This window comes from Dysidea avara, chromosome 11 (genome assembly GCF_963678975.1).
Source record: "Dysidea avara chromosome 11, odDysAvar1.4, whole genome shotgun sequence".
NCBI lineage: Eukaryota > Metazoa > Porifera > Demospongiae > Dictyoceratida > Dysideidae > Dysidea > Dysidea avara.
The window spans coordinates 11,883,450-12,171,807 of NC_089282.1; the positions used below are offsets into that span (position 1 = coordinate 11,883,450).

At 37.8% G+C, this 288,358-nt stretch overlaps 22 protein-coding genes, 6 long non-coding RNA genes and 2 pseudogenes across 44 annotated transcripts; 18 read left to right on the top strand and 12 right to left on the bottom strand.

The window, feature by feature from the left end:
* Positions 1–2,505: 2,505 nt before the first annotated feature.
* On the bottom strand, positions 2,506–8,290 carry LOC136238125 (uncharacterized). The gene is made up of 7 exons (XM_066028462.1): positions 8,282–8,290; positions 7,829–7,935; positions 6,522–6,857; positions 4,627–4,974; positions 4,422–4,575; positions 3,134–3,228; positions 2,506–3,077 (listed from the first exon to the last, which is right to left on the bottom strand). The coding sequence occupies exons 2-7, from the start codon at positions 7,877–7,879 to the stop codon at positions 2,763–2,765; spliced, it is 1,299 nt and encodes a 432-aa protein (XP_065884534.1). The 5' UTR covers positions 7,880–7,935; positions 8,282–8,290; the 3' UTR covers positions 2,506–2,762.
* A 202-nt stretch (positions 8,291–8,492) lies between these two features.
* LOC136237668 (uncharacterized) lies at positions 8,493–16,129 on the top strand. The gene is made up of 7 exons (XM_066027886.1): positions 8,493–8,892; positions 9,291–9,616; positions 9,770–11,983; positions 13,720–13,816; positions 15,691–15,772; positions 15,828–15,882; positions 15,931–16,129. Exons 1-3 carry the CDS (start codon positions 8,565–8,567, stop codon positions 11,675–11,677), a joined length of 2,562 nt encoding a protein of 853 aa, XP_065883958.1. The 5' UTR covers positions 8,493–8,564; the 3' UTR covers positions 11,678–11,983; positions 13,720–13,816; positions 15,691–15,772; positions 15,828–15,882; positions 15,931–16,129.
* Positions 16,130–26,965: 10,836 nt separating this feature from the next.
* On the bottom strand, positions 26,966–31,793 carry LOC136238126 (uncharacterized). The gene is made up of 5 exons (XR_010692769.1): positions 31,522–31,793; positions 29,226–29,322; positions 27,275–27,356; positions 27,165–27,219; positions 26,966–27,116 (listed from the first exon to the last, which is right to left on the bottom strand). It is a non-coding gene; the product is annotated as an uncharacterized lncRNA (long non-coding RNA).
* Positions 31,794–40,821: 9,028 nt separating this feature from the next.
* Positions 40,822–45,116, top strand: LOC136239058 (uncharacterized). Its single transcript, XM_066029800.1, has 3 exons — positions 40,822–41,902; positions 41,949–42,020; positions 43,925–45,116. The coding sequence occupies exons 1-3, from the start codon at positions 40,841–40,843 to the stop codon at positions 44,585–44,587; spliced, it is 1,797 nt and encodes a 598-aa protein (XP_065885872.1). The 5' UTR covers positions 40,822–40,840; the 3' UTR covers positions 44,588–45,116.
* Positions 45,117–47,863: 2,747 nt separating this feature from the next.
* LOC136239521 (von Willebrand factor A domain-containing protein 3B-like) lies at positions 47,864–60,141 on the bottom strand. 2 transcript variants are annotated; one of them, XM_066030263.1, is made up of 27 exons: positions 59,927–60,141; positions 59,804–59,876; positions 59,662–59,756; positions 57,661–57,755; positions 57,448–57,600; positions 56,493–56,834; positions 55,501–55,747; positions 55,329–55,448; positions 55,233–55,285; positions 54,144–54,300; positions 53,801–53,881; positions 53,128–53,541; positions 52,632–52,740; positions 52,514–52,577; positions 52,321–52,458; positions 51,483–51,603; positions 51,356–51,416; positions 51,181–51,305; positions 50,982–51,134; positions 50,166–50,254; positions 49,002–50,116; positions 48,877–48,938; positions 48,666–48,807; positions 48,340–48,410; positions 48,205–48,283; positions 48,080–48,155; positions 47,864–48,030 (listed from the first exon to the last, which is right to left on the bottom strand). In XM_066030263.1, the coding sequence occupies exons 1-27, from the start codon at positions 60,029–60,031 to the stop codon at positions 47,937–47,939; spliced, it is 4,434 nt and encodes a 1,477-aa protein (XP_065886335.1). In that variant the 5' UTR covers positions 60,032–60,141; the 3' UTR covers positions 47,864–47,936. The 2 variants fall into 2 exon arrangements, with proteins under 2 accessions (XP_065886335.1, XP_065886334.1); XM_066030262.1 differs by having other exon boundaries at positions 51,356–51,419; positions 59,927–60,140.
* Positions 59,967–61,788, top strand: LOC136239522 (ubiquitin carboxyl-terminal hydrolase 46-like). Its single transcript, XM_066030264.1, has 10 exons — positions 59,967–60,115; positions 60,164–60,241; positions 60,292–60,505; positions 60,556–60,642; positions 60,691–60,874; positions 60,935–61,018; positions 61,079–61,211; positions 61,320–61,378; positions 61,443–61,521; positions 61,576–61,788. The coding sequence occupies exons 1-10, from the start codon at positions 60,113–60,115 to the stop codon at positions 61,678–61,680; spliced, it is 1,026 nt and encodes a 341-aa protein (XP_065886336.1). The 5' UTR covers positions 59,967–60,112; the 3' UTR covers positions 61,681–61,788.
* Positions 61,669–62,547, bottom strand: LOC136239523 (signal peptidase complex subunit 3-like). The gene is made up of 4 exons (XM_066030265.1): positions 62,347–62,547; positions 62,132–62,276; positions 61,961–62,076; positions 61,669–61,911 (listed from the first exon to the last, which is right to left on the bottom strand). The coding sequence occupies exons 1-4, from the start codon at positions 62,487–62,489 to the stop codon at positions 61,791–61,793; spliced, it is 525 nt and encodes a 174-aa protein (XP_065886337.1). The 5' UTR covers positions 62,490–62,547; the 3' UTR covers positions 61,669–61,790.
* Positions 62,312–64,542, top strand: LOC136237669 (uncharacterized). Its single transcript, XM_066027887.1, has 5 exons — positions 62,312–62,636; positions 62,694–62,841; positions 62,897–62,940; positions 63,147–63,248; positions 63,297–64,542. Exons 1-5 carry the CDS (start codon positions 62,538–62,540, stop codon positions 63,336–63,338), a joined length of 435 nt encoding a protein of 144 aa, XP_065883959.1. The 5' UTR covers positions 62,312–62,537; the 3' UTR covers positions 63,339–64,542.
* Positions 64,543–66,891: 2,349 nt separating this feature from the next.
* LOC136238070 (methionine adenosyltransferase 2 subunit beta-like) lies at positions 66,892–67,910 on the top strand (annotated as a pseudogene).
* LOC136238072 (cilia- and flagella-associated protein 97-like) lies at positions 67,817–68,653 on the bottom strand. The gene is made up of 2 exons (XM_066028399.1): positions 68,144–68,653; positions 67,817–68,092 (listed from the first exon to the last, which is right to left on the bottom strand). Exons 1-2 carry the CDS (start codon positions 68,582–68,584, stop codon positions 67,892–67,894), a joined length of 642 nt encoding a protein of 213 aa, XP_065884471.1. The 5' UTR covers positions 68,585–68,653; the 3' UTR covers positions 67,817–67,891.
* Positions 68,379–73,008, top strand: LOC136238062 (LIM and calponin homology domains-containing protein 1-like). Its single transcript, XM_066028388.1, has 16 exons — positions 68,379–68,837; positions 68,944–69,017; positions 69,075–69,144; positions 69,194–69,312; positions 69,368–69,404; positions 69,472–69,579; positions 70,000–70,248; positions 70,598–70,652; positions 70,706–70,816; positions 70,866–70,967; positions 71,015–71,621; positions 71,675–71,839; positions 71,889–71,955; positions 72,012–72,163; positions 72,213–72,790; positions 72,857–73,008. Exons 1-16 carry the CDS (start codon positions 68,757–68,759, stop codon positions 72,877–72,879), a joined length of 2,598 nt encoding a protein of 865 aa, XP_065884460.1. The 5' UTR covers positions 68,379–68,756; the 3' UTR covers positions 72,880–73,008.
* A 59-nt stretch (positions 73,009–73,067) lies between these two features.
* On the top strand, positions 73,068–75,908 carry LOC136238064 (uncharacterized). The gene is made up of 10 exons (XM_066028391.1): positions 73,068–73,367; positions 73,427–73,501; positions 73,547–73,770; positions 73,825–73,904; positions 74,069–74,183; positions 74,241–74,359; positions 74,420–74,600; positions 74,657–74,719; positions 74,946–75,113; positions 75,167–75,908. Exons 1-10 carry the CDS (start codon positions 73,073–73,075, stop codon positions 75,200–75,202), a joined length of 1,356 nt encoding a protein of 451 aa, XP_065884463.1. The 5' UTR covers positions 73,068–73,072; the 3' UTR covers positions 75,203–75,908.
* Positions 75,184–76,014, bottom strand: LOC136238071 (large ribosomal subunit protein bL9-like). Its single transcript, XM_066028398.1, has one exon. The coding sequence runs from the start codon at positions 75,961–75,963 to the stop codon at positions 75,259–75,261; it is 705 nt and encodes a 234-aa protein (XP_065884470.1). The 5' UTR covers positions 75,964–76,014; the 3' UTR covers positions 75,184–75,258.
* LOC136238063 (protein Jade-1-like) lies at positions 75,981–87,155 on the top strand. 2 transcript variants are annotated; one of them, XM_066028390.1, is made up of 16 exons: positions 75,981–76,093; positions 76,194–76,238; positions 76,290–76,406; positions 76,454–76,536; positions 76,660–76,763; positions 76,814–76,881; positions 76,931–77,020; positions 77,068–77,130; positions 77,569–77,796; positions 77,848–77,913; positions 78,190–78,291; positions 78,341–78,432; positions 82,669–82,789; positions 82,858–82,944; positions 86,262–86,467; positions 86,517–87,155. In XM_066028390.1, exons 2-16 carry the CDS (start codon positions 76,200–76,202, stop codon positions 87,001–87,003), a joined length of 1,953 nt encoding a protein of 650 aa, XP_065884462.1. In that variant the 5' UTR covers positions 75,981–76,093; positions 76,194–76,199; the 3' UTR covers positions 87,004–87,155. The 2 variants fall into 2 exon arrangements, with proteins under 2 accessions (XP_065884462.1, XP_065884461.1); XM_066028389.1 differs by having other exon boundaries at positions 75,983–76,093; positions 76,287–76,406.
* Positions 87,156–87,171: 16 nt separating this feature from the next.
* Positions 87,172–108,823, top strand: LOC136237670 (ATP-dependent DNA helicase DDX11-like; annotated as a pseudogene).
* Positions 90,323–93,223, bottom strand: LOC136238074 (uncharacterized). Its single transcript, XR_010692742.1, has 2 exons — positions 92,817–93,223; positions 90,323–91,269 (listed from the first exon to the last, which is right to left on the bottom strand). It is a non-coding gene; the product is annotated as an uncharacterized lncRNA (long non-coding RNA).
* LOC136238073 (ATP-dependent DNA helicase DDX11-like) lies at positions 95,256–100,860 on the top strand. The gene is made up of 6 exons (XM_066028400.1): positions 95,256–95,439; positions 95,495–95,544; positions 95,594–95,661; positions 95,721–95,813; positions 100,495–100,623; positions 100,678–100,860. The coding sequence occupies exons 1-4, from the start codon at positions 95,348–95,350 to the stop codon at positions 95,796–95,798; spliced, it is 288 nt and encodes a 95-aa protein (XP_065884472.1). The 5' UTR covers positions 95,256–95,347; the 3' UTR covers positions 95,799–95,813; positions 100,495–100,623; positions 100,678–100,860.
* On the bottom strand, positions 101,513–105,341 carry LOC136238066 (short-chain collagen C4-like). The gene is made up of 2 exons (XM_066028393.1): positions 105,034–105,341; positions 101,513–102,498 (listed from the first exon to the last, which is right to left on the bottom strand). Exons 1-2 carry the CDS (start codon positions 105,301–105,303, stop codon positions 101,644–101,646), a joined length of 1,125 nt encoding a protein of 374 aa, XP_065884465.1. The 5' UTR covers positions 105,304–105,341; the 3' UTR covers positions 101,513–101,643.
* On the top strand, positions 108,440–116,817 carry LOC136238068 (protein Jade-3-like). Its single transcript, XM_066028396.1, has 7 exons — positions 108,440–108,518; positions 108,824–108,925; positions 108,981–109,064; positions 113,867–113,987; positions 114,053–114,139; positions 115,955–116,160; positions 116,210–116,817. Exons 2-7 carry the CDS (start codon positions 108,921–108,923, stop codon positions 116,694–116,696), a joined length of 990 nt encoding a protein of 329 aa, XP_065884468.1. The 5' UTR covers positions 108,440–108,518; positions 108,824–108,920; the 3' UTR covers positions 116,697–116,817.
* A 4-nt stretch (positions 116,818–116,821) lies between these two features.
* LOC136238061 (ATP-dependent DNA helicase DDX11-like) lies at positions 116,822–168,470 on the top strand. Of its 2 annotated transcripts, XM_066028387.1 has the most exons (28): positions 116,822–117,095; positions 117,147–117,247; positions 117,300–117,352; positions 117,395–117,462; positions 117,522–117,614; positions 118,830–118,963; positions 119,018–119,057; positions 119,187–119,294; positions 119,348–119,435; positions 144,245–144,381; positions 144,540–144,635; positions 145,665–145,817; positions 145,871–145,917; positions 146,357–146,436; positions 146,487–146,513; positions 146,559–146,674; positions 154,792–154,840; positions 154,889–155,026; positions 155,183–155,295; positions 155,341–155,413; positions 155,510–155,613; positions 166,347–166,496; positions 166,543–166,611; positions 166,896–166,996; positions 167,163–167,247; positions 167,371–167,449; positions 167,888–168,042; positions 168,092–168,470. In XM_066028387.1, exons 1-28 carry the CDS (start codon positions 116,952–116,954, stop codon positions 168,119–168,121), a joined length of 2,631 nt encoding a protein of 876 aa, XP_065884459.1. In that variant the 5' UTR covers positions 116,822–116,951; the 3' UTR covers positions 168,122–168,470. The 2 variants fall into 2 exon arrangements, 1 of the variants encoding a protein (XP_065884459.1); XR_010692741.1 differs by lacking the exons at positions 167,371–167,449; positions 167,888–168,042; positions 168,092–168,470 and having other exon boundaries at positions 166,535–166,611; positions 167,163–167,198.
* LOC136238067 (short-chain collagen C4-like) lies at positions 120,116–122,849 on the bottom strand. 2 transcript variants are annotated; one of them, XM_066028395.1, is made up of 2 exons: positions 122,543–122,849; positions 120,116–121,101 (listed from the first exon to the last, which is right to left on the bottom strand). In XM_066028395.1, exons 1-2 carry the CDS (start codon positions 122,810–122,812, stop codon positions 120,253–120,255), a joined length of 1,119 nt encoding a protein of 372 aa, XP_065884467.1. In that variant the 5' UTR covers positions 122,813–122,849; the 3' UTR covers positions 120,116–120,252. The 2 variants fall into 2 exon arrangements, with proteins under 2 accessions (XP_065884467.1, XP_065884466.1); XM_066028394.1 differs by having other exon boundaries at positions 120,116–121,107.
* LOC136238069 (E3 ubiquitin-protein ligase Jade-2-like) lies at positions 126,465–135,689 on the top strand. Its single transcript, XM_066028397.1, has 7 exons — positions 126,465–126,503; positions 126,806–126,907; positions 126,957–127,046; positions 132,702–132,822; positions 132,888–132,974; positions 134,819–135,024; positions 135,074–135,689. The coding sequence occupies exons 2-7, from the start codon at positions 126,903–126,905 to the stop codon at positions 135,483–135,485; spliced, it is 921 nt and encodes a 306-aa protein (XP_065884469.1). The 5' UTR covers positions 126,465–126,503; positions 126,806–126,902; the 3' UTR covers positions 135,486–135,689.
* On the bottom strand, positions 138,577–142,198 carry LOC136238065 (short-chain collagen C4-like). The gene is made up of 2 exons (XM_066028392.1): positions 141,895–142,198; positions 138,577–139,571 (listed from the first exon to the last, which is right to left on the bottom strand). The coding sequence occupies exons 1-2, from the start codon at positions 142,162–142,164 to the stop codon at positions 138,714–138,716; spliced, it is 1,128 nt and encodes a 375-aa protein (XP_065884464.1). The 5' UTR covers positions 142,165–142,198; the 3' UTR covers positions 138,577–138,713.
* A 2,831-nt stretch (positions 168,471–171,301) lies between the features above and the next one.
* LOC136238540 (uncharacterized) lies at positions 171,302–177,539 on the top strand. Of its 7 annotated transcripts, XR_010693027.1 has the most exons (5): positions 171,302–171,392; positions 174,107–175,543; positions 176,461–176,577; positions 176,852–177,010; positions 177,060–177,535. It is a non-coding gene; the product is annotated as an uncharacterized lncRNA (long non-coding RNA). The 7 variants fall into 7 exon arrangements; XR_010693025.1 differs by having other exon boundaries at positions 174,107–176,706; positions 177,060–177,539; XR_010693023.1 differs by having other exon boundaries at positions 176,461–177,010; positions 177,060–177,537.
* A 1,129-nt stretch (positions 177,540–178,668) lies between these two features.
* Positions 178,669–196,244, top strand: LOC136238572 (uncharacterized). The gene is made up of 3 exons (XR_010693040.1): positions 178,669–178,776; positions 195,998–196,096; positions 196,152–196,244. It is a non-coding gene; the product is annotated as an uncharacterized lncRNA (long non-coding RNA).
* Positions 196,245–206,325: 10,081 nt separating this feature from the next.
* Positions 206,326–211,610, top strand: LOC136238195 (uncharacterized). 3 transcript variants are annotated; one of them, XR_010692847.1, is made up of 3 exons: positions 206,326–206,625; positions 207,908–209,909; positions 210,274–211,610. It is a non-coding gene; the product is annotated as an uncharacterized lncRNA (long non-coding RNA). The 3 variants fall into 3 exon arrangements; XR_010692846.1 differs by having other exon boundaries at positions 206,407–208,885; positions 209,770–209,909; XR_010692848.1 differs by having other exon boundaries at positions 206,495–206,625; positions 209,770–209,909.
* A 13,714-nt stretch (positions 211,611–225,324) lies between these two features.
* On the top strand, positions 225,325–229,985 carry LOC136238531 (uncharacterized). Of its 2 annotated transcripts, XM_066029080.1 has the most exons (3): positions 225,325–225,453; positions 228,683–228,772; positions 228,818–229,985. In XM_066029080.1, exons 2-3 carry the CDS (start codon positions 228,694–228,696, stop codon positions 229,849–229,851), a joined length of 1,113 nt encoding a protein of 370 aa, XP_065885152.1. In that variant the 5' UTR covers positions 225,325–225,453; positions 228,683–228,693; the 3' UTR covers positions 229,852–229,985. The 2 variants fall into 2 exon arrangements, with proteins under 2 accessions (XP_065885152.1, XP_065885151.1); XM_066029079.1 differs by lacking the exon at positions 225,325–225,453 and having other exon boundaries at positions 228,170–228,772.
* On the bottom strand, positions 229,848–234,626 carry LOC136238530 (uncharacterized). Of its 4 annotated transcripts, XM_066029077.1 has the most exons (11): positions 234,368–234,626; positions 233,959–234,028; positions 233,654–233,903; positions 233,412–233,603; positions 233,234–233,353; positions 231,978–233,182; positions 231,769–231,921; positions 231,532–231,720; positions 231,330–231,462; positions 230,450–231,273; positions 229,848–230,405 (listed from the first exon to the last, which is right to left on the bottom strand). In XM_066029077.1, the coding sequence occupies exons 5-11, from the start codon at positions 233,244–233,246 to the stop codon at positions 229,890–229,892; spliced, it is 3,033 nt and encodes a 1,010-aa protein (XP_065885149.1). In that variant the 5' UTR covers positions 233,247–233,353; positions 233,412–233,603; positions 233,654–233,903; positions 233,959–234,028; positions 234,368–234,626; the 3' UTR covers positions 229,848–229,889. The 4 variants fall into 4 exon arrangements, with proteins under 4 accessions (XP_065885149.1, XP_065885148.1, XP_065885150.1 ...); XM_066029076.1 differs by having other exon boundaries at positions 233,654–234,028; XM_066029078.1 differs by having other exon boundaries at positions 233,412–233,598; positions 233,959–234,626.
* Positions 234,627–236,073: 1,447 nt separating this feature from the next.
* On the top strand, positions 236,074–264,919 carry LOC136238429 (uncharacterized). The gene is made up of 3 exons (XM_066028894.1): positions 236,074–236,958; positions 257,130–257,341; positions 264,321–264,919. Exons 1-3 carry the CDS (start codon positions 236,196–236,198, stop codon positions 264,726–264,728), a joined length of 1,383 nt encoding a protein of 460 aa, XP_065884966.1. The 5' UTR covers positions 236,074–236,195; the 3' UTR covers positions 264,729–264,919.
* LOC136239519 (uncharacterized) lies at positions 247,714–248,305 on the bottom strand. The gene is made up of 3 exons (XR_010693504.1): positions 248,155–248,305; positions 247,922–248,100; positions 247,714–247,870 (listed from the first exon to the last, which is right to left on the bottom strand). It is a non-coding gene; the product is annotated as an uncharacterized lncRNA (long non-coding RNA).
* Positions 264,920–288,358: the final 23,439 nt, after the last annotated feature.

Here is a 288,358-nt window from a genome sequence, read left to right on the forward strand (position 1 = left end):
TGCTGCAGCTGGAGAGGTGGCCAAGGATGAGAAGCATTTGGCAGCTGTGGAGAAGACTGGTTCTGATTTTGTTCCTTTGGTAGTGGAGTGCTTTGGAGTATGGACCCCTTTTGCCCTGAAAATGCTGAAAGTTATTGCTGACTGTACCATGGCCACCCCTAGAAGCGGTGTTCCTCCCAAGTTAGCAGCAAAGAATTTACTACAACAACTTTCTGTTGCACTGTGGCAAAGCAATGCTAAAATGATTTTAAGATATTGGGCCCTTCAGGATGGTGATGATGATAACAGTCCCCTCTACCCTTAGTTATTTGTATTCCCCTTTTAGTAGTAGTAGTAGTAGCAGTAGTGGTTGGTTTTGTAGTTGTTTGTGTAGTTGTATATAGTAGTTGACTTCAGCACTCCATGTTTTAATCACTGCTATTGGAAAAAAAATTTACTGCCTCGTAAGTGCAGCGGCTATATTATGCTTCGCTTTCAGCTATGTTCAGCCCGTTACACAGCATTACAAGGAGAACAGTGTTAGAATCATCTCTGCAATCAGTCTAGTCACCACAAAAAATACGGATGATTCCCGTTTACAAACGTACTGTAGGGAAGCCATGCATCGCGCTACCGCTAATCAACACCTTTGGCTGTAAGCAAAAAGAAATGAGACACAAAGGAGGATAAAGTTAAGTCCATGATGCGTGCATTGTACATACTGCGGTATACCAATAGGCACGTCTCGGGACGAAGCGATGTCGAACAGTGAAAAAACCAAGCCCATAGCCTTAGCCATTATCGAGTTATGCTTGCCTGAAGGAGGCAGGCAGGCAGGCAGTTAGTCAGTAGAAAATTCCATTGTATAATTTTTTTTTTAAATTTCGTAACAATTTATTGGAAGCCTTTAGGATCGTACTGAAGGCACTTTTGGGCTTGGTTATACCTAACCAATACTGCCAAGGTGCCAGGATGGAGTTGAGAAGCTGGTTTTTGGGTGATTTTTTTTGGCTAGGAAAACCCAAATATCCATGATCCCTAACATACAGTACTACTGTACTGTATGATAATTATATAGTTTTTAGGTTTTTTGCACACAAAATATTCAAGGGGAAAACATTTGCGGTTGGCTATGGAAGGTAATCCGTGCCAAAAATGAACTTAATAAATAAAAGCATATTGTAAAACCAGGAATGCGGTGCGAAGCGCCGCTTTACCATTTCTCGACCATGTCCCAACAAGACCGGAGGCCGCTTAAAATCTTGAATAAAATAAATCTGGATAATGCACTCCTTGTCTTTTAGATGTGAAACCGGCTTACGATTCACGAATCCTAATTGAGTGGCCCAGCTAGTACTCAAGATGGCAAATTTAATGGCAGTGTTGGTTCTCAGAGCCCACTGTGAACTGAATTCAAGAAGCCGCTGCTCGAGATGTTTTCAGCTCGGCCGGTTTTAGAGTGTGAGTGATGACTGAGACATACAAGGACGCTCTTTGAAGGTCCCTAGAGTGAGCCCTACAGGGATATAGCTTATAAGTTAACTGAACTAATATCCAATACAAAAATCGAGCCAAAAAAATGTTGGATAGACCATTTAATATGCTCTCGGCTCTTTGGTGGAGAAAGGAGAAAAAACATTCATGACTGGACCTGGGCAGCCTGGTCCGTGTACTTTCGGGCCATTCCAATGTATAATAATCAAAACGGAAAAGAATAAGCGCTTGGTGCGTAAGCGCTTGGCGCGCAAGCGCTTCCGTTTTGGTTTTTGTACATTGGAATTGGCTCGGGAATTGGTGAATTCCATTTGTCGAAATGCAGTTTGATTGATTTTGCCAGAGGAGTGAATCGACCCTAACTGGATAGAATGAACAAAGGGTGCACAATGGAACGTTTAACTGCTGACCTGGTTTGTTGCCACGTCGAGCGAGTTCTTACCCGTCAGCAGTAAATATTAAAATTTTTTGCGGATTACTATCGCACGTGACAGTGTGTAGGCCTGGCCACCTGGCTCGATTCGCTAGGAACTGAAGTGCACTGTAAAAACTGAAAGGTAGATTTAACCCAAAAAAATGGGTAGTTTTACCAGAAACTCAGGTAACCAAAATTTTAGGTAGAAGTAACCATTTATTTTAAAGGTTATAGGAACCATCTATGTGAAGAGGTAACTTTAACCTAAGGTTGGTAACATCAACCAAGATCCAAAATGTTATAACAACTTTGTGTGGGTTGAAAGTACCTCCATCAAGGCAGGTAATAATAACCACCAGGTGTTGCTTTAACTATAGCAGGAATTAAAGTAACCACTTCAGTATTAGGTTAAAAAGCCTGCAGTTAGTGGTGGTGTTAACCACAATACCAGTGGTTAGTTACTACTTACAGAATGAACTATTTACCTTCCTTATAATTAGCTATGATAACCATCCAGAAAGTTACTTATACCATATGGTTGGTAATAATGACTGTTACAATTGGTTGTGTTGTTGTTGTTTGTACCTAGATGATAACCTGCCTCACCACTGTTTGCTTTCTGTGAATTGGTAGCATATTATAAATCCTTTAGTATTTATCACACATAGTATACAAGTCACAAATCGTCATCAAGGATTAAACAACAGTCTTGTAATTGTTTACATAGTGACAACATAATATTATCTCTTAGTAACAGTAATCATGAACAAATATATAGACTTTTACAACATGGCATATACGTAACATAACTAGTACAGCCTGTAAAGATGTTATATATGAGTACAGTCTTGTTTGTCAATAGATATATTTATGTTCACAGGTTACGTTTAATATCTGACGTGACTGCCAAATATGATGCACTGCGGTCAGTATTATCAGGATAGGAGAAGATATAATCCTGAAGAAACCACAAAAAGCTTTTGGTTTGGGTTGAGTACTCAAGGTAAAATGAATAGTATGCTGAAAACGTAAGAAAGATGGCATCTGGCAATGTTGAACACTGACAGAGAGTCATGTTTTCCACAAAAACAAAAAATTGGTCATCTGGACCTACACCAAGGTACCCTCCTATTCGTGGTGCTGCATATGATGTCTGTGACTTTGCTGCATCCTCTACTCTTGTGGATATCTACACAAGAAACAATAAATATCATAGTTGCAGTTTCATTATTCATAGAACCATACTTGATACTCCGTGTAAACAAATTTGATCGTCTCTTTGGCATTTTTCGGAGCTAACAACTCCACTAGTATGCTCAGAGCTAAAATATCATCACCATCTGAAAGTAGAAATAAAAATACATTAATGACAATGGTCATGTGCTTTAGAACATGGCATGCATAGTGTGCTTTGACCATTGGAAGACAAAGAGATCTTACCAGAGGAGGGTGGACACGATATAAGCGCTATTGAAAATTATTACCATTAATTGAATATTTCTAATACCAAGACTAAAATGAAGTGATAAAACCTGTTTAGCAACAGCCACACTAATTTATCTTGTGCTTTTTGTGACAAACGGAAGAAAATGAGTACAAAGATGTCCTATTTCCTGCTTGATTCTCCATGAGGACACGCTAGCGGCGTCCGCTTTCCTTTCTTTAATTCCATGGGAGCGAGCATAGGAGGCATATTGTATATCATAATACCTTCTTCAACGATTGTTGGGCTCGAATAGAAGCTTATAAGGTGTCGCTAGAGTGCAATGCATCGATTCCACCGACAAACTTACTGCACACGTGATCTTCTATAAATTCAAGGGCGATTTACGTGTTGGGAATAGTGGGGAAGACCGGCTAAATATACTAAACGTGAAGCACACTTTCGAATGGTACCCATTTAAACTTCGCTGAAGGCTTGGTTATACTTTTAATACAAATGTATGCACTCATGTGCGCTTGTCCACCCTCCTCTGAGATCTTACAATCCACAAAGAGACCTACTAGCTGGCCATAAAAATAGTTTGACACCTTCTGAGTAATTTTATTTAGACTTCAAACACATTCACTGTATACTATTTGCAAATTGTGTTTTAAACCTCATGTACCAAGTACCTATTAAAACTCTGTAAAACAACATGACTTCAACAAGAAATGAGACTTTGAATTGTACCAACAGATAGTGATGCACCGGTTAATCGGTAAAGCATCAGAAATCGATTTATCGGCCAAATTTTGGAAATATCGGTAATTATTAGTAGATGTTTTGGCAGATTAATTTTGCTGACCCTAACATTATATTTAAGAAATCAAGACAGAAATTAAGGAAATATATTGCAATATTGCATAAAACATGTAGAAATTGAGTAAATATAAACATCAGATCGGTTATCGGTATCGGCCAGTATGTAATTCAAGTATCAGATAATCGGTTAAATCTCTTATTGGTGGATCACTACCAACAGACATGGTCATAAGATATTACTTTAAATACAGACTTCTATGATATGCAATAATAGCAGTCACACTGTACCTTCTTCACGAGCAGTCTTCAGCACTTCTTTGACGTTCTTCTTAGAGCTTTTTTTGCCCAATGCAATGATAGCTGGAACATATCGAGCCCATTCCCTCAGAAAAGAATCTTTTACATTTGCTCTCCCTGTTATCATAGCTAATTCTTGCTCCAACTGTATACAATAACAACATAAACATTTAACAATATTACTGTACATGCTTACAATTGCTGGAAATTTGAGGCATGGATATTCAGTAATGATAGACTTAACACTGGTGGCATCTTTCCGTACATAAACCCATTGATTCTGAAAAGTGGTTTTCATTAATGGAAGCAATACCCGGTCACGAGGAGTACGATTTTTCATTTCTTCCACCATAGCCTTGTTGTGTTCTTCAAAAGTCTCCAAATCCACAATAGGTGAGTTCTGAGTTAGTGGGTACCTTCTTTGAAGTTTGTCCTTGTTATTACTTCTTTTTGGAGCAGGTGATTGATCAATGGAAGCTCCTCTCTTTCTGTCCAGTTTGATTAAATTTCGGATTCTTTCAATCATTTTGTCCACCCATGAAGTCTGCAGCAATAAACTTTCACATAAGAGCAAATTCATACATCATACAAATACAAGAAGTATATATAATATAATTTTAAAAGATGCCATCAAATTTCAGAAAATTGTCAAAATAAGCATGAGATATGCTAAAGATTTAACTGTACATGGCCGAAGTACAAAGTTCTTATTATTAAAATTGTGTTTCTAGTAGGGGTGTACTGATACACCGATATCATATTGGTTGCTGGTACGGAGACTTTTGTCAATATCGGTAGGGATCAATATTACTGCCAAAACTGATACGATATACCGATATACAGTACAACTGGGCTGTCTTAAAGACAGTGTGCACTGACTATGCGATGTAATACAGCTAACAAGACTGGGAAACAGTGACTTTCTTGCTTATTGCAAAACACTATGCTACGAGAAGCCATCTAAGTGCACACATGGCTACTGTTTTATTGTTATAACGTTTACCAATCATACAATCAAATTAGTGAGTTTTAAAAGCAACCATGGAATGAACCAGAGAATACAACCTAGAACAACCAGCCATTAAAATGGAGAGTAATCTTAGCAGGAGTATCCATTAAAATATTTGTTGTCTGGGCCACATAATAGAGGCCACATAATAGAGGCCACATAATAGAGGCCACACCACCATAGGCAACGAAGCATTGCCAGTGATCTTACAGTGGTTATAAGTGCATAAATATAGTTTAATTTGACATCTCCATTTGGTTTCTAAATTTATATCGGTATATCAGATCAGTATCGGTGTTTAGATTCAACATATCGGAATATATCGGATTGGTTCAAAATTTCTGTATCTTTTGGCTAATTGCCACGTAAGAAGCCATACCATGCTCTATGCATTTTACTCTCCAATGTTGCAAGAAGCAACCAATCCACTGTAGCGTAAATCTGCAGTACATGTATACAGTCCACAGTACTTGTATTCTTGCTTATTATTTTAGCTCCAATATTCGGTATAGCTGTTCTTCCATACAAAAACGTACACAAACTAATTACAAAAAACGAAATACAAGTACAAATATAGTGGATGGAAACTTGGAGGACAATACATCATCATCTAGTAATCATTCCACCAGTGTTCAGCTGAATATAACCATGTGGCAAATGCTATGCATTGCTAGAAAATGCCAGAATTTAATGCACTATAGCAACTTAGATTGCACACGTGAAGTTACAAAAATCACTACCATATTGTGTACTTTGCACGGGAGGATCAACGGCGGCAGTTGTACTCCATTGGCCATACAATGACAAAATGTGTGTTGTTTTGTTAATATGGCAGTTATTCCATAGATATGTGGTAAACAAACTGTTTTATCTCTGAATGAGTGCATACAATATGCACGAGTATTTATACCCATTGTTCCTCCCATGCAAAACCATCCAAGTATTAATTAAAGCACCACAAATTCGTGCTGTATGGAAAACACAGCACTCAGGATAGGAAAAATTAAAAATAGACAGTTATTGCTATTTAAATGTACAAATTATACTCTTTAATATGTGTACAATTGCATAACATAACTTACATAGCCATCACCTATATCATCCTTCATATATGGATATTTAAGGATAAGGAGTCTGGCAACCTGCTCACAGTTGCTTCTGGATGGCTTCGAACCCACTTTAGAAATTGTAAGAGTAACCAAGGTTCTAACAATATCATTCCGACTTTCTCGTGTTAGCTCCTTTCTCTTAATACAGGCATCCGTCTCTGGTCTCCAGTGAGAAGGTATTTCAAAACTGCTTGCGGACAGACTTCCTGATGTACACGAAGCAACAGACTGTGTTGAACATGTCGAACCTTGATCACTACATGGAGTTGGACTGTACGTATCAACAGATGACAAAGCAGGAATATCATCCTATATAAAAATCATATTTACAATTACTGCAAACTTTTCATGAACACTACATACATAATATTATGTCAACAATTAAACTTCAAGCAATCAAATACAGCCTCAACTCACAATGTATATACGTAGCTACGTGGGATGCCTAAACATCATAAAATTATCATACATGAGTACCGTTTATTGCAAATACAGAGTACGGGTCAGTGCTAATTCTCAAGATCTTGCTAAGTGGTTGTGAAATACATGGTAGTGCAATGATTTTCCTATAAGAGTATTGGACTGCTCTATTAGAACATCTTGAAATCTCCCCTGGTGAAGACGATATTGGTTATAGCTAAAAATTTAACACTGAGAATAGCCATGTATCACCCACTATTACATGTGCTTTGCAAATATTCTAATAAATTAGTGCACATGCAATCTTTTTGATTTATACAAAAATTGTAAGTTAATAGTCTCTCCAGCTTTAGAAGAACCAGATAATGCCTAGGTAAGACATGCAGTGCTAGGATTCTTCAGTGGATAAACAACCCAAAGAATAATCACTGATGCGAGCCGAGGCTGATTATTACATCATTCCTGAGGGAGAATCCTAGCAATGCATGTCTTAGCTGTTTAGACAATGGCCCATGTGACTGGAATCTTAAACTTGTTAGGAATCCAGTATGTAATCTATGTGTCAAAGTTTGTGGCAAGGTGTCTTACCAGAGTAAAAACCCTGCATACCTCAAAGCATTCTCTGCATGCCATTGTCTAATTGTTGAGAGTCTGTTTCAAGCCTAGCCCATGAGACCAGTCACAGATGCAATAATTAGGTTACTTAAGTATGGCTTTACACTGGAATATAGTTTGTTTCTTTTTTCCGATACTGTAATTAATTTTATGGCTTTCAGTGAATACTTGTACTGTAAAACATTAATAAATAAATTTAAAAATATACCTATAAATAAGACGGCTACTACATACACCTAAAATACCTTTGAAATAAGCCTCAACAGCTTCTTTACAATGCCTATGGCAGGTATCATTTCCTTTAAGTCCTGCTGACTCAACTGTAAGAATTCTTTACCATCAATGTAATTCTCTACAAAAAAAAATAAAAAATCACATTGCTGTATAATGCTGTACACATCAACAAGCTACATGTATACTGACAAAGTGGAAGACACTTGCCGTGAAAGATGGCAAGTTGTGTGAACAATTTTTAAAGCTATGTGACAAGACCGGGTACTGTACAATGTTTTTAGGCAATCCAGTCCGTTAATGAGACCTGGAGAGTACAGCCGGGGCATCCAACAGGGCTGCTAGTAAGTTTTGACTAAGATTAGAACTGCTGTTGTCACTTCAACTAGACAGACATAGTCTGCAACTACGCCGTTCCTCGCTGTGTGCCAAATGAGTTAACCTTTAGTAGCTAGCTAGTTACGTACCTTTCAGAATTTCACATACTTTCGTTGAGTTCGTTCGGAATCTCGCTCTGAAGCTGGTCAACGTTAGTGGACGACATCGTCTCGGACATTATTGAGCTACCAACGAGGCCACCAAGCTTGAACAAATCTACCAAACTTGAAAGCACTAAACCAAAAAAGGCGGCAAACACCATATGAGCGCCAAGTTGCACCGCCAATTTTTTTAGCTATCACGTGTGCATGGTAGCCTATAGTTACCTGAGAGCAGTGGTGATGATTGTCGTGTTACCGATAGAAACTCCAGATGGCGAGTAGTTCTAGCGCCGGTACCAGCGGGCAATATGCAAGGTTTAAGTGCCCCCTTTGTGTTTTCCAGGCACTTAATATACGACTAGTTTTAAGTCACCTACGACTAGTTCATTCCAGTGATCCACGCTTTTCAGTTGTGTGTGGAATCGGTGGTTGCAGTAATACTTCCAAGTCATATTCAGCTCTCTATCAACATATCTACAAAAAGCATAAAGATTCCGGCATAATTCAGTCTCGAGTTCATAGAGCATCGCAACAGTTGAATTGTTCCGATGAACCTGAGATATCCTCTTTCAATTTTCACGATGACGCTTTCCAACAAGGTTTGTGTATTTAGTAGCTATACACTGTATGTCAGTCTCCCATGCAGTAACGGTGGTCTAATATGGTTCCTGCGATAGTGTACACACAATGCACATATATTATAATTTGTGCTTGCTGTACAGTACATTAATTGTGTCAAAGTTAATAGTGGAGTACATATGCATTGCAACTATTGCTTTATACTGTCATAGAGTTATAAAAGTGGGTCGTAAAGATGATCACATCATATAGTTTACTGTTCCAGTAGCTAGTGGATTTAATGATCCCTTGTGGCAAAACCAACTTTTGTGAATACTTAGCAGCACTCATGCAACTTGTGATGCAGTAACTAATCCCAATTGCTTTAATAAAGGCATCACATTCTAATGAATCATTAATTAAATACCATTGTATATAGGAAATGAAGATTTCAATCCAGATCTGGAGCATTTGCTAGGCATTGATGCGATTCGTCAAAAGAAAGCCAGCGCCCTTTATTTGTTGAAATTAAAAGAAAACCATCGTTTGTCTCAGACAGCGATCGATGATGTTATGGAAGGGTCAAAGACTGTTTTTTCCCACACAGTGCAAATTCTTCACAGTGGTATTCGTGCTAAGCTTGCTTCACTTGGAATAGATGATACACAAATTGACAGTGTGTTTAAAGACTTAGCCGATCCTTTTGTTGGCTTGGAAACAAGATATAAACAAGAGAAGTGTTTTGTAGAAGATCTTGGCTTAGTGGTAAGTTTGAACTAGTACATAATACTCTGTTGAAGCAGTAACTAAGATTACTATGGTAAATGCATTAATGCAAGTATTTTGGTAAATTCACTTATAAACATAAAGTTTTAAGGACGGTGAATGAACGTACACCAATCTGTTATTTTACTATAGGAACCAGAGGAGATTTTAGTTGGTGAACCTTTTTATGCTGCAAGGTTTTCAGGAACTAAGAGATCGCTAGTAGAACAACGCGACTCTTTTCAATATATTCCTATTTTTAAGACGCTTGAAAGACTACTGGGAGATTCCAGTCTGTTGGAATTCATTGATAATCCTCACAGGAGATCAGATGATAAACTTGAAGATTTTTGTGATGGAGAATTAGCTTGCAATCACCCATTATTTTCAAATGATCCACTTGCACTTCAAGTAATTGCCTACTTTGATGAGCTTGAAGTTTGTAACCCCCTAGGCACACATACCAAGAAACATAAATTAGGCATCATTTTATTCACTCTCGGTAACATTCCACCTAAATTTCGATCTACATTAAGGAGCATTGATTTAGTTGCTTGTGCAACACATCCTGTAATTCAGAAATATGGTATTGACACTATTCTTGAACCATTTATAAAAGATTTGAATACGTTAACTACGCATGGTATTAATGTTAACATCAGTGGCCATCAGCGCAACTTTAAAGGAGGTTTAATGTGTTTTCTGGCTGATAATCTAGCTAGTAATCTTTTGGGAGGATTCAAGGAGTCTTTTTCTTTTTCACATAGATTTTGTCGTACTTGTATGGTCAAAACTACATCATATAAGGACAAGTTTTTGTCAAGTGATTTTTGTCAACGAACTGCTGAAATACACAAGAGACAATGTGATGAGTTGGATGCAGCTGAAGGAGATCTAAAAGATCATTACTCTAAAACATACGGAATCAATCGTCGTAGTAAGTTGATGTGTGCAAAAAATTTTTCCATGTTTGATGGTGGTTTACCACATGATGCTATGCATGATATCCTAGAAGGTGTTGCTCAACTTGAGGTCAAGCTACTGGTTAAACATTGTGTGAATGAGAAATATATTACTGTAGCTGAATATAATCACCGTATTGAGAATTTTGATTATGGCAAAAATGAGATGGACAGGCCAGGAATAATAACTAGAGAATTGCTGGGGTCTAATGATAAAAAATTTCATTTATCGGCTGCCCAAACATTACTTCTTTGTCAAATTATCCCTTTGATAATGGGAGATTGTGTTCCTGAAGGAGATGAACACTGGCAGTGTTTTCTTTTACTGCTAAAAATTTTTGATATTGTGTTTTCTCCTGTTGTACGCAAGGGATATTGTGCTGTCCTAAAACTACTGATTGCGGAGCATCATTCTCTTTTCAAGTCATTACATTCAAGTTCAATGATTACACCCAAGTTTCATTTTCTTGTTCATTATCCTGACCAAATTGTTGCACTCGGACCAATGACCAGGTATTGGACTATGCGGCATGAAGCTAAACTTAGCTTGTTTAAAAAGGCTTCTCATTTGGGGAACTTTAAGAATATTGCTTACACATTAGCAAGTCGACATCAGCGATGGATGTGTTATCAGTTGGCTTCTGATAACATGCTTCAGTCTTGCTTTGAGTGTGGTCCGGGCAGTAGCCCTAGTACAATTGGACAACAGCCACACCAACTAGGAAGCATCATCCAGCGAGCCATACCTTCAATAAGCAACGATGCCACTGTTTTCCATCCTAAGTGGGTTAAGAAAAACAGTATAAACTATTGCAATAACAATTGCTATGTTATAATAGGGACAGATGGAACTGATCCCTTGTTTGGTCATTTAATTGATGTCTACGTTGTTGGGGGTGATTTGTTACTGCTACATGTGTACCATTGTCAGACTATTTACTTTGACGATCATTTTCATTCTTATGTCATCAGTGACACCACAAATATGTCGATTGTGTGTCTTCAAGATCTTTTAAGTCCTTTTGTACTTCATGGGCACAAACTCTTTGATGGAAGATCTGAAACTTACATAACCATGAAACATTTGATTTTTAGTTAACCTAACTATCATATGAACGTAACTTTTAATTTGGTTATTTTGACATTTTTGTAGTTTGTTTTAACCTATTTACACAGTCAAATGTACCTAAGTTATAAGAAGGATAAACAACCAATCTGTTTGAAAGTTATTTCTACTAAGTATGGGTTGAAATTACTCAAATAGTTAAATATATCCAACAAAGTAGATTTAACTCACTTAATGTTGCATTAACCATATATTATCTAGGTAGTTTTTACCATTGTGGTTATTTCTACCTTGCAGTTTTTACAGTGTGATCAGCACACTCAGGTGAATGGATTGAAAGTAAGTAGCAAAAGTAAACAAGTTGAGATAATTGTTATAAATAATAAATAAATACTAGACTACTTTCTCTAAATAAAACGCACCGCTTGTGTAGTGTATGGTGTAGATCTCGTGTGGCTGGATCACTATACTACCTGTAATGAGATATCCAGTGATATTAGCTTACCAGCTTTTTCTTACAACGTGGGCTAGATTTGTAGTAAGAGGAGCATTTAAATTGATGTAAACTCTCCCGCCACTGAGTGTGGCACTCTACAAGGGATCAGACTATCATTTACTTGTCACAGAGGTGTTACTCCAATATGTGATGTAATCTTTTGTCCTCAGTCAAAAAAAAAAAAGGAGACAAACAAGGGATTTCCAGTTTGGCAAAGGCCAAGCGCCATTTCTAAATTGTTACATGACGCAATGTACAGCTGGATTATACAATACCTTATTCCCCCCAGTCATAAATTTATGAGTTTTGATAGGCTCTGTTCACCATGCTACAGTACTACACAATACCCTTGATCCCTGGCCAAATTCTATCATTGTTAGTATTCAATCATTTATACCAGAGATTGGCAATGTGGTGTGACATATTTTCATACGTGTCAGTGATGTCCAGTTGTTGGTGTTGATGTGTTTGTCTGAGCAACAAAGTTCACTCGCACTGCTCCAGTACAGTCTACCTGAGGATCATGTGCTGTGGATGTACTGTACGGCTACTCAGGGGCACCAAACACCCCCTCAAACATATGTAGTTTGTTTAGCAGACATGGGGCCAATTACATGAGTACTTATACTCAAGTACACTTAATTACAGATTTGAAAGTACTTGTACTGTACTTTACTTAAGTGCTTTCTTAGTTTCCCCAATGTACTTGTACTTATACTCAAGTGCTTTACTAAGTACTTGTATGTACTTGAGTACTTAAAGTACTTTTAAGTACTTGTACGGGGTGTAAGTACTGCAAACATTGTACATAGTTTGTACGCTATCTTGTAGCCACGATAATGATGTCATAGCATTCTGGCAAACAAAAGCAATGCTGTTGATTAAGTCAGTGCATTTTACAAGTTTAAGAGAGATAATGGTTGACAAAAACCTGGAAGTACCAACACCCCTAGGCACGCTTACATACTACAATACACTGAATACAGTATATATTTTGCTATTGCAAAACTTTAATGTATTTGTAGTTTGCTTAAGTACTTCCAGCATGTACTTGTACTTAAGTACTCTTTTGATTGCCGCTGGAGTACTTGTACTTGGAAAATTCAAAAGTACTTGTACTTTACTTAAGTACTCTTAAATGTACTTGACCCCATGTCTGGTTTGTTGTCACTTCATGGCGTCTGTAACTTTACTACAGGTTTTATAGAGTGCTCTCACTGGCTGTTTGTACAATAAAATAGTTTGCTTACATGGGTGGAAGTATACCGTGACATGTTCTCATGTGTCAATGATTTCCAGTTGATGTTGTTGTGGTTGCTCAAGCTATGTTTAATTTGGGACATTGGAAAAGCAGCCCACTCATGTAAATGCAGGGCCCGAAATTGTGTTTTGGAAATGATCTGACAAGTCCTGCTATTAGGTCGGACATACTAAATAGTACTGTACAAAAATTTCCTAAAGGTGTTCAGGCGTTGGCCAGAAATGGTCAGAAAATGAGCCGCCTAGTAGGAATTTCTTGTCACACCCCTAGACCCCTACTAAAGCAGTACTAAGATGTTGACATGTATTCCTTATACAGAATCAGACATTACCTGAAGATTACATGTAGAGTCTGATCACATGAGATCGTGAGGACCTGTAGTGGGCTCTACAGATCACAGAGGAACATCACTTTGGTAAGGAATCACTTAGTTATTTGGGTACACATGTAGTCTGAATGGTAGCTGTAAATGTACATAAATGTGCATGTGGTATCTTAAACCTTAGCATCCCATGATCTGATTGTAGCTTCTTTGGGTTGCAATACATTTAGCCTCCTCGCAGGCCCCTTGTGTAATAGCAATTCCAATTATATCATTTGTAAATGTTTCTTTCTGACACTGTAGTATGTTTTCATTCTTCTACATACCATACCCACACACGCACACTCACTTGAACCACCTGCCCCACCGGCTATATTTACAAGGATATTGCTGATCCCAACTGCCCGTGTTTCACACGACAAGTGATATTCAGGTGAAATTTTGGGTGCCACACCTTCACTCAGCAGTCATATTTAGTACAGCCTCTTGTAGGGTGCCAGTCCTGACATCCAGGAGAATTTGCAGTCACTAAATCATAGCACCTGAGTATAGTGTGCAGGTGACCCAGTCAACTAGGTAGGAGGCATACATAACTGTGTGCCATATTTATTTGTATAGACGCCTTTACTTTTAGCAAGAGTATATAATGGGGAAGGAGAGTGTCAAACTGAACTATAAGCTCTGTGAAAATGAGCCCATAAAGTATCCCTTATACCTTTGTTTCTTCTCGTAAACCTGACTGCTGTATATTGCTGAGTTTAGCACCTTAAAAGTTTTAACAGATGATCTGGATGGAATGGCAATGGCAGAAATTCCAACTAGACTTGCCACTTTTGCTAGTAGAACTGTTGAGGCAGAAAATGGCAACCACGATGAAATCTTGAATGACATTTTGTATGAAATCATGATTTTTAGAGCCTATGGTAGACTATAATATTGGGTCTATGATGAAGTTTTGACCACAATGAAACCTCGATGTTTGCTTTCCAGGTCTCATTTTTCACAGCATATAGTGCAGTTTGATACTCTCCCTCCTCTTTATGTACTCTTGCTTGTAGTAAGCTTTGTTTTACAAATTAAGCTATTGTAATCTCGTACCACCCCTTATATTAAGGTAGCACACCCTGGCCTCCATTTAGGATCCAGCGTTTATATTTGAGCCTGGCTTTAATATGGTATGCAATTCTCTTGGCTATTGTGGTGGGTGTGACACTGTAGGCACTTTCTTCTCTCAGATTTTGTGGTACTTAAATATGCTGCTGAAAGAAAGTGTTGGATATGGAAAAGTAATGCATCAATATGGTTCCCTCTACAAAGAAGGAAGACAACCAGTCTGATTGAAGATAAAGGGAAAGGCAAGGCTCAGAAGGCACACACTTGTCGGAACCCCAAAAGGCACATCCCTCTGGTGAGCTTGCTATTGTGGCATGAAATGATGGCCGTGCGCTGCTTCATTTGGTCTCTAGCCTTATGACTATGGTCAGACAGAGCAAAATTCGATTTAGACAATCAACAAAAGGTCTATATCCAACCACCTGTGAATGTTCTGTTATTTTTAATGCTGTATTTCATGTTAAAAGAACTATATAGTGCTATTCCATAAAGGTAATTTTCATTACGTATCATGTCTCTAGGATGATTTTTAAAAGGCAACATTTTGGATGACGCACGTGACTTTTGGGGTGATCCCTACTTAAGCAGCACTACCTGTTTGATAATGACTGTAAAAATGTTTTACTAGGGAGAAATTCTTCTTAATATGGGTCCTTGAAAGCTATTGCAATGCATTACTGTTATTACTGGGATGCAAAAGTACTCACCATCAGTTGTGTTGGGGGCGGTAGACACCAGGCCACACAAGTCATAGTCTTTATCATCCCTCATGTTATGTACTCTATATTTATGCATTGGTATGGTGTAGTATTTGATGGTATATAATGCATTGGTGACTGTATATATCAACACAGGTGTTATCGTGCTCCCGACCCGCCGTGTGTCAATCATGTGTGACCATGGTTAAGTTGACATTAGAGATTACATAGTGTTCGGGTGTGTGTGTTTTCATACAGTGTGTAATATTAACAGTCACTGCATACTATTGCAGGCAAGTTGCAGTTATGCATTCTGTTAGATGTTGAGATATGGACAATTCCATCAAGGTTAGCAATCATTTAATTCTGGTCATGTGATCTTGTCAACCTCCACAGGTAACAGATACAGTCGGCACATTTTCCAGTCGGACAGGAGTTTGCAATGCTACTATTACTGTGTAACAAATACCGCCATCTTTACACTTACACAACTATTATAATTTAATTTGTTTAATGCACATACCTCGTAATTGAGTGTTGTGTGCATGTGAAAAGATGTAAACTTAAAATTACTACTGTCTATAAAGATGTAGTGCGTGACAAAATGTGTTTAAGTCAGGTGCATTAGTTAAGTTACTAGGTAGTGAGTTCCAAAGTCGAATTGAATGTTGGAGAAATGAATGATAATATGAGTTAACTCTAGCAGTTAAGATAGCCCTGGGTGGATGATAATACTGGTTGGAGATCTTGTGAGAAGTCAATACAAGTAAGGTTGTTGATAACTTTGTAAAACATGGTGATGATGGCATTAGTTCTTACTTCAAGTGATTGCCAGTTTAATTGAGACACAACATGGAGGTCACACTGGAGTATGCCGAGAATTTGTTGAAGACAAAACAAGTAGAGGTGTACCGATAATCGGATCGGCTACAATATCGGCCACCGATATGGCTTTTTTTATCGGTATCGGTATACAGAGCAGCAGGAGGACCGATATTGCTACCGATATTTATACAGTAGCAATAGTTTGTACATAAACGGATTATGCATTGGTATTCTACGTTATTCATGTGGCTCATTAGTGCCAGTGGCTTATTGTTCACTCTGCAACAAGCGCTACGCTACGAGAAGCCATATATACACACACGATTCTAGTGTTTGTTGCTGCAAAGCCTATCACAGTCTTTACAAATGAAGCAGTTATAGAGTACCTTTGTAATAAAAGAAGGGTCAAAGTAACCAAGGAAACTTGCTGTACAAGCCATTAGAATTCGCAGTAATACAGAAATATCCGTTTTAGGCTTCATGGGAGTGCGAGGGGTCACCAACTCACGAAAAAGGGGTACGGATTTCAAAATCTTGAACAAATTTCTCAAGATTTCACAGGTTTCAAAAGATTTCGCAAAATCGAACGAGAGCTGCAAAATCTGATTTTAAATTACAGGTTGGTGTAGAGTGATAAGTTCTGAAATCACCAAAAAATAGTGGGAGAAAGAAACAGAAGTTCAGCAGGCATGTAAGAGCAAAGCCTCATGAAATTGAGAGGAATTGCGAAGCCATATAAAACCAGGAGTAAAGCCTTGGTATAACTATTAAATGAAATCTTACAAAACCAGGAGCAACTCGCAGCTGAAGCCCTATAAACCAGGAAAAAGGCCAATCATTCAGGGGAAATCCCGTGCGAAACCCCTCAAAACCAGGAGCAACTGTCAAAGCTCTATCTGGTGTGAAACCCCACAAAACCAGGAGCATCTCAGTGTATGTTTAAGTTGCTTTTGTAGTTGGTGTGTTGCTAAGTTTAAGAAGTTTTGCTAAGTTTATGTTGCTAAGTTTGCAGTTTGCTAAGTAAATCCGAAGCGGAGCAGAACATCGGATTTCATTCTTACTTTTGTGCAGGAGCAGTTTACATGGATTCCCCTGGTTTTGTTTGGCTTTTTCCCACAGCTCCTGATTTTGTTTGGCTTCCACAACTCGCTTAATATAAATCCGAAACAGAGCGGAACGTCGGACTTTGCATGGATTCTCTCCTGGTTTGTTGGCTTCTTTCTCACAACTCCTGGTTTTGTTTGGCTTCCACAACTCGCTTAATGCAAATCTGAAACGGAGAGGAACATCGGATTTCATCCTTAATTCGATTCTCTCCTGGTTTTGTATGGCTTCTTTCTCACAGCTCCTGGTTTTGTTTGGCTTCCACAACTCGCTTAATGCAAATCTGAAACGGAGAGGAACATCGGATTTCATTCTCAATTTGATTCTCTCCTGGTTTTGTATGGCTTCTTTCCCACACACTGTTACTTCATTTTTAACAGTGCAGCTCCTGGTTTTGTTTGGCTTCCACAGCTCGCTTAATACAAATCCGAAACGGACCGGAACATCGGATTTCATCCTTAATTCGATTCTCTCCTGGTTTTGTATGGCTTCTTTCTCACAGCTCCTGGTTTTGTTTGGCTTCCACAGCTCGCTTAATACAAATCCGAAACGGACCGGAACATCGGATTTCATCCTTAATTCGATTCTCTCCTGGTTTTGTATGGCTTCTTTCTCACAGCTCCTGGTTTTGTTTGGCTTCCACAACTTACTTAATACAAATCCGAGGCGGAGCGGAACATCGGATTTCATTCTTACGTTTGTGCAGGAGCAATCTGCATGGATTCTCCTGGTTTTGTGTGGCTTCTTTCCCACAGCTCCTGGTTTTGTTTGGCTTCCACAACTCGCTTAATATAAATCCGAAACGGAGCGGAACATCGGATTTCATTCTCTCCTGGTTTGTGCGTCTTTTTTCCCACAGCTCCTGGTTTTGTGTGGCTTCCACAACTTGATTACACAAATCCGAAGCGGAGCGGAACATCGGATTTCATTCTTACTTTTGTGCAGGAGCAGTTGTGTGTAAGCTACGGTACCAGAACGAGTATAGAATCAGAATCACGATAAGGCCACTCCAATTGGTAATTATGTTTCTGGTCAACCGCCCGCATCCTTTTTTGGAGAATGTTAAATTTCAGAAATACACGAGATACATGGGTAACATTCCCGCACCAGCTTTTTGAAAAACCTGGATTTCAGAAACAAATATTGGGCTGCAACAAGTATGCTAAATCTAACCATAATTTGTATTTTATCAGTGAAAACCTGCAAGAAATGGACATAGTGCATAGTACAGATCGATATACTCTAATAGAACAGTCAGTAAATCACAAAAGTACTCTAATTGAGCAGTCACTTCATTGTTGCTTTGTTGCTGAATTCCGCCCGCCCGCACCTAGGACTCATTTTCAAAGGACCAGAAACATAATTACCAATTGGAGTGGCCTAACAACATAAGATTTCGTATTTCAGGCAGGATTTTACTGGAGGTGTACGAGATTTCAAAGCAGTTGGTGACCCCTCGTGGGAGTGTACATAAAAACGTTTGTGGGTGCCTAATTGTCTGGATTGGACAATAGAAACCCAAGCAGTGTACCACCACAGGCAGAGTGTAGCAATGAATACATGCACATGTTGTTGTAGGATAGGTAAATGTACACTTAAAATATTAATGCAAATATCGGATCGACTATCGGTTATCGGCTTCTTTGGTTGCATCAATATCGGATATCGGTACATGCCAAAAACCCATATCGGTACACCTCTAAAAACAAGCAGCCTTACGTTGGACCATTTCTAGTTTTGGAATATCAGTTCTGACATAAGGGGACCATACAGTAGAGGCATATTCCAAAATTGATTGTACGTAAGTGAGGTAAGCAAGTGATTTAATAGTACAATAGGAGAGCATTGCCTGAGATTTCTTTGCAAAAATGCACGTGTAGAATTTGCTTTATTACAAATGGCAACAACGTGATCATGCCAAGACAAGTTGTGAGTAAAGATGACTCCTAAGTATTTGGCAGAATTGACCTTAGAGAGGAAGTGACTGTTGATATTGTATGTTGAATTTATAGGGGTTTTCTTATAATTTTGTTATAGTCAGCCCGGGTGTTCACACTTTGTCAAATTGAGTTTCATTAGCCACGTGTAGGCCCACTGAACAATGATGTCCAAGTCTTTCTGTATAGTCTAATAATATCTTCTGCACTATGAATCTCTCTATACAAAATTACATCATTGGCGTAGAGTCTGATTTTAGAGGTAACATTACTAGGGAAATCGTTTATATAAAGAAGGAAGAGCAAAGGACCTAATACTGAGCCTTGAGGCACCCCTGATTATAATTTCATTTATTATGTAACTAAAACTACTTCTTTACAATTATAGCCAAACTACGTACAAGAATCAGTTACAACAACAGGTGGAGAAGAAATCAGTGTCTTCACACTACAAAGGCCCACAGTACCTTAAAATCATTTTAGCATTGCTCGTCCATAGAGAAATGGAAAAGTGTTGCAGTATTACATTCTTTCTAGCAAGTTTGGTATAAATCACTTCTTTACTGAACAGTCAACCCTGCTAGTGTGCTCAGCTTCTATGCAAACACTCAATTATAACATTAAAGAGAAAAAATGCTACATATACTATATGCATATACTTTGGAATAATTTATGCAAACAATTCTTTGAAGTTAAAAAATCAACTACCACATCATGCAATATTTGAAAGTTACAATCCTGATTCTAATTACTATGTGTGTATTATCAGTGAAGCCTCTTATATAGGTATAGAATAGCATTGCTACATTTCATTTTCAGTTGACTAAAAAAACTTGTCAGCAACACACTACGTATACACACAACAGTGCTGATTCACAAGCCACTTGATCACCTACTATACTTAAAGATATCAATCACTGTCAAATCTGATCTCTTGCCGTCATCATCTGTCACCATAGCAGCAGCTACCATGACAGTAAAATGTTTATCAAAACTAACTGACTTTATTATTGCATGACATTAGTGTATACTCTGGAACCTTGCTCCAGTGTGACATGTATAAGGCTGTATAGTTGTGATGATCATGCATACTCATGGTACAACACCGAATCCCCAGGGAGCTATTTTGTTTAGATTGAGGTATATTACATATTTATGTGCAATTATAAATGTCACATTAGATGGTCAGTAAGGGTTATTGGCACAGAATACTGCAGATGCAGTATCTATAGTTGGGGTTAGAGTAGACAATTTATACTCTTGGTATAGCTATATACATGACCATAATGATTACAGTATATGCCAAACATAATGGGACACTGCAGATTGTTACTGTTCAGTCACTAGAGAGGGACGAAGGTCAGTAGCAAGGATGGACTTCCCCAACATGCATGCTAGCCAGATCGCTCAATGATAACTAGTTATTATTGGCATGCATGGTTTATTATAGATATTATTTTGTTATTGAGCATAATTATAATACTGCATACCAGTACCATTTAGGCACCAGTCTATTATTCTTGCATAATTTTGAGCATAATAGGTGCCTTGCAGCATCAAGCATAATGCTAGCATAATAGGTAGATTTTGCCATACTGTAAACTCTTATCAGTGAAAAATGTACATTGTGGAAAAAGTTTGACATAACTATTCTAGCTATTTGTAAAGTCTTGATCTTGTGTAGCCATACCACTGCTTTCCTATGTACTGAAAAGGAAAGTATATATTATAGTGGAATGAGTAATTCTAACCATTGCTAAAGTAACTTAGTAACCATTGCTAAGTAACCATATTGTTGCTAGCCATGAGGCATATGTCATTATGGTAACACTAGTTGTCAAGTCAGACATTTACTTATAATAGAAACACACCACATGTACACTATTTTAGCCAATCAAATTAATATTACAAGTTTTTGTCAAGGGACCTTGACAAACAAGTGTAATACTAATTCTATAGGCTAATCGCTTGACGTATTTCAAAATAATACATCAAGGTGCTATTGAGAGTATTATACTGTAACACATTCACTTGTTGTATTAAAAACATAATAGGCTGGTGCCTAGTACCATTATTATACTATTATAGTGATATTAAAAAAATCAACCATCAACTTTCCAATTCACAAAAAATATTAATAATTCCTAGGATTATTTTGCGCTTTCAGTAAGTGTCACTTCTTACCTGTCAATGTATTAGGTTGTATTGCAGCAGTTCCACTGATTGTAAATTTCTAAGCATAAATAACTACAATGCAAATTCACTCATAGTGACTTACTTACAGATAAGCAGTACATCAACTCACAGTGTATAATACATGCAGAAGGAAAAAGTGACACTTTCACCCAGTTGCTGGAGATCTAATAGAGCTAGTACCTATAGCCTTGCCAGCATGACTTTGACTTCATGTATTCAACTATATAATCTGCAATAGGTAATAAGCAGGATAGCCAAAGGTATAGATTTGGGTTGGGCCCATAAAGCTAGGAAGCTGGTAGTAGCTAAAGGTGCAATTGTATAAAATCAACTTTCATTTGTGTTGGGTTTTAAAAGGGATTAGCTTTTTCCTTACTTTCTCCATCTTTCCACTGTCCATATAGCTAGCTTACTTAAGTTATAGAATTAGAGATTTCCTGCTAAAGTTGTGCCATAATATCATACCTATTCAGATCACACAGGTATTTTATGCAATTTTGAATGTGTTAGTGTTATTCAGTAGTGTCAAGTCATCTATAAAGCTCCACGTGTGACTCAAAATGGAGCAAAGACTGTCACTGTGAGGTCAAGTTAGATATAAGAAGCTAGCATCATGTTGTCATGGTAACTGCTATCATGGTGATTACTATATGACTGGTAACCCACTAAACCCAGCAGAAGGCCCAGGGAAGCAAGGAACAACACAGTAAACTTCATGCTTTGCATTGACAGATTCACTCACAGTATACCTGTCACATTCACCAACAATGGCATTTTCATTTTCTTACAGACTACAGCTAGACAAATTTACTCATAGTAATATATACTAGTTACTTGTCAGGCAATGTCAGCAACCACCTTAACTTTGCACTACCAGGAGCTTGGCACTTATAAGCTCTAGCTTGACACTGTCAATGTTGAGTAAATGCCCCTTAATACACAACATCACAACTATAATGTCACTGTGAGTTGTAGTGTTTTATTGCTCATGTAGCATTGAAGATGGCCATTCTTGCTGCTGCATCTACTTACAATGACTGAACATAAAATTTAAAAGCCTGTGTACCATACACAATTTATATTTGTGGCATACACCATATATATGCTATGATTGCTATCTACAGTTTGTCTGAGTTCTTTATATTACAATGGAATCTGTTAATCAGGACATTTGAAAATAAGGACACCTGTGTAATCTGGACACTTGGTAATGGTCCCAAATTAAAGTATCCCTTAGCATGTAAACTGACCTGGAAAATGAGGACACCTTGATAATCAGGACATCTTGATAATCAGGACACTTTTGGTTGGTCCCAAGATGTCCTTAATATACAGGTTTCACTGTATACTATCTACCATATCACTGTATGCCTACAGCCCTATTATATCATTGCATATTATAATTTATATGATACTCAATATGCAAAACCACTGCTTTTTTTAAACCATCACAAAACTATTTAAAAATATTTTTCGTATATTTACAGTGAAACCTATATATTAAAGACACCTTGGGATCAACCAAAAGTGGCGTGATTATCAAGGTGTCCTCATTTTCCTACATGCTAAGGGATACTTTGGGACCATTACCAAGTGTCCAGATTACGCAGCTAGCTAGGTGTCCTTATTATCAAGTGTCCTGATTAACAGTTTCCACTTTAGCGGTGTTGCCCCCAAAATTAGTCAAATCGTGCACTTTTTCATACTTTTTAATGAAAGCATGAAACTTTCCATATAAATAGTATTCCTCATGACATGTATTTTTGATATAGTGCCATCGCAGATTTGACCTTTGGTGACCTTTTATGGCCATTTTTGCCCAAAACTTTTATCATTTCTGTCTTTATCTCCCTAAGGCATTAATTGACATGTTAAAACATGCACCATAGTAAAGGTCTTCTTGAATGTAACGACTTGGTTTTTATTTGAAGTTAATAAGTAATTCCGTTTCAAAGTTATGATGGCTTTAAGCTGCAAAATTCTACTGAGTTTACCTACCCTTGGGGTGTAAATTACCCATGGGGAGGTAAAATATCTCAATATTCATGAGTAATATAAATGATCATAACTCTGGAATGAAACCATCTATTAACTTCAAATATAAACTAGGTTGTTTCATTCAATTATTGTGGTACCTGTTGTAATGAGTTAACTAATGCCTCAGTGAGATAAAGACAGATTTCTGGGAAAAAATGGCCATAAAGGTCACCAAAGGTTAAATCTGTCAAATCCATATAATAATGGTGACTGATCAAAGGTTAAATCTATATCAAAATATTATGTCATGAGGAGTACTACTTATGTGGAAAGTTTCATGCTTTTACGAAAAAGTGCATGATTTTTGCGCTGCTAGCTATACTATTTTACCTAGTTAACAACAAAATAAAATTTTTGACTGGAATGAGCCTTTGTTTTGATTACAAAATAAAAGTTGTTATTGATGACTCCCATACAATACAATTAAATTTTATTTTCAGGAATATCACATATTCCTACATTTACATTTCTGGAAATAAACCTCAAAGGAATGTCACTATGTTATGCATATGTATGAAATTATTAAACCCAGGGAACATAATAAAAATTGTTTTGTACAGTAGTAGTGGTAGCCACCAACTTATCTGCACCTTCATGGCGGCCAGCTTGCGTATTGATTAAACACAAACTACTGAAACATGTAATGAGTACATAGCAATATACACATTAACAAAATTAATATTGAAAGGTTCCTTGGAAATTGATCATATATTATTATTATATAAACACACTTGTATAATACAAACAATAGGATGCAATGTAGTTACAAAGTGTTGGTTTGTCTATATCACTCTGCACAGATCATATCAAGATGTTTAGCTAACTGTTATTAGCTGTGTTGTGCTTTTATGATAATTGCTACCATGGTGATGATGTTTGACAGCAGGTGATCTCAAAGCCCAGCAGAAGTTGGGTGTGGTTGGCACATTTCACAATTGTTTTGTTGTAATAATCATATAGTGTGTTGTTGTCAATGACAAGTTCTTTGAGAAATAGGACATGCACGAAATGGATCAAGTCCTCAATTTGCAAGCAATGCTTTTCTAGTCCTTTATTCGAGTTAACTTTGGGAAGCTTCACTGATAACACACCTACCATTAACTGGAGGTTTAGTTCATCCTATAAGAATGTATAAACTTTAGCTTGTATATATTGGTTTCTACACATTTTTACTTTTGAGCTAGACACCTTTTTACCTAATGAGGACATCCTCTGCACATGCATTGTATATAGCACAAATGAGCAAATGATTGTTGGACCCAAAGTGTTCAATAAAGGTTCCACTGTACTAGGTAAGGCTAAACTGCTTAAGATGCAAGTGGACCAGCCTCATATTATAGATGGTCTGTCTACTGTTGTATACATGTATATACCCATACAGTTGTGCTTTGTGCTGACATACTGGGAATCACTGTGTTTAGTGCGACTGTGTGCATCTGTAAGTCACGTCAGGAGCTACAGTTTATTATGCATTTTGTTTCCTTTCTAACAGATTTCATACAGTTGTTTCATTATTATTTGTGCCTTCAGTTTTAGCCAGCAAAGAAATTCATCACATATAACTAGTGCCGTACCACTGCACACAGAGCATTGCATGGCTAAAATCTTCATAGTACTGGTAATACTAGTACTGAATCTTATGAAATTACTATTAATGCAGTGCAACAAGCTTAAGAGTGGTATTAAATCCAAATTTTGCTGCTGCTTGCCAAGCAATGGTTATTAGGATGTGGTTGGTAAGGTAATAGCAAATGACTCAAAGTAGTATCCTAGCAACAGTTGTTAGATACCTACCAAAATGGTTGCCTTAACAATCGTGACCATGCATGAAGACCACACTGCTAGGCAAAAGTATTTTAGCCATGTAATTGTAGCAACTTTAAACAGGCTGCAGCTACAGGACCTGGTATCCTACAGACCTTCAACTGTAAAGCCTTAGTAAATAAAATAAATTGTTGCTAAGCAACAAACACAATTAACACTACAGCGTAACACAGATTCTAGCCAATGAAAATTGTAATTACAATTGCATACAGTGAAACCTGTATAATACCTTGGGACCAACCAAAAGTGTACATGTCCTGATTATTATCAAGGTGTCCTCATTTTCCAGGTCAGTTTACATGCTAAGTGATACTTTGGGATCATTACCGAGTGTCCAGATTACACATGTACAGGTGTCCTTATTTTCATTTGTCCTCATTAACGGGTTCCACTGTACTTGCAGATAGCTGATTACATGATACCTGTTTCACTGCTCCCCATCTGTATTACAGCAGTGAAATTCATGGTATATAGTTCAAAGGAAGATTGGGGGAGTAAGTTTTGAGTGCTGAAGTATGCACATGTATTAACTAGGAGCTGGTAGGAGCTTCATTGCAATTATAACTTAAGTATAATATTATATATTGCTAGAGTCAATGAAAGATGAAGAAATTAAAGCAGGCAAATTCCTTGTGTATAGAGGTAAGGCTTAATTTGAATTGAGGTTAGATGACATAAATCATTCAAAATCATTGCGAGTTGGTGGTTGAATACAATCTACCTATTATATTGGCTAACCAATAACATTGTATTCGGTGATCAACACCAGAGTACTATAATGCATGAGTATCATCAGTTCATCTATGAAGTCCCACACGTCACACTGGAGTAACTCTGAGCAAGGTTCTGAAGTACATCACAGTAACCACTGCCATTTTCAGGACAATAAAATAAAGTAAATGGTTAACACACCTAAGCTGTGTGTGATTATGCTCCATTCATAGCAAATAGAGCCTGTTTGGTAACATTTTACACTTCTTTAGATTGACTCCATTCCTGCAATGCAGCCTCATTGGTCGTCATCAATACTGACTTACTTTTGACAACACTAAATTTGTGCTATTATAATGTTATAATTGAGTGTTTGCATAGAAGCTGAGCACACTAGCAGGGTTGACTGCTCAGTAAAAGAAGTACTTGTGACTGGGCCTGCAAAAATAGGGCATGTGGGCACATGATTTTTGCCTACTTTTTCAAACTTTCATCACTCATAACTTTACCATTGTGCTATGGCAATGCACTTTTTAGATGTTAGTTAGCATTTAATTGGCTTTATTATGCAAGTTACAGAATGCAAATATTCTGATCCAATACTGAGTTATGAACTGTAGAGTGACAGTGTGTAGTTTGTGCTCACATGCCCTGTTTCGCAGGCCCGGTCACAATTTATACCAAACTTGCTAGAAAGAATGCAATACTGCAACACTTTTCCATTTCTCTATGGATGAGCAATGCTAAAATGATTTTAAGGTACTGTGGACCTTGTAGTGTGAAGACACTAGTTTCTTCTCTATTACGTAGTTTGGCTATTGTAAAGTAGTTTTAGTTACATACTAAATGACATTATAATAGTTGCATAAGTTTAGGTATTTGTTACACAGTAATAGTAGCATCGCAAACTCCTGTCCGACTAGAAAATGTGCCAACTGTATCTGTTACCTGTGGAGGTTGACAAGATCACATGACCAGAATTAAATGATTGCTAACCTTGATGGAATTGTCCATATCTCAACATCTAACAGAATGCATAACTGCAACTTGCCTGCAATAGTATGCAGTGACTGTTAATATTACACACTGTATGAAAACACACACACCTGAACACTATGTAATCTCTAATGTCAACTTAACCATGGTCACACATGATTGACACACGGCGGGTCGGGAACACGATAACACCTGTGTTGATATATACAGTCACCAATGCATTATATACCATCAAATACTACACCATACCAATGCATAAATATAGAGTACATAACATGAGGGATGATAAAGACTATGACTTGTGTGGCCTGGTGTCTACCGCCCCCAACACAACTGATGGTGAGTACTTTTGCATCCCAGTAATAACAGTAATGCATTACAATAGCTTTCAAAGACCCAAGGATCTCTCCCTGGTAAAACATTTTTACAGTCATTATCAAACAGGTAGTGCTGCTTAAGTAGGGATCGCCCCAAAAGTCACGTGCGTCATCCAAAATGTTGCCTTTTAAAAATCATCCTAGAGACATGATACGTAATGAAAATTACCTTTATGGAATAGCACTATATAGTTCTTTTAACATGAAATACAGCATTAAAAATAACAGAACAATCACAGGTGGTTGGATATAGACTTTTTGTTGATTGTCTAAATTGAATTTTATTTTGCTCTGTCTGACCATAGTCGTAAGGCTAGAGACCAAATGAAGCAGCGCACGGCCATCATTTCATGCCACAATAGCAAGCTCACCAGAGGATGTGCCTTTTGGGGTTCCGACAAGTGTGTGCCTTCTGAGCCTTGCCTTTCCCTTTATCTTCAATCAGACTGGTTGTCTTCCTTCTTTGTAGAGGGAACCATATTGATGCATTACTTTTCCATATCCAACACTTTCTTTCAGCAGCATATTTAAGTACCACAAAATCTGAGAGAAGAAAGTGCCTACAGTGTCACACCCACCACAATAGCCAAGAGAATTGCATACCATATTAAAGCCAGGCTCAAATATAAACGCTGGATCCTAAATGGAGGCCAGGGTGTGCTACCTTAATATAAGGGGTGGTACGAGATTACAATAGCTTAATTTGTAAAACAAAGCTTACTACAAGCAAGAGTACATAAAGAGGAGGGAGAGTATCAACTGCACTATATGCTGTGAAAAATGAGACCTGGAAAGCAAACATCGAGGTTTCATTGTGGTCAAAACTTCATCATAGACCCAATATTATAGTCTACCATAGGCTCTAAAAATCATGATTTCATACAAAATGTCATTCAAGATTTCATCATGGTCGCCATTTTCTGCCTCAACAGTTCTACTAGCAAAAGTGGCAAGTCTAGTTGGAATTTCTGCCATTGCCATTCCATCCAGATCATCTGTTAAAACTTTTAAGGTGCTAAACTCAGCAATATACAACAGTCAGGTTTACGAGAAGAAACAAAGGTATACGGGATACTTTATGGGCTCATTTTCACAGAGCTTATAGTTCAGTTTGACACTCTCCTTCCCCATTATATACTCTTGCTAAAAGTAAAGGCGTCTATACAAATAAATACAGCACACAGTTATGTATGCCTCCTACCTAGTTGACTGGGTCACCTGCACACTATACTCAGGTGCTATGATTTAGTGACTGCAAATTCTCCTGGATGTCAGGACTGGCACCCTACAAGAGGCTGTACTAAATATGACTGCTGAGTGAAGGTGTGGCACCCAAAATTTCACCTGAATATCACTTGTCGTGTGAAACACGGGCAGTTGGGATCAGCAATATCCTTGTAAATATAGCCGGTGGGGCAGGTGGTTCAAGTGAGTGTGCGTGTGTGGGTATGGTATGTAGAAGAATGAAAACATACTACAGTGTCAGAAAGAAACATTTACAAATGATATAATTGGAATTGCTATTACACAAGGGGCCTGCGAGGAGGCTAAATGTATTGCAACCCAAAAAAGCTACAATCAGATCATGGGATGCTAAGGTTTAAGATACCACATGCACATTTATGTACATTTACAGCTACCATTCAGACTACATGTGTACCCAAATAACTAAGTGATTCCTTACCAAAGTGATGTTCCTCTGTGATCTGTAGAGCCCACTACAGGTCCTCACGATCTCATGTGATCAGACTCTACATGTAATCTTCAGGTAATGTCTGATTCTGTATAAGGAATACGTGTCAACATCTTAGTACTGCTTTAGTAGGGGTCTAGGGATGTGACAAGAAATTCCTACTAGGCAGGTCACTTTGTACACAAATGACACATTTAGGGATGTTGATTTAGAACGGTGACCCTACTACACATGTAAGGTACCACAATGAGTGTTTTATTGTATGCATTACATAGTATCTACTACTATCCAACACATTACATGGCTTTACTTGTATTGCTAAAGATAAGTGCTAAATTATCTCACTTTGTTTGATCGACAAAATTGTTCTTGATACGAACACTAGGAAGCCCACACATAAAAAGCAAAGCCTAGAGTTGTTACACACAAGATCATTCCTTGACGCTAGTTGAGCATAAATTATATTTAATCCTCTGAGATACAACATACTAGCCAATGCTGGCAAATACTCCTAGGACAGCGATAGTGTCTCATAGGGCAGGAGTCCAACAGGTGAGGGTGCAGGTACTAAAAGTCTTGTGAGACACGAACATTTGGTTCTCAGTTACAGAGCCTGAAATTATGGTCAGACATCTGCCATTTTCTGACCATTTCTGGCCAACGCCTGAACACCTTTAGGAAATTTTTGTACAGTACTATTTAGTATGTCCGACCAAACAGCAGGACCTGTCAGATCATTTCCAAAACACAATTTCAAGCCCTGCATTTACATGAGTGGGCTGCTTTTCCAATGTCCCAAATTAAACATAGCTTGAGCAACCACAACAACATCAACTGGAAATCACTGACACATGAGAACATGTCACGGTATACTTCCACCCATGTAAGCAAACTATTTTATTGTACAAACAGCCAGTGAGAGCACTCTATAAAACCTGTAGTAAAGTTACAGACGCCATGAAGTGACAACAAACCAGACATGGGGTCAAGTACATTTAAGAGTACTTAAGTAAAGTACAAGTACTTTTGAATTTTCCAAGTACAAGTACTCCAGCGGCAATCAAAAGAGTACTTAAGTACAAGTACATGCTGGAAGTACTTAAGCAAACTACAAATACATTAAAGTTTTGCAATAGCAAAATATATACTGTATTCAGTGTATTGTAGTATGTAAGCGTGCCTAGGGGTGTTGGTACTTCCAGGTTTTTGTCAACCATTATCTCTCTTAAACTTGTAAAATGCACTGACTTAATCAACAGCATTGCTTTTGTTTGCCAGAATGCTATGACATCATTATCGTGGCTACAAGATAGCGTACAAACTATGTACAATGTTTGCAGTACTTACACCCCGTACAAGTACTTAAAAGTACTTTAAGTACTCAAGTACATACAAGTACTTAGTAAAGCACTTGAGTATAAGTACAAGTACATTGGGGAAACTAAGAAAGCACTTAAGTAAAGTACAGTACAAGTACTTTCAAATCTGTAATTAAGTGTACTTGAGTATAAGTACTCATGTAATTGGCCCCATGTCTGCTAAACAAACTACATATGTTTGAGGGGGTGTTTGGTGCCCCTGAGTAGCCGTACAGTACATCCACAGCACATGATCCTCAGGTAGACTGTACTGGAGCAGTGCGAGTGAACTTTGTTGCTCAGACAAACACATCAACACCAACAACTGGACATCACTGACACGTATGAAAATATGTCACACCACATTGCCAATCTCTGGTATAAATGATTGAATACTAACAATGATAGAATTTGGCCAGGGATCAAGAGTATTGTGTAGTACTATAGCATGGTGAACAGAGCCTATCAAAACTCATAAATTTATGACTGGGGGGAATAAGGTATTGTATAATCCAGCTGTACATTGCGTCATGTAACAATTTAGAAATGGCGCTTGGCCTTTGCCAAACTGGAAATCCCTTGTTTGTCTCCTTTTTTTTTTGACTGAGGACAAAAGATTACATCACATATTGGAGTAACACCTCTGTGACAAGTAAATGATAGTCTGATCCTTGTAGAGTGCCACACTCAGTGGCGGGAGAGTTTACATCAATTTAAATGCTCCTCTTACTACAAATCTAGCCCACATTGTAAGAAAAAGCTGGTAAGCTAATATCACTGGATATGTCATTACAGGTAGTATAGTGATCCAGCCACACGAGATCTACACCACACACTACACAAGCGGTGCGTTTTATTTAGAGAAAGTAGTCTAGTATTTATTTATTATTTATAACAATTATCTCAACTTGTTTACTTTTGCTACTTACTTTCAATCCATTCACCTGTGTGTGCTGATCACTTCAGCTCCTAGCGAATCGAGCCAGGTGGCCAGGCCTACACACTGTCACGTACGATAGTAATCCGCGAAAAATTTTAATATTTACTGCTGACAGGTAAGAACTCGCTCGACGTGGCAACAAACCAGGTCAGCAGTTAAACGTTCCATTGTGCACCCTTTGTTCATTCTATCCAGTTAGGGTCGATTCACTCCTCTGGCAAAATCAATCAAACTGCATTTCGACAATTGGAATTCACCAATTCCAATGTACAAAAACCAAAACGGAAAATAAGCGCTTGCGCGCCAAGCACTTATTCTTTTCCGTTTTGATTATTATACATTGTAATGGCCCAAAAGTACACGGACCCTTCTTTAACAGCTTTGCAATTTTTGCTTAACCATTGGTGATGGGTGTGGCCAACAAACTAATTAACTTGAAGGCCTTTGCGTATCTAGTGTCTCAAGTGGTATTCTCTATGGTAAAATGATCCACCTTGTGATAAGCGGCTAGTTTACTGTAGACGATGCAATTATGATGAATTCTTGTGCAAAAGTGACAAAATGTAATGTAAAAGCGATGAATTCAATCACACATATACATGCTTCACACATGAAATATCACATCAGATCAATAAAAGTGTTCATGACCCCCTGACCACTCAAAATCTCCGGGCCCTGACCCTGTACTGTCACTACAAAATGTGGGTTGGCTTGGCAGTATATGAAACTGTTTTGTTGCTGGCTTGGTGTTGCAGAAACACACAACCTTGGACCTTACAATTAGGATAATTCACTAGTTTTTCACTTTAATCCATAAAGGTTTCAGAAGAATCGTAAACATGTATTATCACAGGACACCATTATGTCTAACCTTATGTCATATGTAATAGCCCTGACAATCTATAAGAAACATTGGAAGTCATGTGAAAATAATAGATGTGATTCAGACTTCCGGACGTATGAATTTTTGTAACTTGACTTCGGAGACTGTGTAAAGAAACAGTGAAGGATGGAAGCAAGAGTTCATAATATTATGAACTCTTGATAGATGCTTGTCAGTATTATATATAAACATATAAACAAAGATAATCCAGCACTATATTTTGAAGAAAAGTCAGTGACTAAGTATGCTTTAGTCGCCAAAAAGATTTCGGTCAAATTTGAAATTCATCCCACCAGCCCAAATTAAGCTACAATACTCCTCAGACAATAATATTATGGGTATGTTATAGTGTTTAAAGACATACTTGTTCAGTGTCCAATTTGCAGTGGTGGTTTTCGAGATGCTAATAGAGCACCCAATGTTTTATACATCCATAGTGACCTAAGTTCTGTAAAACATCATGGCTATTGACGGACGTGAGTTTAAATGTAATGGCTTTCTGTAAATATGTGTTTCCAGATTCTTCTGAAACCTCTATATAAAATGGTGATCAAGAAGGAAAAATATTGATGATCACAGTTCATTACTCCAGTTGAAAGTGCATCACCGATCATCAACTGGCAGTGTGGAAGTGACTACCAATTGCAGAGTGACCTCAATCTGATGATGCAAACTTTCAACATGAGTACTGTATATCTACCTGGAATAAAAGCAGCATAGTAGCGGTAGTCCGCCACAAACTTGGCAGCGAGTGATCGTCTGGTAGCTCAGGTAGCTAGCCGACTCAGTTTATTTTTGCGTAGGCGCCTCAAGTGATGGTGAAGTGACTCTATATTGACAAGGAATCGTACAGTAGATAAGATTTCACATACTTGGAATCACAACTAACCTTGCTGTACTCACATGATTCGATGTTCCATCCCGTGTTCCATTTAATTGTCACCATCCCTATAACACTCACGTGAGGATGCTATCGACAGCTGTTAGCAACGGTTTGGACATACGACGTTGAGTCGAATATTCACAAACGGAGGTTGTTGAGTAGGGCTGTACTTAAAAGTTGTCGGAGCTGGTGGTGCATGGTGTAGGCCGGTGTTGGACTGAGCATAGATACTACAGATCTATGGACTGAGCGGCTCTGCCGCAACTGAGTTGAACCATACCAGATTATTCGGTTTGTTTCATTATACTGATAATAATTTCTTGCTTGACTAAACTTTTTAGCAGGCGGCTACATACTGCAGTCAGTCGACCATGAACTGTACGAAGGCGCTCCGCAGGCTCCTGTACCGGCGGCTCAGGGGGCCGGTTCAATTAACTGCCATTCTCTCAGTTCCGGCGGCCGGGGTTTACATACTAGCACTGATAACAGTGGTAACTATGTTACTTGCAGTGGCTTTTAGTTTTTATATAGGTATGCTGACAGAAAAGTGTTGACAGAAGTGACAGGTCAGGATGAAGTGACACCATAGATAATACACGTAATAAAGGATTGGCAACGCACATAGCAACTATTAGACAATCCTCGTTACGGTCGCGTGACCTATTATGTAACTTATGCGCGTCTATCGTCATAGATACGGCTACCCCACAGAATGAATACTCAGCTTTATCGTTCCCAGTGCTGTTATTTCGCTATCCAGTAGTAGAGAGGAGCTACTCATGTAACCCAAGATGTAACCAGTATCGATTGTAGTGAGCTATCAACTAGCGGATTTTGGGCGCTGGCAGCAACTTGGTGAGTCGTGGGGTTGGAGTCTTATTTACTGTGGCACAGGAATATCGAATCCTATGAAAAATTCGATGCGCTCCTGGTAGCCAGCTGCAGTAGGTCATAATAAGGATGGGCTATGTAAACCAGGGTTTAAGCCGATTGGCTGTTCGTAATAGGGCTTCAGCAGCATACTACCTTATGTATCCAGTTTCAATGTGTTTTTTTTTTTAATGGACTGATGGATATTGTGTGTATATTGGGCATTTGTTTCCCCAGTAAACACCAGGTACCCACTGATGTTGCTATGACAGCTCACCAGGTCTCCAACTGTATACAGCTGGAGCAATATGAGTAAAGTTTGTTGCTCAAGGAATCACCAGATTGGCATAACTGGGAATCAAACCTGGAACCTTTCAATTACCAGGCCAGTGCTCTAGCCACTTGGCTATGCTGCCTCACTGTCCTTGTCTCAACTTTGTGGTCATTGTGTGACTTTGGGTTCTGCGACTTCTCCCTTTGAGATCTAGACTTGGACAGTCCTGTGGATTACTAGACCTGTCCCAGGAGGATTCTGCACAAGATTCTAGTGCCTGAGTGGTACACAGGCATCCCAGTGTTGGTTTGCTGGGTGGCAATAATTGTTTCACACAACTTCCGGCTTAGGCTCTGTGGGTGTGTGTGTGTGTGTGGAGGACAAGAGTTCAACACTCCATTCTATTTCGTCATGTTGTTCACATGTGATGTGTTGTTTCATTAGGCCATGGTATGTGTTGTATTGTGCGGGAATTCCAGGGGTCGGTCACTCAGAAAATCCTTGAAATTTGGCTATCAAAATTGCAGCAAGTTTTAATGGTGATATGTCAGAAAATAAATCTCCTTTTATACCTGGGGCTAATTGTTTGTAGGAAACCATACCAAGGGGCCATATTTACTCCAGAAGCCATGGTAGATCTTGCAATGGCTGGTGTTTTAGGTATGTGGAAAGTATTCAAAAAAAATAATTGACAAATTTCTGAACTTTGATCAATATTTCACTGAGTGAGAGACCTCTCGACCAACATCCCTAAATTGTGTAATGTTTTAGGGATTTCAAGTATTTGAATAATATAAATCTTTATCTAGGTGTTTACTAGGATCATTTTCATTGCTACTATTGCATGAAATGAGTAACTGACAGGACCTCAGGAATCTCAATGGAGATGCAGGTGTGCTTTGCACAAATAAATTAATGGAGCATCCATCAGTCAATTATCTAGCTCACTCTAAGCCATCCTGGAAGCCTCAAAGGATGTGTCTGTCACATATGGTTCTTATAATCAAGACAGAAGCAAAAATAACTGATTTTATGTGATTCCAGAGTTCAGAATTTTTAAGATTTTATTTCTGAGATTGTGTGTGAGAGTCCCATGTCATTTGTGACTCCTAGGGTTGTGATTTTTATCTGATCTGAATATTTGAATTCATTGAATGCTTTATTAGAGTAGCGAGTGTTCTATTAGAGAAGTTAAATGATTTTTTTTCATGTTTTGCAAATGTGTTTAAGAGATTTCATACAAAACTTCATTTATCAGGTATCTGAACTGCAGGTGGTCCCTAGGAGTTCAGATGTGTTTCCATTGTTTATATCAATTGTTATAATATAGCAGAGTCTAGCTAGATGTTAGTCCACAACATCAGTTTCCAGCACTGTGACGAACACAAGGACGTTACTTGATATCCACTGGATGGTATTTGCTGTGAGCTGCTACATTTACAAAAACGTTCATTATTCCCTGTCTAAGCTTGAAGTCATGGTACACTACTCTTTACCACCAACAGCTCCTTCATGTTGATAATATGCTCCATTCCACTACACCTTTTATACCCCATTTTCACATACTTTGATGGCTAATGCCACATCTGAATTTGAGCTCGTACGTATTTGCGTTCCACCACCATAACATTGAGCTCTCTTGTGCTGAATAGTAACTTGATGTTTCTCCACATGGTACCACGATAAAACTCCAAAACCCAGCACAATGAAACAGCTTCAAACCATAGTTTGGTAAGTGGTACGCCTACACAAAACAAAGCATTCCACTCTATTAACGGTTACAATTAATTCTTTAAACATTGTTCGGAAAAAAAGCACTTTAGTTTCCTTGTTAAAACTCCAAAACTGAGAAAAGCCATGAAGTAGTGGGCCTTATCTTGCGCTGGGTTAAAAATGACAGTGTGTTTCACTATTTTATTACATCAGATACTCACCTTAGTAGTTGCACGTTCATTTGAACTAAGCTTTACGTCTTTACTGAGTAGTACTCTGCTACGGCACAGGAACGAAGCGGCCTAGTGCGTTTAGTAACGGGTGAGAGGGCGCGTTAACTGGATGACGTACCGTAACGAGGATTGTACGTGACGTCACTACAGGTTTAATAGGCGCGTTGCCAATCCTTTATTACGTGTATTATCTATGGTGGCACCAGGTACGGACAATACAAAGGTGTTATCATGTCACATATCATATCCTTTCTAGCAAACAGCAATTAGGCCACTCCAAGTCATACCTTAGTTTCTGGTCACTCCCAAGCCTACAAATGGATGCGGGCGGGCGGATGATCAGGACTATAGATTCTACTGTGACAATATACCGTATGGTATTATTATTTGCTCAATTTAGCAAATTCATGTTGATTTTGTTTTTAGTCAAACTTAACCAACAACATAAGTAGTTGTGCTTCGGCAAAAAATGCACTAGGAAAGTTGTTGATGGATCATGGCTAGCTATACACTGATGTATAGCATTTAAGTATATTTATTTATTATATTTAGAATATACTATAGGAAATGTTTTGCTCATGTAGCTACTTATGCTTTCCAAGTGAAATAAATGTCTCATTAGCTATGTCAGGAAAGTATTACTATGACTTATAACTAAGTTGTTCAAATGATCATGATCCAAAATGAAATTTAACTTCTATTTTCACATCAGAAATTCTTTATTCAAATATGAAGTCTTAGCCCACTAGCTATGCGTTTCCAGCCTTCTATTCAGTAAACCTTGAGAAAAGTAACTGTCAAAGTTTTGAGTCATTGAGTGCTCCAGACTAGTGTTTTTAGTGATCATCTGGGAATGTTTAAACTATAAGGGTTTCTACTTGCCAATCTAATTTTAGTTATGGAAAAGTTTAAGTTTAATTAAGCTCACCGAATGTTGCCGGCTTTCCATACCCCTGTAGTGTTCAGTGATAAGGAATTTGAAGTTACTAGACTAATCATTAGAGGACTACATTTGAATTATAAAGTTAAAGCTATGGCCCATCTGCATGGGCTAGTAGTTAATGCTACTGAAATTACTTTGGTTACAGAAGCATTAGTAACAGTTATAATCTGAACAGCTATATAATCAAGGACAAAACTAGCTATAGTTAGAAACATTTTATTAGTGTGGCATATATACCTAATATTAGAGTTAAGAGTAGTGTGACTGCTCTATTGGAATCCCTGACTGCTCTATTAGAGTATCTCGATCTTTTACAGTAAAAAAATAAGTGTCTTGCTGGGTCACATGCACTTAAGCACCTGTAATATTAATAATAGTCCTCATAAACTAGGGTTCCAGGTTTACCATGCGGGCGGGTGACCAGAAACTAAGGTTTGACTTGGTGTGGCCTTAGTTCTAGTGACATGGATTGAAATACTGCTATATAGTCGGGATGGCCAGACCACCAAACATGGTAAGATTATGGAATGCTATGATTTATCAATCATTTTTTCTTCCCAGAACACCGATTTGTAAATGTATAAGACCAGTCTTATGCTATTAAGGTTACGGTATAGTCACGGGCAATCATTCAAAATTTTGAATGCCTATCGATACTTTTTGAGAAGCCCATAAAACCAGTCTAGCAGCGTGAAAAGTTTTAAATGAAGATGAAGCCCTTCATATTTAATGCTTTTATGTAGCTACAGTGTAGTTTAAGGCAGGTGGAACACTACAATTTGTTGTAGTAACACAAGTAAGCCAGCCCGTACATCGCTCAGCTCCAGCTGTCACTACCATGTTTTTCCGCCGCCAAATACAGTCAATGCTGTTGGCTCTATTGGCTTTTCTGGAGCATAGTGATAATGTATATTAAATTTGTTAGGTCCTGTGGAAGCGTTTTTGGCGTGTTTCTCCCAAGTGACTCAGATACAAGCCTTCAAAGAGCTTGTTTCACCCGAAAAAACTACTAAAAGTTCAATAAAACGTCTATACTACCAGTAACATAAAAAATCGCTTCCACAGGACCTAGATATTTTAGTTGTTTAGCCACTTGTGTTGAAATTATAAGGATTCAGTAATCTGTTAGTCTGGTTTTTGGGGCGCGTTTTTATAAAACACTGCTCTATTGTAGACCACACACCCAAGAACAGTCGTTGTTCTGTAGTAAAAACAAACAAGCACAATTAGTTGTATTGCTAACACAACACAGTTGTTGAAATTATTTATCCCTGCTTGGTTTAAAGCAGGTTTTGTAATTTGTTCCGCCCACGCATTTTAAACTATCCGTAACCTTAAGACACAACTGATTCAATAACAACTGTACAATTCTTACATTAAAATTCATAATCTACAATAATTGACAGAATTAGCTATACATTGCTTCTGAAAGAGATTTCAACCATGCATGGTAAGTACATTGTTTCTTGGCTTCATCTGTTCACAATGCATACCATAATGCCATAGAAACAACTGCAGAAATAGAAGATAGTGATAGCCGTATGCAGTTCCCATGGATGTCATTCATCTTATAGATGTTCAGATATGCAGTGTCGAAACCTAGAACAATAAATATAATTAGCAATATTTTGAAATATGTATTTGTAATTGCATGTAAATGGATGTTAATCATACCAAAAAACAGTCTGCATTACATACAATGGTTATAGTAATGCATTATGGATGTAGATCATACCGGGAATACAGTGTGCATTACGTACTATGGGTAGAATGGTCAGTAATGCACACAACAAATGGAATGCTCGGTGTGAGGAAGCATATCATCTACAGTTTGGTGTGATATGCAACCAACTGTTTTAACAGTGTGCCTGCACCTATACATACAATGAAGTGCATTGGTCTGTTTAAAGGGCTTCATTCATCTACTTGTGTAGTTAATATGTACGGCAATACTTAATTCAGGTACACAATCTCCATTGAAAATGCTCTCAGATTCAATCTTGTATTGTTCAAATTTCAAAATTTTCCACTTTCGACATTATTATTCTAACATGCACCTATTCAGTGTTGTACAATTGTGAGAGGGTGCATCATGTACTTGGTTGTCTGTACCTACCCAAACTTTTCCATTAACAAAATGCTTCACGAGAGAGCCATACCTATAATCTAATGGCAGTATATAAAATATCTACAGGCAAAGAATATTATGAATTTTATGTGGAAATGTCCCCAAATTGCAATATTTAGCATCTATTTTTCAAAATTTTCCTGGGGGAGCATGCCCCCAGACCCCCCTAGTTCCAGCATGCGGATACCCAAGAGATTAGTACCTTGCATGAGTTAGCCCCCCCTTTTATAAATCCTAGATCCGCCCCTGCCCCCTGTATCCGCCACTGGATATAACTGATCTCTCTCTACAAGGTGACTTGCAATGGGTCAGGGGAGATGCCCCAAGGAAAGTTTCAGATTTGAAAAGTTCTGAGATGGCTATTTTTCACTGTTTTACTACTTAAAGTATAAATGTCACTGACATGAAAAATTTTAATCATGATTTTATTGCATGAAAACAATACAACAAGCTGTTAGCAGCAAAATTTCTGTCAGGTTCTCTGTGTGTTGTACTCAATCTACCAATCCCCAATTCTACTGTTTGTACTTGATAGAATGGCTGATCTATTAAAATTTATTTGAATTATCATTGTCTCCATCGCAATTTAACCTGCTGCTAAAGATACTATTGAAATCAGAAGGTTGAGAGAGTTCAGCTACATAACAAATCACCTAGTAGAGAGTACAAGTCATCATGTAGAGAATTCAGCTCTACAAACATGTCACCATGTATAGAATTACAAGTCACCCTCTTGAGAGTTCAGCTACGTAACACCCTCAGCAGGGGCTAAAAAAAGGGGCTAGTTGTGGCTGAAAAGCTAGTTGTAAGTGACTTTTGGCTAGTTGTCATAGTTAATTTTATTACAGTCCACAATTAAAATTGCCCTAAAATCTAGCTAATAATAATTAAACAATAGTTTACTCTAAAAGACTACTTTCAAACCCTGTAACTATGCTGCCTTTATATGTAGTTCTTTTCATCCTTTCAATTCACCATTTCCTTAAACATCCAGATTTCAGTCATTTCTCTTCAAATTGCTTCCAAATTCAATCTCATCACAGCTACAATTCAAAAAATTCCTGGGGCAGTATAAGTATATGCCCCAACCCCCCCTAGGCCTTCCCCATCCACTCAGACACTAACAAATACCACTCCACCCCCCACTCTCAGATTTGGCTAGTTGTAACAAATAGTTTTTTTAGCCACTGACCCTCAGGGGCAGGCTGGGGTTCAACTGCAACAGTTCACCCTGTAGAGAGTTTAGCTATGCAACAAGTTACCTTGTAGAGGTTTCTGCTACAAGCAAGTTGCCCTCAGCCACAAGGCATGCAAGTCATAGGTGGTGGAGCCCCAGGGTTGGTTTTAGGGGGGTTTCTGGGGTTTCCAGAAACCCCACCCAATGATGTCAAATCCGTTAAAGAAAAGGTTGAACATGGCTGCAGGTGACGATTTACAACATTTAGTTTTAAAAGGAATAGAGGAAGTTAATCAAAAGGAGATAGGTCGCGGAGCGTATGGGAGAGTTTATGAAGTCAAATACTGCGAAATGACCTGTGCCGCTAAAGAGCTTCATTCTATTCTACTTGAAGGACAGGGAGAGGTTGAAAGAAGATTTGTGGATTCTTTCCTCAGAGAATGTCACCAGTGTAGTAAATTACGTCATCCTAATATCATACAATTCCTAGGTGTCTACTACCCCGAGGTGGATGGTAGTAAAGGAGTACAGTTACCAGTAATGGTGATGGAAATGATGGCAGATAGCTTGAGCTCATTTGTGGAGAAATATCAGAACATTCCTGCACACATTAAAATCTCCATCGTACATGATGTCTCCCTTGGCCTGTGTTATCTTCACAATCATGATCCACCAATTGCCCACCGTGACCTCTCCCCTAACAATGTTTTACTGACGGAATATTTTATAGCTAAGATTGGTGATCTTGGGGTAGCTAAAGTGATCACGGCTGACAATGCTAACAAAATGACTAAGGTTCCAGGAACTGTAGACTTCATGCCACCTGAATGTTTTAAAACAAATCCCATTTATGGCACTCCCATGGACGTCTTCTCATTTGCTGGAATAGTCTTCCACACATTTAATCAACAGTGGCCCACTCCATCAGAACAAGTACAGTTTGACCCACACACCAGGAAGAGGGTGGCATTATCTGAGGTAGAACGACGTCAGCAGTACCTGGTTAAGATGAGTGAGGATGGTGAAGTATTGAGGCCACTAGTGGAGGAGTGTCTGGATGATGATCCTGCTATGAGACCAAGTATAACCACTGTCTGTAAGAGGATCCAGTCTAACAGGGACACTTGGTCAAAGCAGTCACCCCAAGTCTTGAATGATTTTAATATCGCTACCATTGCACAACACCAAATAGGCAAACAAACGAGAAGTGATGTGGAACAACCACAAGCTACAATACAGCAAATGGCTGAAAGTCAAGCAGGAAAGGTATGTATTAATATTGATATCATGCATCGCATGAATTGCCTTAAAGGATGTACCAACTCAAGAAGCGATGGAACAGCAAATTGATCACAAAGGGGCACTACAGTCAAAATGGATACTAGTGAGTTATTAATTGCAATCAAATAGTCTATTTGAAATGAAGTGCCGGTATCAAAGTGGCATAAAGTAGTGAAATGAATAATGGCATTACAAGAAAATCTCTACATTTGCATTTTATTCATAGGGGTTTTCCCACATCTACAGTATGTAGCTATGTAGCAATACCATCATTTGTATATCTTATTTAACTACTTTTATCACACAAATTCCTGCTTCATTTTTTAAAAGCAACTCTATGTATATACTGGTTTATACACTTTATTGTTATAGCATATAGCTATAATATACATATGTGACTCTTCTATTAGGATATTGTACGATATACATGTCTGTTGAATTTAGTGCTATATCTTCTCAGTGCTGATCTTTAGTGGTAGAAGTATGCTGTGTGGTTAATAAGGGGCACGGTAACCATGTCTTGTTTTTTTTGTTAGCTGTATAGATAATTAAGGACCATGGTCACCATGGTCACCATGCTTGCATAACCAATCATTATAATAAGTGCAGTCACTGTGATCTGTATTCTCTAGCAAACCAATTGTTACAAGTACTCCTTATAATAGCGTGAGCATTCAAATAATTTGTGGCAATTATGTAACGATGTGTCTGTGCAGCTAGATCATTGTTGGCCTTGAACATGAATTTGTCCACCATCTCAAAGGAACTACTCTTTAAGCTTGCTCTTAGTCTTCAGAGGGATAGCTATTAGTTTGGTACTTTGCTTCCAGGTGACTTACTGCAACTGCCTTCATGATGTCCTTCCTGTTGGATGCTCTCTTATACATCTTTTGAATCATGTAGCAGCAGCTCTTCTGTTAATGTCCAAAGTGTGGATTTCATCCACAATGAGGTAAGGGTCCTACAACTGAGCTATTATCTGAAAGTACCATGGTGCCTAATCTGCAGCACGAAACCTTTTAACATAGTCATGTATAAAACTGCTAACCTTCATAATGGTGCTTGTTTGGACTTATCCCTATCAGGGGCAGATCCGGGGGAATTCCATGGGACCACTTTGGGAAGAACCTTGACCAAATTTTGACCGAAGCATTTAGCATTTTGTGAAGTAGTTTGTCAATAAAGGGATTACTTATGGGCGAGTAGAATTCTAGGAAAGTGGCAGAAATGGCAACGACCAATGAAAAATGTCTGATAGAGGTTATCATGTCAATACACGGTATGCTCCAGTTGATCTGGTCCAATTTACGCTAAGTTTCATTTGTCTAAGTTTTTGTGTGTGAAGAAGAAGCACAGTATACAGGCCTGTAAGGAAAGTATCGAGGTGTCAGTACAGAAATTAGCATCTATTATGATTTCCCTGACAATGGCAACTGAATGACTATATGATGTTATTTAGCCTCCAGAATTTTTTTTTTGACTATGGAAAAGGCAGGCAGACCATAAACAATTAGGTTTTGGTGATTTTTAAAATTCTTTTTGTAAGTTCTACATTAGATACATTGAAACTCTTATTAGGTGGTTTTTGTTGCATAGAATATTTGTGACCCGGTCTGCGAAAAGGGCTCTTATAGCCTTTCCAATTATCCATGTTTGGCTAATCATAACTCCTAATCTACTAAAGCTATCACCATGTAATTACACCCACAGCTACTGCCAGGTTAGGGTTGTTGAGTGACCAAATTGTAGGCTTGTACCATATTCACCAGTCAAGTTATGGGTTACCATATATATGCAATTGGAAAGGCTATAAGAGCCCTTTTCGCAGACCGGGTCACATTTTGTAATTACGAGTGCCCTTTATTTTGGGGATCTTGTACTACCATATTGTATGATAACCGTTTTATTATGCACATCCAAGTGTGTCTGGTTCTCAAATTATCCAATCCATAGCATTGTACATGTACTGCAAGTACAGGGAAATGTCTTTTTTTCCTATTTATTTAGAATGCTCCTCCATTAATTCCAGCACTTGCCAGTGGAATGTACCAGATTAAATGGACAAGATTAGCTGATCTTCCTGTTCCCATGTATGATGTTTATGTTGCTGCACAAGACAAGAAAGTCTATGTTACTGGTACTAGTCCAAATGATGAAGCTCTCCATCAAGTTTATGTCTATGACATCAACACTGACCACTGGGACCAACTTCCTGTGTCAGGCCACTACTTTGGTATTCCTCAGATCATTGGTGGCAGATTAACCATTATTGGGGGATGTCTCTCTGCAACTAAAGAAAAAACTAACAAAGTTTTGACATTCGATGTAGCCAGTCAAACTTGGATATCTTACTATCCTGATATGCTTTCAGTCAGAAGTAAACCAGGAGTGGTGACTCATGGAGAACATGTTATAGTTGCTGGAGGAGCTAGAGGTGAAGATACAATGCAAGTACAAGATGACATCGAGATCCTAAACTGGCCAGAGAATACTGGATGGAGGAGAGTGTTCATTGCACTACCTGTACCAATGTATGCGGTTTCATTGACTGTCTCTGATGGCTACCTAATAATAGTGAGCTATGCTGGCAAGGACATAAATTTACACAACACACCATACAAGATCCCAGTAAATGATGTTATATCCCCACAGCATGGTATCATGAATTGAGTTATGCCAAAGAAATGGTTAAAACTTGCTTCACCTACACACTGGGAAATAGTTTTAGTTCCAAACTCATCCCCACTTGTAATATTGGGAGGACTAAACCATAATCAAACAGTGCCAACAGCAGATATCATGTGGTACGATAGTTCCAGTAAGATATGGAAAAAAACTGAAGCATCACTGACATCAGCTAGATCTTCAGCAGGAGTAGCAGCAATCAACAGCAATGCCATAATTGTAATAGGAGGATGTACTAGGAGGGCCGGTGATGCTAAATCATCTAGCTTAACTACAGTGGAATTAGGACAAGCTGAACTACATTTGAATCAGTGGGCTCTTTAATTTTCTAGCATGGTACACACATTCATTTGAAGTCTTTTGATTGTCTTGTAAGCCACCACAATGACTACACATAAAATAATTTGCTGCATGAAAACACATACCATTTAAGTCTAAAGTGCATGTAATTATCCTGGTTATTGTTTCAATTGCATTGTTTGTCAAGTATTTATATAATATGTTATTTAGTAAATACGTAATCACCACATGTGAATATGTAGCACATATAGGCATATACAAGGCAATTAGTTGATTAACATTTTATTCTGTCTGGGTTTGTCTGAATGTTGTATTATTGTTATTGTTATTAAAGCTTTACAGTAGCAACATGTGCTGCAGCCTTAGGATTACCTAACCTAGCAAACTGGAACTGGAAACCTAAGAATAGTACTTGACAATAAGGTGTAACAGAAAAGGATAAGCAGGAGTTGGCTTGGTACTGTACTACAGCATATCAGTATTATACGTTATCTCAGTAAGTGTAAAGGTTAATGAAGTGTGGTATACATCCATATATAGGTAGACCTTATTCCCACCTCCACCAGCCTTTCTCTTTCTTGCCCTCTGGAATTTTTAGGGGACAATATCCAAAGTCAGACTGCCACGAAATCACACTATATGGCAGCAGAGTCCACAAGGTAACAAAGCACTTTACAACTGCACTTTATAACTACATGTATAGCTACCTATACACACTCTGAAGTGATAGGTCAATATTATTGCATAATAGAGCAATCACATAATATTATAATTCAATAGATAACTACATGTATTCTGACGATACTGTCTCATTATATAAGCATACACAACTATCAAGCAACTGAAAAACTAGTAAAGCACATGCTTTGAAGCACACACATGAATAGCTAACTATCAAAATTACTAGATTCAATCACACCAGTGTAGAGTTTATTCTTAAGACAAAAAAATACAGTTTTAAAATTGTACAAAACGTGTGAAATTTTCTATCCCACTGAAGCTATACATCAAAGTAAACAATTGCAACTGGGAGTATATGGGCTAAACCCCAGTACATATATGGAAATTACACAGTAAGTTAAAAGAAGTGCAATCAAAGCAAATTTAAGCCATACACACCATAAATTCTACAAGTTCAGTAAAATTTGAGCCATACACACTATAAAATATAAAACTACACATTCAGCAAAAATTGAAGCCATACCAAGTAGCTATAATAATCTAAGACAACAAATTTATATGCAATATTATAACACAGGTTGCTGATACAGACCATCAGTACATTTTGTATACAGATTTGTTAAATATAGGAATAATACAGGTGCATTTGAAATCCACATATAGCCCTTAATGACTATGTGATCAGCATTGTGCTTCCTTTCCAGTAATGTGAAAATATTTTAAGATATCAATTATAGAATGTGGCTAAATCTGTGTCAGCACTGCAAAAGATCAAGCTCTATAGTAGAGCAGTCATGTAAAATCACTTGCGTAAAACAAATTGCATTCACTGTAAATCATATGAAATTGTTATTGGTTAACTTTACATGTCCTATTAGAGCATTTTGTAAAAGATGAGAGGCTCAGGGGTGGATCTAGGATTTTTAGAAGGGGTTTCCAGTGGTAGCTAGTAGGACTTGGATGTGGGGGTCTGGGGGCACAGCCCCTAGATACTCGATCACAAGGTTTTACTTTTGCAATGCTTGAAATTTAATAAAACTTATTGTTTAAAGCCTACTATTTTACAGAGTTTCTGATCTATTGATGCTCACTAGCATTTAATATGTCATGTTTTCACCGATAGTTATGTAGTTAGCTATGAAAGATTGTTCTACTGAGTCTTCATGATTTTATTTAGATTATAGTTAGTCATGATTCTGTTTATCAATCTTGTAGCTACTTAGCATTTCTCCTTCATTATCACTATTACCATCACCTTCTATATCCTCTTCTGTTTGCTCTGTAATCTTACTGCTGTCAGTTAAAAAGAATTAACAGGGGCAGAGAACAGTACCCTAACAGAAAAGTACTCTAAGTTGTGTGTGCGTGTGCGTGTGTGTGTGTGGGGGGGGGGGAGCAAAGTCATATGAGGTGGTTAACATTCAGGAAGTATCTAAGAATCATTAATGGCACGTACCTTAGTGTGCAAATGATATATTAAGTGCTACCTGTAAATGCAGGGAGTCAGAAACATGTATCTAAGACTGTGAAGAATGCAGAAAAATATCCCAGACCCAGTGGTGACTTGATCCCCCGCAACATGCAATCTAGGCATGCACCAAGGGAGCCACAACAGCTGGGATCTGAGATATTCTCTGCATTCAACCACTACTTAAACATTGACTTCTCACAATATGTATAGCCCCACAGGAAGGTTGAATGCTTTGAGATTGAATCTGAGAACAATTTCAGTTGTGCATGCATACATAAATACAGTATTTCTCAATGACTGTTATTAAGTACTATACAAGTAGATACAAACAAATGAAATGCCTTTGAAATACACACATAAATTTGTAAAGATACATATCTAATTGCAGACAGGTTTGCATGGATAAATTGCAGCCTAAAATTAAATGAACTGGGGAACCACAAGATCAAGATACTCTAATAGAACAGTCATCTACTCTAATAGAACAGTCGGTTGAAACATTAAACAAGATGCTACTCTCAAAAAATAACTTTTGATCCTTGAGTTTACTGCAATAGTGAAAGCACCAGTTAGCAAATGGGCATTGGTGAGTATGATCTGTGTGTCATATCCTATGGGTTTATAGTTGTAGTTAAGGAAGAATCAGCATAATACTAGTTGCCTATAAGGGCTGGACAGCTGTTTTGAAGTAAGCCCAGCTCAGAACACGTATTTCATGAAATTTTCAGAATTCGCGGTGTCTATTTCAAATGCAGGTTTTATGGTCTGACACTTGCACAGTTTTGAAGAAGGTAAAAAAAGTTAGCTGATTGAGTTTACCACTATACATATTTATGTGAAATGTACAGCTACGTATTGTAATAATGACATGGTATTCAGTCACTACACAGTCTTCTCAACAATGTATTGTTCAGCTAGTTCATAGTAGTTGGGATGGATCCAAAAACAACAGACTGGCTCCACATTGTAGTACCTCCTGTACACAAAGGATAATTACCACTAGACCATCACTATACATGACTCACTCTCCATTACAGTAGTCCACTGCTAACAACTTCTCTACTATTCCAATAACTCTACCAGGTAGGGCCATATTGCTGTCTGTATAGTATATAATAATAAGTAGATTGTTGATATATACACTACTCACCAGTGTATAGTGCTATTACATGGTCACCAATACACAGTGGTAGTCTCCTGGAGCGTTCACCATACACATGTACAGATGCCTGGTGTGATGGATGATTTGTTAGTAAGTCATAATATCCGTCAGTGTACTACTGACCTGTATGTATCTGGAGCCATCCAAGTGTTCAATTACAAACTGATCATAATCTGTGATCTCTACCACAACTCCTGTACAAGGATATAACAGCAATGTGTGTGTGTGTGTTGTGTGCTTATGGGCTCCTGCTAGCGTATTTCCTCAAGCACAGAGAAGAATTATTAAAATTGAAAGTCTCTTAGTAGCAGCCGGGCCTTTATTTGAGACCAGGCATTTATTTTCCAAATGTGTTGGAAATCCCAATACCTCCCCCCCCCCCCCCCTTAAAATTGTAACAAGTGTTAATGCAAATGTGGCTATTATACAGCACACACATAACACATTACCAGGATAATAGAAGCCATCCTCATCATTCCTGGCCATAACTGCCTGCCCTATCCACTGCTGTTGGGCTACTCCAATGGCCACAATGTCTGTGTCATACTTCTCATTGGACAAGTAGTAGATCTGATCACGAGAATAAACACTCTGTGGAGAAAACATGTATTTTAAATGATAGATAGGTAGGAACATGCACACACACAAACACACACTCACTGAGGTATTATCACACAACTTGATGGTGTATTGGCCTTCACTACTAATTCCTATTACTATTCCTACATTAAATACAATGTACATTTCATCATACAAAATGTACAACATTCTATATAGATATGTACCTGGAAGGAAACAGTTAGGAGAACACAGTCTTGGAGCTACTGCTCTATCATACAGTCGTAATACTGGATGTGCTGCATCCTGTACATCAGTAATGAAATCTGAACGATTCATTAACAAACGTTGGTGTGTGTCCAGTTCTTCAATAGTGTACAGGTCTTGATGATCTTGATGTTGGAGTACTACACCCCAGTAATAATAACCATCCGTTGATCTGGCGAGAACCTCTTGATTTAGTATTTGTTCACTGTCAATGGAGCTTGGTGATTGGTCAGAAAGGTCTGGACTGGGTGTTTGTTCTTGAGTTGGTGCATCAGTGACATCATTGCTCTGCTCCTTTTGGGAAGCATGTGTTGGAGAGAGTTGCTGTTCAACTTGTGGAGGTGGTTGAGCTATATTAGGAGGTTTTGGTGGCTCTTCATCTTCACTACTGCTACTACTACTGCTACTGCTGGTTGCCCATTCTGTTCCCACACAGATATCAAACATAAGAGGAGCTGTGTTGACTCCAGTGTCCACTAAGTTGTGCGTATTAGTGCCGCATGACTGGTAGGTAGGGCTGGTTTCTGTGCACGCCTCTACTGCAACAGATGCATGGGCTACCACACTGGGAGACTCTGTAGTACTATCTTCACTACTTGATGGCTGGAGGTTGTGTACATTAGTTAAACCATTAGATATTGTAACACTGAGCTCCTTAGGTTGATAACTGATGTAACTAGCACTTTGCCTTGGTGGTGATTTAGGTCTCTCTGAGTCATGACCAAGGTTTGGTGTACTTTCTGATTTCAGTGCAGTATTTTTAGCAGCAGGTTGTGGTGGAGACATTGATGATTCAAATAATTTCTTAATCCACCATTGTCGTTCTCCACTGCTGGCAGCAACATTTCTGTCCGATTCTCTGTGCTGTACTCTCTCCATTAATTCTCTGTGACCTGTCTGTAAGCCAATCAATAACTCCTGCTGGTTTAGCAACAATGCTTGTTGTTTCTGCTGCTCTAGTAGTAGTTGCTGGATCAATACTGAGTCATGAGACTGTGTAGCAGCTGGTAATGACAATTGTGAATTTCTACTAGCGTTTGTGGCTTGTAGAAACGATGGCTCAGGTGATTCACCCCTGTGGTGTATTTACCAGTAAAGTATTCATGCATGTAATCACTATTTACCTTGAGCCTAGTTTAACACCAATCATCCTGGCTGTCAGCTTGTAGCGTTGAACAGTGATCTTAACTATGTCTCTTCGTAGGCATCTCACCTGTACAATATATGGTAACTGTGTGTGTGTGTGTGTGTGTGTGTGTGTGTGTGTGTGTGTGTGTGTGTGTGTGTGTGTGTGTGTGTGTGTGTGTGTGTGTGTGTGTGTGTGTGTGTGTGTGTGTGTCACATACCGTATATCAATTAATTTTGGCGGTGAACTAAATTTGGCGAATTGGCGATTCGTCACTAAACCGCCAAATTTAAATTTCGTCAATATTATTTTCAAACCTTAGGTCAAGCAGTTCAGTGTTGAAGTAGGTTTTCGACAAACCTTCGTGAATACTGCTGAAACCGGTAAATTAGTGTGGTTCCACACATGCAAATGGGTGTGGCTTACTGACTAGACTAGAACTCGTACTCGATTAGGGGGCGTGGCACCTCGTAAGCTTGCAGGCAGCAGCAGACATGAAGCGCAGCCATTGATAAATGGACAAGTATGCCTACAGACAGCAAATAATCCTGAAAGTGGGTGTGGCCATGAAAGAAATTGGAGCAAAGATATTTGAGTACAGTAGGCGTCTATGGAAGCAGGACCCGAATATTCTTTAAAGCGAGTCAGTACAGCATCGTAATTTCTCCATTCGCCAATTTTTTTTTGTGAGAGCATTTCGCCAAATTAAATTTTCGCCAACTGCAATTTTATAGCAAATCGCCAAATATTAGTTTCGCCAATATTTATTGTCATATGGTATACATGTGCGTGAACCAGATATGCACAGACATACCTGACGCTTGTTATAGGCCATAAGAGAGTATGACGCTGACTGTTGTGGTGGTAGTGTACAAATTGTGGCAGGGACGTAGTAATCACATGCACCACTCTCAGAAACATGTGATCCAGTCTTGGACCGAACTCTACCAAGAACATGATCACCAACCTAGATCACATGATCAAATTGATGACATCATTACACAGTAATTTACCTGAAGCATTGGTCGTGCAGTTGCTCCACCAGTTGGAATTACGTGACGATTATTAACACTTTGTAAGGTACCATCAGCAAATTTGATATTTGTGTGACGAGAATCACTTTCTCCAACAGCAGTTGCTGTACATTAAAGCATTTGATAATTAAATTAACACTGAAACATGACCTACCTGGATAATAGAAACCATCTTTGCTGCTCTGAGCCAGTACTTTGTAATGCTTCGCTAACTTCTTCTTTCAAGTGTAAAAAACACAGAGATATCAGAATGACAAATATGTAGCTACACATCTATGTACCTTCTTGTGTGTTGAAGATTCAAGGCTCTTTTTGGTTCCCACTTCCCTGTTGGCACTAGCAGTCCTGCTACCAGAAGACTTTACACTAAACTGACTGAACTCTGATGCAGCTGATGAAGGTCTAACACAAACAATAAGACAATGCAGAGCTGCACACAGGCCAGTATTTGCTATGTACACAGTGTATTGAATTTGACAGCTTTTCAGTTCCACTAAATTCAATGAGATTCAGAAAATGGTATATATAACATCAAGTCATATATACATAAATGTATGCTAAATTAAGTATGTACATAATAAGGCCCACTAATAAGAAGCTATCCAGTAGCTGTACCCATTCAACCAGTACTTTCATACTAGATATGGAAAAAGCCATAGAGTGTGACTAAGTTTGTACTGGTCAGCAATAATTAACACTTTACATCACTTATTATTGTAGCTTTGTGGGATACAGTACAGTCATACCAGCAGTTGACCTCATGTAGGTACTGTTTGGTAACATGGATACCTTACCAATACTGTATTGCATCATGTTAGCTCTGTATCAACACAACACAACAAGCTCACACCAGAAAGAAACTACCTGTCCTTACCAAGAATGTACTGAATAGAGTTGTTTTTTTCCTGACGGGAAACTTGTAATTTTCACAGATTTACAGCTATCTACAAAAAATTATCTTTTCGAAATTTGTAGCTCGATCAAAAGGCATTGTTTGAGTACTATAAACACCCTGAAGAGGTGAAAATTTACACCCCCTCCCAAATAATGGTCATCAGCGAAATATTCCCTCCTCAAAAATAGCTGGGTAACTAACACAATTTACATTGGTGGTGTCACCTGCTTCTCTGGCTCCTGCTACTAGAGCGGCTGTGGCTACTGGCAAGAGATACAGCTGAAGCTTGTGAAGACAATAAATCTATATCATCTCTGCTACCTGCACTCTTTGAACTACTCCTTACTCTAGCAGATGAGGATCTAATTAGCAAAAATAATTTATGTAAGTTTGTATTATCACTGGTTTACTACTGACCTTGCTTTAGTTTGTCTCTTCTTTTTCTTTTTTTCACCTGTTTGTTTATCAATGCTTACTTCAACTAGTTGCATAACACTGCGTAAATTAATAGTGTGTGAAGTGTGTGTTTGCATACTGGGTGGCTTTTGTTGTAACTGTTTGCATTCTTCCTGAAACCTTTGAGCTTTCTCAATCTGTTCCCTAGCCAGACTTAGTTCTCCTTCAGTCAACTCAACATCTTCACTCTAGATGAACACAAATGCAATACGGTCACAAATAGCATGTATCACAGGGAAGCATGCTCAGCATATATGCACACTACACATGCACGCTAGGATAGGGTTCATGTCAACAATTAATGAACACAATCAATGACTATAGTACAAACTCCTACAATTTGTTATAGCTCCAGTATAACCATTATTTAGACCATAACTACACCAGAAAATACGTAAATGGCAGCTTCCACAAGGAGTGACAATTCTTGTGCAACTGGTTTAACTTGTTAGTATCCATGGTAACGAAACTTTGGTGGGATAAAGTAACATCCTAATCTTATGAAATTGAACAAAGCTTCAGACTATTTGTCTCAACCCTAATGCACGCACGCAGGCACACTTACAAACACACACCTTATAAGGAGCTGGTTCACTATCACTGGTGGGTGGTTGACAGCAATGAAATTGTCCCGCAGTGGCAATAGCTAACTGAGACAGCAGCTTATTTGCTCGATGATCACCATGATTGAATGAAACAGTATGAATAGGAACATGAGGCCACTGGGACAACTCAGACAAAATCTGGGTCACTGACTGATCAGGATTCCCATCTGTTAGGAGATATACAACTTCCACTGAAGGCATGAAGATGGCAGCTCTCAAGGCAGACATAATATTAGTAGTTCCCACTGTCTGTAGTGATCGTACCCACTGCAGGGCAGCTGCTAAATTTTGTGGTGTGCATGGGACCAGCCCCTCCCTCCAGCAGGAGGTGTGGCTAGAACACTGCACAAGTGTGAAGAAGTGATGCACAGTATTCAATTGTTCCTGCAGGGTAAAACACATGTATTACAACACTATATAACTTTCACAATTCTAAAATCAATTTTCTACATACCTCCCCCTTGTATGGGTTCTCCTTATATTATTTCAGAAACAATACAAGAATTTTTAGGGTAAAAATATGAGGTTTTTTTCCCATTAATCAATTTTTGTGAGAAGCCCCATATAGTTGCTGTATTAGATATCACACATAACAACTACAATACACAACTGTAGGGTAATGTATATAGTAATTAATTGTCACCTGTAGCAACAAAGACAAATTATCTTTCACACTTCGAAAGTTTTCTTTTATGGAAATTGATGTATCCACTACTATAGCAACCTGTTAATAGACCGTACAATTAACTGATTGTGTTTGTACATACCAAAAAGAATAGTGTCTGTGTGTGTGTTAGACACGTGTGTATTAGCGTGTATGAATGTTGAAGTACGTACATACATGCCTGTACACAGTATGCATGTAATGTGTTCATGTGTGCAAACTACGTAGTGTGTGTATGTGCGCCATGTATGTGTGCTCGTGTGTGTGTGACATGTATGTGTGTGACAGCGAACAGTGCATACGGTGCACACAAATGACCTACTTTGTGTGCGGTTACAATACCAAATGTCCGTCTGCTGCCTCTCTGTAGCCAGTCCAGCCTCTTCTCACATGACCTAATCACATCGTTCACTTGTTGAATGTAACGAGATGCGGTCACATCACTGAGTGAGACATGGTAGACCTTCCCATCAGGCCACCTGTACAATTGACATCCATAATTTTTACGGTTTATAAATCAGATTGATATGTGTTATTTAACACTTTTCATAAAGCACAATTCTGGTGGCGAACTGTAAACACATTGAATTGTGTATGGTACGCCCTAATGCCTTCATAATGAGCATATATTTTGTAAAAATAAACAGAAGCTGATATGTCGAGTTAGAATCCCATGGCATAAAATTTCATGTGATGCAACCTAAATAGTGGCAAACAAAGCAGCTATACACTTTGTACATAACACATTGAGTAGACACACAATTACATACAAGGTTTATTATTATTATAATAAACAATACCTGTCACACAATATAGCTATGTAAGCAAAATTATTGACCTTTTTATTTTGTTTTGGCAATGATATCTGGCTATAACAAGTCCTCACAATAAACAATGATATCATATTATATGATCACTTTATTGTTACCATACAACACTGTCATAAAACATGAACTTGTATGTCATAAAACATGTACATGTACTTCATAAAACTCCAGTTGTTGTACTTAGCAGCAAAAATGTGAGATCATGCATACTCAGACGGCTGTCTGAATATATACCTGGAACATCAAGTTTTCTTGTAGCAAAACTAAAGCACAGTTAATTATGTATGGAATGGAATGGAATGGCTTCCAGCTACAAAAGTTTCCTGTCAACATTATGCAGGATACGATAGTAACAGACTTCACATAAGCATACTATCTGTTGTCACCATGCCACGGTTACCAAAGGAACATGGTAAAAAAATCTGGGCAACTCAGTAATTACTAACTTTACAAAATCAGATGACAGCAAACCTACAAGAGCACGGATCACATTACAGATCTTCTTAACTTTAAATTTGCAATGCAAAAATAGTCTGGTATCATTTCTGTGTACTTACATGTACTTAAACAATGTGGATTCTCACCTCAAATGAATGAAGCTTCGACAATACTTTGCTCCTATCAATTTGCTTGGTATCTAAACAAAAAAATCATAAAGGATTTGGTTATGTTGTTATTACCTGAGATGGCACATCTCCAGGAGGGGAAGTAGGTAGGTCAATCTCTGCCTCACAGTGACGGAATGCCAATGAAGTTAGCAAATCAGTGAACAAAAGTTTTTTCGAAGTTAAGCCATGAATCTGTGACAGCACATAAACATTACTGCAAAATATAGTGAATTTATATCTTTACTTTTATCCACTGCTCTGATGTTAAACCATTTCCTGATGATTTTCTAGCACTGGAGCTACGTTTAGTGGTAACAAGTGAATTCTTTTTGCTCTTCATTTCCAGCAACAAGGCCTGTACTTCTGCTAGAGTGTCTTTAGCACTGTCCAGTTCTTCTTCTAATAACACAACATCCTTCTGCATTAGATTGTGATCCTCCAAATGGATCCCTTGACTAATGGTAGACTTCTCCGTGGACACAATCCGATACCTAAAAAGATTGCGATCACATGCATGTAATTGATACATGTCAGTCTGTTTGTGCATATGTCTGGATGCTTTACATCAATTGTGCACTATGCCATGTACACAGGCATACAGCGTACGTACGTACGTACGTACGTACGTACGTACGTACACACACACACACACACACACACACACACACACACACACACACACACACACACACACACACACACAAGCAAAGCCTCCGGCAGCCATGCGAATAAGCACTGAGATGCCTGTGTACCACTCAGGCACTTGAGCCTTGTGCAGGCAAATCCTCCTGGGGCAGGGCTAGTAACCAGCAGGAGGACCATCCAGGTCTCATGGAGAGAGGTCGTGGAACCTAAAGCACACACACATACACGCACACACACAAAGTACAAAATTTAAATATTCAATACTTCAATGAAGACTCAATTGCCATGCAATGCCAATGAAAGAAACAGTTGCTACATATAAATCAATGTCACTTGTCTAATTGTCAACAAAGTACAAAGTGATTACCATTTTGTTTGCAACAAAACAAACAAAAAAATACCACTTCTCTTAAAGATATTTTGTATGTATTCATTTTCTACTTAACAAACACTCAAGTTTGGAATATACCATATATGTACAGTGTACGTACATGTGGGTGTATGAGTAGGTGTGTACATGTGTGTATGCTGTCAGCACATCTTTGTTTACATGAATGGTGTATGCATGACTAGATATGAGAAAGGCTTCACCTTCCATGTGATGCTGATGATAACTCCTTCAAAGTATTTATTACATTGTTCCTTTGAGAAGCACCACAGAGACATATAAAATGCACAGGAATTGGAGAAGATTGTAAAATATGCTTAAACTCGTGCAAGTTTTCAACTACTGCTTCAGACGAAGCAAACAGATACACTGCCTGGGAGCCAGCCAACTGTAAGGCGTGCTGTAGTGAGGTTGACAGTGCAGGCCCTAACTTGGACGAGGGCGTCTGAGAGATCACAGATAAAAATTTGACCGCAGACTGTATAAAAACAGTCGTGGAGTCAACCATCCCAGCATCACTGAAAACATCAATATCAGTCTGACACCTGTGTAAACATATTGTGTTATATGAAATCTGTTACCTACATGCTCACTGGCATGGGTGAACGGCTATGATAATCAGAAGCCATCGACTTCCTTAAGGCATGTATCATAAATGAAACCATATGCCCTAACCAAGTCACAGGATTTGATAACAAACCCGGGTGACGCCCAAATCAAGTTCAACTGGTTGTAAAATTATCATACAATAATATATACACCCATGCACACATATAGTAGCACATAGAGCAAAGCTCACTTAGTGACCACCTGTTAAATAAGACCAGTGACCAGTACAATGCTACCATACTTGAACCATACCATCTTTTTAAATTCAAAGAGACAACAATTGTCTAGGGAGCCAGTTTGATATGTAACTATTTTGTATTTTATTCTGATTTTAAAGCTTGTAAATTACATTAACTAATACAGTTAATCACCTTTGGGACCAATATATATATGGCTTTAATGAAACAAGGCAATCTTATTAATTAATTAAAGAGTCCCAGAATAGAGTTGTATGGGAACTACTTGACATGGTCACTACAAAATAATAAGATGGTCTTGTGAAACAGGTAACTGCCACGTAATTGCATACATATATAGATACATACATACCTCACAATATTGAACGATGTGATATTAGAGAATTGCTCTTCTACAAGTCCTTTAGCTACTGCTAGTAGTAATGGTAAATGTGCAGGAGGACATGATGGAGCATGAAAGAGTAGCACTACACTGGCTTCTGTCACTGTACCACAAGTTTCACGACTTGAGTAAAGCAAAAAAACAAGGTATAACTTTATATGCTGTATGTAGCATTTGGCTCACCTTCCTGATGTAACCCAATCTATTCTAGCCTTTAGTTTAGCTATGGCCGTCAGCAATTGTCTCTCTTTCTTATCCAATTCATGTTTGTTAACTACCTGTGACGTAATAAGATGTAAATACATGACGTGAGGAAGTAACAAGCTAAGCATCAAGTTACACAACACTTATTTGAACCGGTAGCTATTACAGCATCATGGCTTGTCGTAGTGATCCAATCAAATATGTTAATGAGTAATTGTATATTTAATCTTATTTGGACACCTGCTGTACATATTGAATTTCATTGCACATATTTTGGGCACATGCATGTATTATCTATGTAATCAAATTAATAGTATAATAGTAGTAATACTATGGTATTTCTAGTTGCTCGCTGACATGCAAATACAAACTACACTATGTACAACGAGTGCAACTTAAAAAGTTTAACGAACAGTCTAAAGTTGTAGATTAATTACAGAAAGATTCGTGAGGGCATTTAGTCATTACAAGGTAAGTAGTACTGTAATGCCAAATTTGGTCCAGGGCAAAAATCGGTCCGATCAGACCAGTTTAACCAAAACTGGTCCAGCCAGACCATTCTTGGCATCCAAAACTGGCCCAGCCCGACCAAAATTGGTCTGGGTCAAACCAGGGGCTGCCAAACCAATTTTCAGGCCTATAGCTACCAGTTTTGTTCACCGGATGGGGCAGGCTTATACCCCCCCGAGAACTTATATCACTGGATGCATACAAGCTTGGCCCATGGGTAGGTGTATAGCTGGATTAGCTAAGTTCTTTTGTTTTCCAGATTTGGCGTAGTTATACACAGCTATAAATTATTTTGTTCTGACCGGACCAGTTTTACCCAGACCGATTTTTTAGTTACATACTTTTCGGTTAGTAAAAAAGAGTTGCAGTGCTGGTGCAAGTTAGTCGATGATCCATTGCAAGTATACAGACTGACTTACCTCGTGGCCAAGCCACACCTCAGTGTATGTTGCAGGTGATATCTCCTGTATATACGCTCTGGTACCAACTATTCAGTTCTACCAATAAAGTTGAATCAAATCATATAGATATATAAGAGAAAGACCATCATTTTATTGATGAAAATTGAGTGTTACAACAACACTGAATAATGTGAGGTGAGTCCTCGGGGACACACACGACCATTCACGGGGCTATACCCCAAGAGTGGGTATGACAAGGAAAAGTTACAAATATATATATAATTAATTAAGTGTCAGCATTCAAGAGTCCATTCAGAGCAATCCTTAACCAAAAATATTCTTCTGGAAGTGGAGATAGATATTGAAGCTGCCAAGTCAAAAATTTTTCTTGCAGATATCATGGTGGTCTCATCAACAAAATTAATACAGTTTTGAAGGGATGACAAAGAAGGTGATAGGTACAGTGACCTAATAGCTACACTTAGCTCAATTGTGCTGTAAAAACAACGAACTCCCAGTCGATCAAATTCAGACTGTATTTCTTGGTATTCCTTTTTCCCTTGTTTACGTTCCCACGCAGACTCAAGGTTTTGAACTGAGTATCTAGCTATACGATGTAAGGTTGCTACACATACAGTCATGGGTGCAAGGCAAAAAGGCAGAAACTGCATGAAGCCTTTTATGGGCCACCTTGCTTGGTTAAAGGAAGGGTATAGCTCCTTCATTCTATCTCTGAATGACATCTGGAACCTTTACATCAACAATTTCTTTCTCTGCTGCCTCTGTGGGCATGCAGTGCCGGACCGCGTCGAATTCGCGTGTGTAACTAGGCCCGGACCAGTTCTGGATACCAAAACTGGTCCGGCCAGACCAACTTTGGTTGACTAAAATCGGTCTGGCCGGACCAGTTTTGGTATCCAAAGTTGGTCCGGATGGACTGTTTTTACCCGGACCGATTTTTCCGTGACAGTACATGTGCAGCAGACACAAATAAGCCAACTGTCAATTGGCAGTAATGTGTATCAGCTCTCGATTCCAGATGCACATAATATAAACATTTATAACTCACATTAAATAATTCACCACTGGCTGGAGATCTTTGTTGGGAGAATGCATCACCAGCATATCTTGATGATACTTCCCTTCCAAGAGGCTTCACAAAACCTGCAATAGTACAAACCATTAAGGGACCTATGTGAGGCTAAACTTACTGCTCTTTTGTTTGAATCCTGTGCGTGCTAAAATCTGCTCCAAGGTAAGGTGCTGCCGTTCAAGTCCGTGTTCCTGCGAAACGGAGTTCACTCCATAGCAACAAATTGTAATGTTACTCTTACTTGTAGCCATGTCTTTGACGACTGTTGCAACTTCGTATTGAGGTCCCAAGATGGTCTTAGTGGAATATAACCGGACAGGCCTGCCTTAAACTGAGTACCCGCCATGCACCGGTGGCGTTTACATGTCCTTGTTTCCAAGGTGAAGGTCACACCTCTAAATATTCTAATATTTTAGTTCGATTCGTAATGGTAAGTATCTGATTTAGTTGTTCAGGAGTTATTGCTTTTCACACTCAGGGAGGAAACCTCTCTCAACTCGAGCGAACATCCGCTTCAGACTTACCTCCAACTGAAAATTACTTAGGACTTGTAAATGTAAGTGGCATTTATTAGAATACGGTCTATGTATCTGTGTAATGATGTAGTTTGGTAACACCTGCTATGCAAATTCAGTCCTACAAGCGCTCTACTTCTGTTTGCCTTTCCGGAAACAAGTTTTAGATTGTTATGTTGAAGAGAAATCACCTGAGTCTATTCTATCGGCCATGGCGGATTTGTACCACCAAATGAAGCACAGTAAACGGAAATTTGGAACCCTGCAGCCAAGGAAATTCATCTGGAGACTGAGGAAGGATAATGGTGAGCAAGAGTGTAAATTTAGTCTAGTCACATATAATAATATTTTGTAGCACTGTTTGATAACTATCAGCAACAGGATGCCCACGAGTTCCTTAACTTCCTATTAAACCATATAGCTGATCAACTTACTGAGAAAAGTTTGTTGTAAAGTACTCAACTTATCATACATGGAATGTTTTTTGTAGAGAAGTCAGCTGGCGATGGGGATTCTGGTCAGCCTCAGAGCACATGGATACATGATATTTTTCAGGGTGTCCTAACTAATGAAACACAGTGTTTAAGTTGTGAGACTGTTAGAAGTAAGGATGAAAATTTTCTCGATCTTTCAATTGATCTTGAGCAAAACACATCAATAACACAATGTCTCAAGTAAGTGTTTTGACTTCCATAAAGTAAAGGTAGTAATCCTATGCTTTTTTTCTTTTCAAGAATGTTTTCTTCATCAGAAACATTATCAACTGAATGTAAATACTATTGTGAACAATGTTGTAGTAAGCAAGAAGCTACTAAAAGGTAAAGTTGCGACCTTTTGAACAAATATGTATTCCTTTACTACTAAATTTGTACACTCAGATTACGTGTTAAAAAGTTACCTAAGATACTGGCATTACACTTGAAAAGATTCAAATACATGGAGAACATCCATCGCTATGTTAAACTATCATATCGTGTGCCGTTTCCATGGGAGCTTAAGCTTTTCAATACAGTGAGTTTGAAATGTGAACTCATCACTCAACATATATATACCCTATATGGTGAAACTTATATTTACACTAAAGCCCGATATACACAATTCTTTATTGTTTCCATACAGTCTTGTGAAGTGCCAGACCAGATGTATGATCTCATTGCAGTGGTCATCCACTGTGGCAGGTATATACTTAAATTATTTAAGTGCTAAGTATTATGTAATTAATTTTTAAACCACACTCGCCAGTGGTCCCACACGTGGTCACTACATCACAATTGTCAATAGCCACAATCACTGGCTGTCATTTGATGATGAATACGTAGAGGTGGGAAATAATATGATTATAAAAAAACTGTTTTATGTGTAATCTGTCTCATAGGAGATTCCTGCTCATACAATTGAACAATTTTACGGCCTCCCTGAAGGCCAGAGAGGACAAGTGACTGAATGTGGTTATATTCTTTTCTACCAATCAAGAGAATGAATAGAGTTTGTATTGCTTTATATTGTGTATACATTCAATTCTTTTGTACATAATTATATTATTATGACATTACAATAATAATGATAAAGGTGTAAGAAACTAAAGTAACTTCATTGTTGGTGATACTCATTTGGAAATGGGACACTGAAATGACCTCCAGAAATTAATGGTAGCATCCCAGCATCAGGAATAAGATTCCAAGAGACTACTAAAGACACATTTTTGTTCCCTCTGCATATGTCATAATGGTTATGCAGCTACTTGAACATATTGTACTCACTTTAAGCCAATACCATCATCAAAGAATGGATATTTGGCACTAAGATCCTTATAATCTATTTCGGCTTTCTCTCCTCTGAGCATTATTTTGTCCCATAGTACCACCTGGTTGACTGGCTAAAAATAAAATAGCATCAACTATATTGTACATGCTCCAGTATGTGTTACTTACATTATCTGCTGTTGAGTACTCGGCAAAGATGTAAATGAATAACTGCTTTGTGTTCCAGTCAAACAGGGATGAAAAATCTGCTTTAAAGTCAATCGTGAGATATGCCAAATCATTCACCATGTTCCCAGACATATAAGCCTTCTTCCTACAGCCAGTTGCAAGAAATTTTGGTACCATAAATATTGCACCAAATACGTAGCACGTGCGCAACTTACAAAACTACATCAGACGAGGTCACCGAAACTGGGGTGAGTTTGGACTTAAAGGCGGTAGAAAGAAAACACAGGAACGTCAACGCTGCCAAAACTGATAAGGTATAGGCAAACACCGCGTTGGCTCTGCTCAACAGGCTGTTCATGACTCCACTGCTAATCCAAACCCACAATCGATATCGTTATGTTACGTGATGGACGATGAACAGGAAGCAGATAGTTTCAAAAAGCCTTGCTCTGGCTCAAAGAGAGATCTATTAGTTTGTCTCCGTAAATCTGACTGCGTCCAAAAGGTACATCGACGTTGCCCCTTTCTTTCAATAATGTAAATATTGTTTATCACACTGCAGGTGGTGATGTATATGTTGTGTATGTGTGTAGATGTATTAGGACATTGCTATAGGATGTTTGCTAATGTATCCCAGGGTGCTAATCTGGAGAGAATGGTGCCTGTGGTTTGGTGCAGTACACTGCTACCACAGAGTGTATATTCTTCAGGTAGGAGGAATATACGATCTATGCTGCAACAGAGTACGGCTGTGCACAATTACAGTCCAACTTGCCATCATTCATTTTGCGAAAGCTTCTGATGGCTTGGTAATAGACTTTTCCCTTACAATGGCCGCCTCACAACAGAGACATGCAGTCACTAGTTATCCTGATCTTGTGTATGACCAATGAGATTTGATTTAGTATTTTATGTAGACATGCTTCCTTCCAGATAATTCAATATGGGCACTGTCAACTCTGCACTTTTCAAATTGTATATCCTATGAGTACAATTAACATTGTTTATTATGTAGCATGGTCACTCTCCACTGGAGTGTATGAAACCTGAAATGCCTGGTTATGATCCAGATTGTCGGCAATTGCAAATTGCCTTCTTTGAGTGCAAAAGATCATTGGTAAGTTACCGATTTTGTTTGTATATTAAATGATAATGACTGCTATAGCTAGATACCAGACAAAGATTTCGTGGAAGAAAGGGATATTGATTTGTTAAGCATTTAATTTGTACAATAAATACAATTCCTTACCTATTGTGATAAACGGACTCTTTTACAGAACACGGATTTATATTTAGCGCCACGGAGATACGTATATGGTAATACGGGTTTATTTTTAGCATTCGAGATATATTTTTAGTACCACGTGAGTACCAGATACAAAATGGGGCGTCCGGGGATTGGATAATTATAATTGACAACATTCGCAAGTGCGAGTAGTTGAAGTTCTGATTCAGTTCGACTCAGGTGCTTTTAGCGCTTTTCGACGATCCTTTTGGGATTGATTAAAGTATAACGTGGACGCTTTGTCTTAATTCGTACGACTATTGCAACTTCGCAATTTGAAGAAATCAAGATGATTTCCGAAGATGGAATGAAACTCGTTGAATTTGTCAACAATAGTTTCTCAACTAGCATCAAGTCTGCTCTAGAGAAGCAGAGCAAAGAGAAGAGGCGAATTAACAGCAGAAAGTACATCGAAAAGAATAGGCAGAAAACTGCCCGGAAGTCAGTGAAGGCCGTCAACAACAAACCTAAAGTCACGGGTAACAAGAGCCAGTCACAGCGACTCCAGCAGAATCGATTTTACAACCATCTGACCACTTCCATTGATGAAAGCCAATGTCTACCACCTTGGCCTGCTGCATTCGACAACGGATACACCATTCTCCCAGGATGTACTGTACCAGAAACTTTGGTATTTCCACCAACATTTACGCCTCAACAAGGTGGTTATCAATCTCGGCTGCCAGTTGCGCGTGCGATGACTCAATCCACTTTGGATTTGGAGCATGTGCTACAGACTTTGATAGAACCTCAGGTTCCTGTCTCATTGCCAACGCAATTCACGACACCCTTTGAAACCACTGTGGACTACGCAGTTGACACTTTTTCAGACCACAGCAGGCCATTGTCACCTTACAATAACTCTAACATCAGTGATAAAGAATATTTGGAAGACTTAATGATTGATCAGTTCGGGTCATCACCAGCTTCAACATATTCATCGTCTCCAAATGGTAGCTGTGTCCCGTCACCAGCTAACAGGGTTTGTGACTCACAAATGTCTTATGCTATGTATGAGCACTTACCGTATCACTGATATTGACACATTTGTTGTTTTTTAAACTGCATACACTGCTTGTGTTTATTCATCATTCAAAAAATAAAATAATAATATATGGTTCAATAATTACAGCATGATTATATATGACAGTTTTTAGCATTACTAAATTTATTACATAAAAGTGGCATTGTGGGACCTGTGTTGACATGTGGTACATAAAAGCAATTAAAATCATTGGAATAGTGTAATCCACTGGAGTCAGGTGAATCATCTGATAGGTAAGACAATAGTCCATCAAACTTGCTGACATCTAATTCAGTAGTGTGATCCACTTGCAAGTGTATGTTATTTGTAACCATGGCACCTTCACTGTTCATGGTAGTGTACCTGTGGTCGGCACATGATGACAGTGATTCCCTGGGTATGAAAACGGTTGGTTGAGGTAGTTCCAGATAAGTGTTTGTGACTCACAAATGTCTTATGCTATGTATGAGCACTTACCATATCACTGATATTGACACATTTGTTGTTTTTTTAAACTGCATACACTGCTTGTGTTTATTCATCATTCAAAAAATAAAATAATATATAGTTCAATAATTACAGTACAACTATGACAGTTTTAGCATTACTAAATTGATTGAATAAAAGTGGCATTGTGGGACCTGTGTTGACATGTGGTACATAAAAACAATTAAAATCATTGGAACAGAGTGTAATCTGGTTCCAAGTCACTGGAGTCAGGTGAGTCATCTGATAGGTAAGATAACAGTCCATCAAAGTCGCCGACATCTAATTCAGCAGTGGAATCCGCTTGCAAGTGTATGTTACTTGTAACCATGGCACCTTCACTGTTCATGGTAGTGTACCTGGGGTCGGCACATGACACTAGTGGTTCCCCTGGGTATGATAGCAATTGGTCGAGGTAGTTCATAGAGTCTGTGTTGATGTTCATGTTGTGCTGATGGTATGGCGGTGGGGGGTGGGAGTAGGTCATGTTCCTGCTCTGTTGTTGACGTTGCATTTGTTCTTGATTTGCAATTGCAGTGTACCTGTCAATGTCTGAGAAGAGAGCCCTCACTGAGTCATTCATGTATGTCCCGCAGTCGTGTGGTTGCTCGGAGGCTTTGGATGCTTTTCCATACGGGCGATATCGGAGTTCAGAGCAAGACTTATGACTGTTCTTCAGTGTTTTGTGCAGAAATTTTCCAGATTGGACGTCCTTTTTTCGTTTGATTGCAGGATTATCCAGTATCCCTTTTATATCGTTGCTGGTCGTGTTCAGGAAAGTCAATAACGATTGAGGGGTGCCTTCGATCGGTTTGCTTCTCTTTCTCGTCTTAGTCATCCTGCTCGAGCTAAGCTAGCTGCTATGAATACTGCTCCGACCAATAGGGCAGGGTTGCGGATTGCAGGCTTAAATATTGGTACATGCCCACGCTCTCTGTGGTTAACCGCACAGCCCTTCATGTCCAGCATGTTTATCAGTATATGTCACAGCTGAAACCTCTAGCTTGCCCACTTATATAGCTTACCCCCAAAACCGCTACAACAACACTTTGTCACGTACCAGGCACCAAAGAGTACTGTTCACTGGATACTGATATAATTCAAGCCTCCAAGTGAAGGTGCTATTCAGTAACAATACCAGAATCTTCCAAGACACTTGATGCTCACAATGAGAAAGCATTTGATGCTCACAATGAAAGAGCAACTACAGTTTACCGTTGTTTGTCTATAAGGTTCGTTAGGGCAAGGGCACCCAATATTGTGAGCTGAGTTACCACAACTGATTCACATACATGATCCTTTACTGTACAGTATGCAGCCACCCAATATATCATGTGACAATTAACATAATATAGTTAACTTTGCTGTATTTTTTTCCTGGAACTGCACCAAATGTTCAGGTCCTTAATGGCTGGCCAGTTTATAGCTACATGTAGCTACTTCGTACACTCTGCACTGATCTGTGTCCGCCATTCAATGTTAATTAAATGAATTCAATACCCAGCTGGGTTATCAGTACTGATTACTGTGAATCAACTGCTGATCAAGAATAACACACATGTCATAAATACCATACATTCATGCATGAGCTACTGTCAACTACAAAGCATGTTTGTTGCATATCGAGCCAGTGATATGAATGCTAGCTATGACTAATGAAGCAGCTATTCACACCATGGCTTTCCCCCATGCTAAGATTAAATCATAAACAGTTGCAATTAATGACAATTAGCACACCATGCTTCAACCACAATTCATTTCTTCTTTTGTTATGGTAATTTGACACCAACATGACCTATATCTTGATAATGTATAATGTGCCTTACAGTGGAACCTACATACTGTAGAATCTCAACTATGCAACGGTGAAACCATGAATTTGCGGAGATCTATATAAACAGATGCCAGTACTGTAACTGTGAATATTGATAAACCGCACGTGTCCACGTGACAAAGATATTACGAAATTGCGACCACGTGGGAGAAATCGTTGCACGTGATCCGTCAGAACGAAAATGGCAGATTTGCGCGTCTTGATAACCGGAGCTTCAGGCTTGCTTGGTAGACATGTGATGCAAGAATTTCAGCAAAGCAAATGGGTTGTTATTGGATTGGCCTTCTCTCGAGCAAAAGGAGATTTGGTGAAAGTGGACCTAACTGACAAGAGTGCAGTAGAGGACATAGTCAAGTCGTTTAAGCCATCAGTCGTGGTACACTGTGCTGCAGAGAGACGACCAGATGTGGTGGAAAAGGATGAACAGAAATATGAGAATATTAACACTGCAGTGCCACTGGCTCTAGCAGACCTGTGTACAAGATTTGGAGCTTTCTTGTTGCACATTAGCTCTAATGCAGTATTTGACGGTACCACTCCACCTTACAAGCCAACTGACCAGACCAACCCACTCAGTGCTTATGCCAGACAAAAGCTTACTGCAGAAGAAGCTGCAAAGAAGTGTGCTCGATATGGCATCCTACGTGTCCCAGTGTTATATGGTAAACTGGAGAACACAGATGAAAGCTCAATCACAAAGTTGTTGGATTCCGTCAAAAAGTTTCCACAACCTACTGAAGTATCAGATTATGAGATAAGATTTCCGACACATTGTGGTGACGTTGCATTGGTTTGCCGACAAATGGCTGAGTACAGTCTCCAGCATTCAAGCTGGTCTGGGGTGTTCCATTGTAGCAAGTGAGGAGGCATTCACAAAATACACTATTGCCAAACTCATTGCAGAATTATTTAGCCTTCCAAGTGATCACCTTGTTGGGAAGAAGGAACCAACAGCTGGCACCAAGCGTGCTAAAAATAGTCAGCTAGACAGCTCCGACTTAAAAGCTCTTGGATTTGGTAAGACAACTTTGTTTAGAGATGGTATCAAACAAGAACTGGAAGAATTTGTTTAATCTATGAAATGGCATTGACTCTGTACAATATATATATATATATACACACAATTTGTTTTTAAAACTTATTGTCCCAATCTGGTTTAGAGTTGCTTCGAAATAGTCCAGGACTCTCATTCCATTGTTTTGTTGTTCCCAATTTTCTATGTGTTTTAGAGCTATTGGCTGACAAGACTCGATGTCTTGCATAAAATTTGTCATGTTCGGTCCTTTCAATATCTTTGCTACTCTTTGCAGACCGCAATCGCTTCAACAATTGCTACAAATAACAGAAATGTAAAATTACACTGAAAAATGTGTAAAAACTCACTTCGTTCTCTCTCGCAATGCGTTCCTGTTCACGTCTCCTATTTATTGATGAGGTTGGCCGTACTTTGCTTGGCTGTTGTAAAACTGGCTTTTGTGGCTCATAATTTTTCCTCAATGCTTTCCCAAGTCTCTTGTTTTCTCTGTCAATTTCTATCACCTTGGTCCTGCCAAATGCCAGATGGTATGGATAATAGGCCGAATCTTTAGGAAGGCTTATCATGGATTGTGATTTTAACCGTGTACTGCTAGTTTGTTGTGTGCTAACTGATGATCTGTCTTCAAATTCATCACTCCACGTATCGTCAAGTGTATAATTAGATAAACTTTGCGGGCTGCCTAAATCTTCATCTTCTTCAAAATCGTCATCGTAGTCGTCGTGATCTTCAAGCGGTGTGACATCTGGTAGCGCGACATCTAATCGCAGCTTTTCTTTCACCTCCATTTAATACGCGCCAACAAACAAAAGCGGGCATCAAATCAAAAACATGGCGCTCCTCCCTCGATCCTACCGCACTCACCCCCGTGTACTTGAAGGTTAGAAGTGAGGATTAGCAAGAAATCAGGACGAAAAAGATATTTTTAGCGACTAAGTATCAGCCTAACTAGTGTGTGGAATGGAAGAACAAGCGAATTTTAGCGGGAATAGTGCGCAAGATACCATCTTAGCCGTCAAGGAGGCCAAAGCATGGGTAGAGGTTAGTTTAAAGTTAAAATGTAAACGTTTAAGCTAACTTTAGAGTGTTTAAGTGGATGATTGGCTTCAGCACAACTCGCATTACAAATTGTACACAAATATTATAGGCGGTTACCGAACAGAAACTCCCAGAAAGTCAGAACTTCAGGCAGGCACTGGAAAGTGGAGTTGTACTTTGCGAGTATGTGGTTGTTGTGTAGTAAAAGTACTGTCACATATTGTGTAATTTTTTGAACAGGTTTATGGAGAAGCTGAGACCAAATAGTATCACAAAAATCAACCATCGTGCATCAGCTATAGCTCATTTGGTATGCAATCGTATGCCATTCCCTGTGTTGTTTAAATTCTATACAACAGGATAACATCAAGCAGTTTTTGTCTGCTTGTGAGGCATACTTTGGACTGCGTGATGGTCAACTATTTGAGATCACCGACCTTCAAGATTTATCTGCTCGCAAAGGATCGTCTGTAGGAGGGTAAGTATGACACCTTTAGCCAGTGCTAATATTATTCTACTCTATACCCAAACAGTGTTAAGCGTAGGGAGGCAGACAGGCGGATCAGAAATGTTAGTAGCTGTTTGCAGTTTCACATACTTGTAAAAAATAATGTTCAATAACCATTGTTGTTTTTAGGTTTGTGTCACCTTGTATTGGCTAGGCAGGGCACTATCATATAATGATGATTATGTTGGACCACAGCTATGCCTGGAAGCTTTTGAGAACATGATGTCTGGAGAAGATGTATGTGTGTGTATGGTGATGTGTGTGTGTGCCATATAGTTGAGATAATGTGTGGTGTGTGTATTGATGTGGTCTATACTTGTTTATTAGCAAGCACCAATTGTTTCCATTGATCTTTCTGGTTCATTTCTCAGTTTTATCACCACTGCATATTGGCTATTTTGTTTTAGTCCTAGAATGAACACATTGTCTTTGTACTTAGATTAAATATCACTATGGTCTGTCTATATAGACCAAGGGAATGTATGTACTATGTATATGTAGTGTGGCATGTTATGTATTGGCTATGCTACTGTGTATCTGCAGTATGTGTGTGTTCCATGTATAAATTGTGTCTGTAGACAATGGTGTAGTGCGTATGCACGTGTGTGGGTGTATGTGTGTGTGGTGTAATGTTATATAGGTGGTTTATTACAATAGGTATTTGGTTCTGATGAATATCCCGAGGGCCTGCAAGAAGTCACGGTTCATATGACAACTTCTAGTGGTGGCTTTGGGTTTCAAATAGTCGGTGGACATGACTGCTCTGTCCCTGCCACAGTCGATCGTGTCGTCGTTGGTGGTGTAGCCGAGACCCGTGGCCTACAACCAAATGACATTGTCGTATCAATTAATGGAGAAGACATAACCCGATTGTCTCACTTGGAATTGATTCGGTTTATTAAGCAGGTTAGCATCTTTTTGAAAAGAAGTGTTTTAGCGATTATCAGTTGTGGTTGTGTAAACTGAGTTTTGTATCAATTATGGCAACAGTGAGATGCTGATAAGTGAGATAACTTAGAGTGTGATAAAGTTATCACACTCTCTTGTATGACTTTGTGGTGCCTATGTTATTACCCAGAAATGTTGTGTACCATTGTAGGCATGTAAAGTGTCCCATTGGGGCTTTTACATACATTTCTATAATACAATTTGGATTTGTACTGCATTAGAATTGAAGAAACCTCTTTGAGTACAGGTTTCCTACTTTTGTAGTGCTGCTGCTGTGGTGTTATTTTTTGTCTTGTTTTGATTGTAGTGCGGGTCTAAAGGTAGTGTAGTTTTAGGGCTGCTGCGGAGGGCTTCCTTCAGAGGTAAGTTACTGGAGGCTTCTAATATTGGTTGTATGAAATTGTGATGGTTACAGAATTCAGTCCTCTTTCCGATAACAATTATCGCTCGTCCAGTGATTCTCCGCTTCCAAACAATGCTAATAACGGACCATCCCAATCTCCCCTGCTTCTACATGAAAGTGCAGGTAAGACAGCTTCATGGTATGTACTTTGTAAATGTCCTGTTAAAATCAGGGCGAAGACAGTCGGAGGAACATATAGCTAAAAGTGAAATTTTGGTACATTCAGCACGGATAGCCAACAAGGTGTATGTTGGAGACAGCAGTGGAGAAGAAAGTGGGACCATGGAAACTATGTTGATGTTTGATGTTTTTGTTTATTAGGTGATAATGCCACGCACAACAATAAAAACCGAACAAATCAACAACTACATAATAATCAGGGATATTACCAATGGAAAACTAACAATAGAAATCAAGAAGATGACGAAAGCTTAGAAAAGCAGCGAAGAGATCAAGAACTTCGTCGGAAACAGGAGGAAGAAATGGCCCAAGTCTACCCCACAAAGTACTCATGGGCTAATGGGAAGACTGAACGATCATCGGTGTCTCGTGGTGGCAGTAATAGCAGTGGTAATGATGGACCAAAAGTATTTGATGTATATGGTGGTAACTTTGAAGATTCTCCTGTGGGTGCTCGTGCGAGTAAAGAAAAATTGCGTCAATTGGAGAATGAACTAAAAGACGTTTCTTATGCCACTTCTCATATCCGACAGAAATGGCGCAAAGAGGAAAACCGTGCTGCCAGCTTGTCACCAGTACTGTCCAGAAAACAGAAGGATGCAATGCCAGCTGGACAAAAACAGAGACTTTCTTCAGATGAGAACCAAGCTTTTAGTCATCAACACCGATTATCAGGCACGGATGATCAGGCCCTGCAAGTTTTAGAACAGCAACTTAAACAGCTGCAACTTGAAGCCAAATTGGCACGGTAAGATCTATTACTGTTAGGTGCATTGGCCTACATAGTTTTATTGTGCTTAGGGAAGAGGCTGATGCTTTGAAGAGAGAGAAAGCTGAAGAAGAGGCTCGCATACGACGAGAGGAACAAGTAAAGTATCAGGAAGAATTGAAGCGCCAGAGTATAGATGCACAACGGATGTTGACTGAATTGCAACAACAACAGTTGGAGCTCCAACAAACTCTCAAGTATTACATAATGAAATTTAAAACCATATTCCCCATTCTTCTTTAATAGGCAAGCAAAGAACTTTAAAGACACTGAAATTGTGCAAGAGCATGATGAAATTAAAAGGCAGTTAGATGTATGCTTTTCCGTGAAACTCAACATTGTAGTTTAGTAATCAATTTTCCTGTATAGGAGCAACGAAAAGTAATAGTAGATGAATGGCAACAGTTGGATAAAGAACGCAAGGTGATGGAAGAAAAACGTCACTTAATGCGACTTGAAGAAGAGCAAACCAGGAAGGCAGAAAGACAGAAAGAAATCGACCAACAATTAGAGCTTGAAAGGTCAGTTTTGTCAAAAGTTTTTCGTTTTCATATTTTTCTGCACTGAAAGATTGCAAGTTGAAGAAGCAAGGAAGAAAGTTGAGCTGGAAGAGCTTCGAGAGAAAGAAAGGAACAATGAACAAAAGGTAGCCGTAGTGAAGAGAGAGTCATGGAAGGCACCATCAGAACTGTCACCTGAAGTTGAACAACAGAGAGAGTTAGAAAGGCGTGCTGAGATGCAACGACAGATGGAGAGGCTACAAAAGAAAGAGAGGCGTAAATCACCATCAGCACAAAGCTTCAACCAAATTTCACAGATGTCACCAAACTCAACTCTCTCTTATAATAGCGATCCATTTATAACAACGTCAGCTTCCACTTCATTTACAAGTAAAGCCAACACTGTTACAGCAGTCCAGGTGCCCAGACAAGCAGCATCTTCACACTCCCACCAAATCTGTGCCTGTTGTAATGCACCTCTTGGTTACGAGCGAGCCATGGCCATCTCAAATCTCAGCCTGATGTACCATCTAAAGTGTTTTGTATGTTGCGTGTGTCACGCACCACTGGCGACTGGCCTGGAAAGGACAAGTGTTCTAATTCGCAACTCACAACCTCATTGCAAGTTCTGTTACAGTACAGATTCTGGTAAGTTTTGTTTATATTTTCAGATGAGCTGTCTCTTATAATTTCACATCTTTTGTTTTGCTATAGGTCTTTTAGCTACTGAGTGCTGAGACAATACCTTATATTGTTCATTTTTTTGTTTAAATGTTATCTACATCTTTTTTGTGTGTATATTGGTTGTTTGGAAAGTACCTATATCAAATTTTATATATGCATTGATTTTCATTTTCAAACCAGAAGTGGTTTTCGCTACCATGTTTGTGACTTGAGAAACAGCACGTGTATTGACCGGTAGAGTGTGAGATGCCTAAGTTGATCCAAGACCTGCCATGGAAACTTCGTTTCAAGTTAGCGCTTCTGTTGGACCGCCAGGAACCACCAAATCACAACTGGAAGGCATTGATTGGTGAACTCGAAAATTTAGAGATAACAAGCATCGAGGTGAACGCTGTGGAGCGCCAGGGACAGATCCCAGGAAAGAGTCCCACGGAGGTTCTTTTAAACACATTAGAACATAGAAATTACACGTTAGATGATCTTTATCGTGGTCTTCACAAAATGGAACATAGGCAAGCCATGGAGATCATCAGTAAATACGGTACGCATGCGCTTTTAATTAGGTATCCGCGCGAAAATTACTCACAAATTATTCAACAGTAAGCCCTGAAGTAAAGAAAGAAATTGAAGAAGCTGATTTGGCAAAGTCGGCACAAATAGATGCACTTGCACAAGGTAAAAATACATTTAGCCTTTATAGTTGTATTTGATGAAATACAGAGGAGCCGTCGCAGTTACCAGACCCAAATCCTCTTCCCCCTGCCCCTCCAAGTGGCTCCATCATGGAAACTGTCTCAGCAGATGTCTTGACATTTGCTTACCAGGACCTAGTTGATGCTACAGAGGATTTCACTAAATGCGTCATTGGTAATGGAGGATTTGGTATAGTGTTCAAGGCTTCGGTCAGGAGTTTAGGACCGTTTGCTATTAAAAAGATACATAAGGTTATAACAAATGTGAGTGAAGTATTATTTTGAACTTTATATGTTGTATGTTAGCAAGGAGAAAGTCGGTTGGCTTGTATGCTATCACAGCTACCGACTGCACATCTAATGAAAGAAATAAGGACCCTATGCAAGTATGTTTTAATGTGTGTGTATGTGTCCCCCTCCTGTGAGTCACGAGTCCTACATAGTGCCTGTGTGGCATATAGATGCATGTGTCTCGCATGGCTGCCAGAGGCTTTGATTTTTACCCTCTGACTGTGTTTGTGTGTTATATGTGTCAATACTGGCCCTGCAGATATCGACACGTCAACCTCCTTCAGTTAATAGCATGTAGCATGGATGGGCCCACCCCTTGTCTAATATATGATTACATGGAGCAGGGATCTCTACTAGACGTGCTACAAAGAAGAGTAAGTGAAACTATATTTAGTATACATTCAAGGGTCTGTATGCTTGCCTGTCACTAGTTTGGATCAGTACTAAGTTGGCAGACAAGAATGGACATATCAGTGGGTGTGTCACATGCTATTCATTTTCTTCACACCAGTGACAGAGATAAGGCACTTCTTCATGGTGACATAAAGAGGTTAGCAAATATAAGATGGTGTATCCAACTTACTTTTTAAGTTGCATACATTCTTAATAGTGCAAACATTCTCCTGGACAAGTACAATGTCCCTAAGCTAGGAGACTTTGGTTTATCATCATACCTCAACTTTGGTGATCAGGACAACCTCGTGTTAATGGGCACATATGCATACATGGCTCCTGAATGCATCCAAGAGCAGAAGATGAGCACCAAAAGTGATATTTACAGCTTTGGTGTGGTAAGGTGATATGTTTACTCCGATCCTCTCGTATTACTTGTGGTCATCAACTATAGGTTTTGTTGGAACTCCTGACGGGATCATTAGCGGATGATCCTTATTCAAAACCTAGAAGCTTAGTAAGTGTCATAATCAAATTACGTTTTAAGTACCAGCTATCGATCCTGTTTGTGGATAAACAAAATATGAAACCAGTATGCCAAGGATTCCTGCCCTACTCAACTGGTTTCTGTGTCCCCTTGTAACATCTATACAAGTGTCATATTTTATGATCAGGTGGACAGTGTTTTTAAGAGGCACTTGTACAATGTGGACATATCGTGTTACACTGTTCTATGGTCACAGGTACACAGACTCTACCATATGATATATGATGAGAACATAACGGAGACCGAAACGTGTCAACTAGGTGACCCGCGTGCTGACTGGCCTGTCCCAAGCAGTAGTGGACTATTTAATATCTTATCTGTCTGTTTACGGGTTGACCCCAATCAACGACCAGACATGGAAGAAGTATGTAACCCAATGATTTGACTGACCAATTATACATACATATTTTTCTACAGGTTGTAATGCAATTGGAACAAGTTCAACAGATGTAATATATATATATTTTTATGCAACTATTTTCACATGATAAACTAATATACAACAATAACTAAATTTCTTTTATGGCCTTTTGTAGCTCCACTTTAAACTTTTCATCACTAATTTTCTCAACGTATTTGATGACTTCAATGTTCATCTTAACTACATCAAAGGCATTAAGTCTTATGTGAATTTCATGCACTCCTAGTGAATTAATTGGTAGGTCAGCTGGTTCAATACAGTGTAATGGTACATGTAATTGAAGTTGGTCCCTTAACTGAGTGGAGATGTCCTGTTCCCAAAGCACCCAATTTTTCTCACTGGTGTCTTGTTCAATTGTAATTGTATCATGTTCCTCAAAGAATTTCTTCAGTAATGCTCTCTCATCAATTGCAAGTTGTAGCCTCTGATCATTAATAACTTCATCAGAGATCTTGTATCGTATTATGTTGTCAGGAGTAGCATACATGGCTCTTTTCTTCCAAAGAAGTTCATGTCTGGCAAATTTACGTTTTGGTAAAACATATTGTCCTTTTGTTCCAACACCCTCCACGTCCTCAGTTAGGATCACTGCTAAACGAACATTTCTGTTCGGTTTGTTCTTTCCTGTTGGTTTTGTAGGTGTCCATTGGCCATATTTTGTTTTCGATCGCTTTGCAATCCGTTTCGCGGTTGCTTCTGCGACGCCTGCTTTAGCACATAGTGGGGTGAATTGATGGAGTGCCCTCGTGCCTAGCCTCGTGGAGAATCTCAGATGGCTCGCAATGGTCGACATATCCGGATTGGCGCACGTGCAACAGCTCCGTGTACCGTTGTTAAGCGCACGTGCTTAAACCGTAAAATGGCGCACAGCTGCTTCTTGTTGTTGTCGTGTTTACAAAGACTTTAGCAGCATTTTATCTTTGGTGAGTTCTTGAATGATTTTGCACTGTCTCACATACCCGAGTATATGCAAACCAAATGTAACTTCCATTAATGGAGTTGTTTTTGGTGCTCGTTAAATAGAGCGACATGGCACGCAGAATTTCGAGCTCCAGCGACCCTGCTGAGGTAACAAAAAGCATTTTATACCTGGATTTGATTTTTTAAATTTCTCAGCAGCTGTTTAGAGCAGACTTGATTACTGCAATGATGGATGCTGATCTACGTCAGCTGCAGCCAGGCTCTTATTTCACTATCAAGGAGTCGTGGAGGAGAGAATGGGAGATTGGTGTACAGGTTGGATGAATGTGGCATTGTTGACTTTGTAATACTTGTTTTTGCAGGTATGTACCAACCCCAGCTCACTGCCCACATCAAAGACTAAGAAAACAAGCAATCCTCCAACTTATCCAGGAAATTTTGTTCTGTAAGTGTGTGTGTGTGTGTGTGTGTGTGTGTGTGTGTGTGTGTGTGTGTGTGTGTGTGTGTGTGTGTGTGTGTGTGTGTGTGTGTGTGTGTCCTTTGTCATTGCTCAAAAACTTTCCCATAGTCCTCTTCAGATGATAAATGAAGACCACTCATTTACTACATACGATTGTGATGACGTTGACCTCTGCTGGTTGGAGGCTGTTAAGAAGCAGAAAAAGTATAAAGGTCAGGATAGGCAGCATTGACTAACCATTCATTCCTGTCAATTGTTATAGCCTTGAGCAACAGTGGAGAAATATCTCGTGAAGATTTACAAAGAGCTATCGTAGCCTTTGAATTACAAGTAAACGATAAATGTTGCTAAAATGTTTCACTTAATTTTCAATTTGAAGTGTCAACGTAATATGGTTCAAGCTATTGCCACTGAAGAAGATTATGCTATTGAGTATGATGAAACTATTGCTTGTGATGTCTGTAGAGAGGTGGGGCTTATATTTGCTATATTGTGTTAATCTTATGTGATATGTAGAAGGATGGTGAAGAAAATAATGAGATGATATTTTGTGATTCATGTAACATCTGTGTGCACCAGGTATGTTTGTAAGGCGTGCGTGCGTGTGTGTGCGTTCCCAGGTTTCTGTGTCAACTTCAGATACATGAAACCTGTTAAAACAGGTCACTGTTTGGTAAGGTCACCTAAACCAGTCAACTTGAAAATTACTGAATGGCTGTTTGTACAAATTTTACCTCATTTATAATGCTTCAAATGGCCTGCTGAACGATGCCAAAAAAATTTGGTCCTTATGTAAACATTTGGTTTCCTTGTAATGTGAAACTTCAGCAGAAGAATGTAATTTAATAGCTAGTTACAGTGGTGATGAATAAGCAGAAATGTTTAATTAATGTGACTATATTTGTGTGTTGTTTTGAGCTTATCTCTTAGTTTGTTCACCTATTTGAACAGATGTATGATATATGTGACACTTGCTTGCCATTAAAGTATGTTAATAAGTTGACATTTTTTTTGTAGGCTTGCTATGGTGTGTCATCCATACCACAGTTCAGTTGGCTATGCAGGCCTTGTTCAGCATACGACACCACTGCTCATTGCATACTATGCCCCAACATGGGCGGTGCTCTTAAGAAGTCACAAGTCGGCTCCAAGTGGGTGCACCTCACTTGTGCTCTGTGGATCCCTGAAATTGGCATTGGTAACATCGAAAAAATGGAACCAATAACAAAATTAGATGAAATATCGGTTAGTATATTACCTTACCAGTACAATCCACCCGTATATTTTGTGTTTTAGAGTGCAAGATGGAACTTGGTGTGCTGTCTATGTAAGAAGAAGAAAGGAGCCTGCATACAGTGCTCTGTGAGTGTGTATAATAGAACCTCTCAAAATTACTATAGTTACTACTCTTTTGCATTTGTGCATGCATTTTAAAGCACCTGTATACTTTGATATATCCCAGCAATATTTTAAATTTACTTGTGATATAATAGGTGGGTATAGTGTCCAGTCATAACAAGCATGACCCTAGTTGACCATTATGGTTTAATTAGCACTAATAATGGTGGTAATCATTTCATTGTGTGGTGTGATTATCTGTTGTGTTGTTATAGCCATCATGTGATGTGTATTGTGTAGGCTCCTAACTGTATTGTGTCCTACCATGTCACTTGTGGATTTAAGTATGGATTGGAGATGAAGTCACAGCTTGATACCGCTGTACTATGTGTCCACAATGAGGTGAACCATATACACAACTACAGCATTAAATTTTTATTTTATTCTGCAGTCTTATTGTCCGAGGCACACTGCTATACACAGGTCTGGTTCACCAAGGGGCCAATTTTCACTTGAACAGAAAAGGCCTATCAAGTCAAGCAGGTTAGTAAACCTGTCCCACAGGTGTGGTATGTGTGGTGAGTGGGTAGTTGATGAGATAACAGTGTAGAAGTCATTCAAGTGTGGCTTATTAGATGGGTATTTTGATGGTGTTTTGTAGATGTGAATTTTGGCAGATTCACATGCTCAATACAGTGTAGTACCTAGTTACACTGCAGTAATTAGTTCTACAGTGTTAATTGGTTATGTTGCAATATTTTTTTATGTGTGAGTGTATTTTATAACAAGAGGCTACCAACTAATGGTTTAATTAATATGAAAAATTTGTTTTCAAAATAATGGTACTATTTTTTCTAGAGTCATATGAAATACACCTTAGTAGTAACTGCAATGCTATTAACAGCATGACATTATAACTTCCTTACTATAACTTGTAAATTGTATTTCATAGCAATATATTCTAGTACTCTCATAGAGGTCCTGTTTCTGGATTCTTGGACTTGTGCATATTTGTTATGTAATAGTGCAAAGTGTAACCTTTTATAATAGATGGGTTAAAAGTATTATTTGATAATAAAGAAAGTGTTATACATTGAGGTAGACAGGCAAAGTTGACAGGCGGCTGCTTTACCCAAGGCTAATACAGCACGAGGCAAAGCTGAGTGCTATATTTGCCTTGAGACACCATGGCATGGTGGACATTAGTGCTGAGCGGTTTTGATATTTCATGGACAGTGTGATATTGTTACTTGATATTGTGGTATAACTATATTATCGTTATGCCTTAGTTAGATGCCATTTTCACCTCTACTACTAGATCAGTTGTATACAATCGCTGGACTGGACTAGTGGTCTGGACTCAGGTTTATTTCTTGTTAGCACATATTTGGCCAACTGGTTGTAGCTATTGGTCTATTGAATACAGACCATACAGGTGGACCTGTCTACTTGACAATGCCTGTTCATATTAGTATTGTGTGCAAATAGCATAACAATTTAATCATTTGCTAATCAAGAAGTGGTTGTTAGCTACATCACTGACTTTATATTTAATGATAAAAGATCCACTTCTCTCTCTTGGCATAATCTCCATTGCATGACTATCATTCTTGTATAAATTGTACAGTACATTAGTATAGTAGTAACCATGTATCCTAATGGTAATTCAAGTCAAAATTGAGAGCAAAATCAAGTGGTGACAGTTGCCTGTCATTGATGTATAGCTGCAACGACAATTCTGGCATGACCACACTGTTTTCTTTTGTGTGTGTGTGTGTGTGTGTGTGTGTGTGTGTGTGTGTGTGTGTGTGTGTGTGTGTGTGTGTGTGTGTGTGTGTGTGTGTGTGTGTGTGTGTGTGTGTGTTGGCAAAATGATTGCAGTACATTACCAGTGCATATCCTTTTATATGTACAGTTGTCATTCAAATAGTTGAGCTTTAAAAGATTGTGTTGTTTTTTAATCTACAGTATTGGTAAGAAATTAGATGGTATCAAAAAGATACTGCGGTTTAACTAAATAATCAGTATGTTGCTCAGCACTAGTGTACATGGTGGATATATGCATTCACAACAGTAAAAAGGGGCCAATCACGAAGAACCAGCTGTGTAATGGATTGTACTTTTAAGTAAACTGCATAGAATATTTCTTTGGACTGTAAGGCATCTTTCTAAATAGTTACTTGGAATTCTGTTGTTTGTTTGGGCTGGCTTTTACCAAAGTTTAGACTTTGTTGTTTGATAACTTTGTTGTGGTTACTATTATGTAAACAAAACAACATAGTTCTGTGTGTTGGATGTTTAGTATGATGGGATTCAGCAATCCAGCTGGTGGTACCTGAGAATTTATTGTTTTTAAAGCAAGTCATGCTAGAATCTAATGAGTAATCTCTCTCTATGATACTTTTGACACATGTCATTTTCTTTAAGAAAATCGTTTTTATGCAACAAGCTAAACCATGTCATGATCATCTACCACACCGAAAATAAGGATATGATAAAGCCACAGTGATAGACGGATGTTCAAGGACTACAGTCTACACACACATACAAATCCTGTGATGTTCTAATAAGACATGTGGGCCAGAGTGTGTGTTGTACTATAGAAGTGTTAAAAGTGATAGTGAGATTATACTGTGTTTGGGCTGATCATTATTGACTTAATAGGACATTGAATAATTCAGTTATGGGACAAAGTGTCAGTCTGGAATTTTTACTATTGTGTAGTAATTCATGAATTACGACCAACATATCCCAATGTTTTGTAAATAGAGCTTTTTTTTAGAAGATATGCAACTACAGTTTATGTACTTTCAGTTTAGAGCAAACCTTTAATGATTGCAAACTAAACTAATTTCCTTTCACTCCCTTATTTTGTTGATATCTCCATTATTGTTAGAGAGAAATTCATGCATAACAAGGAATAAACGAATTAACTGTGGTATGGCCAGATGAATGGTTAAATTTTTATGAATTATGTTAGGAGCCTTTTTGTGATAGTCATTGCTTTTAAGTTTCACCAAGAGTTCATAATATATATACTGAGGAGAGTATCCTACTCTCATATATCCCTGTAGAAAGGCATATCATGAAGTTATGACGCAACACTTCTGAGTTCGCCCGTTATTCTTTGTATAATTAATGATGTCATTAGTTGAACATGGTATTGATTGAACGCATGCCTAACAATGTCACTAGCAACCAAATTAACTCCAGCTCGTAAGTGTTTCTTACCGAACTACAATTGTTCATTCATGGGTTAAGACCGCTTCGTAGGCATTTCTTGCTAGGCCATTCGTGAATACGGCTGTCCTGAGCATTGCGAGTGTGAAATGGTGCTCGTATGTCACAAACCACAACATCTTGTCGTTACATCATAACTTCACGATCCGCCCTTCTACAGGGTATATGAGAGTAGGACACTCTCCTCAGTATATATATATATATATTATGAACTCTTGGTTTCACCTGGTGTATACATAGAAATGACAATGTCTGGGGGATTGCGAATTGGCTGGAGTGGCTGGGCAGGTACTTCCCATGTGGCAGCTAGGCTTCATTGTGGCAGATAAGATGACTGGTTTATTTCACATTGAATACACATCACAGTAATCTTGGTGGGTGTCAAGTATGCATAATTTGCTAGGAAAGTACCTCTTAAGTATGAATACTCAAGAGCCCACACACTCATGATCAAGTTGTACTGCCTCTTTGCTAAGTGCCCATGCAAAAGTGATTAAAACTATTTTAAGTAAATTTCGATTGTCTTGGGACAGTTAATTTTATTGTAATGAAATACATGTTATGTCATACCCTGCCTCAGGGTGTGTGTAATTACCTATTAATGAGGAAGTTTATGTTGTTGTATAACATCCTTTCAAGGAATTAGATAGTTAGTGTGTGTTATGGTGAACTGGAACCTCATGGCCTCTGTAGGAGGATGGATGTGCACACATGATCACAAATTGTATAGAAAGTCTTTAACAAGTGCCATCTGACTGTGTACTACATTACCTAACTTGTTATCAGCTGGTCTGTCCCATTCAATCCTGCTACAGTGCGTAAGTTTCTCTTGGATCACCACACATGCTTATATCAAGTCATAGATTAAATCAATGGGCAGTAGTAAGGGGCGCTGACAGCCTAATAATTGTCCAAGAAATAGTCTTACAGGGAATTCAAAGATGAATGTGGATGCTGCTAGCCTGGCTTCACAGATAGTGGGAAACTGCCTGTCTACACATCTTTTGGTAATTTTTTTTCATTTATTTCAAGAAGGATTTCATACACACAAGGTTATGTAGAGTGTGTGATTTAAACACCTCTTTATCACTTTAACTGTCTGTTCGGTATTAGAAATATGCAATAATTTTGGTGTACAACAGAAAACTTTGATGGAACAACAACTTGATGAATTCACACTTCATCAGCAAATTAAATGGTGACATTCGTATAATCCAGATCTAAATTCTTACTTTTAGGGTTGCATTGTTGAACTTTATACTGATTTGTCTAATATTCAATTTCTTGCATAAATTCTTGTGATATGCTTATAGCTACCTCCTCCTATTTATAGTGAGGAAAGTTGGAACCTGCTTGACGTGTCCCCTATAATAAGGTGGTCTTAATGTCATGAAGTAGGCCTTGCTTATATTTCTGTCCAAAATTTCCAACATAAACAAGAGTTCATAATATTATGGCCTATAATATTATGAACTCTTGGTATAAATGAAGGTGGTCTTATTAAAGAGATTGATATCTACTTTGCTAATTGCATTTCAGGTTACAAGAGATGGAAGAAGAATTTTATGATTACGTTTCCCCATCGGAGATTGCAACACAACTACATATGAAGCCACGCTACTGTGAACTATTTTATAACTACTGGAAACTGAAGAGAAAGGTGATGTAACCAGTTAATCCCCAGATGTTGCTAAATTAATTGTAATTTAATTTATTTAATCACTATAGACAAATCACAATCATCCATTATTAACTACTTCAGATGTTAAAGATATTGTGGAAGAAGTTAAAGAGAAATTAGTAGAGAGGTCTCAGGTATGATTACATATTGGAACTATCAGCTATTAGATTAGTTAGTTAACTGAGAGGAAATTGACTGTCTTGTTTTATTTTATTTTACTTTTTTAGATTCTATTGTTGCCTCTCCCAATATATTATTGTGCTGAATTGAGATTGTATACTTAAATTAGAAGTGTTAATTTACACTGGTTAGCTCCTAATAGATACACCCTGCAGTTAGTTGCTCACCATGGAATAGACAACATGCATACTGAAAATTTAAAACATGTGATTCTTTGTTATGTCACAATGATGAATGAATATATTGTGATCTGTGTGGCTTGCTGTATTGCGTGTACTGTACACTTCTTCCAGGACAACAGATTCCTCTATCTGATGAGCCCTGCATGTAATGGTAGTGGTAATTTGTAGTCCAATTAGTGTTTGTTACCTATATAGTTTTTGGAATTTACAATTTTTGTTCACCATCAATGAGTAGGATGTGCCAAGCACTTTTTCTTATAGTAGAGTGTACAAATTGTATATTGCCTTTAAGCCAGCATGGCACCTTGGTAATCTGTAGTCCATACCCAAAGTGTTTCCTTTAAGTTGTGATGACCATGTATATAGTCCACAACTGATTACTGAATAGCTGCGTACACACGATTCTTGATAATGGACACATTTAGTACTGTGTAACATCATCAGGTACCACAAGCACTTTTGTTTTGTTATGTTTTTACATTTAATTTTAAGTAGAGTTTTGCCTGATTTACTGACTGACTGACTGACTGACTGACTGACTGACTGACTGACTGACTGACTGACTGACTGACTGACTGACTGACTGACTGACTGACTGACTGACTGACTGACTGACTGACTGACTGACTGACTGACTGACTGACTGACTGACTGACTGACTGACTGACTGAGTGTTGCCTTCAGACCAGTGTAACTTGGTTTTTTCACAGTTAGACATCATTTTAGCACTGCTTGAATCTTACCTTTGTCATTATTTGTGTCCCATTTATTTTCACTCAAGTGTATCAATGGCTTCAATGAGTGTACTTTTACCTGCAACAGAACCATATTATATTTGACACCATACCTGCTGCGTACATGTTAAAGTGAGTACCCTAACCCTATGTAAGACCGTGACCATATAGTAAAAAACTTTGGCAGTAAAAAACTTTGGTGAATTTGGCGAATAGCATTATAATCGTCAAAATTTTATCTGCCAATTATTTATAGCAATCACATGAGCATATTAGCCATGTTGAAAGGATGGGTATCGAAGTGTCGTGACAGGTGTTGTGGGTATTTCCAAGCGTTCCCTTCAATTGTCGCGAGGTTCATTGTCCCATAAGAGTTCACAAAAATCCATTGCTCTTGGCATTACAAGAACCAGCGAACGATGCTTACACTTGTACAGTAGTTACCACTCGAATGCAATGTCGTTACACACAAGTGCAAACGATTGAAAGTAAGGGATTTCCATGGTGAGTTGTCATCTCTCAATACGAGAATAAAGGCCCACGATCGAAATGGGTGCCACGCTTCTTACTTGGTACATTGTTTAATGACTCGCACTTGCATAAAAACAGTGGACCCGGGACCAGGGGACCCACGGAAATCTAACTCTGCTTGGAACTTTATACACTTCACAGTATTCTATACTTGTACTAGGTACCTTTGCAAGTAGTCTTGCATGGCCAATCCACTTTTTCTCCCATCGTGGCATCTCGCACGATGTTTACACCAATTAGAAATTATAAGCGCCTCTAAAGTGTCTGAAGCTGACTGCATTTATAGGCCACTGCCTGCTGCACAGTAAGCATACTAGCCTATTATGCCGCCTATACACTAGAGCAGTTTAGGAACATTGTGCAAATGCACCATGACATATGAAGAGCTGCTGAAACTTGCTTAGTTTGGCTTAGCTGGTAATTGTTCACCTGCTGCACAATGAGCATGCTAGTCTATTATGTCACCTAGCTACTAAAGTTTAGCAACATCGTGCAAACAAATATTCTGGGAAAATAGGAAGTGACCTGTAATTAATGCAGTCAGCTTCAGACACTTTTTCAGAATTTCTAATTGGTATAAACATCGTACGAGACGCCGCGAGTGGGGAAAAAGCAGATTGGCCATGCAAGACTGTTTGCAGAGGTACTTAGTACAAGTATAGAATACTGTGAAGTGTAAAAAGTTCCAAGAAGAGTTGGATTTCTGTGGGTCCCCGGGTCCTTGGTCCCAGGGTCCACTGTTTTTACCTATCCCTTGCATGTTAGCGATGATGCATTTGAGCGGTACAGTACATGGCAGCTAAAAAATTCAGGTGAAGCCCCATTCACCAAAGTTTTTCTGTCATTTTGTAGTAGTGGGTTTTTGCCAAACCTTTATACCGCCAAAGTTTTTTACTATATGGTAATAGCAGGAAGTTTAGCAAAGTGACTCCTTGGATTGCCTATTGGGGCAAAGGAGGTTGGCCACAGGTTATCAAATTTATTATGGTACCAATTTCAAGCTCTGTGTTTTGTCACACTTTGTTATTCACTAATGTGTTGTACAACATTTATTGCTGGGTAGGTAAAAACAGTGGACCCAAGGACCAGGGGATCCAGGGACCCAACTCTTCTTGGAATTTTATACCCTTCACAAAATTCTATATTTATACTAGGTACCTTTGCAAGTAGACTTGCATGATTAATCCACTTTTTCCCCTCTCACACAATGTCTCATGCAATGTTTAAACCAAATAGAAATTATAAGCACCTCTGAAAAAAAGTGTCTGAAGCTGACATTTATAGGCCACTCGCCTGCTACACAATAAGCACACTAGTCTATTATGTCGACTCACTACTAAAATTTAGAAACATTGTGCAAATGCACCACGATGTATGAAGTCTGGTTGAATGTCGAGCTGTTGGACTGAAACTTGCTTAGCTAGTAATCGCTATTTCCCATGAATATTTGTTTGCACGTAAACAATGTTAGTAATAAGTCAAAATAATAGATTAGTATGCTCATTATGCAGCAGGTGAGTGGCCTACAACTTCAGACACTTTTTTCAGAGGCGCTTATAACTTTTAATTGGTTTAAACATAGTGTGAGACACCCTGACAAAGGAAAAAGTGGATTAGTCATGCAAGTCTATACTTGCAAAGATACCTAGTATAAGTATAGAATATCGTGAAGGGTATAAATTCCAAGCAGAGTCAGGTCCTTGGTCCCAGGTCCTCGGTCCCTGGGTCCACTGTTTTTACCTACCCTTTATTACTATGTGAATGTATTGTTTGGAGGATAGGAATTACTCATTGAGTCATCTATCTGGTTTATTTTCTGTACAGAAAGATGCTGAGAGTAATCTGACGTTTATGAAGTTGGTTCGGATTAGACAGGACCTGGAGAAATCTCGCAATCTTTCTTACATGATACAGAAGAGAGAGCAGTTGAAACGACAGCAACTCAATGCGGAGAGAGAAATGTCAATGGCAGAGTTGGCATTTGCAAGTACTACTCCACTACCTGATCCATCTGCCATACCTTCACGAAAGTATTTAGAATTAATTATTTACTTGTATTTCATTTATATTTATCAATAGTAAGAGGGGTAGGCCACGTAAAAGAACCCGAGATCCTCTACAGTCTTCAGCTAAACTACAGAAATCTGATAGTAGTGTTGACATGGACTCTACTGTCTTACCATCACCCAAATTGCAGAAATTATCTTCTGGGGACAAAAGCATAACTACTAGATCCAGTCTAATAGATGAAAATACAGCTAAACCAGGTCCCATCGTCACTAAAGACATATCTAAACCTAAAGCTAAACGGCAGAATGGGTTAACCACTTTACCTGTGAAACGTTACCCACTAAGAAAGAATGGTCACATTTTGTGTGAGAGTAAGCCACTTCACGTTAGCAATGGTCTAATACTGCAGAAGAAACAGCCACTAATTGTTATCAAGAAGTGTAATGAGTTACAAAGACTTTACAATGTTTCATTCAGTTGTAGAGTAAAGGTTGAAAATTGCGATAACTCTTATTATCTTCGCAATGGTTGGAAACAGGAGTTACTTACAAGATAGCATACAGCGTGTGTTTTATTACAATTAATTGTGTGTTCTTTTTTAATAATGGTTGTGTTACATTAAACATTGTAAATACTACACCTCTTTATATCCAGTGTTTTAATGGAATTGCAGAAATACATGGTAATTATAATTATTTAGTTTTGAAATTACGGCACCAGAATTATGGAGAGGGAAAAGCGTGGTAAAAGTCTAAAAAAGTGTTATGCTACAGAACCCAGTTGGTGTGTTAGTCCAATGGAATATGCAGAGAGCCTTTCACCCCCAGACGAATTTCCATTCCCTTTCAAGCCATATGATATCCAGTAAAACTTCATGCGCGAACTGTACACGACATTGGAAGAGGGCAAAATAGAATTATTCGAGAGCCCCACAGGAACGGTATCTTAGGGTACTAGCCTTCAATGTTGTCTTCAAATCATGTTGGTACTTAGGGAAAATCGATGAGTTTGATTTGTGGCGCACTGGAGTGGCTGAAGGACAGTAACGAGCGAGACAGAATCGAAGCAGAAAAGATACTTAAAGGACAACGGAGGTTTGTACATGTGTACATTATGAATGCCACTACAACATGGTGACTGTTACAGCTCTTGTGTTGAGCAGAATAAGAGCAGCAACAACTGAATTTTTATTTGTATTTATTTTAATGGTGCTCCTCGAATAGATGAGCCGGATTGGATGAGAGATTTTGAGGAGAAGCAAGTGGCTAAGGAAACTGCTACCAAGTTGAAGGTAACTACTGCTTAAAGAATTTTTTGTAAGTGCCAAAATTGCAACTGTAAATTATCAGGAGGCAATGGAGAGAAGGTTGAGAAGGGAGGAAAGAGTGAAGAAGCTGAAAGAGTTGTATGGACCATCAGCTAAGCAATGGATGAAGAGAAAAGTGTGTGTTTGTTTACATGTACCGTGTGATACTCTAATAGAGCAGTCATCTGGAGCATCATTTGTCCAGCAAAATATTAACAGGGACACAAAATATGGTCTTAAGAGGTGGTCTTAAATTATGAGGTTATGATGTAAACCTTAACTATGTTTTGAGACCTATGCTTGGTGGTCGCTAAGTGAGGATTCATTGTAATAGAAGGTGACTATTCAATTAGAGTATTTTGTTAGCGGCTGTTGTGGGGGTACTATTAGAGAATGGAGCATGATTATAATGGATGAATTTCATAATAACAAAAGTTGCCCCTAGCAACCTGAATTTTACAATATTTGTAGGGGTAAATGTCTATAGTAACATCTCCAAATTTTAAGAGGATGGCATTTATAGGCCATGAGATATAATATTATAAAGTTTGTCGTTTTCCATACATTGTCTATGAGAAGGGGCAACAGTTGCCCCTTCTGGCAATCACATGACATGAATAATGTGTGGGAATACGACAAATTCAGTTCATGTTAATTCTCAATGTAATATTATTTGTAGGTGTGAATCTTACAATTAGCCTCTCCAAATTTTAAAATGATAGAGTATATAGATCATGAGATATGGCATTTTGAAATTTGTGGTTTTCCCATACATTATCCATGTGATTGCCCAGAAGGGGCAACTGTTATCCCCTCCCATAGATAATGTATGGGAGAACTGCAAACTTTGAAATGCCATATCTCATGACCTATAATATACTATCATTTTAAAAATTGGAATATTACTTTTGACATTCACACCTACAAAATAATGTAAATTTTAGGTTGCTAGGGGCAACGGTTTAAAATTCCTTATTATGAAATTCATCTATTGGGGAAGTTGTTAAGGATACGCAGTTATCTTGTACACACTGGGTGATTAAAGTTGCATGCAAGTTTTCATTGTAAGCCAATGGTGCATGGGGTAGGAAAATAAAATGAATGCTTACAGGCTCAGGTTGGCCTTGCAGTTTAGAAGTTTGCTATTTTTCTTGTTGCTGCCATTTATATATCATTGAATAATTTAAAGAAGAAAATACTACAGGTACCCACATGAGAAATCCATATACATGACTGTTTGTTAAGCTCTGATTGCACTATAGTCACATGTTCACCTAAAGCTCTTGTCTTTGATAACTTTTAATGTCTTTGATAACATGAATTTAGTATGACAGGTACTGTACGTTAATATGATGGACTGTGACATACCATGTTGGGGATCACTATGCTTGTTGTGCAATGATAACTAACATTTGACCTTATAAAATGTATAGCTCTAATTTATTTAAAGTATAAAATAATTTTGCTATAGCATCCCTCCAGGATGGTGCAGGCAGTACATCAGAGGAGAAGTCATCAGCACTAGGAGATGTCATTGATGATTTTGACATCATTGTGGCTGAGTATGATTGTGACCCTGGTGGAACATGTGAGCTTGATAGCAGGTAGGAGATATGTCTGAATGTAAACTGTGCATCACATGAGCTCATATGACCTAGCTCTGATGATGAGGAAACAGAAGAGGATCACATGATAAAAGTAAGTCACTTCACATAGCAAATCACTAACTACTCTAATAGAGCACTCACAAAATGTGTTTAAGAGTGCATGTACCTTAAATGAATTGGCAACTGTATAGTACATCAATTGTTTATTGCCATACTACAGGTTTTCTATTGCAGTCGGACTCATTCACAACTGGCACAATTTGTACATGAGGTCCAGTATAGTCCTTATGTCACTGATGTGCAGGTGATCTCAATGGGATCAAGGCAGGTAAAGAATGATGTTGACCAAAGTTTGATAGCCTTGACTAATCCTGTTCTCATTTATAGAACATGTGTATCAATGAGCAAGTCAAGAAGCTGAGAAGTTTTCAAATGATCAATGACAGGTGTCTGGAACTGCAAAAGAAGAAGAAGAAGAAAGGTTTGTTAATGCTTATTAATGAGATCACAAACAGAAAGAAGTATGCTCATGTGATGGTTCAGTTTCAAACTTTTATCTTGCACATGAGAATTTATACAAATAATAAGTTAGTGCAAGGAATTAGTATTGTGGCTTTACCACCTTATGAATTGCATGATATATTTTCATCCCTAAACCTGTTGTATACATTTTATTCAGTGGCAATGGTAGGCACTACATAGGCTGATTGATGGGATGTTTAGATAAACTGAGTAAAGTATTGATGTGAGTCAGTATCTTAGTACCTGACAATAGGTGATTATCATTGCCAAAGTACTTTAGCTGGTGGTCACTCTGATACAATAGGGCAATGAAATACACAATGTTTCAACATCTGGCTGTACACAAATGCTACACATGTTTCAGTTTAGTACTACTACGTGTACGTATGATACAGGATATATTTGTTGGTCAGCAAAATGTTCCCCCACTTCAAAATATATATGTAATAGCAACAAATCCCTTACTGTATTCATAGCAATGCACTTACACTCTCACTCATGTATTACAATAACATGTGACCTTACATAACTACAATAGTACACATGCTTTTGAAGTCACAGTCACTTAGTACAAACTGCACAGGAAAGTTCCTTGGTTTGTTCATAAGGAGGACATGGAAGGGCTCCGCATACAGCCTCCACGGTATTGAACAAATAGCCATTGTGATCAGGAGATGATCCTATGGTTGTTTTAAGTGTGTGATCCACACAAGAGTATTGTTGTCGATGATTAGTTCTGTGTGCAGACACAAGATATCCGTAGTACTCGGTGATCCATCCAGTAGGACAGGTGTATTTTGCTGGTAACATATAAAGTGTAGTTCTGGTGGGTACATAACACACAGCACAAGGGACATCACCATCATGGGAGTTAGCAACTATTGAATCTGTGTTTCATACTCTGCCCCATATATCAGGGACTGAGACTGTGTTCCAGATTGGTATTTTAGGTAATTAGGATCTAGTGGTAAACATTGTGGATTAGTTCCACCCCCTTGGATGGTGTAGTGGGGTCCAGCAGCTCTGCCTGAGTATACCAGTTGTGCTCCAGTACTAGGACAAGAATCATGACCCCACCGAACATAGACTAGTCCACCTGCAGGTTCTCCCTTTGATCCTGTTAATCCGCGATCTCCTTTGATACCCTGTGCTCCATCACAACCATCTCTACCATCCCTGCCTTCTCCCTTTGGTCCTGGGGGTCCTTGTTCACCCCTATTTCCTCTAGGACCAATATCTCCCTTGATGCCTGGTGCTCCATCTCAGCCGTCTCTACTTGCAACAATTTTATTATAGTTTTATCTGTTGTGGTTTGTGAAGACTGTTCTTGTCTCTTGACTATTCCATGATAGTTGGTATTATTGGATGCCTCATAGTGATCCTTGTGCTATTGGGTATAGAAGTGTGAGGAATAAATGTACATTATATGTATGTATGTATGTATGTATGTATGTATGTATGTATGTACGTATGTATGTATGTATGTATGTATGTATGTATGTATGTATGTATGTATGTATGTATGTATGTATGTATACAACTGTATAGTTGGGTCATGGAAGACTGTATTTTCCCCCAAAGAATACCCAGCCTTTTTTTTATTTATAACATGGCAGTATTGGTTAGGTATAGTCAAACCCAAGAATGCTTTTGTACAACTCGAAATGCTTCCAAAAAGTAGCTACAAAAAATTATTTAATGGAAATTTCTTCTGCTTGGCTGATGCCTTTAGGCAATAATAAAGTGGTCAATACTACTGGCTTGATTTCTTATTATTTGACTTTGGCTTGAGAGGTGCCTTTTACCATCTGCAGCAACTACTAGTAATCATACAGTCAGGGATTGTTTGCACTTTCTTTTAAAAAAATATTGACCAGAAACCAGCCTCATTGTACCTTCATGGCGCTTTGGCACTATTGGTTACACATACCCAAGCCCAAAATTGCCTTCAGTATAACCCAAAAAGGCAACTGTGAAATTTAAAAAAAAGTTATTCAATGGAATTTTCTATTGACTTAACTTCCTGCCTGCCTGCTAACCACAAGCATAACTCAATAACAGCTACTTGATATTTGTTTCACTGTTAGACATCGCTTCAGCCCAACAGACATACTGTAGTACATACAATACACGCATTATGGACTTACCTTTGTCCTCCTTTGTGTCCCATTTCTCTTCGCTAACAGTGCAAGAAGTCGATTTGTGGTGGCATGTGATGGCTTCCCTGTGTTTGTAACAGGAATCATCCATGCTTTTCGCAGCTAGTGACTGGATTGCAGGGGGGTTTGACATGATGTCACGATAATTGCATGATGCATGCGTACTGTACATTTTGCCATAGGGTTAAGCTCTAGTGAACCGTGAAGTTTAGCGCTGTGTTTATTTTCAGAAGTGGTACTTCACTACAGTAGAAATCGTTATATCTACTAATCCCTGGTAATCCCCAGTGATATTATGGTGAATTTTACAATGATACGTTATTTAGCATAAATACTGCTGTCTTAATTTCAGGTACCAATGCTAATGTTTGCTGTATTCTTACTTGTTAGTAGTAAATACAATTGACTTTGGCATCTACAATGATGCAAGTAGTTGGTACGTTGTGACATCATGTCCTACCCCCCCCCCCCCCCCCCCCCCCCGACTGTATTGATTGCAGAGGTGCTTCTCATACTGTTCTTCATTAGTAACAGGCTGAATATAACTGAATACGAAGCATAATGGCCACTTCACCTTTCAGTAATTGATAGTTAGGTGGCACACATTCAGATGAAAATATTAAGTCTGGCACTATTCTTTCTTCTAATGAGGTATGGGCAGGTTCACCAGTCATAATTGTGCTACAAGAAAGTAAACAAACAAGAACAAGGAAAAAATGTGATTTTCCGAATTTCCATTAATACCACATGATCATTTTCTAATGCAATTGATTACCTTTCCATTCCTATCCAGTATGACATCTATGATGATGTTTAGTTGTTCCAGTTGTACCTGTTATTCACTGATCTGATTATTTTGTTTGATAATTTGTTCATTAAGTTCTTCAATGTGTTTGGTCTGTTCCTGATTGAGGTAGTCTTGTTCCATGACTTGTGTGTTTAACTGTATCAGTGAGGACTGTAAGTACCAACCACCAGCTAACACTACTACCAGACATACTACTGATAGTGCCACACTAACTTGTACTGTAGAAATTGCACCCATCACTGTTATAACTGACTAGTGCAGTTATTGTGTGCTGCAAGCTTTATATATTCTTACTTTGAAAGTGATGTCATCAATATTTATCTAATGACATTCCATGGTGGGTTGTGGTGGTGATGATACAAACTGTTGACTAAATACATATCTCCCTCATACCAAAGTGCATGCTAGTACCTGGCTTACCAGTACAGAAAGATAAGAAATATACTTTGTTTATACTACTAATAAGCTCTCAAAAAACTCTGTATTGTGATTAATATTAATAATTATCCCTTTGAGATCGAGGGGAGGGGAAGGGGGTTGATTTGACCTTTGGAAATTTTGAAATCTTCACAGCACTGTAGCTTCCACGTGCTTTGGGCTATGATTTAAGCATGTTGCAAGTGATTACAACATACAGTAGAATTGTTGGCTATGACGTTTATGCCGTTTACGTGAGCAGTTATTGGAATGCATATAACAGTTATTTAGCTTCAATGCATTTTAGTATTGAAATATATTTATCTTATGGTTCACAAAGCCTCGCTGTACATGATATCTTGTATTCACATATGTTGGTAGAACTGTTGGTAATGAACTATTTTTATAATGCTGATAAAAGTGACATGTTGTAATTTTAAATCACAATTATACAGTGGCCACTCAGTTAAAAACATCTCTATCTTTGGTTTAACCTGTACATTAACCTGTAGCTTTAATTCCTGTTTATTTATAAACTTGTTGACTATGCATGGTTATGCATGGTTTAATCTTTCTCTGTGATACTTTTGACACATGTCATTTACTTTAAGAAAATCGTTTTTATGCAACAAGCTAAACCATGTCATGACACCGAAAATAAGGATATGATAAAGCCACAGTGATGGACGGATGTTCAAGGACTACAGTCTACACACACATACAAATCCTGTGATGTTCTAATAAGACATGTGGGCCAGAGTGTGTGTTGTACTATAGAAGTGTTAAAAGTGATAGTGAGATTATACTGTGTTTGGGCTGATCATTATTGACTTAATAGGACATTGAATAATTCAGTTATGGGACAAAGTGTCAGTCTGGAATTTTTACTATTGTGTAGTAATTCATGAATTACGACCAACATATCCCAATGTTTTGTAAATAGAACTTTTTTTAGAAGATATGCAACTACAGTTTATGTACTTTCAGTTTAGAGCAAACCTTTAATGATTGCAAACTATAAACTAATTTCCTTTCACTCCCTTATTTTGTTGATATCTCTATGTATGTTAGAGAGAAATTCAGGCGTAACAAGGAATGAACGAATTAACTGTGGTATGGCCAGATGAATGGTTAAATTTTTATGAATTATGTTAGGAACCTTTTTGTGATTGTCATTGCTTTTAAGTTTCACCAAGAGTTCATAATATATATACTGAGGAGAGTATCCTACTCTCATATATCCCTGTAGAAGGGCATATCGTGAAGTTATGACGCACCACTCCTGAGTTTGCCAGTTTTTCTTTGTATAATTAATGATGTCATTAGTTGAACACGGTATCGATTCAGCGCATGCCTAACAACGTCGCTAGCAACCAAATTAACTCCAGCTCTAAGCGTTTTTCACCAAACTACAATCATTCCTTCATGGGTTAAGACCGCTTCATAGGCATTTCTTGCTAGACCATTCGTGAATATGGATGTCCTGAGCGTTGCAAATGTGCTCATACTTCACAAACCACAACATCTTGTCGTTACGTTATAACTTCACGATACACCCTTCTACAGGGTATATTAGAGTAGGACACTCTCCTCAGTATATATATTATGAACTCTTGGTTTCACCTGGTGTATACATAGGAATGACAATGTCTGGGGGATTGCGAATTGGCTGGAGTGGCTGGGCAGGTACTTCCCATGTGGCAGCTAGGCCAGTGTTTTAATAGAATTGCAGAAATAGATGGTAATTGTAATTATTCAACTTTGAAATTATGGCACCCGAATTACATTGTAATCCATAATTATGGTGAGGGAATGGCGTGCTGAAAGACTATAAGCGAGTGTTATGCTACAGAACCCAGTTGGTGTGTTAGTCCAATGGAATATGTGGAGAGGCTTTCACCCCCTGACAAATTTCCATTCCCTTTCAAGCCATATGATATCCAGCAAAACTTCATGCATGAACTGTACACGACATTGGAATAGGGCAAAATAGGATTATTCGAAAGCCCGACAGGAACGGTATTTCAGGGTATTATCCTCCAATTTTGTCTTCAAATCATGTTGGTACTTAGGGAAAATCCATGAGTTTGATTTGTGGCGCACTGAAGTGGCTGAAGGACAGTGACGAGCGAGACAAAATTGAAGCAGAAAAGATACTCAAAGGAGAAAGAAGGTTTGTACATGTGATACATTATGAACGTCACTACAACATGGTGACTTTGTTACAGCTCTTGTGTTGAACAGAATAAGACAGAAAAAAGCAACAACAACAACACAAGTAAACTGAATTTTTATTTGTATTTATTTTAATGGTGCTCCTCAAATAGATGAGCCGGATTGGATGAGAGATTTTGAGGAGAAACAAGCGGCTAAGGAAACTGCTACCAAGTTGAAGGTAACTACTGCTTAAAGATTTTTTTTGTAAATGCCAAAATGGCAACTGTAAATTATCAGGAGGCAGTGGAGAGAAGGTTGAGAAGGAAGGAAAGAATGAAGAAGCTGAAAGAGTTGTATGGACCATCAGCTAAGTAATGGATGAAGAGAAAGGTGTGTGTTTGTTTACATGTACCGTGTGATACTCTAATAGAGCAGTCATCTGGAGCATTGTTTGTACAGCAAAATATTAATAGGGACACAAAATATGACCTTAATATTGAGGTGGTCTTTTATTATGAAGTTATGATGTAAACCTTAAGGTTACGTTATAGTCACGGGCAATCATTCAAAATTTTGAATGCCTATCGATTCTTTTTGAGAAGCCCATAAAACCAGTCTAGCAGCGTGAAAAGTTTTAAATTAAGGTGAAACTCTTCATATTTAATGTTTTTATGTAGCTACAGTGTAGTTTGAGGCAGGTGGAACACTACAATTTGTTGTAGTAACACAAGTAAGCCAGCCCACATCGCTCAGCTCCAGCTGTCACTACCATGTTTTTCAGCCGCCAAATACAGCAAAAGCTGTAGGCTCTATTGGCATTTCTGGGGCATAGTGATACTGTATATTAAATTTATTAGGTCCTGTGGAAGCGTTTTTGGCGTGTTTCTTCCCAGTGACTCGATTACAAGCCTTCAAAGAGCTTGTTTCACTCGAAAAAACTACTAAAAGTTCAAAAAAACGTCTATACAACCAGTAACTTAAGAAATTGCTTCCACAGGACCTAGATATTATTTTAGTTGTTTAGTCACTTGTGGTGAAATTATAAGGATTCAGTAATCTGTTAGTCTGGTTTTTGGGGCGCGTTTTTATAAAACACTGCTCTATTGTAGACCACACACCCAAGAACAGTCGTTGTTCTGTAGTAAAAACAAACAAGCACAATTAGTTGTATTGCTAACACAACACAGTTGTTGAAATTATTTATCCCTGCTTGGTTTAAAGCAGGTTTTGTAATTTGTTCCGCCCACGCATTTTAAACTATTCTGTAACAAAATTTTATTACATAATTAAGGCGGGTTTGGTGTTGTTGTGTTGTGTATCAGCTGGTAACAGGCTTAAATTGTTGGGAGAATCATAGCATGCTGACTGGACAGGTACAAGAAAACACACGTAACAGTACAAGATAACATAGATACAACCATAGATTATATAGTCGTTACCCGGGATATGAAACACTTCGCTTTTGACACTCTGTTGAGGCGCTTAACTACAATGCACAGGTGATGGCAAACTACTAAATGACTCTCTAAAAGAACTATTTGAAGGTGAGCTAAGATAAAAATAAGGTAGTTATTACCAAGCTACATTCTTTATCCTCGTTTTTTTAATCCAATTTATAGCACAGCTACCAGTGGTCAAACGTTAATAGCCGCTAGACCTTACAGAAAACTAGGAGAACTGTGTACATATTCTGGTGACTCAGTCACCGAAATTCATGGCACTTATAAGCACCTTCCTGAGCAGATGTATAACAGCATGAGAGGAGCATGATCTGGCTACTGTAGTTGCTGTATGAAAGCAGCATATGGCACTATCTATGCCGGCATGCATTCCGGACTAACTGCATGGTCTTCGCACTTCAGTGACTGCTCCTGGGGCTGATGGGTTTTGTGTCGTACAAGACATAGACGACATTCGAATCTGTGACATTACAAGAACAGATCTAAGGAACAGTAAGATGATGCCTTATGCTACATGAGATGCTACGCCCATATCATGTGAATGAACACCTGAAAAGTGGAAGAGGTAGTTACAGTAGTTTATACAAATGGAGTGTGCGATAATCGAGATGGTACTGTTTCATATCCCTGATAAAGATATAGTCTGTGTCACTGTGTAATCACCATTAACTAAGACAATGCAACCAGATTTGCCTGAACAACAGGCATGAATGTAACATCTGCTAAAGAATTGGTGTAGCTGCGTGAAACCGTAGAGTGGGGGTGTTTATTGTCTATGGTGAAGCATATGGTGACATAATTTGTCACTTGCTTCATCTAGAGTGTACCGGATTGCATTCATTTCCAACCAACCTCTGCAATTAAGCCTTTTCACAAGGTACTGGTGGAAAATGTATTATACCAGAGATGCGATTAATGACATGATCAAACGATCGATGCCGCATGGTCATGGATGCAACCTCATAAATGGAATACCTCTGAGATTCACTAGTGGTAGATATACATGCAAAGTTTCTTGAATGAATGACTGAACTCCAAGTGGCCGATGTAAAAATAATTTGAAGGACAGTCATATTTTATTACATTTTTCTACATACAGTGTGTTATATCACAATTATTGTGCTACAATTACATATACAACATGAGTACTTCCATTTTACTGCTAGATGTGCATGTGGTCAACTGACTACTGATTTACAAGTTGTGTTTCGCAGTAAACGTTGGTATATGATGTACATGCAGATTTGAACAGCATATATATTATCACGTGGCCAGGTTGTACATGATGACACTCTGTAGATAGCAGTGGAGACTACCATTAGCCTGACCATTAAAAAGTACAGCATCACCACTGACAACATATAGTGCTATTGTATTATGATGTCAGGTATGTGTCATCTAATGTGCCGTCTATAGCTAGGGAAGTCTAATCAAAAAATTTCATCACTTGCCGAAGTCAGATATATATGATGAGATCCACTAAAACTGTTGAATAGCTCTCAAAAATGCAACTAGACAATTTAAAGTTTAGAAGACAAAGGCAACCTGGCTGCTCTATTAAAAGCAGCTGAATTGATGTTTCACATCTTTTGTAGTGCTAAATCACCTTCAGTAGTTACTGGCCAAAGCAGGCAGCTACTTCCATTGCTTCAGTGGTAGATACACAACCTTCCTTTATTGGAATGCAGGTTGTTTTCTACTAAATTTATCTGTATAACAAATTAGTGTAATAAATACAACACATATAGAAGTGTAAAATACATCACACATAATGAGTGAATTCTGTGAGTCATAGAAACAATCACCAGTAACACAACACTTTATTATATGGCTCATCTCAAACTATAACAACAGTAGATAACTTTCAATATAAAAATTATTGAATTAGTACCAGCAGTTCAGCTTGGCAGGTCCACAAAAATTTCTTGTTGCTATTAACAACTCTTACAAACAGCAGTCCACAACCAGACGTACCAGGATGAAATCAATAATATAACCAGTTATTATTAATCTTGGGTGAGTTCTTTACTGTAGAAAAGCATTGGACTGTCTAAATAGAAGTGTTATTGCAATGAATTTGGTACACAAAAATAGGCATGATCCACTTCGCCCCAATTTCTCATAAATTCTTAGAAACGTCAAAACACGGCCGAATTTACCGCTTCTTTTTAGCAGCATGGTCTTTCAGTTACTTAAACTCACTTTTAAACGAACAAACAATGGAGTAGAGTCGGTAGTTTTGCTTCACCATCAAGCAAGAACGAGGAGCGCATAGAAATAATTAACAACACGGATGCGGAATTTGGAATGTATTGTTGCTATTGGAGTGCGCGGTTACGTTTCATATCCCGGGTAACGACTATATAATCTATGATACAACACACTTAGCAACTGGCGCCACGTATAGTTTTGCTGACTAATGGTGATATTTTCCTGAACCAAAAATCAGGACTGTCAAACTAGTTGTTAACATTTCGTATAAACAGACTACTAGTTTGGCTTCTTGTCTAGGTCCTGACGGAGCCATTTGTTAGAAATAATGTTTCTAGTGCTTGTGATATCAATTTAAAAATTAATTTTGTCACCACTGTGTCTTGCTTTAGGCCATATTGTAGTCATATTTCAGCAACTATACACATTATTCACAAATCCTGTTGTCAGTCCCTCACAAGTGATGTTCTTCAAATCTTAGAATTGTTAGTAAGTTCTCATGGTTCTTCATTGGTCTGATTTTTGGTTCATGGTTTTCACTAATTGGCATGGGGACAACTCATGTTTCCATAGCAGCATTTGAATTCCATGTCGATTAATGAGAAGTTAAGAATGCATAAATATTTGATAACAATGCATTAAGAAAAATCAAACCCCTAATCATGAAAAATGATTGAAAGTGTACATGTGGGGTTTACAGTATCCCGTAACCTTAACTATGTTTTGGGACCTATGCTTGGTGGTCATAATAAAGAGGTGGCCACCAAGTGAGGTAATAGAAGGTGACTATTCAATTAGAGTATTTTGTTAGCAGCTGGTGTGTGTGTGCGTGCGTGCGTGCGCGCGTGCGTGTGTGTGTGTGCTATTAGAGAATGGAGCATGATTAAAAGTGGGGAAGTTGTTAAGGATACACAGTTGTCTTCTACACACTGGGTGATTAAAGTTGCATGCAAGTTTTCATTATATGCCAATGGTGCATGGGGTAGGGAAATAAAATGAATGCTTACAGGCTCAGGTTGGCCTTGCAGTTTAGATGTTTTCTGTTTTTCTTGTTGTTGGTATTTATATATCATTGAATTTAAAGAAGAAATACTACGCCTCCCCGCATGAGAAATCCATATACATGACTGTTTGCTATGCTCTGATTATACTGTAGTCACATGTTTGCCTAAAGCCCTTGTCTTTGATATAACTTTTAATTACGGGACCAGTGGTCCAAATATCCATTAAATCATCTTGTTAGGAGCAATTTTAATTTAGTATGACAGGTAGGTTAATATGATGGACTATGACATACCATGTTGGGGATCACTATGCTTGTTGTACAATGATAACTAACATTTGACCTTATAAAATGTATAGCTCTAATTTATTTAAAATATAAAATAATTTTGCTGCAGCGTCCCTCCAGGTGCAGGCAGTACATCAGAGGAGAAGTCAGCAATACCAGGAGATGTCATTGATGATTCTGACATCATTGTGGCTGAGTATGATAGTGACACTGATGGATCATGTGAGCTTGATAGCAGGTAGGAGATGTGTCTGAATGTGAACTGTGCATCACATGAGCTCATGTGACCTAGCTCTGATGATGAGGAAGCAGAAGAGGATCACATGATAAAAATAAGTCACCTCACATAGCAAATCACTAAGAAGTAACTTGAGTTATTTTACCTGTTTTTATAACGTATTTCGTTATATTACTTTGTTACCACAAAAGTAATAATATTACGTAGCGCGTTACTTATGTAACGCATTACTCCCAACACTGTTAATCAGGTATGGGTGTGTACCTGGTTTCTTAAAGGTTTTTTGGGTAACTGGTCACCAATTCATTGCTTACGTATGCATTGTTTTTCATAATGCCTAATTAGTGAGCTGCTTGTTCCCATATACAATACATGAGGCAACTGCTTCTAGATATTAGCAATACACAATAGCCTCCAAACTTTAGTTGCCTGTGTTAACCACGAACAGAAAGAAATATGCTCGTGTGATGGTTCAGTTTCAAACTTTTATCTTGCACATGAGAATTTATACAAATAATAAATTAATGCAAGGAATTAGTATTGTGGCTTCACCACCTTATGAATTGCATATATTTTCATCCCTAAACCTGTTGTATACATTTTATTCAGTGGCAGTAGGCACTACATAGGCTGATTGATGGGATGTTTAGATAAACTGAGTAAAGTATTGATGTGAGTCAGTATCTTAGTACCTGATAATAGGTGTATCAATGCCAAAGTACTTTAGCTGGTGGTCACTCTGATACAATAGGGCAATGAAATACACATTGTTCCAATATCTGGCTGTCCACAGATGCTACACATGTTTCAGTTTAGTACTACTGCGTGTACGTATGATACAGGATATATTTATTGGTTAGCAAAATGTTCCGACACTTCAGTATTACTCTTAACATCAAGCAAAATATATATGTAATAGCAACAAATCCCTTACTGTAGTAATGCACTTACACTCTCACTCATTACAATAACATGTGACCTTACATAACTACAATAGTACACATGCTTTTGAAGTCACGGTTACTTGGTGCAAACTGCACAGGAAAGTTCCTTGGTCTGTTCATAAGGAGGACATGGAAGGGCCCCACATACAGCCTCCACAATGTAGAACAAATAGCCATTATGATTAGGAGATGATCCTATGGTTGTTTTAAGTGTGTGATCCACACAAGAGTATTGTTGTCGATGATGACTTTTGTATGCAGACATAAGATATCCATAGTACTCAGTGGTCCATCCAGTAGGACAGGTGTACTTTGCTGGTAACATATAAAGTGTAGTTCTGGTGGGTACATAACACACAGCACAAGGGACATCACCATCATGGGAGTTAGCAACTAGTGAATTTGTGTTTTCATACTCTGCCCCATATATCAGGGACTGAGACTGTCTTCCAGATTGGTATTTTAGGTAATTAGGATCTAGTGGTAAACATTGAGGGTTAGTTCCACCCCCTGGGGAAGTGTAGTGGGGTCCAGCAGCTCTGCCTGAGTATACCAGCTGTGCTCCAGTACTAGGACAAGAATCATGACCCCATCGAACATAGACTAGTCCACCTGCAGGTTCTCCCTTTGGTCCTGTTAATCCGCGATATCCTTTATCTCCACGAAGACCAACATCTCCTTTGATACCCTGTACTCCATCACGACCATCTCTACCATCCCTGCCTTCTCCTTTTGGTCCTGGGGGTCCTTGTTCACCTCTATTTCCTCTGGGACCAATATCTCCCGTGATTCCTGGTGATCCATCTCGGCCATCTCTACCTTGCAACAGTTTTATTATAGTTTTATCTGTTGTGGTTTTTGAGGACTGTTCTTGTCTCTTGACTATTCCATGATAGTTGGTATTATTGGATGCCTCATAGTGATCCTTGTGCTATTGGGTATAGAAGTGTAAATGTATGTAGTACACAGTACATAGTATGGAACTGTATAGTAGGGATCATTGAAGTTTGTGTTTCCTACAAAATAATATGCAGCCTTGTTATTCCTTCACAATAACATGGCAGCATTGGTTAGGTATAATCACACTCAAGCATACTTTTTGTGCAACCTTAAATGCTTTTGATGAAAAAATGTTTAACTGAATTTTCTTCTGATTGACTAACTGCTTGACTAATGCCTTTAGACGATAATAAATAATGACTAATGTTACTGGCTTGATTTCTTCATTATTTGATGTTGCTTGGGCTTGAAAAGTGCCTCTTACTATGTACATCAGTACAGGTAGTGCATGAATGGTCTGTCACATAAGAATGAGAGGGTAAGAATGAGAGAGAAATTGTCGGTAATGTTTTCACCACACCTCCAACACTCAAAGCAAGTAAATTGATAGCTTCATGTGTTGTCCTCTTTGTGTAGGGTTGTGAAATGGCAAAAACTAAGCAAAATGGTTACTAGTAATTAGTACATGGGGATATGTGCAATTTTTGTAAAGCCTTATATGTCTGACGCTGTTTTTTTCTTATCGTAGTGGCTATTCGTTCGGTTCTGGATGTTGACTTAAATCAAGCACACTAGTTGTATGAAGGAAGTGAGTTTGAGACGAGCTAGGGTTGGAGCAAGTGAAGCGAATGTCCCGGTGAAGCCGGGCCAACTCTAGCTCGCCTTGAACTCACCAAAAACGTACTTTCATACAGGTAGTGAAGGACATCATTATGCTTAACAGGCAAACTTAAGGTTAGGGTTGGGTTCAACTTTGGTCTCTTATTCACCCGATATAGATAGAAAAGTAATGGAGCTGGGGAGCTAGCAGTGGTAGAGTAAGCTATCTATACTCTGACACCATGTATACTCGGACACTGATTCTCACAAACTGCTGGACGAAATCATACAAAAATTGGTGTGGAAATGTCATGCATATAGCCTAACTAGACCTCCAAGTTTAAGCCAAAAGTCTTGTTTGATTGTTGTGCTAGACCAGATCAAAGTCGTTGCTGGAAATCCTGCATTTTTGGACAAAATTCAATTATTGTCGGACACCGGTCAGTAATCCTACATCAAATACTTTAAAGGCTTTCCACCAACACCATCTGTTAGGGCTATTCATTAGCAGAGGCATAGTTTATTTCTTTTCATCTCATTTGCAGAAAGCTGTGATCGGAAATCTGTCAGCATGTCACCACTTCTATTTTCGGACAGGAGTTATCAGTTGGTTCTCGTACACCGTTGGACCGAATTGTATGAAAATTAGTGTGGGCATACTTTACACATAGCCTATCTAAAACTCCAAGTTTGAGCCAAAGAGCGTTTATGGTAAATTATTTGGTATAGGAAATATTGGCTATTATCCGAGAAAACTGAGAATGCAGATTTTCTAGCAGAAAATGTAATTTGCTCTAATTTGCTTAGCCACTTATATTACCAACACAATCTGTTGAAGCTGTTTATTGGCTATCAACAGAGCCATAGTTTATTTCTTTCCATCACCTTTTTGGATAGTTATGATTGGAAGTATGTGAGTATGTAATGACCTTTATTCTCAAGTCAAAAAATGCATAAAGTATGGACATCAGAAATAGCTGGAGCCTAGATCGTTGAGACAGCACAGAAACAATGCATGCATGTGTCTGAGAGTAAAGGTCATTACATACTCACATATTTCCAATCATAACTATCCAAGAAGGTGATGGAAAGAAATAAACTATGGCTCTGTTGATAGCCAATAAACAGTTTCAACAGATTGTGTTGGTAGTATAAGTGGCTAAATGGTTTGGTATAAGAATCATCGGCTATTATCTGAGAAAAATGAGAATGCAGATTTTCTTGCAGGAATTTTAATTCGCTCTAATTTGCTAACCATAAAGGCTTTTTGGCTCAAACTTGGAGGTTTAGATAGGCTATGTGTAAAGTATATCCACATTAATTTTCATATGATTTGATCCAACGGTGTACGAGAACCAGCTGATAACCCGTGTTCGAAAATAGAGGTGATGACATGCTGATATATTTCCTATCACAGCTTTCTGCAAATGAGATGAAAAGAAATAAACTATGGCAGTAGGATTACTGGCCAGTGTCTGACAATAATTGAATTTTGTCCGAGAATGCAGGATTTCCAGCAGCGACTTTGATCTGGTCTAGCACAACAATCAAACAAGACTTTTGGCTTAAACTTGGAGGTCTAGTTAGGCTATATGCAAGGCATGTCCACATCAATTTTTTTATGATTTCGTCCAGCAGTTTGTGAGAGTGAGTGTCCAAGTATACATGGTGTCTGAGAATAGATAGCTTACTCTAGCACAGTTGGTACCACAGTTGCCTTTCATGTTGGTGGCCCAGGTTTAAGCCCTGGGGCTTCTTAGAGTTTTTCTTCGTTTTGCTAACCTTTTTGTTTAAGTTTTTTTATTACTTATGGAACTGGATGAATACCCTCTTACACCCATGATTCCATGATAATCTTAGTAGTTACCTTTCCATTCCTATCCAGTATGACATCTATGATGATATTTAGTTGTTCCAGTTGTACCTGTTGTTCACTGATCTGATTATTTTGTTTGATAATTTGTTCATTAAGTTCTTCAATGTGTTTAGTCTGCTCTGTATTGAGGTAGTCTTGTTCCATCACTTGTGTGTTCAACTGTATCAGTGAAGACTGTAAGTACCAACCACCAGCTAACACCACTACCAGACATACTACTGATAGTGCCACACTAACTTGTACTGTAGAAATTGCACCCATCACTGTTCTATCTGACAAGTACACTGAGACTAGTATATTGTGTGCTGCAAGCTTTTATACAAGAAGTGATGTCATCTATGGTTATCTAATGTGTCCATGGTAACTTGTGGTTACAATGTAACTTGTTCACTAAAATACATATGTACCTGCCTCATGACAAGTGCCAGTACTGTCTTACTTTTAACCAGAAAGATAAGAAAGCAACTTTGTTGATGCAACTATACTGTAAGCTTTCAAAAAACTCTGTATTGTAATAATGCATCACAATGCATCCTGTAAGTGATTGCAACTTAGAGAACCTAACTTGATTGTTTCAGCCTTACAAATTTCTGTATTGTAATAATACACATAATAATCTTATCATTCACAAAGCTGTGCTATACATTAAACATGTAATGTACCTTTAAAATGCTAACACAATATTAAAATGATGTTGTGTAATTATTATAAATTTCATTTGCACAGTGTCCACTTAGTTTATAATATTAATCTGTTGACTTCTAGTTGTAATAACATGTACCCTTAACCTGTGCCTTTACTCCTATTCAGCCTTTGTTGTTTACTTATAAACTTGTTGACTATGCTACATATGATCACCCATGATTGATTATCATGTGGAAAAAAATATTACTGTGTTTACATACAAGTATGTGTAGTTTATAAAAACAAAAACTTTAAAATTATCATGAACATTTAGCTTAATTAAACCAGCATACAGTAGCCAGTGTTGGGCAAGTTACTTTGTAAAAGTAACTAGTTACATATTACATATTACTTGCAGCTGAACTATTTAGTTACAGTTACATATTACCCATAAAATAAAGTAACTGTAATAATATTACATATTATATTACTTTGTGTCCACAGCCTTAAGCTGTCACGTGTGAAACTACCACCTTATCATGTGACACGATTGCGTCGTTGGACAATGTGCAAATCTTGATTATAAGTAAGAAGCTGGTGAATAAGCCTCATTCAGTAGGCTTCATTACTTCGTTGTAGCTAGGCGTTACTCAGTGGACAACTAACGAGATTAGTAATTTCGTTACTTGTAGTAATAATATTACGTAATATTAGATTCGTTACAGTAACTATATTACTTAGGTAACGCGTTACATTTGTAAGTAAAGTAACTTGAGTTATATTACTTGTTTTTATAGCGTATTTCGTTATATTACTTAGTTACCCCAAAAGTAATAATATTACGTAACGCGTTACTTTTGTAATGCGTTACTCCCAACACTGACAGTAGCTGCTCCAATACATTAATAATGATTAATAGATACTAAAAATATAATTACAGAAGTTAAATTACTCTGTTACTCAGTGTAGCAAGTATCAAAATCAATAAAACCTAATTACCATGTTGATTGCCTGTTTATGAATAGTGTTTGAATATCTGCAGTTTTGTTTGTTTTTATTTTTTGTATCCCATGTGTGTTACTTGCACTGCGATAGAGGACAACAATGCCATTTCTTCTAGTACTTGTATGTGTGAGTATAAATATGGTGCTAAAATTATACAGTAGTTAGTTTGGAATGACGAGCACATTAGACCAAATCCCAACACTGTAGACCAATGTATGAATTTAAATACCTTTAGTTTGTCTTAATATGTTGTTAATTTACTTGTGGAAGAAACTATTGTGATAAAACAATGAGTGTGATAGCAGAATTGCTTATTTTTATGATGGTACAACTCCAAGTACATAGCTCTATCGTCAAGAGTAGTTTTATAAACAACAAGTTATTTATAAATTTACTTGTACTATTGCACATTTATGCTATAGTAACGTAGTGTTACAAAGTAATGAATAATTTGTCCCTTTGGGTTATAGGTATGTCAGTGTGTCACGATCGTGTCAACAATTTCCTAAGGGGTATACTTACTGCAATATTTTCTGTACATTGTTCTAGGCAGCAAGGAGACACATGTCAGTAATGAAGGACCACCACTGGCTAAGGAGAGTAGAGCTAGAAGCAGCAGTCAGAAAACTAGTGGCTGTCATTTCTACAAATCATCTCCCCTAAATAACTTCAGTGACCTGGCCTTGGTAAGATGACATGTTTATTATAATTATATCCCAGGATCAAAGTGTTGCACTAACTTACCACCCCAGTGCATGAGTTGCCAATTAGTGCGTGGGAACAAACCCTGGAACCTGTCTTGTTACATGAATAGGGAGAGGCAGACTGAGTAAGATAGATACATTGCTTAATGTTTAGAGTGGCCTTGATGCAAATATGCTTGAGTCATTTTGTGATGAATAGTAAAATCAGCTTAAGGTTGTGATTTACACTGGGATATAAGCTACTGTATAGCTTCATTTTGCAAGTTATTTGTAGGTAGTTTGTGTCAACTGTTAGGAGTTGTATGTGATTGTTTGAGAATACTTCCTGTGTTTACAGGTGTAGTTAATGCGTTGTTGTTATCATCTAGGATGAAGTGAAGGACATAGAACAACTGGTTACCATGGGAAGGGAACTAGAAGCATATCCCTATTATGGAGCAAGATATGCACTCCCTGCAGCTCAGGTATCACCATATTGTGTTAACGTACACACAGAATGTGTGGTGTATGCCATAGGAATGGTGAACTTGTGGTTCTGTGAAATGTTTATTATTATTTATTTTTTTTCAATCACAATAATACCTTGCTTTACTTTGGCAATCTCTTTTTAAAAAGACCTCCTAGTTACAGAGACTATGTCAAGTTCCCAAATACAACTGGTCACCTTTGTAATATGGTCACCTCACCATTAAGACAGTGTTTTATTGATCCCTAGAGTGGATGTTTCACTGAGAACCTTGAAAACAGAGTACATTAATATGCACACCTGTTGTGTGAAACTATTTGCATGATCATTTTGTATTCAAATAATTGAGGTCCAGACAGCCAAGGAATTGTCATTTCTTGCACCCTGCCAAAGTTTGTTCTTACCAACTGCTATTCATTGTATAATGTATGTAATTGGCTGTACATTTATCTCTCTCCTCTGATCACCAATAGCTGGTGGTGTTACCCTATCAGATCCTGTTACATGCTGCTACCAGACAAGCTGTTGGTGTGAAGCTACAAGGCAATGTGGTGGCGATTGATGAAACTCATAATCTATTGGACACTATCTCCAGTATACACTATCTCCAGTATACACTCTCTAACTTGGTGTGCTGTCTATGTAAGAAGAAGAAAGGAGCCTGCATCCAGTGCTCTGTGAGTGTGTATAATGGAACCTCTCAAAATTACTATAGTTACTACTCTTTTGCCTTTGCATACGCATTTTTTCTTGGAATTAAGGCACCTGTATACTTTGATATATCCCGGCAATATTTTAAATTTACTTGTGATATAATAGGTGGGTATAGTGTCCAGTCATAACAAGCATGACCCTAGTTGACCATTATGATTTAATTAGAGCTAATGGTCGTCATCATCATCATTTTTCATTTCATTGTGTGATGTGATTATCTGTTGTGTTATTATAGCCATCATGTGGTTATGAGGTGTGTATTGTGTAGGCTCCTAACTGTATTGTGTCCTACCATGTCACTTGTGGCTTTAAGTATGGATTGGAGATGAAGTCACGGCTTGATACTGCTGTACTATGTGTCTATAATGAGGTGGACTATATACACAACTACAACATTAAATTTTTTTTTTAATTTTATTCTGCAGTCTTATTGTCCGAGGCACACTGCTATCTGGTTCACCAACGGGCCAATTTTCACTTGAACAGAAAAGGCCTATCAAGTCAAGCAGGTTAGTAAACCTGTCCCACAGGTGTGGTATGTGTGGTGAGTGGGTAGTTGATGAGATAACAGTGTAGAAGTCATTCAAGTGTGGCTTATTAGATGGGTATTTTGATGGTGTTTCCCTTACTTGGTAGATGTGAATTTTGGCAGATTCACATGCTCAATACAGTGTAGTACCTAGTTACACTGCAGTAATTAGTTTTACAGTGTTAATTGGTTATGTGCAATATTTTTTTATGTGTTATAACAAGAGGCTACCAACTAATGGTTTAATTAATATGAAAAATTTGTTTTCAAAATAATGGTACTATTTTTTCTAGAGTCATATGAAATACACCTTAGTAGTAACTGCAATGCTATTAATAGCATGACATTATAACTTCCTTACTATAACTTGTAAATTGTATTTCATAGCAATATATTCTAGTACTCTCATAGAGGTTCTGTTTCTGGATTCTTGGACTTGTGCACATTTGTTATGTAATAGTGCAAAGTGTAACCTTTTATAATAGATGGGTTAAAAGTATTATTTGATAATAAAGAAAGTGTTATACTTTGATGTAGACAGGCAAAGTTGACAGGCGGCTGCTTTATCCAAGGCTAATACAGCACGAGGCAAAGTTGAGTGCTGTATTTGCCTCGAGACACCATGGCATGGTGGACATTAGTGCTGAGCGGTTTTGATATTTCATGGACAGTGTGATATTGTTACTTGATATTGTGGTATAACTATATTATCGTTATGCCTTAGTTAGATGCCATTTTTCACCTCTACTACTAGATCAGTTGTATACAATCACTGGACTGGACTAGTGGTCTGGACTCAGGTTTTTTTCTTATTTGGCCAACTGGTTGTAGCTATTGGTCTATTGAATACAGACCATACAGGTGGACCTGTCTACTTGACAATGCCTGTTCATATTAGTATTGTGTGCAAATAGCATAACAATTTAATCATTTGCTAATCAAGAAGTGGTTGTTAGCTACATCACTGACTTTATATTTAATGATAAAAGATCCACTTCTCTCTCTTGGCATAATCTCCATTGCATGACTATCATTCTTGTATAAGTTGTACAGTACATTAGTATAGTAGTAACCATGTATCCTAATGGTAATTCAAGTCTACAAAATTGAGAGCAAAATCAAGTGGTGACAGTTGCCTGTCATTGATGTATAGCTGCAACGACAATTCTGGCATGACCACACTGCTTTCTTTTGTGTGTGTGTGGTGGTAGTGGTGGTGGGGGGAGTGGCCTAACTACAGTATATGAAACTAGCAATAGTTACAGCTAGTTACCCAAATATTTGGTTGAAAAGGGGAAAAAAACTGAGTCCAGTGGTCCAGTCCAGTGATTGTATACAACCTACTAGATCCAGTACAGTTTTTAAAACATTTTTACTCAAGGCAGAATGTGTTGGCAAAATGATTGCAGCACATTGGAGATGACTAAAACACGGAACGGACTGGAAAAACGGACTAGCAAACGGACTGGAAAGAACTTGCCTGAAAACGTTTTTTGGCCATAGAAATTCACTGTATAGGTGCTAGAAAGAATATAACACGCAACAACGACCTGAAACAAACCTCTGAACTGCTCTGAACACGATGTCGAAGTTTGCTCAAGCCGATATTAAGCCCTGCGCTTAAAGATAGTCTGAAATTAAATTCATTTTGTGTTTAATTAAAAGCGCATGCACTTTCGTTTCGCATGTGTAAACAAGACAAGACACAAGCTTTAAGCCTGTAAAGACACTATGTTACTTGGAATTCATGGTTTGGTTAATTGCTGCAATTAGTTTGACGGCTGATCTTCAGTTTTACAGGTGACAGCTCGTGACAGGTAGGCTTCGTGGCGGACACGTTGTATTTAATCAGCTGGCAAGAAACTGGCTACTACAAATCTTTGTTTGCTTAAACTGTAGCTAACCGACAACTTCGCTGTCACAGGCGCTCAAACTGGCAGACTGGCGCTTTGTAAATTATCTCAGGGTAGTAATGGTGGCTCGAGCACACATTTAGAGGTTTGTTTAAGGCTGTTGTTACGTGTTATATTCTTTGTAGCAGTGATTTAGTGAGTTTCTATGGCAAAAAAATGTTTTCAGGGGAGTTCCTTCCAGTCCGTTTGTGAGTCCGTTTTCCCAGTCCGTTCCGTGTTTTAGTCATATCCCAGTAGATTACAGATGAATTTCATAATAAGGAATTTTAACCGTTGCCCCTAGCAACCTGAATTTTGCATTATTTTGTAGGTGTGAATATCAAAAGTAACATCTCCAATTTTTAAAAGGATAGCATATATAGGTCATGAGATATGACATTTTAAAGTTTACAGTTTTCCCATACATTATCTATGGGAGGGGGTAACAGTTGCCCCTTCTGGGAAATCACATGGATAATGTATGGGAAAACCACAAATTTCAGAATGTGATATCTCATGATGTATATACTCTGTCCTTTTAAAATTTGGAGAGGTTAATTGTGAGATTCACACCTACAAATAATGTTAAATTGAGAAATGACATTAATTGAATTTGTTGTTTTCCCACACATTATTTATGTGATTGCCCAGAAGGGGCAACTGTAATAGACAATGTATGGAAAAATGGCAACCTTTAAAATGTTATATCTCATGACCTTTTCATGCTATCTTTTTAAAATTTGGAGATGTTACTATAGACATTTATCCCTACAACTATTGTAAAATTCAGGTTGCTAGGGGCAACTTTAGTTATTATGAAATTCATCCATTAGATGGTATCAAAAAGATACTGCGGTTTAACTAAATAATCAGTATATTGCTCAGCACTAGTGTACATGGTGGATATATGCATTCGCAACAGCAAAAAGGGAGCCAATCACGAAGAACCAGCTGTGTATTGGATTGTACTGTTAAGTAAACTGCATAGAATGTTTCTTTGGACTGTAAGGCATCTTTCTAAATAGTTAGTTGGAATTCCGTTGTTTGTTCGGGCTGGCTATTACCAAAGTTTAGACTTTGTTGTTTGATAACTTTGTTGTGGTTACCGTTATGAAACAACATAGTTCTGTGTGTTGGATGTTTAGTATGATGGGATTCAGCAATCCAGCTGGTGGTACCTGAGAATTTATTGTTTTTAAAGCAAGTCATGCTAGAATCTAATAATGAGTAATCTCTCTGTGTGATACTTTTGACACATGTCATTTACTTTAAGAAAATCGTTTTTATGCAACAAGCTAAACCATGTCATGATCATCTACCACACTGAAAATAAGGATATGATAAAGCCACAGCGATGGACGGATGTTCAAGGATTACAGTCTACACACACATACAAATCCTGTGATGTTCTAATAAGACATGTGGGCCAGAGTGTGTGTTGTACTATAGAAGTGTTAAAAGTGATAGTGAGATTATACTGTGTTTGGGCTGATCATTATTGACTTAATAGGACATTGAATAATTCAGTTGTGGGACAAAGTAGTAGTCTGGAATTTTTACTATTGTGTAGTAATTCATGAATTACGACCAACATATCTCAATGTTTTGTAAATAGAGCTTTATTTTTAGAAGATATGCAACTACAGTTTGCGTACTTTCAGTTGAGAGTAAACCTTTAATGAATGCAAACTATAAACTAATTTCCTTTTACTCCCTTATTTTGTTGATATCTCCATTTATTGTTAGAGAGAAATTCATGTGTAGAAGGGAACCAGTTTATTTCACATTGAATACACAACACAGTAATCTTTGTAGGTGTCAAGTATGCATAATTTGCTAGGAAAGTACCTTTCAGTATGAATACGCCTACATACTCATGATCAAGTTGTATTGCCTCATTGCTAAGTGCCCATGCAAAAGTGATTAAAACTTTATTAAGTAAATTGTCTTGGGACATTTAATTTTATTGTAATGAAATACATGTGATGTCATACCCTGCCTCAGGGTGTGTGTAATTACCTATTAATGAGGAAGTTCATGTTGTTGTTGTTGTATAACATCCTTTCAAGGAATTAGATAGTTAGTGTGTATTATGGTTAACTGGAACCTCATGGCCTCTGTAGGAGGATGGATGTGCACACATGATCACAAACTGTATGGAAAGTCTTGAACAAGTGCCATTTGATATTTGAAAGTGTACTACATTACGTAACTTGTTATATTCAGCCAGACTGTTCCATTCAATCCTGCTACAGTGCATAAATTTCTCTTGTTATGTTAAGGGATCACTGCATGTGCTTAGTCCTGTCATAGATTAAATCAATGGGTGGTAGTAAGGGGCGCTGACAGCCTAATAATTGTCCAAGAAATAGTCTTACAGGGAATTCAAAGATGAATGTGGATGCTTCTAGCCTGGCTTCACAGATAGTGGGAAACTGCCTGTCTACACATCTTTTGGTAATTTTTCGTTTATTTCAAGAAGGATTCATAACTTCATATACATTCAAGGTTATGTATTGTGTGTGATTTTAAACACCTCTTTATCATGTAAACTGTTGGTTCGGTATTAGAAATATGCAATGAATTTGGTGTACAACAGAAAACTTTGATGGATGATGAATTCACACTTCATCAGCAATTTAAATGGTGACATTCGTATAATCCAGATCTAAATTTATCAAATATTTGATTTCTTGCATCAAAAAAATTCCTGTCGTATTGTGCTACCTCCTCCTATTTTATAGTGAGGAAAGTTGGGACCTGTTTGACGTGACCCCTATAATATAACAAGGTGATCTTAATGTCACAAAGTAGACCTTGTTTACATTTCTGTCCAAAATTTTCAGTATAAATGAGGAGATTGATAACTACTTTGCTAATTGCATTTCAGGTTACAAGACATGGAGGAAGAATTTTACGATTACGTTTCCCCATCAGAGATTGTAACACAACTACATATGAAGCCACGCTACTGTGAGTTATTTTATAACTACTGGAAGCTGAAGAGAAAGGTGATATAACCAGTTAATCCCCAGATGTTGCTAAATTAATTGTAATTATTATTTAATCACTATAGACAAATCACAACCATCCATTATTAACTACTTCAGATGTTAAAGATATTGTAGAAGAAGTTAAAGAGAAATTAGTAGAGAGGTCTCAGGTATGATTACATATTGGAACTATCAGCTATTAGATTAGTTAACTGGGAGGAAATTGACTGTCTTGTTTTTACTTATTTAGATTCTGTTGTTGCCTCTCCCAATATGTTATTGTGCTGAATTGAGATTGTATACTTAAAATAGAAGTGTTAATTTACACTGGTTAGCTCCTAATAGATACACCCTGCAGTTAGCTGCTCATCATGGAATAAACAATATGCATACTGAAATTTAAAACATGTGATTCTGTTACATCTCAATGGTGAATGAATGTATTGTGGCCTATGGTGGATCTGTGGCTCGCTTTATTGTGTGTACAGTATGGGTACTTCTTCCAGGACAACAGATTCCTATATCTGATGAGCCCTGCATGTAGTGGATGTGGTAATTTGCAGTCCAATTAGTGTTTGTTACCTATAGATTTTTAAAATGGAATTTACAACTTTTGTTCACCATCAATGAGTAGGATGTGCCAAGCACTTTTTCATTCAAATAGTAGAGTGTACAAATTGTCTATTGGCCTTAAGCCAGTATGGCACCTTGGTAGTCTATAGTCCATACCAAAAATGTTTCCTATAAGTTGTGATGATATATATGTATATAGTCTAAAGCAGATTACTGAATAGCTGCGTACACACGATTCTTGATAATGGACATATTTAGTACTGTGTAACATCATCAAGTGCCACAGGCACCTTTGTTTTGTTATGTTTTTACTTTACATTTAATTTTTAAGTGGAGTTTTGACTGATTTTCTGACCGATGAATTGACTGACTGACAGACCAACCGATGGACCGACCGACTGACTGTTGCTTTCAGACCAGTGTAACTTGGTTTTTTCACAGTTAGACATTGCTTGGGTCATTTTAGCAGTGCTTGAATCATGAACTTACCTTTGTCATTCTTTGTGTCCCATTTATTTTCACTCAAACACATCAATGGCTTCAATGAGTGTACTTTTACCTGTAACAGAACCATACTAGTCCATAGCTATACAGTATGTTAAAGTGAGTAGATTAAATTTTTGGTGTGCCTTCCTTTGTTATTTATATGTAAGACCGTGTACTGTATAGTAAAAAAACTTTGGCAGTAAAACTTTGGTGAATTTGGCGAATAGCATTATAATTGCCAAAGTTTTATCTGCCAATTATTTATAGCAATCACATGAGCAGATTTACCATGTTGAAAGGATGGGTATCGAAGTATCGTGACAGGTGTCATGGGTATTTCCAAGCGTTCCCTTCAATTGTTGTGAGGTTTATTGTCCCACAAGAGTTCAGGAAAATCCATTGCTCTCAACATTACAAGAACCAGCAAACGATGCTTACACTTGTACGGTAGTTACCACTCGAATGCTACGTTGCTACACGCAAGTGCAAACAATTAAAAGTAAGGGGTGTGGCAGGCATTTCCATGGTGAGTCGTCATCCCTCAATGCGAGGATAAAAAATTGTGATCGAAACAGCTGCCATGCCCCTTAATTGGTGCACTGTTTAATGACTCTCACTTGCATGTAGCGATGTTGCATTTAGCAATACAGTACGTGGTAGATATTAAAACTTCAGGTGAAGCCCCATTTGCCAAAGTTTTTTCCATAAAGTTTGCAATAGTGGGTTTAAACTTTTTTACCACCAAACATTTTTACTATACGGTAATAGCAGGGAGCTTAGCAAAGTGACTCCTTGGATTGCCTATTGGGGCAAAGGAGGTTGGTCACAGGTTATTTATCGTGGTACCAATTATTACTATGTGTATGTATTGTTTTGAGGATAGGAATTACTCATTGAGTCATCTATCTGGTTTATTTTCTGTACAGAAAGATGCTGAGAGCAATCTGACGTTTATGAAGTTGGTTCAGATTAGACAGGATCTGGAGAAATCTCGCAATCTTTCTTACATGATACAGAAGAGAGAGCAGTTGAAACGACAGCAACTCAATGTGGAGAGAGAAATGTCAATGGCAGAGTTAGCATTTGCAAGTACTACTCCGCTACCTGATCCATCTGCCATACCTTCACGAAGGTATTTAGAATTAATTATTTACTTGTATTTCATTTATATTTATCAATAGTAAGAGGGGTAGGCCACGTAAAAGAACCCGAGATCCTCTACAGTCTCCAGCTAAACTACAGAAGTCTGATAGTAGTGTTGACATGGACTCTACTGTCTTACCCTCACCCAAATTGCAGAAATTATCTCTTGGGGATAAAAGCATAACTACAAGATCCAGTCTAATAGATGAAAATACAGCTAAACCAGGTCCCATCGTCACTAAGGACATATCTAAACCTAAAGCTAAACGGCGGAATGGGTTAACTACTTTACCTGTGAAACGTTACCCACTAAGAAAGAATGGTCACATTTTGTGTGAGAGTAAGCCACTTCACGTTAGCAATGGTCTAATACTGCAGAAGAAACAGCCACTAATTGTTATCAAGAAGTGTAATGAGTTACAAAGACTTTACAATGTTTCATTCAGTTGTAGAGTAAAGGTTGAAAATTGCAATGACTCTTATTATCTTCGCAATGGTTGGAAACAGGAGTTACTTACAAGATAGCATACTGTTTTATTATAATTAATTTTGTGTTCTTTTTTTAATAATGGTTGTGTTACATTAAACATTGTAGATACTACACCTCTTTATATCCAGTGTTTTAATGGAATTGCAGAAATACATGGTAATTGTAATTATTTAACTTTGAAATTATGGCGCCCGAATTACATTGTAATCTATGATTATGGTGAGGGAAAGGCGTGCTGAAAGACTATAAGCGAGTGTTATGCTACAGAACCCAGTTGGTGTGTTAGTCCAATGGAATATGTGGAGAGGCTTTCACCCCCCGACGAATTTCCATTCCCTTTCAAGCCATATGATATCCAGCAAAACTTCATGCGTGAACTGTACACGACATTAGAAGGGGGTAAAATAGGATTATTCGAGAGCCCGACAGGAACGGTATCTTAGGGTACTATCCTCCAATATTGTCTTAATCATGTTGGTACTTAGGGAAAATCCATGAGTTTGATTTGTGGCGCACTGAAGTGGCTGAAGGACAGTAACGAGCGAGACAAAATCGAAGCAGAAAAGATACTCAAAGGAGAAAGAAGGTTTGTACATGTGTACATTATGAACGTCACTACAACATGGTGACTGTTACAGCTCTTGTGTTGAGCAGAATAAGACAGAAAAAAGTAACAACAACAACAACACAAGTAAACTGAATTTATATTTATTTTAATGGTACTCTCAAATAGATGAGCCGGATTGGATGAGAGATTTTGAGGAGAAACAAGCAGCTAAGGAAACTGCTACCAAGTTAAAGGTAACTACTGCTTAAAGGAATTTTTTGTAAATGCCAAAATGGCAACTGTAAATTATCAGGAGGCAATGGAGAGAAGGTTGAGAAGGAAGGAAAGAGTGAAGAAGCTGAAAGAGTTGTATGGACCATCAGCTAAGCAATGGATGAAGAGAAAGGTGTGTGTTTGTTTACATGTACCGTGTGATACTCTAATAGAGCAGTCATCTGGAGCATCATTTGTCCAGCAAAATATTAACAGGGACACAAAATATGGTCTTAAGAGGTGGTCTTAAATTATGAGGTTATAATGTAAACCTTAACTATGTTTTGGGACCTATGCTTGGTGGTCACAATAAAGAGGTGGTCACTAAGTGAGGATTCATTGTAATAGAAGGTGACTATTCAATTAGAGTATTTTGTTAGCAGCTGGTGTGTGTGTGTGCTATTAGAGAATGGAGCATGATTATAATTGGGGAAGTTGTTAAGGATACACAGTTATCTTGTACACACTGGGTGATTAAAGTTGCATGCAAGTTTTCATTGTAAGCCAATGGTGCGTGGGGTAGGGAAATAAAATGACTGCTTACGGGCTCAGGTTGGCCTTGCAGTTTAGAAGTTTGCTATTTTTCTTGTTGCTGCCATTTATATATCATTGAATAATTTAAAGAAGAAAATACTACAGGTACCCACATGAGAAATCCATATACATGACTGTTTGCTATGCTCTGATTACACTATTCACCTAAAGCTCTTGTCTTTGATAACTTTTAATTAGCTACTTGGACCAGCTGTCCAAATAATAGGGGTGCCACAATAGTTGTGACATACGACATGTCGTGACATAATGCTCCATGATATGATATGACATAGGGTTCTTTATGTCGTGACATAAATATCTCCTAATAATGCACACTTTTCCATTCATTCTGATCAAATTTGATGCAATAAATATGAGAAAAATTGACAAATAACTATGAGCAATGTTGGTTGTTGATGTCATACGTAGTTAATATTGCTGATGTTTAAGTTGATATTTTTTCATGTCTGAATAAAAATAGCTATACAGTTTCATAAGTAACAGCTTCAGTTGTGAAACTTTAAGAATTGCTTATGTTGTGACATACGACATGTTCTGACATAAACCTCTAACATGTGACATAAAAATTTCTATGTCGTGGCATCCCTACCAAATAACCCACAGAAGTACATTAAATCGTCTTGTTATTATCAAGGACCATGAATTTAGTATGACAGGTACTGTAGGTTAATATGATGGACTGTGACATACCATGTTGGGGATCACTATGCTTGTTGTGCAATGATAACTAACATTTGACCTTATAAAATGTATAGCTCTGATTTATTTAAAATATAAAATAATTTTGCTGCAGCGTCCCTCCAGTGATGATGCAGGCAGTACATCAAAGAAGAAGTCATCAACACCAGGAGATGTCATTGATGATTCTGACATCATTGTGGCTGAGTATGATAGTGACCCAGGTGGATCATGTGAGCTTGATAGCAGGTAGGAAACATGTCTGAATGTAAACTGCGCATCACATGAGCTCATATGTCCTAGCTCTGATGATGAGGAAACAGAAGAGGATCACATGATAAAAGTAAGTCACCTCACATAGCAAATCACTTATGAACTACTCTAATAGAGCACTCACCAATGTGTTATGAGTGCATGTACCTTAAATGAATTGGCAACTGTAGTACATCAATTGTTTATTGCCATACTACAGGTTTTCTATTGTAGTCGGACTCATTCACAACTGGCACAATTTGTACATGAGGTCCAGTGTAGTCCTTATGTCACTGATGTGCAGGTGATCACAATGGGATCAAGGCAGGTAAAGAATGATGTTGACCAAAGTTTGATAGCCAATCCTGTTCTCATTTACAGAACATGTGTATCAACGAGCAAGTCAAAAAGCTGAGAAGTGTTCAACTGATCAATGACAGGTGTCTGGAACTGCAAAAGAAGAAGAAAGGTTTGTTAATGCTTTTTAATCAGGTATGGGTGTGTACCTGGTTTCTTAAAGGTGTTTTGGGTAACTGGTCACCAAATTCTTGTTTACGTATGCATTGTATTTCATAATGCCTAATTAGTGAGCTGCTTGTTCAATTATACACCCATATACAATACATGAGGCAACTGCTTCTAGGTATTAGCAATACACAATAGCCTCCAAACTTTAGTTGCCTGTGTTAACCACAAACAGAAAGAAATATGCTCATGTGATGGTTCAGTTTCAAACTTCTATCTTGCACATGAGAATTTATACAAATAATAAATTAATGCAAGGAATTAGTATTGTGGCTTTACCACCTTATGTATTGCATATATTTTCATCCCTAAACCTGTTGTATACATTTTATTTAGTGGCAATGGTAGGCACTACATAGGCTGATTGATGGGATGTTTAGATAAACTGAGTAAAGTATTGATGTGAGTCAGTATCTTAGTACCTGATAATAGGTGATTATCAATGCCAAAGTACTTTAGCTGGTGGTCACTCTGATACAATAGGGCAATGAAATACACAATGTTTCAACATCTGGCTGTACACAAATGCTACACATGTTTCAGTTTAGTACTACTGCGTGTACGTGTGATACAGAATATATTTGTTGGTCAGCAGCAAAATGTCCCCCCACTTCAATACTACTCTTAACATCAAGCAAAATATATATGTAATGGCAACAAATCCTGTACTGTATTCATAGTAATACAATTACACTGTCACTCATTACAATAACATGTGACCTTACATAACTACAATAGTACACATGCTTTTGAAGTCACAGTCACTTGGTGCAAACTGCACAGGAAAGTTCCTTGGTCTGTTCATAAGGAGGACATGGAAGGGTTCCACATACAGCCTCCACGATGTAGAACAAATAGCCATTGTTATTAGGAGATGATCCTATGGTTGTTTTAAGTGTGTGATCCACACAAGAATATTGCTGTCGATGATGACTGTGGTGTCCAGACATAAGATATCCGTAGTACTCAGTGATCCATCCAGTAGGACAGGTGTATTTTGCTGGTAACATGTAGAGTGTAGTTCTGGTAGGTACGTAACACACAGCACAAGGGACATCACCATTATGAGAGTTAGCAACTAGTGGGTCTGTTTCTTCGTACTCTGCCCCATATATCAGGGAATGAGACTGTGTTCCAGTTTCATATTTTAGGTAACTAGGATCTAGTGGTAAACATTGTGGATTTGTTCCACCGCCTTGGGTGGTGTAGAGGGGTCCAGCAGCTCTACCTGAGTACACCAGTTGTGCTCCAGTTCTAGGACAAGAATCATGACCCCACCGAACATAGACTAGTCCTCCTGCAGGTTCTCCCTTTGGTCCTGTTAATCCGCGATATCCTTTATCTCCACGAAGACCAACATCTCCTTTGATACCCTGTGCTCCATCACGACCATCTCTGCCATCCCTGCCTTCTCCCTTTGGTCCTGGGGGTCCTTGTTCTCCCCTATTTCCTCTGGGACCAATATCTCCCTTGATGCCTGGTGCTCCATCTCGGCCGTCTCTACCTTGCAACAGTTTTATTATAGTTTTATCTGTTGTGGTTTTTGAGGACTGTTCTTGTCTCTTGACTATTCCATGATAGTTGGTATTATTGGATGCCTCATAGTCATCCTTGTGCTATTGGGTATAGAAGTGTGAAGAATAAATGTACATTATATGTATGTGTGTATACAGCACATAGTGTATAGTTGGGTCATGGAAGACTGTGTTTTCCCCCAAAGAATATCCAGCCTTGTTTTTTCTTGATAACATGGCAGTATTGGTTAGGTATAGTGCTTTTGTGCAACCCGAAATGCTTCCGATAAGTAGCTACAAAAAATTATTTAATGGAAATTTCTTCTGCTTGGCTGATGTCTTTAGGCAATAATAAAGTGGTTAATGCTACAGGCTTGATTTCTTATTATTTGACTTTGGCTTGAGAGGTGCCTTTTACCATCTGCAGCAACTACTAGTAATCATACTCATACAGTCAGGGATTGTGTGCACTTTCTTAAAAAAAATATTGACCAGAAACCAGCCTCATGGTGCCTTCATGGCGCTTTGGCACTATTGGTTACACATATCCAAGCCCAAAATTACCATCAGTGTAACCCAGAAAGGTAACTGTGAAATTTAAAAAAAGTTATTCGATGGAATTTTCTACTGACTAACTTCCTGCCTGCTAACCACAAGCATAACTCAATAACAGCTACTTGATTTGTTTCACTGTTAGACATAGCTTCAGCCCAACAGTAGTACATACAATACATGTATTATAGACCAACCTTTGTCCTCCTTTGTGTCCCATTTCTCTTCGCTGACAGTGCAAGGTGTCAATTTGTGGTAGTATGTGATGGCTTCTCTGTGTTTGTAACACATATTTTTTTGTAGCTAGGACTGGATTGCAGGGGGGGAGGGAGGACATGACACAATAATCACGTGACGTATCCATACTGTACATTTTGCCGTAGGGTTAAGCTCTAGTAAACCATGAAGTTTAGTGCTGTGTTGATTTTTAAAAGTGGTACAGTAGAAATCACTGTATCTACTAATTCCCGGTGATATTACAGCGAATTTTGTAATGGCGCATTATTTAGAATAAATACTGCGATCTTAATTTCTATACTGCGATCTTAATTTCAGGAACCTGTGTTAATGTTCACTGTATTTTGACTTGTTAGTAGTAAATACAATCAACTTTGGCATCTACAATGATGCAAGTAGCTGGTACATTAGTTTTTCATCATGTAATTATCATTGGAATTCAATTAAATTATGCAAAACTATACATGTTGTGACATCATGTCGTACTGTATTGATTGCAGAAGTGCTTCTCATACTGTTTTTCATTAGTGAATACAAAGCATAATGGCCACTTCACCTTTCAGTAATTGATAGTTAGGTGGCACACATTCAGATGAAAACATTAAGTCTGGCACTATTCTTTCTTCTAATGTGGTATGGGCAGGTTCACCAGTCATAATTGTGCTACTAGAAAGTAAACAAACAAGAACAAGGAAAAAATGTGATTTTCCGAATTGCCGTTAATTATGCATGATCATTTTTTAATCACCTTTCCATTCCTATCCAGCAAGACATCTATGATGATGTTTAGTTGTTCCAGTTGTACCTGTTGTTCACTGATCTGATTGTTTTGTTTGATAATTTGTTCATTAAGTTCTTCAATATGTTTAGTCTGTTCCTGATTGAGGTAGTCTTGTTCCATCACTTGTGTGTTTAACTGTATCAGTGAGGACTGTAAGTACCAACCACCAGCTAACACTATTACCAGACATACTACTGATAGTGCCACACTAACTTGTACTATAGAAATTGCACCCATCACTGTTATAACTGACTAGTGCAGTTATTGTGTGCTGCAAGCTTTATATATTCTTACTCAGAAAGTGATGTCATTAATGTTTCATCTAATGACATTTCCATGGTGGGTTGTGGTGGTGATGATACAACCTGTTGACTAAATACACATCTCCCCCATACCAAAGTGCATGCTAGTACCTGGCTTACCAGTACAGAAAGATAAGAAATAAACTTCTACTTATAAGTTCTCAAAAAAAACTCTGTATTGTGATTAATATTAATAATTATCCCTTTGAGATCGAGGGAAGGGGGTTGATTTGACCCTTGAAATTTTTGAAATCTTCATAGCACAGTAGCTTCCACATGATTTGGGCTATAACTTAAGCATGTTGCAAGTGATTACAACATACAGTAGAATTGTTGGCTATATATTTATGCCGTTCACGTGAGCAGTTATTGGAATGCATATAACAGTTATTTAGCTTCAATGCATTTTAGTATTGCAATATGTTTATCTTATGGTTCACAAAGCCTCGCTGTATATGATATCTTGTATTCACATATGTTGGTAGAACTGTTGGTAATGAACTATTTTTATAATGCTGATAAAAGTGACATGTTGTAATTTTAAATCACAATTATACAGTGGCCACTCAGTTAATAGCATCTCTATCTTTGGTTTAACCTGTACATTAACCCTGTAATTCCTATTTCAGCCTGTTTATTTATAAACTTGCTGACTATGCATGGTTTTGTGTGATCATCTGTCATCTGTGATCACACTGATGGTTATGGAAAAGTTATTATTGTGGTTATATACAGGTGTGTGAAAAATACATTTGACTAAAATTATTATGAACTTTCCCATAGCTTATGTGATCACCTATCTCAGCCTTATAGTCGCACTGTAATAAAAAAGCTTTGCAATAATAAGGACTTTGTAAGATAAAATTTTAGAGAAATTTAATCACTCTGCTACTCAGCACCAATAAAGTGTACATAACATCTTGTTCATCTGTTTTTGAATATGGCTTGATTGTTAGCTGTTTTTGTAGTCCTGGTATGTTTACATTTTAGAATTGCTTTTTTTTACAAGTGGGAGTCTGGCTATTGAGATAGTGTTTGCTATTGCACAACCATACTATGTACATAATCAATGACCTCAGTATATAATACAGACACCTTACAAAGTGATATACTAAGTAGAGGTGTACCGATAATCGGATCGGCTATAATATCGGCCACCAATATGGCAATTTTTACCAATATCGGTATCGGTACAGAACAGCAGGAGGACCGATATCGCTACCGATATTTATACAGTAGCAATAATTTGTACATAAACGGATTGTGCAGTGGTTTTCTACATTATTCATGTGGCTCTTTAGTGCCAGTGGCTTATTGTTCACTCTGAAACAAGCGCTACGCTATGAGAAGCCATATAAATACATGCGATTCTACTGTCTGTTGCTGGAAAGCTTATCACAGACACAGTCTTTATAAATGAAGCAGTTATAGAGTAGCTACCTCGTAATAAAAAGAAGGGTCACGGGATAACCAAGGAAACTTGCTGTCACAGTACCAGCTTTCTCACAAACCATTAGAATGCAGAAATATCCGTATAAGGCTTCATGGGAGTATACATAAAAATGTTTGTGGGTGCCTAATTGTCTGGATTGCACAATAGAAACCCAAGCTGTGTACCACCACAGGCAGAGTATAGCAATGAATACATGCGCATGTTGTTGTAGGGTAGGTAAATGTACACTTTTAACTATAATGCAAACATCGGATCGACTATCGGTTATAGGCCTCTTTTGGTGGCACCAATATCGGATATCGGTACATGCCAAAAACCCATATCGGTACACCTCTAATACTAAGTTATCATTATAGAGTGCAGAGAGTACTGGTAAATTAAGATTCACTGTGCCATGATGTCAAGTACCGTATCAGCAGAATATTTGGCATTTGCTTAATAATTTGTATTTGGCGAGAGTTTAATTTGACGAAATGCAACGTGGAGTCCAATGTGGTAGTAAATTGTATAGCTGGCTTCTCGTTTACAAAGATGTATGTCCCGCATACTGAAGAGGCTTTCATGTTAGACGGAGGACGGAGAATCCATGACAGTGTTAGTCTCACGTAGCCAGACCCGGGCTTTTCTTTCTTTGTGTGAGGGCATAGATTATATAGAAAGCATATTGCCCCTCTATAATCTATGGTGGGGGCAGGAAAAGAAAAGGCCCCCACGCAAAAGAAAGAAAAGGGTCTGGCTACGTGACAGTGTAGCAAAGGAAATGAAGTGATTGGGAACATTATCCATGCCTAGTGGCTAGTTATGATCCATGATTATCCATGCCTAGTGGCAGTGTGTCACGATGGTGTCAACAATTTCCTAAGGGGTATACTTACTGCAATATTTTCTGTACATTGTTCTAGGCAGCAAGGAGACACATGTCAGTAATGAAGGACCACCACTGGCTAAGGAGAGTAGAGCTAGAAGCAGCAGTCAGAAAACTAGTGGCTGTCATTTCTACAAATCATCTCCCCTAAATAACTTCAGTGACCTGGCCTTGGTAAGATGACATGTTTATTATAATTATATCCCAGGATCAAAGTGTTGCACTAACTTACCACCCCAGTGCATGAGTTGCCAATTAGTGCGTGGGAACAAACCCTGGAACCTGTCTTGTTACATGAATAGGGAGAGGCAGACTGAGTAAGATAGATACATTGCTTAATGTTTAGAGTGGCCTTGATGCAAATATGCTTGAGTCATTTTGTGATGAATAGTAAAATCAGCTTAAGGTTGTGATTTACACTGGGATATAAGCTACTGTATAGCTTCATTTTGCAAGTTATTTGTAGGTAGTTTGTGTCAACTGTTAGGAGTTGTATGTGATTATTTGAGTGTTTACAGGTGTAGTTAATGCGTTGTTGTTATCATCTAGGATGAAGTGAAGGACATAGAACAACTGGTTACCATGGGAAGGGAACTAGAAGCATGTCCCTATTATGGAGCAAGATATGCACTCCCTGCAGCTCAGGTATCACCATATTGTGTTAACGTACACACAGAATGTGTGGTGTATGCCATAGGAATGGTGGAACTTGTGGTTCTGTGAAATGTTTATTATTATTATTTTTTTTCAATCGCAATAATACCTTGCTTTACTTTGGCAATCTCTTTTTATAAAGACCTCCTAGTTACAGAGACTATGTCAAGTTCCCAAATACAACTGGTCACCTTTGTAATATGGTCACCTCACCATTAAGACAGTGTTTTATTGATCCCTAGAGTGGATGTTTCACTGAGAACCTTGAAAACAGAGTACATTAATATGCACACCTGTTGTGTGAAACTATTTGCATGATCATTTTGTATTCAAATAATTGAGGTCCAGACAGCCAAGGAATTGTCATTTCTTGCACCCTGCCAAAGTTTGTTCTTACCAACTGCTATTCATTGTATAATGTATGTAATTGGCTGTACATTTATCTCTCTCCTCTGATCACCAATAGCTGGTGGTGTTACTCTATCAGATCCTGTTACATGCTGCTACCAGACAAGCTGTTGGTGTGAAGCTACAAGGCAATGTGGTGGCGATTGATGAAACTCATAATCTATTGGACACTATCTCCAGTATACACTCTCTAACTTGGTGTGCTGTCTATGTAAGAAGAAGAAAGGAGCCTGCATCCAGTGCTCTGTGAGTGTGTATAATGGAACCTCTCAAAATTACTATAGTTACTACTCTTTTGCCTTTGCATACGCATTTTTTCTTGGAATTAAGGCACCTGTATACTTTGATATATCCCAGCAATATTTTAAATGTACTAGTGATATAATAGGTGGGTATAGTGTCCAGTCATAACAAGCATGACCCTAGTTGACCGTTATGATTTAATTAGAGCTAATGGTCATCATCATCATTTTTCATTTCATTGTGTGATGTGATTATCTGTTGTGTTATTATAGCCATCATGTGGTTATGAGGTGTGTATTGTGTAGGCTCCTAACTGTATTGTGTCCTACCATGTCACTTGTGGCTTTAAGTATGGATTGGAGATGAAGTCACAGCTTGATACTGCTGTACTATGTGTCCACAATGAGGTGAACTATATACACAACTACAGCATTAAATTTTTATTTTATTCTGCAGTCTTATTGTCCGAGGCACACTGCTATACACAGGTCTGGTTCACCAAGGGGCCAATTTTCACTTGGACAGAAAAGGCATCAAGTCAAGCAGGTTAGTAAACCTGTCCCACAGGTGTGGTATGTGTGGTGAGTGGGTAGTTGATGAGATAACAGTGTAGAAGTCATTCAAGTGTGGCTTATTAGATGGGTATTTTGATGGTGTTTCCCTTACATGGTAGATGTGAATTTTGGCAGATTCACATGCTCAATACAGTGTAGTACCTAGTTACACTGCAGTAATTAGTTTTACAGTGTTAATTGGTTTTACAGTGTTAATTGGTTATGTTGCAATATTTTTTTATGTGTGAGTGTATTTTATAACAAGAGGCTACCAACTAATGGTTTAATTAATATGAAAAATTTGTTTTTAAAATAATGGTACTATTTTTTCTAGAGTCATATGAAATATACCTTAGTAGTAACTGCGATGCTATTAACAGCATGACATTATAACTTCCTTACTACTAGTATATTAAAAATTATAAATTTAAAAATAAAGTAGGAATCCAAGCAATAAAATGTAGCGAAACAAGAGAAGAACGATGGTAGCCATTACAGCATAGCTCGGTGGGAAATCCCTACTTTGGCATGATACAGCCATTATTTTGTGTTCAATGCCAAAGTAGGAATTTCCCACCGAGCTATGCTGTAATGGCTACCATCGTTCTTCTCTTGTTTTGCTACTTTTTATTGCTTGGATTCCTACTTTATTTTTAAATTTATAATTTTTAATATACTAGTTTGTTTAGTTTTTTTTTGTTAAAGCATACAGCTAGCTATAAACATGTGACTGTTCTATTTTTTTTTTTTTTTTTGAGATATATTAAGACACACGGTAGTCTTCACAACAATAAAATAAAGGACGCATATTTACAAGCACGTGAAACAAATATAAAGTTAGTCAGGTGAAGCTGAGTCCAGCCTGCCTTCTGCATAAGCAAGGTCAATGACAGCTGTCTCGCCTGATCCACAGCGGTGGTAAGAGGACCTTGAACCTCTTAAACATTGAACAGCTGAACGGAGCAATGAAAATCCCAGCCTACATCGTAACCAGTACTGTTCTATTAGGGTGACTGCTGTGTTAGAGTATCTCGAGGCAGCCTGCAAGATGTGCGCTTGCCCAAAAAGGGGTGTGGTTTCAATCGATTATAGAGTATGTCGAGTCAGCCTTCCAAATTGAAGGTGTGTAGTCACTGAAATACAGCTAGCGCAAAAGGGGTGTGTCATTGTGGTTTCAATCGGTAGATCGATAATGCGTAGAATGAAGAATGGGCATGGTCTTGTGACCCATCGTGAAGCTATCTAGCTGTACCCTCCGTCATAGATTATATCAGTAAGGAATATAATCTATTCCTCTGTACAGTAGCGTAGTCTAAGTGCCTTAAATAATCTTGTGGCGTCTATTATGCTGCTTAAAGAAAGTGTTGATACGGAAAATTAACGTCTCGGTATGGTTTCGTTGGATGAAGAAGAAGACAAGCAGCCTGATTGAAGATAAAAGAAAAGACAAGGCGCAGAGGGCACACACTCGTCGGAACCCCAAAAGGTACATCCCACTGGTGAGTTTGCTAGTGTTGCGTAAAATGGTTGCCGTGCACTGCTTCGTTTGGTCTCTAGGCTTGCGACTGTGGTCAGTCAGGCAGTCAGTCTAAAATTCAAAGTTTTGGCAATTTTTAAAATTCTGTATCCGGCCACCTGTAAGCGTTTTGTTGTATTTAATGCTGTTTTATGTATTATATGGACTAGTGCTATTCTGTAAAGGTGATTTTCGTCTTGTAAGATATCTCTAGGATGATTTTTAAAGGCGCGATTTTGGGCGGCGCGCGAAAATTTCACATGGATTCCTACTTAAACGGTACGACCGTACCGTTTGATAACTTGTAAATTGTATTTCATAGCAAGATATTCTAGTACTCTCATAGAGGTCCTGTTTCTGGATTCTTGGACTTGTGCACATTTGTTATGTAATAGTGCAAAGTGTAACCTTTTATGATAGATGGGTTAAAAGTATTATTTGATAATAAAGAAAGTGTTATACGTTGATGTAGACAGGCAAAGTTGACAGGTGGCTGCTTTATCCAAGGCTAATACAGAACGAGGCAAAGTTGAGTGCTGTATTTGCCTCGGGACACCGTGGCATGGTGGACACTAGTGCTGAGTGGTTTTGATATTTCATGGACAGTGTGATATTGTTACTTGATATTGCGGTATAACTATATTATCGGTATGCCTTAGTTAGATGCCATTTTAGACCTCTACTACTAGATCAGTTGTATACAATCACTGGACTGGACTAGTGGTCTGGACTCAGGTTTTTTTCTTATTTGGCCAACTGGTTGTAGCTATTGGTCTATTGAATACAGACCATACAGGTGGACCTGTCTACTTGACAATGCCTGTTCATATTAGTATTGTGTGCAGATAGCATAACAATTTAATCATTTGCTAATCAAGAAGTGGTTGTTAGCTACATCACTGACTTCATATTTAATGATAAAAGATCCACTTCTCTCTCTTGGCATAGTCTCCATTGCATGACTATCATTCTCGTATAAATTGTACAGTACATTAGTATAGTAGTAACCATATATCCTAATGGTAATTCAAGTCTACAAAATTGAGAGCAAAATCAAGTGGTGACAGTTGCCTGTCATTGATGTATAGCTGCAACGACAATTCTGGCATGACCACACTGCTTTCTTTTGTGTGTGTGTGGTGGTAGTGGTGGTGGGGGGGAGTGGCCTAACTACAGTATATGAAACTAGCAATAGTTACAGCTGGTTACCCAAATATTTGGTTGAAAAGGGGAAGAAAACTGAGTCCAGTGGTCCAGTCCAGTGATTGTATACAACCTATTAGATCCAGTACAGTTTTTAAAACATTTTTACTCAAGGCAGAATGTGTTGGCAAAATGATTGCAGTACATTACCAGTCCGTATCCTTTCATATGTACAGTTGTCATTCAAATAGTTGAGCTTTAAAAGATTGATTGTTTTTTTTTTGTTTTAATCTACAGTATTGCTAAGAAATAGATAAATTTCATAATAAGGAATTTTAAACCGTTGCCCCTAGCAACCTGAATTTTGCATTATTTTGTAGGTGTGAATATCAAAAGTAACATCTCCAATTTTTAAAAGGATAGCATATATAGGTCATGAGATATGACAATTTAAAGTTTACAGTTTTCCCATACATTATCTATGGGAGGGGGTAACAGTTGCCCCTTCTGGGAAATCACATGGATAATGTATGGGAAAACCACAAATTTCAGAATGTGATATCTCATGATCTATATACTCTGTCCTTTAAAAATTTGAGAGGTTAATTGTGAGATTCACACCTACAAATAATGTTAAATTGAGAAATGACATTAATTGAATTTATTGTTTTCCCACACATTATTTATGTGATTGCCCAGAAGTGGCAACTGTTGCCCCCTCTCATAGACAATGTATGGAAAAATGACAACCTTTAAAATGTTATATCTCATGACCTTTTTATGCTATCTTTTTAAAATTTGGAGATGTTACTATAGACATTTATCCCTACAACTATTGTAAAATTCAGGTTGCTAGGGGTAACTTTAGTTATTATGAAATTCATCCATTAGATGGTATCAAAAAGATACCGCAGTTTAACTAAATAATCAGTATGTTGCTCAGCACTAGTGTACATGGTGGATATATGCATTCACAACAGCAAAAAGGGGGCCAACCATGAAGAACCAGCTGTGTAATGGATTGTACTGTTAAGTAAACTGCATAGAATATTTCTTTGGACTGTAAGGCATCTTTCTAAATAGTTAGTTGGAATTCTGTTGTTTGTTCGGGCTGGCTATTACCAAAGTTTAGACTTTGTTGTTTGATAACTTTGTTGTGGTTACCATTATGGAAACAAAACAACATAGTTCTGTGTGTTGGATGTTTAGTATGACGCGATTCAGCAATTCAGGTGGTGGTACCTGAGAATTTATTCTTTTTAAAGCCAGTCATGCTAGAATCTAATAATGAGTAATCTCTCTCTATGATACTTTTGACACATGTCATTTTCTTTAAGAAAATCGTTTTTATGCAACAAGCTAAACCATGTCATGATCATCTACCACACTGAAAATAAGGATATGATAAAGCCACAGTGATGGACGGATGTTCAAGGACTACAGTCTACACACACATACAAATCCTGTGATGTTCTAATGAGACATGTGGGCCAGAGTGTGTGTTGTACTATAGAAGTGTTAAAAGTGATAGTGAGATTATACTGTGTTTGGGCTGATCATTATTGGCTTAATAGGACATTGAATCATAATAGGACATTGAATAATTCAGTTATGGGACAAAGTAGTAGTCTGGAATTTTTACTATTGTGTAGTAATTCATGAATTACGACCAACATATCTCAATGTTTTGTAAATAAAGCTTTATTTTTAGAAGATATGCAACTACAGTTTACGTACTTTCAGTTGAGAGCAAACCTTTAATGATTGCAAACTATAAACTAATTTTCTTTTACTCCCTTATTTTGTTGATATCTCCATTTATTGTTAGAGAGAAATTCATGTGTAGAAGGGAACTGGTTTATTTCACATTGAATACACATCACAGTAATCTTTGTGGGTGTCAAGTATGCATAATTTGCTTGGAAAGTACCTCAAAGTACGAATACTCAAGAGCCCACACACTCATGATCAAGTTGTACTGCCTCTTTGCTAAGTGCCCATGCAAATGTGATTAAAACTATATTAAGTAAATTTTGATTGTCTTGGGACAGTTAATTTTATTATAATGAAATACATGTGATGTCATACCCTGCCTCAGGGTGTGTATTATATCATATAATTACCTATTAATGTTCATGTTGTTGTTGTTGTATAGCATCCTTTCAAGAAATTAGATAGTTAGTGTGTATTATGGTTAACTGGAACCTCATGGCCTCTGTAGGAGGATGGATGTGCACACATGATCACAAACTGTATGGAAAGTCTTGAACAAGTGCCATTTGATATTTGAAAGTGTACTACATTACGTAACTTGTTATATTCAGCCAGACTGTTCCATTCAATCCTGCTACAGTGCATAAATTTCTCTTGTTATGTTAAGGGATCACTGCATGTGCTTAGTCCTGTTGTAGATTAAATCAATGGGTGGTAGTAAGGGGCGCTGACAGCCTAATAATTGTCCAAGAAATAGTCTTACAGGGAATTCAAAGATGAATGTGGATGCTGCTAGCCTGGCTTCACAGATAGTGGGAAACTGCCTGTCTACACATCTTTTGGTAATTTTTCGTTTATTTCAAGAAGGATTCATAACTTCATATACATTCAAGGTTATGTATTGTGTGTGATTTTAAACACCTCTTTATCATGTAAACTGTTGGTTCGGTATTAGAAATATGCAATAAATTTGGTGTACAACAGAAAACTTTGATGGATGATGAATTCACACTTCATCAGCAAATTAAATGGTGACATTCGTATAATCCAGATCTAAATTTATCAAATATTCAATTTCTTGCATCGAAAAAATTCCTGTCATATTGTGCTACCTCCTCCTATTTTATAGTGAGGAAAGTTGGGACCTGTTTGACGGGACCCCTATAATATAACAAGGTGATCTTAATGTCACGAAGTAGACCTTGTTTACATTTCTGTCCAAAATTTCCAGTATAAATGAGGAGATTGATAACTACTTTGCTAATTGCATTTCAGGTTACAAGACATGGAGGAAGAATTTTACGATTACGTTTCCCCATCAGAGATTGTAACACAACTACATATGAAGCCACGCTACTGTGAGCTATTTTATAACTACTGGAAGCTGAAGAGAAAGGTGATATAACCAGTTAATCCCCAGATGTTGCTAAATTAATTGTAATTATTATTTAATCACTATAGACAAATCACAATCATCCATTATTAACTACTTCAGATGTTAAAGATATTGTAGAAGAAGTTAAAGAGAAATTAGTAGAGAGGTCTCGGGTATGATTACATATTGGAACTATCAACTATTAGATTAGTTAACTGGGAGGAAATTGACTGTCTTGTTTTTACTTTTTTTAGATTCTATTGTTGCCTCTCCCAATATATTATTGTGCTGAATTGAGATTGTATACTTAAAATAGAAGTGTTAATTTACACTGGTTAGCTCTAATAGATACACCCTACAGTTAGCTGCTCATTATGGAATAAACAATATGCATACTGAAATTTAAAACATGTGATTCTGTTACATCTCAATGGTGAATGAATGTATTGTGGCCTACGGTGGATCTGTGACTTGCTTTATTGTGTGTACAGTATGGGTACTTCTTCCAGGACAACAGATTCCTATATCTGATGAGCCCTGCATGTAGTGGATGTGGTAATTTGCAGTCCAATTAGTGTTTGTTACCAATAGTTTTTTAAAAATGGAATTTACAATTTTTGTTCACCATCAATGAGTAGGATGTGCCAAGCACTTTTTCATTCAAATAGTAGAGTGTACAAATTGTCTATTGACCTTAAGCCAGTATGGCACCTTGGTAGTCTGTAGTCCATACCAAAAATGTTTCCTATAAGTTGTGATGATATATATGTATATAGTCTAAAGCTGATTACTGAATAGCTGCGTACACACGATTCTTGATAATGGACATATTTAGTACCGTGTAACATCATCAAGTGCCACAGGCACCTTTGTTTTGTTATGTTTTTACTTTACATTTAATTTTAAAGTGGAGTTTTGACTGATTTACTGACCGATGAATTGACTGACTGACTGACTGACTGACTGATTGACTGACTGACTGACCGACGGACGGACGGAGGGACCGACTGACTGTTGCCTTCAGACCAGTGTAACTTGGTTTTTTCACAGTTAGACATTGCTTGGGTCATTTTAGCAGTGCTTGAATCTTACCTTTGTCATTCTTTGTGTCCCATTTATTTTCACTCAAACACATCAATGGCTTCAATGAGTGTACTTTTACCTGTAACAGAACCATACTAGTCCATAGCTATACAGTATGTTAAAGTGAGTAGATTAAATTTTTGGTGTGCCTTCCTTTGTTATTTATATGTAAGACCGTGTACTGTATAGTAAAAAAACTTTGGCAGTAAAAACTTTGGTGAATTTGGCGAATAGCATTATAATTGCCAAAGTTTTATCTGCCAATTATTTATAGCAATCACATGAGCAGATTTACCATGTTGAAAGGATGGGTATCGAAGTATCATGACAGGTGTCATGGGTATTTCCAAGCGTTCCCTTCAATTGTTGTGAGGTTTATTGTCCCACAAGAGTTCAGGAAAATCCATTGCTCTCAACATTACAAGAACCAGCAAACGATGCTTACACTTGTACGGTAGTTACCACTCGAATGCTACGTTGCTACACGCAAGTGCAAACAATTAAAAGTAAGGGGTGTGGCAGGCATTTCCATGGTGAGTCGTCATCCCTCAATGCGAGGATAAAAAATCGTGATTGAAACAGCTGCCATGCCCCTTAATTGGTGCACTGTTTAATGACTCTCACTTGCATGTAGCGATGTTGCATTTAGCAATACAGTACGTGGTAGGTATTAAAACTTCAGGTGAAGCCCCATTTGCCAAAGTTTTTTCCATAAAGTTTGCAATAGTGGGTTTAAACTTTTTTACCACCAAACATTTATTACTATACGGTAATAGCAGGGAGCTTAGCAAAGTGACTCCTTGGATTGCCTATTGGGGCAAAGGAAGTTGGTCACAGGTTATTTATCGTGGTACCAATTATTACTATGTGAATGTATTGTTTGGAGGATAGGAATTACTCATTGAGTCATCTATCTGGTTTATTTTCTGTACAGAAAGATGCTGAGAGCAATCTGACGTTTATGAAGTTGGTTCGGATTAGACAGGACCTGGAGAAATCTCGCAATCTTTCTTACATGATACAGAAGAGAGAGCAGTTGAAACGACAGCAACTCAATGTGGAGAGAGAAATGTCAATGGCAGAGTTAGCATTTGCAAGTACTACTCCGCTACCTGATCCATCTGCCATACCTTCACGAAGGTATTTAGAATTAATTATTTACTTGTATTTCATTTATATTTATCAATAGTAAGAGGGGTAGGCCACGTAAAAGAACCCGAGATCCTCTACAGTCTCCAGCTAAACTACAGAAGTCTGATAGTAGTGTTGACATGGACTCTACTGTCTTACCGTCACCCAAATTGCAGAAATTATCTCCTGGGGATAAAAGCATAACTACAAGATCCAGTCTAATAGATGAAAATACAGCTAAACCAGGTCCCATCGTCACTAAGGACATATCTAAACCTAAAACTAAACGGCGGAATGGGTTAACTACTTTACCTGTGAAACGTTACCCACTAAGAAAGAATGGTCACATTTTGTGTGAGAGTAAGCCACTTCACGTTAGCAATGGTCTAATACTGCAGAAGAAACAGCCACTAATTGTTATCAAGAAGTGTAATGAGTTACAAAGACTTTACAATGTTTCATTCAGTTAAAGGTTGAAAATTGCGATGACTCTTATTATCTTCGCAATGGTTGGAAACAGGAGTTACTTACAAGATAGCATACTGTTTTATTATAATTAATTGTGTGTTCTTTTTTTAATAATGGTTGTGTTACATTAAACATTGTAGATACTACACCTCTTTATATCCAGTGTTTTAATGGAATTGCAGAAATACATGGTAATTGTATAATTATTTAACTTTGAAATTATGGCGCCCGAATTACATTGTAATCTATGATTATGGTGAGGGAAAGGCTATAAGCGAGTGTTATGCTACAGAACCCAGTTGGTGTGTTAGTCCAATGGAATATGTGGAGAGGCTTTCACCCCCCGACAAATTTCCATTCCCTTTCAAGCCGTATGATATCCAGCAAAACTTCATGCGCGAACTGTACACGACATTGGAAGAGGGTAACATAGGATTATTCGAGAGCCCGACAGGAACGGTATCTTAGGGTACTATCCTCCAATATTGTCTTCAAATCATGTTGGTACTTAGGGAAAATCCATGAGTTTGATTTGTGGCGCACTGAAGTGGCTGAAGGACAGTAACGAGCGAGACAAAATCGAAGCAGAAAAGATACTCAAAGGAGAAAGAAGGTTTGTACATGTGTACATTATGAACGTCACTACAACATGGTGACTGTTACAGCTCTTGTGTTGAGCAGAATAAGACAGAAAAAAGCAACAACACAAGTAAACTGAATTTTTATTTGTATTTATTTTAATGGTACTCCTCAAATAGATGAGCCGGATTGGATGAGAGATTTTGAGGAGAAACAAGCGGCTAAGGAAACTGCTACCAAGTTAAAGGTAACTACTGCTTAAAGGAATTTTTTGTAAATGCCAAAATGGCAACTGTAAATTATCAGGAGGCAATAGAGAGAAGGTTGAGAAGGAAGGAAAGAGTGAAGAAGCTGAAAGAGTTGTATGGACCATCAGCTAAGCAATGGAAGAAGAGAAAGGTGTGTGTTTGTTTACATGTACCGTGTGATACTCTAATAGAGCAGTCATCTGGAGCATCATTTGTCCAGCAAAATATTAACAGGGACACAAAATATGGTCTTAAGAGGTGGTCTTAAATTATGAGGTTATGATGTAAACCTTAACTATGTTTTGGGACCTATGCTTGGTGGTCACAATAAAGAGGTGGTCACTAAGTGAGGATTCATTGTAATAGAAGGTGACTATTCAATTAGAGTATTTTGTTAGCAGCTGGTGTGTGTGTGTGCTATTAGAGAATGAAGCATGATTATAATTGGGGAAGATGTTAAGGATACACAGTTATCTTGTACACACTGGGTGATTAAAGTTGCATGCAAGTTTTCATTGTAAGCCAATGGTGCAAGGGGTAGGGAAATAAAATGAATGCTTACTGGCTCAGGTTGGCCTTGCAGTTTAGAAGTTTGCTTGTTGCTGCCATTTATATATCATTGAATAATTTAAAGAAGAAAATACTACAGGTACCCACATGAGAAATCCATATACACGACTGTTTGCTATGCTCTGATTGCACTATAGTCACGTGTTCACCTAAAGTTCTTGTCTTTGATAACTTTTAATTAGCTACTTGGACCAGCTGTCCAAATAACCCACAGAAGTCCATTAAATCATCTTGTTATTATCAATAGCAATTTAGTTGTGATCATGAATTTAGTATGACAGGTACTGTAGGTTAATATGATGGACTGTAACATATGACATACCATGTTGGGGATCACTATGCTTGTTGTGCAATGTTAGCTAACATTTGACCTTATAAAATGTATAGCTCTAATTTATTTAAAATATAAAATAATTTTGCTGCAGCGTCCCTCCAGTGATGGTGCAGGCAGTACATCAGAGGAGAAATCAGCAATACCAGGAGATGTCATTGATGATTCTGACATCATTGTGGCTGAGTATGATAGTGACCTAGGTGGATCATGTGAGCTTGATTGCAGGTAGGAGATATGTCTGAATGTAAACTGTGCATCACATGAGCTCATGTGACCTAGCTCTGATGATGAGGAAACAGAAGAGGATCACATGATAAAAGTAAGTCACCTCACATAGCAAATCACTATCTACTCTAATAGAGCACTCACAAATGTGTTTAAGAGTGCATGTACCTTAAATGAATTGGTAACTGTAGTACATTATTTGTTTATTGCCGTACTACAGGTTTTCTATTGCAGCCGGACTCATTCACAACTGGCACAATTTGTACATGAGGTCCAGTATAGTCCTTATGTCACTGATGTGCAGGTGATCTCAATGGGATCGAGACAGGTAAAGAATGATGTTGACCAAAGTTTGATAGCCAATCCTGTTCTCGTTTACAGAACATGTGTATTAACGAGCAAGTCAAGAAGCTGAGAAGTGTTCAACTGATTAATGACAGGTGTCTGGAACTGCAAAAGAAGAAGAAAGGTTTGTTAATGCTTATTAATCAGGTATGGGTGTGTGCCTGGTTTCTTAAAGGTTTTTTGGGTAACTGGTCACCAATTCATTGCTTACGTATGCATTGTTTTTCATAATGCCTTAGTGAGCTGCTTGTTCAATTATACAACCATATACAATACATGAGGCAACTGCTTCTGGATATTAGCAATACACAATAGCCTCCAAACTTTAGTTGCCTGTGTTAATCACAAACAGAAAGAAATATGCTCATGTGATGGTTCAGTTTCAAACTTTTATCTTACACATGAGAATTTATGCAATATTAAGTTAGTGCAAGGAATTAGTATTGTGGCGCTTTACCACCTTATGAATTGCATATATTTTCATCCCTAAACCTGTTGTATACATTTTATTCAGTGGCAATGGTAGGCACTACATAGGCTGACTGATGGGGTGTTTAGATAAACTGAGTAAAGTATTGATGTGAGTCAGTATCTTAGTACCTGACAATAGGTGATTATCAATGCCAAAGTACTTTGGCTGGTGGTCACTCTAAAATAATAAATACACAATTAATGTTCCAATATCTGGTTGTACACATATGCTACACATGTTTCAGTTTAGTACTACTGCGTGTACGTATGATACAGGATATATTTGTTGGTCAGCAATATATTCCGACACTTCAGTACTACTTTTAACATCAAGCAAAATATATATGTAATAGCAACAAATCCCTTACTGTATTAATGCACTTACACTCTCACTCATGTATTACAATAACATGTGACCTTACATAACTACAATAGTACACATGCTTATGAAGTCGCGGTTACTTGGTGCAAACTGCACAGGAAAGTTCCTTGGTCTGTTCATAAGGAGGACATGGAAGGGCGCCTCCACATACAGCCTCCACGATGTAGAACAAATAGCCATCGTGATTAGGAGATGATCCTATGGTTGTTTTAAGTGTGTGATCCACACAAGAATATTGCTGTCGATGATGACTTCTGTGTGCAGACATAAGATATCCATAGTACTCAGTGGTCCATCCAGTAGGACAGGTGTACTTTGCTGGTAACATATAGAGTGTAGTTCTGGTGGGTACATAACACACAGCACAAGGGACATCACCATTATGAGAGTTAGCAACTAGTGAATTTGTGTTTTCATACTCTGCCCCATATATCAGGGACTGAGACTGTGTTCCAGATTGGTATTTTAGGTAATTAGGATCTAGTGGTAAACATTGAGGATTAGTTCCACCCCCTGAGGAAGTGTAGTGGGGTCCAGCAGCTCTGCCTGAGTATACCAGTTGTGCTCCAGTACTAGGACAAGAATCATGACCCCATCGAACATAGACTAGTCCTCCTGCAGGTTCTCCCTTTGGTCCTGTTAATCCGCGATATCCTTTACCTCCACGAAGACCAACATCTCCTTTGATACCCTGTACTCCATCACGACCATCTCTACCATCCCTGCCTTCTCCCTTTGGTCCTGGGGGTCCTTGTTCACCCCTATTTCCTCTGGGACCAATATCTCCCTTGATGCCTGGTGCTCCATCTCGGCCGTCTCTACCTTGCAACAATTTTATTATAGTTTTATCTGTTGTGGTTTTTGAGGACTGTTCTTGTCTCTTGACTATTCCATGATAGTTGGTATTATTGGATGCCTCATAGTGATCCTTGTACTATTGGGTATGAAAGTGTGAAGAATAAATGTGTGTATGTATACAACACATACTGTAGTACAGAACTGTATAGTTGGGGTCATGGATGTGTTTTTCCCATAAGAATATCTAGCCTTGTTTTAATTTTCTTGATAACATGGCAGTATTGGTTAGGTATATAGTAGTCAAACCCAAGAATACTTTTGTGCAACCCGAAATGCTTCTGATGAGTAGCTACAAAAAATTATTTAATGGAAATTTCTTCTGCTTGGATGATGCCTTTAGGCAATAATAAAATGGTCAATATACTACTGGCTTGATTTCTTATTATTTGACTTTGGCTTGAGAGGTGCCTTTTACCATCTGCAGCAACTACTAGTAATCATACTCATACAGTCAGGGATTGTTTGCACTTTCTTTAAAACAATGTTGACCAGAAACCAGCCTTATGGTACCTTCATGGCGCTTAGACACTATTGGTTACACATATCCGAGCCCAAAATTACCATCAGTATAACCCGAAAAAGTAACTGAAATTTTGAAAAAAGTTATTCAATGGAATTTTCTATTGACTAACTTCCTGCCTGCCTGCCTGCCTGCCTGCCTGCCTGCTAACGACAAGCATGACTCAATAACAGCTACTTGATTTGTTTCACTGTTAGACATCGCTTCAGCCCAACAGACATATACTGTAGTACATACAATACATGTGTTATGGATCTACCTTTGTCCTCCTTTGTGTCCCATTTCTTTTCCCTGACAGCGCAAGGTGTCAATTCGTGGTAGCATGTGATGGCTTCTCTGTGTTTGTAACACATATTTTTTTGTAGCTAGGGCTGGATTCCGGGGGGAGGACATGACACGATACTCACGTGACGTATCCATACTGTACATTTTGCCATAGGGTTAAGCTCTAATAAACCATGAAGTGTAGTGCTGTGTTTGTTTTCAAAAGTGGTACAGTAGAAATCGTATCTGCTAATCCCCGGTAATCCCCAGTGATATTACAGTGAATTTTGTAATGGTGCATTATTTAGAATAAATACTGCGATCTTAATTTCAGGTACTTGTGTTAATGTTCACTGTATTTTTACTTGTTAGTAGTAAATACAATCAACTTTGGCATCTACAATGATGCAAGTAGCTGGTACGTTAGTTATTCATCATGTAATTATCATTGGAATTCAATTAAATTATGCAAAACTATACATGTTGTGACATCATGTCGTACTGTATTGATTGCAGAGGTGCTTCTCATACTGTTCTTCATTAGTAACAGGCTGAATATAACTGAATACAAAACATAATAGCCACTTCACCTATCAGTAATTGATAGTTAGGTGGCACACATTCAGATAAAAACATTAAGTCTGGTACCATTCTTTCTTCTAAAGTGGTATGGGCAGGTTCACCAGTCATAATTGTGCTACAAAACAGTAAACAAACAAGAACAAGAAAAAAATGTGATTTTTCTGAATTTCCATTAATTATACGGAGTGTATCCATTCGCTGGACTGGATTACTGGACTGGACTACTGGACTCAAGCTTTGTTTTCTTGCCTTTTATAGCCAGACTTAACTAAAATAATTATAAGTGTCTTAGAAACTGACACCATTCACTATGAGACATAAAACTTGTACATTGGTCACAAAAAACTACACTAAAACCTTGGTGCAGTTTTTATCGTAATTTTCCTACTGCTAGCAATGTTTCAAGCACTGTGCACTATTAACACTGCCGTCTTATCTATTTAGCCTTTTTTTTGTAAAATAGACACCATATACGTATTCGTTTTAGCTACCCCATTATGGTATAGAAATTGCCTGTAGTCTGTACGTTCACTCTAGCTTTGCCGGCTCTTTGGTTTGTAATGTTTGTAAATAGCGACGAGTATGCAGTGTTAAAGAATTGCTTACCAATGCACACACTTTTAAACAGGAAGGTAAGGTTACACATATTTGCAAAAAAAAAAAAATAAACACAGTGAGTGTAACAGGTCAAAGTTATAGACCTCCAAAACTATATAAAACCTTTCTTAATATAACATCTTAAACAGGCTGTAGGACCAGGTATCTTACAGACCTACTGTAACACCTAATTTAAAAAAGATAGACTACAGTTAGCTGTATGTGCCTCTTTTTATGCAAGACAAGACATGGAGAGGAGAGCCCTAGCTTCAAGTGTGGTGTACTACTCTATGAAATCACTTTTAGTGGTTGAAAAAGGTGTTCGTGGTTTAAAAAAATTGTTTGAGCAAATTTTATGTGAGTCCAGTAGTCCAGTCCAGTGAATGGATACACCCAATTACGGGTATACATGATCATTTCTAATACAATTAATTACCTTTCCATTCCTATCCAACAAGACATCTATGATGATGTTTAGTTGTTCCAGTTGTACCTGTTGTTCACTGATCTGATTATTCTGTTTGGTTATTTGTTCATTAAGTTCTTCAATTTGTTTAGTCTGTTCCTGATTGTGGTAGTCTTGTTCCATCACTTGTGTGTTTAACTGTATCAGTGAAGACTGTAAGTACCAACCACCAGCTAACACTACTACCAGACATACTACTGATAGTGCCACACTAACTTGTACTGTAGAAATTGCACCCATCACTGTTATAACTGACTAGTGCAGTTATTGTGTGCTGCAAGCTTTATATATTCTTACTCAGAAAGTGATGTCATCAATATTTATCTAATGACATTCCATGGTGGGTTGTGGTGGTGATGATACAAACTGTTGACTAAATACATATCTCCCTCATACCAAAGTGCATGCTAGTACCTGGCTTACCAGTACAGAAAGATAAGAAATATACTTTGTTTATACTACTAATAAGCTCTCAAATAAACTCTGTATTGTGATTAATAGTAATAATTATCCCTTTGAGATTGAGGGGGGGGGGTTGATTTGACCCTTGAAAATTTTGAAACCTTCACAGCACTGTAGCTTGCTTCCACGTGATTTGGGCTATAACTTAAGCATGTTGCAAGTGATTACAACATATTACAGTAGAATTGTTGGCTATGATATTTATGCCGTTCACGTGAGTAGTTATTGGAATGCATATAACAGTTATTTAGCTTCAATGCATTTTAGTATTGAAATATGTTTATCTTATGGTTCACAAAGCCTCGCTGTACATGATATCTTGTATTCACATATGTTGGTAGAACTGTTGGTAATGAACTATTTTTATAATGCTGATAAAAGTGACATGTTGTAGTAATTATAAATCACAATTATACAGTGGCCACTCACCTGTAATTCCTATTTATTTATGAACTTGCTGACTATGCATGGTTTTGTGTGATCATCTGTCATCTGTGATCACACTGATGGTTATGGAAAAGTTATTATTGTGGTTATATACAGGTATGTGAAAATACATTTGACTAAAAGCTATGGGAAAGTTCATAATAATTTTGGTCAAATGTATTTTTCACATACCTGTATATAACCACTATAATAACTTTTCCATAACCATCAGTGTGATCACAGATGACAGATGATCACACAAAACCATGCATAGTCAGCAAGTTCATAATTATTATGAACTTTCCCATAGCTTATGTGATCACCTATCTCAGCCTTATAGTCGCACTGTAATAAAAATGCTTTGCAATAATTTGTAAGATAAAATTTTAGAGAAGTTTAATCACTCTGCTACTCAGCACCAATAAAGTGAACATAACATCTTGTTCGTCTGTTTATGAATATGGCTTGATTGTTAGCTGTTTTTGTAGCCCTGGTGTGTTTACATTTTAGAATTGCTTTTTTTTACAAGTGGGAGTCTGGCTATTGAGATAGTGTTTGCTATTGCACAATCATACTATGTACACAATCAATGACCTCAGTATATAATACAGACACCCTACAAAGTGATATACTAAGTTATCATTATAGAGTGCAGAGAGTACTGGTAAATGAAGATTCACTGTGCCATGATGTCAAGTACCGTATCAGCAGAATATTTGGCGTTTGCTTAATAATTTGTATTTGGCGAGAGTTTAATTTGACGAAATGCAACGTGGAGTCCGATGTGGTAGTAAATTGTATAGCTGGCTTCTCGTTTACAAAGATGTATGTATGTTTACTTAATTGGCCCGCATACTGGAGAGGCTTTCATGTTAGACGGAGGACGGAGAATCCATGACAGTGTTAGTCTCATGTAGCCAGACCCGGGCTTTTCTTTCTTTGTGTGGGGGTATAGATTATATAGAAAGCATATTGCCCCTCTATAATCTATGGTGGGGGCAGGAAAGAAAAGGCCCCCACGCAAAAGAAAGAAAAGGGTCTGGCTACGTGACAGTGTAGCAAAAGGAAATGAAGTGATTGGGAACATTATCCATGCCTAGTGGCTAGTTATGATCTCTGCTGTGTGTTTCTGGAGGTGTATCTTCCTCTAGTGGTATGATATTTATACAGACAGTCGTAGAATTGTTTAATTAACTGCAGGCTGACTTCCGGTACATCTAGATACACCACCTTGCTTCTTGCTTGATCTTGCGCCTCTTCAATCTTTTAAAATATTAGAAACACTAATGGCAAGATTCTAATTTGGCGATTTTGTAAGCGACCGTGCCAATTCACCAATTTTAATTCCACGTCAAAATTTCTGCTCATACTATATCTCCAAGGGAGAGGGAGTACTTTCTAGTAATCTTTTACTGTACTTACACTTTACTAGGAGGCAAGGAGATGCAGGCCAGTAGTGATGGACCACCTCTAGCCAAGAAGAGTAGAGCTAGAAGTGGCAGTCAGAAAACTAGCGGCTGTCAATTCTACAAATCATCCGCCCTGAATAACTTCAGTGACCTAGCCTTGGTAAGATGACATGTTTCATGTTGCACTGATTTCACAATTATTTGTAAGCATGCAGTTTGTGTCAACTGTTGTGTATGTATGTGACCGTATAGAATAGTGTGAGAAGACCATTTTCTTCCTGTTTTCTTTCTGTGTTTAGTTGACTTGTTACCATGTAGGATGAGGTAAGAGATATAGAACAACTGGTTACCATGGGGAGGGAACTAGAGGCATGTCCCTATTATGGGGCAAGATATACACTCCCTGCAGCTCAGGTGAGTACTGTGTTAGTGTACATGCTAGGAATAATAAATGTTGTTTTACTACTTTCTCCTTGAATTGTTTTTCAATTACACCTTATCAAACAATATGGTAGCGTATACTGTTTAAGGGATTGCCCCTAAGGTAACAAGAATCTCCCAAAATGCTGCCGTTCAAAATCATCCTAGAGACATCTTATGTGATGAAAATCAATAGTATTAGTCCATCTAACATCAAATTACAGGCAGCCCCATATAGAATTTTATTAAAAGAAATTTGCTGAAACTTAAATTTTGGTCTGCCTACCTGACCAGACCTCACACCCTTATAGATCTAGCTATGATAGCTTGGTGAAAATAAAGAATAGTGACCACACCCCTTGATAGGTGGGAGACTGACTTGAGATACTCTAATACAGCACTCACCCTAATAGAACAGTCACACATGTATAGTGCTGTATGTAGCTATAACAAAAAAAAACTAAACAAACTACATGTTGTATATTGAAATGAAGTAGGGATTCAAACAATTAAAAGTAATGAAACAAGAGATGAATGATGGTATTACAGCATGGCCTGAGAAAATTCCTACTTTGGCATTGAACAAAATAACTGTTATAACATGCCAATGTAGGGATTTTCTCACAGAGCTATGATGTAATACCATCATTTATCTCTTAATTGTTTGACTACTTTTTATTGCTTGGTTCATATTTACGTTAACGATTTGATATACTCAACACATAAATCCTAGTATCCGAATTCCATATGATTGTATGCCAGGAGGGTGTATTTAGCTAGACTGTATGCAGAGATTCTGTACAGTGATAATTACGAAGCCTCATAAATAAGGCCTGGCCAAAATATAGTGTTGTGGCTTTATTAAAAAAACTGTGACCAGGTAACCTCTACTGGTCACAACAGGGTGATTTTATAGAGGTAGTCAATTGAACTTACACCCTGCCAAAGTTTGCTCTTACCATCTACTATTATATTTAAAACTAACTAGCTGTACATTTATCTCTCTCCCCTGATCACCAATAGCTGGTGGTGTTACCCTACCAGATCCTGTTACATGCTGCTACCAGACAAGCTGTTGGTGTGAAGCTACGAGGCAATGTGGTGGTGATTGATGAGGCTCATAATCTATTGGACACCATCTCCAGTATACACTCTGTGTATGTGACTGGTGCTCAGGTGGGTGGGGCTGATGGGTGTGTGCTAGTAGGTAAGACTCTGTTTGTTTGCAGGTGCAGACTGCTCATTCCCAGCTTACGCAATATGTGGAGAAATACAAGTGTGTATTGTGTGTGTAATGTGCACATGTGTGTAGAGTGTTTGTTGTAAGCAAATTTTAGCCATTCTTGTGTCAGATAGTCAGCATGCTCTAGTGGGTCTTTGGGCTCCATACATGATATAACAGTTTCCTGTCAGTTAGTCATACTGCATACAAGCATCCCAATGTTCCCTGGGCAGAAATGCTGTCTGCTGAGGCTTTGTGTTGTGCATGTGTGTGTGTGTGTGTGTGTGTGTGTGTGTGTGTGTGTGTGTGTGTGTGTGTGTGTGTGTGTGTGTGTGTGTGTGTGTGTGTGTGTGTGTGTGTGTGTGTGTGTGTGTGTGTGTGTGTGTGTGTGTGTGTGTGTGTGTGTGTGTGTGTGTGGTTGTTGCATGTAGTGTACATGTATTAAAGTACAGAAAATATTTTGTATAACACGTTTCCCCTTCATCCAATACAGGACAAGATTGAAAGCCAAGAATGTCATGTACATCAAACAACTACTATTTGCTCTAAACTGCTTTCTGAAGATCATGACAAGTAAGTTACAGATACACCCAACTAGTCTTGTTTCCTACTACCTTTTGTAGCACAAAAGACTGCCTCAGCTAGTACTGGTAAGTGAGCTGTATTGTGGCAACAGTGTTTATTAATTTATATAGTTGAAAATGATGCAAGGTTGATGAAATTGAATGATTTTCTGTTTGAGTCACATGTGGACAATGTCAACCTATTCAAGTTGTTACAGTACTGCCAGCGAAGTGAAATATCTCGCAAGGTATGGTGGACTGCCTTTCAAGCATTAAAAATTAAAGTCCATTTCTGTTATTTACATACATTAAGCACTGTGGTCAGTAACTTGTTGACCTATGCAATGACTTATTAGTTATACTGTGCTGATAAGGTCTTTGCCATATGATTGTACTGTGTAGTAGGAACCACAAAGGAGTAGACATGGCCCACGAAATTACATCACCCAAAACCCAGCCTCAATTTTCCCTGACGACAATGAGGCAGTATTGGTTAGGCAAAACTAAGCCCAAACAAGCCTTCAGTTAGACCTGAAATGCTTTCAACAAGTTGCTACGGAATTAAAAAAAAAAAAATTATTTGACAGAATTTTCTACTGACTGACTAACTGACTGATGCCTTCAGACAAGCGTAACTCAATAACAGCTAAGGCTACGGGCTTGATGTTTTCACTGTTCGATGTTGCTTCGGCCCGAGAGGTGCCTTTTGGCATACTGCAATACGTACAATGCATTCTTCATGGACTTACCAGTGTCCTCCTTTGTGTCCCATTCATCTTTGCTGACAGCGAAAGTGTCACTTTGGCGGTAGCACATGATGGCTTCCCGTTGTAACAGAAATTGTCTGTGTTTTTCATAGTGGCTACTTTGATTGCTGAGGTGCTTTTCGAACAGTTTTTGATTTGTACTGCTGTGTAACAGGTTGAACATAGCTGACAACAAAGTGTAATGGATACTTCACTTTTCAGATGATAATTGATATAGCTGTGGGGCGCGGCGCCATTTCAGATGCGGTATGCGTGGGTTCACCAGTCATAATAATTATTTACAAAAACAGTTATCAACTAGAGTAGGGACCATGGCACATCAATAAAAAGTACTGAAACAAGCTGGAGCAGTGCACGATATTAAATCACAGTAAAACAATAAGAAGTATTATATCCGCATTTCCGTTATGGTATCTTGGAGCACAGTAGGGATATAACGCTTCTTATTGTTTTAATATCGTGCACTACTCCAGTTTCAGTACTTTTTATCGATGTGCTATATGGTCCCTACTCTAGTTGAAAATTCCAAATATTTTGTGTATACTTGTATGCATATAGAAGAAAGTCAATTATCCAATTAATATGGGAGAAGGGTGTTTGTATAATTATACAGAGCTCTTCAATTACTCTAATAGTTCATACACCTGTTGACAAAATACTCTAATTGAGCAGTCACTCTGGTATCATACAGTATGATAGTACTGTATAGTAGGGACATTAAAGGCGTGGGGGAAATCCGTGATCAAGACACACGGTAGTGTGTCGTGCGGCCCAAGAAGCTGGCGCGCCACACCCGTGAGTATATTGACAGGAAGAACGAAAACGTCATTTTCACACATTTGTATCTCGGTGATCACTTATCTGATTGGAACCAAATTTGCTACACAGTTGCCCGCCAGCCAAGGGAGTCTACATTCCAAATTTGAAGGAAATCGCTCCAGCCATTTCCGAGATACGAGCTGCCAAAGTTTCGTTTTTTTTCTTCGTTTTTTTTTTCTTCTTCTTCGTCTTTTCGCACACTTGCAAAAATTGCTATAACAAGCAAACGCGTACTCCGATCGCCTTGAAATTTGGCACACAGAAAGGGAGTCCAAAGGCGCATCCTAGCATCAAATTTGGTACAAATCCGATGACTGGTTCAGGAGTTATGACCGATTATTCGCGTAAAACAAGATCGATTTGTTGTCACGCCTACAGGGTAAACCGCTTCATGGAATGAGTTGAAAATTGCTATGTAGATGGAGTAACCATCGTAGGAGTGCCTTTTGGTGGTTTGAAAGGAATCGAGATAAAGACCACGGAGATATGACACAAAACCCAACCTGTGTCACAATTACGCGATCGATTTTTATGAATAAAAAAGTATTAGTTTTCACGCCTACTAGGCAAACCGCTTAGAGCAATGAGCTGAAAATCGGTGTATAGCTGGAATAATCTTCATCGAAAGTCCTTGCAGTAGTACAGAAGAATCGGATTACAAACCACTGAGTTATGATTCGAAAGCCAACTCCGTGTAGCAAATGCGAGATCGAGATACTCTAATAGAACAGTCACCCTAATAGAGCATTCGGCTAATTTATTTATTCCATTATAGAATTTTATTACATCACAAGTTATTCTGTAGGGAGTTCAGCTGCAAACAGTTAATCTTATAGACAGTTCAGCAAGAAGACAGTCACCATGTGGAGAGTTATGCAAATATATCACTATAGAGATTCAGAACATTACAAGTCACACTGAAGAAAGTTCAGCTATAAACAAGTCATGCACTGTGTAGAGAATTCAGCTACAATTAAGTCACTCTCTAGAGAATTCAGTTACACAGAATTCAGCTACACACAAGTCACTGTAGAGAGAGTTCAGCTACAAACAAATTACCCTTTAGAGTGATCAGCTACAAACAAAACACTTTGCAGGGTGTTCAGCTGCAACAAATCAACCTTTAGAGCGATCAGCAATGAACAAATCTACCTGTAGAGAGATAAGCTAGAAACAAATCACCCTGTAGAGAGTTCAGCTACAAAAAATCACCCTGTAGAGACATCAGCTAGAAACTAGACACAATGTAAGGAGTTCAGCTACAAGCAATCACCCTGTAGAGAGTTCAGCTACAAAAAATCACCCTGTAGAGACATCAGCTACAAACTACACACAATGTAAGGAGTTCAGCTACAAATAAATCACCCTGTAGAGAGTTCAGCTAAAACAAATCAACCTGCAGAGAGATCAGCTACAAACAAATCACCTTTTAGATAGTTCAGCTACAAACAAATTACCTTGTAGAGAGATCGGCTACAAACAAATCAACCTGCAGAGAGATCAGCTACACACAATTCAACTTGTATAGAGATCAGCTACAAACAAAACACTTTGCAGAGAGCTCAGCTACAAACAAATCAACCTGTAGAGAGATCATCTAGAAACAGATCAACCTGCAGAGTGATCAGCTACAAACAAATCAGCTTGTAGAGAGATCAGTTACACACAAATCAACCTGTAGAGAGATAAGCTAGAAACAAATCACCCTGTAGAGAGTTCAGCTAAAACAAATCAATCTGCAGAGAGATCAGCTACATACAAATCACCATATAGATAGCTCAGCTACAAACAAATTACCTTGTAGAGAGATCGATCACCCTGCAGAGAGATCAGCTACACACAAATCAACTTGTATAGAGATCAGCTACAAACATATCACCCTGTAGAGAGATCAGCTACAAACTAGACACAAAGTAAGGAGTTCAGCTACAAGCAAATTACCCTGTAGAGAGTTCATCTACAAACAAATCAACCTGTAGAGCAATCAGCTAGAAAAAAATCACCCTGAAGAGAGGTCAGCTACAAAAATCACCCTGTAGAGAGATCAGCTAGAAACAAATCACCCTGTAGAGAGTTCAGCTACAAGCAAAACACCCTGTAGAGAGTTCAGCAACAAAGAAACCACCATGTAGAGAGTTCAGCTGCAAACGAATCACCTTATAGAGAGTTCAGCTACAAACAAATTACCTTGTAGAGAGATCTGCTACAAATTAATCAACCTGCAGAGAGATCAGCTACACTCAAATCAACTTGTAGAGAGATTAGCTACAAACAAATCACCCTGTAGAGAGATCAGCTAGAAACTAGACACAATGTAAGGAGTTCAGCTACAAGCAAATCACCCTTTAGTGAGTTCAGCTACAAAACAATCAACCTGCAGTGAGATCACCTACAAAAAAGCACCTTGTACAGAGTTCAGCTACAAACAAATTACCTTGTAGAGAGATTGGCTACAAACAAATCAACCTGTAGAAAGATCAGCCACACACAAATCACCCTGTAGAGAGATCAGCTAGAAACTAGACACAATGTAAGGGGTTCAGCTACAAGTAAATCACCCTGTAGAGAGTTCAGCTAAAACAAATCAACCTGCAGAGAGATCAGCTACAAATAAATCACCTTATAGACAGTTCAGTTACAAACAAATTACCTTGTAGAGAGATCGGCTACAAATTAATCAACCTGCAGAGAGATCAGCTACACACAAATCACCCTGTAGAGAGATCAGCTAGAAACTAGACACAATGCAAGGAGTTCAGCTACAAGCAAAATCACCCTTTAGTGAGTTCAGCTGCAAACAAATCAACCTGCAGTGAGATCACCCACAAAATCGCACTTGTACAGAGTTCAGTTACAAACAAATTACCCTGTAGAGAGATCAGGTAGAAGAATTCACCTTGTAGAGAGTTCAGCAACAAAGAAACCACCATGTAGAGATTTCAGCTGCAAACAAATCACCCAGTAGAAAGATCAGCTAGAAGAAGTTACCTTGTAGAGAGTTCAGTTACAAAGAAACCATCATATAGAGAGTTCAGCTACAAAGAAATTACCCCATAGAGAGTTCAGCTAGAAGAAGTCACCTTGTAAAGAGTTCAGCTACAAAGAAACCATCATGTACAGAGTTCAGCTACAAAGAAACCACCATGTAGAGTGTTTAGCTGCAAAAAATCACCTGTAGAGAGTTCAGCTAGAAACAAATCACCCTGTAGAGAGATCAGCTAGAAGAGGTCACCTTGTAGAGAGTTCAGCTACAAAGAAACCACCACATAAAGAGTTCAGCTGCAAATAAATCACTTGTAGAGAGTTCAGCTACAAGTAAATCCCCCTGTAGAGGGATCAGCTAGAAGAAGTCACCTTGTAGAGAGTTCAGCTACAAAGAACCATCATGCAGAGAGTTCAGTTACAAACAAATCACCCTGTAGAGAGATCAGCTAGAAGAAGTTACCTTGTAGATAGTTCAGCTACAACAATTCACCCTGTAGAAAGATCAGCTAGAAGAAGTCACCTTGTAGAGTGTTCAGTTACAAAGAAACCATTATGTAGAGAGTTCAGCTGCAAACAAATCACTCTGTAGAGAGTTCAGCTACAAAGAAACCGCCATGTAGAGAGTTCAGCCTCAAACAAACCACCTTGTAGAGAATTCAACTACAACAAATCACCCTGTAGAGAAGAAGTTACCTTGTAGAGAGTTCAGCTACAAAGAAACCATCATGTAGGGAGTTCAGCTACAAAGAAACCACCATGTAGAGAGTTTAGCTGCAAACAAATCACCTGCAGAGAGTTCAGCTAGAAACAAATCACCCCGTAGAGAGATCAGCTGGACAAAGTCACCTTGTAGAGAGTTCAGCTACAAAGGAACCATCATGTAGAGAGTTCAGCTGCAAACAAATCACCTGCAGAGAGTTCAGCTAGAAACAAATCACCCTGTAGAGAGATCAGCTGGACAAAGTCACCTTGTAGAGAGTTCAGCTACAAAGGAACCATCATGTAGAGAGTTCAGCTGCAAACAAATCACCCTGTAGAGAGTTCAGCTACAAAAAAATCACCCTGTAGAGAGTTCAGCTAGACGAAGTCACCTTATGGAGAGTTCAGCTACAAAGAAACCATCATGTAGAGAGTTCTGCTACAAACAAACCACCATGTAGAGAGTTTAGCTGCAAACAAATCACCTGTAGAGAGTTCAGCTAGAAACAAATCACCCTGTAGAGAGACCAGCTAGAAGAGGTCACCTTGTAGAGAGTTCAGCTACAAAGAAACCATCCTGTATATAGTTCAGCTACATTTCAAGTCACCCAGTAGAGAGATAAACTGCAAAAAAATATCCTGTGGGGAATAATGGGCATGTAATAAACATATGTATATAATTTGTATAATTACTAATAAAATCAAAAACAATTGAAGCATTAAAAATCTTCTTCAGTTCTTTTCTTCTTCCTGTGGTAAAGAAAAAAACACATGGGTTAAAAAAGCCCCAAAGCCAGCCATAGGCCGGCTTTGCAGTATACAAATACAAAAAGAAGTGATATCTAATCAAAAACAGCCAAGCTGTAAAAAAAGGTGCGGCCCCCAAAAAGGCCATGGTGAAAAAAGATGTGAAATCCAAGGTGGCGGCCAAGAAATGGCTGTGATGGTAGGTTAATGGTTACATTTTAATAACGACAATTCAGGTGAATTTTGTGCCGTTTGGTCTTGGCACCAAATTCACCTGAATTGTCGTTATTAAAATGTAACCATTAACCTACCATCACAGCCATTTCTTGGCCGCCACCTTGGATTTCACATCTTTTTTCACCATGGCCTTTTTGGGGGCCGCACCTTTTTTTACAGCTTGGCTGTTTTTGATTAGATGTAATATAACCCAAAATCCTGCTGTGATTTTTCCTCACAACGACATGACAGTATTGGTTGGGTAAAACCAAGCCCAAAAGTGTCTTCAGATCGACTCAAAACGTTTCTGTCAAGTTGCTAAATTTTTTTTTTAATTTATTCAACGAAATTTTCTACTGCCTGCCTGCCTGATGCCTTCAGTCAAGCGTGGCGGAAAGCTGGCTACAGCTACAGCCCTAATTCTTTCGCAAAAACATTTCTAGTTTGCTTAAGAAAAAACCTTTGGTATATTGATAAACATTCAATGCTTGCGCTATTGTCTTACCTTTTATCCTTCTTTACCATGGCCATCAGTCAAGGTTCTACCGCTGAGTGTTAATAGACTACGATATGGCTTCCATCTACCAGTGTATATTGCATCAAACTATTCAAATACATGTGGTCGCCGGTTGCACCAAACTATTTGAACACACGTGGTCGCCGGTTGCACCAAACTATTTGAACACACGCGTACATGACTTGCTGTTGATATCAATCAGTGAGAGCAACTCGCGGCGAACTATATAGCAATGTGTAAGTCAATAAATATATTTTATTTAGTAACAATGTTAAACCGAGTCGGGTCATCCAGGTCCCGTTTTACAAATTATTCAAGTCTGACCCCACGTGCTAAATTAAATGTGGAAGTGTTACTACATGTCATAGCGTAGCCCTACTTCTTTCATGAGCCACGCCCACTTACGTAAATTACCATCTGTAAACATATGGTAGCCCGCCCATTCATCGTTCTGTAGGTATGCACGGATCCACATCCATTATTGTCTGCAGGCTATGTAGATCCATGCCCACTGATCAGTTGTTATTGTATGAGTCATAATCTAGTATAATAGTGCTGTGATTAACTCTTAAAATGTGACCGGATCTGTGAAAACCGGACATAATCGCATTCCTGTTTAGTAAATATTTATAATCTACTTAGCCAAGTGTACTCACTGGTGAAATTTCAGCTTCATTTGCCAATAACTTTTGGAGTTACAGCCCTACAAAGTAGCAGCAACAGAAAAATCAATTTGTACAGCAAGTATAGGGAAAATAAATTACAGGCGCTTACAAAAACCATTGTAACTTACCAAGGGATTGAGGTACGGAGCTAAAATTTTCACCATCGTGTTTGCCATGAACACTCAACAGGGGAATCAATTACTGAGTATGTTTTACCTTTACTCGCCCTTCTTCACTGCATAACAAGGTGGAATTCGTGAAGAAAAATCGATTGCATACAATCGCTTTGACATGACGTAAACAAACACTCATAACTTACGTATCCTTTGGTCTACTGCAACGAAACAAAGATTTTCCAACTCCTCTTGAGCAGGCCTATAAGATGATATCCAGGGTTTTATTGTTAGTCCCTTCCTTCACTACACTAAGAAAGAGGGGTTACAGAATTTTTTCAATGATATTTCACCCAATGTATTCAATTCTTTATACCGCAAATTTAGGCTTGTGCGATTATGTCCCTTTTTCGCAGATCCGGTCACAAATATTGTGACTGGTTTTGTGAAAAGCAGGCTATTTAGTGGTCATGAGCTTGCATAAAAAACTTCACAAACAAGTATAAGAATAAATTAGGAATTTTAAATTAGAGTAGGGACAGTGTATAGTGCTGCAATAAAAAGTACTGAATCAAGCTGGATTGGAGTAGTACGTGATGTCCAAATACTGTAAAGCAATAAGAAGTGAATATCCCTACTGTGCATTGAGTGTAGCACAGTAGGGATATTCACTTCTTATTGTTTTACAGTATTTGAACATTACGTACTACTCTGATCCAGTAGCACTATGCACTGTCCCTACTCTAATTTAATATTCCTAATTTTTTCTTATACTTGTTCAGATAATACCCAATAGCGTATAATATACATGCTTTGTTTTACCCATTTATTGCTTAGTTGAATGGATTTGTTGATCGTTATCACAATGAGGTCTCATTGCCACATGGTCAGTGACCACACCCCTTTGTATCAAATGTTCAAATATTATAATCAGCCAATAGCAACAGAGAAGATCACCAGACCACTAGTGATGTCATCATTACCTCGTCACCACTAATGATTGTGGAGTCATTTCTTGCAGCACTGACTAATGCTGACCAAGATGGCCGAATAGTGGTTACTAAAAAGACAGGTACTTACTTTGCTGTGTTATGCATTGTAATAGAGATTCCTACTGTTACAAATGTGCATATGTTTGTGTACTGTGCATATGTTTGTGTACTGTGCGTGTGTGTGTAGTACGGATCTGTTTGTATGCATGTGGTACTAATCTTATTTTACATACTAGGTCAGACAAGTCATTCATCCATCAAGTTCTTGTTACTCAATCCTGGTATCCACTTTACTGACATTGTGAGGGAATGTCGAGCAGTGGTCATGGTTGGAGGGACAATGCAGCCAGTGAGTACCAAAATGAGTAGATGTGCTTATCCTATTGTTTCCCAGGTATCTGAGTTTAGAAATCAGTTGCTACTCACTGCTGGAGTTGCATCTGAACGTGTACTAGAGTTTTCCTGTGGTATGTGTTCTACTGATTTAGTATGTGGATGGTCATCATATGCATAGACCTACTGGACAATGATTAGTTATAGATGCATGTTTAATTTTACCATAGGCCATGTAATACCTCAAGACCACTTGTTAGCAATCTCACTATCTAAAGGACCATCAGGACAGACCCTGGACTTCACCTACCAGTCAAGGGATAGTAGTGCTCAAGTGAGTGAGTGTGACTATATGAGTAGTAGGTGGTATACTGTGTGAGTCCTGTTGTTAGTGTTTGACAAACATTTCCTCCTTTGACTTCTCTACTAAAAATGTTTAGTTAATGTAAGAAAATTAGATTATCAGTGGAATTGATCATGTAATGACTACCTGAGTGTTAACTATGATATGTGTAATTGTCATTTTACATTAATGACAACATGCAAATACTAAAAAGGACTTGGTTGGTCCATAACAGATTTGGAGGTTCTCAATTACTTCAACCCTTTATCAGTTTCACTATAAACCACTTACCTCTAAGAGTAAGAGTAAATGCTATGGACTAAAGATCTGTTTACGTAAATCAAACCACAAAGTAATTTAAGACAACAAAACTCCAAAATATGCTAAAAGAAGCTTTATCATGGGCAAAGTACACTGAAAAGTATTTAAGTAAAATACAAGTACTTTTGAGATTTACTTAAGTACAAGTACATATGATTTTCAAGGGTATGTACTTAAATGTACCACTCTGCGTGGGCAGTTCAAAGGCGCTGCGAGTACTATAATTCGTATATAGCACTGCTGCACTAACCGCAGCGAGTGCATTATAACTTATAATGTACTGACTGCAGTGCAATATATTTATATTGCACTGGCTGTGGTTTTGTGCTACATTGCACAAGTGCCGGTGGCTTAGGCCACTACGACACCTCACCTAATAGGTGGCAAGACGCTACACTGTTTACTCGAATTCTTATATAGCCTAACATGCGTAATTCGATTGTGGGGCCATACAGGAAACGTCACTACTACGTTATACATGCAATCTAAAAGCAGCCAATGGCGATCAAAGAGGCAAACACGGCAGGTAAAACTCTATTTACATATATATAAATGTAGTTACATACCTTACTAGTTTGATTGAAGCTTCCACCTTGACAAATCACTTTTTAAAATAATGTTATTCTAATTGAAACTCACCATAACAATCGATTGTGGCGTTGCCATGTGATTGTATGGTCAAGGCCATGCTTAATATGTAATAATGTCGTTAGTTTTAGAGTGCCACAATCGATATCGGTATTCTACCTTACAAAAGAAATGTAGCTGCAGTGTTGGATCTTTCCACCTATTAGGTGAGAGGTACATAACAGTTATACAATGTGCACTTGTGCTCTGCCTGTATAAATGCACTCGCCTTCGGGCCTAATGGCCCTCAGGCTCGTGTGTTTATATCAGGCAGAGCACTCGTTGTATAACTATATAATACAATGCAAGTACTTTTGATAAATGGCGTATTCAAAGAGTGAACACCATTGATTGTTTTGCTATGTAGTGGTGTGAAAAATTGATATCGTGATAATTTCACGTTGGTTGTCCGTGAAATCCAGATACATAAATCGTCACATTTATGAAAATAAACTTGTCAGACTACAGTTAGCAGTGCTATTGATTATAATTTCAAGTATGAAGTGTCTTTATACATTTTGATTTTCTTTGTCAACCAACTGTAGATAGTATCTCAGAAGTAGAGGGACTCAGGTGAGTCCTTATTGCACTTTGACCATTAATTCCTATGTCAGCTTCTACATTTCACATGTATATGCAGCTCTATGCACATAGGACTTCACTGTATTTCATGTACTTCAAAGTACTTATAAGTACTTCAACTACCTTAAGTACGTTGCTTAGGACTTTAGTATAAGTACAACATTACATTTGTACAAAAAGTATTTAAGTATAAATACAAGTACTCTGAAAGGTGTACTTAAAGTGCACTTAAGTAGAAGTACCAATGTACTTCACCCCAAGCCTGTTATCAAGTAGTCAGCCACGAAATAAGTGTTCTAATTTTGTCTTTTTACTGAGTGATCAATCTTCTTAACTGGTTTCTTTGCAATTCCACGTGATTGAATCACAACACACTTCTGAAAAACTACCAGCAGTCATTGTGGGCATCTATAACAATGTATCAATGTTCAAAACATGACTGTAAACTTCAAAACAACCACAGTAGCATGTGAAGGATTCAGTTATCCCAGAAATGGGACCTCTATGGGCATGTCAATCAGTCATCTTTTCAGTTCATAACATAAAAAGCATCTGTTTAGATTGTTGTCTATGAAGAGAGCTTTTAAGCCTTTCACGGCTGTAGTCAAATTAAACCTGTATAAAACAAGTGCTGAGTGAAATTCAAACTTGCTAGCGCTTTTATTGCGTGTTTCTTGTAGTAAGATACAGTAACCTGAAACATAAGATAAGAGTTAAATGTTGTGGAAAACTGACTAAGAAGTTTACCACATTAACGACTGGATTGCTAATGGAATTACTTCCTGACATAACTGTAGACCTTATTCACTGAATTAATTTCAAGGTGCTTGTAATTGTTACTTTGAAGCACATGAAATTTCATGGGGTAAATATTGCTGCGCTCCTGAGAATTTTTTAAAAGGTAGTGGAATTTCATTCTATGAGTTTCCAAGAAATGCTGACCAAAGAATGGTTAGCTGCTCATGAGAGGAAAGGCTGTTTGCCAACAGAATATTCATGGCTTTACAATGGCCACTTAATTATGGGTAATATTTTATTCTAATAGAACACACACATGCTGGTAGTTGCTAATACACTCTAATAGAACATACACTTCAATTAGTGTTATGCAGTGTTTATAGCAGCCTGGGCTTGTGATACTTTGTGTGTTGCAGTGCTATAGTCCAAGATGATTGCTCCCAGGCAAATGTGGAGTATAGGCATGCAAGTACCACCAGCAGTATAAGACAGTTATTACCAGATAGATGTAAGAGATGTGGAACTGTTGGAGGCAAGTGTGCAAGTTTGTACAGCAGTGGAAGACAAAAAGGATGTATTTAATTAGAACTGTGCCTTAAGGTCCAAGACAGTTACAGTCAGACAGATTTGGCATTGCAATTGACTTGAGAAGGGTGAAGGGTGTGCAAGTTGATATTTTGACTGTGGAAAGTTTAGAGCACAATGACAAGAAAGTAAAGTATTACACTGGCTTGCCTAATGTAGTTATGTTAAAAGTTAGTTTTGACATGGTTACCTCTGTAAAGAGAGGTTCACTTACCACATTCCAAGAGATATTCATGATCTTGGCATTGAGACTTGACTTGGAAAAAGTAGACCTTGCACGCAGTTTGACATATCACAACCTACAGTATGTCGGATATTTCATAAGTGGGATATCCCTTAGATTGTGTCCATTCATTCAATGGCCAGATAGAGCTGAACTACAATGCCAATGACATTTTGAAAATTCTTTCCAAGATGTGTCCGCATAATTGACAGCACTGAAGTGTTCCCAGCAATTTGAAGGCACAAACAGAAACTTGGAGTAACTACAAATAATACAACACTGCCAAACTGTCTATAGCCATCACTCTGCAGGGTAGTATGTCATCTGTCTCAAAGGCTTGAAGAGGGCATGTCTGATAAAATGCATCACTGAATATTGTGGAAGTTTGTACAAACTTCTTCCTGGCGATCTGAGTTTAGAATACATGTGCAATGGAGTGGGTGACAGAAATGTTGAAACAAAAATACAACATTCAAAAAGGAACCTTAACACTTCTATATGACTAATTTTAATATGACATCATTTCTTGCCTGTTATTCCATTCATATGAAACTTTTATGTTGCATCAGTGATCCCATAAAATCACGAGCTATTATGACTTCATTTTCATGCTTCCTACAATAGCGCCATATAATCTTAATTTGATGGCATGTCATCTGTGTTTATACAATGCTACAGCACTACATCATCACCAGTGGTATACATGAGGTCATCACTATTGGTCTAGTAGTAAATGCATCATCACTAGCAGTCGACATACAAGGTCATCAAAAGTAGAACCTTGGAAGTCATTACAAGTAGTAAGACCTATAGAGTGACCAGCAAGCTGAAGTGGCCACAGCAGGAGATGAAGGCGTTACTGGCTGTTTAGTGTACCACTTTCCTAACAGCTTGGGTAACACTGCATACTTGTAGACTCTTTCCGTTTCCTTCACTGCTTTAATAAAAAAGTTTGATTGTGGAATCTTCGCTCAACGAATATCTCCGTCTCTGTCCATAGTGTTGCACCAATATAGAAATTAACTGATGTTCCAATTAACCAATTATGAAGACTGATACCGATATCTAATCCAATTATGCACCATGGAGGTTAATATGTAGGGAATGTTTTCACATTTCAGTATAATGTAGTTTTTGTAAAATGAAAATTTAAGTTTGTAGTACATACAACACGTAATCTTTAAAAATATTATAACTGAATAATGAAGTTCATGTTGAGTTATTATAGAATCATTGTAGAAGTTCAAAAGTGCTAATCAGTCAGTACTGGTAGCTTCCACTAACTAAGAAGAAGTTTGTCACAAACAATGGTGCTTCAGCTAACACTAGGGTGAGACAGTTTCTTTTCTCGTCATAAACATCACTGCAGTTGAGAACAAGTGTTCAGAAGCTACTGAAGTAAGAGGTGGTGCTAAATACTTTATAGCCAAGATTGAAAGTTATGTTTTCCACCACAAATACGAATTAGCTTGATGAAATGGTATCAGAGGTTCCTTTAAATATTGTTCAACTTCAGTATCTCCAATATCCCCTGCAACACATGCTCCAGTCTCTTGCAAATTTCAGAAAAACACTCCACAAATTTTTACTGTCATTCTTTTTCCTTTTTCGGAGAAAGTAGTTGTGTGACATCTTCACATGAAAGCTCTGACATTTTTGTGATCAATGGTTGACAAGCTGTAGACTTTGCCTCTGCACTATAAAAAATATTGTCTTTAAAACTGGGATCTAGTAGTGTCGTAGCAGCGAAGATGTATTCTTCCTCTACACCATCATGACGATCATTCAATGACTGAAACATGTCAGCTTTCATTGTGCGGACGCCTCTGTCAGAATCATTGTTCTTCTCCAGTGTCAAACGTAAACCTCAGACGATAGGAATTATCGATGCTGCATCACAGAAAATGGACTTAGTGATTTCTTCAATGTAGCTAAGAACTTTCACCACCTTTCCAATCAAATCTAATTGATTAGGAGAAAGCTGCTGAATTTCTCCCATATTCAGTGACATAGACTGCAAGTGCCATTTTGTGCTCCAAAATAACATCTAGCATATAATACGTACTGTTCCATCTCATAAGTGTATCTTGTTTAAGGTTATGTTTGGGTAACTGAAGATTACCTTGAATGATCTATAAGTGACTATAGGCTAGAGGAGAATGTTTAAAATGACCCACAATATTGCAGCAAATGGCTAACGCACTCTTAGATTCCATCATGTATAATGAGTTTGTAGTATATGGGCAAAGCATCCCAAGTGTTCAAAACTCATGGCCTTCATATATTTTGTTGCATTGTCTCTAATTATCAAATGCACTTGCTTGGATTTAATTTTCCACTTGGCCAGCATATTGTGATATTCATGAGATAAAACTTCTCCAGTGTGTCTACCCAGAATTGGCTGTGCATGCAGCACAGCTTCCTTTTTCTTAGTAAGCCAGTGTGCAGTGAGGCTTAACAAACAGTCACTACATACGTCTGTGCTTCAGATGTCAATAGTGAAGCTAAACCGCTCCACAGATTGTAGCTCCTTCTTTACTTCATCTGTCAGTCTGTCACTCCCATTCACAATTCTTGGTAAGATTGTTTTTCTCTGTGCAATATTTTTGACTTGGAACATTATAATGTGGCTCCATTTCCTTTAACAACTTTATGAATCCACTGTTCTCTTCTACAGAAAACAGTTGACTATCCCAAGCTATCATTTCAACAAGACAGCAAGTAATTTGCTGAGCACAAAGGTCATTAACATGCCATGGCCTTATGCGATCTTCAGTTTCCTCTAACGACAATTACTTGGGCATTCTAGCTTCTTTAGAGGAGTTTCCAGCTTTCTTTTGCTTGTATTTCTTAAACTCTTGTTCATGTTTCGTTTCCTGAGATGTTGAACCAAATTTGTTGTATTAAATGTCTTGGTATTTCTCCCTCCTCAAGATATCTACTTGTTACATTCCACATAGTGCGCACCAACCAAATCTCGGATTTCTTTCTTGCACATAAACACCCGAAAGTTCTAGAACAAACGTGTGCTCTTACACATGTACATGTAAATTAATTACTGGCTACTTTAATGATTGCCATAACTGATTAATTTGATTGATGCTATATAATATTGGCCAATTCTGATGTTGTAGCCGAGTATTGGTGCAACACTATCTGTCCATGCAACAAAGTCTGCATATGGAACTCAGTTGTGTCTGAATTTGATAATAGTAGGGTGGACGTCATTACCTTGGGATCTCTAAAGCACTACCAGGTGACTGCTTTCTGACATAGTAGGGGGATTTACTTCAATCACACCTACTCCATGACAATCACATGCTTTACCATCTGGTGAAGTATCGAAGTGAAGATAAAGTGGATCAGTAGCAAATCCGCAATTACACAATTCAAAATTCTCATGTTGTGGCAATAACACACATCAACATGTTAAGCTATTTTCTCATGACTACACCCCCAAAGAAAATACAATACAGAATAGCTGCATGCTTATAATATTTACCAAGTTGCTTTACTTTTAGTTGTTGTTGAATCTGGGTAGCAAATTGCATTAAAATTAATGGGGAAGGATGGTCTGCATCAGTGCTAACAGCTACTTAAATATAGGAGCTGTAGTTACTGCCAGCTCTATAACGAAACCATAGCCATGATTTTGACTACATCCTTGTTGCTTGCTCCAAACTTTCAGTCTGCTCTACAGACACAACAAGAGAACTAAAATGTCTGTCACATTCATTAATTAGGAGATCATATGACATGTAGAGATACTTAGGGTCATGCTGTGGGGTCAAGTTTACTGGAAATCTGTACAAGACTGGGAAATAAACTTTTTTTGGAAAATCCCTGCAGCAGTGACAAAGACAGTACTTTTGGATTTGCTCTTGTAAGCAGATTCTGTAGTAATGAGTGGCGCTGGTAATATTCTCTTTGATGTTGATGGATTATCATCATTTTCCCACAACAGTACCCTTGGTTTCATAAATCTTTTATGGTTGCAAATGAAATCTGTAATAACTTGTAATGACATCCTTGAAATAAAGTTGCAGACATAGCGTGTACCTTTTTTGTTACAGTTGGTGCTAGCCACTAGCAGGGTTCAGAACTTCATCTTGTTTTCTCATTCCAGCCATTGTAGCAGTAGTGTAGCAGGTACAGTGAGAACATGCTTCACCTGGACCGTTGCAGTGAACACAAATGATTGTTCCATCTGGTTTAATGCCATGGTTTCAGTAATGTACTGTTAATGTTTAACCTTAAATTGTGAAAGAGTGTAGTTGTAGCTAGAATGCAAGATTAGTGTATACATACGTGTGCGTGCAACACTGTAATCTCTATAGAGAGGTAGATCTACTGGTTTCCTGACAATATTTCAGGAAACCTGACCCCTAGAGGAAACCTGGGGCTGGCGGTTTTAGGATCAGGCATGTTATATTCTAATAGAGCAATCGGTTCATCAGTGTACCATATTTATTATATAATCATTCCTTCTAACAAATATATAGGTGATGAAGGGGCAGACTGGTTTATCTGAATCTATACAGCCATACCTAGGCTGTTTGGTTGCATGTAACTTTATGGTATGTCTTTTATACAGGAAGCTGTAACTTAGGAATGAAGAAGTGTAAATCTCCTAGGTTTATAAATAAATCTCTGCCACATGCACAAACACAAATTGTAATATGGCAGATGTTAGTGTCTGCATTGAAACTGGATTTTGGCAAGAACTCTAGTTACACAGCACTTTTGCTGTTGTAAGAAACTAGTCCTTGTAACTTTAGTAACCATGCAAATGAAACAGTTCTATTAGGTGTAATTCCAATCAAAACTTCAACTATGTAATAATGTTTGTACTTGCTCCATGCCTGACTGAGCCATTACTTACAAAACTATGGGATGCTCATTGTTCAGTAAACGTTTCATTGCAGTCAATACAGCAATTCGTAAAGAATTTTCTGAAAGAGCTTTACATTCTAATCCTAAAATTATCTCTCTTGTATAAACACCCAACACTCAAGTGAAAATTGTAGACTTGTGAACTCCAAATCTGAAAGCAATGTCATCATTGGAAAGAATTAGATGTAGGTAGCTTCATCAAAAAGTTAGATTAAAGGTAGACAAGGACAAAAGAATTCCAGAAAAGACTTGGAAGTGCACCACTCTGTATTATAACACAACATACTTGTGTACCAGTGTGTGACCATATCACTCGTACATCATTAAGATTTCTTCTGACAGCAGTTACAGTAGCTTGTCAACTATTTCCTAAACTTGAGATTGCAATAAAGATTTCTGTTGTTGTAAATTGTGCCAGTGTTTCTTATCAAAACCACAATTTCCAAATTTGTCTGACAGACATTGTGGTTTCCATTGTTTGCCATTCATTGTGTGTCATGTTCATTTCATCTTCTACAGTGAGTCATCATCAACAATTGTGTTGTTTGCTTCTGCAGCTTGCTTTAAATCATTGAATCCAAAAGAGAGGCACAATACTTTATACTCATTTTCTGAATGAGAATAAGATAACTTGGAGATGAGTTCTAAGCAATGATCCTGTTCCCCTGACATTATTCTAAGCATTTCACCATTGAAACAATGTGAGTACATGAAAAAAAGCAAAAGAATCATTTAACATTTGGAAATATTTCATTGAAAATCTTTGTCTGTGATTACTACACCAATGTTAGACCAAGATGGGTTAGCTGTTTTGAAAGCTTCAATCATATCTGTCATGACTGCCTTGGTTTCTGTGGAAGTATGGAGACAATTTTGCTGGGGCCATTACCATCATCAAGTATAATTGCATGCAAAGTTCATCCAATTTGTGAGTATGCACATAGCATCAAATAATACTACCTCAGGATAGCAGTCAAAAGTTATACTTAATCATAACCTTTTTGGAAAAGCAATCCTATAATATGCAGACATTCAGAACTCTGGTTTGTATTATGGGTCAGTTTTGGTAGCCAAAAGTCCAGCATAAGTTGAATAAGTCATCGTTTTACTTGCACTTTCAATACTTGAAGAGTGACGTTACATTCATTATAGCTACAGTAATTGCTTGTTTAAAATGTAATTGTGGATTGCTCCATTCCATGAAACACAGACATCAACTGCTCAGAGAATAGTCATTCTGTTATTTGTTTGTTCTCCTTTCCTGGTGTTGTATTTTTGCTGGTGTACTTGGTTTCCCCATAACACCTGGAACTCTGGTTTATATTATGGGTGGCTACAAGTCCATTTTTTTGTATAATAAGTTTTTTCAATTGCGCCGTCTATACTTTAAGTTACGTTACATTCATTACAGTAGCCGATGGTGAAATTGCAATTTCTGCTAGTTGATCTTTTCCGTGAAATGCTGCTTGGGCAAGTTTCTGCATTCAACAAGCTATGTAGACTTTCAGTATTACGAGTCCTTAGTGGGATGGTAGTAAACTGTCATCATGATGCTGTTAAATGCTTTCTGATCTACATTATCGATAACTGAACTTCTGGTGGCATCGTGATTTCTGTTGTAAAGTTGATGATATCACTATGTTGGAATGAGAATGGTTCTCCATTTAGGAGCTGCAGTTGGAGTAGATGTCAGATAAATCCTCCACCTAAGTTACAGTAGCATCACCAAGACTTCTCTTGTGATCTTTGCCAGCATTGGGGATACTATACATGATGGTACGTTTGCATACAAAGTGTCAAAACTGGCATATGTGGGTATTGGTAGCCTCTGCTGTGGTTAGTCTTCAGACGAGACATGAATACATTTCCCATAGCTGGACTGCCTATGAACAACTCCTATGTGCAATACAGTCAAACACGCATCCATCAGCAAGACCCCATGATTGTAAGTGTAGTATGACTCCCTGGACTAAGTATGTCAGTGCATGGACAGAGGAGATGGACTGCACTAGATGTAGCACTACGAAAGCTAGAATACAAACCCACTGTCTATATAGTTTATTTACAAGAACAGAATCATTCAATTGGCCTCACTATCCAATCAGAATTCTGTATCTGCAATAAGACTCTCCACACTTGGTACATACAGATGTTTAAGGATACATTTGTTTACATACCACTTCCATATCTCTATTGCCAAGGCTACCTACTTCGAGGTTAGAGGTGACAATGTAGTTGTTGGCAGTGTTACAGCAAGAACTGGGGCATAAACTAAGGTACAATTTTGGCCTACATTTCCCATGCTATCAAGCGAAAGGTTGATAAAGCTTAAAAACGGCAACAATAAAGTTATGTTTTACTGCAACGTAAAAGAAACACTTGTTTGCTTTATGGTACAGAAACAAAACAAAGACATTCTTACTCTCTACTCACTGTTGGCAGTGCTGTTTAATGAAATGCAACCATTTTGATGTACAACAGAATGTATCCACCTATTGCCAGAGTAAGGCTGATGTGTGAAGTACAGAGCTGCATCTATAGTGTATAGTGATAGACGCTTCCTTTTTGTTAGCTGTGTGCTTGTGTTTAGTTAGATTTATTGTTAGTAATGTAAGAATGACAATTGAAGATTAATATGGAGACTGAGCCTTCTGAAATGTATCAGGAAGCATTTACTGAACTTGTTGTTAAGTAATTACTTAATGCTGTACACAGTAAATTAATTTTCCACAACCAAGTGTTCATATTGTTGCAGGTAGATGAATTGGCTAGAGTTGTCACTAACCTTTGTGCCATTGTACCTGGAGGAATTGTTTGCTTCTTTCCCTCGTATGACTATGAGAACATGGTGTGCTCTAAATGGGAGAGCACAGGAATTATGGAGAAGATAGGGAAGAAGAAACAAGTTAGTTGTAAGTAGTGTTGTGTGTACTGTAATATCAGTCTGTCAGGTATTTCGAGAGCCACGTTCTGCTGGGCAAGTGGAGCAAGTCTTGACAAGCTATTCTAGGTGCATAAAGGTTAGCTATATAGTGCTAAGATACTTTTTATAAAAAGGTGAAAGCCCATGTTGACCTTTGTAGCATACAGTCTGTAGCTACAAAACACACACAGCATGTATTCAGTGTAGGAACACATATACAATGACATTGACTCTATATATCTATAGCTGCAGTAACAATCAGCTTTTGATACCTTCTCAGGATGCCACAAACTACCCCCATTGCAAATTACTTGCACTGTTGACATTCTAGTAGTTTAATTTTGTGAATAGATGTTATTGCGCTTTTTTTTTTTTTCCCAGGCTAGCAATGAGCAGTGTGGAACTATTTCTGGGGCTATTCTGATGTGTGTGGTTGGTGGGAAGATGAGTGAAGGAATAAACTTCTCAGATGACCTCGGCCGGTTAGTAGTGGCTATATGATGATATGTAGTATAAACTGTGTGTTGTGACTAATATTGTCACTTCTGTATGTGACACCAATACTTTCTGTGTACCATCACTGCTCTGTTTGTGTGTGCGTGCATGCGTGCATGTGGGATAATCATCATTGTATGTGTCACCCCACAGATGTGTGGTGATAGTTGGATTACCTTATCCCAACATCAAGTCACCAGAGCTAGCAGAGAAGATGCAGTACCTCAACTCCACTATGGTACAATCAATTCCACCTACCTTAGCCAAACCACTTTTCCTTGTCATTGGATACCTACCAGTTCACAGGGAAAAGTGATCTGGCCATGTGAGACTGTACCTACCCATCCTTTTCTTGTACTAGCCTAAAACTACTGATGGAAGGTTACCTGGCCAAGTACACTATGAAAATCTCTGTATGAAGGCTGTCAATCAATCTATTGGTAAGTGAGAAGAACATTTTTAGCAAAAAGTATGTTTCTTTTGTATTTCTGAATACATTTTGTGTATCAGCAATCTGTGACCACATCAGCAAGAACCCCAGATTGTCATGCATTGTTGGAATTCCATTTTGTATCTAGAGGGATTTTAGGTGGTGCATGTCTTTTTTTTGGGAGGGGAGGAGGGGGGGGAGTCCGTACTTAAACAGTACTTTGATAGGGCAGTTAGATGTTGCTTTGGCCTGACATGTGCCTCTTTGTGTACAGAGAAGGCATGTATGTATCATGGATGCATCTATGTCCTTCTTTGTCTCCTTGCTTGTACCTCAGTTGCACCAGTTTGCAGATGTCCAAGTTCAGATTTTTCTCAGAACATTTTATTGCAATGATCCCTACCATGTATGCAGCTTTACAATTCATAACACTTAATTGTTCTATTAGGTAGAGCTATCAGACACTCCAAGGACTACTCTTCAATACTACTATTGGACCAGCGATACTTGAGGACCTCTATCACTGCTAAACTACCTACATGGATTTCTCGCAGTTTACAAACTTGTGATAACTTTGGACCTGCATTTTCAGCAATCAGAAAGGTCAGCTACCAATCTGATGTTACTTGATTATTATTGTTGTATTACACAGTTCTTCATATCCAAGAGAAATTCAATTTAACAGTATCACTTAATGAACAAATTCTGCAGCCACAGAACAAATCACTTAACCATGATGAAATCAAGGACACCTGTAACTAATAACATGTCTGAATGGCATGCTATGGGTAGTTATGCAAAAGATTGTAGTGTGTAAGTACTCTAATAGAACACACTGTTACTCTGTAATAAAAGATTATAAGAAGAGTACACTGCTATTGTTACATTAGTTAGTTAACTGGCCTATCTTTTTCTTTAACATGACTATTTTATCAACACATTCTAGCAGTGTGATACATACACTAGTGGTAGCTATCAGCTGAAGTGATTGAACAGTTTATTATAATACCACAGTCAGTTTAAAAGTTGCATGGTTACAGGCAGCTTGTGGAAAGGGTCTTAGTACGATGTCTGCTTCTGATGAAGAATTCAGATAATGACGCTGGCTCCTGACTACTACCTAGTGCCTGGACTGGTCATCACTACCATCAAAACTACAAGGAGTCCACATAAGCCTCATATCATCTTCATTGCTAATGTTTTGGTCACTGATATAGTGTTTGCCATAGAAAGTGTTTCTGTCATGTGCTATCATGATAATTGATTTTACATCTGGTTTTGATCAGTTGTAATCTACATCTATTCCTCCACTACCAGTGGTTGTTGTTGTTCATCTCACATTCTTGATGATATCAGTTGATAAAGTAATATCTATCAATTCCTTTTAAGCATGATCGGATTATGACATGTCACACTGTTGTAAGGCTGCCCTGTGTGAAGTGAGTGGGTGTGGTCATAAAAGTCAAAGGTTTATAGCATGCGATTAAAACTACACCATAGAATTGTACAGCTGCTTGATTACCAGCTAAGTGGCTATGCAAGCAAATATCCAGGCAGTGATTGGTTTAGAACTCTTGTATTTTCAAGCGACTAAAATTTGAAGTAAGTTGTTAGTTGATGCTATTGTTATTTTTGCAAGGATGTAGGGCATGCATTTGATGTGATTCAGTTTGTAATGATTGTGGTTATGTTTCCCAGGGTGGTTGTTCAGCATTTGTAGTGTCGAATTTTTTTTGTTATATAATCACCTTAGGCATACAAGTATATACGTAACCCAACATTCGCAGTGGTAGTCAACCCGGTATATGGATTAGGAGCTTTGGAAGGAAGGTTCTTACATTGTATTGTGTCATACCTGTGTTTACTGGTGTAGCTGGTACACATGTACCCATATCACAATAGTATTGGTACAAAATAGCACTGCCCCACTTGAACCCTTAAGCTTAGTTCCATATAAGTCTGATTTGGAGGGAGGGAACTTCCTGAATCATTTCAATTTCCTATCCTCATGTTTATGCATCTCTATAGTTTCAAACTACAAACATCAGTAGGTAATCTCCATCTGTAAACTTGTTGACAGCATGACCTTCATTTTTAAATATTAGAGGCATATATATATGTTGTTGCACAACAGATGGATTGACTTCTGATGTTTGTGGTTCTGTATATGGCTACAGGTATGGCATAGTATACAAAAATTAATAGAATATTGAATGGAAATTTGAAGCTTCTATGTATGTGTGTGTGTCTGTTTATAACCTAGAAGCTTCTATTTAGGACCTCCTATGTAAATATATTTAGTACCTCCTATAAATAGGAAGTCCTTCCTATTTGATAAATATGAGGTCCTGTTTACTACATAATGATCCTATGTAGGATAGAATGCATACACATATGTGTATAAATAACTGTTGAATCAATGTTGATACTGTGCAAAAAAAATATAATTTATTTCCATGATGTTTCTATACTGAAACCTACAGAAAATGTATGATTGATCTTGATGGAAGAGACTCCGCTGACATTACGAGAGATGGGAACAACATTCTTTAAAAGGAAGACTCCCTCTTGTAAAGTGTATTTTGTGTCATTGCATGTCGCAAGCTATACATGGCTAATGCCTGCATGGTAGTAGTATTCGATACTAATAAATATTGGTTTAACCATGTGGAGATCGATTTTTTGTCACAGCTACTAGGCTACTGCTGCCACCCCTTTCTATAAGTTTATAAATGCAACAACAAACGTTCCTCTATACTACCTATTGTCTATAGTACTAATACCTGTAACCTATTGTACAATATTCTAATATGACTACCTGGTTGATTACCTAATAAACTACTACCTGAACCCAGTGATGTACTAGGTGGTAACATTCTGTATGTAATGGTTCATGTGCATGCAAACCTTTAATGGTTTAAAGAAATCAGAGTACCAGAGTTACAAAGTGAAAACCTAAAAATTACAGGGTCAAAATGTCAGTCAAAATCTCTAATAAAACAGTCACCAAAGAAAAATTAGAGACCTCCACACCTATAAACATCTGTACCCTTAATCACCGAGCCACTGCGTCAGTTGCTGACCTGACTGAATTTCTACCTTATAAATGAAAATTTTAGTTCAAGAAAATTCTAAATTGTTCTCAGCAGATGCAGCAAAAGGTATGTTCCAATACTGTCTAGACTGGCTCCACCTTTAAATAATTTGTACTAGGACCATGCAGTAGTTAAAATACTGCCTAAACTGAGACAGACACTGGGATCACTGGTGTGTGACTCTATAATAGAGCACACATTTTTTTTGTGGATGACACGTGGTGTGAAATGCAGCACTTATATTAGCTAACTATTTCAATTTTATAGTTTACAAGCACTACAAATATGAAAGAAAATACAGGCCATAGGTCACCACAGGACTTCTCAATATCAATTACGAGGTTTTGAAAGCATTTTTGATTAATTGATTTTTATAGAGATGTTGGAGCTACTGAATCTTTGTATGATCACACAGATATCCAGGAATTTTTTCACTTGATGGGATGTTTCTAACCACCAAACCAAATTGATTTCTGATTTCATGGATATAACTTTATACATGCAATGTTTCATCAAGCTTAATTGGTTTATACCAAACTCTATTAACTGTATCCCAATGTCCTGATTACTTTTTAATAATAGTAGCTGCAACAACATTTATTATAGCTATTATAATTCATTGGCTAGGATGTGAGGTTACAAGTGCTATCAAGTGCTTGTGAACTGTTGATATTAAGTATGTTTGTACAGTAATTCAATGGCTTGTAAGTCTTACAAGTATACATGCTATATAAACTAGTTGTGAGGCTGTATATGCCAAATATGCTAACAAGAGTATGTATACTTTGTTTGTACCTGCCTGTCTGTTGTGCTATTATGGTGTACAGTAGTACAGTTCAGGATGATCAAACTATTAAGGTATTAACCTAGTATATGCTGTTATCTAATGTGTGCATACTATGTCGAGTATACAGTATAGCTACATGCTATGTATAGCTACTGTGACTAGCCAAAAACTCACCCCAAAACCAGCTTTAAATTTCATTCTAGGTTAAGTACAATTAAACACAAGCGTGTCTTCAGGGTAACGAAACACTTTCAAAGAATTTGCATAACTCAATAGCCATGGCATTGCATTTTTGCTATTCAGTATTGCCTCGGGTCACTGACACTGAGTCATTTTTGTCAATAATGAGAATACTTTGTCCCTGCACGTTTCTTTCCTACACTAATTCAGAGGTGTCAATTCACAAGTAGTGCATCAACAGCTTTGTGTCAATTGTGTGTGTACTGGCATGAACACATGTAATTTTCATACCAAGCCACTGAGTTAGCTGATTTCAGAGGTTCTCCATACACTATTTGTAGTATGGTACACTGTGTAACAGACAGAAACATAGCTGGATTGAAGCAAGATGGTCATTATGCTTTTTAACCTTCACACTTGTCCCTAAGGGGATAGTAATTAATCATTCAATAATTAATGGTTACTGGGGTTGAACATCGACTAGTGTAAATAATTCTTTAATATGTCTTGCACCCAGGGAGATCATGATAAAGCAACTCCTGAAGTGTAATTTTAATTCTTTAATAAGCCATACTAGTACTTTAATCATGTTATTTAGGGGGTTGAATTTGTTGATCAGGAGGTGATCTTGCTTGTTTTGCCACTTTTATTGTTATGAGGCTACAAATTTCCTAAAGGCATAATCAAGGCATCCTTGGTATTTCTGATGACATCTGATCATGATCATGTGTGTAATTTGAGAAGAAGCCATTTTGTTGCTGTACTCAGCACAGTATCTTCTTTAGTAACACTGAGTCATGTATATGATGGCTTCTGTGTTTATAGTGATGTAGTTTCTTTAGCCCCCAATAGGTTTTAGTTGTGGTATCTTCATGCACAAAGAAAGTAGTAGAAGTGAATCTCTCTCAAAGACTGTTAGGGCTGTTTTATGACTCTCCTTTATACTAATCACTATAATGTTAATTCCATTTTATACCATACTAAATACCTCTACAATTAAGTATTGTGCAATTGATACTGATTTACAACTTATTGTTTACATTTGACTGCAAAAGCATGTAGGATTCTTTTAGGTGATATATAGTCCATTTGTCATACATACTTTTTCTTTAACCAAAACTGTTCTTAAAACACAATTAACAGCTCTAAAATAAACAAGTTAGATCAGACGTAGTACTATAGTGTTTTCTTCTTCGCTCATTCATACATGCACTGCAGTCATAGGGGTCATCTAGTGAACAATATTTCATCATACGTATGTATAATACCAGTATGAAAACCGTATACAGAACAGATGCAGCATGCACAAGGTGAACAAGTATTTATCATTTGTCAATTGTATCAGTCTTGTTTCTGCAACTCTTTTCTTTCCTGTTCTTGTTTCTCTGATGTAACGTATTTATTTTGTTCATAATCATCATTCTTTTTGGTGACAAAATTATCAGATGTGCTATACAGGGTAATGAAAAATTACCTGTATACAGCATCTTCCAAATGATTAAAAAGTCTTACCCCTTACTAGGCATTTGTACATTTTCTTCATCTAATTGCAAGTCAGTATCCTGAAGTGGTGTCGCTACTTTTAGATCCTCATCTCTATATGCAAATTCCTCCCCACAATCTTTTCCGCTGAAATAGAATAAATTGTGCAAGTTTGGTAATTGTAAATATTATTATGTTACAGTTGACAAGCACTGCATGAGTTAATGCTGTGTATATATGCAATTGCATTTTGATAGCCACACCAGTGATGGGAGGTTTACAGAACCCTTTTGACAAGTGCCTGTCTAATCTTAGAAACAAAAATCTTAAAACTTATTAATGCAAAAAAATCTGTATCTCATTATAATGTGACAAGAAATTAGCATAAGGAGACAAATGGAAAAAAATTCAAATGTCTCATTGAAACTGAGTTACAGTTTTTTGAAGTTCATGTGTGTAGAGACCCCTTTATTGCAAGTCCATGTTGCAAATTATAACAAGTAGAAGGAAAAATAAATTTTCAGTCTGATTAGGGATCATAGCCAGTGAAACAAGGGAGGTCGCCTACACCTGCAGATATACTATTGGATATTTAATCCCTAGTTCAGTCTATGGTAACTCCAAAACAAAAATCACAAAAATTTAGCAATTACTATAAGAACACAATCTGATTGCTGTTACCTGTTTTCTGTAACATGCTGCAAATTTTTAAATTTTGAATTCTAGAGTGACCAGACCCTTCCTCTTTTTGTGGAGGGGCAGACACTGCTAGACTAGTGTTTCATTATCACCCTTAGGGTGTCAGAACAACTTTGATATGTGATCTATATATACCCGACCCTCTTGCAGTTAGATATTTATGATTTTCAATCAGTAAGTACCGCATGAAAATTGTAGGGTATGGCCACGTAAGACTAGGTTTTGGGGTGTTACTTTAATTTTGGCCAGAAAGCCCAAACCTTCATGTACAGTACTATCGTACTATACAGTACTATCGTACTGTATGACAATAACTAGTGTAAAATTCCTTGACATCTTTGCATGCTATAATGTGCCTCAATTTTACCCTTTTTTCAGTATTTCAAATTTAAAGCTTTATGTTATTTCTTTATTTATGTAATAGTGATATACTACAACTGTGAGGGATTTGGCTGATATATACACCCAAAGCCTGAGGTTTGTGGGTGAAAGATATTTCTTAGGAAATATTCAATTGAATGCCCATGCTAAAGTGGTATATATGCTAATCAAGAATACAAAATGGAAACAGCAGTAATCTACTACACATATGAAACTTACCGTGATCATTACAATTCTAACCTAGGTCTTAAGTAAGGTCATAGATTACCTAATCTGCCACTGTTTACCATTGTAGCAGCTAGCTATACACTGTATGTGTATTTAATATGGTATAACATACAACTGTAATTTAATCTACATGAATCTACATGATATTCATATCATCATATGGAGCTGAATGAGGAAACCAAGCCCGTTTTACTGGAAATCTATACCAGATAAGATTACAGGATTCCCAAGTTACTCTCACATTGCTTAAATAGTTCCAGAAGTCATTTTAGCTAGTCACGCACACGTCAGGCCTTAATATGCAATAGTAGTAATACAATGCCGCACATGACACCATATTATATTCTCACTTGTATGAAGCCATTATCGCCGACGTAGTACTGTTAGTGTCAAATACAGTGGTCTCCACAGTGCAATATTACTGCTTGCTACACCAATGTTCCACTGACTTTAACTTTTCTATTAAATGCACCCTAACATTGTATGATGCCATACCTGCAATTGTACATAGTACATTAGGTTTTAACACCATAATTAATGTGTATATACATTACCATTACTAGTGCATTGTGTATTTGTTTACATAAGTGTTGTGTGTGTGTATGAGGCTGGTATAACCAGAAGGCAGTTATAGTCTATGTTTTGTATGTATATTAACTGAGTTGGGGTGGGACTCACACTTTCACCCATGAGCCATGCTACAGCCTCCTGTCAGGTACCAGTCTTGTCCCCAGGAGGATTTGCCTGCACTAACTAACTCTTAGCACTCTGAGTAGTGCATGGTTGTCCAGGTATATTTCACTGGTAAGCATGACCATGTATACAGCAAGCAAAAGCTTTCAAGGTGTGCGTGCGTGTGTGTGTACACGCACGTGCAAACATGTGTGTGCATGTGGGTGGTGTGTTGTTAAAGGTGTATTTGCATGCAGACACTGTATATTTGTGTGTGCACATAGGTGTGCTGTGTGTGCACACATGTATATCAGAAGAGAAACTCCAAGGGTACGTGTCATGGAGGTGAAACATTTTATTATTAGCTACCCATTTAATAATGTAGCTAGTATTCCTTAACACTGAGGTGTTTTTTCTGAATGATTTTTTATTGTAATGATCCTTATTATGCATACAAGTAGCTTAACATAAAGAGCATAACTTTTCCTAACACTTGTTCCATTAAGTATAGACACTCCAAAGACTACTCATCATTACTACTACTGGACTAGCAATACTTCAGTGAAGACCTCCATTGCAGGTAAACTGCCCACATGGCTTTCTCACAGTTTACTACATACTTGTGATAACTTTAGACTTGCATTTTCACTGAGCAATCAGAAAAATTTCTACAGCCATAGTAGTAATGATCACTTCTGTATAGCTGTATCAAATAGTGCACGTGCATGTAACAACAATGATGCATGTGCTCTGAGTGGCATGCTGAGAGTTGATCATAACATGGTGTGTGCAAATACTCTAATACTGTAGAATGCTATAATAACAAGTAGTCTGTTTAATGGTGCTGCTATTGTTGCATGAGCTAGTTAATTGGTCTATCTTTTCTTCAACAAGATTCTATAATCAAGACATTCTAACACTACAAATGACTAATGGGATGTACACATAAATAGTGCTAGCTATTTGCATGAAACCTAAAGTGTTTGAACAGGCCATTATATCAAAGTCAGTTTAGAAGTTGTAGCTTGTGGAAGAGGTCCCAGTATAAGATGTCTGTTTCTGGTGAAGAACTCAGATGGTAAAATGACACAGACCATCAAGACTCATTTGACTACTTCACCTGTCTATCCTTGTACGAGATTTGAGTTCATTGCTATGATGACCATCATAATGGCTGGACTGGTCATCACTACCATGAAAACTACAAGGAGTCTACATAAGTTTCATAATTATTATCTTCATTGCTAATGTTATAGTCACTGATGTAGTGTTCACCATAGAAGTGTTTCTGATGATGTGTGTGAAGCACAGGGCTGCATTTATAGTGATAAAAACATGTCTGTGCACTGCGTTTATTCTATTTAGTCAAGTAATGTAAGAATTGCAATTGAAGATAAATGAGCCTTCCTAGCTGTATTGGGCATTTATGTACTGCACGAAATTGTTACTTATGCTGTGCACAGTAATTTTCATGACCAGGTGTTCATATTGTTGCAGGTGGATGAATTGGCTAGACTGGTCACTAACCTTTGTGCCATTATACCTGGAGGAATTGTTTGCTTCTATTGTTCACACCACTACTGGAATAAGCACACAATGTATTCCTTTGTTTAGGTGCTTAATAAAACTAAAATTGTAGTCACGTTGCAAATACTAAGCTGTAAACTGATGCATTGAGACAAATATAGCTCAATAATGGCTAATACTATAGATGTTGCTTTTGGTCTGATATGTACCACTGAGGTACAATGAATGCATACATCATTGTCCTTCTTTGTGTCCTTGCTTGTACCTCAATGACACCAGTTTGTGGGTGTTAAGTTCACTATGATCTCTACCACGTATGTAGCTTTACAATTCATAATTTTTCTAACACTTGTTCTATTAGGTAGAGCTATCAGACACTCCAAGGACTACTCTTCAATACTACTATTGGACCAGCAACAATTGAGGACCTCTATCACTGCTAAACTACCTACATGGATTTCTTGCAGACTTCTTTCAAACTTGTGATAACTTTGGACCCGCATCTTCAGCCATCAGAAAGGTCAGCTACTGATCTAATGTTACTTGATTATTATTGTTGTATTACACAGTTCTTCATATCCAAGAGACATTCAATTTAACAGTATCACTTAATGAACAAATTTTACAGCCATAGAACAAATCACTTAACCATGACAAATAAAACACACATGTAATAACAATGATGTACATTATAGTGTGAATGGCACATGCTATGGGTAGTGATTGTAGCGTGCTAATACTCTAACAGAACACACCATTACGTTGTAATAAAAGATTACAAGGAGAGTACACTGATTAATGGCACTGCTGTTGTAATGTTAGTTAATTGGCTATTTTTTTCTTCAACATACTATTTTATCAACACTTTCTAACATCAGAAAATGTCAACTGTGTACCATACATATATTATGCATTGCAATAGCCATCAGCTAAAGTGATTATAGCACAGTCAGTTTAAACTTGTGGAAAGAGTCTTAGTAGGATGTCTGCTTCTGGTGAAGAATCCAGATTATGGGAAAATGACACTGGCTTCTGACTACTTCACTTACCTAACAATGGCTGCACTGATCATCACTACCATCAAAACTACAAGTAGTCTTCATTGCCAATGTTATGGTCAATGATATAGTGTTTATCATAAAATGTTTTTATCAAGTGCTATCATGATCTGGCCAAAGAGACATGATCAGTTGTAATCTACATCTATTCATCCGCTATCCAGTGGTTGTCTTTTACCTCACATTCATGATGATATCTGATAGTTATAAAGTGTGTTTTAAGCATGATTGGATTATGACAAGTCACACTGTTGTAAGGCTGTCTTGTGTGAAGTGAGTGAGGGGTATGTGTAGTCATACAACTCAAAGGTGGATAGCATGCAATTAAAACTATACCATACAATTGTACAGCTACTTGTTTACCAGCTACAAGTGGCCATGCAAATAAATATCCAGGCAATGATTGGTTTAAAGCTCTGGTATTTTCAAGTGACTAAAATATGAAGTTGTTGTTAGTTGATGTTAGTTGTGGATAATTTCTTCAGTAAAGCATTGTATATCCTTGGTACATAGATGAAGCGTAATGTTAAGCATCTTCATATATTTGTAATTTCTTCTGCAAGAGTAGTAAACAAGCATCATATTATTATTACACAACAGTTCTTATTTACTAAACAATGCAAGGCCTCCCATTTATATAGGAGGTCCTATTTGTTGTTAAATAGAAACTTCTATTTACTAGATTGTATTTATTTAGCAAATAATACATAGCTAGCTACACACATAGAAGCTACCAATTCCTATTCAATAAGACTATTACTATTGTATGTACTGTGCCATACCTGTACGTATATTACAGAATCACGTACATCTATTTTTGTTATTTTTGCAAGGATGTGGGGCATGCATTTGATGTGGTTTAGTTTGTAATGGTTGTGCTTACCTATCCCATATGTGGTATCAACCTATACTGTACATGACATAAAAGAAAATCACAACAACTACAACCGTGTGTATATAGCTATAGTTTCTGTTCCGCAGATTCAGCTAGGATGTGAGGTTATAAGTGCTCCCAAGTGTTTACAAACTGTTGATGTTACTGAAGTATGTATGTACAGTAATTCAATGGCTTGTAAGTCTTACCAGTATATACATGCTATATACGTAAACTAGTTGTGAGGCTGTATATTACAAGAGAAATAAGTGAGGTGTACAAAGTATGTACTTTGTTTGTACCTACTTTTCTGTGGTGCTGTGGTGTACAGTTCATGAAGATCAAAATATTAAGGTATTCTGTGTACAAATGTTTGTATGATTAAACATATTAACCTGTTATATGCATACTATGTTGGGTATACCAGCAGTATAGCTACAGTACATATACATACTATTATGAATATGTGTAGACTCTGCAGCTGGGATTGCTGAGACCACTGATGTTGGCTTACAGCTTTGTATACACTAATTTAGAAACTTCATGCATGGTATGTAGTACTGTATACCCAGTTATTAAATTGGACCTGGTGGCCTGGTGCCATCTGGGAAAATTGGGATATTAACTCAAGAAATTCTAGTATTTTGGTCATTCCATGTTAAATTATCAGAGAAATTAAAATTTTAACCCACTCTTTTCAAATTTCTTCAAAGTTGGCACAGAGACAGTGTATTATGTGACAAAGTCATACACCAAGTTCCATTTGATTCCTTTGATCCTATTCTGATTCCTTTGATCATATTCTGTGTTATGGCTGCAGGGGCGGATCCAGGGGGGGGGGGGCTTTGGGGGCTGAAGCCCCCCCCCCTTCATATTTAGGCTTTACTTGATCAATATGCTGAGTATTATAATGAAATTTTGTCTTAGCATAATTATATGATCACTAATAATACAAATACTCATAAAACCACCTTATAAACATCTTTCCAAGGTATTATCAGTGGATTTATGCTAAAGTTTATGTAACAAGGATTGGAGGTGTACAAGATCGAGATACTCTAATAGAGCAGTCAGCTAACTACTCTAATAGAACATTCACTGGAAACATGTAGTTGGTTCTGTTATGGAATTTTTCCAAATCTGCCTGCACCTATACATATATACAATGAAGTGCATTGGTTTGTTTAAAGGGCTTCATTCATCCACTTGTGTAGTTAATATATATGGCAATACTTAATTCAGGTACACAATTTTCATTGAAAATGCTCTCAGATTCAATCTTGTATTGTTCAAATTTCAAAATTTTCCACATCCAACTTTATATTATTCTAACATGCACGTATTTGGTGTTGTGCAATTGTGAGAGGGGTGCATCGTGTACTTGGTTGTCTGTACCTACCCAAACATTTTGATTAGCAAAATGCTTTAGAAAGCCATACCTATAATCTAAAGGTAGTATATGAAATATCTACAGGCAGAAAATATTATGAATTTTATGTGGAAATGTTTCCAAATTGCAGTATTTTAGCATCTATTTTTCAAAAATTTCCTGGGGGGGGAATGCCCCCAGACCCCCCTAGTTCCAGCATGCTTTGCACACCTCTACCCAACAGATTAGTACCTTGAGTTAGCCCCCCCCCCCCTTTATAAATCCTAGATCCGCCCCTGGGCTGTTTGCTTTACTGTAGGTACTTTATTGCATTTGTACGTGATTGCACAATACTTTAATGTTTAACTATACAATGAAACCTGTTCAATACAGACTTTTAGCACTTGTGCTGTAACATCTTAATAATTAAAGTAATTGGATCACTGTATAATAAGGCTATCTGATTTAAACTGACCATATAACATTCTCCTAAATTGTACATGCAATTACCTCCGTAATAAGGTAGGCCCAAAGGTGACTGGAATCAACAGATTTATTATTTACTTTTATGCTTAGTGATTAAGTAAATTTGTAGTAGATAAATTAATGTAATCTCATTAATTAAATGGGCTTTTAGATATAAGTAAACAGTATAAGTTCTTTTTTTGACATCAGCTTGACTTGCTGCCCTGTTGGACCTTGAATAGAAAGCAGTGAGTGATGCCATTGGGATCTGTGCCAAAATAGCCAGATTAACCAAGCTGTGACAGAATGGCCAAGCTGTGACAGAATGGGCAAGCTGTGATCCAAGCTGTGACAGACTTTAATATTAAATCAACCAGCAACTAAAAAAAATTGTTGCATTGCAATTGATTAAAAGTGATTAGATTGCAGCTTTTAGACCAACTTTTGTTTATATCTCTGAATGGTAGAGTACTGTACCTTTACACAGTTTGACTGTTATGGATTTGTTGGAACCGAGTACTAGCTGCCCCAATCTACCACTGTGATTCATAATAATATTATATGCAATACATGTGCGAATACAATACAAAGAGAACACAGAGTCAGCATCTACTATTATAAATTATTTGTGAACCCAAGTTTGTACTGCGTCTGTTACTAACCAAATACACTGTGTGCCAAGCACATACATATGGCATGACCCCAATATATACAAGTGCTGTTGAATAAATGCCAATAATAAAGGAAAACATTAGTGGAGCAAATAGGTGGCATTATAGGAAAGATCTAAAGCAATTTTTAATGTCAAATGCTTTAAATAAATGAATGCAAATCACGCTTGCAATATAATGTGATGGATGTTCTAAATGGTTGGATTTCCACATACATTCAATTGAAATAACTTTGCGACATACAAACGTGATTTTTTCTTCCCATGCTCTATTATGTTATGGTTCACAGCTGACCAAATTTCAATCAATAGCTATTTTCTGAAGTTATGAATCATTGGAAGTTGGTAAAATTTGCTCTCTGTGTGGAAGACCTTTCTTGTAAATTTGGTCTCAAATTGACTGGTATGCTGAGCAGTTTTATATATCATTGAAAGTTCTCTCTTGCTTACCAAAATGCTTGTGCAAGAGGAGCAGCATGCAAGTGTAGGAGAAATGCAAACAATACTATAAGAGATCGTTTGTCAACAATGTAAACAGACATAACTTTGAAGGGCATGTTATGATCTAGCTATTTACTGCACATAATATTGATGTAGAGGTAGACAGTGACACAGTCAGAAGAAGTCACCTTGTAGAGAGTTCAGTTACAAAGAAACAATCATGCAAAGAGTTTAGCTGCAAACAAATCACCCAGTAGAAAGTTCCGCTATGAACAGATCACACTGTAGAGAGTTCAGTTAGAAACAAGTCATCCTGTAGATAGATTAGCTAGAAGAAGTCACTTTGTAGAGAGTTCAGCTACAAAGAAACTATCATGTAAGAGAGTTCAGCTGCAAACAAATCACCTGTAGAGAGTTCAGCTAGGAACAAGTCACCCTGTACAGAGATCAGCTAGAAACAAGTCATCCTGTAGAGAGTTCAGCTAGAAGAAGTTACATTGTAGAGAGTTCAGCTACAAAGAAACTACCATGTAGAGAGTTCAGCTGCAAACAAATCGCCCTGTAGAGAATTCAGCTACAAACAAATTACCCTGTAGAAAGATCAGCTAGAAGAAGTTACCTTGTAGAGAGTTCAGCTACAAACAAATCACCCTGTAGAGAGTTCAGCTAGAAACAAGTCACCCTGTAGAGAGATCAGCTAGAAACAAGCCACCCGTAGAGAGTTCAGCTAGAAGAAGTTACATTGTAGAGAGTTCAACAGTTTAGCTGCAAACAAATCGCCCTGTAGAGAATTCAGCTACAAACAAATCACCCTGTAGAAAGATCAGCTAGAAGAAGTTACCTTGTAGAGAGTTCAGCTACAAACAAATCACCCTGTAGAGAGTTCAGCTACAAACAAGTCATCCGGTAGAGAGATCAGCTAGAAGGATCACCTTGCAGAGAGGTCAGCTACAAAGAAATCACCCTGCTTCATCTTTTCTTCTTCCTGTAGTAAAGAAAAAAAAATGACAGGTTAAAAAGCCCTAAAGCCGGCCATAGGCCGGCTTTGGGGGTATACAAATACAAAAAGAAGTGAAATTTAATCCAAAACAGCCAAGCTGTAAAAAAGAGTGCGGCCCTGAGAAAGGCTATGGTGAAAAAAGATGTGAAATCCAAGGTGGCAGCCAAGAAATGGCTGTGATGGTAGGTTAATGGTAAAATTTTTAATAACAACAATTCAGGTGAATTTGGTGCTGCTTGGTCTTGGTACAAAATTCACCTGAATTGTCGTTATTAAAATTTTTACCATTAACCTACCATCACAGCCATTTCTTGGCCACCACCTTGGATTTCACATCTTTTTTCACCATAGCCTTTCTCAGGGCCGCACTCTTTTTTTACAGCTTGGCTGTTTTGGATTAGATATATATATATATATTTAGGAACTCTTGATAAGACATAGCATGGATCCGTTTTGCATAACACAAGTATTAAACTACTAGATTTCTATATCTTAAACACTGCACACTAAAGCTATAGCAGTATAAGGTCATGCTCAGTTTTGCATTTAATGTTAGAATGTCTGAAAAACTTCATGGATATTTACATGCATGTTCTATTAGAGTATACCTGACTGCTCTATTAGAGTATACAAGTAGAAGTAAAAACTAGGAATTTTAAGCTGGATTGGGGATCAAAGAAGAAAAAGCAGGGAAACAAGGGAACAGCTGAAAGTTGTGAAACAAGGGAGGTTGCCTATACCTGCAGATATAGTGGACATCTAATCCCTGCTCTTCAGTCTATAACCATGACTGAATTAGGGATGTCTATGATGACAATATCATAATACTTTAATCCCAATAACTAGCTATACAAAAATTATCTCTGCATGTTGTGTATGCTCATTATAATACAATTTATAACCTGTATATTTTATATGAATATATAAAAGTATCTTCTAAAAATCCGTTTACATTAAGCAATTAACATTAAATTATAACCCATTACCACCTTATTCAGTATTAAGCATTTAAACACACTACATGCTATCCAAAATCCATTTAAATGACTTCCCAACTCTCTATTCTTGCTTTCAGTTTCCACTTAGTAATACACACATTTTCCCAATGCCATTTAAATACTAGTCTCAGTACATATCAAATTATCCTTTTCCGCACAATTCAGATCACTGATTAACCACCTACAAAATACCAAAACACACCAATATTATACAGCTGGCTATACCCATATAAAATCAGTAAATCACACATACAAATTAAACTATCTCAGGCTCGCCCCATGGTGTTATAAACATCTGTCTAGTATAGCTAGTAGTTCCAGCACAGTGGATGCATGGTACTGAACATGCAAGAAGCCTTAGTGATAGAGAGAAAATCTGTATTCATGCATCGTTAAAGTGGTTTCTATTTACACAGATAACCTTGAAGTGCTATGGTTAACAGCAGCCCTGGAACCATAGATATACTAACCCCAGGATTGCAAAAAGGGGTCTCCGCACATTCAATCCCATGAAGTTGGAGAACCAAAACTCTGCTTTTAAAAAACCTGAAATTTTCTCCAACTAATACTCCATGCTACGTTTCACTAGTGAGCAAAATTCAAGGCAATAGCTGTTTTCCCTACTGAAGTTATGAATTGTCAAAGTTGGTGAATTTGATGAAAGCAGAGTTTTGGGGGACATTGGAAACAGCTGAAATTGAAAACTGAGAAACTAAAATTGGTCAAAACTTCATATTAACAGGTACCTCTTAACAAAGACCACCTGTATAATAAGACCGCCTCTAATAAGACTAACTCATTATAGTAGTTATGTCAAGTAGGTCCAACAAATATAGCTAAAGTGTACTCATAATGTAATAAGGTATCAATCAATCAATCAGTACTTAAAATGACAGCTGCAGGGTAATATATTGTCTTACCGTGCCAAGTCCTAAAGTCCATGGTCATGTCACAAATGAAAATGGAGCAATTGCATGCATAATTTACTCCACTGATACTGGATTTTGTAATGGATTTCTCGTGAATTGTGCATGATTTAAGAGTTGCATAGTTAAATTAATGATGCTGGACTTTGTGTCTTGGAAATAGTTAGACACTCATACTAGGCATCTTTGAGGATTTAAAAGCCTGAGGTGATGTCAATAATTACCTGTGCCTCGGTATTATTGATGTCACCTCAGGTTTTAAATTTTTGAAGATGCCTATTACAAGTGCCTAACTATTATCAAGACATAAAGTCCAAGATCATTAATGTTTATTTTGTAACTATGCAACTCCTATATCATACACAACTTTAGGACTTGACACGGTAAGACAGTATATTCTTTTGTACAACCCTGCAGCTGTCATTTTAACTTTTAAGTACTGACTGGTTGATTGATAATTTATTACATTATGAGTACACTTTAGCTATATTTGTTGGACCTATTTGTCATAGCTACTATAATGAGTTAGTCTTATTATACAAGTGGTCTTATTACAGAGGTGGTCTTTGTTAAGAGGTACCTGTTAATATATAGTTTTGACCAATTTTATATTTTCAGTTTTCAATTCTAGCCGTTTCCAATGTCCCGAGTTTTGGTCCTCCAACTTCATGAAATTGAATGTGTAGAAGATCCCTTTTTGCAATCCGGTCACACATTAAACAGTCTGGAGAAACTAAGTGTTGAAATGCATTGGTAATTACGATAATGTCAGTCAGGGTAGCAGTGAAGTAAGATCTGTGTTACGGTCAAACAATACATAATTCACAGTATTCTGTCTATGAAAGAATGATGACTTTCCTTGTGTCTGTCCTTGTACTAAATAACAACTGCCACAAGTAAACAGTTTCCTGTAAGAAAATTTCCTTTTTAGAGTTTGACTGTAATCACTTCTGTTAAGCAGACCACCTTCTGGGGTGCGGATAAAATATGTATCAATATGACATGTTTCGAGCCTTGGAGAATTTGCAATAAGAGTAGTGATGCCATCAGTGGTAACTGCATATACAAACAAAATTACATGTACCAGTCTGCCATGAACAGATATTGTGTCCATGAAACTGTCAGGAATACTTATTTTCATGGAGTCAATACATAACTGCTCCAAGGTAGTACAATTTTGCGATAAATGCAATGACTGACTATCAGAATACCTAAGGCATTTGAGATTCCTACAACTGCTAAGAACATCTTGCAGAGTAGTGCGTTGAACGTCTGTAGTAAAACAATGGGTGAGTAATGGAAAGTTGGATAGTAACGATGATGACTGTCCACCAACAATTATTCTACAATCTATACAAGACCAAGCCCCACGGTAAGATTCTAACCCTCTCAAGTTTGAACACTTCTGATATAAGCCCATAAGCCTAGCATGGTCGTCTTTTCTGAAAGGTAACAAAACACATGCTTCAATGGCCAGATAGAGCAGTCTCAGATTGACCAATATTTCCCATAGCTGAACACGATCCTCAAGCTGCTCGAATGATATTCCTAATAGATTTAGACATTGCAGCTTACCACAAGTGGCGATCACACGAAGACCTTGTAAGCTTTTTAAACAATTACGGTTGCCTTTTAAGTTTAGTTGGGATAAATTAGGACACATTATGGCTAGTTGTTCAAGATGACCAGAATAAAGTGATTTACAAAAAGAAGCATCAAAATGAGTTACAAAAGTAAGACTGGTCATATCACTTTTCAAATGACCACCTTCATTAATGTTACTCAACATGACCATTCTTGCCCTGTATAGTACATTGTCACCATCACTACAACTGGTCAGTAATAACAGATCATTTTCTAAGCCTAATAGCCCACAATTGCTGGCTTTCACATACGGAAGACTACATGATTGACCAAACTGCAACTGAAACTCTGGTAATGCAGGATAAAGATCCATAGGAGCTTTGAGGCTACAATACATGTTAAGATATCCAGTGTGACCAGGTGGTGAACTAGGATTTGAAAGAACCCATTGCTCTATCAGTTTTCTTGATGGAATGTTTACAAGACTAACAACATTCAATGTTTGTGGATGAAATCCTTCTTTTACCCAATTATCCATCCATACATGCAATGCAGAATAAGAAATGGAATGACCACATGTTGATTTTTCTCTGATTGTGAGCTCCTTTAGTCTAGCACTAATCAACAGTAAAGGACTAATATCATCACCATAATACCACAGAACATCCAAATTCTCCAGGTTCCTCATAGATTCTATAGCTTTCCCCAGTAGGTCAGTACTTAATTTACTATTTGGAATACTGAGCTGTACGAGATTGCTGCAACACTTCAACATCGCTATCAATTTGGCAGGCATCACGTGATGAGAAAATGACAATCGCCTAACGTGTTCCCCATACATTTTCAACACATTCTTCACACAACGTTCCTCCCTAACATCAAACTGCGACCAGGAAAACCTCCTCCACAATGATGGTGTCTCACAAACACTACGAAATTTACGACAAACATAACGCATTTTGGCCAGCTCTCGACTAACACTAGTCAGAAAAGAAAGTATATAAACTAGTATCTCAATAGGAAGAGCTACTAAATTGATTGAGAAACCTCCATTCGTATCACGTTCCTTCTCTTGCTCCATGCTGATTACTAGATTTGTAAAGGATCTATGCTAGATTCGTATTAACGCTCACTAGCAGACTGGTACCATGACCTGATGACACAGGAAATGAGCTCTACGCCGATGATTTGAAGATCAGACCAGTGTCAACTGGAACTCAGGTTATAGGGTTTGTTTTTTGAGCCGGTATTACTCTTGGTTTTTCTCACCGTTATGCACCTATCCGGCAACGTTAGGCCCCTACCCCGGGCCCCAGTACGGGCTATGTGGGGACAACCAGGGGCGGATCCAGGAGCTGGCAAGGGGAGGGGCACAAACAGGCTAAGTTGTAGGTAGTTGGAGACAGCAAAAGTTGAAGCAACAAATAATCATCTCATATAGTATTGTATCACTGCTTATTTATGTTATTTTGGGCTTGGTGAAGTCTTAAAAACTGTTTTACACTATAATTATTTTAGAGGCGCTTAGTACACACGAAACTGAGTTCTGTGTTCTGCTGTTCCATTAAAGTTCTGTTTGACAGCTTATTAGACTTTTGTTTTGGTAAGTTTGCAATAAATGGTAGTAATATGCATATTTTTATGAGTTATATAAACTGATTATGGGTTTACTATTTCAATCAAAAAAAGTTTGGCTCCTCCACAAAGGGAGAAGGAAGGGGGGGCATTTGCCCCAAATGCTCCATCCTGGATCCGCCATTGACAAGGTGGGGATTTGACACCCTGCAAGAGCAATAACCGCACTACTGGGGCCTAAGTGTTTGTCTAATCCCCTACCTACCCCTATATTCCCCGAGGTATTCCCCCACTCCATGATCAACGCCGCTTTGCTGGCTATACGGGTCAACGTCACGTGATTTAACTAAATATAGCTACACGTACAATTCGATTGTTATTAAAAAATGCTTGTGTCAAAAGCCCCCGGCACTACTGGGGGTAACTTTGTAGGTGAACCCCCATATAAACCCCCTATAATCCTGTACTGGGGGTTACAATTGATAGGCGCATTAGCTAGCTCAGCATGCTCTACCTGTCAGTGAGGTGGTGCCTCATCATGACTCAACAGTTGTCACAACATCTGCTGCATCTACAGAATAGAGCTGTTCATCTGATAATGAATTTAAATCCCCTAGATCATGATCATTTATTACAGTATTACCAGCATTCAGTGCAGTGTCTGCCATTTCAATATTTCACTGATTCAATTTCGTTCCGGCTATTTTTTTGTAATGTTCCACCAGTACCATCATACTAGATGTATCCCCTTGAAACCACCCATTCACTTTGGTAGCACCAAAACTCATTATCATACAAGGGTTAAGCCATTTCTTATGTCTCCATATTTACTTTCTCGCAGTGGTTCTTTATAGATATAGTATATTAAAAATTATGAATATAAAAATGAAGTAGGTATCCAAGCGATAAAAGTAGTGAAACAAGAGGTGAACAATGGTAGTTATTACAGCATAGCTCAATGGGAAATCCCTATTTTGGCATTGAACACAAATAATTATTATACCATGCCAGAGTAGGGATTTCCCAGAATAAAGAATGGGCATGATCTTGTGACTTATCGTGGAGTACCGATACCTCTGTGCAGTAACATACTCTTAGCACCTTAAATAATTTTGTGGTGTCTATTATGCTGCTTAAAGAAAGTGTTGATATGGAAATTAATGCCTTGGTATGGTTTCGTTGGATGAAGAAGAAGACAAGCAGCCTGATTGAAGATAAAAGAAAAGACAAGGTGCACAAGGCATACACTTGTTGGAACCCCAAAAGACACATCCCACCGGTGAGTTTGCTGTTGTGGAGTAAAATGGTGACCGTGCGCTGCTTTGTTCAGGCTCTAGCTTGTGACTGTGGTCAGGCAGTGAGTGAGGCAGTGAGACTAAATTTGGAGTTTAAAAAAAAAATTATATCTGGCCACCTGTTTTGTTGTATTTTATGTATTATATGGACTAGTACTATTCCGTAAAGGTGATTTTTGCCGTATAAATGTCTGTAGGATGATTTTTAAAGGCAGAATTTTGGGCAGCGCGTGAAACATTCACCACAATCTCCATAATTTTGCAATGTACCACACTACAAATAGTATGTGGAGAGCACCTCTACAAGCAATCAACTAGTGTCAACATGGTATGAAAATTACACTTGTTTCATTCTTGTGTATGTGTAGCTGTTAATTCACTACTTGCAAAATGACACCTTCAAACTAGTGTACGTGTACATGTAGGAAGGAAAGTAGAGTTTGACCATACATTTGTATACAGAATACCTTAATACTTTGATCTTCATGAACTGTACACCACAGCACCACAGAAAGGCAGGTACAAACAAAGTACATACTTTGTACATCTTGCTTATTTCTCTATTTGGCAATACAGCCTCACAGCTAGTTTATATAGCATGTATACTTGTAAGATTTACAAGCCATTGAATAGTTACAAACATACTTCAGTAACATCAACAGTTTGTAAACACTTGGTAGCACTTTTAACCTCACACTCTAGCCAAAAATGCTGTAACACACCCACATACTACCGATTGGGGATTCCCAGATTGACTAGTGTTGCCTAGGAAACAGTCAATGGGTCATAATAGCTAATTTGTTCATATCAGGACATTTGGATACAGCTGATACACTTGTATGTAGATTTAATACTTACTAGTAGTCATGATCGGTCTTCAGGTTGTTCTAATCATTGGAGGGTTGATGCATTTTTCTCTCAACTAAGTACTAAGAAATACAGTTAAAATTATTTCATAAGTAAATGATGAATAATTAACTAATGAATTGTATACAAAGTTTGCTGCACTCAGCATTCACAGCATTATGGATGCATTAAAAAATTAAAGATTGATTTTTTTGTCACAGCTACAGGATAAACCGCTTTTGGGATTAACTTGAAATTCAGTGGTCTGTACATAGATTAACCATTGTAGTGCAAACCTATAATCCGTTAGGTACAGTACATTATCATTTAATTTATATACTAAGTTTCTGAGTTAAAAAAAAGTTGGGAATCATATCCATGACACATGCATACTTTTGAATCAAAGGCATGTATGTGATGTCCAAAGGGACATACTGCACCACTAGGCTACCTCTGCCACCTACCCCTCCTATTTATTTGTTTGTAAGCTGAGGACAACAAAGATTCCTTTATTTATATCTAACCCTACCTAATGGTTACTATCTAGTGAACCACATACTATCAATTGCCTAATAAACTCTTGCTAATACTAGTACCCAGTGACCTACTGTCCAATTTCCTAATATGATTACCTGATTTCTTAATACTACCTGAACCTACATGGTGATGTACTAGATGGTAACATGCTATACGTAATGGTTCATGTGCAAACCTTCAATGGTTATAAAAGAAATCAGAGTAATAGAATTACAAGACAACAACCAAATATTATTGTAACATTGCAGAGTTGAGATATTGTTCAAAATAGAACAGTCACCAAAGTATTGAGTATGAAAAGTATCATAAATTTGTCCAAAGTTTGAATCAGAGACCTCCACACCTATAAACAAATATCCATACCCTCAACTGCTGAACCACTGCTGTCTGTTGTTGGCCTGACTTAATTTCTTACCGTATAAATGAAATTTTTATTTCAGCTAGATCTGTTTCATAGATCTACTAACAAAATTATATTCTATATATGTGAGCCTGTGAGCCTTAAAAATGTGCCACTCAATTAGGGATTGGTAGACCAGTGGTCCATATAATTATTTTGACTACTGGTTCCAATACAGATTTAAAGATGGAGCCAGCATATACAGTATTGGAACACACTTTTTGCTGCATCTGCTAGACAATGCTTTCCTGCATTGTATGAAATGCAGTACTCATGTTAGCTATATTTATGCATGTTACAAGTGTCTAGCTACCATATAAGTAGTTTTGCACTACAAAAATGAAAGACAAGTTATAGGCCATCACAGGAGAGGAATTTGCTACTTCTCAAAATTATGTATGAGATTTCAAATGCATCATTTTTTTGATTGATTGATTAGAGCTACTAAGAGTATGCATGGAAGCTATGCTTAATCACACATAATATCCAGCAGTGTGGTTTGAAAGAAATCGAGCTAAAGACCAGGAAGATACAACAACAAAACCAACAGTGTGTAACAATTACGCAACCGAGATTAGCTAATTAAAAATGAAAACTTGCCACGCCTACCAGATTCAGGTGATGGACCACCAAACCAAATCAATTTCTGATTTCATGGATATAAATTTCATCAAACTTTGAACACTTAACTAGTTTTGTATATACAACAACTCTGAAACTGCCAATTTTATATTAAAATACTACATGTTACACAGTATACCAGTGAAATATACCTGGACAACTATGCACTACTCACATTACAATAGTACATTGATATGACTATGTGGATGTTGCTCAGATGGTCACTTCTGGCAAAGTTCATAATAGAGTTTTATTGGTCACATACCTGTATTGATATAACATAACCACAGTAATATTTTTCCATAACCATCAGTGATGGCACGCAAAAGCATAGTCAGAAAATTTAAGTAAGCACTAGATGAAACAACAGGCTATAATTATAAATGCAGAGTGGATGCTAATGGATGATGTTAAGGAATGCGATACCTAAATTAATGGGTAACAATACATAGCTTTCTTATCTTTCTAGTTTTGCTAAGACATACATGTACAGTGCTGGCACAACATCATTTCATTGGTGAGACTTACCAATTTAGCTATTATAAAAGTATTTGAAAAGACACTTGATTAATTTCAGAGGTATTAAAGAATCAATTCCAAGAAAATGTAGTTTCTTAAGAAATGAATTATAATAAATTACCTGTAAAGCAACGGGCCCCTCACTTTTATTGGTCAAAGATTGTAACCAAAGATCAAGATACCCTAATAGAGAAGTCAACTATTCTAAATTTTTCTCAATTAATGATATAAGATAAAACAGTACATAATAAACAAAAACAAGTTATCTTAAATATGGGCCTCAGCGACCTGCACAGCAATCGGTGCCTCAGCAATGGGACAGCGCAAAATGGACCTGGTTATGCGAATGCACATAACTGCAGACCTCAACAAAGAGAAGCTTAATTTACATCTCAGCCATCCCATCACTATTCCATAAGAAAGACTGTGCTTTGCACTCAAAAGGTTGGCCAATCTCTTATAAAACTTAGTAGCAGCATCACCCATTCAACCAGTAGTAGTAAAAATTAAGGGAGTAAATGAGGCATTCTCTACTTCATGAACCCATTGTTGGTATTCATATCTCTTTTCCTTGTCATGACATTTGTATGCAGAGTGTAGGAGTTGATTTGAGGGTGCACTAGGGTTAAAAATTCTGACATCAAAGTATGACCTCTCAAATCGTCCTCCCCAAAAACCATTAGCTGCAATCTCAAGCCTTGCATTATCATCACGATTAGCTGTTTTGTATTGAAGGGTCTCACCAGAAAGAGGCTGAAGGTGGGGTTCAATGGCAACATTGTTACATACCTCGGAAAGTAAATTGGCAGTTAGATCACACAATTCATTATGTCTCAGAGAAGGAAACCCGCCCTTTGGGCAAGACAGAGCATGTTCTATGGCAAAAGGGTGACCACAGGCAGAGGAAGTAGGGAAGGGTCTCAACTATTCTAATAGGATAATCTCATTTTAAATCTAAAACTATAATTGGTTACTTCAAATGTAGTCAAAATAGTCTAAAACCTCCATCATAACCTTTAAAGTCTAATTATTTTCCTGGGGGACATGCCCCCAGACCCCTCAGAATGATATACACATAGCATGCTAGCTTACTGTATATGCTTCAAACATAATTTTCTTTGTCAAAATTGCCTCCACTACCTTTGTAATAAGTAGTGCCTGTGATAATGAAGTTTATCATCTTTGAAAATGTTTAGTTGGGACTATTAAGGTACTATATATAAAGGGCTGTAGTGGCATTATGGCCATTTATAAACTATGGTTCCATGCTATCACCTCTATGACACCCTTGGGGCTCTCCTTCTGATATACATGCATGGGCACACACACACACACACACACACACACACACACACACACACACACACACACACACACACACACACACACACACACACACACACACACACACACACACACACACACACACACACACACACACACACACACACACACACCTTCCTTCCTTCCTTCCTTCCTTCCTTCCTTCCTTCCTTCCTTCTCCGCTGCCCTCTCCAGGTCATACAGCCTTCCTAATTGGATGGGACAATTAGCAGCAAAAGTGGAGAGTCTTGCCACCAGTACACACCTGGTTTACTGGCAATGGACATGGCCCAGCTGCACAGAAACCAGAGGAACCATTGGACCCCAGCAGCAGCATGTGCCCTGGCATACTTCAGTATCCCCAGGGGATGGTTGGTGCGTTCCAAGTGATACAATCAGGCGGCATCCTGGTTGCTGATCAACGCGGTGTTAAAAAACATCCACCCACCCACCCACCCACCCACCCACACAATACACACATACACACACACAACACTCACGTCAACACACACAGTGCAGCTAGTTATGGCAATGCAGTAATTACAGTGTTAATTAAAATCCAAATGTACTATATATAATTGGAATTTACCAAGTATGGCCTCATACAATGTTTTAGAGTGCTTTTAATAGAAAAGTTTAAAGTCTTTGGAACATTACTACATTATTGTAACAAGAAGAACACTGTACCTGGCACTAACAGTACTACGTCAGTGATTATGAGTTCACAAAAGTGAGAATATAATATGGCGTCATGTGCGGCATTGTATTATTGACATTACATACAAACGCCTAATGTGTGCATAAGTAGCTAAAATGACCGCTGGAATTATTTGTTGCAATGTGAGAGTAATTTGGGAACCCTGTAATCAAAGCTGGCATACATTAACAGTGAAATGGGCTAGATTTCCTCATTCAGCTCCATACGATGTTATGAACACCACGTAGATTACAGTGGTATGTTATACCGGCCATGCTAAATACACATACCCAGGTAAACAGTTGCAGATTAGATAATCTAAGCAGAGGCTAAAAGAAGGGGATAGTTGTGGCCAAAAAACTAGTTGTAAATATGACTTTTGTCTAGTTGTAAATGGTGATTGTGCTAGTTATGAGCTTTAGACAAAAATAACCAGCTGCACCACAGAAAAGTATAAACTAGCTCAAAGTTATATATACTTACTTACATGTTCTACATCTCAACTCTTTTTACTATGATGATTTGACTAGAATCTTAAGATAGCCATTTTCAAAAATTTACATTTCATAGTCTAATCTTTGATTAAAAATTGCCTAAACAATTCAAAAGTTCTAATTTTCTCTCTTACAGTCCACTATAAGATTTCCTTAAAATTCTATAAAACAAGGCTTGAATATGTGTAATTAGTTACACTCTATTTAACGGACACTTTGGGACCAGCTCATTTTGAACTGTTATAAGGGGATTGTCCTTTTTCATAGGCAAATTTGAATTGTTAAAGGTCTATAGGGACTTCAGAAACTGTCCTTTATAACTGAGGAGGTTAAATGTACAGTGTTCTTTACAGGGAGGGTCCTTCAAGAGAGGTCCACTGTATATATACAGTTCTTATCATATTAGATTTTGCTTGCTATTCTCTTAACTTACTTCCAGATCTCTCAATCATTTCTCTAAAATTGCTTCCAAATTCATCCTTGGCACATGCACTTATACTTCAAACATTCCCTGGGGGAGTATGCTGCAGACCCCAGTAGTCAGTCAGAAAACCAGTTTTCCTCTTTACTGGCACTTTTCCATACAAGCCCTCTATCACTGTGGACAATCACAGCACAAAATGTACTTAACACCAAACACTGTGTGTGTGTGTGTGTGTGTGTGTGTGTGTGTGTGTATGTGTGTGTGTGTGTGTGTGTGTGTGTGTGTGTGTGTGTGTGTGTGTGTGTGTGTGTGTGTGTGTGTGTGTTTACCCCCTCCCTCCTGAGTATCAGGTTAGGGCTTACGTAGTATAGAAGAGGTTTTTCAGCTGCTGATTATAAGACCTTACTTATGATATTGGCTAAGATTGTAATGATCACAGAAAGTTTTATATAATTATGTACTTAGTAACATAGGTAGCCACAGTAGATTACTGCTGCTTCTGTATTGGTTGTTGCTGTATTGTTGATTGGCACATACCACTTTGTGTGGGCATTCAAAGGTGCATGCCGATCAGGGTTTAACTTATTGCCAGGGAAATATCTTTCACCCACAGTCCTTGGGCTTTGGATTCATATATCAGCAAAATCTTCACAGCTGTGGTATAACTATTACTTGACTAAAAGGATTTGAAAGAAACAGCACACAGCTTTAAATATGAAATACTTTCGATGCACTTTATAACATGCAAAGATGTCAGGGAATTCTACAAGAAACACATGTACAGGTAGAGCAAAATTTTGCAAACTGGTTGTTACTGTACTATGCAACATGGATTTGCAAAAAGAAATCTTCCACACTCATGCATGAACTTAAGAAACTGTAACTCAGTTTCAATGAGACATTTGGATTTTTCTCATTTATTTCCTTATGTTCCTGGTCACATAACATAGGTACACAGATTTTTTTAACTTTAGATTTTTATTTCTAAGATTAGGCAAACCAAACCTCTTCCCACTGGTGTGGCTATCAAAATGCAAATTGCATGTATGTATATGTGTACTTGTATGCAGTGTACACTCTGCAACATAAGATATACATATTTGTGACTGGGTCTGTGAAGATATAGGGCATGTGGGCACACAATTTTTCCTACTTTTTCAAACTTCCAGCACTCATAACTTTTTATAGCATTACACTATTGCAATGCGATTTTCAGCTCTTGGTAAACGTTTAATTGGTTTATAATGCAGGTTACAGAATGCAGATATTCTGTTCCAGTACTGAGATATGACCTGTTGTGTGACGGGGTGTAGTTTGTGCCCACATGCCCTATTTTTGCAGGCCTGGTCACATTTATAATCACCAAACTTGCACAATCTATTCTATTGCAGGCAACAAGACCATGGGGAGAAATCAGGTGAGGAACTAAAACCATCAACATCAGTCCAGTGTACTGACTCAGATGTAAATGTACACATGCCTAATAAGGGGTAAGATTTTTAATTATTTGGAAGATGCTATATAATTTTGTGCCATCCCGTGTAGTACATCTGATAATTGTATCACTGTAAAGAATGATGATTGTGAACAAAATGAAGATGCTACATCCCCCTAAATAATCTTACTTCTACAGTCAAATTAAGGATTGAATTGTAAATAATAAGTTGTAAATCAACATCAATAATATATTATGCAATGCTTAATTGTAGAGGTATTTAGTATACTATTATCTGGAATTCATAGTGAGTAGTATAAAGTAGCCTTAATAGTCTTTGACAGATTCACTTCCACTAGCTCCTTTGTGGTCACCCTAAGACTGCATGTGTTTCCACTTCTCCTGACTAGGAAGAAACTAGCTACTCACACTAATAGAATGCATATTGATGATAAAGATTAGCGACTACTCTGACTACCCTTGCTGTGAGCAAAGGCAGGTCTTTTAGGAATACACTCGGAGTCTGAATGTTGATGTTACTGAGCTTGTAAGAAGAATGATCGCATAATGGAAACGTCTAAACCATCTTCTTGTGTGTCAATTCTTGCTTGCGCACTATAACAAAACATTTCACAAATTTTGATATGTGTGGTATTACTGTGTACGTGGCACTATTAAGAACCTGTAACTTTGAAGATGATAGTGTACAATACACCATGTTTCTAGAACCATCCAGGCACTATGGGAACATACCATAAATTGTAGGAATCTAGAAAGACAATGCCAAGCAAGCAGAACCAGTCAAGTAGCGCTGTCCACTAGCTATCATATAATCACACTGAAACATCATTCTTAGAGTACAGACAGATTTCCCAAGTCACAGGCTACTGTATTTTAGAAATCATGATGTTACTACACCGAATGAAACTATAAAAGACTTATTCCAATAGACCACTACAGCAGATTATATTTAGAACACTAAAAAAAATGAACAACATTATGAACTTGAAATTATTTGCTACCATAATATTCATTTTACTGTATCATTGTCCTTTGTATAACATTTAAAGGAAAACTGAGGAAATTTATAGCATCATTAATTCATTACAATAAAGTGTGGTGAAACTAGAGATATCATCACCTAAAGTACAACCCACATTGTACATATGTGCTGTTATCCCCAAAGGAAACATAAATGTGTAGAACCACAACTGAAATAAACCTATTGGGGGATAAAGAAACTACATCAGTACACAGAAGCAATCATAATTATACGTGACTTGTTGCTAAAGAAGATGAGTACAGCAACAAAATGGCTTCTTCTCAAATTACACATATGATCATGATCAGATGTCATCAGAAATGCCAAGGATGCCTTGGTCAAGCCTTATAGAAATGTTGTAGCCTCATAACAATGAAAGTGGCAAAACAAGGGAGATCACCTCCTGATCAGCAATTCAATCTCCATAATTAATAGCATAGTTAAAGTACCAGTATGACTTACATATTTAGAAAATAAATTTACACTCCGAAAGTTGCTTTATCATAGTTACACACTCGCCCCAGTGATTGTTATTATTTATCTATTAATTATAATCTACTATAATATGGACTAGTGAGAAGTTTACAAAGCCATTTGGCTTCATTCCCAGCTACCGTTTGTTATTGGTGGAACAGTGTACCAGCTTCCCTCCAATACCGTTAATAAACACCATTTAACAGTTTTTGTAATGATTATTTTGTGTATGTAACTAGCTAACTGTAGTGTCGGTTTGTAGTTGTAGTATTGTAATGTCTCCTGCAAGGAAATGAGACTACAACATTTCTATAAGGCTTGACCAAGGCATCCTTGGCATTTCTGATGACATCTGATCATGATCATATGTGTAATTTGAGAAGAAGCCATTTTGTTGCTGTATTCATCTTCTTTAGCAACAAGTCACGTATAATTATGATTGCTTCTGTGTACTGATGTAGTTTCTTTATCCCCCAATAGGTTTATTTCAGTGTGGTTCTACACATTTATGATAAAGCATCTTATTGGTGGAACAGTGTACCAGCTTCCCTCCAATACCGTTAATAAACACCATTTAACAGTTTTTGTGATGATTATTTTGTGTATGTAACTAGCTAACTGTAGTGTCGGTTTGTAGTTGTAGTATTGTAATGTCTCCTGCAAGGAAAAAACGGCTTTAGACGATTGTGTGGAGTTAAAAACATTTATCTATCTATTTAAGATTATTAACTGCTACTACTTGTCCCATCCATGGGGAGTTATGGACAATGGAAGTTTGACGAAGTAGCAAAAAGATCTATAGGGTTCATTAAACCCTCCATTGTCATACTGTCTTATTTGTTGCTATAATTTCCCTGAATATAACTATCACTCTGTAACTGTATTTTTCAGCACTCATAATCCATAGAAATCCTTTTCAAGAACTACAGCAGTCAGGGGCGGATACAGGGGGGGGGGGGGGGGGGGGGGGGGTAAAAGGGGGCTCTTGACCCCCCTCCAAAAATTTTTAGTATACCAAGATCGATATACTCTAATAGAGCAGTCACTCTAATAAAGCAGTCACAGTATTAGAACAGTGTGTACTGTGTAGTGAGCTATTTAAGGATTTTTATGTACTTTATCAGCTATAAATACGTGGTTGGTGAGGTGGGCAGCTATTGTCAGCTGGCTGTGACCTTTTTTTTTTTTTTTTTTTTTTTTTTTGGTCTCACCTTATCAAACCAGACACAATGTAGTGCCTCAGTTCATTTTTGACCCTCCCCCCCCCCCTTTCCATAAGTCTGGATCCGCCCCTGACAGCAGTAGTCCAGCAATTCTGCCAGTGTCTGAAGTGATTATTATTAGTCTATTGCAGGGGATTTGATAAGGGGAAGTACTAGATTTCGTATATAATATTATGAACATTGCAACTATAATGCAATAAAGTCACTAAAAATTTGTGTGACTAACCTAAACAAATGTGATGAATTAGTTGAGAGGTCACCAATGCCTTCGCAAACTCCAGAATGGTGTGCAAGAGTCCAAATATTTAAGGATTTCAAAGTATTTTTGTAAATATAAGATGTTTTGACTTCTTTTACATAAAAGGAACTGCACTGATGACAAGGAATCACAAAGCCTCAACAGAAGCAGAAGTCGTTTTGCACAGAAACATCTGGAAGTTAAATAGAAATTGTACAATGAGTCGTAGCTACCCAGTCATTGCCAAAGCCATCTCCATCGTCGTGGCTTTTGTCGCCATGATAAGTCATTTAATAAGCATAACAAAAATCATATTGTAATTCTTATCTATATCCATTAGTACCCATCGATAAATGATGGACATAAAATATCTAGTTTAGCTTATTATTCCAGATTTCAGGATTTCTAAATATTTGGATTTCTGAGATGGTATTTGATATAGTCCCAGGCTGTTGGTGACTCTTCAGAATTAAGTGCTCTGATCAAAACTAGTCAACTAGAGTATGCACCCTCAGTCTGGGATCCCCATTTATCAAAAGACATACACACTATTCAGCTATTGAGAGGGTGCAAAGAATTGCTGCTAGCTAGATAGGTAAAAAATCCAAGTAGGAATATGGTGTCTTTGAAGTTACAGTGGCCAGCATTACACATTCAAAGACACATCTCAAGGTTTACATCCTATACCGTACACAAGGAAATTTAGATGTAAGAAAAAATTGACAAATTCGCACTTCATCAGATTTGATGAAAGACAAATTAAATTGATCCATCAAATTTTCTTAAGTCCAAATTTCCTTGCATTCAGTACCAAGGACTGCGTACATATTTAATAATCTCACTACTTATATACACCACCAACCATTTAACTAGCTATAAGCTACAGATTTCAACATCCCTTTCCACTTTTAATATATACCAACAGCTAGAACTGATCTATGGCTATCATAATTGCTAGTTATACTTTCTAAATTCCTGATTGCAAGTTATTACCTATCCCCATACAGTATGGATTATGAAGGTTTGCATGTTCCCACCAAGAAACCACTCAAAAAGCCAAAACCACCCTTATGTTCCACACTGGATTTGGCAGTATTGGTTAAGCAAAATTAAATACAAACATGTCTTCAGGGTAACGAAGCACTTCAACAAGTTTCTGTAAGCTTTTTTTAAAAATTTAATACTGACTTACCAAATGATAGCTTCAGCCAATTGCATTAACAGTGGATGTGGCCTTGAACTTTTGCCATTCAGTATTTCTTTGGCCCAAGATGTGTCTTTTTACCTACAGTGGGACTACCTTAGTTCTCCTTTGTGTCCCCTTTCCTTCCTATATACACTAGCTAGTTTGAAGGTGTCAATTCACTGGCTCTACACAAGAATGAAACAGGTGTAATTTTCATACCATGTTGACATCAGTTGATTGCTTGCAGAGGTGCTCTCCACATACTATTTGTAGTGTGGTACACTGCAAAATGGGCAGAAACATAGCTGGGAATGAAGCAAAATGGCCATTATGATCTTTGTAAACGTCTTGCTGGTCCCTATATATAGTGGGGTAATTAATAGATAAATTTGATCACTGGGCCAGGGTGAGTGTGAATAGCTCCTTATTATTATTATGTCAGGCACCAAATTAAGATTGTGATATATGAAGTGCTAATTTATTTCCTACTGGTACATCAGCCTTGTTATTTTTGCTGTTCAGTTATATGGGGATTGAATTTGCTGGTCTCCCTTGTTTTGCCATTGCTATGAAGCTACAAATTTCCGAAAGGCTTGATCATGGCATTCTTGGTATTTCTGATGACATGTAATCATGATCAAGTGTGTAATTTGAGAAGAAACCATTTTTTGCTGCACTCATTCTTTAGTAACATTGAGTCATGTATATGATGGTTTCTATGTAGTGATGTAGTTTCTTTATCCCCCAATAGGTTTCATCATCATTGATGCTTCTTTTGGGGAAAACAGCACAATGCTTGATTTCTTAACTATAAGGATGGAGCCTCCATCTAAATCTTAAGCACTTTAAGGGTGTTGTTTTTCTCCAAACCAGCAAAAGGTATGTAATAGATGATGCTTCAGAAGTTGAAAAATGGATATAAACATACTTATATATTTGTGACCGGATTTGCGAAAAGATACCTTTTCCACACATTTTACATACCAGCAAACAAAATGATGTAACACTTGACTCCTTACACTGATTAACTTGCTCTTAGTTTCAAACTGCAGCCAGATACTGTAACTATACTCATGAAACATTTCAGGCAATTGTATGTAATGATTGAGAAGTTATGAAGCTTCAAAGTTCAAAAAATGGGTCAAATTTTGTGTGTGAAAAAGGTACCTTTTTGCAAATCCGGTCACATTTGATAATAACCTGCAATGCAGACCTGTCCCTTTTTCTTTTCCAGTTGTAGTGTTAATGGCTTTTTTTGTGTTGAATATCATGTGAGGATGAAATGATAATTATTGCACTATGCCTTTTTATTGGAATGAGCAAACTGGCTTTACATGCTGTTTCTGGATAAGTAAAGCTGTGTAATGGGTGAAACATATCTGAAATCAAAGCAAAACAGTTGTTCTAGTTTCTAGCAATTCACACTTTATTGTAATGATATACTCCTCATTTTTCTATACAAAGGACAATGACACATTAAAATGAATAATTTTATGGTAACAAAACAGTTTAAGTTTAAAATGTTGTTCATTTTTCTTTAGTGTTTTACATATGATCTGCTGTATAGTGGTCCATTGAAACAAGTTTTTAAATAGTTTCATTAGGGTTGATTTCTATAAAATACAATAGCCCATAATTTGTGAAGTCTGTCTGTAGTACTTAGAATGATGTTTCAGTGTGATTATGTGATGGCTAGTGGACAGTGCTACTTTGACTTGGTCTTTAAATGTTCCTTTTTTGCTGTTTGCTTGGCTTTGCCCTTTGAGCTGCAACCCCAGGTAACTCCATGCATGTAACAATCCAGTGGTGCTGCTATTCTACTGACAAGACATAGCATATAGATATAGCTATCAATTCATTAGCATGTTGCAGCTGACAACTGTCATAACTCATACACTGAACACACTTGTATACATAATTATGCTTAGTGTATACATCCACAGCAAAACATTAACCCCTCCCACCTTTTAATTTCAGTTTTGTAGCTATTTATTTAATTAATTATAATTTTATGTTAGTGTATTTTAGCCCTTGGTAGGACTTTCCAATGGCTTTCAGTACTTACGTGGTGTAAAACATTAATAGATAAATAGAAAATAAATAAAAGATACACACATGGCAGTGGAAAAAGCACTAGAAATGTCAAATGTAATATACATACACATAATAGTGATAGCTATCAGCTAGCTGAAGTAGTTGAACAGTCCATTATATACCGCATGCAGTCAGTTTAAAAGTTGCATGGTTATATGTAGCTTGTGGAAAGGGTTTTAGTAAGATGTCTGCTTCTGGTGAAGAATCTAGGTTATGGGAAAATGATGCTACTTCACCTACCTAGTGGCTGGACTGGTAATCACCACTACAAGGAGTCTACACAAGCCTCATATGTGACCGGATTTGTGAAAAGGTACCTTTTTCACACCTACGTTTTGAACTTTGAAGCTTCATAACTTCTTTATCATTGCATGAAATTTTCAAATTCCATGACTGTAGCTACAGTATATAGCTACAGTTTGAAACAAAAAGCAGGTTAATCAGCATAAGGAGTCAAGTGTTATGTCATTTTGTTTGCTGGCATGTAAAAAGTGTGCACCTTTTCACAAATCTAGTCACAATATTATCTTCATTGCTAATGTTATGGTCACTGATATGGTGTTTACCATAGAAGTGTTTCTATCTAGTGATCTGGCCAAGGAGACTTGATCAGCTATAATCTACATCTGTTCCTCCACTATCCAGTGGTTGTTGTTCACCTCATATTCTTGATGATATCTGATTCATTTGATAAATTTTCTTTCAAGCACAATCGGATTATGACACATGGCACTGTTGTAAGGCTATCTTTTGTGAAATGAGTGAGATGGGTGTGGTCAAGTCAAAGGTTTATAGCATATGATTAAAACTATACACTATACAATTGACCACTACTCAGTGGCCGTGCAGGGATTCTGGCGGTACAGAAACTACACACAGCTGTAGTTGTGATTTCTTTTATGTGATGTACAGTATAGGTTGATACCACATTGTGTTATTTTAACAAGGGTGTACATGTGTGGCATGCATTTGATGTGATTTAGTTTGTAATAGTTGTAGTTACTTATCCCATGTTGGCTGTTTAGTATTTATATCCACTAGTAATTTTCTTGTTACCTTCTGTGTGTACAGGGCATACAAGTATACACACATGGACATACATATACACAGTGGTAGTTGACCCAGTATATGGATTAGGAGCTTTGAAAGGAATGTATTGTGTCATATCTGTGTTTACTGGTGTGTAGCTACCTGTGTATTATGTTTAGTGGTGCACATATACCCATGTACCCATTTCAAATCAACAATCGAAAGTTGCCTTTTGGATTTTGATGAAACTAGACCTGCGGTGCTTGTCATTTTGGCCCCCAATTACCACATAGTTTTTAATCTATGACCATGCCCATCTCAAGTTACAAAATTGCCTGTAACTTTAATACTATATGTAATGTTTTGAAGTAAGGCTTTCACTTGAAAGACTACCTTTGTGCTGCATTTAGTTGGGATGTTAATGATTAGCCACCCTGTCAGGCAGCACTCTGATACTCTTGAGCTTTCTCTTCAAATTTTGTCCTGATATCTAATCACATGGCCATGGTTCAAATTAGATCTTATGATTTGTTTGTTACAAAGGGAGTTTAGGGAGTGGTGACATTAATATCGAAGAAGGACTTGCATACCTATATGCTGGCTGCTTTGTACGTATATAAGACTTCACAGCATATATGTTATATGGGTTGTAGGTGTTACACTAGGACTATATATACATGCAATGATGTATCACCTGTGAAATACTGAGCTAATCATATAATAGTGCCACTGTTGAAGTTGATCTGAAGTAGAAAATACATTAAAGAAGAATTTCAAAGGAATTTGGTGACATATATGTACATACTAGAGGGTGATCATCAGTAGTATTGGTACAAAATAGCACTGCCACACTTCGATCCATATATGTCTGGGAGCTTCCTGAATTCCTTGGAACACTCCTCCCTCTATGCTTGTGTATATGCATCTCTAGTATCAAACCACAGTTAACCTCCATCTACTGTTACGGAAGGGCATGTTGTTGCACAGCAGATGGGTGTAGTCTTGTTGACTATACTGGTGTTTGTGGTTCTGTATATACAGGTATGGCACAGTATTTACAATATTAATAATAGTCTTATTGAATAGGAATTTGTAGCTTCTATGTATGTATACAGTAGCTATGTATTTGCTAAATAAACACAATCTAGTAAATGGAAGTTTCTATTTAACAACAAATAGGACCTCCTATGTAAATAAGAGGCCTTGTTTAGTAAATAAGAACTGTTGTGTAATAAATATGATGCTTGTTTACTACATAAAGAGGTCCTACGTAGTTACAGAATATAGATGCATGGACACTATTAGAGATGGGAACACCATTCTTTAGAATAGAGCTCCCTCTTATTTTGTGTCTGCAAACTAGCTATGCCTGTGGTAGTACATGATTTATATAATAGTACTGTGCAACATGTAGTATTTTAATATAAGATTGGCTCAACTATGCAGGTTGTTCTAATCATTGGAGGGTTGGTGAATTTTTCTCTCAACTAAGTACTAAGAAATGCAGTTAAAATTATTTCATAAGTAAATGATGAATAATTAGCTAATGAATTGTATACAAAGTTTGCTGCACTGAACATTAGCAGCATTATGGATACATTAAAAAATTAAATATTGATTTTTTTTGTCACAGCTACAGGATAAACCGCTTTTGGGATTAACTTGAAAGTGGTCTGTACATAGATTAACCATTGTAGTGCAAACCTATAATCCGTTAGGTACAGTACATTATCATCTAATTTATATACTAAGTTTCCGAGTTAAAAAAAAGTTGGGAATCATATCCATGACACATGCACACTTTTGAACCAAAAGTGTGTATGTGTTGTTCAAAGGACATGCTACACCACTAGGCTACCTCTACCACCTACTCCTCCTCTTTATTTGCTTGTAACCTGAGGACAACAAAGGTTCCTTTATTTATGTCTAACCCTAACCTGATGGTTACTACCTAGTGAACTATGCACTATTAATTGCCTAATACTAGTACCCAGTGACCTACTGTCCAATTTCCTGATATGACTACCTGATTCCTTAACACTACCTAAGCCTGTATGATGATATACTAGATGGTAACATTCTATACTCAATGGCTCATGTGCAAACCTTTAATGGTTATAAAAGAAATCAGAGTAATAGAGTTACAAGACAACGACCAAATATTATTATTGTAACATTGCATGGTTGAGATATTGTTCTAAATAGAACAGTCACTGAAGTATTGAGTATGGAAAATATCATAAATTTGTCCAAAGCTTGAATCAGAGACCTCCACAGCTGCATATAAACATCCTATACCCTTAACCACTGGACCACTGCTGTCAGTTGTTGACCTGACTTAATTTCTTACCTTATAAATGAAAATTTTAGTTCAGCTAAATTTGTTTTCATAGATCTACTAACAAAAATTCTAAGAATATTCTATATGTGAGCCTTAAAAATGTGCCACTCAATTAGGCATTGGTAGACCAGTGGTCCATATATTTTGACTACTGGTTCCAATATACAGATTTACAGATGGAGCCAGTATAGACAGGATTGGAACACACTTTTTGCTGTGTCTGCTAGACAATGCTTTCCTACATTATGTGAAATGCAGCACTCATATTACCTATATTTATGCATGTTTATATAGTTTACAAGTGTCTACCATAAGAAGTAGTTTTGCACTACAAAAATGAAAAACAAGTTATAGGTCATCACAGGAGAGGAATTTTCTACTTCTCAAAAATTAATTATGTATGAGATTTCAAATGCATTTTTGATTGATTGATTGATTAGAGCTACTAAGAGCATGGAAGCTATGCTTAATCACACATAGTATCCAGGAATCTTTTCAAGTGATGGACCACCAAACCAAATTGATTTCTGATTTCATGGATTTCATCAAACTTTGAACACTTAGTTAGTTATGTATATACAACAACTCTGAAACTGAAGAACACTGATCATGACTAGTAAGTATTAAATCTATTCTGCAAGTGTATCAACTGTATCCAAATGTCCTAATATGAACAAATTAGCTATTATCACCCATTGGCTAGGGTGTGAGGTTATAAGTGCTACCAAGTGTTTACAAGCTGTTGATGTTACTGAAGTATGTATGTAACTATTCAATGGCTTGTAAGTCTTACAAGTATACATGCTATATAAACTAGTTGTGAGGCTGTATTGCCAAATATATACTACAAGAGAAATAAGTGAGGTGTATACCGTGTACAAAGTATGTACTTTGTTTGTACCTGCCTTTCTGTGGTGCTATGGCGAATATACAGTTCATGAAGATCAAAGTATTAAGGTATTCTGTATACAAATACGTATGGTTCAACTCCCCCTCCTTCCTACATGTACACTAGTTTGAATGTGTCAATTCGCAAGTAGTGAATTAACAGCTTTGTGTGCACTGGCTCCACATACACCAGAATGAAACAGGTGTTATTTTCATACCATGTTGACACTAGTTGATTGCTTGTAAAGGTGCTCTCCACATACTATTTGTAGTGTGGTACATTGCAAAATGATGGACAGAAACATAGCTGGGAATGAAGCAAAATGGCCATTATGCTTTGTAAACTTCTCACTGGTCCATGTTATAGTAGATTAGATAAATAATAATCACTGGGGCAAGTGTGTATAACTCTTTACTATGATAAAGCAACTCCCGGAGTGTAAATTTATTTTCTAAACATGTCATACTGGTACTTTAACTATGCTATTAATTATGGAGATTGAATTGCTGATCAGGAGGCGATCTCCCTTGTTTTGCCACTTTAATTTATTGTTATGAGGCTACAGAATTCCTAAAGGCTTGACCAAGGCATCCTTGGTATTTCTGATGACATCTGATCATGATCATATGTGTAATTTGAGAAGAAGCCATTTTGTTGCTGTACTCATCTTCTTTAGTAACACTGAGTCATGTATATAATTATGATGGCTTCTGTGTAGTGATGTAGTTTCTTTATCTCCCAATAGGTTTATTTCAGTTGTGGTTTCTACACATTGATGCTTCCTTTGGGGATAACAGCACATATGTATTTGTGGGTTGCACTTTAGGTGATGATATCCCTAATTTCACCACATTTTAATGTGATGATACTATAAATTTCCTCATTTTCCCCTTAAATGTTATACAAAGGACAATGACACAAAAAAATGAATACTATGGTAACAAATAATTCAAGTTCATAATGTTGTTCGTTTTTCTTTAGTGTTCTATATATAATCTGCTGTAGTGGTCCATTGAAATAATTCTTTTATAGTTTCATTAGTGTAGTAACATCATGATTTCTAAAATACAGTAGCCTGTACGTGTTTGGGAAATCTGCATGTCTGTATTTTAAGAACGATGTTTCAGTGTGATTATGTGATAGCTAGTGGACAGTGCTACTTGACTGGTTCTGCTTGCTTGGCAATGTCTTCCTAGATTCTTGCAATTTATGGCATGTTCCCATAGTGCCTGGGTGGTTCTAGAAATATAGTTTGTTGTATGCTATCATCTTCAAAGTCACAAGTTCTTGAAAGTGCCACATACATGGTAATTCCACACATATCCAAATTTGTCAAACATTTTGTTATAGTGCTCTTACTGATGCAAGCGAGAATTGACACACAAGAAGATGGCATATCATTAGGTGTTTCCATTATGTGATCGTTTTTCTTACAAGTTCAGTAACATCAACATTCAGACTATGAGTGTATGCCTCAAAGACTTGTTTTTGCTCACAGTAAAGGTAGTCGGAGTAGTTGCTAATCTGTGTTTCTTTATTATTATCAGCATGCATTCTATTAGTGTGAGTAGTTAGTTTCTTCCTAGTCAGGAGAAGTGGAAGCACAGTCTTTAGGGTAACCACAAAGGAGCTAGTGGAAGTGAATCTGTCAAAGACTGTTAGGGCTGCTTTATACACGACTCTCCTTTTATGCTACTCACTATGAATTCCAGATAATAGCATACTAAATACCTCTACAATTAAGTATTGCACAATAATTGACAACTTACTGACATTTACAACTTATTGTTTACATTTCAATCCTTAATTTGACTGTAGAAGTAAGATTCTTTAGGGTGATATATACGTAGTGCGTTTGCCTTTTCTTCAACCAAAAGTTGTTCTTAAAGCACAATTAGCAGCTCTAAAATAAACAAGCTAAATCCAGCATAGCACTATTATATATTTACTTCTTTTGCCCATTCATATATGCACTACAGTCATGGGCCATAGCCAGACTTTTAACTCTTTGGATGAAAAGTGGACCTTTTGTGTGGTGTGGTGGACATTCATACTAGGTATACAAAGTATGTTAAAGCTAATGGTCTGGAGGTATGCTCCCCAGGAAAATTTTGAAAATATATGTGTACTAAAAAAGGTTTGATATTTCCTTTGCCACTAGAATTGTGGACCTTTAATTTTACTGAAATTGTGGACCTTTTTACTTCAAGAGGGAGGCTCTTCAGGACCCCCATGCAGAATTACCCTGCCTACAGGCCTCTTGTAAAGAGGTCATCTAGTGAACATGTCTACAGTGAAAACTGTATACAGATCTGATGCATGTACGAGGTAAACAATATAGAGCATTTATTGTCTTCTATATTTGTCAATTGCAGCCAATACTGTATCTTTGAGTAAATGATTATTCTTGTACTTTCTGTGACTCTTTCCCTTGTTTTGTAGCCTGGTCTTGTTTCTCTGATGTAACATCTTCATTTTGGACATAATCATCATTCAATTCAGTAATACAACTAATAGATGTGCTATTCGGGATAGCACAAAATTATATAGCATCTTCCAAATGATTAAGAAATCTTACCCCTTACTAGGCATGTGTATATTTTCATCCAATTGCAAGTCATTATCCTGGAGAGGTATTTGTAGCTTTAGATGCTCACTCCTATGTGTAGATTCCTCCCCACAGTCTTGTTCCCTGCAATAGAATAGATTGTGCAAGTTTGGTGATTATAAATATGTGCATAAATCTTATACTGCAGAGTGTGCACTGAGTCAATAAGCATACAAGTACATATATACATTACATGCAATTTGCATTTTGATAGGCACACCAGTGGGAGGAGGTTTAGAGGGCCCTTTTGACAAATGCCTCATTAGTTTTTGCCTAATCTTAGAAATAAAAATCTTAAAACTTACTAATACAAAAAATATGTGTACCTACTATGTGACCAGAAACATATAGACAAGGAAACAAATGAGAAAAATCCAAATGTCTCATTGAAACTGAGTTACTTACAGTTTCTTAAGTTCATGTGTGTGGAAGATTCCTTTTTGCAAATCCATGTTGCATATCACAGTAGCAACTAGTTTGCAAACTTTTGTTCTACCTGTACATGTGTTTCTTGTAGAATTCCATGACATCTTTGCATGTTATAATGTGCATCGAAAGTATTTCATATTTAAAACTTTACGTTGTTTCTTTCAAATCCTTTTAGTTATGTAATAGTTATACCACGGCTGTGAGGAATTTTGCTGATATATGCATCCAAAGCCCAAGGACTGTGGGTGAAAGAGGTTTCCCTGGCAATATGTTAAACTCTGATCGGCATGCACCTTTGAATTCCCACACAAAGTGGTATGTGCTAATCAACAATACAGCAACAACCAATACAGAAGCAGCAGTAATCTACTGTTACTATGTACATAATTATAAAAAGCTTTCTGTGATCATTACAATCTTAACCAAGATCATAAGTAAGGTCTTAGGTTCAGTGGCTAAAAAACCTATTCTAATACGTAAGCCCTAATCTGAGACTCAGGGGGAGGGGGTAAACACACACACACACACACACACACACACACACACACACACACACACACACACACACACACACACACACACACACACACACACACATACACACACACACACATACACACACACACACATACACACAGTGTTTGGTGTTAAGTACATTTTGTGCTGTGATTGTCCACAGCGATAGAGGGCTTGTGTGACAAAGTGTCTGTAAAAAGGAAAACTGGATTTCTGACTAACTACTGGGGTCTGGGGCATACTCCCCCAGGGAATGTTTGAAGCATAAGTGTTCCAAGGATGAATTTGGAAGCAATTTTAGAGAAATGATTGAGAGATCTGGAAGTAAGTTAAGAGAATAGCAAGTAAAATCTAATAATAAGAACTGTGTATATACAGTGGAACCTTTCTTGAAGGACCCTCCCTGTAAAGAACACTGTACATTTAACCTCCTTATAAAAGACAGCTTCTGAGGTCCCTATAGACCTTAAACAATTTAAATTTACCTATGAAAAAGGACAACCTCCTTATAACAGTTCAAAATTAGTTGGTCCCAAAGTGTTCATTCAATAGAGTGTAACTAATTACACATATTCAAGCCTTGTTGTATAGGATTTTAAGGCAATCTTATAGTGGACTGTAAGAGAGAAAATTAGAACTTTTGAATTGTTTAGGCAATTTTTAATCAAAGATTAGACTATGAAATGGAAAATTTTGAAAATGGCTATCTTAAGATTTTAGTCAAATCATCACAGTAAAGAGTTGAGATGTAGAACATGTAAGTAAGTATATATATACAACTCTGAGCTAGTTTATACTTTTCTGTGGTGCAGCTATTTTTGTCTAAAGTTCACAACTAGCCCAATCACCATTTACAACTAGACAAAAGTCATATTTACAACTAGCTTCTTGGCCACAACTATCCCCTTTTTTAGCCTCTGCTTAGATTATCTAATCTGCAACTGTTTACCATTACAGCACCTGGGTGTGTGTATTTAGCACGGCCGGTATAACATACCACTGTAATCTACGTGGTGTTCATATCATTGTATGGAGCTGAATGAGGAAACCTAGCCCATTTCACTGTTAATGTATGCCAGCTTTAATTACAGGGTTCCCAAATTACTCTCATATTGCAACAAATAATTCCAGCAGTCATTTTAGCTACTCACGCACACATTAGGCCTTTGTATGTAATGGCAGTAATACAATGCCGCACATGACACCATACTATATTCTCACTTGTGTGAAGTCATAATCACCGACGTAGTACTGTTAGTGCCAGGTACAGTGTTCTTCTTGTTACACTAATGTAGTAATGTTCCACAGACTTTAAACTTTTCTATTAAAAACACTCTGTAACATTGTATGAGGCCATACTTGGTAAATTCCAATTATATATATATATATCTGGATATTAACAGTGTAATTACTGTTTATATGCATTGCCATAACTAGCTGCGCTATGTGTGTTTACGTGAGTGTTGTGTATGTGTGTGTTGTGTTGTGTGTGTGTGTGGGTGGGTGGGTGGGTGTTTTTTTGACACCATGTAGGTCAACAACCAGGATTCCGCCTGATCGTATCACTTGGAATGCACCAACCATCCCCTGGGGATACTGAAGTATGCCAGTGTACATACTGCTGCTGGGGTTCAATGGTTCCTCTGGTTTCTGTGCAGCTGGGCCACATGCACGCACGAACATACACACGCACACACACACACCTTCCTCCTTCTCCGCTGCCCTCTCCAGATCATGCAGCCTTCCTAATTGGATGGGACAAGCAGCAGCAAAATGTGTTTGCCTATCTAAAAACCTCACTATAAACTACATTACGTGTTTTGCAATCCCCTCTAACTAAAAGTGTCAATCTATCTGCTGAACCTACCCTAGATAGTGCCACATAAAGCATGCCGTGTGTGAAGCTTTCGTCCGTCAAATCTAATCCTACAGCCTTAAAAGTTTGGCCCTGGCTTTTGTTAATGGTCATGGCAAAGCAAAGTGCAATTGGAAATTGAAGCCGTCTAAATTCAAAAGGCAAAAACGAGTTACTCGGAATGAGAGGAATGCGTGGTATTATAATATCGTGTCCTGCATATCTACCGTGAGAAATCTTGGCCTCTACTGTGTTAGCCGACAGTTTAGTAACTACACACCTAGTGCCATTAGTAACCCTTGGAGGATCTAGAGAGCGTAGAATAATAATAGGAGCGCCTACTTTAAGTAAGAGAAGATGCTGAGGTAGTCCAGATACCTCTAAAGAGTTCAAGAATTCTGTTGGAAAGTGAACAGCCTGAGATTCATCAGGCATGGTGTCCAAGGACCTGTAGTCACAGCAGTCACCAGGTAACTGCTCCACCAGAGTCATGTTGATGGAATGAGTGGTCTTGTTAAGAGGAGCAAGAATGCAGCGTTCAGAAAGCCAAGCCAAGTCCCTAAAGTTAGAGAGCAAATCTGGATACACCCTGGAAACCAGTTCCTCCTTGCTATCCACAAAGGTTCCCATGGTGTCAGGTAGCTGGACAACATCAGGTAGAGTGTCAATAGGAAACTTCCCATCTCCAATGGCCAATAGTTCTTCAGCGAATTGTCCAGCTGCCACATCCCCACACAGGTGCACTCTCATGTTAGTGTGTAGTTGTTTAACCACCACACTGTCCCACAGATGAGATCGCTTGAGGCAAGCATCGGTAGGATCACCCTACGACCAACATTCCTGGGGTCACCATCCCCATCTACCATTGCATCCCGCAAATCCTGGTAGCAATCAGCACGTAGTGCCTTTTGCTCACGCCTGAGAAACTGTAAGCGCTCAGTTTCAATCTTACAGTAGGCGTCAACCAGGAATTGCTGGAAAAGCCTTTTAGCCTTAAGCAATACAGGCACTTGCTGCCTGACCATGATGTGGTAGCGGCAATACACCATGGCTGTCAATTTCCTACCATTAGCCAATTTCAGGTTGATGTGCCATCCATCGGTGCCATAAGAAAAGAGTAAAGGATACTGTAAAGGATCATACCCCTATGAAGTTCAGAAATGCGCTGCAAAGACCCATCCCTATAGTGCAAAACTATGTCCCTATTATTTACATTATCATTAGGCATTAGCACTCCTACCTCGTCACACATCGGGCTATTGTACCTCCTAGCATGCTCTCCTACAGGCCGTTTGTTCTCATTAATCACTACCCTAATATTTGCTGGCTCATCATGCTGCTCAAATATTTCTTTAGCTACCTTAATAAGTTGAACATAGTGATTATCGTCATGCAAAAGCTCAGTAATACCCCTAACTATGTCAAGCCTTAACCCATCAACTATCCCACATCTTGTAGCTACTTCAGTTTGCTGGTTGTCGATAAAATAAATTTGGGAAAATTTAGGAGACTCACCTGTTGATGGAACTAAACTACCTATACGATGATAGACTTGACCCTGTACTCTAAAAGAAGGATTGAAGCCAGCCATAGTTATCTCGTTACAGCCAAAGCTTGTCATTTGAAATGCACTATTATACTTACGTATGCTAGCTAGAAAATGTTTACCTGCTGTGTTTGTACCTTCACACAGGTGTCTCAAGAATGACTGGGGCTGTGGAAATGCCTCTAACTGGACATTACCCTTCAAGCAACAAAGGGATTCGGTCTCCTGAGGAAATTTTAATGCGCCGCAGTGTGTGCATTCTACACTAAGTGTGCCTACATCTGTAGTGTTGAAGAAGTTGTGTGGCTGATAGTTAAGCCCCCTAAAGCTTGGGTGTGTGCTTGCACGTACCTGTTGTCTGCGTGCTGTGTTAGCCTGCTGCTCCAGAGCTCTGTAGAGTGGATCAGCTCGAGCTTGTTGATGGGAAGCTGTATCTTGTTGTTGCTCCTCCCTCCTTGTTACTGGATCTTCACGCGCAAGTCGACGGGCAGCTGTATCACGCTGCTGTTCTTCTTCTCTAGTGGCCGGGTCCGCACGCGCAAGTCGACGGGCAGCTACATCGTGTATCCGTTCCTGTGATCTTCTTTCTTCGTCCTGGCGGGCCACACGATGGGCTTCTACGTCACGTTGTCGTCGTCTCTGTTGTGAGTAGAGTTCACACCTAGCACTGGATGAGGTGGTAGCTCCAGTTGAAGCCTCCTGGCGGCGCAGTATTTGTCGTTCTGCTTCTTCCCGTCTCTTCTCTGGATCCAATCTTTGGTTCTGCTTGCGTCTCTTTGCTTGAAACGCACAAAAAGTAGACGATCGTTTTCGCTTAGGCGGCATGCTCGGGCATGCTTACACAGCACATCAAATGAATTGAATTAGAAATATCACGTGTGTACAGTTGGCAAAAACACATGCAGTACAGTGCGAAAAAAGGTGTACTGAAAAGGTGCCCAAACGAAAAAAAATAATTAACACCATCTGGACTCGAACCCACAACCTCGCGCACGTAAGGCAGGCACCTAAACCATTAACCTATTTACTTCACCACATTGTTACAGCAATATTTTTGTCTTATAAAGACTTGTACAAATGGACTGAGATAGGTGTTTACTTGCGGTTTGCATGCGGTTTATAGAAAGAATTCAAGCAAATTTTAGTCTACACACCTGCCTTCAACGGCCCGTAGACGACTAACGATAGCTCGCACGAACTTTTCGAAAGCGTCATTGTTGAGCTCAATAATCAGCGCTTCCGTGACGCCAAAGACGCTTCGAAACGCGCAGCGGTTCGAGAGTACAATGCGTGACATCAAATGGAATGCAGACAGACAGACAGACGGCTTTTCACTCTTATAATATAGATATGGAAATTTCGTTGATTACAATTAAAGCTTAATACATTGGCTGATCGACTATATAAATTAATATGGGAATTTCGTTGATTACAATTAAAGCTTAATACATTGGCTGATCGTTATAATTATTAGAGTAATTGACTGCTCTATTAGAGTATTTCGATCTGGTTAATGTCCTGGACATTTTGAAGAGAAACTCTCGACATTTTAAAAGTCAAAACCCCATTTAAGTGGATTTGGATCATGTATATGTGTGCTGGGTGCATGCAGTAGCCAGGCTGCTACTGTCAGAGAAGCTTAATGTGGCTATTCGGGAAAAAAATCAAGGTGCGATCATCGTGCATGTATCTATTTACCATTGAACGGTAGCTGATGCTCTCAATGTTCATAAAAATTGCTTTGAATTCGATATAGGTAACTATTTGATTTGCACGAGCTTCACATGTGGCCGAATTTAAGATTGTATGACAGAAGTGACTTTAGAACTTTGTAATTCACAGCCAATAAGGACTAAGCCAAATATCTGGAGAGTATAATAGTTGCTCTTTCATAGTTGCTTGCAGACCCTTGGCATACTTGCCACAAAGTAATATTAAATAAATAAATAAATATCAAGCACAGAGAGACTTGATCAGCTTCAAGCATTACGACTGAGCAGTGCCACTCGACTGATAATACATAATTTTGTCCGAGAATTGAGAACATTCGGACAGGCCACTTTGCAGCTCCTACATCCAGACGAAGAAAGCTGCAAGTTTGAAATTTTGCATGCAAGAGTTTATGACCTAGACCTCTCCAAAGGCATAGAAGTTTTCTTTTCGGGTTTAAACAAAAATCGCGTCCGAACCGATGGTGGTCGCACATTGGTGGCTTATACTCTATGTGTAGGTTAGAGACCTAGCACGAAGATCCGAGGGCGTGGTCTCTAACTGACTTAGAAAATGTATGCATTATATATGGGCATATAGGTGGAGTCATTGTGGGATTGGGTTATATGTCGTACTGAAATCATCGTACAATGTTGAAATAATCACGGAAGAATGAACATGTTTTTGTTGTAGTGTTGAAAAAAATCGAAGCTCGCACTACTTCCTATTGCAAGTTAGACTAATTGGATCTGGCCAGAATGCACAGCTGGGAAACGGCAGTAATCGGGTAGTGCTAAAAGCCGGAATGGAATGGAACGGAACCAATTAGGGCGCGCGCCAAGTAGAAAAATCGTTTGAAACGGATTTTGCATCGTTTCCAACTGCCACACAGTGACTAGAATTGTGCTAGAGTTCATTTTCTTCTATTTATATGCAAGCTAAAAATCGCGCTCTCGAAGTTTTTATTTAATGCCCGCCACGTGGCACGTTGTGCTCTTACCAATCCATCAAATTCTGTTTAATCCTGATGTAGAATTGCTTCCTTATCATTGTAAAAGGTAAACCACTGTAGTATTTTCATGTTATAGTCGTGTCCAACTCTTTAGTAACAGCGAGGATGGTTTTCTGAAGTCTGCCAGCATGGGCAATAATTTACGAGAGTTAACCACAGTGCATGTTAGTGGCTGTGAATCATATGCTTATAGTGCTTACAAAATAATAGTTTAGCAGGTTAAATGATAGTTTTTTCAGCGTAGGTAATTGCAAAACGCTTTCGTGCAGTGGGTATTAAATAGAAACTTCGAGCGAGCGATTTCTAGCATGCCTACAAGCAGAAGAAAACTAACTAGCACAATTCTAGTCACTACGTAATGGTAAGAAACGGTGTACAATCTGCAAAAACGATTCATTAACTTGGCGCGCGCCCCGTTCCATTCCGTTCCTGCTTTTAGCACTACCCACAGTAATCGATAATGTCGAACCGGGTTAGCAGTAGCCAGTGCCTATGGCGTCACAGCAATGTAAAGAACACGCGTGTCGAAGAAGCAGCTTGTGTGGATTTATACGATGGGAACTAGTTGTCACAAGTTGTGCCTTCAGTGGCACCACATTCTATTTTAGAGTATTGTTCCCCAATATGGGATCCATATCACCAAACCAACATAAATCAAGTAGAGATGGTACAACATAGAGCTGCTCGTTTTGTCACAGGTCAACCATGGAGACGAAATAATAGAGACGGCATCACTAACATCCTTGAAAACTTGCAATGGCCTACACTACAAGAACGTCGCAAATCAGCTAGACTAGTTTTATTATATAAAGTACTACATGACTTATTAATTATACCGAACTGTTATCTCCCATTTAAATCTACTGTATTACGGACCCGACACTCACACAACTTTAAACTAGTACCTTACCAACCAAGAATTGATGTATATAAATATTCCTTCCTGCCAAGAACTGTACCAGAATGGAATAGATTAGATGATGAGATTATTGAGACTGACTGTGTTGAAGAATTTAAGCAAAAATTATCCTCTTCTATGTATATAGTTACGTAACTTATCGGAATTGTATATATTTTTATAGTTTATTATCGTAATTGTACATATGTATATAATTAAGTAACTTGTCGTAATTGCACATACTTTATAGTTAAGTAACTAATTGAAATTGTACACATGTAATTGCACATCAGCATTATACCCCTGGAGGGTCCTGCTGATTAACAATAAAATAAATAATAATAATAATAACAGTAGCACGAAGAACAGGCATGGTTTCTAATATGGACCACACCCACATTACACGTAGCGAAAAACAACGCTCTACAAGGAAGCTTATCTAGTTAGGTCTTCGTAAAGTCCATCCATAGTTTAATAGACGACGAAAACAGCCATAAAACACTCTCCACCTTCTACTATTATTATTTATTATTATTATTATTATTGTTTACTGAGCAGTCAGCCCTGCTGGTGTGCTCAGGAATCACATAAACAAATACATTAGGTACAATAATATGATTGGAGTCTAGCTGTAAATAGATCAGTATCTGCAATTTCAATTGTGTCAGTTGGTAGTATGTTCCACTCGTTTATTGTTCTTGAGAAATAGCTGTTTTGGTATGCCGTGGTGGATGAGGTAGGTAAAATATAGTGAAGATGGTGGTATTGTCTTGTTGGTCTACTGCTAGTGCTTTAGCCGATACGACTCAAGCGTCACTACTAGCGGACTTAAATAATGCTATTGATATCAAGTCGACTGACGTTTCTTCGCTACCTATTTCAATATCTGATAACATTGATAGTTCTACTCAAGACCAACGCTGTTCCCTACCGGACTTTATTTTATTATTATTATTATTATTATTATTATTATTAATACTTTACAGAACTGTACAGATCAATAAACAAAATTAAAGTTTGAGGATAAATGGAAACTTTTGGAAAATAAACAAATTTATTTATTTATTTTCCAAAAATGTGCAGCCTCAGTTTGAGGATTAACACACATATGAAACATGCATTGAGCCTTCATCTAGTTCTGTATTTAACTGGGGATCTGTTGACTCAGACACTTTCTGTCATTCGCTTGAAGCAAGTTATAGTGAAGTTGTTCACTGGAGAAACAACAGTTTTAAAATACCTTCTGGAAACGTTGGTAAAAAATTTGTGCTGGAGCTGGCCAGACTCTTTCGTTCAGCTGGGGAGGGATCCAGTTTGGAGTCCATTGCTTTGAAGGCTGCTTTCACATTTTGCACCTTAGTGACTCAGAAGCCAACACGCACTTCAAAATCAAAAGACCACATATCTTGTCTTGAACGACGAATGCTTTTGTGGAGTGATGGCAATCTGAATGAGCTGATTCTAGACTGACAAATAAATCTAGAAGGCAGAACTATTCAAAATCGTCTTAAGACCAACAATCGTGCTTCTAGTAATAATTCATTGTCACAGTCCTTTGCTAAGTTGATGTTCTCAGGTAAGACTGCAGCTGCTATGCAGCTGTTAGCCTCTGAACCCGGGAGAGGAGGAGTTCTGCATTTAGATGATACCATACCTGGATCTGGTAAAGTATATGATATTCTCAAGTCACAACATCCTGCTGCTGCCCCATTACATTATGAAGCTTTACTATACCTGACAGTGTTACTACAAATCCTGTGCATCCTGTTATCTTTGATGCATTGGATGGTCCAGCTATAAAAGGCGCTGCCCTGCGAACTTCAGGTGCTGCTGGACCTTCTGGAATTGATGTTCACAGTTGGCGAAAACTGTGTTCCTCCTTCCGCTCTGCTTCGGATGAACTTTGTTCTTCCATTGCTTTATTAGCCCGTCGTTTGTGCACCATGTTTGTTGATCCTGTGATGATTTCCCCCCTGATGGCTTGTCGGTTGATAGCTTTAGACAAGAAACCAGGTGTCCGATCTATTGGCATTGGTGAAATAGTAAGACGTATTATTGTTAAAGCTGTTTTGTGTGTGATTGGTGAAGATGTTCAGTTTGCTGCTGGCTCTTTGCAACTGTGTGCAGGACAACCATCAGGAGGGGAAGCTGCTGTTCATGCTATGAGGGAAGCTTTTAATGATGATGATACTGAGAGCATGATGCTACTAATGCTTTCAACTCTCTTAACAGAGCCGTGGCTTTGTACAACATCCAGCATCTCTGTTCATCATTTTCCACCATTCTAATAAATACTTACCGACACCCTGCTTGCCTCTTTGTTGATGGTGATGTTCTCTACTCTGAGGAAGGGACAACTCAAGGTGACCCGCTTGCAATGCCATTTTATGCTCTAGCCACTGTACCTTTAATTCAGAAACTCACTGCACCTGTCACTCAGGTGTGGTATGCAGATGATGCTGCTGCCTGTGGTAAAATTTCTGCTCTTCGTATGTGGTGGGACCAAGTTTCCTCACTGGGTCCTAGCTTTGGTTACTTCCCCAATGCAAAGAAGACATGGCTTGTTACTAAGACTCAGTTTTGCTCTATTGGTAAGGAACTGTTTCATGACTCAGCTGTAAATATTACATCTGATGGCAGATCTCACCTTGGTGCTCCAGTTGGCACCTCTGAGTATGTGGAAAGATTTACTTTTGATAAGATTAGCCAGTGGGTTTCTGAAGTTAATACTCTGTCCTCCATCGCTATCTCCCAACCTCATGCTGCTTATACATGTTTTACTCATGGACTATTTAGCCGTTGGCTGTATGTAACATGTACAGTCCCTGATACATCTTCTAGTTTCCAGTCACTCGAGAAAGCCATATTGACAAAGTTTATTCCAGCCTTGACTGCCCTTGACCCACCTGGTGTTCTTCAACGTTCACTCTTTGCCCTTCCAACTAGATTTGGTCGTCTAGGCATTGTTGCACCTGATTCTTTATCATCTATTGAGTTTTCTGCTTCAATGTATGTCACAGCACCCTTACGATCACTCATTTTATCACAGAATTTTGGCTATACTGCCGATACTCGTTGTAGCCTGTACTCCTGTAAGCTTGAAATTAAACAATCCAAGACTATCAATTTGTCCACTCTTTCTAAGGAACTATTCTCTAAGCTTACTCCCACTCTTCAGAGGGCTGTTACTTTAGCACAGGAAAAGGGTGCTTCTAGCTGGCTTACTGCCCTACCTGTGCAGGAACATGGTTTCTCCCTACACAAGACTGTCTTTCAAGATGCCCTTGCTTTGAGGTATGGCTGGATGCCCTCTCGTACACCTTCCCACTGTGCATGTGGTACCAACTTTTCTGTTGATCATGCCCTATCTTGTCCAAAGGGTATATTCCCTTCAATACGCCACAACGAAGTGAGGGATATCACAGCTGAATTATTATCTGAAATGTGCCATGATGTGGGGGTTGAGCCTCATCTGCAGCCTCTAAGTGATGAAAGGTTTCAACAGAAGACTGCCAACACTCAGGATGACGCACGCTTGGACATTGCCATGAATGGATTTTGGGGTGGTCGTTATGAAAAATGCTATACGGACGTCAGAGTTTTTAACCCACTTGCACCATCCGACAGTGGAACCACCCTTCAGTCATGTTACAGGAAACATGAAATAACAAAGAAGAGAACTTATGAGTTACGAATCCGTGAAGTGGAACACAGTTCTTTTACGCCTCTAGTGTTCTCTGCTTCCGGAGGAATGGGCCATGAAGCCAGTGTATTTTACAAGAGATTGGCGAGTTTATTGTCTGACAAATGGAATGACCTTTATGCCACAGTACTAGGATGGATTAGATGTAAATTGTCATTTTGTTTGCTGCATTCAGCAATCCAGTGCATTAGAGGAGCACAATCTTCACAAGGTCATTACATCAAAAGTGCTCCGTGACCTAAGTGCAATCAGAGACTCAGTTTTTGATTTAATTGTTTAACTGTTTATTTGTATGTTCTAATCTTATTTTCTTTAAAAAAATATATATAAAATAAAAATAAAATAAAACACTCTAGAAACAGATGGGCGCTAAACAGAATTTTCCGTGATATTTTTGCACTTCTCCATTCATGGTGATAAACGTTCGTACGACGTTAGATTGTACCTCCCATAATCAAATTCTTTTAGGTACGCCTATAAAATGAATAGAGTGGCTAACCACATGTTGGCCCGGGTGACTGGTCACCCACTGCAGGCTATCAGCCTGATTATGCTTGGAGGTAACATTGCAAATCAATGATCAAAAGTTAGATTTGTGTTGCTTTTGAGGTCTTTTCTACTTCCATGGATTGTATGTGTCCGCAGTGATACAAATACCTGGCTGATTTATTTATTGACTTCTCATCACCTGCTGGTAAACCATTTGCAACAGTGCGTGACACAAAATATGATATCATGTGACCATGGTTAAATGCTGGAAGCTGTTCTGGACAAGAATAAGCATGTCTTATACTGACCCAATTTCCATTGTAATTGATTTCTACTGATCTCAAACTGTCAAAAGATGTGTTGTTTGCATTAGGATTTATCAATGTCTTGGATACCCATCCATTGCTAATGTAGGACTTCACTCTAAATAACAAACAATATAAGTGTGTTTTCTATTAAAGGAAGTGTGTGCTCTATTAGAGTAATTGTATGTTCCATTAGAGTAAATGTGTGTTGTATTAGGGTAAATGTATGTTGTATTAGGGTAAATGTATGTTTTATTAGAGGAAACGTTGTGTATCACAAGTGATTTTTTGCATAAGAGGGCTACTAAGCGCCAGGTTACTGATAGACACAGGCGGGTGGATACAGGTAACAATGCATCAATTCTATAGGCAGTAAGACTTGGTGTTGAGTACTGAACTGAGCGCGATTTGTACTAATAGCCTCTGTGCTGAAAAACAGTGCTCAGTATTGTGAAACATCTTGCATTAGCATTGACGCACACCTGGAGAAGTACATTACATTGTGCATTATACATTGTACATTTACGGTATAGTTCATAGCTGCATCTCACCGCAACACAAGGTCAGCCTTCTTTCCCTTTGTAGATGCATTTCTACACGACAGCCATCGGGTATTTTCAAAGAGCTATGATCTCTCCCACCTAGGGCGGCTCCAGGAATGTCTTTGTTGTGACCCATATGCGTATTTGTCCCACACGCGTATGGGATATCCCATATATCAAGAAGTTTGCGGAAATTTGCTACGTTTTTGCTCCAGCCTCACCGATTTGTTCACTATAAAGTGGATAAATTCTATTGTACAGACACTTTATACTCACGTATCTTTTCACTCCAAATACGTATTTCAGATTCCCAAGTAACATGAGAAAGAGCAACTCATGGTGAACAGAATGATACTAAATGAAGCTCGGTACACAAAAAACCCGCTCGTCATTTTGACAATACAGGAACACAATTGGTTTCAATACATTTCCTATGGGGCATTTTCACTATTCTTATAGATTCGATCATATCTCGTGACATGTTTGGATTTTTCAGGATTCGCTGCTAGATTCTGGTAGCCTATTCTTGAGCGTTTCTAACAAGCCATAGTGAGCACATCCAGCGTAAAGTATATCTCGTCAAAACGATGCTAAAGTCGGAGGTAAAATATGCGGGCAATTCGGAGCGAGATTAAAGCTGTGTTTTGGCACGGAGTTCGTCGAGTTAGGTTTGACAAGCAACGCACAGCCAATCTTTAACTATAAATAACTTAATCCAGTGCTTTAAAACTATTTTATTAATGAAACACTGTATGTGTGCAAAAGTTCTAGTACACCAATACATCTGTCATGAACTGGCACTATGGAAGAATAGCCAATCTTTGACGCTCAGTGTAGTAGAGATGTCCCAAAACCTACAAAATGAAAAATCAGCAACAGTAAAGCCTTTAATAAATGAAATATAGCAAGTTGAATCAATTACAGCTGCTTAATTGCTTTGATCTTGATTGGACAAATCACCTAATTAGTCATGGCAGCTGGCCTGAAAGTTCCATTTTTGAGCAAAACTTCTTCATATCGGGGAAGTGAGTGTGTGAGAGTGGGCGGAGTCGGATGATGATGCATGAGTGTGAGTGCGGGAGTGGGGTGCGTATACCTATACGGGCTTCCTGTACGCGTATGGGACATCCCGTACGCGTATGGGATACCCATACGCGTATGGGTCACTAGCGTAAATCGATATTAGCTAAATCCTTCATCCAAGGAGATGATTAAAATCTTCTGGTTTACCAACTAGCTAGATAGCTGGCTCTAGTTAGCTACAAAGCTACTCAAGTCCTGACAGTTTCATGCAGTGCATGGCGAATCTAGATTGGTTTCTTAGGTGTCGACATAATCCCTTTCAAACTTAGCTGAGTAGCTATAGCAATTCTAGTAGAGACTGAGCTGTGTTCGCAATTTATCATGGAAAAATTACTGCTATAATAAACAGTATTTTAAAGCTATATGCATTCAATTACATTTAACTAGCATCCGTTATAGCTATTCAACCCCCAACAAAACTTTACTTTTGATTTTATAGAAACTGATCGAGATACTCTAATAGAACAGTCACTCTAATAGAGCAGTCAGAAAGTACGACTCTCGCTCTACAGTTAGTTTATTTCACAGTCTAAACCATTTATTTTTATTAAAACTTCATAACATAAAAGCTGAAGGTCTACAGGACTCGACGGTCCTGTGGCTTGCATGAAAACAAATAGAACTAGGGATGGCAGTCCATCAAGCCCAGGTAGCTAAAATAGACTCTGAGGGGAGAGCTGTCCCATACGCGTATGGGCTGCCCATACGCGTATGGAGCGCCCATACGCGTATGGAGCGCCCATACACGTATGGAGCGCCCATACACGTATGGAGCGCCCATACACGTACGGGGCCCCTTACGCGTATGGGCGTCCCATATGCGTATAGGTAGGCATTCCAGACCGATTTTTAAATTTTGGAAAAACGGGCTTTGTATATGCTCAATAGATAGAGTATTGGTTGCCGATCTCAGAAATATATAGTTTGTTGGGTTGAAATTAGCTACTTTGGCATGCACAGTGCTTAAAAACTGAAAAAAGGTACATTTTTTCTCCAGGGCTCCCCAAACATTTTACAGGGAAAAATGGCACAATTGAATCAGGAAGCCATCTAGCAATCTGGACTATCTTGAAACTGCAGTTGCTTCTAGCTGCAAGTTTGTACATGTAATGAGAGTAACTTCAGGTCTTCTTAGATCTCAGCGATCTTTGCATGCTTTGTGGTGAGCAAATATGTTTCACCTACTGCACACTTCTCAATACAATGGTGTATACCCATAGGCAAGTGGCTATCTCAAGTTGGTAAAAACATCAAGTTAATAACTTATGAAGGTAAACAACTAAAGTGGAGGTGCCACAATGATGCAACAATACCTAAGGTGGAGTTGTGGTTTCAATTATGGCATTGTTACGCCAACTTTGAAGTGGTTTATACTTTTGAGCTGATGATACAGCCATCAGGAAATTGCTCTGGAGCTGAAAATCGCTAACCCAAGTGAAGTAACTACGCACTTTAAAGTAAGCACCAGTGACTACCTTCCACCCGACAGTACGTTTTTTAAAGTTTTAAAGTATTCTACATACATTACAAGGCTTGAAAAGATTACAAAACAACACAAAACTTACTTATATGTAACGCACACGATAAAACTAAGATTTTCATGATGATCAGCGTGTAGACAAACCCCACAACGATTTTCATCTTCATTGGAGCTCGGACGACGGAGCAATCCCAAGTTAAACACGAGTTGTCATTTTGTGCCAGGGTTCTATTGGGGAATATACGGAGAATTTTTTATTAAAAAATCTCGGATACTGGAATGCCTAGTATAGGACTAGTGATCTGCCCCATACGCGTACAGTTCATAACATCTTTCTCACCAAGAATCGCCGCATTGGGTTCTTCCGCCAGGACCGTAAAGTACGAGGTAACGCTCGAGGTAACGAATTCGCCTTAGTAACCTAACGCTCTAAATGATGCCCTGCCGCCTGTGCCGTATTTATCGTTAACCTAATTACTCGTTATGAAAACGTTCCATTGGGCGTGCGCTTCGTAGTTTCTTGGCCACGCGCCTCACTACCGTGAGTCTTGATATATGCCTTCGTATATATGCTGCTTAAAGAAAGTGTTGATATGGAAAATCAACGTCTCAATATGGTTTCATTGGATGAAGAAGACAAGCAGCATTACTGAAGATAAAAGAAAAGACAAGGTGTACAGGGCGTACACTCGTTGGAACCCCAAAAGGCACATCCCACCAGTGAGTTTGTTGTTGTGGCGTAAATTTGTTGTTGTGGCGTAAAATGGTGACCATGCGCTGCTTCATTTGGTCTCTAGGCTTGCGACTATGGTCAGTGAGTGAGACGAAATTTCGCATTACCAAAAATACATGTTCATTGGACATGTGGAGAGAAACTTTGAGAATATACTACAATCATATGGGATAAAAACTTTAACGTAACTCCTGACAAGTATAGAGATCTTTTGTTTTACTATAGGGTAAAAATTATCTGCTAGCTATATAGCTAGTCATTTTCAAGGTATTTCAATGAAAATTAGTTAATGTCAGTGCTGTCATCAGTTTGGTTTTTCTCAATTTAATAGGTTTTGCTTTTTCTATGTATTTTTACATTGGCACGACTTCATGATTAGGTCCTACAGTGACAAAAGTAGTTACCAGGTTTATATACATATCAAACAAAGGAGAGTCATTTCAGCAGTGTGTAACAGTAATAATTTGTTTGAGTTTGCAATGGTTTAAAGCGGTTTTTAATTAGTTGGTTTTTTCCCCTCTGTTAAATAATTTTTTTAAATTAGGTCAATAAAAATTCCACTTATTAAATGATTGGAACTCAAATCAGGTAAAACAGGGCAGGGCAGTGTTTGCATTCAATTTAATCACTTCACACACATGGAAAAACTGTACTATTTCAAATATAATAGCATCCATGATGATATGCATGCTTTTGCATACATGCTCATACGTACGTACATTATTATGCTGTATGCTCCACAGTATCTCACCATGAAATATCTTCGCTACTACACAAAGCTGCTTCATGATCGAAATGCCCTAAAATATTAGAAAACAAATGCACATGCATACTCTAATCAGACTAAATTAAAAACAGAACACAACAGTATATTAAAAGAAGGGGGAAATGCCTGTATGCATACCCAATCAATGTATTACATTATACAAAAGTAAATCTAATAAATAATTATCTAACAGCAATGTAAAAGTTTGTCTTAGATTCTATCTAGCTACTTGCCTAAAGCATTTCTAATTTTAATTTAATTTAAATTTTTGTTATGGAAGACTCAAATATGAGTGTAGTGTATATCAAGTTAATGTACACTTAATAAGTTAATAAATGAATTTAAGTTAGGAGAATTAACTGTTTCTTCAGACAGAGAGTTCCATAGTCGAATAGCTGTGGGTAAGAAGGAGTGATAGTAGGTGTTTCTTTTAGCAGGAATAGTCATAAATCACATTTGATGACCTCTTGTCCTGGTAAAGCTTCTATGAAGATAATTGGAAAAGTCAGCTGAAACAATATTGTTGATGATTTTGTACAACATGATAATGGTAGACTTAGTTCTTCTGTGTTCAAGAGATTACCATTTTAAGCAGTTGAGCATGTTAGTTATGCTAGAATATCTATAATAATCATTTAAAACAAATCTAGCAGCCTTATGTTGTACCTTTTCAATCTTGTCTATGTTAGATTGTGTGAATGGTGACCAAACAACAGAGGCGTACTCCAACACCAGTCTAACATATGTAAAATAAGCTAAGGATTTGACACAGAGTGAACACTGACTAAGGTTCTTTGTAAAAAAGCTAGAATGGAATTTGCTTTACAAGTGATAATGTCAATATGTTTAGACCAAGAGATAATTATTTTGACTTATTGTAACTTCTAAATATTTTGCTGAGGTAACTTCACGAATGAGGTAGTCCCTGATATTGCATGTAGTTGATAAGGGTTGTTTTTTGCTAGTTATAACTAGGTGCCCGCATTTGTTAAGGTTGAGAGACATAAGCCAGGTTGCAGCCCAGCTGACTAGTTTATTTAAGTCTTCTTGCAATATTGAAGCATCTTCACTTGAAAGGATAGCTCTGTAAATTATTACATCATCAGCATACAAATGAATCTTGGAGGATATAGAGATAGGTAGGTCATTAATGTATATTATGAACAGGAGAAGACCCAGGACAGAACCTTGAGGAACACCAGATAGCACACTGCAAGATGAGCTGTGCACATTTCCAAGAATGACTTGCTGTTTCCTGTCAAGCAGAAAATCTTTAATCCAACTAAATATTTGACCATTGATACCATAGTGGGATAATTTGGATAGTAAACATTTATGAGATACTGTATCAAATGCCTTTAAGAAATCTAACAAGAGGAGATCTGTTTGAATATTAGCATTAAGATTAGATATAAGATCATTTACAGCCTCTAAAAGTTGAGTTTCACAGGAACGGTGTTTTCGGAAGCCAAACTGTTCCTTACAAATAATATTAAAAGTGTTTAGATGATTAGTTATCGATGAAGACAATATATGTTCAAATATTTTGCAACAAAATGCATGTCAATGAAATGGGACGGTAGTTGGAGGGATATATACGGGAGCTCTTCTTAAAAATAAGTGTAATAAAAACACTTTTCCAATCAAGTGGAACACTGTGAAAAAGGTGGGTTATAAGATGGTATTTCCAGTGGCTTATTGAATACAAATAAGCCTTAATATAAACCCTTTATTATACTCATGTTATACTTTAGTATGAATTTAAAAATTGTTAATTTAGAAATGGAAGTAGGGATCAAGCGATAAAAACTACTGAAACAAGTGATTTGAATGATGGCAATTATTACAACATAGCTTTGTGGGGAAATCCTTACATTGGTATCTCACCACGTCACCATATATGTTCAATGCCAAAGTAGGGATTTCCCCACAAAGCTATGTTGTAATAGTTGCCATCATTCAAATCACTTGTTTCAGTAGTTTTTATCGCTTGATCCCTACTTCCATTTCTAAATTAACAATTTTTAAATTCACTAGTTTGTTAACTTTTTTTGGTATAGGTATATAGCTATTATTGATCTTTGGCACTGACTGCTCTATTAGAGTATCTCGATCTTGCTACTTGCTTTATGCAAGCTGCTCAATTACTAAATTGAAAGGCATGCAGGGTTTCTATCTCCTGTTTTCTACAATTAGTTACAGCTGGACCATTAATAATGGGCGTGGTCCACTGATCGTTAAGTACGAGCGCGCGCTCTGATTGATAGGGGCGTGGCAGTGTGTTCTTACTTCACTAGGTTGTTTGATCGCTTTGCAAGTGTTGCTATACAGGCATCATAGATATTTAACCCCCCGGGATTGGAAACGGGCTTATCAACACATATTAACACATACAATCCCTGTTGTACTTTCTCCGCATATTCAAATACTAGTTTACTGTAATTTACTAGAGTCAAAAGGCATGGCAGGGCATGGATCACGGATGATGGAGCCCACTTTGAACGAAACTTCCGGGTCACCAGACACGCCTGCAGTCATAGGTACGTTAAAGTGTGTAGTAGAGAAATATTACCCAGTTTAAATAGTGGCACCCAAACGTCGAGGCCGACCCAAGTCGGGCAAGAAGATGTCGTCATCATCGAGTCAGCAATCCTCGACGTTATCCTCAAACGAGCAGCTCGTGACGGCGATTTATAATGTTTTAGAGGACAAAACTGTCAAGTTTGACTCAAAGGCTGCAAGGGAAGCACGTGAGGCAGCAGTTGTGTTGCTGGACTGGGCAACTAATGATGAAAACTTTCCAACGATTCTTACGTTTTTGCAGCAGCTTCAAGAACGATTTCAAGGCTGTATAAAGTACCTCAATCCAAGTAGTATTAACAGAGATCGACTGTGGCAATCATTTTTCATACTTCGCTCATCAGAAGAATTTACAAAGCTGTGGGAAAAGTTACTTTCAGAAGCAAAGGTGAACCCAACACCCACTCTATATCAGCAGCTCACAACCTTGATGTTCAATGAAGACATAAGGAAAGCAACAAAAATTGAAAGCAGTTCTTCACAAGCTGTTGAGCCACTAACTAATAATGAAGGGAATGCTTTACGCTACACAGCTGGATACATTTGTCGTCATCTCCGTAAGCAGTTAGAGCGTAGTAACCATGACATGAAGGAGGAACTTGTACTCTGCTTGATGGAGTTGACAGCAGACAAAGATTCTGATGCTACCAACACTGATGAAGATTGGACACAACGGGTAGACAGGGGTGGTTTGTGGTATGTAAAAAACACAACATACTTGCTGTTTGTAGCAATTGAAGAAGAAGTGAGAAAGTGCCTGAAGCAGTTACTCAAAGGCTCAGGCCATAAGTCAGCCATAATCAAGCATGTAGTGGAAAGTGAGGAGGTGGAATTCCACTGGCTAATAGCACAAGCTGATTTTGATGTTGGCGATGAAGAGACTTACAAATTGTTGCTACATAAAATTGTGGAATTGTTTGTAACAGTGAGAGGTTATTCCTACGCAAGTAACCTGATGGAAAAGCATAAGCAAGCAACAGCAAAAGGCACACAACGAGCTAAAGCTTTACGCAGAGAACTACATGATAGCACTGATTAATGAATTAAGTACCTTTTAATTTTTTTTTAAATGTACCATTATATGTCCACACAGTTAAAAGTCAAAAGTTTGGAACATAACAATTCATTCTTAATATGTTGCCTTGTTCTTGGAATGTTCAAGTAATATTTATAGTCCAACTTCTCAGCAATGCTGCGCCCATTCATACAAACGAAAATACCACAATCGTTGAAATTACTCTGTTGAGGAATTGTGTAAGCCTCCTTGCTGAAACTTCCTAAAGTAAATTTCCGTTCAGCTGCCTCTATAACTAAATAACGTTCAACAACATCCATACAGTGTGCACTGTTGCTGCTTGGCAGTGAGTCATGTAGAGTAATTCTACCAGTAGACATGTAAACAGCAACAAGGCACCAGTGATTAGTAAGATGTACTGGAAACAGCAACACCCTCTTGTCAAATATTATTACCCTATTAGTCCAGTTTTGTACTCCTTGGTATCCCGAAGTTGAAAACTTGGTATAGAAGAATGTACTGAAGATGTAAACATCATCACATCTATCCATAATCAAACTCATGTAGCTGTTGAGCACCTGTAATTACAATAAATTATTACCATATGCACAAATGTACATACCATGTCATTCAGCCATTCATTGTCCTGTAGTGTTGAAAGGTCACATTGCTTCAAACTGTACTTATTAATGGTGACCACAACTTCAGGATTTTGACAATCCCTCATTGGTTGATGCTGTGATTTCACAATTGGGGTTGGCAACATGGGTGAAGGCTGGCACTGAGACTTTACAATTGTGGCTGGCAACATGGGTGAAGGCTGGCACTGCGACTTCACAATTGTAGTTGGCAACATGGGTGAAGACTGGCACTGAGACTTACAATTGTAGTTGGCAACATGGGTGAAGGCTGGTACTGCGACTTTACAATTGTGGCAGGTGAAGGCTGGCACAATTGTGGCTGGTGAAGGCTGGTACTGCGACTTCATAATTGTAGTTGGCAACATGGATGAAGGCTGGCACTGTGACTTCACAATTGTGGCTGGCAACATGGGTGAAGGCTGGCACTGCGACTTTACAACTAGTAAGGTGGATGAAGGCTGGGACTGTGATTTTGCTAGGTCACACTTCTCAGGTAGTGGCGGGTGATTTTCTGATCTTTTCTTTTTACGTTTTGGCAAAGGTTTACTTTCCTCTTCCCAGTCAATAGAAGTTTTGCTACCCTTGCAATTCCCTCTGGGCACATGCCCACAGACAGAATTGATGACACGTAGAGCTTGGGAGTTCTTGCAGAATTCATACTCATTGGGATTTTCACTGCTCTTTCCCCGCTGTCTTTGACAGCCAAAAAATTTTTCCAAGCAGTCTTGTGACAGCCATCCACTCAGGAAGCACTTAACACCAGGAACAGTGAAAAGGTATTGAACAATCTCCACAAATGATTTGACTGCATACAAATTGACAACAAATATTACAATCTTGCATCACAGTACAATTTATTACCTGTCACAGCAATTCCCTGGAGTGTCTCATCTGGCATAAGCATCATCTTCTTCTCCTTGGGTGTATAACCTTTCCGCTTTTTAACGGAGGCTTCCCAGCTTTTCAGGTATCCCATGAAATCGTCTTGCAGCCACTACAAGTAGTATGAGAGTAAACAAATAAAGAGACCTTTGCAGAAAGTATATGTTCACATGCAACAAACCTTCAAACGAAAATCATTGCTTGACATGTATGGTTCCTGGAAACGTTTCTTTTTGTGGTATCCAACCTCTAGGTTAGTGACATTTAGACAGTCAAAAAATTTGTCCATGTATCGAATGAACTTAATGGTCTCTAAAACTTCGTCTCCTCTTGTTTGTTCCAGGGCATGAGCCACTTGCTCACTAAGCGCCTGTAAAACATATATAATACACATGGCAGGCAATACAATGAAACATACTTGTGCTGCTAAATCAACCCTCATCTTGGAATAAGAAGTCAGGTTTATGTGCTCAAACTTCAACTTTGTCACAAGACGTGTCCCTTCTTCCTTCTCTGTCTCCACATTATATAAATCCACCAAGTGCTGCCACTCAATGTTTTGCCCATTGCACTAGGAATAACATACACAAAAATAAGGTGGTACTTGCTAAATGAAATATTTATTACCCATAACTTCCTCTTCTTGTTGTACCAGCTGTTTCGTATCGTCTTTATGAGGTGTGGGGGATCTGAAATAAAATACAGAAATCTCTTCCCTTCAGCAGCAAAAACATTAGGCACTCTGTACACTAGCTCCTTTCCCTTGCTGTGCAATTTCCAGAGCTTACGGTTGGACGAAGCTCCATCACAGCACAGAGCTAACACAAAAAAGCCAATTCTTTCAAGCCTTGCAATAGCTTCCCAGATGGGATCAAAGATCAGGTCACCTGACATACTTCCACAAGCAAACTGAGCATATGGGTATTCAAACTTATGGAGCAGCCCCTTAACCATGAACACCATCATCGTTGTAGCCAGAGAAGATTTTGACTCCCCATTGTCAATAAAAGCCTGAAAATCAAGTAGCTGATTGTTTACATCACCGATATTGACAAAGCCAATTAGAGTGCCATCATGCTTGTCATATACCAAATCGCTTTTGATGTACATTTCATCCATAATCAAAGTCACATATTTGTGAAGATCTTTGGTAAGGTCAGCAGCATCAACAATTGCCTGATCTACTTCAGCAGAGAATCCCACCTGGCTCTTGATATAGTGGGTGTAATCCCTTAATGTTCTTTGGGAAGGTAGTTTTATACACCCAGAACTGCGCAAAAGCTCATAAGCGTTTCCAGACAAGTGTCTTAGGTACAGACACCATTTGATGACCAGAGGGTGCCAACGCATAGATTTGCTGTTCTCCAAGGAGTTTGCCTTCTGCTGCTGATCCCAAAACAATCGTTCAAAGGTGCCTTCCTTGGGAGAAGAATAAACATTTTCTGTACAGTTTTTCATCAGTTGCAATAGGTCACCATTCAGTTCTTTATCCACAGTCACCCCATCAATCAAGATCGATTCATCTATTGCCTCTTGCAATCTTCTGACCTGCTGCTGGCATGCTCTTTTGTCACTGTGCAAGCGGTGAAGGCGTTCACTCTTTTCTTTACTTGTCAAGCAAAGATAAGTTGTATGGCTGGTTGGAGAGGTACGATCGTCTATCGGCACATCTGAGCGAGATGCACGGGAAGCCATGGCTGTCAGTGACTTACGATGCTTTCCACAGTATCCACACCGTTCTTGTGCACAGTTCACCAATATTTCGCACTTGGCATGGTGAATTGATGGAACACCAGTTCTGCTAGAGTCCAATATGCCAACAACTTCAGTTCCTGTTGTATTAACATCATAATTTGTTGCACCAAAAGAGAAAATAAACTTACTAGACTGGTTCATTAAAACGTCATCGTGAATATTGGGCAATGAAGTGTACTTCTCTTCAAAGTTTCCCTTGCATACTTCACTCTTACAAACTGCTTCAAGTAAATCTACAAGTCTTTGAGCTGCAATTACCAATAGACGTCAACATGCATGCACCACATCAAACCAGCAAAGCCTTACCGGTATTAACCAATGCTGGTGACTCTTGTAGTACTTGACATTCATGGGATATTGGATGCCCTCGGTATGAAGCAGTCCAGGTAAAATCACTGTTTACCTTGATAGCTTTAACCACTGCAGGTCCAGCAGCTTTCTCTGAGCACGAAACCTCAAAGAGAGTAAGCAAGCGATCTTCAATACTGGTGCTCTACCCTTGGAACAAAATTTGTGCACACAATTCCATTGCAACAATTCATACGTACCTTGTGGTATCTTATTCAGCGATTGCAGCCTCCTGTGTAGAACACAGATATTAGGAACTGGTCCGTCCAGAAATGATGAAATAGGGACAGATACATGAAAGTTCACTAGTTCGATCGGTAGTGACACTTTAAGTTCAGAGACTTTCTGCTTGGAAATGGAGACCCGCAAACTCTTGGGCAATTTAGGTTTTGGCTTAAAATGCTTACGACTAGTCAGCCTCAGCCTTCTGTGTCCCCTCCTATCATTAAACTATTTGTAAACAAAACCATTTGATTCAAAATTATATAAACAGCCTTTAAAATACCATTGCAGCAAGTACTCCAGTTGAAAACAAGCAGCGGACCTTGGTATTCCACCAGCAACAGATCAGTGGCCTAAAATAGACACATTATTACCAATAGATGTGTACAAACACATGGAAACCATTTTGTAGATACAAAGATATTATTTTATGATGAAAAAAGTGTTGCATGTCCCTTCAAAATACAAATACAAGCCTCAAACGTTTAGTCTTTTCACCTCCTTCATAACTGATCTTTTCATTATAAAAAGCGATAGGTTGTAGCTATGAACCTAAAACTTGTTGTGAACGATTCCCAGTAAAAAAACGCTTCAAGCACACCTTGAAATGTTGCTGTAAAAGCTAGAACGCCTCCCCTCAGAACCCCAAACAAATACACGAGGGAAGTGTGACAAAAATGAGACGGACTGACCTTCCTACTACGAACCGCGAGGCCAGCCGACAGAAACGAGCTGCTACAAAGAAGCAATAAAGTTGGCCAGCTACGTCCACTGCTACAGCAACGCTACCATTCCTTTTCACGTTTTGACAAGAAGACAGCGGGGATCAAAAGAACGTGTTAACAAGGCAACGCGGAGTGTTTCCTTTGACACAAAGAAAGCGGCTTGCGGTTTCCAATCCCGGGGGGTTAAATATCTATGCAGGCATCTACTTGCCCTTACAGTACGGAATCCGTTATTAGTTTTGTGGCGTCCGAATACGGCTGCTCTAAGGAAAGTGTCGATACGAATTATCAACGCCTCCGTGACTGGAAAAGAAGAAGACGATCTGTAATTGAAGATAAAAGGAAAGGCAAAGCGCAGAAGGCAGACACTCGTCGGAACGCGAAAAGGCACATCCCAGCAGCGAGTTAAATATTGTGGCAAAGAATGGTGATCCTTTGCTGCTTCGTTTGGCCTGTAGCCTTGCGAATGTGGTCAGGCAGGCAGGCAGGCTGGCAGACGAAAATTTCTGTTTTAGCGATTTTTTAGAAATAAAATTCCAGCACTTTTCTAGTCGTTTCCTGATATGTAACGCTAGAAATAAAGTTAGAAACTTGAAGACTCTTTAGTAAAAGGTTTATTTGCTGTGTGAGATATTTCTAGGATGATTTTTGAGGGATCGAAATTTGAGGCGCGCCAAATCCACCCGGATCCCTACTTAAACAGTACGATAGTACTGTTTGATAATGCATACTATACTATTACATATATGGTTTCAGTTTATTTACCACATTACCTGAAATAGCTTATATCTAGTATAATGTCCACCATATACCATCACATATATGGTTTCAGTATGTTTAACACATTAACTAAAGCCTAACATGAGATTGTTAGTTAATACAGGTTATATCAAGCTTTTTTGTATTCAATAAGCCACTGGAAATACCATTTTATATCCCTCTTTTTTCACAGTGGAAGTTTACCTTGGGTGAGAGAAGCATTAAATATCAATGCAAGTGCTGGTGCAGTGTTAACAGAGGTCTTTTTTAGAAATCTAGCTGAAATGCCATCAGGACCAGAAGCTTTATGAGGGTTCTGTTCCTGTAAGAGATGAGAAATACCATCACAGTCAATTTGGATAGGAGATATGCCTGGGTAGGAGGGGACCATCAAGAGAAAGAACTGATTCAACTTTGGAGTTGTCAATGGTGAATACAGACAAAAATTGTTCATTTAGCTAGGATGTTGGCTTTGGCTAGATTATCTGTAAACAATTCGTTACGTTTTTCAAGAGATGGGATGCCACTTTGCTCATTTCTTTTGGACTTAATGTATAACCAGAACTTCTTAGAGCCACAGCCACTGTTCATATCAAAAAGTCTAGAAACATATGTGTTGTGTGCATTACGACATTCTCTCTGTGTATATCTTTTAAAGGTTTTATATGTGTCCCAATCTGATTTAAGAGATGATCTAGCTTTATTATACAGTCGTCGCTTTCTGTTAGAAAGATGCTGAGAGATTCCATGACTAAATCGAGAGCTCGAGGCGCTGTGGCTATACAAAATAACCATTTTAACAGCTGCATTTATCTACCAACATAGTAAGTACCAATGGCGTCAAGCCATGTCTTCAATTAAGTGCTAAAGGGGTTTTCCCGAACTTTTCGGAGAAGTCATCAGGCGCGCGCCCTAGCGTGCTTTAACTGTCGATGTGCGATTCAACTGAGTCACTGCACGGTCAGAAAGGTTTAATACAAGTCAATTGTGCACCGAAGGAACTTCTAGCACCGAACGAAATACTGACTAGCCGACTATGAATATTGAAGTCGGTCCTTTTGATGTTGGCGTTGCTTTCTTCGTATCGAATGATTACTATGGCCAAAACAAAGTGGACAAGTTGAAAAGCACCCACAATGATTCCGATGGATTGGCGAAATTATTCAAGGAAGAATTTATGTACAGCGTCTACCAGCAGCGAAACATCTGCAAGGAAGAATTTATAGATTGCTGCAAGCTTCTAGCCGGATTCAAGTATCCTCAAAATTGTAGAAGAATAGTTGTCTTTTTTTCAGGTCACGGAAACAAAGGAACTTTGCTATTTCAAGATGGCAAGGAAAAAGCTTTGGTTAATAACATTTTACAACTTTTCAAACTCGATATTGCAAACAATAAAACTTTAATCAACATAGCAAAACTATTTTTTATTGATGCTTGTCGAGGTAAACTTGAAGATCCTGGTTATCTTGTTGCAACACCAAAGAGCCCTGGTGCAGCCACATCTGATATTGATTACATTACAGTTCCCACAAGAGCAAACTATTTTATAGCATATGCCTCTTCTCCTGGATATGCGGCATTTCAGGATGCCAGAGGTGGTTGTTGGACTCAATGTTTAATTCAAGCACTTCAGAAGTCCAAGCTGGAAGATAGCATATATAGTGTGTTAACTGCAACACACAAAATGATGAGTGAGAACACTAATGGAGAAATCCAAACTCCAGAATTTAAAAGCAACCTCACAGTTGAAATATTCTTTAAAAAGGAAGCATTAAATGCAGAAAGTGTGAAAAATCATGGTAAGCATTAAGAATATGTGTAACTTACACAAGATAGTTACATGTTCATTTTAATTAATTGTGGGTTGGTATTATATAGCTAGTAGATTATCAATATGTAATTAATTAAAACACAAGAGTAAACTGTATCGGCCAAACACAAGAGTAAACTCATACCTTAACTCATTCCGAGGGGTCACCAACTGACTCGAAATCTCGTACACCTTCAATGAAATCCTGCCTGAAATATGAAATCTTATGTTCTTATCGTGATTCTGATTATATACTCGTTCTGGTACCGTAGCTTACACTCAACTGCTCCTGCACAAAAATAAGAACGAAATCCGATGTTCTGCTCCGCTTCGGATTTGTATTAAGCGAGTTGTGGAAGCCGCACAAAACCAGGAGCTGTGGGAAAGAAGCCATACAAAACCAGGAGATAATTGTAAACTGCTCAAAAGTAAGAAATGGAATCCGATGTTCCGCTCTGCTTCGAATTTGTATTAAGCGAGTTGTGGAAGCCAAACAAAACCAGGAGCTGTGTGAAAGAAGCCATACAAAACCAGGAGATAATTGCAAACTGCTCAAAGTAAGAATGGAATGATGCTCCACTTCGGATTTGTATTAAGCTAGTTGTGGAAGCCAAACAAAACCAGGAACTGTGGGAAAGAAGCCATACAAAGCCAGGACATAATTCATGCTAACTGCTCAAAAGTAAGAATGGAATTCGATGTTCCGTTCCACTTCGGATTTATATTAAGCTAGTTCTGGAAGCCAAACAAAACCAGGAGCTGTAGGAAAGAAGCCTTTTCAAGCTCTTCTTGGAAATGTGCACAGCTCATCTTGTAGTGTGCTATCTGGTGTTCCTCAAGGCTCTGTCCTGGGTCCTCTCCTGTTCATAATATACATTAATGACCTACCTATCTCTATATCCTCCAAGATTTGTTTGTATGCTGATGATGTAATAATTTACAGAGCTATCCTTTCAAGTGAAGATGCCTCAATATTGCAAGAAGACTTAAATAAACTAGTCAACTGGGCTGCAACCTGGCTTATGTCTCTCAACCTTAACAAATGCGAACACCTAGTTATAAGTAGCAAAAAAACAACCCTTATCAACTATGTATAATATCAGGGACTACCTCATTCGTGAAGTTACCTCAGCAAAATATTTAGAAGTTACAATAAGTCAAAATAATTATCTCTTGGTCTAAACATATTGACATTATCACTTGTAAAGCAAATTCCATTCTAGCTTTTTTACAAAGAACCTTAGTCAGTGTTCACTCTGTGTCAAATCCTTAGCTTATTTTACATATGTTAGACTGGTGTTGGAGTACGCCTCTGTTGTTTGGTCACCATTCACACAATCTAACATAGACAAGATTGAAAAGGTACAACATAAGGCTGCTAGATTTGTTTTAAATGATTATTATAGATATTCTAGCATAACTAACATGCTCAACTGCTTAAAATGGTAATCTCTTGAACACAGAAGAACTAAGTCTACCATTATCATGTTGTACAAAATCATCAACAATATTGTTTCAGTTGACTTTTCCAATTATCTTCATAGAAGCTTTACCAGGACAAGAAGTCATCAAATGAGATTTATGAATATTCCTGCTAAAAGAAACACCTACTATCACTCCTTCTTACCCACAGCTATTCGACTATGGAACTCTCTGTCTGAAGAAACAGTTAATTCTCCTAACTTACATTCATTTATTAAGTGTACGTTAACTTGATATGCATGCACTACACTCATATTTTGAGTCTTGCATAACAAAAAAATTTAATTAAATTAAGCCGCACAAAACGAGGAGAGAATCCATGCTAACTGCTCAAAGGTTGAAATCCGATGTTACGCTCCACTTCGGATTTGTATTAAGCGAGTCGTGGAAGCCAAACAAAACCAGGAGCTGTGGGAAAGAAGCCATACAAAATCAGGAGATAATTGCAAACTGCTCACGAAAGGGATCTGATGTTCCGCTCTGCTTCAGATTTGTATTAAGTGAGTTGTGGAAGCCAAACAAAACCAGGAGCTGGTGAGGAAGCCATACAAAACCAGGAGATAATCCATTCTGAGTAAGAGTGGAATCCGATGTTCCGTTCCGCTTCGGATTTATTTAGCAAACTTCATAAACTTATCAACACACAAATTACAAAAGCAACTTTAGCATACAGATGCTCCTGGTTTTGTGGGGTTTCACACCAGATAGGGCTTCGACAGTTGTTTCTGGTTTTGAGGGATTAATCACGGGAATGATTGGCCTTGTTTCCCCAGGGCTTCAGCTGCAAGTCGCTCCTGGTTTTGTATGGTTTCCTTTAATAGTTATGTCTTCGCTTTGCTCCTGCTTTGCAATTCTTCTCAATTTCGTGAGGCTTTGCTCCTGCATGGCTTTCTCCCACAATTTTTTGGTGTTTCAGAACTTGTCACTCTACGCCAACCTGTAATTTAAAATCAGATTTTGCAGCTCTCGTTCGATTTTGTGAAATCCTTTGATGTCTGTGAAATCTTGAGAAATTTGTTCAAGATTTTGAAATTCGTACCCCTATTTCGTGAGTTAGTGACCCCTCAACTCATTCTTCCCTTCAAGTATAAAGATTTGGAATAACTTACCCAACGACCTCATCACCTGTTCAAGTTTAGACCAATTTAAAGCAAGGCTAGCTGAACATCAATTAACCACATAATTAATTTATACTCTTTGTAAGAGGTTTTGCACAGTAAACAATAATAATAATAATTATTATTATTATTATTATGATTTCATTTTTGGTCCAACTATTGTTTTGGTCCAAACAGTTAAGCATGTATGCATATTATGGAATATCCTGTACATGTATACCATCTTCAGAGTGCCCATATCAATTGCTTAAAGGAAAAACTAGGATTTGAACCAGTAGGGATTATCAGGGGTGGATTCTAACAGGAGTGACATAATAGTAGAACTCAAATGGGGGCTGTGCCCCCAGGGTTTTAATGTTATTAAAATTGATGTTTAAAACTATACTATACACATTGGTCTACTGTCTACTGATCCTCACTACTATCATCTCATATCATCGCTTTCTGAGTGTTTTTTGGAACTGCTTTTGCAATGCAGTGGTGTCTTGAATATAGTAATTATATAGTTTATCAATTTTACCAGAATCTTAGTAGGGCTGCACCAATTCTAGTATCGATATTGGTATTGGGCCGATACTGCTGTTTTCATGAAGTATCGGAATCAGCCATTATATTGTTGCAGATACCGATTCTTATCACGTGCAAGACTAAAATAACGTTTGTTTGTACTTGCTTATTTTACTAGCATAGTGGACGCCTAAAAGCATCAAGTGTAACACTAATAACTACCAGCAAAATTACTGATCTATGCTGAAACCTACGTGTGAAAACGTTTTACTGAAAAAAAGATCGATATACTCTAATAGAACAGTCAATAACTCTAATAGAACAATTAGGTAGCTAGAAGTGATTAGAATATTTTGTGATTTTGTAAGCACTGTTATGATATTATCTACACTTCTCCAGAAGAATACTGGAATATTCACTGGTTTGCATTTCAGTGACTTCCTTCTTTGTAAATCTTGATTGGCTATTTCATTATAAACATGGACCATACTGAAAACGTGTACAAAAATACCATGAAATGCACTATATAATAAATGTGTGAACTATGAAGGAGCTACTTTACAGTACTTTGTATCGGTACTTGTACTTGCAGATACTTCCCAGCTGAGTACTTGGTATTTGAAGTATCGGTAAAAAATGGAACCGGTGCAGCCCTAAATTTTAGAAAAGGTACAATACTTACAGTATTACAGGGGCGTAGCTACACCCAGGCATGCACGGATACAGGCCCGGGGAACTATTACTGGTGCCTGGGTAGCAAGCCTGATGATAGCAGCGCCCACCCAGGCACGCCCGTAATTAATACACACTAAAAATGTGCATTTGCTATCTTTTTGGAGCGTCTTGTAATACTTTATATAATAGTATCATCAAAAAATCACATATACTTGAGTTTGCTAAGATTCCTCCATCAATTTAATAAATTTCTATGTAATTCCCAGGATTACGTGATAATATTGAGAGTCAAACATATGCTGCAATTTGGTGAAACCGCTCAGTGGACAACGGTACTCAGATATACAGTAATTGTTTTATTAGATGTCTAATAGTATAGACTAATGAAAGACGGACAAAAGCCAATTCCCTGTTGGTTGTGGTGCCCGTCTTACTGGTGGCAGGACTAAGAAGATCTGTGGCATTGTTTATTCAAGCTTTCTCAATGTTGTAATGTTATTAAAAGCCCTCAGTGTGTGCAAGTCAAGTCCTCGGTGCAAGTAGAGAAGACAAAAGCATGAAAAAGGAGTCAATGCTGGGGCTCGAGTTGTCACTGATGAAGTAGTATGCCTATAAACATGTTGTATCATGCAGACGGAAGAGTGAAAAAGAAGGAGGCTAAGTTAGTCCTTCAGAGTCATTGTTTAAGTTTAGCTTCTATATTATTCATGCAGTAGTATTTTAGTCTAATAAGCTGCACAAGCAGCAGTGTATCATAGCAGCTAACTAGGTACAGGTATATCAGTAGTTCACTTTTAAACAATTTTTTGAAAACAAATGTGTGATAAAGAGTCCACAGAGATGGGCTCATGTTTCTTGCTAAATAGTTTGCATGGGGACAGTCAGACCTTGTGCTTGGGCAATCCAGAAAGCTAACTGTGCCCCTGCTGTATTACACTCCATCTAACTATGTGTGGTAAGTATGCAATTCTTTCTCACTCATTAAATCATGTTGAGTTAAAAGAGCCATACCACCTTCCATACTATAAATGCTAATCTTGTAGGAAACTTAAAGCACTAGGTAAAATATAACTTGATGATGGGACTTAATTTAGTGCTTAAAGCATCTTTTTATCTAAGTTAAATCCTTCTTCCAATAGAACTACTGATGGAAGTCATTTACAGCCCTTGTAGCTACTCACTGAACCGGCCTACAAAATAAATTGCAGCCAGGCTACTATAGCTAGTGCTTGCTGACCAATAGTTATTTAATTGGATATCAATGTCTAGAGTAGATTATAGCTAAGTCAATCTATCTACTGAATTCTTACTATACAGTTCAGCTAGCTTTATTCTTACTATGCAGTTCACTAGGCTAGCAATTATCTTGGAACAATTTAATCAGTGAATGCTCTATTAGAGTATTTCACTATAAAGTGACTGTTCTATTATAGAATATCGATCTAAGGAGGTAATCAATTCTTCGTTTCTTCATCTTGGCATTTGTCCTTCATTATCATTACTACCATCACCTCTTCTGTTTGTTTCAATTCTGCATATAGTTTTGGAAGGTTTACTAATAGTGCACAAACTATAATGATTAAAATGATGGGCATTAATTGGAAAATTACAACTTGGTGTGACCCTTAAGTTCTGCTGTAAGGAAGTGATTTTGTCAGTAAGCTGATGAATATTTGTGAGCATGATTCGTGTGTTATGCCCTATGGGATGGTTTGATTGTACTCAGTTAAGGAAGAACTAGCCGGTATATATATAGCTAATGCACCTATCAATGTAATCCCAGACTACCACTAATACGGGCTGAGGTGGGGGAAGGTGGGGATTTGCATCACTGAAAATTACAATTCCTCACCTACTAGGAATACTGGCGATACAAACCCCAACTAAGTCTCGACCTGCAAACCTCAGGAATACTGGGGCTAGGAGGGGATTTGTACAGTTGTGTGGCGTTGGTCTAGTGATGAGTTAGTTCAAGTGGATTCTAGTATGAACGTAATAGCTAGCACCCGAGACACTCCTTCCGAAACTGAAAGCACGCATCTTTGCTGCCTGAGTGAATTTCTTTAGTGAAGACAAATCCCCACTATGTTGGGGAAATTTAGCAATCAATTCCACCATCCCCAACCTTTCCCCACCCTCAGCCCATATTAATGGTAGTTAGGCATTACATTGATAGGTGCATAATAGCTAGTTTCCTAACGGTTGGAAAGCTGTTCTGAAGTAAACCAAACTCAAAGGGGTTTCCAGAAACCTTGTGGAAACCCCCTATAACCACACAGCAAACAAAAGTACGTAGTGAAAAAAGAGAGGTCAGCGGCTATACTTGAAGATGTACCAGTGGACACAATTTTAATCTCTAAAAGTTACCACTGGATCTGGGATTTTTTTTTTGCATTTTTCAATGTTTCAGTTACATGTTTCTGACTCCCTGTACTCACAGGCTTTAGCCTTCACACAGATCCCTAGTGGGATAGCATTTAATAAAACCACCTTGCTGGTGAGAAGTCAATGATCAAGTAGAGGTTGAATGCAGAGATTTCAGATCCCAGCTGTTGTGGCTCTTCTGGCGCATGCCTAGGCTGCATGTTGCAGGGGATCAAGTCACCAGTGGGTCTGGGATTTTTTCTCCATTCTTCAATGTTTCAGTTACATGTTTCTGACTCTCTGTATCCACAGGCTTTAGCCTTCTCACAGGTCTCTAGTGGTATTGCATTTAATAAAACGTCCACTGTTATAAGGTTTAGGTAACCTCCCTTGATTCACTGCCTAATTGACATTAAAATTCTTAATTAATTTTTTCTTGTACTCATTTCATTATTATGACTGGTGACTGGATCCAAAAGAAAAAAATGGCACTGGACTTAATGTCATCATGTGAATGTGTATCTCAATTATCAGGTGAAAAGTATATGCTTCAGCTATGTTCAGCAGTTACAAATGAAGTAAGTACACTTTAAGAAGTGCCTCTGCTATCAATCTACAGCCACTATGGAAAATATGGACAATTTCCATTAAATGAGGGAAGCCATCATACCACAATTCGACACCTTGCACTGTCAGCAAAGATAAATGGGACACAAATGAAGACATAGGTAAGTCCACGATGTGTGCATTATACATACTACAGCATGCCAAAAGGAATGCACCTGGTGGCTTGAATCGACATTAAACTAAAAAAATCAAGCCTGTAGCTTTAGCCGTTATTGAGTTATAGTTGTCTGAAAGCATTAGTGTTAGCAGGGCTACTGTACAAGCAGGAAGGTGGGCGGAGCAAAAAGAGCAAAGCCAATGATAATAGTTTTAATAATGCAACTATAGCAGCTACAAGATAGAACTACAAGGAAGAATGATGAATAAAATACAAAAAGAGACAATAGAACAAAAGGTGCGGGCCATTACATCACTGATTAAACTTCCTATACAAAACTACTCTAGCTAGGAATCATAATAATTGAGAATAACTAATACAACGATCAAAAGAGTATACCTAATGCATTAAATCTAAGTGTGTGTGTACAGTTCAATAATTAGTAAGCCAGTCAGGCAGGCAGTAGAAAATTCCTCTAGTTAAAATTACATACAGTAGCAATGTATTGGAAGTGTTTTGGATCATACTAAAGTTTGGGCCTATAACCAATACTGCCAAGGCATCATGAAGGTATTGTGAGGGTGAAAAAGGGATAGGATATTTAATCCCTAATTCAGGTAGATTGAGTAGATTGAATTAGGGATTAAAAATGTCTACTAGTGTATCTGCAGTGTAGGCAACCTAGCTTCCTTTCTTTTGCTACTTTTTCTGTGATCCCTAATTGAACTTAAAATTCCTAGTTTTTCTTATACATTTACTTTCTTGTATCATGATTATGACTGGTATCTATTACCAAAAAGTTGTAAAATTAAAGATGGGAGCCATTTCATGATGTTATTGCACAAAGCCATTATTAAAATTTATCAGCATTAACATCACTGCACAGAGCCATTTTATGGCCACCACCTCAACTTTTTCACCTGAAGCCTGCACCCTCAGCTTGGCTGTTTTTGTATGGTACATTATATATGTATATGTGACCGTCTCAGCAAAAACCCGACTTGTTCGCACATGCATGCATATTGAGAAGAACGAAATTTAAAAATAATTCGTAAAATTATGCATAAAATCACCACTTGGATTAGTGAATTAAAGTTGTTATCATCTTTTGCCATCACCCAGCCCCATGTGGCTTACTCTGCCGTTACACATGGACTAGTCAGTAAATGGTTATTCGTTGCTCGTACTATACCTGATGTTGATGATCTTTTTCACCCACATGAAGATTGTATTAGACACAGCTTCATTCCTGCAGTAACTGGCCATCTACCACCCAGTGATTTAGATAGAGACTTTTTGGCTCTTCCCACTAGGATTGGCGGCATGGGTATTATCAACCCTATCAGAATGTGTGCTTTTGAGTTTACCGCCTCTAACAAAGTTACCAAGCATCTGCAATCCCTTCTGTTATCTCAAACCAGCACTTTCTCAAGTGATATTCGTGGTGAACTACTTTTAATAAAAAATGAAATGTATCGCATGAAATTTTCCATGACATCTTCTAACAAAGCATCTTTACTAGAAGGGGCTACAACTAGTCTGAAGAGATCAATTGAATTGGCTTCTGAAAAGGGAGCTTCAAATTGGCTATCTGTTCTGCCTTTGCAGGAGCACAATTCTGCCTTCCACGACGCTGTTGCACTCAGATATGGATAGGATCCTGCCAGGCTTCCTCAACATTGCACCTGTTGAACTAAGTTCACTGTTGAACATTCCTTTACTTGTCCCAAGGGTGGCTTCCTTTCAATCTGTCACAACGAGATCCGTGACTTAACAGCAAGCTTACTTACTGAGGTCTGCCATGAGGTGGATGTTGAACCACATTTACAACCTATTACTGGTGAGCAGTTCACCTTAGCCTTGTCAAACATTGAAGATGGTGCTTGACTAGATATTTTAACCAATGGTTTTTGGGCTGGCCGTTGTGAAAAAACTTACATTGATGTTAAAGTCTTTAACCCACACGCTCCTAGTAATCGTACCACCAGTGCCAGTGCCATTTACAGAAAACATGAATTGTGTAAGAAGCATTCATACGAAGCTCGCATACGTGAAGTTGAACAGAGTTCGTTTACTCCTTTAATCTTTTCTGCCACAGGAGGAATGGCTAACGAAGCAACCATGTTTTACAAACGCCTTGCTTCCTTGCTATCAGATAAATGGGATTCAAATTATGTTGCTGTAATGGGGTGAATCCAGTGCTGCTTGTCTTTTTCACTTCTGAGGTCAGCAATTAGATGTCTGAGGGGTTCTAGATCCTCAAAGGACTCTTTTGGCCACTCTTTAGGATCAGCACCAATTGACCTCATTCAAGTAGAGTCAAGACTCCCATTAATTAAGCAGTAACTCTTATTGCATTTTTCCCCCTCCTTTTTTTGTACGTTTAATTGGTTGTTTCTTGTAAAAACTATTTGATTTGTAAAATAATAATATAAAAATTATGCATGCTACAAAGAAAAATATGTAAGATTTTATTGGGCCAGTATTCGGAGAAGGAAGATTCCAATTGATTAAAACTATATACCATTTTATTTGCCTGCTCATGGAGAGTTTGAAAAGCTTTGTTTGGTTTCTGTAGCTTCAACAGTATGCATGTCACATGCATTTGTTTACGATGCGGTAAACATAAACAAGATCGTCATCGTTTCTTCTACCAAACCGCTTTCATATCCATATGGGGCAAGTGTCTACAGGGCTAACACTATACCTTGGCTGATGTGCTGATCCATGGTGAACATTTTAAGCCAAATTGCAATGTTGTAGACTAATCCAAATGGATGTTATGACTGCGAATGTAAGCGTCTGTAGTTTATTTTCAGTATAGTCGCTGTACAAATCGATCATCTTACTCTTTCCTACTGGCTAGTGCTATAATTTCAAAACTACATACCACAGAAGGCTGAAACTTTGGTGATCCATTCCTTGGACACTGCTAATAATGTTGAGTGAATAAATTTTTTTTAATTGTGCGAACAAGTCAGGTTTTTGCTGAGACGGTCACATATATATGTATGCACTTGTTCAAAGTAGACTTGAAAAAAATCTCTTCAACTGTCAACATGTTAGCAATGTTTATTGTGTTATATCAAGACTCATGGTAGTGAGGCATGCGGCCAAGAAACTATAAAGCGCATGCCCAATTAAAAGACGCGCGGCCACTACTGTGAGTTATTTACGTGTAGGGATGGTTTCGCAATATTATCCCTGAATTATGCAATATCTCTCAATAGATTTGTATTGCATTACATAATAAAAAATCTTTTTTTGTAGTAGTAGTTTTCTTGTGACCGGTATTAATGGGTATTTAGACATATTTCGCTTATTTATCAACCTTGTGTTACATGTAGCGTAACCTTATACCAGTCAACTTACCCTTGTTTGTACAGTCCATCTAACACTGACATTATCTAATCCTGGTTTGTTCATACACTTATTTTCTTCAATCAAACCTCTAATCCCTCCAACAACTTTTAAAGACACGAAGTGGACACAAGCCCTAATGTTTGATAAACAAATTGTAAAACCGTGTAGAACCGTAAGTTCCCTACGGAAGGAGTTTTAAGAAGAAATCTTTTAAACCCCATTTAGTGCCATGCCAGATGATAATTGGCAGATGTCTTATAAACAATGTGTGAAAGCATCAAGAACATAGCGTCACTAGTGAAGGTGTTCCAAACATAATTCTTGTTGCCACATGCACCACACATGTTGTATTAATTTAAATTGTTTTGTAAAACTTCTGGTGGTGCTCAAACCAGCTTGTTACCTAGCCTACAGCAAGTAGTCACTCCCATTGTGGCTTTCATCATGCATGTCACTTAATTACCCACCCTAACGACAAGCAGTCACTTCCATTGTGGTTTTCATCATGCATGTCACCACTATGATGTCACTTAATACACATGTTACATTACAAAATATATCACATTAAATGTCAGTGGTATTAGCAACACAATTCTGACAATATAATGGGATAGTGACGTAACCTATGAAGTAGTTTATTCCCATCACATGCAACTGTACGCCTCAATCTGGAAATTGAAGAGATCATAAACAACAAAGATATAATTCTAAGATCTTACCAGGCCAGATGAATCTCATCATTGACCTGGATATTAGTTTGGTCCCACCGCAACAGTATAATCAGGAAACTTCTGAGATCATAAACAATGCTGAGATCATACCAGGACAGATGAATCTCATCATTGAGGAAACAGAAGCATCTGGCAGACCACACTCTGTCACCTTCTCCTTCCTGATTCTAATACACAAATTCAGTCATTTATGGCAACAATTCTTTTGCACGCCAACTAACCTGAAATTCATTTGATCTGCCTGTTCTCAAGTTTCACACCATGACCATATCCAACTGCTAACATATAAATCACTGTGAACAGATGGTCTGTAAAAACCAACAGGCAAGCATTAAATAAAATACACCTAAAATCTGTGTACTACAAAATACATGATGTTTTAACATGCAAAAAAATATATTCAAGACTAAGTGAATCTGGTGTACTAGAGGTAACATAAATCCGATGAACATTCATGGAGTTATGACCGATTATGTGTGTAAAATAAGGTCGACGCCTACAGGGTAAACCCCTTAGAGGAATCAGTTGAAAATTGATATGTAAATGGAGCAACCATTGTAGGAGTGCCTTTTTGTGGTTTGAAAGGAATCGGGATAAAAACCATGGAGATATGACACAAAACCCAACCTGTGTCAAAATTACGCGATCGATTTTTATGAATAAAAAAAACTATTAGTTTTCGTGTCTACCAGGCAAACCGCTTAGAGCAACGAGCTGAAAATCAGTATGTAGCTGGAATATTTATCATAGAAAGTCCTTGCAGTAGTACAGAAGAATCGGATTACAAACCACTGAGTTATGATTCGAAAGGCAACTACGTGTAGCAAATGCGAGATTGAGATACTCTAATAAAACAGTCACCCTAATAAAGCATTCAGCTGCGTTTATAATTTACTCAATTATATTACATTGCAAGTTATTCTGTAGGGAATTCAGCTACAAACAAGTCACCCTGTAGTCAGATCAGGTACCTAATAGAGAGTTCAGCTACAAAGAAACCATTATGTAGAGAGTTCAGCACAAACAAATCACCCTGTAGAGAGTTCAGCTACACACAAATTGCCCTGTAGAGAGATCAGCTAGAAGAAGTTACCTTGTAGAGAGTTCAGTTACAAAGAAACCATCATGTAGAGAGTTCAGCTGCAAACAAATCACCCAGTAGAAAGTTCCGCTATGAACAGATCACTGTGTAGAGAGTTCAGTTAGAAACAAGTCATCCTGTAGAGAGATCAGCTAGAAGAAGCCACTTTGTAGAGAGTTCAGCTACAAAGAAACCACCATGTAAGAGAGTTCAGCTGTAAACAAGTCACCCAGTAGGAAGTTCTGCTATGAACAGATCATCCTATAGAGAGTTCAGTTAGAAACAAGTCATCCTGTAGAGAGATCAGCTAGAAGAAGCCACCTTGTAGAGAGTTCAGCTACAAAGAAACTACCATGTAGAGAGTTCAGCTGAAAACAAATCGCTCTGTAGAGAATTCAGCTACAAACAAATCGCCCTGTAGAGAGATCAGTTAACTTGTAGAGAGTTCAGCTACAAACAAATCACCCTGTAGAGAGTTCAGCTACAAACAAGTCATCCGGTAGAGAGATCAGCTAGAAGGATCACCTTGTAGAGAGTTCAGCTACAAAGAAATCGCCCTGCTTCATCTTTTCTTCTTCCTGTGGTAAAGAAAAAAAATGATTGGTTAAAAAGCCCTAAAGCCAGCCATAGGCTGGCTTTGGGGTATACAAATACAAAAAGAAGTGAAATCTAATCCAAAACAGCCAAGCTATAAAAAAAGAGTGCGGCCCTCAGAAAGGCTATGGTGAAAAAAAGATGTGAAATCCAAAGTGGCGGCCAAGAAATGGCTGTGGTGGTAGGTTAATGGTAAAAATTTTAATAACGACAATTCAGGTGAATTTTGTGCCAAGACCAAGCAGCACCAAATTCACCTGAATTGTTGCTATTAAAATTTTTACCATTATCCTACCATCACGGCGATTTCTTGGCATCCACCTTGGATTTCACATCTTTTTTCATCATAGCCTTTCTGAGGGTCACACTTTTTTTTTATAGCTTGGCTGTTTTGGATTAGATAATAATAACCATTGCTATTAAATAAAATTAACAATTATATAATGGAGAGAACCCAGTCTCTGCCCGGATCAAATCGACAGCAGCAACTGGATTCTCACAAATGGATCTGTCAGCAGAAGAGCGGGAACCACGTAAACATGTAATTGCAGAGTGTAGTAGTAGAGAAAAAGACAAGCAACATCTAATTAGTCCCATTACAGCAGCATAGTGATCATTCCTCTTCTCTGAAAAGAGGGAAGCTAGACGTTTGTAAAACACAATAGCTTGATCAGCCATCCCACCCGTTGCAAAGAAAACAAGAGGAGTAAAGGTGCCATGCTCAACCTCATGAATTTGAGCTTTATAAGTACACTTCTTCACATTTTTGTGACGACGATAAATGGACCTTGGAGTAGAGCGGTTAGTAGGCGCATGAGGATTGAACACTTTAATGTCAACATAAGACTTTTCACATCTGCTACCCCAAAAACCATTCATAGCAACATTTAAATGTGCCCCATCTTCCGTGTTAAGGGTGGTATGATCAAAATGTTCCCCAGAAAGAGGCTGTAAGGTTGGTTCAACCTGTACTTCATGGCACACCTCTATCAGCAAAGAAGCTGTTAGATCACGTATTTAATTGTGTCGAATAGTTGGAAATCCACCTTTAGGGCAAGAAAATGCATGTCAACAGAAAACTTGACCCCACAAGGGCAACGATCAGGAAGTCTAACAGGATCCCAGCCATACTGAAGAGCAATAGCATCATGAAAATCTGTCTTGTGAAGAGTAACCCCATTTTCCTGCACAGGAAGTACAGTAAACCAATCGGAAGCACCCCATTCAAAAGCCAGCTCTAAAGCTCTCTTTAAACTTGGAGGTGCTTGATCCAATAATGCATCCTTAGTAGAGGTCATCACAACAGACTTTGAACGTAGTACTTGGTACTACGTTCAAAGGGTAATCTATTATCTCTAATACTTGGTTGTATAGTTATTATTATAAGGGTAATCACAATGACATACTGGTACAAAAACAAATATGTACTGGTACGAAAGAGAAAGTTCAGATCAACAAGATCTGTTAGCTGTAAATTACAAGTATCTACATAAAATATAGCTAGAACCTAAAACGACTGTTCGCTGCAACAATTCTAAAGTACAAAACTAATTAATAGTGAGTCTCTGTAATAAGCCTCCAACATACTTGCTATGCAACCCAAACTTCCAATAACTAGTGAAATAACCTCACATTTCATTTTCCATAGAGATGTCAATTCAATTGATAAATCCTTATGTTTCTCAATCTTTTCAATTTCCTTTGCAGAAACATTGCAATCTGAAGGAACTGCAACACCAATAATCTGCACCATCTTCTGACATTTATCTATTATCACAATATCTGGGTGCCAAGCAGCTACATAGTGATCAGTATAAATGTTAAAGTCACATAATAATTTTACATCTGAACTCTCCAGCAATTGGGATGTGATCCCAATAGCTACATGACACAGATTGATTAAAAAGTTTTAAAATACTTCAATGAACAATGCTTACTTATTATAATTATTATTATTATGGAAGGAAATCACAGCAACATAGTGGTACAAACACAAATGGTACTGCTACAAAAGTATAGTGCAAATCAAGAAGATTGGTAAATAATTTACAAATATCTATGTAAAATAAAGCAGGATCATTATTATTATTAAATTAATCACAGAAACATGTAAATACGTACATGAACAGGTAAAGGCATTTCTAGCTTGGAGTGCTACCCACACCCTGAGAGCTGAACAACTTTTCTTAAGATGGTTGCGATTCCCAATAGAGCTGTCTTCTGTAGTATATATGTATGTAGATATTTAACGAGGTAAGATTCAAAAATTCCAAAAAACTCTGAAGTCTCTTAGAAATAGAACCAAGAGCTCCAATCACTGTAAGAACCATTAATGTTTTCTTTCACCATAATCTTTTTAGCTCAACTCTTAAGTCCTGGTATTTGGAGAGCTTTTCCTCTTCCTTAGCAGATAGATGCTTGTCAGTAGGAATAGATACATCTATCATCATAATAAGAGCAGAAACCTTGTCAATAATCACAATATCTGGCTGCCTTGCTGATATCATGTGGTCCACGAAATATTGAAGTCCCAAAGTATCTTGGCAAAATCATTCTCTGTAACACTGTCAGTCCACCGGTGACGCTCCCGTTGCATGTTATATTTACCGCACAACAGCCAGTGGATGTATTTGGCTACATCATCGTGTCTTGCCTTATACTCTGTGCCTGCCAACTGAGTGCAACCCGAAATCAAGGACTCTACAGTTTCTGGTTGTGAATTACAGTCAGCATTGTGGGGTAGAAGAGTCAGTGAAAACAGTCTGCAATGCTCTTGTGCAGAGTGCCTGGTCTTGTGTGGCCAGAAGGAAACTTTTTTTTTGGCCAGAAGGAAACCCTCTTTTTCCAAAGCAAGGTCATCCATTGTTAGCCAATACACACTAGCCACCTCATCTACATTTCTGTCACATGATCTTACAAAATATCCATGGAGTGCCTTCTGAGAATCATACACTATGATAGTAGTGTAATCGTAGTGTATAGTAGGGACCACAAAGGAGTAGGCGTGGCCTACGAAATAATATCACACAAGGAACAGCCTCGATTTCCTCTAACAACAATCAGGCGGTATTGGTTTGGTGAAACTAAGCCCAAACAAGCTTTCAAATTGACCCGAAACACTTTCAACAAGTTGCTACAGAATTTTAAAAATTGTTTATTTAGCAAAATTTTCTACTGACTGAGTAAGTAAGTAACTGACTGACTGATGCCTCCAGACAAGCGTAACTTGATAACGGCTAAGGCTACGGGCTTGATTTTTTCACTATTTGACGTCGCTTCGGCCTGACAGGTACCTTTTGGCATACTGAAGTATACGTACAATGCATTCTTCATGGACTTATCAGTGTCCTCCTTTGTGTCCCATTCATCTTTGCTGACAGCAAAAAGTGTCAATTTGGCGATAGCACATGATGGCTTCCCTTCGTAACGGAAATTGTCCGTATTTGTCATAGTGGCTATTTTGATATCAGAGGTGCTTTTCAAACAGTTCTTGATTCATACTGCTGTGTAATAGGTTGAATATAGCCAACAACGAAGCGTAATGGATACTTCACTTTTCAGATGATAATTGGGGGGCACGGCGCCATTTCAGATGCAGTATGCGTGGGTTTACCAGTCATAATTATTATTTACAAAAAAAGTTAACTAACAAGTGCACAGAAAAATTTGGAATTTTCAACTAGAGTAGGGACCATAACACATTGATAAAAAGTACTGAAACAAGCTGGAGTAGTGCACAATATTAATTCACAGTAAAACAATAAGAAGTGTTACATCCCTACTGCGCTAGAGATACCATAATGGAAATGCACAGTAAGGATATATATAACACTTTTTATTGTTTTACTGTGAATTAATATCGTGCACTACTCCAGCTTATTTTAGTACTTTTATTGATGTGTTATGGTCCCTACTCTAGTTGAAAATTCCAAATTTTTCTGTGTACTTGTAATGACTAAATCTCTCTAAATGTTGGTGCTGCTAGACTCAGATGTAATGATTAGACCTGATACCTTCACTGCTTTCAGTAATGGTTCCTGGCTCTTAGATAGGTAAGAAAAAATGAGCATTTCTCTTCCTATACCACATCCTCAACCAATTTCAACCCCCTACCTCCCTTCTTTCTGGGAACATATAGGTGATCAACATCACTTCTGGGGTGAAGTCCTCTGTGGATTGTCAACAGCTTTCTAGTCTTTCTATCCATAGATCGCAAATCATCCACATTCCACTTTACTATCCCTACAGCATATTGAATAATGGGGAGACAATATGCATTCACAGCATTAAATTTATTTCTACTGTTAAGCTGTGACCTCAAAATTAACCTGAGGCATCAAAAATATTCTTGTCTCATCTTCGCTTTCATACTGTTATGAAGGATATCACAGCCGCCAAGAACACCAAGTACTTGTAACCATTCCCAAGCTCAAGGGATTTATCAACTCACCACTAGGCAAAGTTAAACCATCACTTAAGTACTGTTTCCCTCTCTTTAATCCGAGATGTGCACATTTGATAGTTATTATTATTATTATTACTAGGACTGCGTCACATACAACCAAGTACATACACCAACGTTGCAACCTACCCATTGGGCAAGTATAAACAGTGCCATAGGAAACACTCAGAGCAGTGTGCGTGTACCTTTGGAAATGATACATATACATACGTACGCAGGCAAGGGAGTTTAACTGGCATCAGAAAACCACAATGCTAAAACACAACCTACACAAAACCAAGTTAAGTTAGCTATATTGAAAGTAACTATATATTGTAGGTGTGACGTGTCTCTGAAGATGACTCAGCAGTGAAGTGGGGCTATGCAGAATAAGGGATATGGTGAAGGCACAATTAGCAATTTATCCCAATCAAGCCAATATGGCACAACAGACTCTGTTGTAACTAGAGGCCACTGGTGATGTACCTGTATATCAGTGGTGTGGCATTGGCACAGTGATCACAGTCTATAATATTATGCATACAGCCATGCACAACATACAGGAGATAGTTACACATTGTTTTATATTCAGCACTGCATCGGCTTCTTGTTTAGCTATTACAGACTCACAGTAGACTAGTAGTTAAGCCGAGTGGAAAATAATTCCAGCCGCCAGCAAGCCAGATGAAGGTGCATGTATAATGAAAATAATTCCAGCCACTAGCAAGCCAGATGAAGGATGAAGATGTAGACCTATAATACAACTACCAGTACAAGTTTTACATTACTCATTACCTTGCTGTTCCAGCTGGTTGTTTATGAGCGCATCAGCTGGTATCCCAACTGGTCATCAGCTGGTCCTTCACTGCATGATGCCTGGAGCGCATATCCTGCACACAAAATACACAGTTACAAACATTTAAACATACTTGTAATGTTGTTGCTTACCAGTAAAGTGGCGCCTGGCCTCTCTGCGGGCATTTACTAATCTTCTCGTTTGAGCAATCTGTAATTAAACAAGGGCGTGGTGCTGGGCGTTATAAAGAATTACACATATGGTAAAGTCATCAGCACGAACAGGCGTACTTATTATACGGTTGTGCCTTCATTCACAGGCCAATCTATCCCCGCTTAGTTCATTTCTCTAGGCCTCGTAGTTTTCTCAAACATTATTTATTATTTATTAATTATTATTTATTTATTTATTTATTCATTCATTATTAATGACGTAATTTTAACCGCATTTCGTATTATTCTTACTACTTGGTTGTATAACTAGGACCGCGTCACATACAACCAAGTACATACACCAACGCGACAGCCCCCTGGTGAGGCTATTAGGTGGTGAAGGCACGATCCCCAAATCATCTCAATATGTCACAGTAGTGACAGATATAACACAATAGTGGCATCATAACTAAAGGCCACAAGTAGCTAAGTGTCAGTACATCATTGGTGTGGTAATGGCACAGTGATGTGTACAAAGTATATGTATACAAAACATACAGGAGAGAACTATACATTATTGCAGTATTGTATGCAGCAATATATTATAGGCAACATCACCAGATAAAAATTATTAGCCAATATACAGCACAGTATATCAACATCAACTAGAGCTACATAAGGTTCATCAGTGGTGTAGCAATGCCGGGCACAGTGATGGGTGACACACTATAATTATGTATACACAACTTGCAGGAGATAGCTACACAATACTGTAGGAGTATGCAAGCCAGATAAACCAGATAAAGGAAGACAGCCAAGCCAGCCAGAGTCTAATAGCTAGCTACGCCAGGTGAAGGTAAAAAAGATCAAGCACATATTGAATTGCCTGACACCAACACAAAGGAAGTTCGCCATGCCAGCTGCACAAGACAAAATTGTTTACTTGTATTTTATATGTAACTGTATTGTAAAGAGCGTGGCATATGTTTTAGTGTTTTCTTGTATTGTTTATTTACGTGAATGAATCCACTGGCAGCTGGCATGGAGACTTGAGATGTTGCAAACATAAAAACTTACTTGTAATCTTCTTCTTTACACGTAAAGTGGCGTCTGGCTCTCCTGCACAGACATCGCTAATCTTCTCCTTCGTGCAATCTGTAAATAATTAAGCAAGGGTGTGGTACTGGGCGTTATATAGAATTACACGTATGGTCAAGTCATCAGCACGAACAAGAACGACGATTATATGTTTGTGCCTTCATTCACAGGCGAATCTATCCCCGGTTAGTTCATGTCTCTAGACCTCGTAGTTTTCGAGAACATTATTTATTATTTATTAATTATTTATTTATTTATTTATGATGTAATTTTAACCGCGTTTCGTATTATCTTTACTACTTGGTTGTATAATTATATGGTGTATAAGCCTTAGCAGTTTAGAAGTGTAAGTCTAAATTCAGTTGGCAGCAAAAAGGTTTAATTAAAGTGCAGTAAGCCACAACATTCATAGTTTCACAACTTAACAACATTGTAACATTTTTATAGAGAGTAAAAATTGCTCACTATTAAATGTTTGTTTCCAGATTACAATTTAGCAACACATATGCGCATGATACCACTATGAAGGTGGCAGCATGCCACCACAACCTGCCTTTCCCTATTACAATTACCAAAGGGATCATCTGCAATTAGTATTAACCATCAAAAAGTTACAATGATATCATCTTACCTGTAATAGTACACTAGGGGACTTATTTATTCCACCAAAGGGTTTAAACAGTTCTGCATGGCAGACATTGCGGAGTGTTCACAAAGTAATGTGGACACTTTTAGTTAATTCTGTCAAATCTGTGTGGCAATTGTTAAAATGCTGTCTTCATTTGCTTCAGCCAGAAATTTATTTGTTGATTGCGGATCATATGTATGCAGTTTACTTTGCTGAATTTTAACATACTCTAATAAGTAATCTGTACATGTAGCTATATATTCATGATTGTTCAAAGGTACTGAGTGTTAGTATTACAACTATGTAATTTGCCTGCCAGTAATTTACCTGCACGGCATGCTGCAGATGTCCCTTAATCAAGTTAAAAAATTACATACTTTAACTGATCATTTTTGCATTACAATAGGACGCTTCACTGTATTTGTTGACATGGGTAGAAGAACCATCACTTTCCATGTATTTGAATATACTACCATACAACAACTGAGATGGATGATTGAAGAAAAGTTATGCTTAACAGTTGGTTGTCTCTGCTATCGTGGTAGGGAGCTCACTGATGGTGATTTGTCTGATTGGGAGATATATGGCAATAGTACTCTAAGAGTATTTCCTATACAGGTAAGCAAATATTTTCTATGTGTATATAGATCAAGGGGCACCGTCTTATGCTCAAAGTTTTACCTATTATGCTATGCTGCACTGCTCAAATTTTTTACCTATTATGCTCAAATTATGCTGTGCCTCATTTCCCCCTTTTTTTTTATTATGATGTGATTTCAGTTGTCAAGCTTAGAAGCCTGTATGCCCATTCAATTGCATACAGATACATACATAAATTAGATGCAATAAACAAAAATCAACTATGAATATAATTATTACATCAACATAAATCTAGAGCCATAAATGTAATTATCTATAGCTGATTTAATAAAGAATTTCCTACAATAACACTTGTAAGACTGTTCCAGTCATTAATCACTCGCAGTTATGGGCACATGATAAGTGGCTGAAGCACATCTTTGCTCTTCAAAACTGCATGTGACAGAGTATAGTCAGCTGCCTGATTGTTCTATTAGAGTTATTGACTGTTGGTTCTATTAGAGTATATCGATCTTTTCTGTGATATGTAGTTTGACCATCAAGGATTTGTAGTATGGCTGAAATATTCTTCCTATTATGCTAGCATTATGCTCAATGCCTTCAGGCACCTATTATGCTCATAATTATGCCAGCATAATTGGTAGGTCCCTAACTGACTCACTGTAGTGAGTTGTGCGGCCAAGAAATTACGAAGTGCATGCCCACAATTAAAATACGCACGGCCATTACTGTGAGTTATTTTTATTAGGCCCGTAACCAGGATTTGTCAAAGAGGGGTTCAACTTTGACATGGTAGGTATTTACAGCAGTGGGGGTCTGGGGCACAGCCCCCAGCTGCTGACAACATTTTAATGTTTGACTTCTCCTAACTGGCCTAAAATTGGTAGTACACACCAATGACTCCAAAGAGCAGTTGTAAGTGTATAATTCTGACATACTGTATAATTTGAAGTTAATCTCAACTTCAGTATGTGCAGCAACTGCACAAGCTTGGGTTAATTTTAGTAGCTTTAACTGGATACATTTCTTCTATACATTGAAATAATCAACACATGAAGTTATCCATTTACTATCTACGTATCACTGTTTTGCTCAGTACTCCAATAGCTATTATTCTTTTGTGTTACACTTAATTGACATGAGCTATCTAGGTCACATGTGACTTCTTGGCTGTACTGTACAATGCTGTGGTTTCTTAGGACAGAGACTAAGTAGGTTTACAGTGTACATGCAAGTATATAGCTAAATAAATACACAAGGCATTTTTTCCAAGGTGGTTAACATATTTGGTGGTGATTACCATATTTGGTGGTGATTCATAAATGCAGGGATCTTGGGGCATAGCCTCCACCACTGACACATTTTAAACATTAAAATACTTAAAAATTACATTGATTCATGGTTTCTTATTGTATGGTTAGTTCACTATTATGACAGCTAATTTAGATTGATTTTCAGAGGGGAGTTTCCAGAACCTCATGCCAGCCCATATACACCCCTGCACATCAGTGAAAGAACTAGGACTTTGCAAATATACTCATGCAGATAGTTTTTATTGTGAACTTCCTTGCTGTATAGTTAGCTGGCCAGCACTATCCAATAACTAAACATTTAACTGAACATCAAGAGCATTACATGCACACAAGCATTTCTCAGGTATACCAAACAGTATTTACTATTTGTTGCCTAGCAGCTATATAAAGCACAGACGTCTTCAGCTACATCAGTACAATTCATTAAGGAGCCACAAAATAATTTGGGTTTCTACACTTTACTGATTATAGTAGTTAAACTTATGATTTTAGCCATGACTACATATCTGAAAAATAGGTATAGCACAGTGTTCTGATAAACACATTATAGAAGAGGTTCAATTTGGTAATTGTTTGAAAGCTTTAACCATGAACGATTAGGGTATTTTAGTGACTGTTCTATTAGAGTATATATCGATCTTTTTAGTGAATTTTCATCCCCACCCAGATCTTAGCTGTGTAGAGGTGGAGCTTAGATCCACTTTAGTTAACACCTCAGAGCAGCCTTCAGTGCCTTACATATAACCCCTCTATACCTTTTGGGCACCCATGTCTTATACGCCAGCTTAAAACAATTTGTAAAACATTGTTAATCCTGGAGGGGGGTTCGTCCGAACCACTTGAACCCCTCTTGGTTACAGGCCTGCCTAATTTACATGTAGGGACAGTTTTGCAATATTAGCTCTGGAGACCTTGCTAAATAAAAAAGGCTGCATAGCTATTTTACTTTATTTCTAGATCTCTACCTTATGTTACACCTACCGTCACGTTATACCAGCCAACATACCCATGTTTGTACAGTCTATCTAACATTGGCATTATCTAGTTGTGGATTTCCCCGATGGGTAGGTAACAAGCCAAAATCACCTACGAAATTTCAAAATTTGAAATATGGGTGCCCATATTTCGTCTTTCAAAGAACATTTCAATTAATATTTCTCCCTAAAATTCAGTAGTTCCAAAATTAAAAGAAACTGTAAAATTCAGCAATTTAAATTCATAATTCTAAATTTCTGTAAATTCTCGTTACATCTGCTTGATTACCAACTTTCATCTTTCAAATGTACAAAATATCAGGCAATATTAATTTTCATCTTTCAGAAATAAATTCAGACGTGACCTATGAAATTTCAGATTGTTACCTATCCCTTGGGTTTCCCCTATGTGTATTTTCCTCAATCAAAGCTCTAATACAGACAGCAACTTGTACACAATGTAGACACAATCCTAGTATCTTGTAAACAAGTTGTGAAAGCATCAAGAACATACATATCAAAACTAGTCTGTACATTTTGTCAAATGAAGCCATATGTGTATTTCGTTTTTCAATACATTTTGTACGCAAAACACATGTTTTTAAAGCATAAAGTTTCGTTACACCTTACACATTAGACTTTTCCAAAAAAAACGGGTGGAATTAACAATTTCTAACCTTCAGCTTTCTTTTGTTCAATACAATTTTATCACAATTCAACCGGGAAGTCACTGTTCTTGCAGGCTGAAGTCCGTTGATTGCAAATAACTCCCATACATTGCGTATTGATGATTGCGCATGGTACATTTATCGCGATGATTCTAAGTCACACATGGGAAATCCCCATTAAAATGGGTAGCATTATTTAGAGCAGTCTAGCAGCAACAGGTTGGTGTGAAATGTATGTGGATTGCGACAGTATTGGCCAGTGCTCTGGTGGATTAAATGTTTGTAACAAAAACTCCATATATTTGAATGGACACACGAAAATAATACTTACTTCCCAGAGAGCTACTTTTCGGATAGCTACTTTTCGGATGCTACTCGATGCAACAGGGGTTCTAGTGGACTGAGGTTTGTAGTAATGTATTTTATATCAAGTAGGAAGAGAGATTCTACTGGTAACTCAGAGTCAAATTTTCGTATACGCGTAATTTAATTTTTGTGGTAAACTTGACACAAGTTTTGATATGAAGTCCCTAGGGAAGGCATTTCAAGCATAAATATTGTAGACTCTATTTAGTGCCATGCACCACTTATTGTATTATAATTGTTTCAGCCTTTGTGTCTTGTCACTACTAAGAATTAAGAAATATGGAGTAAATAAAAACTTCTGGAGTCCTCAAACAAGAAAAACCTTGTTACATATACCCGCCCCATGCATGGACAAGCAGTCACTTGCATCGTGGTTTTCATCCTGCATGTACGTTAAATAACAAGTACACAGAAAAATTTTGGAATTGTCAACTAGAGTAGGGACCATAACACATCAATAAAAGTACTGAAACAAGCTGGAGTAGTGCATGATATTAATTCACAGTAAAACAATGAGAAGTATCTCTACTGTGCATTTCCATTATGGTATCTTGAGCACACAGTGGGATATAACACTTCTTATTGTTTTACTGTGAATTAATATCATGCACTACACCAGCTTGTTTCAGTACATTTTATCGATGTGTTATGGTCCCTACTCTAGTTGAAAATTCCAAATTTTTCTGTATACTTGTTTGTTAAATTTTTATTGTAAATAATAATTATGACTGGTGAACCCACGCATACCGTATCTGAAATGGTGCCGCGCGCCCCAATTATCGTCTGAAAAGTGAAGTATCCATTTCGCTTCATTGTCAGCTATGTTCAACCCGTTACACAGCATTTCAAATCAAGAACTGTTTAAAAAGAATCCATGCATACCAAAAGAAAGAAATGGTGCCACACCCCAGTTATATGAGGTATTCGTTATGCTTCGTTGTTGGTTATGTTCATCCCGTAACACAGCAGTGTGAATCAAGAACTGTTTGAAAAGCACCTCTGATATTAAAATAGCCACTATGACAAATATGGATGATTTCCATTATGAAGGGAAACACAGCTGAATTCCTAGTGACTACTGGCCGAATCAACGAATCACATCATAGTGTAGCGGCAAAGTCCCCTAAAATTGGTAATATTGTGCACATTTTCATAAAATCATGAAACTTTCCACATAAATAGTACTCCTCAATACATGTATTTTTAGATAGTGCCATCACTGAGTTGATCTTTGGTGACCTTACGACCATTTTTGTACAGGAAATTGATCATTATTATCTTTATCTCCTTGAGGCAGTAATTAACTTGTTAAAACATAGTACCAAACAAAAGATCTTGCTAATAGCAACAACTTGGTTTTTATTTGAAGTCAATAGGTGATTTCATTACAACGTTATAATCATTTTTATTAGCTGCAAAATTTGATATAATTTACCTGCCTTTGAGGTGTGAATTGATCACCTGTGGCTAGATAAAATTATACATAAATTTATCAAATTTTGCAGCTAATAAAAATACTCATAACTTAAGAATGAAATCACCTATTGACTTCAATTAAAAACCAAATTGTTTATATCAGCAAGATCTTTTGTTTGTTACCATGTGTTAACAAGTTAATTACTGCCTCAGCGAGTTAAAGACAAAAATGATAAATTTTCTGTACAAAAATGGCCATAAGTCACTAAAGGTCAAATCAGCAATGGCACTATATCTAAAAACACATGTATTGAGGACTACTATTTATGTGGAAAGTTTCATAGTTTTCACGATTTTTTGGTAGTGCCGCTATACTATGATATTGACCTTGCCTATACACAGAACTACTTAGTAACCATACACTGAAACACTCAGGAACTCAACTGTGTAATTTTATTTTGTTTACAAAATACTAACCACAATGAAGTTACTAAATGGCAAAGTTTAGCAAAAACCAGCCCGAACAAACAACAAATCCCAATTAACTGTTTACAAAGATGCCTTAAAAGCACTCCATAGAACTATTTATAGTTTACTTACATAGTGACTCAAATCACAGCTGGTTTCAGTGTAATTAGTTTTCAGTGTTGCGCATGCATAATAATATGTACTCATGTACACCATACATGATAAAACAGTCAAGGATTGTCTCTACCTGTCTCCAGTATCTTCTTAGTGATACATACATTACTTTTTATCTCTAAGAATTATGATTAAAGTCATATAATAGTCACTTATCCATAATTACATATTAACCGTACACTAGTTCGGTTATCCCAAACACAGGACCCCTATGCAAGGGTATGTCTGTGTTATGAGACAGACAAAACAGTTTGTGGTGGAAACTCATTCTCATTACAGTCATACATAATAAACTATTGTGGCTACTAAAGTGAAGTTTACTATACAAGACGGACAAACCATATTGCCTCGAATTACGGCCGGTCTCATGGTCCCATTTAGTCACTGGGAATATACAGCATCACAGGCATCATAACAAAAATAAATTCCGGGTCTCGAATAAATGCCGAGTCTCAAATAAACGTCTAGTGCAGTCATTATTTTTTAAGGCAGTGGATACTGAACCGAAAGTTGGTTCAATAAGCCAGGCTTGCTATTGAACCGACAGTAAAACGTGGACAAAAAAAGGGTCACCAAAAGAAGACTGAAAACAAAAACCACAAAATTCATCCGGGGCTCAAACCCTGGACTACTAGTGCTTCAGGCAGGCATGCTACCACTGCTAGCTACCCACTACCCCTACTTGTCTATCTTATAAATGCGACTCACGTAGTAGTCTCAGTATATATCCAGGTATATATAGTAAGAAGAACCTAACCTAAAAAGTAAAGGTGAAGAAGAAACCAAGGCTGAACCCGACCCTAACCCTAATGATACCTTTCGTGTCCCCTAAAATCGAATGCTCTGGAAAACTACTAGACGCAACAATAAAAACTTTTCATTTCAGTATGAACCCGGCACTTAACAATTCCGGGTGGTGCCAGATATAAGCGATGAAGTGAAGAACATTTTATAGAGTTCCTTTTAAGCTTGAATCTGTGAAATATGCTGAGGTAAACATCAAGGTATTCAAGGAGAGTCCAGGAGAGTACAACACCTAGTCTTTCAGCACAGGCACTAATTGATAAGCCCCAGTGTTGAAATAGTAGTCTGGCTGCGCGAGACTATACAACACCAAGGTATGAAGTTGACTCATGAATGCCGATCAGGTATATAGGTAAATGCCGGTCTCATACAGTCACTGGTCTCATTTAGTAGCTGGAGTAAAAAGTTGCTTGAAAGAAATAAACACCCAGACCATAATGTGAGACAATATGGTAATTAATTAGCTTAATCACAAAAACATGTAAAGTTAGCCCATAAATTTCCGTAGCCACCATATGGCTGCATGACATTATAAATCATGCAAGAAATAATCCTGACCCTTTGTTTGAGCACTTTTTATTATAATAATCTAGCTTGCAAAATTTATGATTTGTCCTTACATTCAACTATTAACTTATTAACATAATTGTGTAGTAATCTTAGCCATCTTTAGTTTCTCACATTTCAACCCTTAGTTCTGTATGATCTTTGAAAGCCTTTCCATAACAGTTGTGGGACAGTTAAAACTGAATGGCAGGCGGTAGAATGCATGAAAAAATGTATGTTGTCATAATTTTGGTAACTTATATTACAGGGGTCCATAGTCCAGTTTTCAACTATTGGTGAAATAAACTTTGTGAAGAATTCTATAGAGGAAACTGCATATAAGGACCTAAAGTCAGTGTTCAGTCAGTGGTGTTCAGTACTAAATCACAAAACAGTAGAATTGGTTCATGCAGCAGAAACTGCAATATTCAATTGTGACTTTCAGGACCTTGTTGACACTAAGGACAGATACCTCCTTGGAGGCCAGAGAATACTTTATGCAACATGTGCTGAGCTGCAGCATGATATTGCTGACTACTTTGTTGATAGTCAGCATTCAAAGATAATAGCACAATGGAAATGTATCTATATCACAAAAATTGAGCGTTTGAAAGAAAAATGTGTACATGACTTACATTGGAAATGCGATCACTTCAAATACAAGAAGAAACCTTGAAAGACCTTGCTGCAACATTACGTTGAGATCTTAATGTACAAGTCATACATGCATATTTGCACATGCACACTTTTTGTAATTATATATTATACATCCCACTAGTATTTGTATTTAAATTACTATTATTGCCATATTGTTTTTACTTAAATATATTCAGAGCTCAAATTGAGGAAGTATATGTTAAAGTTTTGTATACATTGTTAGCTGCATGGCAGTTTATCAAGATGTAGCAGTAAAATATGCTGCAAAACTCATGAAACAGATTTTTCTTTAGTTGATATCACAAATTAAACAATGTGAAAAGGAGAACTCCCACCAGTGTATCTAGTTCAGGACCTTGATAGACTCTAGGTATACAGTACACTCTAATAGAGCAGTCATAGGTTTCAAAATATCAGATGTAAAGGCTTCTAAAGTATTGATGGTCTAAACAGCCATAAGTATCTGTCCATAATTGTAGCCATTGCCCTTCCTTCCTTCCTTTGACTTTACTGTACAGCCTAAAAATTAATATTTCGAGGGAGGAAATTTTCACTGATTCTGTGGTTTTGTAGGTTATCAGCAAAAACTTTTATCTTTGAAATATTTAGACCTCCATTATAGTCTAATACATTTTGGAGTGTTTGCAAATCTACAAAAACCTTACATTAGGTAACATTGCTCAACTAAGTCAACTTCAAAAAATTGCCCCTCGAGATGTTTAGGCTATATAGTACATGAAGAATTTAGTATACTTTCATGTGATTTTGCAATTCAAGCACAGAATGTAGATTTTGCAGAGTGTGGTGACTTACTATTAATGGTCAGCTGCAAATTATATAATTGCAATTATACAAAGGTGATATTTGTTGTATAGCTAAACACCACCATGCACAGGAAAGTAAAATTAGTTATTAAATGGAGGTGAAGTTGAGGCTGAAAGTGTTCATATAACTTTATAGACAATACAAGTGGGATTTCTATCCCACACTTTCAAGTAGTTGGGTATATAAACAATGTGTTGTCAATAGGGATGTAAATTATGTAAGGTTTCAATTTTGCTATGCATTTATGTATGTACTGTAGTAGAATTGTGAGTTTGGCAATCCTCAATCTTTTGCTGTATTCTTATGTGCATGGTGGTAAACAATTCATTAGGTAGTATTATTATATCACTCATCTTCCACACTAAGATCTATGCTAAGAAGGGGAACCTAGCTTACAAACCAAGCTTGAATTAATGCAATGAAAATCACCACAGGAAGAACATCACATACACACACACACACACACACACACACACACACACACACACACACACACACACACACACACACACACACACACACACACACACACACACACAAAGCACATAAAAAGACACAGAACAAAACAGGGGAGAAACATACACAACAACCGTACAAAAATATATCTAAACACAAAGATTAAATAGTCAGTCACTGTTCTTATACTTCAAGAGTTTTATCTGTAGTAGAATTGCTATTATGTAGGACATTATTTCCAGTTAACTATATTGTTTTGTGTTTATGTCCATGTTCTGGTAGTAGTTTTCAAATGTACTGATAGCAGTACTATCCTGATAAGTTAAACCATCCCCTATTGTAATGCATTAGTTATACTTTATGAAAATGGATGATATTTATACTGGGTTTAGCTCTCAGTGGAATGGTAGCAAATTTCAGTTTATCACAGAATCATTACTAGCGTAAAAATATTTTTTACAATAATTATGGGAAATAGAGATTGCTGAAAAAAATAAACAAGAGTCAAACAAGCCAGCATGTTAAACACACACAGATCCCTCAATGTAAGACATGGTAGAGACTAAGGAAAAGAATCAGGAGCAGACAAGTATGTGAGAATGCTTCTGTATAAATGTTTATCTGAGTCCAAATGGAGATCTCTGTGTGTGTTAACATGCTGGCTTGTTTGACTCTTGTTTCGTTTGTTTTTCAGCAATATTAATCTGTTTCCCATATTTTTTTTAGTTTACTTTTTTATAATCCATTTATGGATAGCTAACATGATAATAAGAGGTGCTGGCGGTGCTTGATGTTACACAGTACTAAACATTGCAAGTTAGTCAGTAGCTCTGTTTAATATTGTTTGCTGTCAAGTATGCAGTGGTACACGGCAACATTGCTGCTTTGGTATTATACTGTTGTTAAACTATAGGTAATGACATGAAGGTTTCCAAATAAACATATGCATGTTACTGTTAAATAGATTGGATGCATAGATTTCCCTTGCAGAGACTAAGTCAGAAGAGTAATGATCAATTAAACCTACAAGAAGCAAAATCTTCAAACTGGATGTTTACATTGCAATAAGCATGCATTCAAAGATACGTCATGGACATGAAGAAAGACTTAACATGAAAGGCTGTGTAGTTTTCATCCCCAAAAAGTACTGAGTTTGCTGTAGCCCTGTAGGAAAAAAATATTATGAACAAAATGGCTAACTTTAGAAAGGTAGAGGTCTTTTTGACTTCATATTTACTAAACTTCTTCTAAATTAAATTGTAAGGCTTCTGTTGAGGTTGGAAGAGTTTTCTAAGGTGGTGTTTAGTTGAGTGTTTTATTAGGATTTGGGGAAAAAAACAGAGACTGTAGATGCCCTAGTTTCTGTATCAAGTTTGCTTATATGACGGATAAAAGCAAAGCAATTTTCAGTTGAACCAGCACATTACCTCACAAATAATCCAAGCATTATTTCCTCTAGCCATGCTCAGGTTTAAGTTATTTGGTCATTGTTTAATGAATATTTATGTGACATGGTATACAAGTATAACAAAAAAATTAGGAATTTTAAGTGATCATAGAAAAAAAGTAGTGAAACAAGGGAGGTCACCTACACCTGCAGATATACTAGTGGAAATTTAATCCCTAATTCAGTCTATACCCATGACTGAATTAGGGATTAAATTTCCACTAGCTATAGTATATCTGCAGGTGTGGGTGACCTCCCTTGTTTCCCTACTTTTTTTTTCTCTTCTAAATCACCAAGTTGGCTGCTTACAGCGTATACAGAATAGGAAAGTGAGGGTAGTCTTCTCCCTTAAGAAGTTTGATCATGTGTCTGTATCGCATGAACAGCTAGGTTTGCCTAACATATCAGAAGAAATCGAGATCCATAGCTTGGCAGCATTTCATTGTCACTGTTTTAGTCACCAGTGCCTGCAACTGCAACCTCCAATAACATTTGGTCGCTCTCACACCTATAACACTTGGTGTAAGGCCTATTTTGCTAACAGCACTTACCATCATCTGGTTAGAACACAGACATATTTTTGACATCGTGCCACTTGCTGGTGGAATAAGTTACCATGTGAAGTGCCCCACAAGCATGGAGAATTTGTCACTTTAACGAAGACCCACTATTTTGACTAATAATGGTTAATTTGTGTATTATTAAATGTATTACTTTATATGTGTCATGTCTTGTATGTTTTTCAGTTTTGTACTTGTGTATTTTTATGTGCCTCGGTGTACTCTGACGTGGAAGAACTGCTATGCCAAATGTTATGAGCTTAAACAAAAAATCAAATCAATCAAAAATCAACCTCCCTTGTTTCCCTGCTTTTGTTTTCTGTGATCCAAATCGAACTTAAATTTCTTGATTTTTTGTTATAATTACTTTTTGTAACATTATTATGACTGGTGAACCCATGCATACTGCATCAAAAGAAAGGATGACACCCGAGTTAATTTTTTCATCTGAACATGCACCCCAGCTATCAGTTATTGAATCAAAAGTGAAGCGGCCATTACCATAGGCGGCGGAAAGGGAAGGGGGGGGGGGGGGGGGGGCTAGGGGGCTTAGCCCCCCTCAGAATGATATCACACCGAAATTATCTTTCTTGGAGTGGGGCTGAAAACCGTGATAAAGATCGAAATACTCTAATAGAGCAGTCACTCTAATAAAGTAGTCAGTGTGTAGCGAGCTATGAAAGGATTTTTATGTAGTTTATCAGCTAGAAATGATAGCTGGTGAGGTGAAAAGCTCTTGTCAGTTGGTTGCGACCTTTTTTTTTTTTTTTTTTTTTTGGTCTTACCTTACCAAACTATAGAAATAAGTCTGGGTCAGCCCAGCCCCCCCTCATATCAACTACTTCCTCCGCCGCTGGCCATTACACTTTGCTTTCAGCTATGTTCAGACCATTTCACAGCATTACAAACGAAGAAGTGCCTCTGCAATCAATCCCAGTCACTACGGAAAATATTCCCATTTACAAATGTATGGAAGAAGCCATCACTACCACAAATTGACACCTTGTGCTGCATGTCAGCAAAAAGAAATGGGACACAAAGGAGGACAAAGGTAAATCTATGACATGTGCATTGTACGTACTGTGGGATGAAGCGACATCAAACAGTGAAAAAAAAGCCCGTAGCTTTAGCCATTATCAAGTTACGCTTGCCTAAAATCATCAGGTAGGCAGGCAGTTAGTCAGAAGAAAATTCCATAGAATAAATACATTTCTTTTAATTTTGTAACTATCTATTGGAAGCATTTAGGGTCATACTGAAGGTACTTTAGGACTTGGTTATACAATAATGTCAAGGCACCAGGATGGTATTGAGAAGCTGGTTTTTGGTATTTGGCCAGGAAAACCCAACCTCCATGATCCCTAGTATACAGTACTGTATGATATAGTGGCAAATGAACAACGGAAAAGTACATTCTGGTCAATATACAACTTAAATTTACAATTTAAATCATTTGCTGTGGCTTTAAAACACTATTACTGTTCATATAATCCATTACTAGTGTCATTGTTCAATAGGCAGCGAATTGTTGTATTGTGAGTATCAAATACCATGAGAGGCTTCAGAGCTGCCTGTAGGCTGGTGAACAGACAGGGGTATAATACTTCTTGGGCTGCTAGTAACTGCTTCACTCTGTGCCTTTCCTGTAGGCGATTCACAAATTCAACAAGAATTTCAGGAAATAGAAAGAATTTCAGGAAATAGAAAGGTTCACCTTTGGTGCCTCAAACCAGGCAAGACAATTCTCTGGTATTACTGGTAACTGGGCCTGTACCACATGAATTATTGTAAATATCACAAACTATGTAGTACTAACTTCAGCAGCAAACTGGCAGAGACAAAGGGACATATGACTCTCAAATCACCTTCTCTAAGGAAACGATGTGGGAGGTTGATAACAACTGTTTGTACTTACTTTACAGTGTAGTTTGCTTTCATAGTTTGTAGAGCACCAATATGAAATATTGACATCAGAAAACTCTCAGCTAGGTAATCAAGATGTTGACCCATTACCAGGACATTGTAGTGTTCATGACGAGCACAAGAGTATAGTCTACCATGCTTCATACGAGAACAGAAACTACAAATGGAATCACATTGAGGCAGGCTGGTAGCTTGCTCAAGAATAGCTGAAATGAAAGACAAAAAAATAAACAGTAGAGTGGATAAAAAAGAGAGTTGCTTCTGTTCTAACCTTGTTTTTCAAAAAAATAGAGAATTTTTATTAAGGTATAAGAGGGCTAGGATCATAGGAGACACTCTGAGGATCAATAGTCACTGCTGCTAGTTGGAAATTGACTCCCTTAGTAGCAACATTGTACTGATACTGGTGTAGTGTGTGTAGCAGTGATAGTGAGTCTTTGCCTACAGTAGATTTATATACTTTGCAGATGTGACTGCTGAGAACAGTGATGCGCTTACAACTCTACATAGCTACACAGTACTAGCTAATGCCACAATTCATGGTATGGTAGTGCCATATAGTATGGATCATGAATCGAAAGTTTACATTTTCCACCAGAGCTTCACCCCAAAACTAGTCATAAATTCCATTCCATTCCAGACTAGGAAGTATTGGAGCACATTTAAGCACCAGCATGTCTTCAGGGAAACAAAACACTTTCAATGAGTTTCTATATTTCAGCCAATTGCAAGTATAACTCAACAGTGTATAGGAGCTATGGCATTGAATTTTTTGCTATTCAATATTGCTTCCGCCCAAGATGTTCCTTTTGCCTATAGCATAGACCATCATGATTATGATGACTGTGTACAACAACAGCAAAAAAAGGCAAGTATGTGAATCCTCGGACTAACATGTGACCACAGATCTAATCTACATAGTAGTCAGTTGTGGGCATGGCAAGGAAAAAAAAGTGTAACTACATGCATATGCATATACATACATGCAACAAGAAAAAGCCCTATATGGTAATTACAAAACCAAGTTTAATCAGTCTGGGTCGATAATCCATTCTTTACAGTTCCTCCCAAAAAAGATCTAGAAATTGATGCCCCAGCCATTTCATTCAAAACAGCTCTAACACTGGCTTTTGAAAACAATAAATCTTGATCCACCAATAAAACTACATCTTTAAGTGCATTGACTGAATCAGAAAGGTAGTGACCCAAGACGCTAACTTCCACAGTACTGTAATAATTAGCGATATTCAAATGGTCCAACTCTGCAAGCAGCTGCAAATATTTGGGCTTTTGTTGCTTTTGACAGTGAGCAGACTCAAGGTGCTGTCGTGAGTCAAGAGGGCAGGTTAATTCAATAATACCCATCAAATAAGAACGGGAATTATGGAGAATGAGGTCAGGATGATAAGGTGTGATCAATACTGTTGAAGGAATGGTTTCCTGTGGCAATTCATTAAAGCAAAAACCGTTTAAGTCAGCACACACCCTGACATCTTGGTGATCAGCAAAAAGGGTTGTCAACTTTGAGACCAAAATATGCAAAACTTGATTGTGATGATAAGTGTACTTCTGTTGAGATAGTGCCACTGGGCAGCCACCTAGAATATGGGCTGCAGTTGACCGGATCGAGTCACACAAGGTACATTTGGCATTACTCTGTATGTGCCAACAACGTAAGTTGACTGCAGTGGGCAGTGTGTCCGAGGAAGCCCTCAACAAAAAAGAAAGCTGTCGAGGGTGAAACCCACTTAAGAGCTAGTTCCATGTGTTGTAAGAAGCCTCCAATCTTGCTCAATCTAGAAATTTACATTGTACACTGAGATGATTAAGGTGAGTTTCACAATCTGAAGTAACTGTCTTGTGTGACTGGAACTGTAGAAGAACATTTCCAAGATGGAGATGCAAGCCCAGTTCCTGCAGTCTGGAATCGGACGAATTAGAAACACATGAGAGTAAACTAAGCTTTGCTTCCCTAGATACATGGGAGACACTAGGACAGCAAATACCAGGGTAATATAAAATCACCCTAGTGGCATACCTTGGGAGCTGTAACCACTTCTTAAGGTAATGTGTAACTGTAGATTCAAGCTCTTTGATTGTGTGATTGGTGATGGCATCCACACATAAACAAAAACTCAATAATTAAATGATGTAATTTCTATAGATCCACAACTTGTACTCTCCACGAATTGGGAGAGAGTCTGTAGCAGGTAATAATTCTGAATCAGTTAAGAAGGAAAAACCCTTTCTATTTGCAACTTCCTTAGTTACTGACAAGGACACATCCACAAGTTTCCCCAGAAATTTTGTCCCACCTTCTGATATTAATCTAGTTGTTCTATTGGACAAAGGATACCTTGAGATAGGTGTTTAGCACCATCAAAAAGAAACTGATGAGACACATTTAGATGGCTTTAACATCAGGTCCAAGTATGCTGCCCTTTTATTAATTTTTTGTAATACATAAGAATGGATGTCAATATTAGTAGAAATCAGCATTGCATCATCTGCATATCCTTTCACAGAGTGATCCATTGAGTTAGCAACCTTGGGTAAAGGTTTCCAATTAGCTTTAACAGTGGCTGGCTTACTACTAAGGGGCACAAACTTCCTAGCCCTCCTACTGCTGGGCTCCCACTCCACTTGATGAAAGTCAATTTCTTCAAAGACTACAGAATCACTATCATCATAAATTACCTTGCAGCAACCATTCAAAAAATATTTGTCAACTCGTGCTCTATATACCATCCAGGCTGCTCATTACTGCTTTCCAACCATTTGATATAAACAAATGAACCAACAGGGGGTAACCAATCAGAGTTAGTACTGGCAATTGAAAAGTGTAACCATGTGGATAATTGATAGATTCTGCCTATTTCCGGAACAGTGGGTTGAAAACCAACAGAAATATCATTGGAGAGAGAGTATCACCCTGAAACACTCCACATTGAAAAGGGATAGGAGAAGTCTCCCAAGAATTTCTCAGAACAGTGACTGATAGTTGTGAATAAAATGAGTGAATGTAATTCAATAAAAATGCTGGCACCTTAACTGCTCTTAACATGTCAAAAATTAAAAGATGTGATACTGAGCCAAAAGCATTCTTGAGGTCAATAAATGTTATCATCAAAGGTTTCCATTAGATAAGGCATCTTGCATGATAGCTGACAAAGTGTAAATATGTTCAAATACATATTATTATTATTATCAAGTCTACCAGTTGGGCAATAGAGGGTTTACACATCAATCCATGCAATGAAACACTCCACATTTCAACATCAATCCATGCAATATTAATGTGATGCAAAGTGCATATTGTGTAATTCCACCTGCCTCATATACTACAGTACATGTTCACGCTATATCTCCCAGATATAATTCAATTCACTATGAAAATGCGATGTTAGAATTGACTTGCCCTCTTGACTCTGTACATCATATACAATCAGCCCTTTCCAGGAAACAATCCAAAGTAGAGTACCTTCAATTGCTGCAGAGATTTAAAAGTAGCTACCAAGTTACTATGAGACAATTGAAATTACAGTGCCTGGGCACTACCAGCCAGTCTCTGTCAACAATCTGCTGAATTAACAGCATCTTCTACGTTGTTTGTCAGGAAGATGATGAATGATGCTGCCTATATAATAGTTTCATCTTCTGAAAGAATTTTCTTAGCTCAATCATGCAAAGAGTGGGTGGACTCAGCCAACCATACTTATTATAATAACTGTATTTTACTGATGTAGCTAAATTGTAATTTTGTAACCACGCCATGCCCACATAGGTCCTACCCTGTATATGTTGTGGTCCTGTTTGGTCACATGCGTCCAAAGATTTACCTGCCATTTATAATTTTTTCCTTTTTGTACACATTCAGCATCATTAATTTATCAACAATGATGGCATCATTTATCAATGATTTAGCTATATAGAGACTGGGATGAATGCAACAGGTAAGGGCAATTAGGATAATATACAGATAGGGGGGATCGATTATTTCAGCTGAAATATCTGGACCTCCTTTGAATGCGTGCAAATGGTGTTAATAATAGGGGGATAAAATATTTTAAAGGGGTCCATATATTTCAAACATTTTTGTTCCGGGAGGTCCAAATATTTCGATATATTTGGACTGGGGGGAACCAAAAAAGTGACGTCTCTAGCGTCTCATCTGGCATTCCTCGTGCAGGGGATGGTGCTTGCTCCACTACTGTTTCTTTGCTTTATTAATGACTTGCCTAATAGAATCACATCCAAGATAAAATTATATGCAGATGATGTACTGTTGTATACTACTATTCACTCACAAGATGACTGCTACAGACTACAGCAAGACCTCAACATTTAGAACAGTAGGCACTAGATTGGAAAATGTCATTTAATCTATAAAAATGTGAGTTTCTCAGAATTACCAACAAAAAACACCCAATATTAGTTCAATACACACTGCAAAACCAAACTATAAAGGAAGTAACTCATGCCAAATATTTAGGGGTGACTATTGATGAGAATTTATCCATATCAAACAAATAACTCAGAAGGCCAATAATGTAAAATGTTTTTTACAATGTAATATAAGCAAGTGTCCCCCCCAAACCAAAAGTAATTGTTACAAGGGTATTGTTAAACCTATATTAGAATATGCAAGCACTGTCTGGTCAACAGAGAGACATTGATACCATCGAAAATGTTCAAAGGCGTGCAGTGAGATTTGTAACTAACAATTATTCTCGGTACACAGGTGTGACTGAAATGTTATCTAACCTGAGCTGGCCCACGTTAACCAGATGTAGAAATGAACAGAAGGATATAATGTTACATACGATTATAAACTGCCAGGTTGATATAAATGCTGACAATCTCCTTATTCCTAACCCTGACATAGAGGACCCAATAAAAGATTTATGATACCAATGACAAGGATTGACTCTTATATACAAATTTTCTTTTTTTTTCTGTCCGCTATTAAAATTTGGAATTTCTTATCCTAACACTTGATCAACTCGACATGGATTGAACAATTCAAGCACAACCTAGCTGGTCTAGGGACTGTTTAATTAATTAATTAGTAATTATGTATGGTTGTAATTGTACTATTGTTTCTTTAGTGCACCACACTCTTCTTGAGGTCTGCACAATATAACAAATAATAATAATAATAAAATAGGGAGGTCCAAATATTTTATGACAGGCCTTTTGATCCTGAGCTAAGTGCTACTAATAAAAGAAATATATATACGTACATGCATTCACTACCATTTAGCTATAGCAATTTTGTAGGCTGCACCTTTTCTTACAGCTTGGCTGTTTTTGATTAGGAAGTAGCTATTGAACCGAAAAGTTTTTATTTTCACATCTAGTAGTTACGCCGAGTATTTGATGCATCTAGTAGTTTTACTGTTGGTTCAATAGCCAGTACGGCTCATTGAACCGACTTTCGGTTTAGTATCCACTGCCTTTTGATTAGATATTTCACTTCTTTTGTAATTTTATTCCTAAAGCCAGCCTATTCTTTTTGTATTTGTATCTTTGGGACTTTTTTAACCTATCTTTTTTTCTTTACCACAGGAAGAAGAAAAGATGAAGCAGATGTACTTTAAATATTTCTGATTTTATCAGTAAATGTACAAATTATGTATATAATACATATATTTATTACAGAACTCTCCATGGTGGTTTCTTTGTAACTGAACACTCTACAAGGTGACATCTTCTAGCTGCTCTCTCTACAGGGTGAATTGTTTGTAGCTGAACTCTCTACAAGGTAATTTCTTCTAGCTGATCTCTCTACAGGGTGATTTGTTTGTAGCTAAATTCTGTACAGGTGATTTGTTTGCAGCTGAGCTCTTTACAGAATGGTTTCTTTGTAGCTGAACTCTCTACAAGGTAACTTCTTCTAGCTGAACTCTTTACATGGTGGTTTGTTTGTAGCTGAACTCTCTACAAGGTGACTTCTTCTAGCTGATCTTTCTACAGGGTGATTTGTTTGTAGCTGAACTATCTACAAGGTAATATCTTCTAGCTGATCTCTCTACAGGGAGATTTGTTTGTAGCTAAATTCTGTACAGGTGAATTGTTTGCAGCTGAACTCTTTACAGAATAGTTTCTTTGTAGCTGAACTCTCTACAAGGTGACTTCTTCCAGCTGAACTCTCTACAGGATGATTTCTTTGTAGCTAAACTCTCCACATGATGGTTTCTTTGTAGTTGAACTCTCTACAAGGTGACCTCTTCTAGCTGATCTCTCTACAGGGTGATTTGTTTCTAGCTGAACTCTCTACAGGTGATTTGTTTGCAGCTAAACTCTCTACATCCATGGTGGTTTCTTTGTAGCTGAACTCTCTACATGATGGTTTCTTTGTAGTTGAACTCTCTACAAGGTGACCTCTTCTAGCTGATCTCTCTACAGGGTGATTTGTTTCTAGCTGAACTTTCTACAGGTTATTTGTTTGCAGCTAAACTCTCTACATCCATGGTGGTTTCTTTGTAGCTGAACTCTCTACATGATGGTTTCTTTGTAGTTGAACTCTCTACAAGGTGACCTCTTCTAGCTGATCTCTCTACAGGGTGATTTGTTTCTAGCTGAACTCTCTACAGGTGATTTGTTTGCAGCTAAACTCTCTACATGGTGCTTTCTGTGTAGCTGAACTCTCTACATGATGGTTCCTTTGTAGCTGAACTATCTACAAGGTGACCTCTTCTAGCTGATTTCTCTACAGGGTGATTTGTTTCTAGCTGAACTCTCTACAGGTTATTTGTTTGCAGCTAAACTCTCTACATCCATGGTGGTTTCTTTGTAGCTGAACTCTCTACATGATGGTTTCTTTGTAGCTGAACTATCTACAAGGTGACTTCTTCTAGCTGAACTCTCTACAGGGTGATTTCTTTGTAGCTGAACTCTCTACAAGTTGACCTCTTCTAGCTGATCTCTCTACAGGGTGATTTGTTTCTAGCTGAAGTCTCTACAGGTGATTTGTTTGCAGCTACACTCTCTACATGGTGCTTTCTTTGTAGCTGAACTCTCTACATGATGGTTTCTTTGTAGCTGAACTCTCTACAAGGTGACCTCTTCTAGCTGATTTCTCTACAGGGTGATTTGTTTCTAGCTGAACTCTCTACAGATTATTTGTTTGCAGCTAAACTCTCTACATCCATGGTGGTTTCTTTGTAGCTGAACTCTCTACATGATGGTTTCTTTGTAGCTGAACTCTCTACAAGGTGACTTCTTCTAGCTGAACTCTCTACAGGGTGATTTCTTTGTAGCTGAACTCTCTACATGATGGTTTCTTTGTAGCTGAACTTTCTACAAGGTGATTTCTTTTAGCTGATCCCTCTACGGGGTGATTTGTTTGCAGCTGAACTCTTTAGGTGGTGATTTCTTTGTAGCTGAACTCTCTCCAAAGTGACCTCTTCTAGCTGATCTCTCTACAGGGTGATTTGTTTCTAGCTGAACTCTCTACAGGTGATTTGTTTGCAGCTAAACTCTCTACATGGTGCTTTCTTTGTAGCTGAACTCTCTATATGACGGTTTCTTTGTAGCTGAACTCTCTACAAGGTAACTTCTTCTAGCTGATCCCTCTACAGGGCGATTTGTTTGTTGTTGAATTCTCTACACGGTAATTTGTTGGAGGCTGAACTCTCTACATGGCGGTTTCTTTGTAGCTGAACTCTCTACAAGGTGACTTTTTCTAGCTGAACTCTATACAGAGTGATTTGTTTGCAGCTGAAATCTCTACATGATGGTTTCTTTGTAGCTGAACTCTCTATAAGGTGACCTCTTCTAGCTAAACTCTTTACATTGTGTCTAGTTTCTAGCTGATCTCTCTACAGGGTGATTTGTTTGCAGCTCAAATCTCTACAGGGTGATTTGCTTGTAGCTGAACTCCTTACATTGTGTCTAGTTTCTAGCTGATCTCCACAGGGTGATTTGTTTGTAGCTGATCTCTCTACAAGTTGATTTGTGTGTAGCTGATCTCTCTGCAGGTTGATTTGTTTGTAACTGATCTCTCTACAGGGAAATTTGTTTGTAGCTGAACTCTCTATAAGGTGATTTGATCTCTCTGCAGGTTGATTTGTTTGTAGCTGAACTCTCTAAAGGGTGATTTACTTGTAGCTGAACTCCTTACATTGTGTCTAGTGTCTAGCTGATCTCTCTACAGGGTGATTTGTTTGTAGCTGATCTCTCTGCAGGTTGATTTGTTTGTAGCTGAAGTCTCTACAGGGTGATTTGTTTCTAGCTGATCTCTCTACAGGGTGATTTTTTGTAGCTGATCTCTCTGCAAGTTGATTTGTTTGTAGTCGATCTCTCTACAGGGTAATCTGTTTATAGCTGAAATCTCTATAAGGTGATTTGTTTGTAGCTGATCTCTCTGCAGGTTGATTTGTTTTAGCTGAACTCTCTACCGGGTGATTTGTTTGTAGCTGATCTCTCTGCAGGTTGATTTGTTTCTAACTGAAGTCTCTACAGGGTGATTTGTTTCTAGCTAATCTCTCTACAGGGTGATTTTTTGTAGCTGACCTCTCTTCAGGGTGATTTGTTTCTAGCTGATCGCTCTACAGGTTGATTTGTTTGTAGCTGAAATCTCAACAGGGTGTATTGCTTGTAGTTGAACTCCTTACATTGTGTCTAGTTTCTAGATGATCTCTCTACAGGGTGATTTGTTTGTAGTTGATCTCTCTGCACATTGATTTGTTTGTAGCTGAACTCTCTACAGGGTGATTTGTTTCTAGCTGATCTCTCTGCACAGTGACCTGAATTCTCTAGAGAGTGATTTAATTGTAGGTGAACTCTCTACAGGGTGCATGACTTGTTTATAGCTGAACTCTCTTCAGTGTGACTTGTAATGTTCTGAATCTCTACAGTGATATAATTGTAGCTTAACTCTCCACAGGGTGACTTGCTTCTTGCTGAACTGCCTATAAGATTAACTGTTTGCAGCTGAAGTCCCTACAGAATAACTTGTAATGTAATAGAATTCTATAATGGAGTAAATAAATTAGCTGAATGCTCTATTAGGGTGACTGTTCTATTAGAGTATCTCGATCTCGCATTTGCTACACGGAGTTGGCTTTCGAATCATAACTCAGTGGTTTGTAATCCAATTCTTCTATACTACTGCAAGGACTTTCTATGAAGATTATTCCAGCTATACACCGATTTGCAGCTCATTGCTCTTAGCGATTTGCCTAGTAGGCGTAAAAACTAATACTTTTTTATTACTAAAAATCGATTGCGTAATTGTGACACAGGTTGGGTTTTGTGTCATATCTCCGTGGTCTTAATCTCGATTCTTTTAAAACCACCAAAAGGCACTCCTACGATGGTTACTCCATCTGCATAGCAATTTTCAACTCATTCCATGAAGCGGTTTACCCTGTAGGCGTGACAACAAATCGATCTTGTTTTACGCGAATAATCGGTAATAACTCCTGAACCATTCATTGGATTTGGACCAAATTTGATGCTAGGATTTGCCTTTGGACTCCCTTTCTGTGTGCCAAATTTCAAGGCGATCGGAGCACGCGTTTGTGTTTTATATCCATTTTTGCAAGTGTGCGAAAAGACGAAGAAGAAAAAAAAACGAAGAAAAAAAACGAAACTTTGGCCGCTCATATCTCGGAAATGGCTTGAGTGATTTCCTTCAAATTTGGAATGTAGACTCCCCTAGCTGGCGGGCAACGCTGCAGCAAATTTGGATTCAATCGGATAAGCTATCACCGAGATACAAAAGTGTGAGAATGACGTTTTCTTTCTTCCTGTAAATATACTCACGGTGTGGCGCGCCGGCTTCTTGGGCCGCACGACACACTACCGTGTGTCTTGATAGTATTTGACCACTCCCCCACAATATTTTTTTACCATTTAGCTACAGGGTGTATATAGGTCTTAACTGAATTCCTTGAAAGTAGTTGTATATAGTTCAAATATCATCAAAACAATAATAAAAGAGGCACTTATTTCATTTGAAACTATATAGGTACTTGGGTTGCATGAGGTCACTAAAATAAGTATTTCAAGTGTAAATAAAAAATATTGTAGTCAGCAGTCAAGAAACTTTGTCAACAGTTCATCAGCAATTGACATTAAGGGCCTTCCAAGTGGGTTAGGGTTCCATGGAAATCTTGAAACCTCCTGCATGGATCATCCTTGATTTTAAGCCTATACTTAGTTTGATAATTAATTTTATCAATAGTTTATTATACCCTATGGTATCAAGAGTTCTCTGCTTACATTTTTTAATTAGCCAGTCAATAAAGAAAATATTGTAGCACATAGAAAAAATGGACAACATGTTTATGCATCTCAACTCAGCTGTTAGAGAAGTGTATTTCTCTAGATCTTCAAATATATCTTTTCTTCTGGAGCAGTTCGTCTGCTCTTTTATCTCTTCTGACACAATAATCTTCTTCAGCATCAAAATGTGAACATCAAAGTGTTTCTTCACAGCAGATCTTTATTTAACATGCAGTAGGGAGAGAATAGTAATTTTTATCTCTTTTTATGCTTACCGAGTTTCTAATAACACCTCTACATGTATTTACATGTAGTGTTCATGATTTCACTGCATACTGTTCAATTGACTAAGCTGCCTTGTACCAAGCATGCATGCTGCAAGGCATGAAGAATATGGTACATTCTTTAGGCATTCAGAGAGAAGAATCTTTGTAATTAGGCTTCACACAAAATGGTTACATTTACATGTTAGTACTGTGAATACATCTGCAATTGTGATAAAAGGAAAGCCTAGTTTATAGTGATTACTGCATATAGCTATAATGTATATAATTAGGCTCTGTTAACTCATATTTAGCTTATAGTAGATAAAGTTTCTTTAATAGTATCAATGTATACCCTATATACCTGCATGTGTAGTTAACTAATATGCATAATGCACAAATGACTATTGAACCAACAATTCAATATCTTCTCTATAGTTATGATACTGCATGGTAACGTACAGAGATAAAAACTCTCAATAATGCGCATCACTAGTAGCTACTTGTTTGAGTAAGGATTGCAGTTTGTATATATATCTACATGTGGTGTACATGTGAAATTAGCTCCATAAAATAAAGCATATACTGAGTAGTAGTTATTCTATATAGCAAATCTCCAATAGAAAATGGCATTCTCAAAATGCTTCTGCGACTCTTGCATGGTGTATCTCAACTGAGTCATGTCTAGTACAGAGAACCCCATAGCTGTACAAGAGAAACACTCATAATTTTTCATCTGCCAACTTGGCTTATAATAATGATGAAGATGTTTATGGAATTATAATTATACAGTAGGCATAATTGGGCCTTTTATGTTTTAAATTTACCTACATTATTAATTAATTATGATTTTTAATATCAGAAAAATTATAGTCTAGCTATATCATGCTTGTTTTTGTGCAACTCTTTATTTGATAGCTGAAATTGTCACAACAGCATGATTCTTTACCATTATCCTATATGTATGATTTATAGGGTTCAATGGATCAAATAGGCAATTTCATTCACTGTTAAAGTTGGGTGTTCTCAAACACCCATGTTGCTGTGTTACCTAAACACCCACATCTGATTTGGTGTAGTAGGAGCACCCTTGGGTGTTTGCACTACACTAATTCAATTTTGAACACTTCTTGGTGTTTGTCAACACCCTTTGGTGTTTATGTACACCTGGTTTAGTTAATAAAACTAACACAATTCGGTCACACATTAAATTTGCAAGTCAATAAAAGTATACAGGCTAGCATTTACAAACAAAAAATATCTTCCAGCATTGCACATACATTAAATTAATCATAAACAATGAAGAAGGCAAAACAATGGAAGACATGCATATAGCATGCGACTCTACTACTGATGTATCTCATGCACATGCATAAGATGTACATGCAATAGATTTGTGTAGGTGCTAATTACAGTGAGATGACAGTGTGATGGCATTATCATGTACCTGTACATATACACTGTATTATTTCTTGTGACAACCATGCAGTAATTCACTTCAGAGCTTTTTAAAATGAAACCCACAATCGAAAGTCATGCTTATTGGCTACGTTATAAATACAAACTGAAAACCATAAGAGGTAGGAAGAGTTAATGATACTGTATGTGTGTATTACTATCATATATCCATGTTTCTTGTAGGTTCTTTGTGTCAATTATATGATGATGTTTAAAATTATTCGGTGAAAATATGATTGGCTGTATAACAAAGAAAACAGTCCATTTCCATTTTCTTTTAAAATATCTTCTACACCCCATGGGTGTAATTGAAGTACCCTATGGGTGTAACAGAACACCCTCAGAGGAATCTGGTATAAATGACAGCTAAAGCACCCCAAAAGGTGTTTTGCAAACACCTTTTTTTTAACAGTGTTGCTACTTCTTTTGTAGAGGAGCTAAAGGCCTGACCTATGCATGCATTGCTATGCTTATACCTCTCATGCCAAAAGAATTAAAATTTTATGCTGCATAGTAATTGTATGTATACCTAATTTAAGTCACCAACTGTATTCCCTTTCACTTTACTGGACAATATTTATATCATAATATATTTGTAAAAGGATAAAGATATTCTAATAGAACAGTCATTCATTGTAATATAGTAATAGAACAGTTCCCTGTTTATATCTATCTGTAACAATACAGTATAATAATATTAGTCTGAAATTCTATTTCTCAATGCTAAAGTCTACTCATATATATATATATATATATTGCTCCCAGACCACTAGAATGGCATCAATGTATGTTGTATACGCTTCAACCTTCATTGTAATTTTCATCATTAAACCGATTACCTCAGCCACCAAATTTATTCGCCAGGCTCTGGCTCACGTGTTCGACATTATTACCAAGGAATTCATTATTATTTTAAATATTGGATTATGTACGCTTACGACTATATAATCTATCTAATCTATGACTGACGACGGAAGGTCACCTTCCATTCTAATGGAAGCATGCTATGTGGTGCCTGTCTTTAAGAAGGGAGGATGTAAATTGGCACAAACAACTGTTCACCCTAGGCCAGTGTAAAGAGATACTGCATGCACATCCTTGACCTACCAACTCTTGAAGAGCGACGCAAAAATTTAAAACTAGTTATGATGTACAAAATCATTCATAGTCAAGTCCAAGTTGAAAGTGGAAACTATATACCTAATCAATGATTTTACAGCCACATGCACTCAAGAATTGATGCTTATACCTCTACCTTTATGTATATTACCCCTCTATACAATTAGATTATGGAATGGTTTATCCAGCAGTGCTGTCAAATCACCTAACATTAATTTATTTAAGCAACATATTAAGTTTAGCTGAGTAATTAATTGATTGTTGTACTATTATGCTCCATATGCAGGTTTCTGTACAGTAAAAAAATACAATAATGACAGTGTTAGTCAATTTTGATATGCATGCACGCAATCTAAATATTTACTCTGCCATAATGTTGTACCTTAGGCTGCAAAATCACACCATGCAGCATAATTAGTGGGTAAGCTATTCAATATAAAGCAGAGTGGTATATTGCATGAGGCAGACTGCATGGAGGCAGACCATTTATGCTCAGCCCGGACCATTTATGCACTATAGCATGCATGCACTCTAGCTAAATTCAGAAGTATGAAGTTCATACTAATGGTATGCTACCTCACTTATGATGTGTGATGTCTGGGGACCTTATGTATAAGCACAGGTGGTCCGGCCTGACCATTTATGACAGTACAAAAGGTCCACTCGGATCTTTTATTCCCAAACCATATTTGCATTGACAGAACCCTATAGCTATGTGTGATTTATAACTCCGAATATTGTGCAATACTTTATTTAAATCTTATAGCTGGCCACTGCAGCTCAGAAAGCATGCTTGGCACACTATTCTCCCAGCTATAGTTTGATTTCACCGATCTTGCTGCTATTCTTTGTACTCTTTCAATTATAGAATTGATGTCTTTTGATAGGTGCATGTGACTGTGCCGGATCAGTGCATACTTCAATCTTGGGTGAACCAATCCAACAGTAACTTAAAGAAAACCATTTTTTTTCAACTAGCCCAAACCTGAGACCGGGGGGTAGTAGTACATGTAAACAAGATTTTCTTGTGTTTGAATTACATATTTTGTATTTTGTGTTCTATATTGTCACGATTGTTGTGTAGCAAAATGTCAGTGAAGAGAATGATTGAAAGGGATTTCAGGGGAGTGTGCATGGGAGCATATTTACCTAGTTGAAACGCAAGATTGAATTTGAGATAAGTGACTTAGACTGACCTGGAACCAGAAAATAACAAACAAACTTACAGACGTACAAGTTAATTCTTTAGATCAAACTATTGTTTTTATAAGATTTTAAGGTAATCATTTAGCTATATAGTGGACTGCGAAAATGACCATAACTATATAAGTTGCAATTTTAGTGGACCACAAGTGGAAATTTTTTGAAATGGCAATCTCAAGACTGAATCTTGAGGTACTTTTAGTCAAATTCCTGTAAACATGCACAGCACAAGTATGTAATTTTTGACTTTATTCTTTTCTGTGGTGCAGCTTGCTATTTAGTCTGACTTTTACAACTAGCCAAAATCACTATGTACAACTAGCCAAAAGTCATTTACAACTGAGCTTTTTGGCCACAACTAGCCCCTCTTTTAGCCTCTGGGTCATGCACAGAAGCTAGCAGTAGATTTTATGGAGCAGACTGGAGACAATAGAGCTACACAATTTTTAATTCAGAAGATTTCCCGGCATTGATGTACAATGCCGTAGTTAATGCTGCTTCAGTGATGGCGACCATTAATTCCATCTTCAGAGGATTGGGCAAAGAAGCACCACAGATTGTTAGATGGCATGGACTGCAAATGATGACCTACCAATGTAGTGTTTAACCGCCTGGTTATTAATGATTCTACTGAATGGTCTGATGTAACCCAATTATTTAAAACTAAAAAAAAAGAAATAAAATTTTTACAGATTCATCACATTTATTCAGATTACGTCTCACAAAGTTTAGGGCTAGAGTTCAGGACTTTGTTGCAGTTGATTACTTGCTATGTTGGACAATAAGTACAGCTGTGCTCTGGACCCCAGCTGGGCCCAAGGGGCCACTCACACTCAAAATCACGTATGAAATTTGAAATTTCTCAGATTTTCGTAAAAATTTCAAGGTTTGAGCTTGAAATTTCAAAATTTGAAATTAATTTCTGAAAGTTCAAAATTAATTTCTGAAATTTCAAATAAACTTAATACTACCTTTTTGTGTTGCAATTATGTAAATCCAGGCAGCAAAAGATAACTGTGCATGCAGGTAAGTAACAAACAGCATTAGCTATATGTAGTACAATACATTATTGTCTACATTGTTCACAGAACCAGTCATCATCTTATTTAACTTCATCATTTGGAGGTATGCATTTGTCTTGGTGGAACCATTCTTGACATGCATTGCTCACAAAACACCATTGTTCCTCCATCTAAACAGACCGGACATATAAATAACTTCACCTGTGTTCTCATATTACTCATCAATCTTCTTTTTCTAACCACTGGAAACTCAGTAAAAATTCCATTTTCTAACCATGATATTGTATTTCAGAGCTATTTACATCCTTCATGCATCCTAGTGAAAGTGTACATACATATAAGACTGCTGCAGAGGGAGGTAATCTGCATGGACTTTTTCTGCATAGTTCAGTCAACAATAAAAACTTGTTACCACATTGCACTCCTACAGGAGATTCAACTGCTGTGTCAGATTTTTTGTATTGCTGATCCCTTTTTGATCTTTGCTTGTAAAATGCGAATTGTGTAATTTTTCCTGCTGCCCAAGGTACACAGTTTGCCTCTGCTGGTTTAGCAAAGTAAAATAATTATGCATATATCTCCTAAACACACAGAATCCTTTACTGTAGGTAATTTTGAATTATCACATTGTGACATAGTGATTTTACCACTGCTATTAAATGGCTGGTGTGCTCGGACTCTAAACAAATGATCAATTGATACTCTCTCATTTTCCTGAAAGAGACATACTAATGTCGTTTTTCTTATGAAGAGTTTTTACTGTTATGAATTACTTCTGCAAACTTTCTGTCTACTTTGGTACACTTTGAAGTACCACTTTCTTCATATAATGGAATGCAATGTGTGGAAGCATCCTGTGATTTGACTAGCTTTTTTTTGTTTCACACCTTGTTTGATTATTTTCTTCTCTTCAAGTATTGCAAGATTTTACACACCTTCAGAGAGTTCCTCTGGTGGAATTGTAGGAAAGACATCATCACTAGGCTCTGCTGCTGAATGTAAAATAGAAGAAGTCTATAGCTTCAGTTTTTTATTCTGCCATATTTGACCACAAATGTGTCATCTAACCTTTGAGTTTTGCCAGCTAAGGTTCAGGCAGGCACACTGTAAGTGTGCATTGTCTCCTAGTACCTAATGGATACAAGTGTATACACCCTGGTCATTCCCTTGTACTTTTAGACCACCTAGAGTTAATTACTGCAGGACTAAAATTAATATTTATACACTACTTGCATACATACACAAAGGTATCACAGTACCATTAAATTAATGAAACACCAATATATACCCTAGCTACAGTATAGGTACCTTAGTTGGCACATGCAGTATACGTATACATATGTAGAATTATATAGAGTCATAAACGAGGATATTATACTGCCTTATAATTATCGTAATCATAATAACAACCACAAATTTAAGCCTATTCTCATTATATAATTATAAAGACATGCTGCTTATGTCAGCACAGAGTGGTATGACTGTCACAAGTGCATACTCAGTGCTGGATGTAAAATAAAAATAGCTAGCTTCAGTTTTTTTTCAATTTCACATTTATAAATAGCCAATTTAAGCAACAGCCCATGCACTTCCCTAGGTGAAAGCTACCATACACAGATACAAAACCCAGTAGTACTATAGCTAAATTTATATAGCTTGCATACCTCTTGAATGAATATTAGCTACTAAAGCTGCAAACAAATCAGTTGCTCCTACTGCATGAAATCTAGCTACTATATGCCTATAAAGACTGAAATCTGAGCTGTAAATTTCACTGAAGCAGTGAAAAATGAAGACACTACAGAATTGTGGTTTCTAAGATGCCTTATATGTACAACACTTAAATGATTTCTATTATGTAATAGCTTGCATAGACATGGGGAATACAGGTGTTACGATAACGGGGGGGCGCGCTAACGAAAAGTCCATGCCAAAAATTTCTGATTTCACTCCAAATTTCAAATTTCGAAATTAATTTCTGTGTGGTTGTACGAAATTTCATAGCGTGAGTGGCCCCTTGGCTGGACCCCAGGGTGGCCGCAATCCGAAAAATCAACTTTTACAAATCAATCCCCCTACCATTGTGGGATGTTCATTGTGGTATCCCATTGCTAGATCCACCATGAAACCGGAGGCACGATTGTTATCTTCACAGAAATATCGATTTTAGTATTTCGTGAGATGCAAAAATTATTTTTTAAATTTCGTGCTCCACACAAAGAACAGGATAGAACTTGCTGCTTAGCTAGATATTATCTAGAGTTAATGTAGTTAAAAAGTACGCACAGTAATAAGCAAATGATTCACTGGGTTCCCGGCACAGGGTTGCTTTCTCTCAAAAAGCAGAAAACGAAACACAAATTTTCGAATTCAAACTGCCCTACCAGCCAAGACAAGAAAAGCCAACTCTTCCTCATAGTGATGTGATAAGGTTGGATGCATAGTCTGTCTATGCTGTTAGTCTGGAAAGGATCTGAGACTTCTCACCATCTGGGTGAAGAACGGCAAATTTTTCGTGCGTCATTTCAAGGGATTCTCTCAATGGTACCAAAGTGCTTTCCAGTACTTCTGATGCCACACTGGTTACTTAATTTTGTTTAGAATGATGATAAATGATGGATCAAAACGTTTGGTAGCAGTAGTAGTTGGTGTTTCTGTGATTTCATATGATGTAGTATACCAGCGGTGGGGTCTATTCTACGGAACGGAACGGAACGGAACGGAACGGAACGGAACGGAATGATGGACTAAACTGCGGAACGGAATGCTTTCTCAGATTGAAGCTTGCAGCTTACCATTGCTGTACAAGTTATCAGTGCCACTTCCAGCTGGTAATCAAACGTACCCCAAGAAAGATAAAACGAATTTAAGGATCGATTGTGGGTTCTTGTTGGTTGTCATTAGTAACGAAGTACTAATTGTGGGAATAGCTGACTCAGTGTGTTCATGTATGTGAGTTATTTTTACTTACTTGACTTTAGAATGTACAGTCTGAGATCCAGCCTTTCTAATCGGCATAAATCAGTATGTGTATAGCTACACTACAAAGGAAACAAGTATGGTGACAAGCTGAATCAACTCAGTCTAAGCAGAATCTAAAGGAATTTTGTGCAGTGTGTGAGGAGCAAACATTCAGATAC

Excerpts from the sequence above, each read along its gene's own strand:
- LOC136238069 (XM_066028397.1), top strand. Across the intron at positions 127,047-132,701 it reads AAAGGCATCAAGTCAAGCAG|GTTACAAGACATGGAGGAAG; the intron begins GTTAGTAAACCT and ends ATTGCATTTCAG. Across the intron at positions 132,975-134,818 it reads AATTAGTAGAGAGGTCTCGG|AAAGATGCTGAGAGCAATCT; the intron begins GTATGATTACAT and ends TTTTCTGTACAG.
- LOC136238065 (XM_066028392.1), bottom strand. The coding sequence starts at position 142,164 with ATGGGTGCAATTTCTACAGTACAAGTTAGTGTGGCACTATCAGTAGTA. Across the intron at positions 139,572-141,894 it reads TGTTGGATAGGAATGGAAAG|TACAAGGATCACTATGAGGC; the intron begins GTAATTAATTGT and ends CATACCCAATAG.
- LOC136238072 (XM_066028399.1), bottom strand. The coding sequence starts at position 68,584 with ATGGAGGTGAAAGAAAAGCTGCGATTAGATGTCGCGCTACCAGATGTC. Across the intron at positions 68,093-68,143 it reads GCATTGCGAGAGAGAACGAA|CAATTGTTGAAGCGATTGCG; the intron begins GTGAGTTTTTAC and ends TGTTATTTGTAG.
- LOC136238061 (XM_066028387.1), top strand. The coding sequence starts at position 116,952 with ATGGAATATGTGGAGAGGCTTTCACCCCCCGACGAATTTCCATTCCCT. Across the intron at positions 119,295-119,347 it reads TCACAATGGGATCAAGGCAG|AACATGTGTATCAACGAGCA; the intron begins GTAAAGAATGAT and ends TCTCATTTACAG. Across the intron at positions 168,043-168,091 it reads CATTTTCAGCAATCAGAAAG|TTCTTCATATCCAAGAGAAA; the intron begins GTCAGCTACCAA and ends TGTATTACACAG.
- LOC136238071 (XM_066028398.1), bottom strand. The coding sequence starts at position 75,963 with ATGTCGACCATTGCGAGCCATCTGAGATTCTCCACGAGGCTAGGCACG.
- LOC136239522 (XM_066030264.1), top strand. Across the intron at positions 60,506-60,555 it reads GAGACTGAGGAAGGATAATG|CACTGTTTGATAACTATCAG; the intron begins GTGAGCAAGAGT and ends AATATTTTGTAG. Across the intron at positions 61,379-61,442 it reads GTGGTCATCCACTGTGGCAG|TGGTCCCACACGTGGTCACT; the intron begins GTATATACTTAA and ends CACACTCGCCAG.
- LOC136238063 (XM_066028389.1), top strand. The coding sequence starts at position 76,200 with ATGGCACGCAGAATTTCGAGCTCCAGCGACCCTGCTGAG. Across the intron at positions 77,131-77,568 it reads GTAACATCTGTGTGCACCAG|GCTTGCTATGGTGTGTCATC; the intron begins GTATGTTTGTAA and ends TTTTTTTTGTAG. Across the intron at positions 82,945-86,261 it reads AATTAGTAGAGAGGTCTCAG|AAAGATGCTGAGAGTAATCT; the intron begins GTATGATTACAT and ends TTTTCTGTACAG.
- LOC136238067 (XM_066028394.1), bottom strand. The coding sequence starts at position 122,812 with ATGGGTGCAATTTCTATAGTACAAGTTAGTGTGGCACTATCAGTAGTA. Across the intron at positions 121,108-122,542 it reads TGCTGGATAGGAATGGAAAG|CACAAGGATGACTATGAGGC; the intron begins GTGATTAAAAAA and ends TATACCCAATAG.
- LOC136237668 (XM_066027886.1), top strand. The coding sequence starts at position 8,565 with ATGGCGAGTAGTTCTAGCGCCGGTACCAGCGGGCAATATGCAAGGTTT. Across the intron at positions 8,893-9,290 it reads CGATGACGCTTTCCAACAAG|GAAATGAAGATTTCAATCCA; the intron begins GTTTGTGTATTT and ends CATTGTATATAG. Across the intron at positions 9,617-9,769 it reads TAGAAGATCTTGGCTTAGTG|GAACCAGAGGAGATTTTAGT; the intron begins GTAAGTTTGAAC and ends ATTTTACTATAG.
- LOC136238429 (XM_066028894.1), top strand. The coding sequence starts at position 236,196 with ATGAATATTGAAGTCGGTCCTTTTGATGTTGGCGTTGCTTTCTTCGTA. Across the intron at positions 236,959-257,129 it reads AGAAAGTGTGAAAAATCATG|GACGCTTCACTGTATTTGTT; the intron begins GTAAGCATTAAG and ends GCATTACAATAG. Across the intron at positions 257,342-264,320 it reads TAAGAGTATTTCCTATACAG|GGGTCCATAGTCCAGTTTTC; the intron begins GTAAGCAAATAT and ends CTTATATTACAG.
- LOC136238531 (XM_066029080.1), top strand. The coding sequence starts at position 228,694 with ATGGCAGGGCATGGATCACGGATGATGGAGCCCACTTTGAACGAAACT. Across the intron at positions 228,773-228,817 it reads AGACACGCCTGCAGTCATAG|TGGCACCCAAACGTCGAGGC; the intron begins GTACGTTAAAGT and ends CAGTTTAAATAG.
- LOC136238125 (XM_066028462.1), bottom strand. The coding sequence starts at position 7,879 with ATGATACCTGCCATAGGCATTGTAAAGAAGCTGTTGAGGCTTATTTCA. Across the intron at positions 4,975-6,521 it reads ATGATATAGGTGATGGCTAT|ACTTCATGGGTGGACAAAAT; the intron begins GTAAGTTATGTT and ends TTATTGCTGCAG. Across the intron at positions 4,576-4,626 it reads GCCTCAAATTTCCAGCAATT|TTGGAGCAAGAATTAGCTAT; the intron begins GTAAGCATGTAC and ends TATTGTATACAG.
- LOC136239523 (XM_066030265.1), bottom strand. The coding sequence starts at position 62,489 with ATGAACAGCCTGTTGAGCAGAGCCAACGCGGTGTTTGCCTATACCTTA. Across the intron at positions 62,277-62,346 it reads ACCTCGTCTGATGTAGTTTT|GAAGAAGGCTTATATGTCTG; the intron begins GTAAGTTGCGCA and ends AACTGGCTGTAG. Across the intron at positions 61,912-61,960 it reads GATGATGGTATTGGCTTAAA|AGGGAACAAAAATGTGTCTT; the intron begins GTGAGTACAATA and ends TGACATATGCAG.
- LOC136238062 (XM_066028388.1), top strand. The coding sequence starts at position 68,757 with ATGGAAGAACAAGCGAATTTTAGCGGGAATAGTGCGCAAGATACCATC. Across the intron at positions 71,840-71,888 it reads GAGCTCCAACAAACTCTCAA|GCAAGCAAAGAACTTTAAAG; the intron begins GTATTACATAAT and ends CTTCTTTAATAG. Across the intron at positions 71,956-72,011 it reads AAATTAAAAGGCAGTTAGAT|GAGCAACGAAAAGTAATAGT; the intron begins GTATGCTTTTCC and ends TTTCCTGTATAG.
- LOC136239058 (XM_066029800.1), top strand. The coding sequence starts at position 40,841 with ATGATGTCAAATCCGTTAAAGAAAAGGTTGAACATGGCTGCAGGTGAC. Across the intron at positions 41,903-41,948 it reads CTGAAAGTCAAGCAGGAAAG|GATGTACCAACTCAAGAAGC; the intron begins GTATGTATTAAT and ends ATTGCCTTAAAG. Across the intron at positions 42,021-43,924 it reads TACAGTCAAAATGGATACTA|AATGCTCCTCCATTAATTCC; the intron begins GTGAGTTATTAA and ends CTATTTATTTAG.
- LOC136238068 (XM_066028396.1), top strand. Across the intron at positions 114,140-115,954 it reads AATTAGTAGAGAGGTCTCAG|AAAGATGCTGAGAGCAATCT; the intron begins GTATGATTACAT and ends TTTTCTGTACAG. Across the intron at positions 116,161-116,209 it reads TCTGCCATACCTTCACGAAG|TAAGAGGGGTAGGCCACGTA; the intron begins GTATTTAGAATT and ends ATTTATCAATAG.
- LOC136239521 (XM_066030262.1), bottom strand. The coding sequence starts at position 60,031 with ATGGCGGGTACTCAGTTTAAGGCAGGCCTGTCCGGTTATATTCCACTA. Across the intron at positions 55,748-56,492 it reads TCATCAGCATCACATGGAAG|GTATCGGATTGTGTCCACGG; the intron begins GTGAAGCCTTTC and ends CAATCTTTTTAG. Across the intron at positions 50,117-50,165 it reads GGTGTTAAACTAGGCTCAAG|GGGTGAATCACCTGAGCCAT; the intron begins GTAAATAGTGAT and ends AATACACCACAG.
- LOC136237669 (XM_066027887.1), top strand. The coding sequence starts at position 62,538 with ATGGACGATGAACAGGAAGCAGATAGTTTCAAAAAGCCTTGCTCTGGC. Across the intron at positions 62,842-62,896 it reads ACAGAGTGTATATTCTTCAG|TCCAACTTGCCATCATTCAT; the intron begins GTAGGAGGAATA and ends GCACAATTACAG. Across the intron at positions 63,249-63,296 it reads TTGAGTGCAAAAGATCATTG|CTAGATACCAGACAAAGATT; the intron begins GTAAGTTACCGA and ends TGACTGCTATAG.
- LOC136238530 (XM_066029077.1), bottom strand. Across the intron at positions 231,463-231,531 it reads GCAATGATTTTCGTTTGAAG|TGGCTGCAAGACGATTTCAT; the intron begins GTTTGTTGCATG and ends TACTACTTGTAG. Across the intron at positions 230,406-230,449 it reads ATGAATGGCTGAATGACATG|GTGCTCAACAGCTACATGAG; the intron begins GTATGTACATTT and ends TTGTAATTACAG.
- LOC136238064 (XM_066028391.1), top strand. The coding sequence starts at position 73,073 with ATGCCTAAGTTGATCCAAGACCTGCCATGGAAACTTCGTTTCAAGTTA. Across the intron at positions 73,771-73,824 it reads CTATTAAAAAGATACATAAG|CAAGGAGAAAGTCGGTTGGC; the intron begins GTTATAACAAAT and ends GTTGTATGTTAG. Across the intron at positions 75,114-75,166 it reads AACGACCAGACATGGAAGAA|GTTGTAATGCAATTGGAACA; the intron begins GTATGTAACCCA and ends ATTTTTCTACAG.
- LOC136238073 (XM_066028400.1), top strand. The coding sequence starts at position 95,348 with ATGAGTTTGATTTGTGGCGCACTGAAGTGGCTGAAGGACAGTGACGAG. Across the intron at positions 95,545-95,593 it reads AAGCAACAACAACAACACAA|ATGAGCCGGATTGGATGAGA; the intron begins GTAAACTGAATT and ends CTCCTCAAATAG. Across the intron at positions 95,662-95,720 it reads AAACTGCTACCAAGTTGAAG|GAGGCAGTGGAGAGAAGGTT; the intron begins GTAACTACTGCT and ends GTAAATTATCAG.
- LOC136238066 (XM_066028393.1), bottom strand. The coding sequence starts at position 105,303 with ATGGGTGCAATTTCTACAGTACAAGTTAGTGTGGCACTATCAGTAGTA. Across the intron at positions 102,499-105,033 it reads TACTGGATAGGAATGGAAAG|CACAAGGATCACTATGAGGC; the intron begins GTAACTACTAAG and ends TATACCCAATAG.